The sequence below is a fragment of the Triplophysa rosa genome, linkage group LG13, assembly GCF_024868665.1.
Source record: "Triplophysa rosa linkage group LG13, Trosa_1v2, whole genome shotgun sequence".
In the NCBI taxonomy this organism is placed as follows: Eukaryota; Metazoa; Chordata; class Actinopteri; order Cypriniformes; family Nemacheilidae; genus Triplophysa; species Triplophysa rosa.
In genome coordinates this window covers 9200974-9489331 of record NC_079902.1, presented here as the reverse complement: position 1 = coordinate 9489331, position 288358 = coordinate 9200974, and the positions used below count along the sequence as shown (strand labels likewise).

The window sequence follows — 288358 nt, the reverse complement described above, 5'->3', positions numbered from 1 at the left end:
CTGTCACTGTTGGCATCATTTCTGTCGTTTTCATTGATGTCCTTTCTAGAATGTTATCCTTTTTTACCTGTGAGCTCTCTGAATCTTTTGTACATTCTGTTTCAGGATGGTCCAGTGTCATTTCTGGTCCTGCCAGTGTGATGCTGTTGATGTATTCACTTGAAGTTGTCACTTGGTTATTTGAAGGTTCTGGCGTTGATATCAAGATTTCTGTTGTACATTCAGTTTCAGAAGGCTCTGTTGTTATTTCTATCGCATGATCTGGCAATGTGACAATATGTTCGTATTGTCTTTGGGTTGATGATGTTACTGATTCATCTGTACGTTTTGGTTCACTATGTTCTGAAGTTAAATCAACAGATTCTGATTTGATATCTTTGTTTGTGGTAGTTTCTCTCACTGCAGAACTTATATTTTCTGGGGTTGAAATCTCAATTTCTGTTGTACATTCAGTTTCAGCGAATCCTGTTGTTGGTTCTATCACATGATCGATGACTGTAGGATCATGTTCTCTTGAAGGTGTTTCAGAAGATAAATCAGCAGATTNCCCGATGAGATGAACAGCAGCATCCGTGATGCACGATGACGTGGATTTACTGGGTAGATGAATCCGCGATGATCCTCACTGATCTGGACTCAAAACTCCACACACCACTGTGATATATCCACTTGAATGTGTAAAATAAACACGGGTATATTCTTCCGAATTTCGAACGAGTAATTCGATATAACTAGCACTTGAACTGTGTAAAATAAACACGGGTATATTCTTCCGGAGTTTCGAGTTCTTAATCTAACACAACGGATACATTTAACGATTCAAAACGTTTACTCACACGGAATCCTCATGTGAAATCTCTTCCGCATCTGACTCACAGGTGATCAGGTGTGTGCGGCCTCTCGCCAAACTCTCTCAGTATTTTTCCTCGTGCTGCGAATGCAAACTGAGGTTTAGCACATTCACAAGATAACACAACTCTCTGCGAACTCTGTCCATCGAGCTGTCACCCGCAAAGTATGTGAATATTGTTTTGCTGCGAACTTCAGTGTGTTTCTCACACGGTTTTCTCTTACTCCCCGAAACCGTCTTTTCTCAACGCCATCTTTCTTATTCTTCTCTCTCTCTCTCTGACCCCTCCCCCTGAACTCGCAGGGTCAAAGTACACAGTTCTCATTGGGCAGATAGAAAATATAATCAATTTCAGTCCTTACGATTTTTTTCGAACACATCCACATTAGAAAAACTATTTTAGAAACAGTAATAAATGTAAACATTTGTTTAGGGTTCTACAAATAAAACAGGAAAATTCTGTAAAATTACGTTTTTTTTTACAGTGTACTCTACCCACCTCTGATCACAATGAGCAGACTTACCGCATAAACATCATTCAAATAGTTGCTTTATCAACCATCAAGCTTAATTACTGTGCATAAATCACTCTAATATTAGCAGCATAGCATCGGAGTTACTCACGTGCTCCGAGTGTCGCTCAATCTTACTCTTTTTTTTTTTACCACTCAAGTACATTATAACAATAATACCAGTTTCCAAATAATTATTTAACTAATATTCTTTTAAGTATCAGATTTTGAAGGGCTTACCTAAAAAGGGGAACATATAACAATTGAGCACGAGCACATATTGCGTTTCCCTCAATCAGTGTATTGTAAGTGATAGAAAAGGAAACGGGTGCTCACCACTAGTTGCTAATATGCGCCCTCTACTAGAACATCCTAATAATGCATTAAATGAACAATGAATAACAAATCTCAGTGCTGTCTGTGAACATTGAAATTAATGAACAATAAATGACACTTTTACCCTGTTACATACTCTCCCTCAAAACTAGATGTTGTCCCCAACATCAATATCTTTTTAAGAGCTACTTTACCATTTCCTTGAACATAAACAATATACTGGTTACAGATTGGAATTTATAATGGTACATTCATCCTCATTCAGAAATCAATACATCAGTGCAACCCAACATATACCTACTTTTTACAGACTGGAATTATTTTGATATATTCAGTTTTGTGTCCATGTTGAAACAACAATAGATCATTGGAATCTAACATTCACATATTGGTTACAGACTGGAACTCTTTTGATACATTCAGTTTTGTTTCCACATTATAAACCCAACACCTCAATTTTAGTTCATGTGGTGTATCCAGTATTGGATTGATCAACTGTTCGATCCGACAGTAGGCATTAAATAAACCCAGTAATGTCACAGGTTTCAGACTGTAAGGTATGTGTCAAGTCTATCGGAAATGTCTATGGGAAATGACACTCAGGTTTGTCCTATGTCCTTAACAGAAATCTATTTAGCTCTTACACGCAGTACTACATCACTGAAATGGAGTGTGCAACTTGTCCATGTACTTCAACAAAAGCAGGCAATAATACTCGATTTCAAAGTTTCAAAAGTCCCTTTAAACTTTCAAGAGAGCACTGAAACAACTTACATCCCATATGAATAGACAAGCTGTTGATGGGGCAGTGGAAACTGATATGTCCACACTTGAGGTACTGTTTAAACTGGCAGTGCAGTAACACCATAACAGGAGGGAGAACCAATTTTATCATATCTGAAGATCTTTGGTGGTCGACGTTCTCACTGGGGTTGTTGAGGCCTAGGCTCTGTTTTCGGTTCCGGAGTACTCATGGAGTGTGGTGGTACATTTTCCTCTGTCTGTGTATCGACTAAATTCTCCTCCATCTCGGGTGAGTGACTAGTGTGTGTGTCCTGATAGTCTTCATTTCCAGGCATTTCGAACTGAGGAGTCACTTCACATTCAGATACAGTGTGTGGTACCTGAACTGAGGCTTGGGGTGACATTTTCACAAAGTAATCATCATCCTCCTCATCCTCTTCTACTTCCCCCTCTTAATCTTTCCCCACTTTAACAGGTCTATCAATGTATTTCTTTGGTTTCGCAGGTGGGAGTCCCTCCATTTCTAATGGTAAGCAATCGCAGGGTAGTAGCAAATTTTTATGCATGACTCTCGATTTGCCCTTTCCATGTTCAGGTCTCAGTTCGTAGATGGGCAACTCTTTTCCCACTTGTCTGACAACAATATGAACGGTGTCTTCCCAATGATTTCTTAGTTTTCCTGTTCCTCCTCGTGGGGTCAGGTTCCGGACCAACACTCGGTCACCAGGATACAGTACTGTGCGCCTCACTTTGCTATCATAATTTCTCTAGTTTCTCTGAGCCACCTTGCGTACATTTTCTCTTGCTATAGCATATGCTTCTTGCATTCCTTGTCTCCAGTGTTCTTCATAATTTTGATGGCTGCCCTCAGCCGTATCGGCAGGGAGATTGAACAGCATGTCGACAGGTAATCTCGGGGAGCGGCCATACAACAGGTAGAAATGAGAAAAGCGTGTCACTTCAGTACATGTACAGTTATAAGCAAACACCAGCTTGTTCAGAGAACTCTTCCAATTGGTCTTTTCCTTGTCCGTGAGACTTTTAAGCATCTGCAGTAATGTCCGGTTAAACCGTTCTACTTGGCCATTCCCTTGTGGGTGATAAGGGGTAGTTCTTGAGCCAGCCACATTGCAGAGCTTACTGATGTGTGAGAAGAGTTGGTTTTCTAACTCACCTCCTTGGTTGTGATGAATGCGTGTTGGGTATCCAAACCGGAGAGCGTAATCATTTAATATTTTTTCTGCTACGACTTTGCCTGACTTAGTCGTTGTGGGGTATGCTTGCACAAAAAGCTTGAAATGATCCACAATCACTAAAATATACTCATAGCCACCACTACACTTATCAACGTGGAGAAAATCTACTGACACCAGTTCTAATGGTTGGGAAGTGGTGATGCTTACAAGAGCAGTTCTAGTTTCACGGCTGGGTTTTTTTTTGTTTCAAGCATGCACAACTCATCACATACTGTTCTGTCTCATGCTGCATGTAAGGCCAGAAGAAGCGGTCTCTAATCAAAGATAACGTCCTGTCAGTGCCTTGGTGTCCTATTTGGTTGTGCAATTCCCTCAAAACTGTATGTCTGAATTCGGTAGGTACTACCAATTGTTTCTTTTGGGTGGTTTTTCTCCATAGCACTCCTTGTTCATCCACTTTCAGTTTGTCAAATTCTCTGGCCAAACAACGACTCTGTCGACTGAAACCCTTCAGCTTCTGGTGTAATGGCTTTCCTCCCGACACTTTACACCAGGGGTTACCAACTAGCGGACTCCGGTCTGAAAGCGGACCGCGAGATGCGTCCGTCCGTACCTCAAAGCCTTTTGACATAATAAATAAATGAACGGCTTACATTATTTTCTAATGCAATCAAATTTATACCAGGCACGTCAAGCTCCGCTCAGTAGCAATTTGGGTCCTACGGCACCACGGACATGTACATATGACATGTACAGACTCGCTGCACAGTGCGCAGACAGATGTAACTGTCAGTAACCATGTTATCCGAGATGAATGGGTCGAGAGATTTGCATTTATTCTTCCTGCATCGAGATGCACGAGACCGGTTTGTCTCATTTGCTCGGAATCTGTTGCGGTTGTCAAAAGTGGAAACTTTAAACGGCATTATGAAACTAGACAGAAACACCTTGAAGAAACTTACATGCAGCAGTCCGAGGTAAGGACACAGAAAATATATTAGGTCAAAGCCCAGTATGAGCGATCTACATGGGTCCTTCCTCACTCACTTACCGCCCAACAACGAGCATATGAATGTTCCCTAAGAATACAGTGGACCTTAGGAAAACATACCAAGCCCTTTACTGATGGGAAAATAGTAAAAGAGTGCATGGAGGCTGTGTGTGAAACACTTTCAGAAGGAAAATAAAGACATGAACTAAAAGAAAATATTAAACAAACCCCCCTTTCAGCTGCAACAGCCACAAGAAGAGCTGAAATGTTATCATAGGATGATCAGCCACAACTTGATGCTGCTATTTGTTAATCTCAGTTCAGCAGAAAACAACACTTTAGTTTTCTTTTAAAGTTGTTAATGTTTAAATGAATGTATGTTCAGTGCAGGTTTAGAGATTAGGGCATTTTGCACATTTTCCTTCATTATATTGTTGTCAGATATTATGCCGTTGAATAGATAGGAAAAGACATGTTTATTTCTTTGGTCTGCCAAAAACCATCAATTCATGTTTTTAGGTATTTAATTGTCCGGACCTCGACTGGTAAGGAGAGTTCGTTTACTGGACCTCAAGCAATTTTAGTTGACGACTCCTGCTTTACACTGTAACACTGGTCCAATATGTGGGTCACCTTCCTGGTGTTATCTAAGTTCTGGTGCCAATGATGAAATGGATGTGTCCTGAGGCACAAATTCTCGTTCAACCGATATGGCCATGGACCACACTGCATTTACCTCGGACTGTACACTCACTGACTGAATAGCTGTGCCTACCGCATCATAAGAAATTTCCTCCGTGCACTCATCCATCAGAGCTTCTGCATCTACAGGCATCCTGGATAAAAAGTCAGCATCTGTATTTTCTTTGCCAGGGCGGTACTTAATAGTAAAGTTAAAGTCAGCTAGTTCGTCCACCCATCTACTACTGGTAGCATTTAACTTTGCGGTGGACAGAATATACAGTACGTCAAAGGATTATTGTCACTGTAGACATTGAAGAACGGGGAATAATAAAGATAGTCATGGAATCGCTCAGTTATTGCCCATTTAAGAGCAAGAAATTCTAGTTTACCCGAGTGCATATGATAGTTTTTCTCTGATACTGACAACGCCCGGGATCCATAGGCAATTACGCGAAGCCTCCCCTGCTGATGCTGATACAACACAGCACCGAGACCTTTATTAGAGGCATCTGTGTGTAAAACAAATGGTTTAGAAAAATCTGGAAATGCAAGAACTGGGGGTTGGATCAAGCAATCTACTAATTTCTCAAGAATCTGTTGGTGAGTATCAGTCCACTCAATGCGGGTTTGGTATGGCACTACTTTAGAATTTCCCCTCCTTCTGGGTGTCTTTTTCGGGTGCAGCTTTTCAGTACTTGTCTCCTCAGCAATCGTGGCAGCCCCTTTCATTAGGTCATACAGGGGCCCAGCAATACGGGAAAAATCCTTCACATACTGACGGTAATAGTTTAACAATCCCATCATCGGTCTTAACTCACCAACTGTTTCTGGTTTTCTTTCTTTCAGGATCCTTATGGCAGCAGTGTCGGCAGGATCCACCTTATTTCCTTCAGAGGACACTATCCTTCCAAGGTAACAAATTTCAGTTCTGAACATCTCACACTTACTGGGTTTTAGTTTTATCCCATTTTGTCTCAGCCTGTGTAGCACTTTTCTGACATCCTCAACATGACTCTCAAATGTTTTACTGAATACAAGGGTATCGTCTAAATATGGGATACAGATCTTATCGCGGAGGCCCTCCAGACACTCCTCCATACAGCGTTGGAAGGCAGCCGGGGCGTTCATAAGCCCAAAGAGTATCCTAGACCATTCATACAATCCCCAGGGGGTCACGAAAGCAGTCAAGTAATTGCTGTCAACTCAACTTTATTTATATAGCGCTTTTTACAATTTTCATTGTTACAAAGCAGCTGTACATAAGACATATTGACTATAAGCAAAACAATTAAAGTTGTACCTGCAAAAACAAGAAAAAGTTGAAAACACAGAAGACAGAAATACCCACATACAAAACACTCCACACACACAATATGCACACGTACTAACACACATAGACATAGACACACACACAGACGCGCACGCACACACACACGTACACAGACACAGTACAGGTCAAATATAACAGACTATAAATTCCTATATGCAATATTAATTAAGTAAAACTTTAAAATTCTAAAGCAGCCCCCCTGGCCAGGCAAATAGTGCAAAAAAACAGTATGCAAACGGTGGCGAGGAACCCAAAAATCGAGAAAAAAAAACTCAGGAGAACCCAGGCCCAACCAGGGGATTCCAGTTCCCCTCTGGCGAAAGCTGCTGCCTCTGCACAAGCTCCAGAGAGCTTGCACAACAAGGCTAAATAAAATAAATAAACTTACTAATAAGGTAATTTATAGTTTAAGATTATCATTAATAATCTAATAGCATTTGAAATTTTGTGGTGAAGATGTGTCAGGTGACCGCGTCCTTCTTTATCCAGCTCTATCATCTCAGCTCTTGTCAGGTCGCCGCTTCCCATTCTCCGCTCTACCATCAGGTCAGGCCATGATGACTTGTCAGGTGACCGCGTCCTTCTTTATCCAGCTCTATCATCTCAGCTCTTGTCAGGTCGCCGCTTACCATTCTCCGCTTTACCATCAGGTCAGGCCATGAAGACGTGTCAGGTGACCGCGTCCTTCTTTCCAGCTCTATCATCTCAGCTCTTGTGAGGTCGCCGCTTCCCATTCTCCGCTCTACATCAGGTCAGGCCATGAACTGCATCCTGCTCGCTGTGGTAACCTTGGAACAATGAGACAAGACTGGCTTAGAGCAGAGTACTGTTCTGCACTCTTTGATGCAACAAGTACATCAGTTGTGTTTTTGGTTCCGGTTGATCTAACTAATGCAGCCTAAACCCTCAGAGGATTTATATTATGGAAGAGTAGTGTATGCAAGATTAAAAAGATGCGTCTTTACTCTAGATTTAAACTGACAGAGTGTGTCTGCCTCCCGGACAGTGCAGGGAAGACTATTCCAAAGTTTAGGCGCTAGNCAGAAGCTTAATTTCAATGAAGCGCGTGGTCGCTGTTCGTTAACGGTAAGATAACGATAAAAGCAAACCGGGTGGAAGACGGAGGGATATGATATGTGAACGTTTGTCACAGTTTTATACATACTCCGTGAGTATTTTTTCACAGGCCTATGTTAACAGGTGTAGAAGTTCTTAAGTTTGGGCCGCGGCCCGCACGGTCCATTTTCGTGCTGTCAGGCTCCTCCAACCCTGATCAAACTTAACTGCCTGCCTGTTACTCTTCAGTAATCCTGAAGATTTTGATTAGCTTGTTCAGGAGTGTTTTATTAGGGTTGGAGCTAAACTCTGAAGGAAAGTGGACACTGCTGGCCACAGCTGAGAACTTCCCGCCGGTCTGCATTAAAGCTGTACGATTGCAGTGCTCTGCAGCGTTCGTATCCGCACCGAGTCTGCGTATATGTTGGTTACTCAGAAATGTCAATTTTTTAAATGAAATTTCACAAATGAATTGCAAATGGAATAGAAAATATGATCCAGATGTCTACTCTATTTCTAATCAAGTTATTTTATCATGTGGGATTCAACGCCTGGAGTCATTTTGATTACCACGCACACTATTTTTCTAATTGAACATTTTGTTTCGGAAAATACATCACTATAGTCAATTGCAGCCTCCAATTCATGCTGACTTTTAAGTAACTTGTTTGTCTGATAGTGTGTAATTTGGATATATGCACCTGAAGTAAACAATTTTTTTGTGTTTAAGATGCTGCATGAAATGACAATGAGGTTGGAACAGACTTGGCGAAGAACATGGAAACATCTCTAAATGAAATGGCCCCAAACATCATCAGGATGCAAAAGAAGGAAGTCAAAGGAAACTCTATGCCAATCTCATTGGACCAGCAGAGGAAACCACAGAAGGTAACTACATCATATTTGTTCCTTGCCCAGTGTAAAGTTGCATTATCTGCACTGTCAATGTAAACATTGTAGCACCTATAAATTGTATTAGAGAAAATGTGAAATAATTTTAGTATTATTAAAGTTTACCCCAAAATGAAAAATTCTGCCATCATTTACTCACTCTCTTGTCATTTCAAACCTGTATGACTTTGTTCACCAGAACACAACAGAAGATATTTCGAAAAAGGCTGGTAACTGAACAACGACGGTGCCCATTGACCTGCATTGGTTTTGTGTCCAATAGAAGTAAATGGCTATCAGCGTTGTTCAGTTACCAACGTTCTTAAAAATATATATATTTTTGTTTTCTGCTGAAGAAATAAAACCATATAGGTTTGAAATTACAAGAGAGTGAGTGAATGAATTTTAATTTTTGAGTAAACGATCCCTTTAGTTGATTTCTGTACCTAATGTACAATAATTTGTATCTGTTTGTAGGTCTTGTTAGGAGTGCTGCACTCATTTTATTGCCAGCATTATTTAAAGAAAACGCCAGCTTCCTCTACAGTGTAAATATTGTAAGTATAGTCTTCTGTAGTTTTATTTACATTTGAGTCACTTGACTTTAAATAAAGGAACGGTTCATGTTTGTTTTACAGGAACCCAAAGGTCCTACACCAACCATAGTGTTTAACGGCTCTCCTGATACCCTCAAAGCTGAAAGTGTCAGCATTATAATGGACAACGTGAACATCATAAGAGAGGCAGACATTGACATGACACAGGCTGTGGAATGCCTGTTTGCGGTCTATTTTCTTTTCAATGTTCAGTTGCCATTAAGAACACAATGACTTTTATTCAAAAATATTTGCTTAAACTTAAGTCTCCTCACGACACAAGAACACCAATACCTGTACTAAAAATGTACAATCAACTTGTGTAAATTGTAGTGCTATTTAATATGTTTTAATTGTTCATGAATTGTTTTTATCTGCATTGTGATTCTTTTCCTCATTTCAGAGATGCATAAAGTTAAGTACTGTACTTAAACAAGCTTATGTATGTTTATAAAAAAAGTGAATAATTTAAACAAAATGGTTGAATGCAATGTAATTAAAGTGTAAAGTTTAGCTGTTTAATACAGGGATGCAATTTTAAAATATGTGTTTGTTTATGTACATGCAGTGCAAAAACAAGCTTATGCGTATGTTTATTAAAATGTGAAAATGCTTAATGGAAATTATTAAAACTAAATGGTTGAATGTAATGAAACATTTTAAATGTAAAATAACTTAAAGTTTTTCTGTCTAATACAGAGTACAGAGATGTGATTTTAAATTATATTTATATTTTTGCATAATAAAATGAATAAATATAAACTTTTTGAATTGTCTGGATTGGCTATAATTTATTATCAATAATAAATAACTCATAATAATAAAGAACCTTTAATGGTTCTATAAAGAACCATTTAGCTTGGATTCAACGAACCATTTGGGGTTCTTTTTATTGAACCCATTAAGTTGGTTCAATATAGAACCATTTTGGGGTTCCATATATGAAGCAGGTGATAGAACCATTTCTGGTTCTATAAAGAACCATTTCTTTTAGGAGTAGAGAAATATTAAATAACAACATAGTATGCATATTAAGAACACATTATGCACATTAAGTATAGTGTAAACAAATTAATAAATATACATTCATGACGTCATGACAAATGAATGCATTACAAACATAAGTATCTATTGCATAATGCTCGGGTGGCATATCAACATATGAAATACAAACATATGAAATACAGAACAATAAAAACCGGCAGCTCCAGTCCCAAATAACAACAGTGGGACAACAAGTGGTCGACTTCACGCGGCGCTCGCAGACTGATCAGCGAATGACAACAAAGTACCGCGAGAGGATTAGAAAGCACCGCTTGCTCTTTTCCGGTGTGATGACCTCAAATCTGTCCCAAAATGCACTCCCATGTACCCTTGTGGACTCGTGCCTAGTGCCCTATAGGTCTGCACTTCCTGACGTCATCCAAGTGTGGACTCAGAGGAGGTCCCAAGACCGGAGGCGCCATTTGGACAGGGCCTGCTTAGACACAGCCATGGGAATAGTGATGGGAAGTCCGGCTCTTTTCTGCGAACCGGTTCTTTCGGACAGTTCGTTTCAATGAACCGGTTCGAAAAGACCGGTTCACCGATTCTCTTACGCTCTGACGTTAGTACGTAATGACGTCACTCGCCCTGACGAAACGCGTCAAGTCTATCTATCATCCCACCGGCTGGGAATGAAAATACACTCGGCAATTCAAATATAAACCAAAACCAGTAATCATAACTTCTGTCAGTTAACACATCACGTCATGATCTGGTTTCTTACATATACGTTTTGCAACTAAAGCACCCAAATAGGACACAGTGAAGTGCAGCAAACTATGACATTTTAAGTCTTAAAGATAAAAAGTGAATAATTAATCTTCATCAGCATTTTACAGAAATATATGATCCATGCATAATTCAATACGATTTATGTGTTATTAAATAAACTTACGCTTTGCCAGATTGCTCCATATATTTTAAGTCCTCGGTTCACGTGCGCTCGTAACATTAGCACAGCATCAGTTGTCCACACTGTTCTGTAGCCTCACGGTGAATCACGCATGCTCACTATTTGCTCATCGGTTCTCACTCAGTCGGACGCTCGGACGTGTCTGAAAGAAGCGGCTCTTCGGTTCGTGTACTGCTGAATCGAAAGCTGTTGCAACCGGCTCTTGACTAGAGCGAGAACCGCTCTAGCAGTGGCATGAACGTAAACGGCGCTGCAGATTGGTTTACGTACAGTGATAAGGCAGTAATAAAGTCCTAAACATCTTTCCAATGTGTTTTATAGTATCACACCTCTGTTTTATAAAAATATCTGACTTAGAGCTTTTTATCTGCTTTTAAAATTACACGCATGCGCAGTATCATCGGTTCTGAGTCGGACGTGACCGAAAGAAGCGGCTCTTCGGTTCGTGTACTGCTGAATTGAAAGTTGTTGCAACCGGTTCGTGTCAGAAGAAGCGATTCGCGAACCGCCAACCGGTTCGACGGTTCACAAATCGGACATGCCCGACAGAAACGGTTCTCGTGACTCTAGATTCTTAGTCTGCGAGAGCGATTCAAGGAATCCGCTTGCTTCTCATGATGATTACGTCATGTTTAGATTTATATAATCTTGTTTAGAAATTAAATAAAATGTTCATGAAAACACCATGGATTACTTATGAAACAAATAAATGTTTAGTTTATTATTTTTACAAACAATTATTTTTAACCTTTACAATAATTAACATAAAAGCACAACTGCACAAACGTTTTCTGTAATGCATTTTAAGCAACATTAATATAAAGAATATGTTTGTACTAGGGGTGGAGCCGAACCCGAATACGGTATTCGGAAAGGCACAAATAGTGTGTTTTTTACTAATACTTATTTCGAACAAATACTTAAAAAATATTTGTATTCGGGAACAAGAAAAACTTTATATCAAAAAGCTGCGTTTTCTCATGAGAACAAGTTTTTTCGCTGAGCGAAAAAACACTTCACTGCGTGCATCACTATTTTTGTTGAATAGATTTTTGTACCTTAACTGGGTTCCGGAGGCAGTTTATAACTTTCGGGAAGCGGAGTTTAATCGGGAGATTATTCCATTACGCTGCATTATTGACGTCTGCAGTCGGGTGCTCTCATGTTCGCTCTGTTTACGTACACTATAACGTAAATTAGAAGTGTAACGCAAAAAACTGGATTTTTACGCGTATTTTGAATTTTACTCGAATACAAATACTTTCCCCCCTCAACAAATACAAATACAGATACAAATGCCGGCTGCTTTGCACACCCTTAGTTTGTACAAATATGTATGACCATTAAAAAGTGTGACTTGTGCTCAAATGTTTATGTTCATGTTGCAAATGTAGTTTCTTATATGTTGAACCGGTTCACAAATCGGACGTGTCCGAAAGACAGCTCTCGGTTGGTTCAGTGGTGATACGAAAACTGTGGCAACCGATTCTTGAATCGAGAACGAGGATCGCTCTAGGCGGAGCGTTCGATAGAACACGCACTGCACGCATGCTCACTATATCAGCTAGCTTAGCTATAACTTGAATAGTTTCTCCGCTCGTGCTTAACAGTTCAGTGTGTAGTAGTGTACTGTTGGATTTACTGAAAAGTCGTTGATACTGGCTGGTTTATTTTGAGTCGGATGGGTTTTCATGCATGTCAAAAGTGAGTAACTGAAGGAATTTGTGGATAAGTGCTTTTTGTAGACGCGAACCGTTTCGAACGATTCAGTCCGATTTGGTCAACCGGTTCGACCGGTTCACTAAAAAGAACCGGTTCAAATGAACGATTCGTTCGGTCTCATATCCAACAGAAGCAGTAACGTTAAGTATCACACCTCATATTGTTGCTGATTAGTCTTTCAAAATTGCCACTCTTAATAGGCTTGTTATCGCGCTATATTGGTAATGTTGCTAACAATAGAAGTACAGCGTCTAACTGTATTTATTGACGCTGCCCTCACATGCTGTTGGGCTTATCGTAAACAATACGTAAAGTAAGTGTGACAGTACATGATAGAACAACGTTGAAAGCGTAGTATAACTGCAGTAATGCTAAACTATACCTGCTCGACCTCCATGCAGCATTTATTCTCTGGCTCTGTAGGCAATTCCCACACAAGCACCTGCACAGCGATTTATACATTAGCATGACGGACCATGCTAACGCTTATCGATCACTTGAAGAACGTTAATTTCACAATAACTGCAAAATTACAACTAACCATTCGGAAACGTCCTGTTCCATTCTTAAGGTTGTCACTTCTTGTGTCTCTCCATCAGTGTCAGACTCCGGTTCGTACATACAGGGCTGAACACCACTAACAATTACTGACATTTTGATGTTTTGTTTTGGCCGGTGTTATGGATCAACTGGGGATCGTGTTATCTGGGGCATGCGCGTCGCATGGTGATGATTTTACCCGATTTCACAGCCGATGTCGGACGGCGGCAGATTCGACGAATATGATTTTCCACGGATTTCTGGTTAAACACGTAAATCGTTTAATGTTTGTATCACTATCTATCGACACATGTCCTCGATGGCCTTTCCCATGAATTTGACGCCATTTAAGAAACATTTAAACGAGTTTCAATGTCTGGCCGGAAACCACGCCCACTTTCGTTGTAACGTAAACAAAATATTGTGGGTGTGCGCAGACCAATCGGTCAATGACATCAAACAACCAATCACTCTCAGGTATGATGCCATACGCCGATCGGTCTGCGCAGCACAGCATGAAGTCGAACACACCATTTGCGCTGCAGCCAAAGCTCGCGGATTCTTTTTTTTTATTTTGCGTCTCCTTCTCGGAGACGATATTAATTAAAATCTTAGTTTAAAAATCACATCCGTAATTACTAACTTTAATCTACACAATGGGAACACGAGAATGGGCCAGTTTTTTTTCCAAAGATTTCACACGTTTTTTTCTCGAAAAACAACGACTTTATTCTCAAAGTATGAGTTTATTCTTTACATTTTATTTCGACTTTTTTCTCGAAATTTAACGAGTTTTTCTCGAAACACAAGGACTTTATTCTCAAAGTGTAGCGAGTTTATTCTCAACATTTTATTTCGAGTTTTTTTCTCGAAAAACTGCGGGTTTAATCTCGATTTATAATTACTTTAATCTCGACATGGTTTTATTATTTTTTTATTGCTTGGCCCTAATACTCTTCTGTAGGTCTCCCAACCAAAAATCTAAATAATTTTTACAGAAACGCCAAACAAATAAAAACACATTAACAATAACCTAAATATATTTAACCATTTTAACAACATGCTGGGCATCTGTATGTGCCAGCTGAAGAAGGTCTGTCCACAAAGTCCTAATGGTACCACATTCCTTTCCATATTCCGAGCATTCAATCTGAAAAGTACAAACAATGCAGTTAGGACATGTTACTGGAGAAATGATACTGTGTTTATATTGTAAAATTTTGCACTCACCCATTAGTCAGTGGGTCTATACTATGATCTGATATATGAGCATCTGAAAGTGACACTAGCTTTCCTGTGGCTCAGTGGTAAGAGCATGGCACTAGCAATGTTCGATCCCAGGGGATTGCAGATAGTCAGAAACAAATGTAAAGTATAATGCAGTGATAATGATGCAATGAAGCGTCTTCCAAATGTGTAAATGTATACTAGCTGCATAATATGAATGGCTACAAAGTTTCCCATATTCTAGATGTTTTGGGAAAGAGGCAAGTTACCAAATAAGATGCCAAAAGTTATGAAATAATTTTATTTGTACTATATCTGTAAGAATGTATCATGGATATGTTAATGCCAGTCATTAGGTAGTTGATGGCTTTAAAGGGCATACATAAAGAGGACAGCTGAAAAATATTTAAAAAAATTCCACGAGCGCTACAAATAAATAACAGGATATAAGAAAATCTTCTGAGTCACACAAAACTTTAGTAAGACAATATAAGAACAAGCAAAACAGAAAGAATATTTGCAGAAAGAATATTTTATTTGTGTTGGAAACCTTAACAATCATGAAAAGTAAGGTACTGCACAGTACATTTAGAGTTTTTGATCTCATATAGTACACTATTATAGTTTTTCAGTAATTACTTAATGGCTATATGGCCATAGTCTTTAGTCAAATGTGTGAATGCAAGTCTCATGGTCATTTAAATTTAAAATTATATATTACTATATTACATGCTATTTTAAAGTACCTTGAATAAAACATTGAATTGTAAATATGCCATAACCATAAAATAAATCCCGCACCAGCAATATTTCTCATAGCCTGAAGAGCACCAGTGAGATTACTGAAGTCAAAGTATTCCCATACGTCCAATGACAGATGTCACAGATACAATGAATGCAGTGGCTTAAATTTCAGATACAATGATTTCTAATACTTTGAAACTAATACAAAGAAACTAATACTTTAACGTGATCGTTAAGTTAACCCAAAAACTAAAATTATGTCATTATTTATTTACTCATCCTCTTGTCATTTTAAACTTGCGTGACTTTCTTTCTTCTGCAGAACACAAATGAAGATATTTTGAAGAAAGTTGGTAACTGTAGCGAAGAGCTATTCTGAGAGGAAAGGGGCTAGTTTCAAATAAGTATAGCAGTGAACCAGGGTGTCGGTCAGAACACAGCAGAGAGCATTGGGTCAACTTAAGCCGTTTATTGGGCACACATGAACAATCATCAGAGGGGAGAGCCAGCGTTAACAAGATCACGAGGAGTACGATCAGTGTTCCTTTACTGAACCCAGAGCCATGAACCAACTGAGTGCTGTTCCGTTCCTCACTCAGACTGGTACTTTCTGAATTATCCAGGTGAATTTACTGACGGTTAAGATTGGCCGTATTTGCAACCGGGCCAGGTAAAATGTAGGTGGAGAGATTAAGATGCAAAGATGTACAGGTGTGCAGATGTGGTTTCCCTGGANGTAACTGAACAGGGAAACAAAACCAACGCAAGTGAATGGGTGCCAGTTACCAACATTCTTCAAAATATCTTAATTTGTGTTCTGCGGTAGAAAGAAAGCCACACGGGTTTGAATTGACAAGAGGGTGAGTAAATGATGACAGAATTTTATAAAAAATAATTTGTATAATTGCAAAGATTGTAAGAAATCTAGAGCTGTTATAAACATAAGGTAAGTTATCAAACAAACCATTACAAATAACAAACATATGTCCTCGCCATGGTTACATTTCATCAGGACCCAGCTAAAGCATTCGCCTCATTCACCTGTAAGAGTTGTAGAGATTCTCATAAGAGTTGGGCAGTCGTGCACATACTCGGGAACAATTGTATAGTGTAATGCAATGTAAGTCGAAAGCGCCTGCCAAATGCACAAATGTAATGTAAATGTACCACTATTACACCTTAATAATATGTTTTTCCATCTATTTATTGTATTTCTGTCACTGTTATGCACCAACACAATAAAGCAATTTTTGTATTTATTCTTTTTTGAATGCACCAATATTACACTTTACAATTAATGTTTTGTGATTTTCTTTATATTTTTTTATTCTGCTTTCACACAAAACTACCTTTTCAGGCATCCTGTATTTGGAAACACAATTTTTGCCTGTGCAATGGTGTTTTTATCCCAAACCCCAGGTAGGTTTGCACTGCCTTGTTGTTTACAAGGTACTACAAGTGCATCAGACCCCCAATTTCTCTTCTGACAGGGAAAACAGACAAGAAAAACATTATGGGCTGAGAAAGTGGAAAAGGACGAAATAAAGAAGTAAGCTCTGTGGTTGAATCAGGTTTCGTACCAGCCTCCCTCACTCTCGTCTCCTCCGTTCCCTATGAGGAACCAGAGAACCTTTTAGGGGAAGGGTCTGTGAAGGCAAGCCCTCCTCATGCAAGTCAACTGCGTCCTGACTCCCCGTAGTACATGCTGCAACACCATGGAAACGCACAACAAAACAAAACCACATGGGTGACAGGAGGGGGGGATACACAGTTGAAAGTGGTATCGACCCTTAAGCGAAGAATACAAAAAGGATGCGATAGTTTGGTAACAAGGAAAGAACGCTGCTGATGTTTCTCTGTTTTCCCACTGAGATGGTGCCTTTTCATCCTCGTGGTCCTTTGACTGCTAAAAGAGCTTTGTGTTCAGAGGATTTGCAATTTTGTCTTTGCCGTTGCCTGCACATAAACACAAACACGTACAAAAAAAAGTCTATAAAGATTTGTTAAGTATCACATTTGAAAAGCAATTAAATATCAGGCCATTTGTTCGTTTCAATAACCTCCTGATATTGCATCTCTGAATGTCAATTACGCAATCATATTTGCTCAACAGGATATTGCGAGAGATAAGATGAAGGTGTGGTTATTACTAACTAGCTTCACAATGTCTCACTTGAGACCATGGCCACCATGTGGTTTGCTTTTTATGTCTTAAGTGTAGAATTATAGGAGTTTTAAATACACTGCTGTATAAACTTTATTTACTATCAATAAGAGAAATGGGCTAAAAATACACCTTGTTCTTTGATCCTTCACAGACTGAAAGTCTCCCTCCATTCTAAGGACAAGAGTTTCCGTCGATGATACTCAAGTGCATCATGAACCTTTCCCTGCAAAGTGGACATCTTGTGAAGAGCAAGGAGGAATTGCGAAAATGAGTGGCCCTCAGAGGAGCCAAAATATCAGGCTGGACCATGTCTATCTAACAAGACAATGACTGGGGCCAATTAGGGCAGCATGAGGGCTTTGGAAAAACAAGATCCCAGTGTCTGAAGAAGTAGAAGTAGCCTTGAAGTGAAAACCTATCAGACATCTTTTCGCTGCGTGTTGGAGGGAGAGCTCACGTACAGGATCAATCTCGCTTGCAGACAAAATCAGATTTCCCCTGGTGTGAACGTGGATTGAAAATAGTGCTATATCGACTCAACATTTCTTTTGATTGGCGCCGTGTTCAGAAAGGTACCCAAAACTTTGCAATGAGGAAAGCCAACAAAACAATTGTTATGTAATATTACATACTTTAGAAGAATATGCCCAGAGTAACATTGATTAGTAAAGAGATAGTTCATCCAAAAATCTAAATTAAATCATCATTTAATGACCCTCATGTCATTCCACACCTGTATGACTTTCTTCTGCAGACCACAAATGAAGATATTTGGAAGAACGTTGGTAACCAAACAACACTGAACCCCATTGACTTCCATATGGACACAAAACTACTTTTGAGACATTTCTCTAAATGACTTCTGTGTTCCGCAGGAGAAGTGTTCTTACGTTTAAATGACATGAGGGTGAATAAATGACAAAACTTTAATTTGTGGGTAAATAATAGCTTCCCAAATGGCGTGCCCGGTGGTTCACGAGGGAATTGCAGGGCATTCGTGAGTTGGTACACCGTAGGTCTACTAGCGCAGGGGTCTTCAACGTTTTTCGGGGCAAGGACCCCTTAGATGAGAGATGCATGGAACAGGGACCCCCTTATACCAAATGTGTAAACTGAGCTATTTAAATAGAAACAACCCTATTGTCACAGCAATATTATGTTAAGACATTAGATTAGCACTATGATGTTATTGTTGCAACTTGCACATAGGCTAAATACTTTTTGCTTTATTATTTTAAGGGATTTGCAGCATCACACATTTTCATTTTACTGTGAGTTGGACAATTAAACATTTATTTGAACCTTAGTTTTTATTAAGGCTTCAATGAGATGACTGACCCTGGTTAATGGCACAAAGACTATTCTAGTGGAGGTAGGGGTTGTCTCTGGATGCGAAAGAAATTATTGCAGATTTTATGCATTCTGTTGTAAAAGCAGGCCGTTTTATTAAGTGTAATTATAATTTTTTCCTTCCGCTTCTCTGTGTGTTGCAGAACACACCGCTATTTTATAATTCTGAGCTCCGTTATCTTTCTGGTGGATCAGTATTGTCGCGGCTGTTACACGAAAAAAAAATTCACAAGTTTTTTTCTGCAGCGCATTATATCAGACTATTATTTATAGACTATTATATTTTCAGGGCAACTTGTTTGACGATCACCATCAGTACTACACGGTGCGTGTTTCATTGATTTTAAACACGTATGATAGTTCTGTTCAAGTTTACAATGCAGAAGCAGTGTGGTATCATTTGGGTGTCAAATTAGTACTTTACAGCTTTTACAAATTTGAACAGAAGTTCAGAAACATATGAGAATGCACTTTATTTGCACGCAACTCCTTTCATGCATACTTTTATCGGGAGGGAGACAGCTGGAGAATGCACTGATTCCAACCCTACCGGTTTTTATGATGCAGATGTAACGTTTCTTCCATTGCTTGCTTCCGCTGCCTGAATGGATGTTTTTGTCTGCACGCACGCAGGTTAAAATTGCAATGTGTGGGAGCTTCAATGAGTCTGCGCGGCCGCGCACGTGCGCAGCTCAGTGGCAGAGCCAGACAATTTTCATAGGGGTGGCCAGACTGAGACCATAGCTCACACAGGGGTAGCACAGAAACTGATATCATCTTTTCTTTTCCTATGTGGCAAACAGTAATTAGCGGACCCCTTGCAGTTCTGGAATCCCGGTTGAAGACCCCTGTACTAGTGTATATACAAACTGTTTCCATAAAAAAAAAATAGTTAAACTGCAAAGAAATTTTATTCAAGTGTGTAATGTCATGCATTCTTATACACCTTTTTACATTTACAATAAATCTCAGTTTGGGAAAATCTGCATTAAAAGATAAAAAAAACTATAGCCAATTCTAAAAAACTTAATAATCAAATGCAATAATTAAAGTTTAAGTTATATGTACAGTACGTATAACTTGTTGAAATTAGTAATAACAATAGCTAAAAACTACTGATAAATACTACAGATAAAAATAAGAATGTTTTTGAAGGTAAATATGCCAATGTGTATTTCAATTATTAAAATATTTGCTCAAAATCTCAGGGGGTCCTTCAAGTAAATTATTTAGGTCAAAGGGGTTCCACCAACAAAAAGTTGGAAAACCCCTGCTTTAAAATATTTGTACGTGTTCCAAACACTAAAGTGTGACAACTTGCCCTGAAAAAATGAGCCTGTTTTACTGTATAGTATGTACAATTTCCATATATTTTCATACATTTTCCCCAATGTTTTACACAAAAACAAAATCTCTTTCAGAAAATAAGTATAAGCCTCTAGTGTTAGGTGGAGGCTGTGCCGTTGTATGCTGATAAGGCAGTGGTCGTCACTCAGAGGGGGCTCGCTCGTGTCGTGCATTTGTTTATTAACAAATCCACCAGTAATTAAGCTCTTTGCCTGTGAAAAAGCAGTGAAGCCATATAGGTAACTATAATTGATTCTTATTTTTGAGTCAATTTGTAAGAATCAACAGCTGCAGCGCAGATCATATTTGTCGATGTCACTCCAGATAACTGCACTTGTGAGTAGATTACAATAAACAGTGTTAACATGACTCAATCTTGTTATCATGTACGCAGTAATATCCTCTTACCAAAAAACTCTGATGCCTTCAGCAGCATTCGATTCAAATAAAGCCTGAGCTGCATTAAGCTTAGAAGAACCACAAAGAGGATAACGGCACCCACCCCTGCAATTAAAAACAGATTACACGTCCGGTGAAAGCCTCTGTGGAGGTAAAGCCCGCAGACAACAGGTGATTGTTACAAAACCAGCGTTTTGTGACAGAGACTATAAATGAAAAGGGATCTTTTATTGTTTGTTTCTATCGCGCAGTTTAACACCAGAAATCAGCCTGTCTTTAATTCCTGCTGGTTCCTGACAAGACCCGCGCAGTTCTGTTGACTGAGAAGAAATGAATCTGTCAAACAAAACAAGTCTCACCTGTGACTGTGCTCATCCGCAGTCTCACACTGATGGGTCTCGTCTTTTTCTCAGAGATGCAAGTAGCTCGATTCATCCGCCCTCCCATCCCTTCATTGTTACCTGGCTGCGAGAACAAAAGCACAGATTTTCCGAAATGTGCTGCGTTGAAGTGATAGTCAACACAAACAGACAGCAGCACAAACACGGGCCTTGCACTCAATTTCATGTGATGAATAGCAAACCTGATTTTCGAGAGAAGAAGTCACCTTTTAACAACGCATTACAGTGATAGTTATTTAACAAAATTTTACGAAATACATTTTCTGATAGTATTAACTGGTGTTTATCACAAGCCTTTGGCACATTTTCTTGCCAAATGTCACAGACTGTAATAATAGTGGACAAATACTGACAATGGTCCTTGGCAGCATATTTAATGTTGGATCATTTTAATGCTTAAAGCATTGAATCACTATGAGGAAAACCTCGGTTAGATAAACTGTTGATAGCATTGGGATGATATTAGCATGCTCTTGATAGATGCAGTATTGCAACAGAAAATGCCAAGTGAAATGCTAAACTGACCAGATTGTGACAATCTTGTTGAAAAGTGTGAAGCGAAGTTCTCTGTTTAGTGAATTTTAATTATCCGAGTACAGACTAGCCTCAAGGCAATGTGATGCTTTCTTTTGTTGTTTTAGGTCAACCTGAGGGTTTGCCTGTTCATTCGACTGCAGAGGCCTAAACAAACACTAAACACATTTATATTCCACACCTGACACAGGCATGCCAAGCGTGTTCACTGGAACAATTTGATATTGCCATTTTCCCTAACATACAGATTTGACTTGACACCAGTCAGTGTAACATTTAGCTATGTAGAGATTGCTTGTGTTATCATATTAGCATGCACTTTATAGCAATGACAAGAATCATACTGAAAAAGGCATAAAATAACAAAAAAAGAAGAAGGATGTTTTAAATCATGTATATCATTCAATGGATGACTGAATAACAAAACGGTCAGTTCTGGTTCTTGATTCTGATTGGCTGAGCCGAGTTCTAAGCCGTTATAAAATACCCTGATTTATAACGGCTGACTGCCTTACATAGCCTAAATATCACTTTATTTTATGAAACCTTGCTACGCATATGGAATAACCGTTTTATAAAAGCAATAAGCATCGCGAAGCAGTGGGTTACAGTGCATTTTATAACAGCTAAGGGGGTTTTACCCATTTTATAACCCCCTTAGCTGTTATAAAATGCAATGTAACCCACTGCTTCACGAGGCTTATTGCTTTAATGTTCACCTGAAGTAAAAGGCATCAGCAATGTAGACCATGCCCAACAGTTATACATATTTGAATGGCTTATGATACTGACAATATAAAATTAGATCCTTATACTCAATTGTCTCTTTGCCGATATGATTCAGTTTTATGACCGGTAGCTGTGAACTCGGTTTTGTTTACTTCATTCTGAGTCACATTTATACATTGAATGCATATTGTGGACCGTCATTCTGCTTTGGCTGAAATTAAAATTTTCCCCAAAAGATTATTCTATTATAATCATTTCTACTGCCATGTGAGCGCTTTGGCTAGATACAGCGAAAGATACAGCGAAAGGGGGTGGGTCTTTGCAAAAGGTCAATTGCACAATTCAGGGATTCACTGGTAATTCTTAAATACAGGGTAAGATGTTGTGATGACCAGTAGTTACCCACAACGTCTTCTAACTGAGCAAAAGTATTATGTTTTATTGGTACTCTGGGTACCAATCCCCCCAAATAATACTTAAATATAGTAATGAAGTGTAATTACAGCAGCCACTCCAGCTGGTTTCTATACTCATGGGATGTGCTATGGTGCGTAATAGCTCGGTATAGCTAAAGTAAAAGCTCAAGAGGGAAACTGAAAGGAAGTATGCTGGTACTATTAAGCAAATAATTAACATTGTGCATTTAAGTATATCTATCCTTGAGTTTATTTTTATGCATCGCCATAAAAGAGTCTGGAGAGCTTAACAGTTTACTGCCTCTGGGAAATAATGTCTGACCATGTTGTCCAATAGTCATTTTATGTTCTTGGGTACATTTTCCATTGCAAAATAAACATTAAAATATAACTACGTATCTAAATGACTGTCAATAAAATACTTATGTAATTATTTTAAGGACGATTATATAAATAAACCTTTCTATCGCACGTGACCTAACATAAAAAAAACTAATTTTTTTCTTTGCATGTTTATAGTTTGGATGAAAGCATGTCACGCAACCTGTTCGTTTTGGCATCTGGCTTTTCATCTGGCTTTCACCAAATAAAAGACAATTTGAGATACAATACGAATAGCGGCATAAAATGATAATTCAAAAGATATGGAAAGCACTGTCTCCTCCTCCTTTTAAAAGACGATAAATTTATTAATTTGCTACATTTACGCCTGACAGCACTGTTTTACTGCTCCAACTGGCACAAAGCTTGTCGTCTTTTTTTTAATACCTCACTATTTTGGTTAATAGCAACAAATGATGTACCAGGTTGTGTAGAGAAATGCTAGACCTTACAGTCCATTTATAGAGTCTTATTTTACTATTGGTCTACTTTAAATAGTTTATTTTCACCTGTCGTCTCATTTTGCATCTCCTGATTAGTGTTTGTGTTTCTAAAAAGTGTTCAAATAAACTCACCACACTATAAAACAAATGCTTTTACAAGTGTCAACTAATATTCATGTAGTGTATCAAAAGGGAACTTTCACTTTTATTCACCGTAAGCAACACCGCATATATGCTTAGCACTGAAACTACAATGGCACCGCTGTACTCTTGAAATCAATGAAGGGTGGTTTTCTAAAACAAAAAATTCAGAAAGCTTTGTTGGGAAAAATATACAATTAAGCATAATGAAGAAGACATACCAATGTGAGCTTATTGAATCTTTACCAAGAATATATTACCAACGCTGCTCATGACACTTCAGTCCTATTTTCATTTAAACTGTTCTTCTCACTTTCCAGTTACGCTGCTCAGTGTGAAATACAACAGTCAAAGCAAGAGGAGACAGTCTTTCCTGCTTGTCAAACCCCATGTATGTCTTGGCATTGTTGTTAAATTATGTGCGGTAACACTTCGTAAGGCAATTAAAGATAGGTGTTTTGAGGTTCCTATCCAGACAACCTCACAATGAAGTGAAAATCGAATAATATCTGACGCTCTGTTCTCACAAAGAAACAGATGTACATTTATTAACTGAACTATGTTTGGTAAAATTATACATCTTTACATCTTTAAAATGTACTTGATACATGTAAATACTTAAAAAATGGAATACGTGTATTATATTTAAATTTGTCTATGAGGACCAATCTGTCATTGTAGAAATTTGGCACAGCATACAAAAACATGTCAAAGCTAATGCTTCTCTTTTCAAAATAAAGCAGATTCAAGCAGGTGCATAAGCAGTTGTGGCTCTCTGTGTTTGATTGATGTCAATCCACAGATTGTTTACACTGTCTGTCAATACCAGGAATGAAAACTGTACAGAAACATAATGTGATCTTGTAAGGTTATCTGCATCAGTAATGAATAATTAATGCCCAACATCCAAGCTAATTTATTTTATGCGAGTAAGCAAAAAATGAACATGTCTTTGCATTTTAGTCACCTTAAAACATTACTTAAGGCATCTGTGTTTGTTGCAAATGTAATTGACCATAAAACTACCATTATCAGCAGTTTGTCAAAGTAAAAACAGCCAGTTTGTCCCACGAGTGTGCAGTGCAAGACGCCAAAAAGGAATAATTCATCCTCAACTTCACACTGAATGCAGTCGAATAGCACCATTTGCCTTTCCGGGCTAATGTCCGTGCATGCTCTGATTAGCTAAACGAATATGGGTTATTAAAGTAATATGTCCTGGAGGAGTTATCTTGAGATTTAGGGGACAAAATTCACCGTGATATTCGTTGCTGGGAATCGTCCCTGTCATGTAAGCAGGGCTGCAGAAATTCATGGCATAGCCCTGCGGCACATTTACCACCAGAAATCCCATAACGTGGTTCGGAGTTTTATCAGTCTAATTGAATATGCATATAATACGTTGCTGGTTAACCCTAGATGAAGCCTCATGCTAATGAAATAAACTCTTTGCTTGAGGACATCTTAACCAGTGCAGACTAAGTGCAATGTGCATCTTAACTGCTGTCAAATCACATTATATAGTACAAAAGGCTTTTCCCTCACTGCAGGAGATTTCTGACAGTCGCAACTTTGCATTCAATGCTCTTTATTCATGATAACAAGAATAAAGTGAATGTGTTGTATTCACACAATTTCTGAAGTTTAAAGCAATATCAAAATGATTAAATCTATTAGGGTGACTGCACTTAGCTTTTGCACAATTTTAGTGTAGATTTCTCAACTCAACTTCTGTGTCAATTACACATGTGTCTTAGTTTTTTCCATCGCAGTTAACACTGCATTATTACTGCCTGCAGAAAGCAAGTATTCAATAAGTATTTGAAAAAAAGATGTTTGTGTACATTTTCTATTGATCGTGGAAGGGTTTCTTATTAAATGATGATAATATCCAAACACATGGCGGAGTCGAGGCAATTTAAAATGCTAATTAAGGTTTATGGATCATAGTGAAGGGATGATTTACAGTTCAAGAAAAGTAAGCCAGATCACTGCTGCATACTGCACACCTCACAAATAAACATACAATCGAACCGCAAGATCAGAAAACTGTTTGACAAAGATGTTATTCATATGTGATTTTACAAATCATGCATGCAAATATCCTTCAATGCACTGGATATGCAAATAAACAATGCTTATTATAAGGCAGCGGCTATGTGTGCTATTTAGACGCTATTTACATCTATTGCTAGTGCAAAAACAAGAGCAATAGATTTTATTTACACTAAGTGAAAATGTTACAGTATGTTTGTGATTTTGCTAGTTACACGCATAATTCTTCAATGCACTGGATATGCAAATAAACAAGGCAGTGGCTTTTTTAACTATTTAGATGCTACACTAAGTGCAAATAGCAATAGATTCTATTTAGGGCTGAAACGATTCCTCAAGTTACTCGAGTAATTCGAATACAAAAAAATCATCGAGGCAATTTTTGTTGCCTCGAAGCTTTGTTTAACTGCAGTACACACGAAGCACTGCGTTTCCCCACGGACCGTTATTACTGACGCACAGCCCGCTAAACTCTATACATGTTACAGGGCTCTCAAGTCTCACGCATTCACCATGAGACACACGCATTTTAGTCTGTTCACGCGCTCACACGTATGTCTCATGCTGATAAATAAGTGATAGCTTATTGAAATGGTGAACTGCTGTTTTAATTAGTTTTAGTCTATTTTGCGAGTGAAACTTGTTTTCCGGCTGCATTGAGTCCATAAAACTAGATGCGGACTAGTGGATGCCGAATCCTGTTATTTACACATGTCATCTGGCTGTTCTGCGTGTCTGAGTGAATGAACTGCACAGTCTAATGTGCTACACACCTGGTGCTCATGAATTTGTCTGCTTCTGCGCTTTATGAGGACATGAACACATGATTTTCACTTCATCTCCAGAGTTGCTCTGAGAGTTTTATTTCACAAACATTTTATTGTTTGAGTGAAGAAACGGACATACTAAAAAATAAGCGTCTTCCGACAACCTGCCAAAATAAAAGTCTGGTTAACTCAGTATTTTATGTGGACAAATATATTACTGTTTAATAGAAAAAAAATAGATAATCTAAATGCATCATGCATAAACTGAAGTTAATTGTTTACCTTTGAAATTATTCTTTCTATTTTTTATTAATGTTTCTTATTTAAACATTTGTATTATATTGCATTTTGAATGTAATATGGCAATGGAATGTATTAAATGGGTTTAGTTTTCACAGATATTAATGTATGCAATTTCAGCAATACATTTTCATTTATTCTAAAAAGGATTAGTTGTTAATTAGTTGTTCATTTTAAGAGACCCGTCTTATTTTAATAAAGAAAAAGTATTTATTATCCAAATACCCGATTAATCGATGGAAAAATCAGTAGAATACTCGATTACTGAAATAATCGATAGCTGCAGCCCTAGTTCTATTTACACTTAATAAACTATGCTGGATTTTCTTTGGAAGTGTCACGATTGTTGTGGCATGGAGGTAGGCACTCAGCAGCACCTCGGGGACGGATGCCCTCTTGGCCTCGACCTCCCGAGCATAGTCCTGCAGAGGCTCATGACACTGGGCCGGGAACGGGCCCCCTCCGGCGTGTGACTGGGAGGCTAATGCCTCCCACCATACCGGATTGCCGGTACACGGCCACTGGCTGGTTGAGAGTCTGTCCATGGGCTGCCTGCTTGGTTCAGCTTTGGCTCTTGGATTCTGTCACGATTGTCGTGGCGGAAGAACCCAAATGCAGGCAGGCAGTGAAGGGGTTAACAAGAAATACTTTAATAAATAATAGAACAAAACAAAAACCCACGAGGGGGTAATGAAGACCAGACTAACAAATATATATAAACTGAAATCAAAAACTCTCCACGAGGGGAATACAAGACAACAGGACAAGGGTAAACTAACATGACGCGACACGACACGACACGACACGACACGACACGACACGACACGACACGACACGACACGACACGACACGACGTCTCACAAACAGGCAAGGTAATCCAAGGTAGAGGACATCAAACGCAGCACATACATACACAACGAACGTAATCCAAGAGCACAAGACAAAGAAACATGAGGGCATTAAATAGGGAAGACAAACGAAGGATAACGACACAGGGCAGGTGAGGGTAATCAAACACGGCCGGGAAACAATACAGGAAACGAGAGGGGCGGGGCCAATGATGAGACACTGGAGAGAACGCATATTATTGTCAAAAGGACAATAATATGTTTCTCTCCACATAAAACCTAAGGGCTCTGTCTCGATCCTGCCACATGACTAGAAATTCATAAACAAGAAGGTAGGACCGTGACAGGAAGTGTAGATGCTATTAATACTTACACTAGATGCACCTCAGTATTGATGGACATTAAACATTATGCAACAGAGTGTTATGTTTAATGTACAACAATACTGAGGTGTACATCTAGTATATTTAATTAAAATGGACGCCAACTATTGAGGCAATAAAGCTCTACACTATTATTAAAATGTTGTTAGCCACCTTTCGGATATCTTCGTTCTTTTTAATAAATGCCTTTACGATCTAATATGTGACAGGGAAAGGTAGAAGAGCGAGTTTTGCAAAAGATAGACTTGAACCCGGGTACAGCATTAGAACTACTGTATTTGCCATGTGCTTTACTCTCTACACCACTGGGGTCGCTGTTTGCATGTCGTCGTTCGTAACATTATGATTAGTGTTGGCCGATGTCTGCAGTGAAACATTATTTACAGCGCGAGCTGGGCAGTTATAAACCCTTCTCATCATCTTTATACAACACGAGCTGCGCAGCCACGCGCTTTCTTTATACAGTTATAAAGTCAGACGGGTCTGTGCAAGCTCATAAACTGTTTGGCACAACCTTGAACGCAACTAACCCAGCACTGAAACAAATTAGAACATCAGCAATTACAACACTACATCTGTAAGACACGAACAGTAAAAAAATAACAATTCCTAATACCCGCCTGGTGTAAAATTAATCCCCACACCTCAGAATTGTGATTCTCAACCTATAATGATAGAACAGCTCTTTTGAAAGCAATCAGAAATCTCGTTGGCTCTCTGCTTCTGTGCCTTAGCCGTGGATGATGAGCTAGTCCTCGGAGGGCCAGTTCATCGGCTGATGGCTACCTGCAAATCTGAGCTTTAAACTCTATATGGTGCAAAAGGTGATATTGACTACTTCTGCTCCACTTGAGCTGGGATAGATTGGCATTTAATGACGGAACAACAGGTAAAATAAAGCTCTCGCGCTCTCAGTCTGCAGTACGACGCGCATCAAAAAGTTCAACAAGTGCTCTTATTGCGACCGCCGTGTTGATAAATCAATTTAAACCAAATTAAAGGGATGCGGATGGAGTGGGTGAATTATCCTTTTATCACGTTATGAGTAAAAGGGATTAGCTTCGCAGGTCCCGCACGGGAATGTGAAATGAGCAATTAAAGAGTCAACAAAGACAACACGGCAGACATTTACTTTTACATATATTCACGTCCTTTGTGAAGTCGCTGATAATCTCAGGGTACCTGATGGAGTATGTCAGCTATGATGCGATAATGTTTCATTTCATTTTCAGTAAATGCGCCGCTTCTAATTACAGCAGCCTGTACGGCCTCTGGTGTCATTAAGGAGCCATTACGTGGTGTGAGATGGTCTTATGGGTGAGCTCATATGCTCTCTGGGCTCTGAGCTAAAGGTGATCATCAAGGAAAATCGACACTGTCTGTTAATGGGTGCCACAGGTAACATTACCGTGCTCGGAAAAGATTGTTCTTAATTATCTTGGATCTCAACTATGAAAGAGAACTAAATGCAGGTTTGCACAAAAACTACCATATTCATTGGCAAAAAATGAATTCAGAGAATACATAAATAATCATGGCAACCGCTCACACATACAGTCATTTAGGCTGAAGCCTTTGTCGTGAGCATTACCATTACTATTTCTATGTAAATAGTAACCGCAGCTTGGTTTTGTCTCGAATGAAAACAGCAGATTCATGTTCTCCAAAGCAAAGCAGTTCACCCACACACATAAAGCTGTCACCTAGGGGACACACATAGATACAAGCTCAACAAAGAGAATGGCTATTTATCACTAGGCAGTTCTGGGACGTGGTAATTGCCATCGCTAAAACACATCTGCTACACATCTCAGACACCTTTTATTTTTTAATTAATACAAAATTTGGCAAAGTTTGTCACCTCGTGTGAGTCTGATGCTAATAATAATGCACCGTGCTACCACCATTTAGACACATCCGACGCGAGTGCAAAATCTGCTTCAGTACACACACAGTCTTTACAGGAACTTACAGGAAAAAAATGCAAATGGCTTAAGCTATACAAAGGTTTAATGAGGGCCAATATTAAATGACCAGTATATGCACCATTGATTTCCGAGCCCGGATGTGAAGGATTGTAAGACACTCGGAAATTCTTGACAAATCAAGACATATCTGCAAGCAAGACATTCATTAAAAACCCTGCCATGCTAAAGTGCTGTCATTAGGCACTTGCCTTTTTTCTGTGAATATGGTATGACATCAGAAAAAAAGAAATTGTGTGATACTGTATGCTACATGTAGATAAGCACCATATCCATGACGTAAAGTCTGATGAAGGAGACATGTAAACGCATAGAAGTAGCATGAATCTATTTACACACAAATCACAATTAAGGGGAACAACGTATCATACACTTGAATGCTGATTGTCAATTCTCATGCATAGCTGATAGAAAACAACACGCGCGCTGATTGTGATAACAGCAGGCTGATGCTGCATGTACAGATGCGGAGTGAGAGGACGGGTAGACTGTGGAGGCGTGAGGCTGAAGTGCCAGTGCAAAATCAAAAATGTAATGAAAGCACCCAGTGTTGCAAAATAGTCATCAAATAGTAGTTTAGTAATAAGTTCCTGAAATCTTGAGAACAAAACATGCTTTACCTGCCATTAGTTTAAAAAACACAATGTCCACTTTGATATTAACCAGAGATCATGTGTTTCTATCACAAAAGTACTATTTTATCTCATTCATAAGGTTTTTAGTTTCGGGTCAAAACTAGCAAGTATTTATGAAATCATTTTTATAAATATTAATCAGCCCACAAATAAAACCTAGATGTATACACCATTAGCTTCTTTCCTGCCCTCACCATCAGCGAATTATAATATAATTCACATACAGTGGCAAGAAAAAGTATGTGAACCTTTTGGAATTTCAGTGTTTTCTGAATAAATTTGTCATAAAATGTGATCTGATCTGCATCTAAGTCAAGGGTATTGACAAACATAATGCGTCTAAAAATAATAACACAAAAAAATTCTGATCTTTCATGTCTTTATTGAACACACTCATTCAACATTCAAAATGGCAGTGGAAAAATTAAGTGAACCCTTAGAATTAATAACTGGTTAATTAATGACCCCCCCCCTGGCAGCAATAACCTCAACCAGGCGCTTCCTGTAGCTGTGGATCAGACCTGCACATCACTGAGGAGGAATTTTAGCCCATTCTTCCTGGCAGAACTGCTTTTTCGGTCATATTCTTTGGACGTCTCATGTGTATGGCCCTCTTCAAGTCAATCCATAGCATCTCTATTGGGTTGAGGTCTGGGCTCTGACTTGGCCACTCCAAAAGACGGATTTTGTTTTTCTGAAGCCATTCTGTTGTGGACTTGCTCCGGTGTTTTGGGTCGTTGTAATGTTGCATCACCCACCTTCTACACAGTTTCAGCTGACATACAGACATTCTCACATTATCCTGAAGAATTGTCTGATATACTTGGGAATTCATCTTCCCCTCAATGATTCCAAGCTGTCAGGCCCAAATTATGATGTTTCCTCCACCATACTTTACCGTTGGGATGATGTTTTCATGATGATATGCCGTGCCCTTTCTACGCCAGATGTAGTGCTGTGTGTTTTTTCCAAATAGTTCAATCTTAGCTTCATCAGTCCACAAAACATTTTGCCAATACCGCCGTGGAGTGTCAATGTGCTCTTTTGCAAACTTCAGGCGTGCAGCAATGTTCTTTTAAGTAAGCAGTGGCTTCCTTCGTGGTGTCCTGCCGTGGATACCCTGCTTGTTCAGTGTTTTACGTATTGTAGACTCATGAACAGAGATGTTAGCAAGTTCCAATGATGCCTTCAAATCTTTGACTGTCATTCTGGGTTGTTTCTTTACCTCATTGATGAGTCTTCGTTGTGTTCTTGGTGTCATTTTGACTGGGCGCTCACTTCTTGGTAGAGAAGCAACAGTCCCAAAGTGTCAATCAGCATTAAGGGAGCACTGCATGCCTAACTTCTGGTCTCCGCAACTGTTCTGTGTAGTGAATGGAGCGAGAATATTGACCGGACAAGCGTTTACCATACTTCCGGTTTGTACACGTCACGCAGTGAAATAGGTCTATTCTGTAAAATGATGTGTATGGTCACCAGTTTTCATGTGTAAACTTAAATAAACCAATGACATGCACATGCTATTTTTCTATTGTCCTGCACTTTTATAAGCAAAATTAACAATTGTTTCCATGTTGGCTATAACTCACGCAGACCTCACCACTATGATATAACTGTAAAATTCGCTCTCAACACATACACCGGATATAAACAGTATATCTCCATGTAGGCACTGCTTTAAATGTAACTTGCGGTCAATAAAGAATTACGTGTGTAGGGAATTACCTGTGTAGAGTTTACTAACAAATATAATTTGTGTGTAATATTTCCATTTGGCATGACCTTTTTTATACACGTATATCTTTTACAGCTTATGTTTGGTCTAAACAATTTACAACTTTTAGCAGTTTCTGCAAAACCAACGCAATAATGTAATTATGACGCGATATAAGTGATGTAGTTTATACTAAATTATGTTGTATTAACAAAGTTCAGGAGGAGCACGTGCGGATAACAAACCCGGTTGGCTTGCTATACTAATCTCACCAATCATCCTACCAGCTCGGGAGAAAACCCTTACAAATAAGCAAGACGCTCTACATTTTCGCAGCATCCCTCCTCCAACCCGACTCCTCACTATCAGTCCATTTTTTACCGCAGCATAACGGGGGAACGACCCGAGTTCGGGCACATACCAGGCCCTCTCCCCGGACAAGCGGCTGGTGCTCCGAGTTCGGAAGGAATTACCGAGCTCGGAGCTCCCTCCCCGGGGACAGCACGCCAAATACGCATACTATCCGAACTCCTTCTAAATCTCGCACTCATGCCGATGAATAAACATGTTCATCTGCATATCACCAAACAATTATGCGTAGTACAGTGAGCCATTGAGTGCGGGAGCGTCGTTTTTCTACAGAGTTCGAGACATTTCGGTCACGTGAGTTCAACGCGGATCACTTGTCCTGAATGTGCATTGCCAGGAAATCGCCCCAAATTCTATGGGTTTTTTGAATGGGTTTTTGGTAAATCACCTGAAATAAGGTCTGTGGTTAACAAAACCTCTAAATATTTTCAAGTTTTAATTCTATGACATAAAACTCACCAATTATAACCTGCTTGTGATTTTTTTAAGCCTTATTGTGTCTTAAAAACGGCGGTTGCTAACAAGTTGTTGAAAGTGACTACTTCCTTTGCGAACAAATAAATGATTTTATAATGCAACATGGGCACAAATCTCTTATTCATTCACAGAGTAATTACGTACCGGGGAACACATTTTTAATAAAGTTTGAAAGAGTTGTCGGAGGCTTGGTGGTGGTGACGTTGATATTGAGTGACCATAAGTGCAGTCTGTTTATAGCATCGTGTTAGCTTTTCACTTCTGCCGATTGTATTCCGGCTTCAAAGGTAACAAATGTTTTGCCCATTTGTAAAGATGATCTTGATAGACAAAACGTGCAAACATCATAAACCTTTGTTAATCATAGTGCTTCTTTTTTGCGATCTTCCAAAAGTCTTTTGGTCGAGGGTACCAGCACAGCGCTTACTAAATTGTAGGTTAGTAAACATGCTCATCAGTTTTACATACTGTAGAAGCTCTCAGTAGTCAAGAATCAGTTGCGCAGCATCTAAATGTTCAAGTCAATAGTATAGAGAGTTTCAAAGCAACAACATAAACAAACTTTACTGTGCATGCATGCTTTTGTGGCCCAAACTTAACTTCCGGTACACATATGCAAAGAATAGAGTCCCTGTAGATTATTTCTTATAACAAGCAAAAGAAAAAACAAGGAAATTACATTAGCTAGCAAGTTAAAATTATGTCTAGCAAGTTTTGTTTTGGGCTACAAGAAGAACAATTACTTGGCTAAACTTAAATGCAAAATTGTTTATTTAAAATGAATTAATATGGAATAAAATATTGATATAAATTAATATAAATATAAATTAAATAGTTACATTATTAGCCACTAGCCAGACCGATTAAGCACAGAACGGAAGTTAATTTTGGGCCAGGCGCATGCTTCAGATGAAACTGTCTATAACCCCTGCTGTCAAAAGTCTGACTACAAAAAACTACCTGGTCAAATACTAGTAAAATATGACCCAACAGGTTCGACCTGAGTCAAGGCCTATTAAGCATCAGGTGCTTCTCATTCACATTGCCAGCTGTATTATGTTGTACCCCTCCTCTTGGCTGCACTTGGCAATAAGCAGGCCAGGGCAATGAAGGTAACTGGAAAAGAGGTGAATGTGCTATTACATTTCTTAAACTGAGGTTTATAGGCTATTTATCACAAATTCACAACCTCATATCCTGCAATACAAAGGCTCAAGGGTGAAAACAGAGCACATGTGAACAGGATTTTCGAGGAGATGAGGATGAGCTTTATATAGGGGGATGGATCCTTCACTGGACAGTGAACCCAACCACCCTGTCAATCATCTGTCAGTGGCATTACAGTTAATCGACTTTTATCTGTTTTCAAGTTTTGTGTATTTTGGGGGCAGGTGGCTCAGTGCGAACAGCAGTATACTGTGCCCTAGAAGATTCTGGTTTAAATTACGCTTCAGGCCCTTCCTGTGACCACTGCCGGTTTGCCCGCCGGCAAAGCACTCAATGCTCATCTGGTCTGGAGGTGCCGTTGGGTTTGACTGCACCTGTGCTCTGATCATTCTCTCTGTCAATTTTAAATTTAAAGGTCCAGTGTATGAAATTTAGGTAAGGTCTTTATACACCTCTGAAGACATAGTTATGTATATTATATTGCATTTCTGTCAAGATATCCTCCAAAAAAATACACATTGGACCTTGAAGGAGGAAACACCTAGAAAGAATTCTGCATGTAAACTTGGCTAAACCTTGTGTTGAGGTTTGAATTAAATCATATAAGTTGGATGAATAACAATAGTATATATCTCAAATCGTCGTTATCACGTTTAACTTCATGCTAAAGACCTTTGGACAAGGATGATCATCATAGCATTAAATGTGTTGCCATAGAAACTTTGCCATGCAAACAAAGCACTCAAGAATTGAGTGGGTGCCCAAGAGAAATGTTGTCATGTGCTCTCTATACTCTTTTTTTCACATTGCTCGTCTCTTTTACTTCTTCATCATCTTCCATCATTGCTATTCCCCTAGCACTACAATAAAAAGGGATTAATGTTAAAATGGCCTGCTAGAAAGAACAAAACGAAATGAAGACGAAAATGCTAGACGAGACGAAACCAAATCTGTTTTTATCTGAGCGTTAAGTTGTGAGAGCATTGTTGTAATAGGAAAATAGTTGATCCTGCAGATCATGTAGAACACCATTAGAGGAGAATAGTTGGATTGAATAGCATTCAGTGGTATTCAAGAGGACAGCAGAATGGGAGAGATTTCTCATGTATTTAATTTCCTGTTCCGGTTAGATACTAATAGAGTTATGGGCCATTTTCAGAAGTCTTCCTGTTTACTTTTTAATGGGTGTGCCTCTGTCATGTTGTTATATTGTGTAGTGCTTTTTTATTTAAATGTGTAGAACATGTCAGTTAAATATAAATAGTTATATAAATATGACACAATGATTCCTTACCTGGCATTTAGAATAAATGGGCTGGACAGTACTTAAAGGGATAGTTCACCCAAAAACGAAAATTCGGTCATCATTTACTCGCCCTCTTGTCATTTCAAACCTGTATGACTTTCTTTCTACCACAGAGCACAGAAGACGATATTTTGTTAACTGGCCCAGTTCACTTGCATTGGTTTTGTGTCCATACAATAGAAGTGAATGAGGTCCAGTGCTGTTCGGCTACCAACTTTCTTCGAAATATCTTCTTTTTGGTTCTGCTGGAGAAAGAAACTCATACAGATTTGAAATGACAGGAGGGTATGTAAATTATGAGATAATTTTCATTTTTGGGTGAATTATCACTGTTAGTATATTTGTACTAAAAAATTACTTTACTACATTATAAAACATGTTATATTAAAGAATATCTTGTACTCCACTATATAATAAATACATTTTGTTTGAATGATTTAATACTTAAGTACTTCTATGTACATTATAAATCTAATACTTCTTACTTTTGCTCAAATCTTATTTGAGTAAAAGTGAGAAAGTACTTGATTTCAGTTAAAGGTTAAAAAAACATGTATTTATGAAATGTAGTGGAGTAAAACGTGTTTGCTTTATAGTGAATAAAAGATACTTGAAAATGTACTTGAATAAAAACTCCAATGAAGGTTAACTAACCACTTTTATTTGAATGTAATTGATGCTTCCGCAGGTTTTTTTTTGGTAGATGAGATGAAAGACCATGTCTCTTCATTACGACATCATCTGTGGTCCAGCTTTGCTATCATTGGCTCATGGCAGTAGCCAGGTGGATGGGCATAAACATTGAGCCGTACTGGCACTGATGCCTATTGTGCCTTATCGTTGCTGCCATAAATCCAGCATCACATTAACATCTCTCTTTCACTGAGACAGGTCTACCATGCATCACATGTCCCCAAGGTTCAAGAATGGCTTGTATTTTTAAAAGATGAAAAAGAGTCAAATAAATCAATGGTCCCATGAATAGCCATAAACATCTCAATAATGAATCCTCCTCCTGTGGTTGGATATTTGAGTTTGGGATATATGGATGAAAGAGAATATAAACAGATTAATAAAATGTATACAGAACAGGTCACAATGTACTTATTAAATCCTAAATATTTAGTGATTAAAGCGAGAGTTCACCCAAAAATGAAATTTCTTTCATAATTTTTTATCCTTATGTCAATCCAAACCTGTATAGCTTTCTTTCTTCTGCAGAACACAAATGAGGATATTTTGAACAACATTGCCCCCCATCAACTTCCATTGTATGCACAAAACCACAGAGACATTGCTCAACATATCTTCTTTTGTGTTCCAGAAGAACGAGTCTTAAACATGTTTTTTAATGAATGAGGGTGAATAAATGATGACAGAAATTAAACTTTTCCCCTTAACGGGATACTTCACCCAAAGCTGAAAATTCTGTCATCATTTACTCACCTTCGAGTTGTTCCAAATCTGTATACATTTCTTTCTTCTGATGAACACAGAGAAAGATATTTGGAAGAATGCTTATAACCAAACAGATCTCACCACCCATTGACTCCCATAGTAGGAAAAATGACAACGGTAGTCAAAAGTGCCCCAGAACTGTTTGCTGTCCTTCATTCTTCAAAATGTCTTCTTTTGTGTTCAACAGAACAAAAAAAAAGATAAAGTAGTTTTTCCTACTATTGGAGTCAATGGGGGTTGGCATTCTTCCAAATATCTTTCTCTGTGTTCATCAGAACAAAGAAACTTATACACATTTGGAACAACTCAAAGGTCAGTAAATGATTTTTAGGTGAATATCACTTTAAGTATTGAGTGAACAATTAACACAGTAGGAGGAATCTGTCGGATATAATTAAAGTTTATCAATCACTTCACCATTGTTTTGGGAATATGCAAATATCTCTCCTCCCCATTTCAAGTGATGAGCAGAATGTCTTTCACCGCTAACCGTAACAAGTTCTAAGCACTCAGAGAATTCGAGTAAATGCATTGCCTCAAAGTAATTAAGTAATGGGGGTTACCATTGCGGTGATGAGTGTTAGACACAACAACTTGTTTAAATGAGAGAGTAAACCCAGAGTCACTATAATAATGATACGCTCTCAATCTATATAAAGAACAAAGACATTAATGTGAGAAAAGTGAGTCGGATTCATCAACGGGAACACTAATCACTGTAATGATGACATCAAACCAAACATCTGTTTACAACAAAACAATATCAACAACAGCTAATAGAACTAATACCACTATCGATTGTAAATTACCATTAAATCCCCAAAAGCCCCTGTGAGGAAATGAACCGTGTGGCACTGTCTCCCTGTCCCACAGATTCAATTTCAGCCGAAAACGTCACAATGCCGCGACCTCAAAATAAGGATTCTATAGTAAGCTTAACATGCAACAACATGAATAAAGTGTTTATTGCTGTTGCTATCCCTGCCAAACACCTTTGGGATGAATAGGAACAGCGAGCCAGACCCCCAACATCAGAGCCTGACCTCTTCGATGCTCTTGTGTCTTGTTGAACCTTAAATGTCTAAAGCCTTAATCCTTCTCTTTGCTGTTATAGGCTTTCCACTAGATGTTGAAACGTGGATGCAGGGATTTTCTCTCATTCAGACGTAAGAGCATCAGTCGAGGTCAGGCGCTAATGTTAGGTGATGGGGTCTTGCTCACAGTCACCACTGCAATTATTCCAAAGGTGTTTGATGGGCTTCAGGCCTGGGATTTGTGAAGGCCAGCAAAGTTCTTCCACTGGGGTCGGTAAAGCATTTTTTTTTTCCAGGGGCATTGTCACAATGGAATACATAAGACTTAAGCCAATTTTCTAGAATGTCGTTGCATGGGGTAGCATCACTACACATTGTACTTTACTGTACATATATTCAAAGAACAAGATCAGGAAGGCTTCAAAATTAAAACATTTTCATTAATCTTCACAAAAGCAATTAAATAAGTTTCAAATAGGAAAGGTTACAAACGCTCAAGCCACTGACTCAGTGTCATTGGCTGCCTTTAAAACACCAAAGGCAGGAGCTTAACACATGAAAATAGAAATGAGATTATCTTGTTTTCCCCAAGGACTTTTATTCATATAAAATCTTGGCATTGAAACCACACTGGCTTTTACACAAATTTAATAAAAGCCTACATGATAAAATTACCTAATGTCTATTGACATTTCATCCGGGCATTATTAAAACGGCCCAGGATCTGGTTATCATACTCTTTCAGGCTTGGCAATTGTATCAATATGCTATATTGTCCAGCTTTTCTCTTTTTAAATTGATCAGAGTAGATTTTGCTATTTCTAGTTTGGATGTGGCCCTTTTAAATGTTCGGTAAAAGCCGGTCAAATGTACAAAGGCTCCTCTGCGGGGTACAGTGTAGTCAATGGCCTGTTTTGTGACCTTGCTCGGGAAGCTCTGTGAAGACGACAGTAGTTAGCAATAGTCAGCGATAATAAACAGTGTCGAATCATGTGAGCACTTTGTCTAAGGTGCTGTAGCGCTGCCCAATTAGATTTTTATTGGACAAAAACATATACTGTATCCAACATCTGTTTTCTGTATCTGTTTTACTTTAGTGCTTAAGAATTCCCAAGTAAAATATGTTTGATGTCAATGATAAATCTGCCATTTAAGAATTACAAAAATGTTATAAATTTCAAATTAGAATCTTTACAGTCATCATGCATGTCTAGATACAAAATACCTTATGGTTTATCATTTTAACATTTTTAAATCATACTTAATAATTAGAATAAATAATAGGAGAGCATTTGCATCTTTATAAAAACAGCCACTATGACCAAAAACTCAATTTCAAGTTTATTTCTATAGCGCTTTTCACAGTTTTGCATTGTTGCAATGCACATACATATAGATAGTAGTAACAGAAGTAGTTAGAGGTTAATGTTAAAAATAGATATAGACCACTTTGTCAAATGTAAACACAGGATCCGGTTTTATTTTTTATTTTTCTTAGATATGTAATTAAATAAACATTTGTTTAACATTTTGATTCAGTTATAAAGGTTCTGTTGGTTGTACATATAGTGCTAAAAAAACTGAAACAGGAAGCTGGACCAGCATTTACGTTTTCTAAAGTGTTCTATATAAAACATAGAATACATTAGAATACAAAATAATGTATACGGTAGAATACATGTTTTTTTTTTTTTGGTGAAACACTGCTAGATAACAATGCTGATGAAGGAGGAAGATGTAAAGCTGTAGTGCATCTTATTGTTTTCTATAACTGAGAAACAACAGATTTGTTTAGAAACGCAAACCACATTGACTGCTCCAATCACAACAGAGTTCGATTTGTGAAATCCCTGCTAAACAGTTACACTAATTGGTAAATGTGTAAATCTGAATGTTTACGTACATAAATACCAAAAGTATTTGCGGTAAATAGAGTAAATGGCTCTTTTACAGTATTTTACTATTTCCTGATACAAATGTTTCTATAAAAAAAAACAATAATCTAAAAATTACATTTTCTATATGTTCTGTTTCTCAATAAAAAAATCCTGATACTGACTACAGTCAGTTAAAAAGTATTTTTATTAATTGTGTTGCTTCGTTTTAAGATTGCAGCTATGTGACAATAATAAGCAAAATGCAATAAAAGCTGGAAGAAAGCTCATTTGATCATCTCTGCACTGAGAACAGAAAGGCAGCGGAGACAATCTGCACAGTAAATAATGAGCCAATCACACTTTCAGACAAGAGATCAAGGGAGTCAAATGTAGAAACTTTACATAGCATCTGTGGTTAGTATGTTTCTTCACCTCAGAACCACCCCCTCCACACCACCTTCCACCACCTCCAGCAAGCTTGAGCCAGAACCCTCACTTCTCTAAGAATCAAACAATTAATAAAGTTGCTTTCCTGAACCCACCAGCTGGATGTGCTTTAATCTCAGATTCTCTGCAAACTAGAGAGACAGTGGTGCAAATTATTTGCTTGTTTTACATCACATCACATGTCAGCTATAATGATGGAGGCCCACGCAAGATTTCAACGGACAAAAAAGCAGCATGCGTGTGTCTTAGTAAACCCACGAGAGCAGCGGTCTGTGAAGCAAAACAGCTTTCACTTTCATCCAGTTTTTTTTTTTTTTTGAAAAGTTTCAAGTAAAATTCTCCATTAGAATGGCAGCATGAAGCAGAGCTCTGTGAGCCTTGAGACGTTTGAAGAAAGTACTTTTCTGTTTAATGTTAGAAATGCATTACTTTTAGATAGAATGCTGATATAGAAAGACAACAGATAAAAGTGAAACTAGTCGTAGTGTTTTTTGTTTGTTTTTGTTTTTTCATCTTCTAGGTCTTGTTGCCTCAAATTAAATTATATATATACATATATATGTCTGTTGTTTTAGGTTGTAAACATTTGAAATATTCATGATTGAAGAAAGACCGGCATAAATTGAAAAAAAAAATACAAGATTACACTCTCAACTGTGGCTCTTGAAAGATATTGTGGACCAAGATTGAAACAGAATATGTATGTTTTACTTCAGCCCCACGTGGTCTGATCTGATTTTGTATACTAGATATGAATGACATTTGGGAAATTAACCCGGTATTATTTTACCACCAAATAGAATTCCAATTATTTAGATGTATGTTTGAGAAATCAGACCTGCAGAAAGGGGTCGTGTACGAAAGCCTTCTCAAATATTCACCAAGTGCTTTGCATGAATATTGAATACCAATCTCTGTGTGAATATAAATATCAATTGTGGGTGACATAAAGAACCACATTAAACTATTAGAAGCTTGTTATGCATCTATTGTTCATAAACAATTTTACTCTCTTATACACTGTATCCATAATCCTGCATTCACAGTATGGTTGCTCTTTGTTCGTCGCAGTTAAGGACAAAAACTTTTAGAGATACATTTATCACAATATTGTATCTAGTTAACGTTGGACACTAGACTACTGTGTTTTAAATCAAATGTTTAATATACGATAAATGAGTCAATTGTGAATTTTATTTGAGTTTTTCTCACACTTTACTTAGGCCTACCTAATATTCACATAAAATATTTAAATAAATATATATTTAAATAAAATGTTAATTATTTGAACTGTTGATTCTGATAGATCCTTCAAATTCTTTCAAAAAAATAAAAAAATATATAACCTTACACCATTCAAGCTCTATACTTGCAGAAGGCATGGGAACGATATATAAAAATGTCTGAAAACATAACTATTATTTTCATGTATTTATGTTAAAAACATCTAAATGTATTTTTGATGACTATTTCCAATACTTAAAGTGGTAGTTAACCCAAAAAATGAAAACTATGTCATCATTTACTCACCCTCTTGTCATTTCAAACCTGTATGACTTTCTTTCTTCCACAAAACACAAAAGAAGATATTTTGAAGAATGTTTTTGACCAGCACCCATTCACTTGCAGTGGTATTGTGTCTATAGTGAATGGGTGCCGGTGCTGTTCTGTGGAAGAAAAAAAGTCATATTGGTTTGAAATGGAGAGTGAGTAAACAATGACAGAATTTTCCTTTTTGGGTGTACTATCGCTTTAAAGTTAGAAAATAAAATGATGAGACATTTTAGAAGATTGCTTCTAAAGTTGCTTTGGGGTCAATTTGAGGTTCTTATGTTGGGAAAAGGTTCTACAGATGATAAGAAGATAAAGAAACAGTTATTTTAAGAACCTTTGAATAACAATTGTGAATTCTTTAAGGAACCAAAAAAGTTTTTCTATGGCACCACTGCGAAGAACACTTTTTATCACCTTCATTTAAAACAAATAATAACTTCTGCATTAATCAGTTTCACGAAAGACAATAATTGAAGCAACAACAAATGGTCTGTCTGTAGTGCACCGAAAGTGTTGGTCAAGAATATTGCCAGATGGTTGTATTCTGTAAATGCCAGTATCACTTTTCAATGAAACCGTTTTCGTTCGTGATGGCAGGGTAGAAAAAAGTTAAAAGAGAGGAAATTTCATTCTGTTTTAAGAAATGCTGAATGACAAAAGGACGAAGAGGCTTCAGAAGAAGCCTGGTGAGATGGTGCAGATTACCAGTGGGAGAAGATTCAGAGATGGCAGTTTTTCACAGCCCACTTGACTTAAACTGTCATGATACCATCAGAGATTTCTCACTGCTCAAAGTTTTTTTTTGTAATATTTTACAGGGTGAATGTCATTTATGCAGGAGGAATACAAATACATTCATGTAGCATTTACAGAATATACGGACACAGCAAAGATTCAGCACTGGATTTGGACCTGAAAGTATTTTATGCATACTGTACACATTATTACGCTATTGCATCACCTGAAGCTCTTTTAAAGGTATAGTTCACCCATAAATGAAAACTAACCCTCAGATCATTTTAAACCTGAATTACTTTCTTCAGCAGAAGAACAAAGATATTTTGAAGAATGTTGGTAAAAAAACAATGGCGGTACCCATTTTCTTCTATTGTGTGGACACAAAGCCAGGGGCGGACTGGCCATCTGGCAGTTAATCTGGACTTTTCCCGGTGGGCCGCATCTAAACAAGGACCGAAACGCGAATGCACGGATGGCAAAAGCACCTATCCACACGTACACCCCCACCCCGGACAGACAGAGGGAATAGACGGAGGGCCGCTCTTGGCCAAGAAGTCCAGGGCCGGTTTTAAGTTCCAGTCCAGCGTTGCACAAAACCAATGCAAGTGATTGGGTACTGGTTACCAACATTCTTCAAAATATCTTCTTTTGTGTTCTGTAGAAGAAAGTCATACAGGGTTGAAATGACAAGAGGGTGAGTAAATGATGACAACATTTTCATTTTTGGGTGAACTATCCCTTTAAAAGAGCTTCAGGTGATGTAATAGCGTAATAATGTGCATGCATAAAACACTTTCAGGTCCAAATCTAGGACTGAATCTTTGCTGTGTCCACAAATTACATTTTCCTTTCTGATTGAATAATAGTCATGTACCATGAGAAAAATCATGATCTTTTGTTAATCAGGTAAAACCATTCAGCATATTTTAAGATAAAGTGTGCCTAACAGGGCCTTTCTGCCATGAAGATTTCCTATGAACCAATCACAAAATGATCTAAAAGGGAATGTTCTCTTACAGTTATCACCTTCTTTCTGAAGTGATTTACGAAGAAAGCAAGTTTGTCAATAGTAATTGTCAGGAACCGTATCCACACGTGTCCAAATTTGAGATTTTTCACAACACTTGCCGTAAACATTTGGCTTTGTAGGGCTCGTTCAATATGTAAAGCATATTCATTGAAATCCTAAAGCTGACAATGTTACACTTTTCCTTTATTAACTGAGGCCACAGGAATCCCGCTCGGATGATTTATTTAATGAAACACTCAAGTGGCTCTAAGGTACCCAGCACCAAATGAATAAGGCGTGCACCAGTGGTTCTAAATTCAGATATATCACTACAATTAAAAAGGCCAAACCGCCTGTTCAGTATTCAGATTCAGACTACAAAATGCAGACACGTTTGCTATTGAAAAGATGATTACGCATCAACGACATTTGCAAAAGCTCTGCCCACAGCAGCTCATTGGTTTTTGTTCGTGGTGCTACTTTACTTGTGCATTAGTTAGATGTCACATGGGTATTGATAAGACTCTTTATTCCGATTTGGATCTGTGGTTTAATAACTGGTCATGGGACAATTTCAACCATGACAAAGGCTGCATGTGGTGTACATCTCTTTGTAACTGCTGGACAGAAAATTACATTTTGCTTTTAAAATACTGCCATTTTTAAGCCGTAAGAATATGATGAGGACAGTGAAGTGTAACCCATAGATTTCTTAAAGAGCCATTAACTAAGTGCTTCACATTCAGGATGTGATGCCTCGCTGGTTCTGGATTCAGGGTTCAAATTTTTAACAAGATACAGAAAAAATATTCTCTTTTTATCAGTTGAATAATAGTTTGGATCAGTGTTTCAAAAGTAGCTATATTCTAACTGTAAAGATTTTAAAGCTACACGCTACATAAAAAATACTTTTAATACTAAAAAACAAGTTAGTGTCATTTGTAATTTATAGGCTAAGATAATGTCATTTATTTACAAAACGAGCATCACTTGTCTTATAGAAACCATAAGGAATTCAGTTATGGCAATGATACTGTATCACGAGTTGGACTAGTTAAACACTAGTTAGCAATGATACTGTATCATGAGTTGGACTAGTTATCATGAGCTGGCATGGTTAGTTGGACTAGTTAGCATACCGATGATGAAATTTTAGAAAGTTAAGAATATTTTTTACATACATGAATTGGAAACATAGAGACAAACAGAAGTACTTTAATTAAAGGTACAGCATAATTTGTAAGACTCTTTCATTAAAATATACAAAAACCACTAGTACAGTGTTATTCATGTTTGGATACTGAAAAATTCACTTTTAACCAGTGCAACATCCCTCTTTATTACGTCGCCTGTCAATGGCATCATGTCCATGTTGTCCTCGGTTTCTGCTTTTCGGTTTCATAGAAAGCACGGTACTCGACTTCATGCGGTGCTGCGCAGACTGATCAGTGTATGACATTAAAGTATCCCAAGAGCAATTCAAAAGCAGTACTGTTGAGACCCTCTTGTGATACTTTGATTTCTTTTGCTATTCAATCTGCGAAATGCTGCATACAGTCATACACACCTCAGTGAGTCTTATGAAAAAATGCAGAGGTACACTAGTAGTTATAGTGTCTAGCATGCCACTCTGTTGACAGTCGTCATGTGTTCAAATGCTGCGGATATAAAACTTTTTTCATTACTTCATCCATGATTTGTGAGTCCTGTGGGATTAATTTCCATCAGCAGTGGAAATGAAGATAACAGCTTTCATCATTCCAAGCTCCTTAAAAGCATCTTCAAGATACACCAGGGCCGTCACTTGACCCCTTTTACTGGGGCACCAGTATAAATCTGCTGTGCCCCAGTATGAATTTTAAGTTTTAACAATTTACTTTATTTGTCAGTGTAATCATTAACATTGATAATAGTGGCAAAAACGGATCTATACGCAACGTAGTAACCCAATTCACGGTTGTAAAAGCAATGTAGTCGTGCACTTTAATCGGTCCGAAAACACAAAGTCGCGCTGTACTTTAGAATAACTATTTTTGGTTCCACAAAGAACCATTCAGACAAAGGTTCTTTAAAGAACCATCTCTTTCTTAATTTGTATAATCTGAAGAACCTTTTTTTTCGCCACAAAGAAGGTTTTGTGAAACAGAAAGGTTCTTGGGATGTTAAAGATTCTTTATAGAACCATTTAAACAAAAAATGTTGTACCACGGCTTCATGAAGCACCCTTATTTTTAAAGGTACAGTGCGGGATGTTTTGTATGATCTATTAACAGAAATGCAATATAACATACAAAACTGTGTCTTTAGATGTGTATAAAAACCTTACATAATGAAAAGTTATGTTTATATTACCTTAGAATAAACCAGTTGTATCTACATAGGGAGCGGGCCTATCTACATGGAATTTGTTATGTTGCGCAGCCATGTTTTGTACAGTAAGCTCTAACGGACAAACAGCTCTACAGAGCAAGTTTCGTATCTTGGTCTTCTTCATGTGTTTTTTTAGACGCAGCTTGCGTCATCACTGAGTTGAAGACGCACAAAGTAGTAAGTCGTAGTACGGAGAGGAGGAGGAGTAGTCGTCTAGCTGAAGCAATTGATTGTTCTGTCTTAGAAGTTTTGATAAAATGGAGGACCATGCGTATTGTGCACAAGAGCCGACAGAGCGTGAATCTCCATAGTCAAAGAAGCACAAACGTGATGCTGCCAGACGAATTAGAGACAAACGGCGGCAGAAATCCAGGATAAACATCGGTGTATCTATTACCAGATGGAAGGCACTGTTGAAAGACAAATGTTTTCAAGGCGATTTTGCCGAAGATGCCTGTTTTCTGCTAGACTGGTAAGATAACGTTAGCATTTTATACAAATGGCCATATAACCTCCGAATAATAATGTTTTTCCGTCCCTGCGGTACGTACTCCGGTTGTTCCTGACTTAACAAAGGGGGAAACAAACGTCTACTAACTTACACCTAACTGCCTATGTCGCTCTCAGATCAAACGCTTTGAACAGCGTTGCTATTTACGATTAGCTAACTTTAGTTACTTCACTACTCTCAGCGTGTACTAGATAGCACGCAAGAAATATATCTAATTATAGAATTGTAACAGTAACTTTCGCAATAGAATACATGCTAAATGATTAATTACGTTAATATATTGCCTTACCTTTGTGAAGAAACATCGTTGCTTGTATCACTGCTATCCGCTGTCTCAGTAGACGACATCTTTTTTTACTGTTGCGGCCACCGTCGTACTTCGAAAGGGAGATTCATTGCAAAACTATAATACAATGCTAGTAGCCGCTGATTTTCAAGAACTGCACCTTTAAGAGAGTACGCCTTTGTTATTGTTTTAAATATGCAACATTCGGCGTCAAAAATGATGTACTGTCTCTTTAAATGCTGATCTTTACAAAAATAATGAATTAAAGGGGTCATTTTACGGGGCTAAAACAAATATTATTGTTTGCTTTAGATGTATTACAATGTGTATACACGATTTAAGGTTCAAAAACGCTGTATTTTCCACATACCGTGCATGTTTGTATCTCCTCTTAGCCCCGCCTCTCTGAAACGCGAGGATATTTTACAAAAAGCTCATCGCTCTGAAAAGCGAGGTGTGCTATGATTGGCCAGTTAACCAGTGCGTAGTGATTGGTGGAATACTGCAATTGTGTGACGGAAATGTAAAAAAATCAGGTGTTAAGAGTAATTGACTATAAACAAACAACCATATACATCATACAGAGTTTGTGTAAGAGAGAAAGCTCGCATTACAGCAGGAATGGTAACATGATAAATAAGCGATTTGGCCCTTCTAGATCAACCAGTGATACGCCATGTCTCGTCACGACTCAACAAAGACAATAAACCCCATTATAAACATCACATGTGTTGCCTCTAGTTGGGACATTATTACTGATTATTAGGACTTATGTTGTCTTTTTCACGTTGCGCGCGTGTCTGCATTTTGCAGATCACAAACACACGACAAACTCAACTCGCGTTAGCCCGTAACAAAGTCTTTTAAATGAAAATATACTTTCAGGCTGTGAATCTGAAGCGCCAGACTGTCCTCGCGGAGTTTTAACCGATGGAATTGCCCCACTTTTTAACAGAAGCTGCCGTGCATGGCCGGTCTTGATCGCTCCCAGATTAGTCAAGCAATCGTCGTTAAAATGCTCTGCACAAACTAGCACTTTTTCATTGTACTTCTCTGGAACAGTGTTGAAAATAAAATGTAACCATTCGTTTTTTGTCGACTCAGCTTTTGGCAGAGAAAACAAAGAGGCTTTCTTTTGGCAACGGAACACACAGCGTCTCCACGACATGGCTGCTCCGGCGGCGGTACAATGAGATTTACAAGATCGCCCACATTACTTGCATGTAGATTTGGGCGGTTTTAATCAAATCACTCCACGAGCTGACGTCAAGTTGTGGGGGTGTGGTTACACGAGGCATTTCAGGCAGGTCTGGGTGAGCATTCGCTTCTAGATAAAATATCCGACACTTAAATTTTTGTAATTTCACGTGTCTAATACATGCATGGGCAACTTATAACACACAAAAGACAAAGAAAAACACGTACTTCCAGCGAATGACTCCTTTAAAGGACCAGTCAGTGAAATGTAGCAGGTTTCGAATTGCAACCAACGGCTCAATCCCCCTCCCACTCAAAGCACTACGGGGGCTGCACAGGACTAAGATATCACGTTTTCACTTCTTTCTCAAAAGATATAACGTATTTATGAAACGCGCTGTATAGAACGTTTCGTCCGTTTAGGGCTACTGTAGAAACAACATGGCGAATTCCATGCAAGGGACCCGCGCTGTATAGAAATCGCTCATTCTAAGGTAATAAAAACATAACACTTCATTATGTAAGGGCTTTATACACCTCTGAAGACATCGTTGTGTATATTATTTTATATTTCTATTAATAGATCCTTCTTAATCGCACACACTGCTCCTTTAATCTCTGGTTTAAATAAATAGAATTTTGGTTTCAGTTACATGAACCTGAATAATGCTGCACTGTTGTTTGTTGGGAAAAAGTGGTTGTTACTCGTGGAGCTACAGTGTTTTGAAAACAACATAGCTGTTGTCACACGACTGAGATGTGTTAAGTTATAGTGTCGGTAGCGTTGGTCACTCGCTTGTGAATTTTTTCAAGTGAGATGCAGTGGAAGTTTGTGACCTAAAGATCATAAGACATTTCATATTGTCATGAAACATGACAAAAAGCTTTCCCTAATGAATATACCAGCATTCACACAGCTCTGAGCTATTAGTATATGTGAACGTAAAAATAATGCTTTATCCAAAATATACACATTTTTATCCTGGCTTTCTGTACCCTTATATCATTCCAAACCTGTATGCCGTTGTCTATACTATTATGTCTATGTTATGTTAAACACAAAAAGGGTTTTCATAAGCGTAGTTCATTTCATTTTAAAATTGGCTATAACTTTCTCAGCATTTGTGTGTTTTACATACAAACGACAGCATATGGATTTGTGGCATGGGTGTCAGTAAATAACGACATGAACTATTCCTTTCATTTTCGCACAACTCAGATCTGATTAAATCTAATTAAATATAACCATTAATTAGTGAACCTTCTTACATTATCGTGTTTCATGAAAGTTTGACAACTCATCTGAGCTTTATACCAAAGACAGATGCCCTGACTCAGAATTCTGCTTACAATTCGCTCAGAGAATTGCAAGCCACCAGCAAAGCAGACTCTTCATCCCCTCCTTCAATTCTGCTTCATAGCCGAGATGCTTTTTGATCGTGGCATGCAATGTTTTTGTGTGTGTGTGTTTATGCTCATGTAGCATGGGTACAGATATTATCACATGTGAGAGATTTCTTGAGACCCACAGCTGTCACCAAAGGAGGCCTGGAACTTGTTTTCAGTGTGACCTTGTGCTGATCTTCGTAAGGTATCAACTGTCGTTGTCATTTTCTGGGTATAAACTGTATAGTCCATTCGTCCATTTTTTAGAAGTAAACATTAGTGCATTGATACTTCAAAGTGTGTGCTTTGCTGTTGCTTTTGTCCAAAGTGATTGGACTGTCCTGGCAGGTGATAAAAAATACATCCTATAGACTTGAAACATTTCCTATAGGAATCCTATAGCTTTCAACAACAGACACAAGCCATAGCTATGGATGAGGTTATTGTGAAGAACTGTGGGAAGCCTGTTTTGATTTTGGTTGGTTAGCAACCACCAAGTAACGCTCTAGCTACCCACCAGGACATCCCAGCAGCTTCATTGCAACACCCTGGCATGTACTTTTACATTTTACTGCTTTGTTCCAATAGGCATGTACCATCTTTATTTAAAGATGGTACATCTTTACTAACAAAAGACACCTTTCAAGAGAACACTTTTTATTTGCTTGCCTACAAACATCTCTTGCTTCAACTTCCCTCACAAAATGCAAGGTGAATCAAAGAAACATCCCTCAACAGCACAAAGCTTCACACGAGGAAAACTTGAGAGAACAACTTTTTAAGCGTTAGACTTTAGATCTCGCACTAAAATAAAATGAGAGGGGATAGCGGAAAATCAAAATGGCCTCTGGGCACAATGTCTTTCTTACAGAAGCAGAGCCTCTGGGTCGCTGTAGGCAACATTCGTGGCAAATGACAGGCCCTGGATGTTTCTCTTAGCATCTTGCGGAACTCCAGAGAGCCAACATTAGGCCAGTCGCCAACACACGTCAACCCGTGCCAGCCCCATCCCTATCAGGAGACAAATGCAAACAGGAAGCTTCGCAGACGGCCGCTTGGATTCCTCTGATCGCTATCAGGGCCCTGCTCAGTTTTCACCAATTTCTCCTCAGAAATCATTTCACCTTGGGCGGAGTGTATCTGAACCTGTCTGTGTCATTCAAGTGTAGAAGATTATATGCAGAGAGAAGAGAATACGGCAAGATGTGAGTCAAATGCCTTGGAGGGATTTGTAATGCTTTAAGAACCTCAAAAACAGAAAACTCCCTTTCACAACAGCTATATTTAGCTGTTTAATGTTGTTGTCATCTTGGAAAGTGATGACAGAATATGCATTGGACAATACTTTATGAGCCTATTAAATGAGTCTTCTATTGACGTGAACATCGACTTTTACCCACTGCATGAAATTGTTTCTACACTTCTTTAGGCTGAAGAACATAACATGAACTTTTGCCAGCCTGCAGATTTTGGACAGTCCGAGTTGACAGATATCACAGAAAATTGCTGTGTGTGATGCTTATACTCTGACTTTTTACACTCAGACAGGGTATTTTAATATTTTGAGCTGGATTGACAGTCTAGTAGCGTGTGATCACTATGTCTAATGTGTCTAGGATCGATTTTAAAAGTAGTGTGTCAAGTCTGTGGTTTGGATGAACACGTAAACACATTGTGGACTTGTTATAATGCACGTCATTCTAAAAGCATTCGGTTCTGGCGTTTGGTTTAGGGGCAGGGTTAGGGTGGGCCTTTATCATAAAATTTAAACCAAAATGAACCTTTGCGCTTCTAAAATTAGAGGATAAGGGGTGGCTTACCCACCTTGTAAAATATGCACAACTTTTGACAGGATCCCCCAAAAATGTGCAAGAACACAAATCAATAGATTCTAAAGTGACACAGTTTGTGTCACAAACTGCCGTGAGACTGGGCTGAATATCCAAAGGTTCCTGAATAAAAGTTTGTTTTCATTAAGATCATCAAAGGATGTTTAATAAATATGGCCATCTGCAATCATTGAAGCATAGTCATATATCCATATGCATATCACGGTGATGTCATTTAAGACATATAACTCTTGTTTTCTAACTCATGTGTGAGCTTATCTACCGTGGAGAGATGAAGAGCGAATCCACACCTCCCTTCTTTTGCAAAGAAAACAGGTTTTCATACATTAAGTAAGCTGGTATATATTTGTAAATATAAAGAATAATACAAAATATATTAGAATATTACAATGTAGTGAATGATACATAAGGAATCGCAAAACAAATTGTTTTTTTAATATATTGCGTTACATTTTCCAATATATTTACATGTTTTTGTTTCATGACAGTCATAAATTGTGCATTTTTAAAAATACATAAATGCATATAGTACATTGTGTTTTTTGTACTGTATATCAGTGCACAGTTGTGATTTCAATGCAAAACCATGACTATTTAAAATAATCCATTGTTATTGTTGCCAGCTCCTCCTTTCTATGCAAATCATAGCATAGCTTGTGCCTTTTGTTTAGAACACTTTCTTTAAATATACTGTTGATAATGGCTGTGATGATTCATCACATAAACTTCATAGCATTATATTTGGACATGTTGCTATTTGAAAGATCCACTTTAAGTGGTGAAGAGATGCTGTACAGTTCTGTTAAAATATGCCGGATCACAATTCAGTCTGCAGCATCCTCCACAATCGACTCCAAACCAGCCTGTGAAACGGGGAATTGTGCAGTGTTAATTGCTTTCAGCACTAATTGTGTGGGCCGCATTTGCAGCGTTACCTGATTTGCATAATTAACAGCAAAGGTAGCACGTTCGAATCAATGCCGCCCCCATCACTTCAAACGATTACGAATCATTTCCGTGATAAAAACGTATGTGAATTTCTCTCAAATAATAACTGCATACATCTAAGAACATTTTCACGCCCCACGCTGGGCATTCCACTATCCACTTTTGGAGATGTACTGTACATTAGCGCACACTCTTGCTCTCTCTCAGCAGTAATGGGAAAACCCGGTGGGAGTTCTCTGCAGGCCAGAACCCTAAAAAACATGAGGGAACACATCTGGGGCCCAGCAGGTGTGGCATGTCCCATGAGAGGTTGCTGCCAGGTAGTAAACTTCTGGACCAGCTTCCCCCAGTGCTCACAGACATCTAGATAAATGTGATAATCAGCAGCAAGCCCAAAAAAGACCTGTTTGCCAGAGGGGCGTAATTGTGTAGTCACCGACATTTTTATATAATTCTTACATACCTGTAGTGTACCAGTAACCCTCCCCGTGTTTGGGATAAAGATCATTTTTTACACTGCCATGCCCTAAGGTGGCTCTGTGTTTACAGTGTACCTGAAGTTTATTTTCGGTCAACTTTATGATTACAGCCAGCGTAGAACATCAACCTAATACAAACCGGATTTGCATGAGGCTTACAGAGGCGACGGCCTTTTTAAACAAATCTATCACACCATCTGAGGAATTATACAAATTTAGGGAAATGTTGCAGGTCATTTACATGTTACTTCAGGGTCAATGAAGCAAACTACACGTACTCTCCTTTGTACAGTAAATTCGTATTGAAATATAAAACAAATCAAATAATGCTGTTTTTGTATTAAAGAAACGAACACCAGGTCAAGCTTGTACATACATTTGTTGGACGCCACTGTACAAGCTTTGTTTACATGTTTATCAAACAGAAGGACAAGACAAGGGTGACCAAGACATGTGCCGTCATCTCATCAGCATTCCAGAAAGCCGGTTGGTCATATTATCCTTGATAAGGAAGCTTGGAGTAATTGGCAAAGATAACTTTTATTTCGGCCATCATTATCTTCTCCTCCTCTCTGTTGAATTTTAATTGTAATAATTTCCTTCCCCAAAATATCATTGACTTTCATATTGCCGTATAAATATCAGCGGCAAGATCGGAATAATATTAAGGTGTCCGGCGAGGGACACTGAGGAAGAAAAGGCCCACGATCATGACAATTGAATTGATTGCGCATTTGGAAAAGGGATCAGCATGAGGTAAAAGAATTTCAGTGGCAGGTATGGCCACAACTGGCATCTGAAATGCAAACACCCCGGAGGAAAATTACAGCTCAACGCTTGGCTTCTCATAGCTGAGGAGATTTAAAGGAATAGTTCACCCGAATATGAAAATTCTCTCATAATCTACTCACCATAACAGATGAACTGTATATGACTTTTCAACCAGATATGATCCGATTCAGATTGGCTGGTTTACATTTGTTTACTAAATAAGCTAAAAAATATATTTTTCTCTCGCAAACTTACTAACTCAAGTCATTTGGATTACTTTAATGTATGATGTACAGTATGTTTCACCATTCCGGGTCCTATATAAAATAACATGACAGCATTTTAATCTACAATTATAAAACAGATGTCATGCATTTTACTAACCGAGAGTATTACACAGACAATAGCAGGTGACATTAAATGCATAACACAATGAAAGTCAACATGTACACTTTTGATTTTCAGTTTTTCCTGTTGACCTCAGTCACCGTCTGACTGAAGCGTATTTGTCTCCGCAGTCCCCATCCTCTCTTCTATTGCGTAAGCAAAACTGCTTCCGTTGAGTGCATGATGTGTCCGATGTTCCACTCTTGATATTTTTGGTTGGGTGAGTGCATCAACCGGGTATGCGAGTTGCACTTCTTCCTATTGGAATTTTCAATGTGAACACACTACTCACTCTCTTTATACTACAAAATGGTATAGAACGCTCCTTGTTTCATTTTTAGATGCTACAACCAATTTAAAAACATTTCCTAACTCGTGTCATGAATCAAATCAGATGATCATAAAAGTAAAGCCAGATGCTGTGTGAGTGCTTCAAGTACAGTTGCAAGACAGCGTTGATCTCTTTGGAATACTTTGAAACTAAATCAATATTACTTGAGAGTAAAAGACATTTCAGTAACCAGTGCCTTGATTTAAATGGCAGGTCACCTTTAAAATGCCCCATACAGTACCTCACTCCAATTAGCTTTTGGGAAAGTTGTTAACATATAGGTGCTTTTTCCAGCCTGAAACTATGAATGATTCCTCAAAGTCATTAATAAAAATGTGCACTATGTGGACAAATGTATTGGGACGCCCCTTTGTAATGAACAGATTTGAAAACTTTAGTCATTTCCATGAGCACAACCATACAGATTCAAAACAGAAAAAGACCCTTCCAACTGTTGCATCAAAGATGGAAACAAATCTCCTTAAAAAAGGTATTGTATGGTATAACATTAATATTTGTTTTGAGTAGAATTACTGGAATAGATGTTACTGGAACATTTTATTAGAAGGGGGCTGCCTCAACACTTTTGTCCATATAGGGCCAGGTTTACTAACAGCTTACCCAGCGCAAAGGCCTCCTTTAGCATAAAAAATTACTGTCAGGATTTACTTAAGACACGCAGTGAAAATTTGTGCTGAAAAGGCATGGACAGCTGTTTTTGCGACTGACCTTATTGCATATGCATTTGTAATTGTTTCCTCTTCAGACGCAACCGTTATGGGATAATTATGGGTATTTAAATGAATCACGCAACACGATGTACTAAGGTTTGCTCTCGTCATTGTACTGGTATTTGTGGCTTTATTTAACGCCCTAAAAAGCATGTCTTATCTGGCCCATAGTTTTTCGTCTATAATTTTGACTTGCATATACCAAAATCAGACCACATTTTAGAAATGATCAACATGAAAATCCAGGTAATTCCAAATGATTCATAAACTTTCGTAACCGTACATCGTGCCATATGAGTAGAATCTTTAAAATACCAATCTAAACAGTAACCTTCACCTTTGCACTTATATGTACATCCACTACAGCACAGAGGAGTACTTATTTGTGTTCATTCATTTGAGATTGTTTCTAGAGGACTGACTCGCATCTTTGACCAAAAAAATAACTTACTCAAAAACAAAGAGAGCCTTAACTGAATCAAGATGGAACATACAGTATAATGTAAATCCTGATTACTCTGTAGTTAAAAAGAGGACTGGTTTCGACATTTTTACCTCAGCTGTACGCTTCTCTCATAGCACGAGGTATACACAAACACTTTGAATAAGGTTACTATGGACTCTTCAGTGCATGGCAAATAAAGGATCCTCAAAGGCATTTTTACACAGAGAAACTATGCTTTAAAAAAGGAACTCACACCATCTTCTCTTAGGTTACAAGCATTGAAATGCTGAATGTGCTTTGAACAGTTACATACCTCAGGGCATTTTCTCCAAGGGGAAAAGAAAGGTTGTGCCTTCTCAAACAAATGTCGGGTTGAAATTAAGTAAATACTGATTTTTTTTTTTTTAATGTTCGCTGAACATATTGTGCTCTCATTGTGGTGTGAAAATAAGGGGGAATGACTTAACACTGTGATTGGTTGATTACTCGGTCAGTATCAGAAATCAGCCTGTGTGGGTCAAAGTAAACTGGTGGAAATGGAAATACTAATTACAGAGTTCAGAACACCGATTATGGTCAAATCTGAATTAAAATGATTTTGATATGACTGTGTTTGGCATTAAACAACACAATTGGACAGTTTTCAGAAGCCACATTAAAACTGCACCTCTGCCAATCATCAGCATTATTCTTACTGTGTATACTGACAATTTGTTGACTAATGGAAAATAAGGTGATTTAAAAATAATACCCAAAACAACAGTTAAAAATAATTAATTAAATGGCACATAAACTTGATAAGATGATGCATAAAGCGTTGGCACATCAAACGTGTCATTGAGAACCACAAGTGTAACAGATTCGCAAGGACTTCAACCACAAAAAGAAACACGAATTTCCATTTTTTTAACAAAGGATGCTGTATGCGGACAGATTTCATTTCATTTCTATTGTAGTGCTAGAGGTAAATGCATTGTGTAAATAGTAAATAAACCTTTGTCAGGAACAATGAATGAATCAATCAAATAAACAAACAAACAAAGAATGGTATAGCTTGATAACTCCAAGCTATAAAAAGAGCAAATGGATACTACGTTGAAACAGTCAAAAAAGGTCAAAACCGAGGGATGACTCTAACCTTTGAGACCTAGGCGATACCTACTTCTAGCGCTTAACATTTGTGTGGGCAGAAGTTCAAAATATCCCAGTGAATTAGATTATGCTTGACTTTTCCACCCTCTGTTTTCTGTGCAATACTGTGTGTTTTCTACATTTGTATCTTTCCTTTCAACATGTCAGCACTTTGATTCGTTGACACATTCTCTTGGTGCATCTTTGCTTCAGTGCCATCACACCCTGTTTTTTTTTTTTTGCTTTCTGTATGTGCCTCATGTCCCATCTGACATGTGCTCTCAAACAGCCCTGCCGCTCATCTGCTGTTTTCTATATGGCTCTGGCAATCTGTTACGCAAGTGCAAATGTCCATACGTGAACCAGTGCACAAAAGAAAAAAAACAATTGTGAATTATCATGCTGATTTTAGACAGGTTTGGTGGGCGGAGATCTGTTTGATTTATAAGATGCACCATGAAAGCCCGCGATACATATTTTTTAGTTTCTTTCATCGTACAACATCAAATAATAATCTGAGGATTTGATAAAAACAAAAAGGTGTCTGTTTTCCCCAAGCAAAACCATTCGTTTTATTACATGTCATTTGACAAGTGTTTGCTGCAGAACGTTGTCTCGTGAGATTTGCCATGAGAAGTGCGAAATAGTCTCACCATCAAATCTGGGGCACTATTTCGCCTGCTGAAGTCGGCTGTCCCAAAAGTGAAACTTTCTTCTTTGTTGCTTTGTTTTCTGTAACTGATTATCTGGATCAATTGTAAACAACAGCAAAAACTTCTACAAGTAACTAATGCGGTACTCACTCAAGAAAGCCTATAACAGCAAACGCGAGTACAGATGCCAGTTAGTGTGTGATGTTTGGTTTAATAATTTGAGTTCAGAGAGTCATGGTCTGGTAAGAACAACAGCACTGAAGGAAGAAATGTTCCTTTACTAACAACGAACAAACTTGTGCGAATGTTTTTTTGATGAATTTATTATAAACCAACAATAACATGAGGTGTGACCGATACTGAGGGATAGCAATCACTTCTTGATGATCAAGAAGGGGTATTTTAAGAAACAAGAGCAACAACAAAAGGCAGAGTAAACATTTGTCAAAGAGAAATACACTGATGACACAAAGCGATACGTACACAAACCGTGTTTTCATGATCACACTCAAAGTAATTAATTCAAATAGTTGTCGAGCCATTTGCATGTGATCTAGGGCCGCTTGGCCGCTTTGATATTGTCAGTTCTTATTTGTTAAATGTACGCTGACAAACCTAAAAGAGTTTACACGAGATCCGGCGCAATCTTACACGACTCCAGCTGTACCGTGGAGAGCGCCGCTGAACGGGTGAGAGGTCAACACAGCAACAGTTAGGGAATGCTTCGGGGAGGTACATAAAATTGGATCTGTCATTTCTGAAAATTGTGGAGTTGATTTGATCCTCCTCAGGCTAGCCTGTGTGTAACCGGGGACATCCATGCAGGCTGATGAAGACAAATTACAGGTATGCTTTTCATGAGAAAACATCAAACACAATGCTCTGGTTTTTAAAGAACCTTCTTTAAAAGTGTATGTTGATTTGTGATGTTATTTTATCGTGAATTATTGTCCATAAATGAATTATGAATGATCGTCAATGTTATTAATTGACTGATTATTGTTAGAGAATAGTCCCATGAACACATTTAAATGTATCATAGCTCTGAAAAAAATGATCATTTGTGTTTACAGAAAATATGTAATGACACATTTACCTAGCCAAAATACTGGATGAGTGCAATATCTCTTAATGTTGTGGTTATTGATGAACATCTGACGGATGTTGTAACTGGCCAATCAAAATTGAGTATTCCAGCAGTAAATAATAATGCAATTGATACAATAAGGGTGGTTTGTTCCAGTTTATATTCCTGTTTTCGTCTTCATATTCGGGTTTGTTTCTTCGTTTATACTGCATGGTTTGAAACATCCAAAATTTGAGCTTTGAAGCAGGAAGAAGCTTCAACAAGTCACATGTTTATCTGTTCAAGCTGTCAGTTCCACATGCTGCGGCCCATTGTAACATATGTACAGCATTTACAGGCATCCTTGTTCTCATTTTTTCTGCTTTTGAATCAAACACTGTGTAAACCAAATTCGATGGAGAGACGTAGAGGTGAAAAGACGCATGGAAATTAAAAGAGAAACTAAAGGAGGTAAAAAGAATTTAATCATTCCTAATATTTTCATCTAAATGTAATAGCTAATGGCAACATTATAGAACAAACTCTTACTACGTTGAAGATTGTGTAAGTAGCCTACAGTATATGAGATTTTACAGTAGAAACAACCCTCAACACACGCGCGCGCACACACGCACACACACACGCACACACGCACACACACGCACACACGCACACACACACACACACACACACACACACAGTACAGTTCAGTATATGTCACATAAAAAATCACATAATGTATCAAAATATCAAGATGATCAAATATCATACAAATGCTTGTTTTCTCTAGCATTTATTCTGTATCTAAAATGCGATTTTTGCTTTAAACCACTCCAACAAATGTGTTTGCATTGCTCATGAATTATTAGCATTTGTTTGACTGGATTTAATAAACATACTCTCCAAATAAGACTCACAGCGGGCCATATCCGTTCCTCGGTAGTGCACATGCAAAAGTAAAGCAGTCCCCAGAGCCTCTGTTTACCAACCAAGTCAGATTTACTCCTTTCATAGCCAGACATACAGAAGCTCACCTTCTCCCCCGAGGCTTGCGTTTTGTCTCACATTGTAACTCCTCTCCAGCCACAATCCGCTCGAAACTTACCAGACTGAGGGGCTTTTATGCAAATCTCTGCACCAAAAACATAGTTACAAACCCATTCCTCATTCTCGAAAATACACACTTCAGACAGAAGCCATTTAATTCTCTGATGATAAAATTGAGAAGAGTTCCATTATTGCCCGTACAAGCTAGAGGGGACAACTTAAGAAGCTCATCCGTAAACATAGCCATACAAAAGTGCTCTCAAGGAACGCATCATCAGACAGGGAATCATTTGCATTCTTTTAAACAAATGTTTTGATGCTGAAACAAACAGGCCCATTCTGCCATGTTTGATCTCCATCATTTGCGCAAAGCGTTCACACTACGTACAAAAACAACTTAAGGTCATTCCTCCATGACTGTGACAGACGATTATTCTGCCAAGGGGCGGGGCGGACATGGATGACGGGTGAATGGATGGTAAGATGACCACATTGTTTCAACCAGCTGACAGAAACAAGAGAAGGAATTCTCTGTAGCTAATGGTCACTATTTGAAAGTCTTTTGAATCAGATCAAATTGAGAAAAATGAGCCTTCGTGAATTGGAATAGAGATCTAGTCATGGACAGCATTTCCTGACCCTGAAATATAATAAACGGCCATTAGGAATACTGTTTCAATTAATAAAAGGTAATGATGTTCAAATGATTAAACTGGGAGAGGACTTTCATCTTATCCAGGTCAGATATACTCAGAATGCAGAAATGAAAAAAAGGCAGTTCAATGTTGTGATTTTGTCAGAAATTAAGATATTACTGGTACTAGAGCATTTATTTAATAAAGCAGTGATAAATCCTTTGGCCTTTGTAATAATAGAATGTGAAGTTTAATACCATTCTTGGGAAACAAAAACACATGAAGTCTGCCCTCATGGATCCAGCAGCTTAACAGGTTAAGCACATTTAAAGCTTGTAATTTGATTATGAATATCACTAGACTTCAAAAATCCTTTTCCTAACGAGTACTTTGTCTTATTTTCCAGTTAACAAGAATTTACTTAAAAACTTATTTTCAGAGTCTGTTTTCTTAAGCATTATTTTGTAAGCATTAATCATAGAAAATTTAGTAAGGTTTATATCATATGCCAAGTAAACTGCTACTGCCAGTAAAAAATAGTAATGTAAATAGTTTAATCTAATTACAATTTTACAAAAGCACTGAACTGTAGTGATAACTTGTCTAAATATTTTACTCACACTCTTTGTGTAGAACAATTGTAAATGGTGTTTTAGTCCAAAAGTAGTCATACACCATTTATTTAAGTATAGATATTGTACCAATATGCTCTTTGTACAGATTGACTGACAGCTGCCAAGAGCAGCCATGTGTAACTGAGATGCTGAGCCACAGCCCATCACTTCCAGCTGTTCTTTCCATGGTCACACCCGACATGAAATCAATACAGTGCACTCTGCTGCTGATAAGGACACATTGGGGAAAAATCTTTCAACCAGACTCTATATTTTTGGCCTTTCAGGTGTTTAACATGACTGATGGACAGATCAACAACAAAATTATGCTGAAGTTGAGTATCTTTTGATGTTAGTTTCTAAAGTCAAAAACTCAGGTTAAGAGCATACTTACAGTGCAAAGGTTAACATAACAAATATTCAACATCGTTATATTACCTTGTCTAAAACAAGAAATTATGCATTATCTTACAAATATTGATGTTGTCACTAGCCTAAATAATCATCATAACATCTTGCTCGAGGCTAAAACACATTGAACAATTGCAGTGCATTTCTTTAAATCGCCTTTGATTAAAAATGTCTGTGAAATGTCTCAGAACGTCATTGGTGGGTTCTGTCATAGGCGGATGATGATGGATATTGAAGTTGTAGAGCGCAAGCATGATGGGTAATGTAGTACACATTAAAGCTTTAGTGGCTTTTAAAGCCACGCGCAAGATTTTAAAGCAGTGGTCTAGTTTTTTGTAGTGAGTATACTCTGATCCCCCCCAGCCTACCCATCCGTCCCAGATCGACAACCCATGAGCACCATCACACTCACGAATGCATAGAGTATGTCTCTACAATCAAGAGCATTCTGAAATTTGGGGACTTGCTGGTTTTGTTAATCACTGTCTTAATCAGTCAGTTAAGAGTTATATTTAGAAAACCCAGCTATAAAGTCATTTGTTTGTGATGTATAAACCCTGCTAAAAATAGAATTACATAAATTCTAGTGGTTTCCATTAAAATACCATTAATTACCACCATTTGTTCTATTACAAATTAAAAAAAAAACGTATTTGGCATTAATGGGTGTTGTATTGATTCCCATCTGCATCTATTGTGTTTTGGGCAGGGTTCTACTATTTTTTTTAGCAGGGCAACCAACATAATGTAAAGAATATCCTGTGAATACTGTATAGTGTAAGGTAAGAGTGGTTTTGTGTTCATGTCGGCTGCCATGTCGAAAAACAAATGGCGTGATTACGTTAAGTCTTTTAAAGGTCCAGTCAGTGAAATCTAGCTGCAAGGTTGCGAATTGCAACCAAACGCTCACTCCACCCCTCCCCCTCCGGTTCGAAACACTACGACGGCTGACAGAACATGGTTATATGCAAGGGAACCCGCGGTGTATGTAGATAGAAATAGCTTATTATAAGGTAATAAAAACATAACACTTCATTGTGTAAGCTCTTTATACACCTCTGAAGACATAGTTATGTATATTATATTGCATTTCTGTCAATAGATCATCCAAAAAATTACACACTGGACCTTTAAGTATTTTACAAACATATGCTTGTAATCGTAGCCTATGTTTTTGTTTTGTTCGACCTTTAGGCTATGTGCAGTTTTGTGATGCACTGTAGGCTACTACCCTGTGAAAGTATGCATACTTTAGTATTACACTAAATGTAAACAAAATGACGTAGATTAGGTTTTTATTTGACATTTTCCTTTAACATTTTTTTCTTTAAAAATGTTTTAGATCATATTATAAATATATTTTTTTATGCATTTACCATGTAGCTATAGAATTGACAACAAGGGTAGGCTACAGTAACATGAAGCTATGCAACGTAGAAAGTATGGTGAATATATTTTTGGTTTGTTGGATGCTGTGGTTTTCGAGTTTTAAATAAATATGTTTATGTTTGGAGGCTGGAAGTGCAGAGATCAGAATGAATGCAGTGTTTTTGTAAAGAACATCTGTTTAAAACTGACTTATTTAGTACACTTCTATGGCTGTGAAAGATTTTAAATGTCATCTTAAGCGTTCCTTTGAGCATTACTCGAGACTGCTCCTTAAAAGCCAAAAGAAACGTAAAAGAGGCTAAAGTGATTTCAAGAAAAAGACAAGCAGTCCCTGAAGACCCAGCTAAAGTAGGACTCTTTTGGTTGAGCACACAGATGCAGTACATAGTTGTGACCATTGTTCACAGTCTTGCTGCACCAGCTCACTCTCTGAGCTTCTGGAACGCAGTGGCTCATTTCATTCATTCCTGGGGGAGGATGTGTCACATATCAGATATAAAATCTCATGGATGTTATTCTTCAAGGAGGAAACCTCGACACATAGGATGTAACATAAAAATCTAAAGACTGTACACTAGCTTTTTTATTGTTGAAGTTACAATAAAAGCTTATCAACCAGATCTTATACAAAGTGTGGGAGTAGAAATAGCTTGTGTAGTCAGCGAGAATCTGATAATTTAGCCTTGAGCCATTTAAGGGTTCACAATGTGCCCCGTACCGCTGTGATTCTCGCCGTACATGTATGTCTTCTGAACCTTCCGATCGCCCCTTTGGCCTAATGACAGGCTAAAGGAAAACCTGAAGCTTGTGGTAAAATCTCGAAAAGGTCATTCTACGGACGGTAATGCATTCATCAGCAAGAAAATTAACTACATAATTTCACGTCTATAGTTTTAATGCGAAGATTCATTTGTGCCGCAGACCATGGGAGAGAGCAATATGCCATTAGTTTTGGTTGGCCAAATGAGAGTGCTTCCAATGTGTCTTATGCATACCTGTGTCTAATAATTGTAAAAGTTTAATCTTTTTCAAAAGGCTTAGACTTTCTAAAACCAATATGTACTGTAGTTCACGGCATGTGACTTTAGTGTTCCAAGAGCTATGATTTGAAAGAAATTGAACAGTCGCCCGACGTGGGATAAGCTTTCATGTTTATGAGAGGTATTGAAAAGTGGATTTGCTGTTTTGTCGGTTTTTTAACCCTAGCCAATGGTTTTTCTTAGTTTATGAACTGAACCTGAGCTATAATTTGTGCCACAGGTAGTCACACAGATTTTTTTCATCCATATTATCAATTATACAGTGTAGCTGTTTTGCGGCACTGTTTCTGCACCTTCATACAAAACCATGTTTGAAATGGAAACATCTGGGTATTATTTATCAACCTGCCACCATAGGCTAAAAAGATTCCATTCCAGTTGGTTTCTAATCGAATAACAACATTGATTTCTCTCTTTGATGTGTTCAGGTGACCTAATGCACAGATTCTCTTATAAAGTCACCTGAGGAGTTAAGATTGATTTGAACAATCTTTTGCAGTCAGCTGATTCAGTACTGATTTAGTTGATTAGAAATGTAACCATCAGAAACCCATCTTTGATTTTTTAAATGTTTTTTCTTAAGCATCATTAAAATAATCACGCTGTGTAAAATTTAACTTTAAATCAAAAGCTGTTCACTTAACTTAAAAGTGGCGTAAAATCTAGTTTTATTTTGTATAACCTTCAAGATGAAGTCCATATACAACTAGACTTTGATTTAAACTAAAAAAATAAGTCAGCTTTTGAACTACAGTTTTTATTAAGTTGACATTTTTTGAAATGTAAATGAATATTTTACCTTGGAAAAGGTGCAAAATTAGAGCAATTCCATTTCTTTGCAACTACTATTTAGTATACAAGTAAATATATGTCTTTTGTTTTATAAGGAACCGTCCTAGTATGCTAGGAATGTGTGCAGTCCTCTCTTCAGTGTTTTTTTGATCGTGCAACACCTCACTGACCCTCACTGTAAAATACCTGAAAATTCACATTTATTGGTCTAACGTGTAGATGCTTGGAGCTTTATTAAAGACTGCAACCTTCACAAACTGTGAAACATGCTTTGAATCAGTCAGTTTGCATGAGGATCAACATTTTGTTACCAGCTGGGTCCAGCAAAGGAAACCTGAAGGTGTTAATGAATTCAGAAGGGGGTAAAAACTGGGAAGAAGTTTAGAAGCACAGCTGTAGGTCAATCCACATGTGTTCTGCATCAGTCATCCCTAATGTGAACTTTGCTGAACCGTGTCTGAAGAGAGGAAGACATATTGTCAAAAGTGTACAATTTATGATGAGATTAATGAGTCTTGTGCTTTATTGTGTTCTTTAACGAATAATAATTCATTATTATTAATTTAAACTTTATAATACAGCAAAAATGTTTTAAGAAATATTTTTTTTCTAACTTCTTTGATTTGCAAAACGAGTTGTTGGTTTAGTCCCATTACGAAACACTTGAAGAGACAGTTTACAGCAACCCTGCTTCCAAATGTCTGGATTGTACGGGACATTTCTGGGGAAGGCCCTGTTTACAATTACCCAAAAGCCACAAACACAAAACACCAACAAATTCTGGCTATACAGTACCATATAAAAAGCGTATTGTGTGAGTGTTCTTCCTGTTCAAAGAAAATATTTGCATACATATAAGGTACCGGCTGTCAGTTTCTGGATTGCTAATGTGCAAAGTATGTTAAAATTTAAAACAGGAGAATGGAAAATAGATTTGAGACGTGTAGATGCTAATTCAACTGGTGCAGGAATAATAAATCGATAGTCTAGCAGTATCATCTCTGACGATGCTCTCATCTATAATGTATAACTCATGCATGTGAAATGAATCAACAAATAATTTGTATTACTCCATAATACAGATCTTGTTGCTCCTTAGTACCAGGCTGCAGTTGCAATGCATTAAGATGTCTTAGTAAGTATGAATTATTGGAACATTGCGTGAATAGGCTGTTACATCGCATGTATTGTTAGTATATATCATACACAGAGATTGCAATTGCACTACGTAAGGAGGCCCAAAATCAAATAATTTGCAGAAAACTCAAGGGATATTAGCCGGTACTAAAAGGGTTGACCCCATAAAGAGTTGCAGCCTAATTATGATTTCATTAAATTGTTTATTCAATGGAGGAAGAGGGAGTAGAGGAAATTGAATTGTTAGGAAAGATGATGGCAGTGTTGTATCGAAGCGCAGAGTTGAGTTGGGGTTTCCATCCTATTTCTAGGTTAATTACATAGAGCCTTCACTTCAATTGTCAGAGGAGGAGCATCGCTTAACCTAAATTACACCAAAACCCTGAAGAGAAATTGTCTCATCCATGTAAACCTGAGTCCTCATCCTCACGCTCATCTATCTCTTCTCTCAATCCCAGCATGCCTCGCAATCATTACCGCAAAACCAAGACTTAGAGGCAAGCGTCGGGGACGCAGAGTGTCCTACACAAACTGCCTTGTTTCCTGCATCAGGCGATGATAGTTTACACGACATGCTTTCAATTTTCCTCCTCAAACAATGCTTGTGTACACAGCTCACTCTGGGTTTGGAAAATGCAACAAAACGTGATTTGAACATCAAGCGTCGGACCATCTGGGCGCCACATAAAGACCGGTCCTTTATTGTACCAGTAATGCGTCTTTTGTTTTTACCAGTATGAGGGCATCGAGGAGAAATATCTCCACGCGTTGCAGCTGTTTTTGTGTGTCCGTAGTCCTCTCATCCGGCCCTGCACAACAAAGAAAAAGATCCATTAAAATTTCACACGCAGAAAAGCCTGCCAGGCCTGAGATTCAGTTGATGGAGGATCTCTTGACACCGCGTGCTCTTCATTTCACCATTTTTTTCTACCATCAAGGCCAGCCTAATCCCTAACCTCACGCAGGCTAGTCATTAAGATTGGAAATATGTATTTCAGATCATTCTGTGTCCTTCTTACAGCCAAACAGGTTCCTTAACTAGACTGTGAAAGCAGTATGAGCTCCAGCATACATACATAAATGCTAAATAACATCACTGTTCTCGGTCTGAAATGACTCGAAATTGAACGGCTTGTTAATTATAGCCTGGTAATTAATATGTATGCTTTCTATTGTTTCGTATGCAACTGAATTATTCCGTCTAAGCCACATTCTGTCTCCTATAATTTAGTCAAGGGCACTTGAAAAGTTCCTTCCTCCGTTCGCTCATGATTATTGGTGGGAGTTAAGTACGGCCGTCTGATCTCTTTAAATTCATGAGTTCCCTCGGAGAAAGAAAAGCATTTCACTGATGATTGGTCAATTGGTCAGAATGAACAAAAGACAAAAAAGTAGACAGATGGTATAAAAGGGACATCAATGTGCGTTTTTATGAAAATTAAAAACAAAGCATATGGTTTATAAAAGAGGGAGGGAGTTTTTTTTAAACAGTTGTATTTTTGCGTCTCACAGCCTCCGCAACCAAATGACTTGATTTTTCAAACGTGATTCATCGAGACAAAAAGTATTTTAATGTAACCCCTCTTTCTCTTTATTTCTGTCGCCCTCTCTCTCTCTTTTCTTTTTTTTGAGCGTGTGCATTCCTTTGTGAGTGTGTGTACGATTTGCTAGTATTCAGCCGAGATCTACAGGGGGGAACAATGTGATAAATTAGTTATGCATGCACACAACAAATTGATCCTGCTCTGTTCTGTCACAGAAAGCAGATGTTGCATGCAGTGATGTATGTGGATGAGCAGCGTGACTACAGTACATTAATATTATTTCTCATTCAAATGCAATGCAGAGGACAAACAGTGTCTCTCATTCATGGTAAGATGTGCAAACAATAATAAGCCGTATTTTGATGTATGAACTAACTAATACATCACACATTCTGCCAGCCAAATGTGTTGTTACAAAAGGCACATGTATTTAAGACCAGTAGTTTCTAACAGAATGTATTTTACCGTTCATTAGGATTAATGTTTACTGCGTGACACGCTAAATTGTTTTGTCGGTTCTGCATATGCCTCCAGATTTTTAATATTAGCCAATACGTCGTTGGGAGATGTTTTGATGAATAAAAAAAGACACAGTCAGACATTTTCTACATTTTCATCCTCCATTTACTGGATCGACTTTTTCAAGTGTATTATAAGAATATGTCAGCTTCTCTGCCATAAGCATATTCTTCGATGTAATGCTTAAATAAACAGCAAATAAAAATCTGTGGCAATCAGAAAGCAAGAGTCGGTATGCTAATGTCCCTGTGATGGCAAGTTTTAGTAGTAACAAGAAACAAAACAAATACATTCAAGAGACTTATGTGTCAAATTCTCCTCTCACTCTTTCTCATTAAAAGTCCCATCCAGCAAAATGAACAGTTGTACAGGCCTTAGGTGTCCTTGGCATGACATAATTGGTCCTGCATAAACGCACGGACATCAATCGAAAGTCTCTTGGAGCCACATTATAATATCCTCAAACTCTACATCATATAACAAATCCAACCTAATACGAGAGTGGTTTGGGTTTGTGGAAGCCGGCTTCAGGACAGATGTATCCTTGCTGTCACATGTCTCCTTGGCCCCGTCACCTCCTAATATTCCCTAAGGACGTGGCATAGATCCAGTCCATGATTGCAATCAACCTTGTCTTGCACACAAACAAACAACTATCCTTCACCCTGACCGGGCTGGCCCATGCCAGGCGGTTCGCCGGGCGGCAGCATTCGTTGAATACCTTCATCTCATCTAACCGAGAAACCCCATGGCCTGTGCAATTGACTCTTCCATGAGCCGTACAACAGCTCTACGAGACATGGACTGAAAATAATAGCAAGCTTTGTGAGGCTTGTGTGTATCAAATCCCGAAGTCATTTATTGCAGACTATCACCTTATATTTGGGTCCGTACCCCCTAATGCTCACCCCTGACGGTATCTGTCATTGACACTTGGAAATACAGACAGGTTTGCCTTCTCTCTGTATTCATTCTCTGTATTCTCTTCACTTTTTAAGCAGAGCGGTTTTTACACCTGGCGAAGAAAAACACAGTATCCGGTTAGATGGCCCAAAATTCGTACATATTTCATTCGATTTCAAACGATTTCAAAAGCCTTCATAATTCATGGACCTGGATGTGTTACCGGCCGCACTTGTTTACGTTTTGCCATTTTCCACCACGGTGGAACGATGATCGCCTCAGCGATCATCATGCCTGAAGGATGGTTTCCTTTGAATTCCTCCCTCCCTATATTCTTCCAGGTTGAATGGAGATCATGAATGTTGTATGTTTTGAAGGCAAAGGTCAAGATATAGAACTCGTTTGAACCTCAAACGCCTCCTTTTCTTTGTTGGTCATGTTCAATGGAAGACGTTGGCTAGCCGGAGCAGGATGAAAGCCGGTCTCTGTATGCAGACATTACTATAGGGACTTCTTGATGTGTGTGAAAGATTTATTTTCTCATTTCAAAGAATTCCATTACAGTTGATAATTCAATCATCTAATTGGAAATCGCAAGAGAGATAGAGAGACATATAACACGCACGGGGACAAGGTTAATAGACTAATAACGGCTTATAACAAGTTCATGGTTAGTGCTCTAAACAGGAGTTCCGACAAGACCGCTTCGATTGGTGTCCATCAGTATGCCAACAGGGAAGCGACTTTGATTGCCTGAATAATACGAATCGCCTGCATAGCATGTCAGGATTTTTAAGAGGCCAATGAATGCTGGTAGAAGGGGAGAAGTAACAAGTGATTCTTTAATGACAGGTAGGATAATACAGAGGCATGGTCATGCTTTATGGGGAAAAAGATCAATCCTTTCTGGAAGAACATGAATGTTAATATAACGAGACACACCTTGCAATTTACCTCCCCAGTCTTAAGCGCCATTCCCCGCCAAGCTGGTCCACACTGATAAGGTATATTAGTGTGTTCTTTTCTCCAATGACTTCTCTACATGCCGTTAGTAATGAGTCATAGATTCTGTGGGGGGCTCTCACATGCAGACTAAAGGATGAATAGAGGAAACCCCATTTGATCATATCAGTTAAAAAACCAAAACCCTTTAGGGTGCGTGCAAGACTCTAGACATTTCATCATTTTTAAGTCGGAACATTTCGTATTGTACACAACACCTTTGTATCACATTAAAGAAACGGTGTAAAGAGTAAAACAGTAGTGTAGATTTTACTTCTAGAGGTGTAATTAACACACTGTGTGTAGTCATCTTGATTACACATGTTGCTTCGATCTGATTGCCCATGGGAAGTCACAGCTTGATGTGTTTTATGCCAAGGGATACCACTATTCACCGCGGGTTGTAATGTTGAAGGCAGTGCTGTAAAACTTGCTGTTAATGTTCCAGAGAGATGAAGTCTGAGATGAAACAATATTGAAAATGTAGACTACTGCTGGCATGATGAATTTGGAAGAAATCATTTTTTGGAAGGTATTATCTTATCATTTGAGTTGAAATGTATTATGCTTCTGTATAAATATTTAATTTGGCCATTTGTACGGTTATATTGTTACAGTTAAATGTTGAACAAGTTTTTTTAAATATGTACGGTAAGTTTTGGTCCTCTAGCTCTCAAAGTGAAACTGAAAGTTACTTGAAATAAACACGTTTTTGTAATTATGTGAGTTGGGCTTTGACTACTTGGATATGATGGTTTGAGCTGTACTGCTGCACCCATGGTAACAGGTGATCGTGTAATTACAGCAAGAGTCACTAACAACCACATCAATCGTCCCGACCCCCAAAAATGGCACACGCCATTTTCTTAATTTTTATGGATATGACATGATGTGTACAGTATTATGTATAGTAAACTAATCAAAACTATGGAGGAGGACAGTTGTAACTGGGAATTTCGTTGTGACTAAAAGTGTCTGATATAAATGAAAGCTGTACTATGTATTCATTTCAATTTTTTTAAATAACATTTTTGTTCTATAATCAAAGAAATTGATAGCACAATTATATTTTTGTCCACAAATGTCGAAATTTAATCATACACCTTGAAATGAAAAGATTTTTAATATCATTAGAAATAGTCAAGCGTTTCCCAACTTTTGACTATGCTGTATATAAATATATATAAGAGCTTATTTGCAAAATTATTGTTATCTTGTTTTTATTGTGTTTTACTGTGTTCGTTAGCTGTATTATTATTTTTTTGATATATTATATTTTTTATTGTTATTGCTTAATCAAAGCAATCCAACTACAGTTTGATTGATAAAACCTTAAATACACATTAAAAACATGATTTTTGAACGAACTTCTGATGTTTCAGGTGTAATTTCAAAGAACTTAATTTCTAATTTCTAAAATTTCTAAAAAGACTTAACATACCAAAACAACGACTGGGGAAAACAACATTTCTGTCAAATTTTTCCTTTTAATAAACCACACACTTGCTGCTGTCAAAAAAATTAGGTCTTATTCCACGGATAAAGTGAATATTCTCACATTAAGCATTTTCTAATGCATGAGTCCATTATATCTTAAGGCTTTACGTACCTGATCAACGACCAGGGAAAACCAAATTATTAAATCATTTTTATTACCAACATCAAACATCAGCATGATATCAGAAAAGTTTTATGTTCTCAGTTTGAGCTGCCTTGAGCTGAGCTGTTTCCTTATAATAATCTTATATGGAGGAGAAAACGCTTCATGTGAGATGATTCATCTAATCAGTGGAATAACAGCTCGTTCTTTTGACAGCAGCTAGTGTTTATTACAAGTAAATTTTGAAAGAAATGTGGCTTTCCTCATTGTTTAGGTATTTTAAGTCGTTTTAGAAATTAAACCGGATACTGATATCCCACACTCTGACAACATCAAAAGTTTATATACGTATACGCTTGTGTCCATTTAATGATATGCAGTTAGACACTAAAAAAACATCCTTTAATGTTGGTAACATTAGTCACTGTAAAGTTCTGGCAACTATAGATGACAGTTTTTTTACTTTGACAAAACTTTGTTTAAGTGTAATAATAACCTAATAGCAAGCCCTCAGTAGCAGAAAATAACTGCCTTGCAAATGAATATGATGTTGCATTATGATTATGACATGAGTTAATAAGAGAAGTTTTAATTACTGAGTAGAATACTCTGATCTCATATTGAGTACTCATATTGTAACTCTGTTCTTTACGCCTCCATGAAAGCAGACACAGGTATCCAGTGTTATAAATCATCAGATTATCATGGTTGAGAGAGCATAGAACTGTGATCTAAAAATGCTTGGCATACAGTTCTGTTGAAAGACAATCTGCATAGCAGAAAAAACAAGGACAACAGCAGTGACTCAAACAAGAAGTTATGAAAGCATAATTTTGGCTTGCTTTACTTATTGCCTAAACATTTAAGATGTTATTCATAGGCTATTTTACAAACGTTAACTCTCTCTGTCTCATTACAGCAAGAAATAAAATATTGTCCACGATTAGACGGGCACCATGACATTTAAACTGCTCTGTGGATTTGGTGGATTCTCTAGCCCTATCAGAAATGCATAACTGATTTCTCTAAAAGTTCATTTTGAGGGTGGCAAAATAGCCCTCTGAATAATACATGAGGTATTTCGTGCCTTTCGTATTGCTATAAGGCTCTCAGATTTGCATTTCTTTAACATGCCTCGAAGAAGTCCTTCTGTGACATGAAGAATGAATCTTAAAAATATAAAAGGATCAAACCCTTTTAGGTATAGATCTGAGATAGCTACATTACTGGTATGGGGTAGAGTAGCTCCCTGGACACTCCGCATTCCTCAAAGATATACAGGCATCCTTAAGAAGACAGTGTAAATTAATACTTGTGTGTTATTCGATTTGAGAAACATTTTCCTTGCTCCAAAACAATGCCTGGTGATGAGATCGAAACGATCAAATACGCATTAGCCTTAAAACTAACTCTAAACATGGAATTTTACACAGGAATTGTAAATGGGTTTTATTTGATGCAAACATTCCAACCCTAAGGGCACGTCACGCTCAATTGAAAGTGTGACTATTTAAAACTGTGGCGAGGTGAGGCGTCACGGCGTGATTGATGTTACTAAGGTTATGGCTTTTGGTAAGAAAAGCTAGCTTGAGGGTGGCAGTCAAAGACTGTGATTTGTTACATTGCAGCAGTGTAAAAATTAATGGGAAGATCAATGTGTACATGTTGTGTGAGTGACCTTTATTGAATGTGAGACTCTGCAAGATTTTCAGCCATCGCCGGCGAGGGAAAGCGTTGGATTCTGCTGACAAATCATTGTGCTTTTCAGGTAAGTGCGCTCCCTTGAATTTCGGTTTATAATGCATTACTGTTGGCAAGGGGCATAGCCACCATTATAACTGCCAGGGGGTGTATAATGTCCTCTCTGCTTTTAGAAATGTCTACATTCATCGCCCCACTTTTTGGGGATATTCAAAAGACCCCCATTTCAATTATATCCTTGATTAGGTGTAATGTCTTTGGGCAAGGGTGCAAAAAGGGGGGTGGCAACAAATGTGTTGAAACAGAACGCGTGTATATGTTAGTCATAGGGGATATTTAATTTACACATTTAGTAATGAGACAGTTTGACGTTAGACTGTAGGCGGACAGTAATCTTTGTAACTAAAGCGAACACTGCCCCCTTTTCTTCGCAGGCGAGAAGCGGCGTGGTGCAAGGGTGATATATTAGTCCACGGTGGATCTGAGCCGGGCTCAGACTCCGGCAGCAGTGCTGCTTTAAGATGATGAAGGCTGTGGAATTTATTGGAGGCTCCTCCTCCCGCGATGATGTCAATCGGAGGTGGAGAGGTGGGCAGTACTAAGGGACTGAGTTCATGCAATACAACAGAGATTGTCAGAGCTCTGCGTACAACTACAGCAGAACGCCTATCTGAGTGCGCGCGAGTGATGCTGCACCTATAGGCGCACTTTCCACCTTCCTTCTCCGTTGGGGAACGCAAGCACTGACAGTCCACAACTCTATGTTTTCTCAAAATAGATATTTCGCTCTCCATGCCCCACTGGCAAACTAGTGGATGTCATTAAATGACGTGTCAGAGGATGTTTTCAGTGAAGTTAAGCAAACGCACTTGACGCACAGAGAGGGAAAAAAACAACTTCACTAAAACAGTTTCTGGGCGTACGAGGAGAGTTCCCAGGTTTTCTAATGATGACTGTGTTACTGAATTGAAATAAGAAGTATTGCAAAGCCATTTGGAGCACCGCCGTCTCTCCGCGCGTGGGATTCAAACAGTATCATCCGAGCGCGAGACATCCGAGGAGGAATTACGTCGTCTCTTCTAAAAAAGTCGTTCACACACGTTTTTCGCTCTTCGTGCGCGGACCGTGGACTTTTGCATGGACATGGATCGTTTTCTTTAGTTGGATAACGACCGGTCAGAACGTTGAGCTGTTTGATTCTGGGATTTTCTTCAGTCTGCTTCATGGCACTTCATCTCCTCCAGCAGTGATGCCGCTACGTGACGCGAATTGAGAGTTCGTTCCATATTCACAGAGAAATCCGAGGTAAGACGCGTCTTCTTTTATGCTCGTTAATGGTTTGTATTTTACGAATGAAAAATTATGTTTTTACTCGATTCGTTAACTTCATTTACAATTGCCGGGCTGTTTTGCGTTTTACGTGTCTCAACGGAAATCACATTAAACAGTTTGGATGCCCGCTTGCTGTGTTTGAGGCAAAAGTAAAAGGCCCTTTGCGCAAAAAGTCGATGTTATTGTCACTCGTAAAGTCCCAAGTTTACCCTGCTGTCTTCGAAGCTGAAAGAAATTGTATTCATATCATAAAATAAGCGATATTTTAAAAGACAGATTGTGTATAGCCTGACTTTACCCCGCGCTTTGGAGATGCGCAGTCTCCAGTTTGTCAATTTGAATGGCGACTTGGCTATATTACACATAAAAGTATTAACGTACAAACATCGTGCGCTCGATCTTACGCGAAGGTAAAGTCTCTACGAGACGCTTCATATTGAGAGAACACAGCCAACACGTGAATCAGAACTGTTCAAAACCCGCGCACAGCGCTGATACGATCCTGCAACTTCTAACTAACATGTGAGAGGATTCTGTTTTGTGATAGAATCCGGTAGCCAAATATATAATAATACGCCAAGGCGACGGGCACATCGCATGTTACTTTAAAATCTGTATCGAGCTCTGTGGACAGAAGAGCATCTCAGTAGATGAAGCCGGTGGATGCAAGAGAGATTTTCCAGGATGCGTCATTTTCTAAACCGGTGTGCTGGCCGAAATATTTTGAATCGGCATCTCTAGCATGCGGCCATTTATTCTGTCGCTTATAAAATAATTGAGTTACCGCAAGAACACAAAGGCACAACAGTTATTATTGCGATAATATTTTGCTTACTTAATATTTGCCACAACTGTAATTAAAATAATAAATGATCCAAAATGGCATTCTGTAAGCTTCTAACACTGTTGAAAGACGATCCAACATGATTTATTTTAAGGTTTCATTTTAGTAACTAATTATTATAATTATGGCATTTTGGCACACAATGGTAAATTTAATAGGATGAGTGCCACAATTTAAACTAAGTGTAGTGGAAGAACAGTGCATACAACAGTCCATTCTGCTACTTTGTTAACATTCCGTCATAAATGTAATCATCAGATGACCATTGTAATACAGTGTCAAATCTTATTCATTTCTAAGTTAATGGGGTAAAAGGTTAACACTTCTGCGTAGCTTTAAGACAAAATTATGTACGTAGTTTTCATTTTCACAGCTGTATCTCTGAGGTGTGAGCAACACTGTGCTGCAATGCAACAGGCCTTTCGTTTTGACTCATTGATTGTACTAAGCTAATTGTATCAGTCAAGTGTGGAAAGTACTGCATGTATACACAAATAATGTAAATTTTTTACTTAAGAAAAATTCATTTTTTTGCTATAGTACCACTTTAAAATGTTGTAGCTCTTGTTTGTTTATTATCCAAGCCTGTATTCTGCGTTTATTTAAATTACATTCTGCATTTCTGTCTATTGACTGTTCCCTTATCACTACAGTCTACATGCACAATAAATTCCTAGGTCTGTGGGAAGTTGTGGAACAGTCGTCTATTGAATTTTTTACCAAGACAACTTACTCAAGTCAGTAGCACATTATTCCTAATCAGTCAAAGTGAAGTGAATACATTCACCTCACCTGCACTGCTAATGAAGCACAAGCCTACTGAAGTTGTCATCATGCATGAAAGCAAAAGATACAGTCACAAACTTAAACTTAAATTATACGTGTCACAGAGTAGGTGGCTGTAATTCTGTTGTCTCTAAACCAAAATGCATAACTGGCAAAGCCGTGGACAATTAATTATAGCAGTGAATGGTTCTGTAATGTTTTATTAGCCACCGATATCATCACTGACAAGGAAAAACAATTACTTTCAAATTAGAGAACTTCAGTGGCTCTGCTATGTTATATTAATTGCACAGTTATCCTCAGCAAGTATAATAATAGCATAAAAGTAATACACTTTAAAACAAGAAAAGACTTGGTTTGTCCGAATGCTTAAATTAAACTGCAATACTGGTTAAAGTGGTAAGTTACACTTGATACTGTATTATGACTTAACACATTAACACATAAGTGGATGTTAATCTTCTTACCCCCAAATATTTTAAGGCCTACCTGTTAATTGTTTTATTTTGACCACTCCAGTGCCCTCTATTGGCAGTTTTATTTATTTATATATCTTGCGCTGCATTATTGTGTGACGAGCATCTTGCTTACCTATCTCAAGCATGATTCATGTTGATTCTTAGATTTTTTTATTATTTACAGTAAGGTGAACTAAGTAAAGTTTAAAATGATTGAAACGGCCGCAAACTGCATTGTAAATGCTCTTTAAATATACAAATACTTTATATAGTATGTATGCCCATGCAACTTTATAATACCTCAGGTCATAGTGGAAAAAGGACAAATTAGAGATTTTATTATATTTCTTCTCATAACTTTCGGACATTACACATTATTTTTTTTATTTGAAGAGACCGCCGTATTAGTTTAACCGCTAAGAGTAAACAGTACATCACAGGGCAAATCTAAGCCTTTATAATCTTTATGTATAAGCCTTTTTGTATTAACTTAACTAGCACATTCATTCAGCTTCAGATTTAGGGTTTCGTTGGCATGTTACACACTTTGCGACGCTTGTCCGTATAAAATCAATTTCAGGGAATGATGTATGACCAAATGACATGTTGTTTCACTGAAAGTGCCCTCTATAAATTGCCTGATGTTGGTCTAAAGAATGAAATGAAAGTTTTACTATGATTATTTATGGTTCAAATTAGCAAAACAGAATAACTTGACCGTGATTAATTGCGCACCATTTGACGTGAACAAAATCACTCTCCTCTATAGGCTGAAGTTAGCCGTATGTTGTTTTGTCATCCGACTGCATGAAATCGTATAAATGACAGACATGAGTGAATGCATCATTTCTGATCGACTCACATGTTTATCTATTGCTATTGGCAACATATTTGCTATGTTAATACCTCCCTATTGAATTGTTTATTGATCTTCAGGATTAGTGTAGCTTTGTGTATTTGCAGGACTCTTCATATTCAGTAAGAATCTAATTTTAAGGCATCTTCCGATCAGAGGAATAGTGCAGCCTGGCCTTCTCAAGTTTATCTAAGTAATGCGTTACTGTAACTGTGTTGCAGAACAATGGCATAACAATAATATTAACACTGGCAGCAATAGCAATAATATCTAGTAATAAAGCCATATGTTTCTCATTACCACTCAAATATTATCACTTATTTGATGTTTGCAAGAGATTTATACATGATACATGAAGGCTGGATAAATTATTAATGCATGTACTCTGTAGATGAGAAGGACGGAATCCTGACTACAGAGGAAGGACAGCAGGTATGCAAGCGAACAGCTGGCAGGGGGTGCAGTGGGTCCCAAACTGCTGATGGCAGGAGGCGGAGGGCAACTCAAACGATGCACTGAAATGTCAAAGAATAACGCACACATGGGGTTCCTTTAAACCCCGAAGAGTGACGCTTGACTTCTGATAAGATAGAGTTACATGCTTCAGGCGCTTGTCCCAGTTTAACTTCTATAGGCGCCCTTAATTATTTGAAATGTCATTTTTGGTTTAATTACCGTTCTTATTAAATTTGATTGGTTAATCTGAAGTTGCTTATCTGTCCCGTTTGCGTGTTGCTGATGCGATTTTGCATCTCTACCGCATAGAGTCCCCGCTGATTCACATAGACAGAGATTCAGTCGAAACTTGCAGTTGGCATGTAAAATGATTTTTCTCCTTGACAGCTCAGCTCAAAATCAAAAGCAGGCAGGCCTGTCCATCACATTGTGCATTTAAAACGTCTGCGCGCTTCTCGCTGCTTGTTCCAGAGGGAAGGACAGCTTTTGCATACTCTGTGGAATCCATGGTCCGCTGCTCAGAATAGATCACTGAAAGACTGTGCAAGCCAGGAAGAAGTCTCGCTTGATACCCGTGAGCGCAATTTTCCTAATTCTCTCTATTCAGTCGAAAAACTGGAAGTTTTGGAAGATTGGAAAAGTTGAAACTCAAAGCATTGCGAATCTATCCAGAGCATAATTTTCAAAGAGTCGTTCCCAGGAGTACATCTCAAAATGGCTCCGATTTTGCACAACAACATAAACTGTCCTAAATATGGGGAGGAGTGACACCCGGGCCCCCGTGCGGAATTGTCTAATCCCAGCACCGTGTCCCTGGGTAGCAGAGCTCCGTACGAAATGCCAGACATCTCTTACAGTCAGCTGTAGCTCATACTGTGAAGACTATTTGGTTCTGTACAGGTTCATCAGCGTTCGTTCTCACAGGGATGCTGCAATTTGTTATTGCTGACAGTAAACTGACAATGACAGCCGAGATGCAACACAATATAAGAGACAAGAGAGACAGTCTCACTTATTACATGTTTAATGTCCTATTCACATATAGACACCTAATGTCAGTTTGGGTTATTTAGATGTAGATCATCTTTTATTCACTGCTCTGCAGTGCACTTCATAGCCAGTAAGTCCTCTTCATTATGCGTTGTTGGATACAGCCTTGGACCCTTCGGAGCTTATCAGAGTACAGTAGGTGAATAGTAATAGCTTCGCTCTCCTGTTTTAAAAAATGGTGCAATTTCGGAAAGCAGAGCAAATTTCCTTATTTTCTCTCTAAGAACAGCATAACAGTCTGTGAATATGTGCAGATAGCACGCTGGCCATTGATCACTGTCATGTAAATACTGTGAATGGAGCTCGTCTGCCCAACAAACCTCTAATGAGTCCTTGCAGTCCAGCTTGAGGATGCTCTCGGTGAAGAACAGAACATCCTCCATCAGACGAGACTCGAGTACGCACTTGCCAAACGGCTAAAAAACTGGGGCCTTTAACTCTGTGTGTGTTTAAGGAAGTCATTCTTTGTGATACATTTTTGATGTATGAAGGGAATCGTGGCACGTGGCCATGTATCACTGCTACACTCGTCCTGATGGCGTAAACAGATTACATTATAAAGAGTTGAAAAATTGTGTGTTATTGGGAAGAATAATTCCAGGATGTCTCATCTTAAAAACATTTGACAGTGATTTGACGTATTTTGTCTTTACCACTGCAGTAACGTGCAATAGTTAAAGAGATCACCCAAAATTCAAGTCTTTCATCATTTACTAATCCTCACGTCCCTCCGTACATGTATGACTTTCTTTTTTCTGCACAACACAAAAGAAGGTATTTTGAGAACGTTGATAACCAAACAACATTGGAGCCCATTGACTTCCTTTGTAAGGACACAGAACCACAGACATTTATCAATATATCAGAAGAAAGTGTCAAATACAGCAAGTTTTGAACAACAGGAGGGAGAATAGGCCCTAAATGATGACATAATTTAGTTATTTGTTCATACAGTATATCCCTTTAAATAATTTGCTGAATTTGCTTAAGTATGTTTTATAGGTCTACTTAAAAAAAATGTTCATCATTTATTCACCCTCATGGCTTTCTTCTGTGAAACACAAAAACATATATTTTGAGAAATGTCTCTGTGTCCATACAATGGAAGTCGATGGGTGCAGTGTTGTTGGGGCACCAGCATTCTTCAAAATATCTTTTTGTGTTCTGCAGAGGAAAGAAAGTCATACAGGTTTGAAATGACATGAGGGTGAATACATGATGAAAGAATTTTCATTTTTGGGTGAAATATCCCTTTAATTATAAACAAATTAAAACATTTTTTTGCTAAATATATGCTATTATCTTCATCTTTACTAGTAAGTCATTTTGGAATTATACATGTGAATCCAGACATTGCAGAATGTTCAAATGTATTCAAACAGGAATAGCAGTGCATGAAGAGCTCTGAACACTAACAATACTGAGAGTCTAGAAGTGTTCTTCATCTCCCCCACCACTTTTCACTGACCTAGTTGAGTTGTTGGCACATTGTAAAGGCTTCAGCCCTCTGGCTACTTTTATTTATATAATGCCCTGACAGGATTTGTGTGGCCATCGAGCACATTGGCAACAAACACTGAAATGCTGATTCATAAATCATGTCTTGGTGCTTTTGAATTATGGCTTTGTCCTAGTCTTCTGAGGGATAGTCACAATCATTTGGGGCCCGTGTTTTTTGACTTACTAAAACTTTAATCATAAAACTTATGTCTGTACTGAAGTTTACAGATTGTCTACACAGAAACTTAACTTGTGTTAATCTGATAGAAAAGCTTTTATTTCTTTAATACAGGAACTGTATTAGTTCTGTATTTTGTGACATTGACAAAAAAAAAAGGTAAAAACCAACAGTTTTGTATTGAATAGTGTCAAATGTTTTACAGATTTACAAATCGTTTTCTCTTGCTTGTTTAAGAAATGAAATTTCTGTCATCATTTACTCACCTACGAGTTGTTCTAAAATCTGTATAATTTCTTACTTCCGATGAACACAGAGAAAGATATTTGGAATAATGCTTATAACCAAACACATCTCGACCCTCATTGAAAGAAATGCAATGGTAGTCAAAAGTGCCCCAGAACTGTTTGCTTTCCTACATTCTTCAAAATGTCTTCTTTTGTGTTTAACAGAACAAAAAAAATGATAAAGTAATTTTTCCTACTATGGGGGTCGAGATCTGTTTGGTTATAAGCATTCTTCCAAATATCTTTCTCTGTGTTCATAAGAACAAAGAAATTTATACAGATTTGGAACAACTCGAAGGTGAGTAAATGATGACAGAATTTTCATTTTTGGGTGAACTGTCCCTATAAGCAGATGGTGATCATGGCTGTCCATGGTCCCCATCCACTTTCATTATATAAAAACAGCTTGGGCATTCTAGTCTTAATATGATTCATGCAAAACATAGAAACAACATTAAAGTATTTGAATGATGTCATTATGTTGTTGTTTATGTTAATGGTCCAAAGAAAGGTACATAAGAATGTGAGTAAAAAGCTATTTGTATCTTCACTATATTTTATAGTTGTCAATATGATCATCTTTCTCTTTCTTTCCTGTCTTCTTGTACTAGACTTGCAGATCTTTGAAGTGAGAGTGTACCACCTACTCTGAGTATGGACTTGGCAATTGAGGCTCATGTTCTGGCGGTTTTACTCACCTGCCTGTTCTTGATGAGCCAGGCTCAAGAGAAGGACTACACGGTAAAAGAGGAGCAGCCCGAGAATGTGCGCATCGGAAACCTGCGCAAAGACCTAAACTTGAACCTAGACCCGAACGTTAAACTGTCATCTGCGCTGCAGTTTAAACCCGTCTACAAGACGGGCGACGTGCCTTTGGTGAAAGTAGAAGCCAGCACGGGAGAGATTTTCACCACAGCCAACCGCATCGACCGCGAGAAGCTCTGCTCTGGAGTCTTCAACGAGAAGCGCTGCTTTTATGAGATCGAGGTCGCCGTGCTACCCGACGAGATTTTTCGTCTGGTGAAGATCCGCTTCCTCATCGAAGACATCAATGACAACGCCCCGCTGTTCCAGTCTACGGTCATCAACATCTCCATTCCTGAGAACACGGCCATCAACAGCCGCTATCCCGTCCCCTCTGCGTTTGACCCTGATATAGGAATCAATGGGATCCAACACTATGAGCTTGTCAAGGTGAGTTCAACACTCAGCTATGATTTATTACAAGGCTTTGCTATTTACTGGTCCCTTAATGTCCAGAGTAAAGGAACACCATGTGGAATAAAAATGTGTTTGGCTCGTGAGTTTAAAAGGAATTTACTCTTTGTTTGAGGTAAGTCAGTAATTGCACCAAGATTGATGCGAATAATGTGTAGAAAAGGACTTTTTAATTGATGTGTTCTGGGAAACAAGTGTAATATCCTCAGTGGCTTAATATAGCCCAAACTGAAAAGTAGGATATTGTTTTGCGCTGCATTAAATTATATACAGTTGCACGTAATTTTCATTTTCCTTCACATTTACTATAAGGTGCCGGTGAGCCGTTCAACCCACAAGAGGTAAAAAGCAAATCTCGCAAAGCATACTCGCATACGCCCGCGCTGTCAGTCACAGTACAAAATATTACAACGTAACACAGTTCAATGAACGAACAAGTATTCCCTTCGGAAAGGTTGCGCTGTATTTTAATTAAAATTCAAATGCAGTGTGAAATTCAAATACAGTGTGAAACAACGAACCCAAGACTGTCATTAAAGTGTGAAAGAGTCATTTGTACCTTTTCTTTTGAGAATTAGCAAAATCCTTGCTTTCCATGTCTGATTAAGTTACCAATTTGCATTTTTAAACAGTCTCTCGCGGCCAAGACGTCTCAGGAGCACCATTCTCAATTGCTCGTGCTTGGAAAGTGACCAGTGCTGTGCCACATAAAATAACAAGAAATACGTACAGGCGCTGTTGCCTTTCAGACGATTCAATTTATCCTTTGTCTACGAGTGCACTGTTGCATTTTATGAATCATATATGCGGGTTCGGTGAGTAAACAGGGGTTGTTGAACGCGTCTCGCGAGCAACATCTGGCTGCGAATCTAACTCTTGCGGTCCCACGAGAGTACGAATCTGAAGCTCCCACACAGTAACGGTTCAGGCCGGCTCTCCCTCGGCATGGTGCCACACGATTAGCATTGCGGGCCGCAGATGCCGCGCCTGTCGTAAGAGACTGGGCTCTGAAAGAGCTCTGATAGCAATCCCTCTTCTGCTCTTTACCCATTCAAGTCATGTCACCCCAGGAGGAAGCCCTCGCTTATGACACAGAGGGCCGTTATTGCCTACCCCGGTTTTAATTGCGCTGCCATATTAATTGTTCCATCAGCATTAGTGTTGCCGTGTCACCTGGAACGATGCACACAAGCACTTTTGGACACTATCAAGGTCAGCTTACAGAAAGTAATACCATGCATGGCTGAAGGAGTGCTTTCCATTAGAAGAGATTTTATCACTTAAAGAGAACCTCTTTACAAGTCCTATCTGCAGGCATGTGGATCAGATCAGGCTCATGGGATGAGGATATTGACTTTTCTGTTGTGGGTTCCACCCAATTCATTGTTATTTTTACTCTTTCATTTAAGCACTCTAACCTCACATTAAGAAAGCAGTTCTTCTCCTTTTGAAGCCATTTGTGTGTTTTAATCACCCGAGACCTTTTCCACTGTCATTTTAGATCTGCTCTACAGTCGAACTTTCGAGAGATTTCAAATGCGCTTTCATTTCGCACCTTCCCCATTGGATTAGGTATTTCGGAAGCCAAGGTCAACATTGAAGTCATTATTGTTTTAATAATTCATGAGTATTTTGATTTCATCTGTGTCTGATACTGATTTGATGTAGAGAAGAAACTACATCAACTTAAATAATTTAGCAAACGTGTTATTTTGTTTCTTAAGCTCTTGCTTTTAAAGCGTTCAGTTTTTTTCAGTGAGTGAGACAGTGAGAGAATGAGTTGAATAATGTCGCAATTATCAAAAGTGTCTGTCTATCTCCTAATCTCTCAGTATAGACCACTCCGCAAGATGCAAACACTGGTCCAGAAGCATGTTTCATTTTCATTCATTTTTTTAGTTAGTTAGTTTAACATTTTGATCCAACATCTGTTTTATTTGATGTATTTTCTTTATACGTTAATTTGATGTATTTTCTTCAAACGTAAACGGTAATGTTAAAAAACTGAAAAGTTCTTCTGAACAAGCATTGCTTACGTTTTCCAAAGTGGTCTATATGTGTGTGTTTATATGCATGTGTATTTTATAATAGCTTTTATAAAATAACTTTTATAAAACAACAATAATGATAGCAATTAGCCTGTGAGAGCAAGCTATCAAAGCCAATGAACTCTCATTAAAACTAAATGTTTAGCATTTGCACACCCTTGAGAAATAGTCTGGGCAAACGTATAAAGTGCATCAACTTCAAAGCGACGAGTGGAAATTGCGAACTAATTTCTATTAGCGTTCTGGACAATAGCGGACGCTGGGGAAATTGTAAAAGATTCTAATCAAATTTCTCACTTTCATTTGCTCCCAGGTTCAATTTGTATCTAATTGTCGGCTGTTTCTTCAGCCAGAGTTGGACTGAGAAGGCGGCTCTTTTTGGTCACAAATAGCTAAAATCTGATTACAGCGGTGACAGACTATACCAACAATAGTAAAAGTTACTCATTTTCTACTTAATATTTTCAACCGTGTCTCATCCTGCAGTGGTGCAGGAGTCTAAAATATTCTGCAGAGATTCTCAGTTGTTGATACTGAGTTCATTCTAAAGGGTTTCTGTAGAAGGTCATCTCATTGATTCATACAGCAGATACTTTACCCGGCCTCAAAGCTCTGAGAAACCGGGCTTGCACTATGCAAATTGAACTCCATTGATGCTTACAATTCTGCTGTTAAGATACTGCTGTCTTTGGGTTATTTATAACTGACACTGGGTTTTGCACATATTTCTTGATTGCGCCAATGTAGTTTAAGTGTGTTTTTTCTTAACCCGGTATCATCCTCTGTCAGTCATTTACTAGTTCAAATGAAATTTCTCCCACGTGTCTCTCCTAACGCTTTATGGGTCATTTCGTATGAATATGTAGATTTATACGCACCATGTGTATTCATTTCACACAATTGTCACTTCCCTTGGGTGCGTGATTCATGTTCTTTTGACTCTACCTGGGTCTCTCTGAAGGCAATCAGAATTCCCCAGCTTCATTTTCCATGGGCAAGGCTAGAAACAAACCCATTTAGCATACAGACTTGTTAGCTAAACCATGTATTGTCAGCTTTTTGTCAAGGATTCTGGTTCGAAACTGGTCTTAGCATGACCGTAAAAGCACACAGTAGAGATCATCTGTGGAGATTTGCTTGTTGATTCTCGTGTAAACATCCAGTCAGTGTTGACTGTATAAGGAGAGAGAGAAAGATGTTCATCTGCAGGTGCTACTGGACATAAATAGGCAATAGACACCGTTTCTCATTTCGATGCTTATTATTGTACTTGTAATTGTGTAGGGGTGTCAAACGATTAATCGTGTTTACATAACATATGTCTGTGCATATTGATTTTGTCTTTATAACCACATACGCATACATGTATACGTATTTAAAAAATATTTACACTTAACTTAAATTCTATATAAATGTTAATTAATTTTTCTATTTTATATTCTTCCTTAAATATATTCAATTTCAATTACATTTTATTTATATAGCGCTTTTCACAATGTGCATTGTTCCAAAGCTGCTTTACAGGAGAAAATAAGAAAAACTGAAAAACACAAAAAAAGGTAAAACACAGCACATTGCGTGGTATTTATAGAACAATCAAGATTATTCTAGTAAATAATATCTAATAAATGCAGTATCCCGGTGGTTTATTTAGCATATTTTGCATTAAGTGAATGCTTGGCTGAAAAGATGTGTCTTTAATCCAGATTTAAATTGGGAGAGCGTGTCTGACCCTCGAATAGTATCGGGGAGGCTATTCCAGAGTTTAGGTGCTACGTATGAGAAAGCTCAACCCCCTTTGGTGGATTTAGTTATTCTAGGTGTTATCAAAAGTCTGGAGTTTTGAGATCTTAGAGAGCGTGATGGGTTGTAGTGTGGTAGAAGCTCTGTTATGTAGGTAGGGGCTAAACCGTTTAAGGCTTTATAAGTAATTAAAAGAACTTTAAAGTCAATACGAAACTTAATGGGTAACCAGTGAAGGGTTGATAACATTGGGGTTATGTGATGGTATTTTCTGGACCTGGTTAGAACTCTGTCAGCTGCATTCTGAACTAACTGTAGTTTGTTTATTGATGCTGCAGGACAACCACTAAGCAGTGCATTACAGTAGTCAAGTCTTGAGGTCACAAATGCATGAATAAGCTTCTCTGCGTCAGCAACACATTAAATATTTCATAATTTGGCAACATTTCTAAGGTGGAAGAAGGCTGTTTTTGTGACATTTGAGATGTGATTTTTAAATGACAGGTTGCTGTCTAATATAACGCCAAGGTCTTTAACTGTATTTGTTGGAGTAACAGTGCAGCCTTCAATTTGNTTGTCCTGCATCATCCATAAACAAACTACAGTTAGTTCAGAATGCAGCTGACAGAGTTCTAACCAGGTCCAGAAAATACCATCACATAACCCCAATGTTATCAACCCTTCACTGGTTACCCATTAAGTATCGTATTGACTTTAAAGTTCTTTTAATTACTTATAAAGCCTTAAACGGTTTAGCCCCTACCTACATAACAGAGCTTCTACCACACTACAACCCATCACGCTCTCTAAGATCTCAAAACTCCAGACTTTTGATAACACCTAGAATAACTAAATCCACCAAAGGGGGTTGAGCTTTCTCATACGTAGCACCTAAACTCTGGAATAGCCTCCCCGATACTATTCGAGGGTCAGACACGCTCTCCCAATTTAAATCTGGATTAAAGACACATCTTTTCAGCCAAGCATTCACTTAATGCAAAATATGCTAAATAAACCACCGGGATACTGCATTTATTAGATATTATTTACTAGAATAATCTTGATTGTTCTATAAAAACCACGCAATGTGCTGTGTTTTACCTTTTTTTGTGTTTTTCAGTTTTTCTTATTTTCTCCTGTAAAGCAGCTTTGGAACAATGCACATTGTGAAAAGCGCTATATAAATAAAATGTAATTGAAATTGAATATATTCATAAGGAAGAATATAAAATAGAAAAATTAATTAACATTTATATAGAATTTAAGTTAAGTGTAAATATTTTTAAATACGTATACATGTATGCGTATGTGGTTATAAAGACAAAAACAATATGCACAGACATATGTTATGTAAACACGATTAATCGTTTGACACCCCTACACAATTACAAGTACAATAATAAGCATCGAAATGAGAAAAGGTGTCTATTGCCTATTTATGTCCAGTAGCACCTGCAGATGAACATCTTTCTCTCTCTCCTTATACAGTCAACACTGACTGGATGTTTACACGAGAATCAACAAGCAAATCTCCACAGATGATCTCTACAGTGTGCTTTTACGGTCATGCTAAGACCAGTTTCGAACCAGAATCCTTGACAAAAAGCTGACAATACATGGTTTAGCTAACAAGTCTGTATGCTAAATGGGTTTGTTTCTAGCCTTGCCCATGGAAAATGAAGCTGGGGAATTCTGATTGCCTTCAGAGAGACCCAGGTAGAGTCAAAAGAACATGAATCACGCACCCAAGGGAAGTGACAATTGTGTGAAATGAATACACATGGTGCGTATAAATCTACATATTCATACGAAATGACCCATAAAGCGTTAGGAGAGACACGTGGGAGAAATTTCATATGAACTAGTAAATGACTGACAGAGGATGATACCGGGTTAAGAAAAAACACACTTAAACTACATTGGCGCAATCAAGAAATATGTGCAAAACCCAGTGTCAGTTATAAATAACCCAAAGACAGCAGTATCTTAACAGCAGAATTGTAAGCATCAATGGAGTTCAATTTGCATAGTGCAAGCCCGGTTTCTCAGAGCTTTGAGGCCGGGTAAAGTATCTGCTGTATGAATCAATGAGATGACCTTCTACAGAAACCCTTTAGAATGAACTCAGTATCAACAACTGAGAATCTCTGCAGAATATTTTAGACTCCTGCACCACTGCAGGATGAGACACGGTTGAAAATATTAAGTAGAAAATGAGTAACTTTTACTATTGTTGGTATAGTCTGTCACCGCTGTAATCAGATTTTAGCTATTTGTGACCAAAAAGAGCCGCCTTCTCAGTCCAACTCTGGCTGAAGAAACAGCCGACAATTAGATACAAATTGAACCTGGGAGCAAATGAAAGTGAGAAATTTGATTAGAATCTTTTACAATTTCCCCAGCGTCCGCTATTGTCCAGAACGCTAATAGAAATTAGTTCGCAATTTCCACTCGTCGCTTTGAAGTTGATGCACTTTATACGTTTGCCCAGACTATTTCTCAAGGGTGTGCAAATGCTAAACATTTAGTTTTAATGAGAGTTCATTGGCTTTGATAGCTTGCTCTCACAGGCTAATTGCTATCATTATTGTTGTTTTATAAAAGTTATTTTATAAAAGCTATTATAAAATACACATGCATATAAACACACACATATAGACCACTTTGGAAAACGTAAGCAATGCTTGTTCAGAAGAACTTTTCAGTTTTTTAACATTACCGTTTACGTTTGAAGAAAATACATCAAATTAACGTATAAAGAAAATACATCAAATAAAACAGATGTTGGATCAAAATGTTAAACTAACTAACTAAAAAAATGAATGAAAATGAAACATGCTTCTGGACCAGTGTTTGCATCTTGCGGAGTGGTCTATACTGAGAGATTAGGAGATAGACAGACACTTTTGATAATTGCGACATTATTCAACTCATTCTCTCACTGTCTCACTCACTGAAAAAAACTGAACGCTTTAAAAGCAAGAGCTTAAGAAACAAAATAACACGTTTGCTAAATTATTTAAGTTGATGTAGTTTCTTCTCTACATCAAATCAGTATCAGACACAGATGAAATCAAAATACTCATGAATTATTAAAACAATAATGACTTCAATGTTGACCTTGGCTTCCGAAATACCTAATCCAATGGGGAAGGTGCGAAATGAAAGCGCATTTGAAATCTCTCGAAAGTTCGACTGTAGAGCAGATCTAAAATGACAGTGGAAAAGGTCTCGGGTGATTAAAACACACAAATGGCTTCAAAAGGAGAAGAACTGCTTTCTTAATGTGAGGTTAGAGTGCTTAAATGAAAGAGTAAAAATAACAATGAATTGGGTGGAACCCACAACAGAAAAGTCAATATCCTCATCCCATGAGCCTGATCTGATCCACATGCCTGCAGATAGGACTTGTAAAGAGGTTCTCTTTAAGTGATAAAATCTCTTCTAATGGAAAGCACTCCTTCAGCCATGCATGGTATTACTTTCTGTAAGCTGACCTTGATAGTGTCCAAAAGTGCTTGTGTGCATCGTTCCAGGTGACACGGCAACACTAATGCTGATGGAACAATTAATATGGCAGCGCAATTAAAACCGGGGTAGGCAATAACGGCCCTCTGTGTCATAAGCGAGGGCTTCCTCCTGGGGTGACATGACTTGAATGGGTAAAGAGCAGAAGAGGGATTGCTATCAGAGCTCTATCAGAGCCCAGTCTCTTACGACAGGCGCGGCATCTGCGGCCCGCAATGCTAATCGTGTGGCACCATGCCGAGGGAGAGCCGGCCTGAACCGTTACTGTGTGGGAGCTTCAGATTCGTACTCTCGTGGGACCGCAAGAGTTAGATTCGCAGCCAGATGTTGCTCGCGAGACGCGTTCAACAACCCCTGTTTACTCACCGAACCCGCATATATGATTCATAAAAAGCAACAGTGCACTCGTAGACAAAGGATAAATTGAATCGTCTGAAAGGCAACAGCGCCTGTACGTATTTCTTGTTATTTTATGTGGCACAGCACTGGTCACTTTCCAAGCACGAGCAATTGAGAATGGTGCTCCTGAGACGTCTTGGCCGCGAGAGACTGTTTAAAAATGCAAATTGGTAACTTAATCAGACATGGAAAGCAAGGATTTTGCTAATTCTCAAAAGAAAAGGTACAAATGACTCTTTCACACTTTAATGACAGTCTTGGGTTCGTTGTTTCACACTGTATTTGAATTTCACACTGCATTTGAATTTTAATTAAAATACAGCGCAACCTTTCCGAAGGGAATACTTGTTCGTTCATTGAACTGTGTTACGTTGTAATATTTTGTACTGTGACTGACAGCGCGGGCGTATGCGAGTAAGCTTTGCGAGATTTGCTTTTTACCTCTTGTGGGTTGAACGGCTCACCGGCACCTTATAGTAAATGTGAAGGAAAATGAAAATTACGTGCAACTGTATATAATTTAATGCAGCGCAAAACAATATCCTACTTTTCAGTTTGGGCTATATTAAGCCACTGAGGATATTACACTTGTTTCCCAGAACACATCAATTAAAAAGTCCTTTTCTACACATTATTCGCATCAATCTTGGTGCAATTACTGACTTACCTCAAACAAAGAGTAAATTCCTTTTAAACACACGAGCCAAACACATTTTTATTCCACATGGTGTTCCTTTACTCTGGACATTAAGGGACCAGTAAATAGCAAAGCCTTGTAATAAATCATAGCTGAGTGTTGAACTCACCTTGACAAGCTCATAGTGTTGGATCCCATTGATTCCTATATCAGGGTCAAACGCAGAGGGGACGGGATAGCGGCTGTTGATGGCCGTGTTCTCAGGAATGGAGATGTTGATGACCGTAGACTGGAACAGCGGGGCGTTGTCATTGATGTCTTCGATGAGGAAGCGGATCTTCACCAGACGAAAAATCTCGTCGGGTAGCACGGCGACCTCGATCTCATAAAAGCAGCGCTTCTCGTTGAAGACTCCAGAGCAGAGCTTCTCGCGGTCGATGCGGTTGGCTGTGGTGAAAATCTCTCCCGTGCTGGCTTCTACTTTCACCAAAGGCACGTCGCCCGTCTTGTAGACGGGTTTAAACTGCAGCCACTGAGCAGTGCATTACAGTAGTCAAGTCTTGAGGTCACAAATGCATGAATAAGCTTCTCTGCGTCAGCAACACATTAAATATTTCATAATTTGGCAACATTTCTAAGGTGGAAGAAGGCTGTTTTTGTGACATTTGAGATGTGATTTCTAAATGACAGGTTGCTGTCTAATATAACGCCTAGGTCTTTAACTGTATTTGTTTGGAGTAACAGTGCAGCCTTCAATTTGCAGGTTATAATCAGAAATATTCTGCTCACGTGTCTTTGGTCCGATAAGTAATATTTCTGTTTTATTAGAATTTAAAAGAAGGAAATTACAAGTCATCCAATGTTTTATATCTTAGATGCACTCTGCCAATTTGGATAGCTGGAAGGAATCATCTGGTCTTGATGAGATGTATAGCTGAGTATCATCTGCATAACAGTGGAAGCTAATTCCATGTTTTCTAATAATGTTTCCAAGGGGCAGCATGTATATGGAGAATAGCAAGGGTCCTAAAACCGATCCCTGAGGTAATCCATAATTTACTTGCGTTAGATTTGATGATTCCCCATTTAAATGGACAAATTGATGTCTGTCTGATAAGTAAGATCTGAACCATTGTAGTGCCTGCATGTATGTGTGTGTTTTTATAAATTCAAAATTGCTATACACATTGCACAGACATATATTATGTAAACACAAACTTTTATTCTGGATATGATTAATCGTTTGACAGCCCTATAAGCTTGTACATTTCATTTTTCTGTGTGCGTTGATTTGTGTTCTTGTATGTATTGGTCGTACAAACCAAAGCACAAAGCACAATGCATGCCAACAACCAACAAAAGGTAGATGTTACGTTATTTTAGCATGTACAAAAGCGTTGTCAGCAAACTATTTAAATTGCCTTTTGCCATTAGGTGGCTGCATGCAATGTGCCAATAAGCCACAGTTTGTTAGTGCCAGAAGCAATAATGCAAGATTACCCTTAACATGGGAAACGCATATATCGTAACAACATTTGAAATATGTGCCTAGACAGAGTAATCTTCCCAGCTTTTTGTGCAGCAGGAAGCTTATCTCTTAAGGAAGTTGCTTTTTCTTGTTCTAGCATGAAAATGTTTTTGACTGAAAGGGCTTCAAAGAGCCTCTTTGTTTCACAAATGTGCTTGACTCATTCAGGCACAGTTTCCATGTCTCCCCCATGCTCAGAAATATAGAACACGTGCAGGGTTTAGCTTCACCGTGTAGCCTGATCTGTAATCATAAATACAGTATAAGGGCTAGTTTCACTAGGAAGGCAATTACTTTAAACAGTCAAAGCTGGTTTCTCATGGGGATTACATACAGTATGCATTTGTTTTCATTTTCCTCAGGCTTCGCCGTTGACTAGATTTAGTTCCTTGCTGGGGGAAAAGCTTTTTCACTCTTCAGGTTTTTAATATATGGTGGTCTTGCACTATACTTAAAATGGAAGCTTATCTCTTTGGCTCCCTGTTCAGCTACTTTGCTCACATGTGAAGTGGAAACCGTTCTGAGAGACTTCAGTGCACTAATTCGGAGTGTTGCTAGTCAGGTGAAACAATAAGTTTTGTGTGCAGCAAAGCAGAATTCACCAGAGGATAGAACTGGGACTCGTTGTTTTATTACTGTACTGCTATGAGCTGCTATGGTGTGGCTTTGTATTGGTGAGTTTCTACACTGAATGTAAAAAATGTGTTTCATTGAATGTTAAAATGGCAAATTCCTGTCAAACTGACAATCGCTTTTTTTCATTTTTCAAGAAAATGAAGAGTAAGCAGTCTTATTAAAGAGTCAGAAAAGGTCGGATATAGAAAAAATGAAAGGATTTCATGAAGGTCAATAAAGGCCTTGCTGTAATAGTTCAAACAGGAATATGTGCATTGATTTATGTTCACCCAAGCAAATATGGAATGGCACACAGTAATTTCCTCTCCACCAAACAATTTTTGATTGCTTACAGCATCTTGGAGTTATTTACTTTAGAGAGAAAGAAACAGCGGCCGGTGCATTGCATGTTGCACAGAATTAAGTTTTGAAGGTGCTGTATGAGGCTGTTTACTGTGTGTGGTTTCAATGTTTGCATAGGTCTTTACTTTATAGGAACGTATCCCACGGACAGGCTTTCCAAGTAAATATTTTGGCTTTTGAAGGCTTTTGGAGACCTTCTGCCTTTTCTCATAGGATTAAAAAAAATCTTTTCAAGGTTGGAAGAGCTGGAGCTGGAGCAAACATCTGTTTAAAGTTAAAACAAACTTATTGACTAGAGGAAATCAGGGTGTTTATGTCTTTCCTTTTTCTGTGAGCTAATGATGACTTGTCATAAAACACATTTGCACATGCAAATACAAAAACTCTAATCACAATGCTGATATAAATAACAATAACATTATAAATCATTACAATTGAAATAAAACCAAAATACAATATTTTGTCCTCTTATAGAAATGTAATCGTTTTATTCTTTAATCTTGTCTCCTTTTCTTTGGCAGATATACAGCAAACCATTTTTAAAGCTTGTTTTATCTTTTCTTTTCAGAGCGTAAGTGAATTTGGTCTGGACATCATCGAGACCCCAGAGGGAGACAAATGGCCCCAACTCATAGTCCAGCAGAGCCTAGATCGAGAGTCGAAGGACACCTTTGTGATGAAAATTAAAGTAGAGGATGGTGGCACCCCTCCAAAGTCCAGCACAGCCATTCTGCAGGTCACCGTCTCGGATGTGAATGACAATCGGCCGGTATTCAAGGACAGTGAAGTGGAGGTGAATGTTCCTGAGAATGCCCCAATGGGAACATCTGTCACTCACCTTCATGCCACAGATGCTGATCTGGGCTCCAATGCTCAGATTCACTTCTCCTTCAGCAACCAAATCTCCCCTGCCACCAAACGACATTTCGCTATTGACAGCACAACTGGACTGATTACTGTCAAACAGCCTTTGGACAGGGAAGTCAACCCCGTCCACAAGCTTATAGTGCTGGCCAGTGACGGAAGCTCTACCCCTTCAAGGGCTACAGTTATAGTCAATGTAACGGACGTTAATGACAACGTCCCCTCTATAGATACACGTTACATAATGAATCTTGTTAATGGCACTGTGCTGTTGTCTGAAAATGCCCCGCTGAACACAAAAATAGCCCTGATTACTGTGACGGATAGAGATGCTGACCTGAACGGGAAAGTGACCTGCTACACAGATCACGATGTACCTTTCAGGTTAAAGCCGGTCTTCAATGACCAGTTCTTGCTGGAAACTGCCACACTCTTAGATTACGAGACCACTCGTGAGTATGCAATTAGGATAGTCGCATCTGATTCTGGAAAACCTCCTTTGAACACTTCGGCAATGGTTCTTATTAAAATCAAGGATGAGAATGATAATGCCCCCATTTTCCCACAGCCGGAAATCCAGCTGTCCATTCCGGAAAACAATGACCCTGGAACGCAGCTGATAAAAATCAGTGCCACAGATGCAGACAGCGGTTCGAATGCTCTTATTATTTACAGTCTCGGCCCAGATGCCCCGGATGGGTTTAACGTAGATCCGCGGTCAGGAATCCTTTCTGTTATCAAAAGGCTAGATAGAGAGAAGCAGGAGAAGTATTCATTCACAATCATTGCCAGGGATAACGGTTCTACCCCTCTTCAAAGCAACGTCACAGTAAAGCTAATAGTCCAGGACCAGAATGACAACAGTCCAGCTTTTACCCATCCTGAGTACAACTTCTACGTGCCTGAGAACCTGCCTTTGTACGGGACAGTGGGGTTGATCACAGTGACAGATGCTGACGCTGGTGACAACGCAGTCGTCACCCTCTCAATTATTAATGGGAAGGATAATTTTATCATCGACCCCAAAACCGGGGTGATCAAACCAAACATCACATTCGACAGGGAGCAACAGAGTTCATACACTTTTGTCATCAAGGCTGTGGATGCGGGCGCAATGCAAACCACCTCATATGCCAAGGTCACCATAAATGTTGTTGATGTAAATGACAATCGTCCGGTGTTCGTCATCCCTTCCTCAAACTACTCCTATGATCTGGTTCCTTCAACCACCAGCCCTGGATCTGTGGTGACAAGAGTGTTTGCTATTGACAATGATACCGGAATGAATGCCGAGCTGCAGTATAGTATCATTGGAGGCTCGCCGAGAGGATTGTTCACAATTGACAAAAAGACAGGCAACATTACTCTGCAGGAAAAGATAGTAACGGCAGACCAAGGTCTCCATAGACTGGTGGTAAAGGTCAAAGATTTGGGACAACCGGAGTCTTTATATGCAATTGCTCTTGTTCATTTGTTTGTGAATGATACTGTCTCAAAAGCTACGTTCATTCAGGAGCAGCTACGCAAGAGCTTGGAGACCCCGTTGGACCGTAATGTTGGCGACAACGATGTGATACCTCAAACCAACGGTTATGTAATTGTCGTCATTGCTATAATCGCTGGGACTATGACAGTCATCTTGGTGATTTTTGTCACCGCCCTGGTGCGCTGTCGACAGACGCCGAGGCATAAAGTCGTCCAAAAGAGCAAACAGAGCGGTGAGTGGGTGTCGCCCAACCAGGAGGGCCGTCAGATTAAAAAGAAAAAGAAGAAGAAGAAGAGGTCGCCGAAAAGTTTGCTGCTTAATTTCGTCACCATCGAGGAATCCAAGAGTGACGACCCCACCCACGAGCACATCAACGGCACCTTAGACCTCCCCGTCGAACTTGAGGAGCAGACAATGGGAAAGTACAACTGGGCGACCACACCGACTACCTTCAAACCCGACAGCCCCGACTTGGCCAAGCACTACAAGTCAGCGTCTCCTCAGCCAACATTCCAGATCAAACCAGAGACCCCCGTGGCTCCCAAGAAGCACCATGTCATTCAGGAACTCCCGCTGGACAACACGTTCGTGGTGGGCTGCGACTCGCTCTCCAAATGTTCATCCAGCAGCTCTGACCCCTACAGCGTTTCAGAGTGCAGCTGTCAAGGGGGCTTCAAGGCACCTGGGCAAATCCACACCAGACAGGTAATTCACAACTTCCTTTCTTTCTTAAACCACTCGCTGTTCCAGCTCCCATTTGTACTGTCCTTCTGTTAGAAAGATGTGGAATGAAGGGTGGCAGCTGCATGTTGTGTGTGTGTCACACAAAACGTAAAAGTGGGAGGGTTTTTGTTGTGTGCTCGTGTGCTCGTATGAGCGTTTCAGTTCTTTTGAAGGAAAAATGTCAAATAATTAATCAACTGGAGGAACGTTGTATATATTAAGAAAACAGTGACAGCGTTGGATAGCTTTGATTACGGAATGTTTTTATCTCCCAATGAGACCATCAATTCTAAAGGGGCGCTATTAGAAAAACAATTTGTGTGTGTGTGTGTGTGTGTGTGTGTGTGTGTGCGTGTGTGTGTGTGCGTGTGTGTGTACATGTGAGAGAGAGACACAGGAGTGCTAGCTCACAGCATTGAGATTACTGCTATGTTTGTTCTTGATTGACATGCCAAAACCAAGCATGCTTGACAGAAAACCAAACAAGATAGGGTTGCATTCCACAGGCGCAACTGAACAGATGCACACTGCCGAAACAATTGTTTCCCACAGAAATGTTTGATAGAACTCATTAGGGCTAAAATTTTCAGCATAGTAGGGAAAGGCTGATTATTTTTTAAATACAATTCAGAAGTCAGTCCAAAAGAAACATTATAAGTCGTCTCTGAGGAAAATTGCCGGCATTAATGAGAAGAAAGTTCATTTGAATACCAGCGTTGTAGCCTGTGCTTCCCGAGGAGATGTGCCAAATGCAAAATAGCTAATAAATAAAAGCAGGTGAGGGACGCAAATGTAAATTGGGGTGGAGGGAGAGGTTGCCTCACTGTGGCGACAGGTCTTTCTTGAAGACTGAGTGGAAGACTGAGCCGTGCGATTGTAGGTAGGAGAGATCAAGGTGAAGACAGAGCCGAGGGACCGAGAGATTTAAATAGAAACATATTCGCTAATAGCTTGAAACGCTATTCATTTTACCTATCAAATGCGTGTTTTTTAATGACCCGGCAGGAGTCAGCGGCGGAAGGACTGAGGTCATACTGTAAGTCTTCCATTGGCGTGATTTCAGTGACAGAACTGTATCTACACGATCTGTTCCTAGTTTCTCAAAATGCCCTTTTTCACTTTCGAAAATGCCCTCAGTCACAGCTGGTCCTTTGTTTTGTGCATCTGTAATATCATGTCATCCACTCAGATCTCTTGTCCTTATTGAGGAAAATCCCCCACTGCATATTCCTTACAAATTACTGTATTTCCACTCAGATACATTGTGCGCATGGTAATTTAAGGTGACACCCACACATAGCTGATGTGCCTTTTCCACCATGAGGCCTTTATTTTACAACGCAGTTAAAAGCGACGCTCTGCCATGGCGCATTATACATAAACCTACTTATAGAGCCAGATTATGGAAAGACACGTAATTCAGTTTATGTTTGTAATTTGACTTGCCAAGTTGTCCTTCTGGCTTTCAACGCTTCTGATTCTTTGTTTTGAAATATGCAGAAATATTTGAGGAAGGTTTTGAAATGTTGCGTCAGACTGTTCTGGGAATGTTTGTAATAAAGACATACTGTAGATTCCAATCCCATTTAGTTTCCCAGGTGGCATCTCTATCTTAAACACTCTATAACATTCTCGGTTCTGTAGTAGTGAGTTTTTGTTGTTGTAGTTTTTTTCACTGAATTTAGCAGGCTGTTAGATCACACTAGCTCTCTTTGCTATATAATGTATAGCAGGGGTCACCAACTGGCGGACTCCGGTCCGAATGCGGACCGCGAGATGCGTCCGTCCGGAACTCAAAGCATTTTGACATCATAAATAAATGAACGCCTAACATTTTTTTCTAATGCAATCAAATTTATACCAGGCACATCAAGGTCCGCTCAGTAGCAGTTTGGGTCCTACGGCGCCACGGACAGTTAACATATGCACACTGTTGCTATGTTCAGACGTCGACGAGTGAAGAGAGCCGAGACAGACTCGCTGCACAGAGCGCAGACAGATGTAACTGCCAGTGACTGAAAAACAATGTCCTTTTCAAAAGTTAGAAAAGTTGACGCTGAAAACCATGTTTTCCGAGATGAATTTATTCTTCCTGCATCGACATGCACGAGGCCGGTTTGTCTCATTTGCTCGGAGTCTGTTGCGGTTATCAAAAGTTGAAACATTAAACGGCATTATGAAACTAGACATAGACACAATGAAGAAACTTGCCCGCAGCAGTCCGAGGTAAGGACATGGAAATATATTAGCTCAAAGCCCAGTAGGAGTGATCTACACGGGTCCTCCCTCACTCACTTACCACCCAACAACCAGCATATGAATGTTCACTAAGAATACAGTGGATCTTAGGAAAACAAGGCATAGTAAAATAGTAAAAAAGTGCATGGAAGCTGCGTGTGAAACACGTTTAGAAGGAAAATAAAGACATGAACTAAAAGAAAATATTAAACAAACCCCCCTTTCAGCTGCAACAGCCACCAGAAGAGCTGAAATGTTATCAGAGGATGATCAGTCACAACTTGATGCTGCTATTTGTTCATCTCAGTTCAGCAGAAAACAACACTTCAGTTTCTTTTAAAGTTGTTCATGTTGAAATGAATGTATGTTCAGTGCAGGTTTAGAGATTGGGGCATTTTGCACAATTTCCTTCATTATATTGTTGTCAGAAATGGTTATGCCGTCATATAGATATAAAAAAAAAACATGTTTATTTCTTTTGTCTGCCAAAAATCCTCAATTCATATTTTTAGGCATTTAATTGTCCGGACCTCGACTGGTAATGAGGGTTCGTTTACTGGACCTCAAGCTATTTTAGTTGAAGACTCCTGATGTATAGCATCTAATTGCCCTAAACATGATATCACTACCTCTCACTTCATTTACTGTAACGTTTACACTCGCAACAACCAAAAAAAGAAAGCTGTAATATATCCCGCACTTCAGTCTACAGAGAGCATTTTTATGGATATACTTTTAATGACAATGATTGACAGGGATATGATAAACAAGAGCCTCCTGTTCAAACTGAATTTGACCAATTTAGACTAGACTGTGTGTGAAAAGGTTTAATATTGGGTTTAACAGTGTATGTTTTGATGATGTGTTTGTCGTTTTTTATATATATTAAGCTATACAGCTATATATATAAGCTTTGACAGCTATACACTATTGACATAAACCCATTATGGGCAGTTGAAATGTAGAAGCTCTAAAGTTTGGAGTCATTTAGAAGCTCTGAAGTCTTGAGTCATCTCCAACTCCTAAGTAAAGTGCTTTTTATGTAGTTTCTATATTAGGGCAGTCAACTGCACCCTACATAAAACTGTGTGTTGCGTACTTTGAACAACATTTATTTTTGAAACACACATCAGCCATTGTCTTTTATTTAATGCAGTTGTGATTTACAACAGCTATGAGCCATTAGTGATACCGGACAGATACCACAGTGCTGAATCAGATCACGTCCCCCACCCATCCGCCCTATATTTGGTGCATTTACTGGGATGTTCTATGTTAGCCATAAAGCAACAACACAACTGTTAGCATAACGTAATGTCGAGACCTCATGCGAGCTGACACACATCATGTCTGGATTTGCCATGATGAATAGACCAGCGAGAACATTCATAGGACCATTAAAAGACGCATTTCTCCCGAGAAACGCTCGCGGATGAAGGTCAATGGGACGCTTAACGGAAGCGGGAATGATGTCAGCATCGCAAAAAAAAGCTTGTCAAAATACAACGTATTTATGGTCCATATTGCTCATAATAGCGTTCATTCTGCATTTCGTGCACCACGAAGCTCGCTCGCGTCTCTTTCACTCATCTCCGCCTGTCTTTCATCTCCCGCTCTCCATGTTCTCAAACAGTGATTTTAGAGGTCAGTCCGCCCCGTTGGCGTTGGGCCTTCTGTCTGAATACACACTTTAGTTCTGTGCGGATCAAGAAAATATCACCGTACTTGACTGATCCCTGGCAAGGCCATGAATATGCAAGAAAGCTAGTATAATCAAAAGCTATAAGGCATCTATATTCAGAGCAAGGGTGTGTTTGAAGTCAGTAGTTTTGCCACGCAAGCTTATGTTGCGTTCTATCCCCTCTCCCTCAGAGCTGGATTTGAATACGCCCTCGACGGACTTACGGGGTCTCGCAGTCCAAAACATTTTCTATGCATCAGGCTTCACGGTACATTCAATATTTCAAAAAACATCATAAAACACGGTAGAGGATGTCCTTGAGTCCACAGTTTGTGCTCTCACCCACCCGAGTTTCAATAATTCAGATTCCACTTCAATTTTGATTCTCGCTGGGTATGGGGCAGATGTGCCTGGATTTCTAACCACGCGCATTTTTTAGAACATGAAGTGATTGATTTCTTTTGGATTTATCTCTCTCGTTCTCTCTCTATTGATTATCTCCAGTCGTGTCAAACTCCAGGCGTTTTCTACTGCGTTTAGCCCATCAGCAATTCTCCGGCACGTCGTTCTTTAGCAATGCAATCTGCATGTTCATTTAAGCTTTGTTGAATATGTCCTCGTGCTTTTTTAAGCGTCCGATTCTGTTGCCTCGTAAGTGAAATTAAAGTTCTCCATTAATATTTTCGCCCGGAGGTAGAGCCGTTTTGATATCTCGGTTATTACATCACTGTTAATAAGGGCAATGAGAAAAGCAAGCGTAATATCTTTAATTGACCTTTATCGCCACACATGCCACAGGTCACTTTTTATGAATTATGCCGGACCACTGTGACTATCCCGAGCCTCCTGTTGTCATCAATGAATGAGTGTTGCTTTAGTGTGGTGGATGTAACGACACATTCTGAGCAAAAAAAGCAATTTGGTATACCTGCATGCATTGACTAGTCACTTAACACCCAGCATTCTTCAAGGTAAATTTACCACCATCACAAAAATAACAGCCTGTTCCTTGCAGAATGCTTTTCTCTCTCTCTCTCCGCACATACGCTGTATGTGTCCAGAGAGAGATGACTTCATTATCATCTCACACAGCTTAGCTACCCAGATGATTTTGTAACTACAATTTCCCCTATCTGTCTGTCTCTCTATATTACAGGAGACGGCACTGAACCCACCACTCTATGGCACACACTGTGGCACAGGTACAGCTCGCTCCCACAGGATAAAAATCAATCTCTAGCTGCCATTTCCTAAAGAGGGGCAGGGAGGGAGAGGAAGGCCCTCACTGAAGAGGTGAAAACACAAACTGTACAGATTCTCCAGCCTCAATCGAGGCCCGGAGTGAAACGCCAGACTAAATTGACTGTCCGGAAACTCTGCCCGCGAACCGTGGGAGGTTTGAAATGCTTTGTTAAACCCTTTTCGTCCTCACTCACCGGCCTCGCCGAATAGGGCACAAGACGCCTGTAGCGTTTTTCCACTCCTCTGCTTATCCAAATGGAATATGAAAACGACCTCTGTATAGGATGTTTATGTAGATATGTATTTATGTATACGCAGCACAGTCCTTATGTTTATTTATTGTTTTGTTTTTTTCACACATTAGACAAAGTTTGATGTGCCTGGTGCTTGTTTCTCAATTTTATTTTTACAAAAAGATATCTTTTGCTCACCTGCTGTTGATGTTTCATTTGTTCATTCTGTGCTCGTATGTAAGGGACGAATTTGTTACCACCTCACTTCACGTCCCACACCGGCCGTGATACACTGTCACGGCTTTCTCACCTATCGCCGCTGTCCTGCTCTCATTAGACCTCACATTAAAATGCACGGCCCTCCGTAGGAGGCACCAGCACGCCACGGTAGGCTTTAGCTGTGTCACCGATTGCCTCAGAACTTGGGATGTGGAAGATTTTAATAAAACCCTAATGCTTTGCTAAGCTGCAATCATAGGGGACAGCTCTCCTGGTTCCTAATCACAGAATTGTCTTGAATGGGACACCGGGTCTGACCTTTATATGTCGTCTGTTGTAGTCAGCTTATAAAACCAGAGCCAATATAACCTGTGAGATGTATTTTACTGATTTTGAATAGAAAGCCTCCGGCAATCTGTTATGTGAGATGGTAGGTTGTAGTTACATCACCTGGGTGTTTGTATACAGTAACCTGACATGCTATGTATTCATACAGTACAACCGAGAAAAAAACATGTAAAAAAATACGAAGTAGACAATACCGAGCACGATTAAGTGGACTATTCAGATTTCATGTCGACAGCAATAAATTTAAAGTTAAACAAGAATTCACCGAGCACTTTCAAATCTTGATAATGAGCATCTCACATTTGTAAAACTTTGGAAGATTCCAGAATAACTATTCGTTTTTAATACAGCATTGATAAATTGCTTCAGTGGATGGCACTTTTGTTCAAGCAGTAATTTACTCCTTTAGCCGATGGACTGATTTACAGAAGTGTCTTTTGACCTCTCATTCTTGCGGAGGTATCAGTTCTTATTGGTGTCTGATATGTTACAGAGTTGAAAACAAAGAATGACTCATTCATAGAAATGCAGCACTGTGCTGGAAACAGTTCGACATGCTTAAATATTCACGATAGACAAAGGAGAGAAAAAAGAATAGGAGTTTTTAATGTAAGGGAGATGAACGTATCACTTTCATGAAATATAAAGCACCTTACATGATCTTTGTAATTGACTTTGATTTGCCAACGTGTGAAGTAAACTGTATATAACTGTTTTATGTATGTTTGAGCTTTAAAAGTTTATTAAAGTCTTTTGCATTTTACTGCACATTTCCATGCATCATTTATTAACCTAGCAATCTACTGTATGTGGTTGTTATAATTTCAGTTTATTATTAACTTAAATATTTTTTATTATAGTGCAAGATTTTGTGACTGCATTGTTTACTTAAAGGGACAGTTCACACAAAAATAAACATTTTGTCAATATTGTCACCTTGTCACCCTGTATGACTTTCTTTCTTCTGCAGAAGACAAAAGAAGATATTTTTAAGAGTGTTGTCACCGAACAATGGTACACATTAACTTGCTTTGGTTTTGTGTCCATACAATAGAAGTGATTGGGTACCACCGGTCTCTTCTTCAGAATGTTCTTTTGTGTTCTGCAGCAGGAAGAAAGTCATACAGGTTTGAAATGAATTTTCCTTATTTGGGTGAACTATCCCTTTAAACTCTCAAGAAAATTATCATGTGGTGATAAGTATTACTTCTGGTTGGTTGCCAGTCTGTATTGACAGGAAAAAAACTAATGAATACAATAAACAAAATGCAATAATTGAATACTTTATATCATGTATTTGTGTATAGTTAGGATAACAAAGTTAATAGCCTTGTCAACTTTTAAAAGCGAGAAGAAAATGCTTTTCAAATGTTTTCTTAGCCAAATTAGATAAATGCCAACATGAACAGATTGCGTGACATGTTCTCATTTTTGAAAACCATAAACACAACTACACAAGGCACAAAAGATAATAATAGTATGACCCAGACTATGATAAATACAGGTTTTCTTTTCAGCACGGGTAAACATGGTTTGTGCTGTGAATCGTTGGCTGTCGAGAGCTTGAAACCATCACATTTAGAAACCAAATGTAATGTTAATACATTTCGATATTTGTTTACTTTAGTACGATCAACAATTTTGGTGCGCTTGAGAAATAAAGCTAGTTGTAGTTATGCAACTATAAAACCGAATGCGACATCTTTTGAAATACACCTTTTCATAAGACTGAACAATTACGATTTTTGGCGCTCCTTGATCACGAAACGAAAGTTCTCGACGTGCATTTGTTAGCAGGCCCAAGAGTCAGCCATTGTTCCATTGAATGTGCTTTCAAAGCAGCTGTTCCAGAAGTTCACATGAAAGAGGAGAGAAATAAGAAGCAATGGAAAACAATTTAATTGCTTATCAAAGTTACTTTATATTGCGAGCCTGGAGAGCTAATCATTTCCCTTGAGGGAAACATGTCCTCGGTGATTAGAGAAAATGGTGCACATGCATTACAGTGAGCTTGTATCTCTTTTTTTTATGAGAGAGTGTGAAAATGTCAGCCTGCTATTAATACCGCAATGTAAACTCTCAATGTGCTAAAATCTTTCCTTCGTGAGTGTGTTGACATGTGCACTTTTCCTTAAGAACTCTCTCTGAATAATGAGACTAACACCGCTCACTGCTTATTTCAGCTTGCACAAGCATTGAAGATAAATATGAAACCCTTTTAGGTGATGTAAATACACCGGACCGCACACACAACTGTGTGTCTAGTATGTAAGTGATAATGTACAGTCAGCAGACTGCTGCTGCTACAGCACGGCTACCTGCCAAATAAATGAATGAATAGAAATGAATTATTGAGTTTTGATGAAAAATAATTGCATCATGTGATAAGAAGCTGCAGAATGATGCATGAAATTATACATACGGGTGAAAAACGTTGCGTGTGACAATGGTCATTATACATAAATAATTGACCCATCAGAATTAAGCGTTCCAGACGGCCTTGTGATAATTTCTATTAGGTCTTGTAAATTTTAAAAATGGGCAAAATCGTCCACCAGAATGTTATCCATCTGGAGATCTGGCGAATTGTGTTTCTTAAAGAATGTAATTTATTCTTCAAATTTACTATGACAGCTCGGCAGAGTTGGCACTGCTTGCTTGTAGCATTGAGCTGAAATGTATCATTTGTTTGACAGCGTTGAGTAGAATGAGAATTCCCATTGAATGAAGTACAAGTACTAGCTTGGTGTGGATTACATGGCCACTTATCTTGCACACAGAGGTAACATACCTAGCTTGTTTTCTCATAATATTGCCAATAAAGGGACTGATTAACCCAGTCAGTAAAGTAACAGGTGCAGTAAAAGAGGTGTCGCCGGGAACTAATGTGAACATGTTAAAGGGACAGTGCACCCCAAAATGAAAAATTCCTTAATTTACTCACCCTCATTCCAAACGTGTATGAGCTTTTTTCTTCTGCAGGAAACAAAAGAAGATATTTTGAAGAATGTTGGGAACCAAACAACATCGGCCCCTATTGACTTCCATTGTATGGACACAAAAGCACTGAGACATTTCTCAAAATATCGTCTTTTGTGTTCCACAGAAGAAAGAGTCATATACAGGTTTTGGATGACATGAGGGTGAATAAATGATGACAGAATTTCTATTCCCAGGTGAACTATCCCTTTAATGCATTAACATAATGCACAGTTCAATTACCCCCTTTGTACCCTTTCATTGCACTTTATCTTTACCACAAAACTTGGATATTCCAAAAGTCTTTGCCCTCACTTCAAAAAATAAATATATTTCTTCCTTAATTTTTGCTTTTCCTGCCGCTCTGTATTTTTAGCATGTGTCGGAGGGGAAGAATAACTGCATAAATACATAAATTATCGCTAAAAATAAATAAAAAGTTGCATTTAATTGTGTTCAGTTTAAGGAAACTTGATGCTGCACTGCAAGGCAGTGAAACCGGTATGGAATTGCATTACTTCACTCCGAGTCTGAACGCTTATGAAAGTATCTCTCTGGCAGTTGCTGACTAAAGGAGTATTGCATCAAAAGACAGCTCATGAATTAATAAATCAGCCGGACTTTGCAATGACAAAATGTATCTCGAGGATCAGATTGCTGAGAAAGTGCAACAAAACATATGTCTTGAGATGGTATTTATAATTCATATTGATCATATCCTGTTTCCTCAGTATTACATCACATGCAGGGGCAGAATGGGGCCGGGGATTTGAGGGTACAGGAGAGTCATCCGCCGTTATAAATGATCACGTACACGGGGGAATTACCGGTTACTGCAGACTGAGAATATTGCGTCCATGCCCCGGGGGGTTTGCTGATTATCTCTATGTAGTGCTATTTATGCATTTGCCGTGCAGGGGTAGGACACCGGAAGATGGTCTCGGACTATTATTTGCTCTCGAGGCAGTGCCGAACACTCCTGCTGCCAAATCTATGCCAGACTGTATAATTCAATCATTCCTGTGGAGCTGTCGTGTATATTTGTTTAGTTGTCTCAGTGGCATGTTAAAGGGATAGTTCACCCCCCCAAAAAAAAATCGTCATAGCTTACTCAACCTCTTGTTATTTCAAACCTGTAATGACTTTCTTTCTTCTGCAGAACACAAAAGATGATATTTTGAAGAATGTTGGTAACCAAACAACGGCGGTATTGACTTCTATTGTGCGGACACAAAAACCAATGCAAACGGGTTCCGCCGTTGCTTGGTTACCAACATTCTTCAAAATATCTTTTGTGTTTTGCAGAAGAAAGTCATACAGGTTTAAAATGTCGAAAGGGTGCGTAAACAATGATAGAATTTAGATTTTGGGGTAATATCCCTTTAAAAATGTATCATTCGGTTAAATACACAACGTTATAAATATTCACAAGCTACATTGTTGAGTATTTTTAGGCTGCTTGGATTTACATACAATTGCTGTGAGGTGGCTGAGATTAATGTTATTGATCAAAGATGAAAATGAATCATTACTCTCTATTCAGGAAAAATACAGTATATTGTACTGTATATTATCTGTCAAACACTATAAAGCCATGTAGCTTTCTCATGCCTTTGGGGAATGTGGAATTGCTTTTAAATGTGATTTAAAACAACATTTTTGTTGTTTTGGATTGCTAGGTTGTCTACGCTTATTATTCAAAAGAAAAGGACAACAAATAATAAAATGTAAAATAAAAATGCTCAAATACACTGCTGTCTGATTAAATGCTCTTGAATTTCATTTGAAGAATGTTGTTCTACACTAATCTTCAAGAGGAGTCTGTCTTACAGATATATTCTTCTGAAACAAGAGATCAAAATTCAATTTCCAGAGCTTGTTTTTCATTTCGTCTGCATAGTCATCCTGGCAAGGTAACTTTTGTATGTCATGTCGTTCAAGCTGGCACAACATTCACAATGCAGCATGTATTAGGAAATGGCATGGCATTATTGAGCTGTAATTAAGGTTAATGTTTGCACGAATCCTGCAGTAGCCTATTGGTGGGTTAATGTAATGTTCATGCTGCTTTTGACAGACACAGTGGTTCATGGGATTTATTTTGCACTTTTGTAAATCATGGACACTGAAAAAATCTGATTACTGCAAAAAAAATAGAAAGAAAAATTTCAACTTGTTTTTCACTAAAATGTTTGAAATGAAAACAAGATACACTTACAGTACTTGAGAAACAACACTGCATAAGATTTTAAATGAACAGTTCACCCCAAGATAAAAATTCTGTCATCATTTACTCACCCTCGAGTTCTTGGCCACCATTGACTACCATAGTAGTGCCCCAGAACTGTTTGCTATCCCACATTCTTCAAAATATCTTATTTTGTGTTCGACAGAATACTATGGTAGTCAATGGTGACCAAGAACTGTTTGGTTACAAACATTCTTCCAAATATCATGTTCATCAGAACAAAGACATTTATACAGATTTGGAACAACTCGAGGGTTGATGACAGTATTTTCATCTTTTGAGTGAACTTTTCCTTTAAGACTTGTCAAAGGATGTTTTTGTCTTAATGCTAAACCAGATATTTTCGCTTCTTTTAAGAAAAACCCACCAGTGCACTGAGATAAAACGCTTTTGTTTTAAAGATTCCTATTTTCAAGACAAGTCTAAATGTGCTATACGCTGTTTCTTTTTTATGACCTTTTTTCTCAAGACTAAAGAAACGTACTAGTCAAGTATAGTTGTTTCGCAGTGCAGTTGTGTACTGCAGAATTGATTTTGTAATTGAGAAAAATATCCATCATCTTCAGGGTTTACAGGTGACCAGCTGGGGGTTGGCACAAATTTGCATGAGATCTTAACTAAGCGGGTAAGCGGAAGATCGGCTAAAGCAAGGTTGAGAGGCGTTGACTTAAAGACACTATTCAGAGTCACTGTAATCCAGGTAATCCAGCACAGATTTCTTGATTTACGTCCGTAAAAGAGATTGGAAGATGACAAGAGCCTGGCCCCGTTTTAGACTAGCTGGTAATCTGGTTTGGACAGAGGGCTCCCAGCCTTAACATTTGCTAAAGCAGATGGCAGTGAGGGGGGTTGGAGGCACCAACCCTCCTCATCCATCTACAGAAAAAAGGAGCACAAAAAAATAAAAAGAACAGTGGACGATAATCAATGTTGTTTATTTTGCTGCTTGCCTCTTTAAGTACTTTCAGACAGATTATAGGCTTTCCAGGGGATAATCGGAGAGGGCAGACAATTGCCTTTTTTCCCGTACCGAACGTATCCCCTGTGCCGACGTAAAGAAGGAGGTTTAGGGTGGATGCCGGTTCTTAATTCCTGATTAGTTCTGTTCTAAACCTTGCTAAAATTAGCTGGGCAGGGTGCTAATCACTGAGTCTCAGACACGCTCCGCTCTGCTCTGCTGTGCTGGTTCACACTGTATAGCTGTCATGTGAGTGTGTGTCTCCAGAGTGTGACCCAATTAGGGCCGGCTTTTGAACCTTGCGCTGAACATTGTTTGACCACAAAATGGACAAGCAATTTGCTCGTAGGTGTTGTTACTTTGTTGACTTTATAATGGACACGCAACAGAGCTGTCCCTCGATGATGCGTACATGTTACACATGTCATTGGATCTTAAGACTAGTATAAAAAAGATGAAGAGAATACTGTATTTGTAGAATATAAATTATTATCACAACAAATTATTTCTAAAATATAACATTTTGGAATATTTTAGCATTCATTTTCTGTTTTATTTTTAAGTCCCGTGAACCATAAATTGGGATCTTTTTCTTTACGTTGGTTAAAGTCAAATGACATCTTGTGTAATTACCTGATAGCTCAGATTATAAGAAATCAATATTGTTTTTAATAAATAATAAATCTTTATTGTAATATTTTTGTTGTGACTTAGGCTAAGGAGACAGTTTTCAATTTTTTTTTATCCGCAAGCTCAATAATTTATTTGTTGATTTCGGCAATTCACAACGTTTGCCTCTCTATCGCCATCTCTGTTTGAAACATAAAACTGCAAGTTACCTTATGTGCTTCTCTTTATGGATCTTGAAGTTAAATGAGGTTAAACTAACACTTCCCACAAAGCAATACCTGATTGCTCAGATTATAAATCATTATTATAATCTTATCATTTGTCAAGCATGGCAAATAGATAGTTTTAAAAACTATTTTTTATGGACTTGGTTATTAACTGATTTTCGTTCATGTTGGTTTTAATATTTGTATAGATTTGTTATTGATTTATCCAGTATATACACATTTAACAATCCACCAACCCTTACAAGCAAACTCCTAGCGCTCACGCTGTATAATATTTTAGATAGGAATTCAAAAAATGTATGCATACTGACCTCCAGTCAATCAAAAAAAACATATATATATATATATATATATATATATGTATACCTACACACAAAAAAGAAACCGTAAAAGAAAATAAATCAATTGTAGTCAACAATAAGCCGTTACTTGACATGGTCAACATATTCTATTAAAGGACGCCTTCTTAAATAACTGTTTTGCTGCATGATCTTTTAATGAGTACCTTATTAGTATGTTCATTTTTGATCCAAGTTATGAACTGCAACTTTAAATTGTTAAGTTATGTCCTTAATATCATTATTTTCTTTCAATTTAAGCTATATAGCAGCTATTTCAAAATTCGGTAAACAGCAAAACATGAATCCTCTAGATGATGTGTCCCTGGTCTTAACCCACCCCGTCCTCTGCCACACGTCCTCCTCCATCAGGGGTTGGACAACAAACGCAGCTGGGACATATTTCTCTAATTAGTCCACAGAATTGACTAATTAGTGCTCAGAACAGGAGGAGTGGATGGCGTTCACATGTCATGTAGCCAGGAGACGATATAAAGCTCTTTTAAAGGTGAACTCGCTGGCACCGGCCAACTAGACTTAGGGAAGAAATCAGTAACAGAAAAGATCAACATCGTATACCGCGTTCAAATGATGCAAAATGGAATCTAATTCAATTAGCTTCCTCTTTTAATTGGATGAAAATGCGTGAGTAGGGGCCAGATTGAATGGCCGGTGTTCTCGTTTAATATGCATCTTCTCCACGGTCTGTACAGCAGGCGTCCAGGCTCCAGAGCGCCGCAAAATGAGACTGGACAGTCTGTTAAGTTTCTAGGAGACAAAGAAGTGAGAATTTTAAGCGGGCCCGTGTTGACATTATTCCACAGTTAACTCGCCGGCGCAGGTTATTAGCAGATGTCAATACCGCGGTAGAAAGTGTGCCATTAAGTTTGCTTTCTCATAGCATGGGTCATTACATATTTATGACAACCAAACTTTGTATTACTTTGGACTCGTCCGCTGTGAGTACAAAATACTGATCTGTAATGTCAACAAAATGTCAGCTCGGTATAACATTGCAAAACAGACCAGAGGAGATTTCATTATAGGATAGTGCCTGTGCTATTATGCGTTCATTATATTAAATCTGGCTGCAGGCAGTCGAATGTAAGAGAGGCAGGCATGCTGTTCAGGGGAATGAGAGTAGAACTGGAAACATACTGTTCGTACAGATTGTCGGCCCTAGAGAGCTGCCCTGTGGACTCGGCATGCCTTCGGATGCCTTCCTCTTGCCTAGTAAGCACTTTGAAAGCTATTGTTTAATACCTTGCCATACTCCTCGCTTCCCTCCATCTAGACACTAGTGGCTTTTGTCACACTTGATGGCTGCTTGAAAAATGTTATACATTTTCCAAATAAATGGAACAAAGAGGCAATAAATGATAAATGACTTGGGGAGCACCTTTAAAAAAAGCGCATTTATGAAAGTTTCAACACCGTAACGAAACAAATGCATTTTCAAAGCCAGCAAACTTTTTGCACTGCAGACACATGCAGCGCACCTATTATGCGCACCTTTCAAAGTCTTTGAGATTTTAATATTTGAACAGAACAGCTTAGATCACATTTTGAAACGCTAACAAACAACAAACTCTGTGTTCATAACGCCACACCAAAGTGTCTCTTGTGTTTCTTTTTTCAGAGCTGACTGATGTTTTGACATCACTTAAAATCTCGTATGGTCATTGCTGTTTCAAATTGTGCATTTTTAGCACGGACAAAAGACATCGTTATTTGCTTTTGTGTTAGCATACTTTCAAATAGCTTTGTCTCTCTTTTTTAAATCCTGCCATGTTTTAAGGGGGTTTGAATGCAAAGTGCTTTGGCTGTTCTGCAATCTGTCTGCATGGGATGTTGGCTTTGGAGTGCCATGGATGGTGGGAATGATAAATCTCAATAAGCTGATGCCAAGCACATGGACAGATAATGTTATTCCTCCCCCTAAACATTCAGCCACTGTCCCTTAAATGAACAGCTGAACTCACGCAATAAAGTGAAATTTGTTCAAACTGTTTGGAAAAAACGGGGAAAAGATGGATCCATCGTAATTGATTAAGTAGATCATTACATTCTGAAGAAAAGGCGAGCAGAGTTTGTCTGCGCAAAAAGTCGTCGCCACGATCCTAGCTGTGGTTGCCAGGGCTTTGCCATGCATGTTGCCAAGTTATTCTACGGGATCTTAGAAGAGCCCACCCCTACATTTTTTGATGTTCTGGGGTCCTTTAATGTAAATGTATGTGTTGTTTTCACCCATTGCTGTCTCCCTGACAAAAACATAGCTCTTATTGTTTATACAAATAAAACGTCTTGGTTACGGATGTAACCTCTGTTCCCTGATGGAGGGAACGAGACTGTGTCGAACCGACAGATGGGGTTTGACTTGAGAACCTATCATCTTCTTACTAGTTTTGAAAAGGCCAATGAAATTGTCGAATGAAATTTGCATGCCGGACTCCGCCCCGGATATCCAGGTATAAAAGGAAGACGGCATGCTGCATTCAATTAACTTTTGGGCTGAGGAGCCTGAGAGCATCCCTCGAACCGCTGCCGCGGGCGGCCAGCGTTGTGGCATGAAGGACACAACATCTCGTTACCTCCATCAGGGAACAGAGGTTACATCCGTAACCAAGACGTTCCCTTTCTGTCGGTCTATCGACTTTGTGTCTAACCGACAGATGGGGTTCCTATGGAAAACGCCACGGCGCTGTGCCGAGTCACAATCTCTAGCGAAGCGATGCTGACTGGCCTGGGCGTGTCAGACGTGAATGCTAGCGTGAAATTGTAACTGTCCAGTGGAGAGGAAGGGGGACCCAGAGCTTTGGAAGGTGGACCCAGAGCTTTGGAAGGTGGGGAGCCCCTGCCACCGGCCGTCACGGGAGGAGGCCTTGTTTCTCTAACAGCGAGAAGCCACCCGGCACCGTAAGGCTCTGTCACCTTGGTCGCCCATAGGGCGAGGTCAGTGGCGGCGCGGAGTTCCTGTACAAGCCCTCGGGTCGGTCTTACCCTAAAGGAGCTCTTTAACGCCTCGGCCTGCAGGATGGCCATGGCGCACAAAGCGGAGGCAGCTTGGCCCGTGGCAGTGTAAGCCCTCGACACCAGAGATGCCGAAAGCTTCCCTGCCTCAGGTGGGAGGCAGAGTCGACCTCTCCAGGTGGCCGCCGTCTACGGGCATAAAGCACCGCAACTACACGCTCCACCTGGGGCACGTCGACATAGCCCCTAACTGCCCCCTCCTCGAGGGAAGTAAGGACGACGAAGCTAGTTTGACGGGAACGTGCCGAGAGGGGGGCGTTCCAGGTCTTACTAAGCTTCCTCATGCACTTCTGGGGAAAAAATGGTACCGGGGTCGAGCGCGGCTTGGAGTCGCGCTCAGACCCGAGGCACCAAATTTCCACCCGCGAGCGCTGGGGAAGGCGGTGCGGTGCACTGCCGCCCAATGCCCGCGGTGGCCCGGGAAAGCATGGCTGAGATCTCGACGGCCGCCTATTCCTGGGCTCGACCTCCTGAGGGAGGGAGCTCCAGAAATCGATGGGGTCGGACGTCAGTGGGTCGCCCTCCGATGCTGCCTTCGACCTCTCATATTCGTCACGCACTGTTTCCGAATACGTGGCTGAGGAACAAGACGGAACCTTCTCTTGGGAAATGGTCAGACGAGCGAGACGGGGCGCGAACTGTCCGCAAGCCTGTGGCTGACGGATTAGCACTCACGATAACCACCATATCTCCCTCGCTGCTCGCCGTGGCGGACGGCAGGGCCGAAGCCGCTGCTATCACGGGACGGGAAGCAGACGAAGTGGTGGCTGGATCCATAAGAACACAGCCACCCGTGACCACAACGTCTGGATCGTAATCCACCCGCAGTGCGGGCAGGACGTATACACGAACGTTGCCTCAGCTTGTCGAAGCACTTGAGGCAGACGTCGTGTCCATCCCCCTCCTCTATGAGAGTGTGGCACCCATGAGAACAGCAGGACATGCCACGCTGGAGGAACTTGCTCTTTTAGAAAATAAACACCTCTGGAACTGCCGAGATGCCCAGGGGAAGTCACTGCCGAGGGACAATCCGCTGCACCACGTCGTAAGGATCCAGCAATTTGAGTAAGTCTTGTCATCAGATGCGAAGGCTCCGAAGAACAAACGGTGAATGAATGCAGCATGCAGTATTCCTTTTATACCCAGATATCCGGGGCGGAGTCCGGCATGCAAATTTCATTCTCCAATTTAATTGGCCTTTTCAAAACTAGTCAGAAGATGATAGGTTCTCAAGTCAAACCCCATCTGTCAGTTCGACACAACGTCGAGAGACCGACAGAAAGGGAACCAAAGCTGCATGATTTGAACTATCATTCATGTTCACCGCATAAACAACACATGGTGGGTTACTTTGTTAAAAGTATTCAATGTGTTAAAAGATTTCTTACGTTAAGTATAAGCAATAGTAAAAGTCATGCTTGCCTTGGCAAGAACCAGCAATTAACAGCGTCTACCTTGCAAAATGCAGATAGATCGATAACGGATCATTTATTACAATAGGCTACATGCAATTTCTGCAGATGGAGATGAGTGTTTGGCTGTTTTTATCTTCTGCGGTGAAATATATTCGCCTCTTTCTCGGTTTTCACCAGAGCGGATCATCATTTTGCTGTAGTCACAAGTCTGACTAAAGCGTTGTCAACCTTTAAGTGTTCGATGTTTGCGAGTGCATGTTTCCTGTTTGTCATGCCAACGATCTCAGGTGTAAAGAGACGTGTCGGCGCAAAAAAAGCGTTAGCACTGAGCGATATTAAAATCAATGAGGGAAATGTGTGCCATTATTTGTAGTTCTTCTTTAGCAACTCTGATGGAGGGAGTCAATCTGTACTAATTAAAACAGATAGGCCGGGGTGACTGCGGACTGTCAGCCCTGTCTAACTTGATTTAGAGCCTAACCGTTGTAAATCAGGACCAAAAAGAGCTTGGGAAAGCATGCACAGGCTGAGTATTTACAGGTTTGATGGACAGTATGCTTAGTCTTTTGAAATATATAGCATGGACAAATAATACCACCACTGATTCTTGAGACAAAACAAACTCTTTTACCAGTGATTTTACTGACATGATTAATATTATGTTCCATATATGTCAATAAGGTGAAAAAATATATACTGAAGCTGATTTAACAGATGGAGGTGAAACCCTGGTGTCATTAATTCCATAATGAATTAATTGACGTGGCACATTATGATTTTAAGGCATAGCAAAAACATATTTTGTAAGATAATAGCAGGAGATTGCACCTGAGATCTATCAACACCTGTGAACATGTTAAATAGAATAATCAAAACATATTTCTGAATATATTTATTTACATTTTGTAGACAGTTTTTCAGTACTCGAGAATAAGCAATATAAGGAACATATGCATAATATAACATCTGTCTAATACAGGGGTGTCACACTTTACTGGTATTGACAAAAAATATATATATATTAAACGCAGTGATTATCTATATTGTGGTAAAGGGATAGTTCACCCCAAAATGAAAATTCTGTTATCATTTACTCACTCTTGTCATTTCAAAGCAAACCTGTATGACTTTCTTTATTCTGGAGAACACAAAAGAAGAAATTTTGAAGAAAGTCGGTAACAGAACAATGGCGGTATATTGTATGGAAGCAAAATCAATGTGTGTCGATGGGTACTGCCATTATTCAGAGTACAAACATTCTTTACAATATCTTCTTTTTTGTTCTGTAGAAAGAAGAAAGTCATACAAGGGGGTGAGTAAATGATGACAAAATTTTAGGGTGAACTATCCCTTTAATCTCAAGAATTGATCCGCACTCTACAATTTGTTAAGAAAAGAATAACGAGTGCAGATCTTTTCTTGAAATTGATGTTATTGACTGATCTACGCACCAAAACCAAAAGTGGAGCGCAGTGATTTTTATTATTATTTGTGAATGTTAAAGACCCAGTGAAATCAAAACGAAAGTTTTTTTCCTTTTATTAAAAATGAGTGAGCCTTAAGGACGTCAATAAACTGATATGCTATTAAGCGCTGACAAAATTAGCATTTAGGAGATTATAACTGTTCAAAACTGACAGTCTGACACGTGCGCTCATACAAATCTAGAAATTCCATGACATCACGCTCAAAGTTCTTGTCCAATCAAATCTGCTTTAGAATCCGAAGAGTCCCGCCCCCTTTACTAGCAGAGCTGCGAAAGCAGCGCCTCTCGGTCACTTGTTGTTTATATTCATTATAAGAAAGCAATAGATATCGTGTTAATATTGTTACTGTGAATTATTTGGGTCACAGCAACCATGTACTGAAAATCTGATATCACGACTAATTTCATAATTTGTTTTGTATATATCAGATACAGATTCAAACACATTGCTTAGCTCTAATAACCCATCAATATTGCACAATAACGATTAAAATTACAAATACAGTCTTAGATATAGATATTTTCCAGCAGTTGGTTTTGATCCTGACTCCAATGCTGTTTGATGGGTTGTAAATCAGCTTTGCGTGGAGGGCAACAGCAAGCAGACCAGGACACATTCCTTACGGCTAATTCACTTCGTAGATCAGCACGTCCACCGAATACATGTGTTCAGCCCAGGGAGATGGACAACAGTTGAGTGCATTGTGAGAGCTCATTTCATTGTCTGGATGATTGGGTTCGCCTGGGAGAGATAATGACAGTGCCCTCCTTTGACTTTGAGGCAGTGACCTGAAAATAGGCCCACAAGTGAAATCGGAGTCCGTCTGAACCTGTGTGTGATTAAGGTCACCCAGACACACCACATTTGCTTGACCCCCTGCTCACATCGACCACGGCTCCAATTCACTGGGGACTTTTTTGTAGTTTCTTCACAATGCAAACATCAGGCTTTCAGGGCGAGGTTCTGCGGCAGGAACCATCCTGTAGCAGTTTTTCTCTGAAAATCTATTTTCTGACAGCTGGATAACACACACGGGAGGATTTTTAAAGCGTATTCAGCTTACTAACTTACCAAGGACGGGCGTTCAGTCACGACCACAGTGCTAAAACCGGCATGTTGAGTAATTAGTAAGATGGTCGCTGGTGAAAAAAGACACTGGGTAGCCGCGCATTCTGAACGTTCCCTGCTGAATATGGCCTGTAAGGTGAGATTTATGAGTTTCAACATCGAGTCTACTCTCAATTCATCTCGCTGTGCCCTATTGGGGTGTCAAAGTCAGCCTTTTTTACATTAAAGTGCCCTGTCGCCGCTGACCAATATTGTGTGGCACTGTGGTGTAGTATAACAGATGACTTGTGCACTTTTTACCCTGCCGCTGTTGGCAACATATAGGACTTATTGACGTCAGTGATTATTCTGATGCCACAAGAAAATGTATATTAATTCTTAAAAAAATGCATTTATACATTTAATATATGGTTTTATCCAAAGTGACTTACATTATTATCAGCGCATGTGTCCCTGAGAATCAAACTCCATGAACTTGGCATTGTAAGCGCTATGCTGTATACTGTGGTGTGCGTATTGTCATAAGACACTGTACAGTCTTTCAAAACAAAATATTTCCGATGCGATATTTTGTTCGTTTTAAGACCTCTTCCATGTGATAAATAATTAAACAAAGCAGTCTTGTTTTCTAGGGTCTCATTTGCATGGCACATGACGCCCTAATGCTTGTGGGTAACGTGATATCATGACCACCCCTCCAGGCTGAGAAAATGTGTAAACAATCGTCTGCTTCATCTTCTGGCGCCTCGCAAGTTCTCTCAGCATCTACAGATCTCAGAGCGATCCCATCATTTCATTACAGAGCAATCTGTGTCTTCTTCTTCATGCACAATAGGTCAATGAGAAACCGAACCATTCTAGTACTATAAAAACATGTGAGCTGAGAAGCGCGGGGTTCAGTTCCAGCTGGGTATCCAGAGCTACTGTAACACCCAATGATTGATTTTCAGCTGGCAGATGATAAGAGAGTATAACTTAGTTTGTTTGTCAGGTTTTATATAAGGCATTGATCGGTGGCAGGCTATATATAATTCAAGGAAGAAGGCAACTGTGATTATTTTCAAGGAACGGTGTCACTTATTTCTCTGCGGTAGCAATATGAAGTTTTAATCTGAAGTTTGACTTTGAAATATCTTCTCTTTAGTTTTGGAGAGTTATATTTTTTGTCTGTTTCTTGAAAGACCTCAACAGTTGGGTTCGGGAATAAAAATCCTATTTATGTTCAACGAAGAGAAATTAATTTTTAACAATTACATATTAATCTTTCAAGATATATCCTAACATGAACACTGAGATAAAAAACACGTCCATGTAAAAGCCAGGTGAAAGGAACTGCTCACATCCAAAATAATTTCGTAATTATAGAGAATTTAAAGTGAAAGTTCACCTAAAAATGAAAATTCTGTCATCATTTACTCACCTTCATCTCATTTCAAACCTGTATTCTGTCTTCCGCAAAACACCAAAGAAGAAATTTTGAAGAATGTTGTTACCCGTCACTCATTCACTTGCATTGGTTTTGTGTCCATACAGTAGAAGTGAATGGGTGCCGGTGCTGTTTGGTTACCAACTTTCTTTAAACTATCTTTTATGTTCTGCAGAAAAATGAAAGTCATACAAATTTAAAGCGACAAGAGGGAGAGTAAGTGATGACAGAATTTTCCTTTTCGGTTGAACTATCCCTTTAACGTTGAATCTATTGGTTATTTTTAACATTGATTTAACATAAAATCAACTATTTTTGCTATTGTTATACATTTTTTTTGTTATATCATCATTGTGCTTCAATTATGTCTCTTGGAATGCTCCATGGGATGCTTACCTCGTTACGTCATAAAATATATTATGTAGACAAGCATTGTAACATTTTTGGTTCGAATTAAAGTTAATAATGTTGTGATTCATCTTTCAGAACTCTTAACTGTATTTTTTAAAGTCCCTATACAGAGAAAATAAATGTGAAAAATACTGATACCAAGTATTATATACCAATATAACATTGTTATTGCCAAATACCAAGGGCATTAATAAAAGTTGGCAGTGACTGTTTCGCTCCATCGTAAAGCCGCAAGTGTCAGTCCCCTAGCCGTTCCTGCCAAGCAAGCCGGATGTATCACATTAATGGAGGTAAAGAAATCCATCAATGCATATTCGATATTGCAAATTAGACGTCTTGAAAACCAACTGTCCTTGACTGCTTAAGTATAAAGCGATGACATGAAAGACAGTACGAGTCAAAACACACACATTTCCTGCAAAGTGAAGAATCCTGCCCCTTATCTATTTGATTTTGCACTTGGGGAATTTTTCTTCATCTTACGCTTCAAACGTCTAGCGCCAAGTTCATTTGCATGCGCTTGAGGCTTGGAGAGTTTTAAAACAAAGACGTGTGACTGCGGCTGAGAGACGGCGGCAGATGGGGGTGTGGAGTGGGAGGGGAACCTGAAGGGGGAGGGGTTCTGAAGGCAGCAAATCACACGAAGAGGATAATTTAATCTGACTCATTCTTTCTGTCACTTCATATAAACTGGTTAGCTGGCTCGGCCTCTAAAATGAATTAAAACGCATGAATAATTAAACATCTCTAGCTGAGAAAGGAGACACGCTTTCTGCAACTTCAAAGCTGGACAAAGTAGTTTATATAATCAACAATTTCGTGTTTTTTGGCCCTTTGATATATTAATCCTCATGTTTGACATTGTATAATGAAAACGCAATTAGCTTTTCAGAACCCAAACTATTTCCTAAATCAATTTGCGACAAGTGCATTTGTAATGTTAATAGCTGCTGTGCAACTGTTCCTGCAGTGAAACTAGCCCCAAACATGCAGGAAAAAACTGAATTAAGGATTCGGTTGGATTCAAGCTTTTTTTGGTCAATTTCCATGCCAAACATTTGATCTGAAATAATCGTGTCATCAGGAAACTGAAGATGATCTGTAATACATCAACATACTTTAAACTACAGCATTGTTTACGGCTATTCCATAGAGGTGATATTCCTTTTAACATTAAGCTCTCACAGAGATATGCACATACAATTTTGACTCGAGCCTTTACTTCAGCCCTGATCTGACAGTGCCGGTGCACTTTAATGTATTGGCGCCGCATTGTGAAGAATGGTTGAATGATAACACTTTGTGATCTGTGATCCGTTCGGAGATCAATGCTTCGCCAAGTAAAAGCATGAGGCCGCTAAAGCCCCAGAATTTATAAGCAGTCGAAACTATTACGGTGGAAAGCTCAGAGGCATGGCACCAGAAGTGAGCAAGCGTTCTGCCCTGACAGTGATGTCACACTTAATATCAGACAGTACATTTCCCTGCTGGAGTTTCCATTTTAAAAACCAATGTCGTATGAGAGCTTACGTGAGCGGTATTGATTTCAAAGGACAGGTTTTAAAGGTATTTTAGCTTGTTTGTTAGATCGGTTAGATGTCTGAACTTATTTGTTTCTTTACTCCTAACCCAGAATACTCTGATTAAAGTCCCTCTTGTACCAAAAAGGAAGATCGTAGCTTTGAACAAAGTGGTGACTAACGGGTAGACAAACAGCAGTGGCATGCACTTTTGTTGGATGCAGACACGATGAATACAGTCATGTTTTAATCACTGACCTGAGTAATTCAAGACCCATCACATCCCGTTCGATGACTCTTTGCTTCAGTGAAGACAATTGATCTCCACCAAACCCTGTGAAATCGATGCGCGGTGACCATCACGAGCGGCACCAAAAGTCTGTGATCACTTATGTGGCAACTCGGAAAGATAATTACCAGATATTCTGGTCTCCTTACAGCTTGCATAATTAACACTTAATTACATTTTGAGCTGATGAGTTTCCTCAAAGTATGGCTGGCAATCCTAATGTGCCGAACAAAGTCAAGACTTCGATGCCTTGATGAAACAATTCATGATGTCAGATCACTGCCGTTGTTAACTATGGTATGACACAAAATGGTTTTAATAATCTTAGGGAACATGTCATGGCACATTTAGGCTGTAAACAATAAAATGGCAACATTTTCTGTCAAATTATGTTATAAAACAAAGAAATGCGATGGGTGGTTTGTGGTTACTGGTACACTGTGACAGCCTTTAAAATGGAGTAAGGTTTGATTGTCATTAAAGTCAAATTTCTGATCCCTAACCTAAATATTAATTTTAAAAAGCTGTATCTGTATAGACGGTTTCATCGGGCGCACACGCCTGGCCCGAAGTTAACTTGCTGTGTTTGGGTTTAATATAATAATTTATTTTATATTTAATCTATATTCATATTTGATTGTATATTAATTGCATTAAATTTTTAATTTAATTTGCATTAAAATAAAACTGCTCTACAGTTATTGATTCTTTTTACACTTAAGTGCAAGTTCAGTTTGGGCCACATAGCGTTTGTTTATGTTGTTGCCGCTGAAACATCTATAGTGAATATTAAATTTGCAATTAAAGGAGTAGTTCATCTTCAAAATGAAAATTCTGTCATCATTTACATGCCCTCTTGTCATTTCAAACCTGTGTTATTTTCTTTCTTCTGCAGAACACAAAAGAAGATATTTGGAAAAATGTTGGTAACAGAACAGCACAGCCCCCATTAACTTCTTTTCGAACCAATGCAAGTGAATGGGGGGATGTTAACAACATTCTTCGAAATATCTTCGTTTGTGTTCTGCGGAAGAAAGAAAGTCATACAGGTTTGAAATGACAAGAGGATGAGTAAATGATGGCAGAATTTTCCTTTTGAAGGTGAACTACTCCTTTTACCCTTTCATGAAAATAGTTGTGAAAAAAATTTAAATCTTGTTTTTCATTACTGCCTGTTAGCAACAAAAACACATAAATCCTGACTTAGGTTGTCATAAAATGATGCATAGAAGGAGTAAATTTACATACATTTACTAATAAATATTGTTTTTGTCCGAATAGAGTGGTGCCCCACGATACGTGTCCCAGTTTACCAGTAACGCTTAGAAAATTGGGATTCTCAAAGGAGACATCATTGAGATGACTTTTGAGACGTGAAGTAACATCAAGCTAAATATAATGTGAAAGGTATATTTTTATTTTTAGTCCTTTCTAAAATGTATTTAGAGATACATTAAATGCTCGCTATTTTAATCCAAAAACAACATTTCCACCACAAAATGACAATTTAAGGTGTCTGTGGAAATATAGCTTTAGATATTAAAAGATGTCTCACAGGATGCATGAGCAGTCCGTTTTCAGGGTTTATAGAGTATGCTATTTTGTAATGTTGATAAATGAAGAATTTCATTGCAAAAGTTCACAGAGTCAAATAACATTTTATGTAAATATTGTTTATGAGGTGGTGTTTATCAGATTGGAGGAGAATGTAAGTCAAGGGGCATGTTATTCTGTCACAGATTTCCATCCATCCATGAATATCTGATGCATCAATATGTGTCTAAAGAGGCATACAATGTTCAGGAAAAAGGAACGTTATTTGACGGGGGGTAATCCTCTATAAATCTTACCCTGAAGTTGCCTGCGGGAGAACAGAACAAGAAAACAGATTCCCGCTTCCGGCTGAATTCACAACTGTTATCTGGCTTCCCTATCCTTTTGTTTAGTGATACTGCGTTTTGCTCTTTGATATTCCAGTTAATCCTTCAAGTAAAAAGATTTAACTTGAGATTATGCTGTTTCTATGAACACGGGCTCCTGGTCGCTCTCGCATTTCTGAGCGAATATTCCCGAGGCCATGTCATAATTCGAGTCATACAGAGAGAAAGCGGAAAAAGGAAGCACCGGGTTTCCCATTGGCGCTTTTGCTCATGTACACAAGTGACCTAGATTTGTACACAACTCTTAATGAACGCGTCTGATAGTTTATAAGTCGCTTGATTTAGTAAATAGCTTGATGGCATGGAAGCAATGTGATTGTGTGTCATTTTAACATGCAGCACTTGTAATATTTAATAGTTTCTATAGAGAACACTAAAGTGTTTGGCTCATGAAAAATGTGTGAACAGATAACTACTTAAATGTCAGATTAGACACTTCAACTCCTGGCTGTATTTTAACACGCTGATGAATGCTGCTTTTCATAAACTAGCCAACTCATATAGAAAAAAATATATGCAGACTTTCAAAACTGCATCTGAAAATCACACTTGAGTATTTTATTAAGTAATATCTTGCAAATTATGTTTTGTTTTACTATAAAATGTCTGTAAACTTTAAGTTAATATTGAATTATTTATCTTGCACACAAAATTGCAATATTTTTTAGGGCTAGGTATTGCAACCAATTTGGTGATTAGATTGTCAGTTATATGATTTCGATTCAATATAGATTATGTTTTAGATATGTGAGCAGAAGGGGCAGAGTGACAAGGTGTAGCCGGAGGATCGGAGCCCCGAGGCGACGGATGGTCGAAGACTGACCAAGGTGGAGCCAGAGGGACAAGGGAGCCTGGTGAAGCTGGTGGGCTGACGGGACGTGGTGAAGTCGAGGGAGTCAGGAGCCTAGGTGGAGCCACTGGGTCGGAGGGCCGAGGTGGAGTCCGGGTCTCGGGGGCTGGTGGAGAAGACATGAGAAACTCTACCCCCGAGGTAGCTGGTGGCTGGAGATCCCGAAGCACAACCGACCCAACGGCGCTGACGTTCAGAGGGTGAGCCGAGGCATCTCCAGATGCCAGCAGACCCAGGGCTGATGAACTGGCTGGCGATGAAAGATGAACTGCTGAAAGAGTGCTGGGCAGGACCAGCGGGGACGAGGAGGAGCTTGGCGGGACCAGCGGGGACGAGGAGGAGCTGGGCGGGACCAGCGGAGACGAGGAGGAGCTGGGCGGGACCAGCGGGGATGAGGAGGAGCTGGGCGGGACCAGCGGAGACGAGGAGGAGCTGGGCGGGACCAGCGGGGACGAGGAGGAGCTGGGCGGGACCAGCGGAGATGAGGAGGAGCTGGGCGGGACCAGCGGAGACGAGGAGGAGCTGGGCGGGACCAGCGGGGACGAGGAGGAGCTGGGCGGGACCAGCGGAGACGAGGAGGAGCTGGCTGGGACCAGCGGGGGCAGTCACAGCCAGTAATCCAATCCATTGGCACAGTCTAATATGTCAGAGTCCAGTAATAGCTCACCCTCTGCAGCGGGAGTATGGGCGGGGCTTCCCTCTAGCCCCTCGACGTCAACGAGGACTCCCACGGCAGCACAGGGTGTAGCCGGCTCACACACCTGGTCAGACGTGTCATCGAGCTTGAGCTCCGGGGCGATGATCTGCTCTGTCGCTCCTTTAAGCGATGGCTCCTCGATCGCAGCAGGCTCGGGCTCTCCAGCTGTGGTGGGCTCGTGCAGAAGCTCCGTGCAGCGGGGTGATGGCTGGCTGGTCTCTGGATCGGGAGTGGGACTGGAGATATCCTCAGCGGGATTGACGAAGAAAAACAGTCCGTTTCTCTCCAGCACCCACTCCACAAAAAACACAGAGCGGAGCGATCCGGGAAGTCTGTGAGGCACGCCAGATCTAAAAAGTCCTGAGTATGACTTTCCAGCGGACGGTCTCCCAGCTCCAGGCAGAGAATCTGGAAGGCGGGTAAATCCATATAAAGGGTACAAGAAAAACAAAAAAGGGGGAAAAACAACGCTTCTTTCTGTTAAGGTCTGGTATTCTGTTACGGTACGCTGTATGACTAAATACGCACGACGAGAGAGGTAATCCAAAAAGGGTAACTTTTAATAAAACAAAGAGAATCCACACAAGTACACGGAACACAATCAATACCGGACAAAGGAATGGGGCAAAACACAGGGCTTAAATAACAAGGGAACATAATCAGGGAGAAAAGAATCAGGTGAGGGACTAATGAACTAATAATGAACACAGAGACAAAAACAAACTGAAGACAACAAATATGCAGACTGCAGATACATATCATAAATAAATTCATATTTAAATATAAATGCTGGTTACTGAAATCCTCCAATTTAGCTCTATTTCTGAAATACACATTTACATTAAAGGAACAGTTCCCCCAAAAAATAAAACAACGATTTTACTCACCCTCTAGCTGTCCCAGATGTATACGACTATCTTATTTTAGCAGATCACAATCAGAGTTATATTGAAAAATATCCTGGCTCTTCCCAGCTTGATAATGACAATGGATGGAGACCCAGTTTTTAAAGCTCTAAAAAGCGCATATATCCATAATAAAAGTAATACATATGACTCCAGGGTTACATGTCCAGAGTTAATACACGTCTCATGACACAAAAAAATACATTTTTGAGCAAAAATGAGTCATATTTTGAGTTAATTTAGTCACGCGTAAACAAGATTATCACTCTTCTCACTCAAAATGGCTGCAGGCATGCTCAACGAATTTCATCTTTTCAATATCAATGGTTCTAGTGGTTACAAGACACACAACAACCAATGAGATTCAAAACTTGAGATTTGTAGCGCTGTGAAGCAGCGATGTTCTCACCGTTTGAATCTTATTGGTTCTCCTGGTCACACGATGCGCGGCAACCAATGAAATTCAAAAAATGGGATTCGTTAAACCTGCGTACGGACATTTTGAGTTAGAACAGTGATAATCTCGTTTACATCCAAACGCGACTAAATTAGTATGTTGTACAAATGTATTGTTTCGCGTCATGAGACATGTATTTAAAAGACGTTACCAACTTGAAAACATGTTTAAGAAAATATTTTCAAAATTTAAAACAATTCAAAACAGGCCCATATAAGCCCTTATCTTCCACCATCTTCATTTATTTCAAGTAAAGTGAAAATAGCTACATCTTCAGGACGAGAAGAGAAGTACAAATTATTACAATAAATATTACAGATAATATCATCTGCAGCACGCACATTAGGAATAGATTCGGGAATAGTGTTTCATTAAATTGAGAATCGATTCGAATCTATATATAAAATTTATATATATTTATTTAATCTATATTTAATTTATATTATTGTCATTCATATCAATATGTTATTGTATATTAATTGTAATAAATTAAATTAAAACTACTCAACAGTTATTGATTCTTTGAGGAGGTTGGCCAAATAATGTTTGTTTATGTTGATGCCACTGAAACCGTTTATACGAAATATCAGCACTGTTGTAACGTCACGTATTTAATCAAATTAGAGAAGCAAAGAAGAGTTTTTCTACCTATGAAACAAATTGAACATTGCATATTTCACTCAGATAATGGCCTGAGGGCCTATCATTTGGCAGCCAGTGAAGTGATGCGCTAAGGTCTATCGGGTCTGCCATTCTAACAGCTTCTCTATCTTGCCCTGAATATGAACTCCTGTTTTCCTCATTGTGATTCCCTTCTCATGGCCTGTTGTTAGTGGCTCGGCTGAAATCTAAAAGGCTGAAAAGTGCCTGCGAGTCTGCAGAGTTACATAGAGAATGATAAATCATTTACCTGTTAATTTGATTTTCAGAAATGCAAGTTTTATGAGTTTTTTTAATTCTTAATCCTATTCTTCCACAGTTACATTTTTTACATACAGTTGCGAAACACTTGATTGGCTGCAAGTCAGTATATGTTCACGCACGAAGCGGTTGCCTAGCAACGTGGCTGTCTGTCTGCAAGGTTTTTGCATTGTGTTGTTATGATTTTAGCATTTTTTCCAGGCCCAATCAATTGAGACAATCAAAAATACATTTTTTACGACGGAGATTTGGAGCGCTGTCACAGGCTATTATTGTCTAATGTTTAGCAGTTTGAAGAGAATCTCGATATATTAGTGGCACCTAATTGCATTACCTGGGGGTAGGCGAATGGCGCCAGCTAAAATGGTTGGCTGAGACTCAAGCTGTGTTGAAGACAAGTGCATCTTTACAGCTTTTACATCCATTTCCAGCTGGGACCTTTATTGATGACTAAGTGATTTTCCAACAGTTTTTTGCCCTCAACACTCATGCTTCATCTGAGCTAGTGTTTTGCCAGTCACCATCTAGAAGCATATTAGCGGGTATTTCTCATTTGAAGTTGAGTAAATGCTGCATTGTAAAAACCGTCTGCTTGTGTTCAGGATATTGTTACATACTGAAAGCATCTACATATGTTTACTTATTTCTTCTGTTTCCAGCATTAAATTTGTTTATTTGAAATGACAAGAGAGTGAGTAAATGATGACAGAAGTGCCATTTTTGGGTGAACTATCCCTTTAAAGGTGCATTTACAATACAGAAAACATGTTTAAAATGATTTTTTTTATTTTTAATTCTAGGTAGGCAACTTTGTAAATCTTTTAGAATGCCGATTGGTCATTAAAACCTTGAAACCCACTGCTTTCTATCTGTACTGCATTCATATTTTTTCCATTTTGCTATTCGTTATACTTTCTTTGAGACAACATACATTGGATCTGGTCTGATGTGACCTGCTGAATGAAGTTGCCCACACACATTTAGCTAAATACGTGACAAGTTTTTTCTCTTAACTATAAAATTATCCACAAAAGATTTCCTTTCTTATTTTATACAAAATGTGTTTCCATAGAGACATATTTTCTTTGTTTTCCACCAGCTTTACATCTATTGTCCCTAATGAGCTGAGGACAATAATGCATCTAAGAGTGGCTTACTGCCGGTGTGGTGAGATCTTGGATGGTGAGATCTTCTCTAGAGGTTTGCAATTTACACTGTATTGCGCCAGTATAAAGCCATGTATTAACATGAGTTTGCACGACGTAATGCGAAATCAGCAGTGACAATTATTTTGTAACAACTGTGTGGTTAAAAATATCCACTGACACACTAGCCAATATTTTCATGTTGCTAATGAAACCCCATTGTGTTTGTCCTGAAGCTGAAAATATGCTTTAGCCGTTTTTAAAATGATAACATCCTAATTCAGGGTTGAGGACAAGCGGAAGTAATTATTTTTTTTCACAGGGAAAAGCGGAAGCACTTTTCAGGTGTTTTTCATTGCGGTGTGAGAAAGCAGCGTTTCAAGTTTAAGTCGGTCTTTTGAGAGGTCTACCTATTGGGACTGTTAACCTCGTGCCAGGCGGTGCAGGAACAAGTGTGTTTCATTAAAATGCATAATGCATAAAGTGCAGTGATTGCATACCATTGATCAGCACTTGAATAAATTGAGTTGAAATTCTATTAACGTAACCAGTTAAGCATAAAGTGAGTGAATATTTAACAATAGTGCAATATTACATATATAAACCTTTTGTTTTTTGAGTGGTGTTTAAACTACTTGAACAGACTAAACTGTGTGCATGCATCTGTACAATATGCATTCGCAATTACTACATAATAAACAATGAAGCAATATTATCTTGGATTTCCTCCACTGACATAAGTGGGTCTTTTATGGAATCATTAAATAAGCCCCGATCAGAGTACTTCCAGGGTCGTTTAGGTGTTATGCAAGGGCTTTTAAGCTCTCTATCTTGAATATATCATTTGTGGAATGATTTCTTTAAAAGGATGCACTAGACTTTTAAAAAGATATGCTCAGATATGCTTATTTGTTATAACTTGATTTTTTCACAGAATGGCAAGAAAATTAACAGGATGTAAATACCGAGCTGAAGGTAGCCATTGCTCAGTGAGCTTACAGGAGGATGTCAGCTTGAAGGTCAACTTAACATTTTTTTAACAAGCCTTTGAAATTTTGATGATGTCATACAGGTTTATGTGGTGTATTTAAACAGATGGAATATTTTTAAAGTGATTAATGCCACGAAACAGATTTTCACTGAATTCCTTTAAGCTTGCTGTAGCCTGTGCTTGTGTATTTCATCCACAAATTAACAAACTTTCTGGAGGATGATGTCATCAAGCAACTGGCTTTTGGTAGTTAAAGGAATATGGCAAAAAAATGGGATGGAACATGAAATAAAATAAGTGGTTCTCAAGCCTTTTGACTTTAAAGCCCCCACCCCACCCGCCCCCCATTCGTGATTTTTACCTGATACAATATTCTGCAATAATTTATTCGTCGACTTTTAGTTTACTTTAATTCTTGATATTTCTCCTATTGTAAATAATTATAAGTCATCTTGGTGCCCCTTGGAAACCGTTGTGACCCCCTAGTTGGCCCTGGTTGAGAAAAAGTGATTTTTCATAAACAATATTTCCCAAAAACAAATAATAAATGTATTTAATAACAAATTTGGCAACACCTAAAATATTTATATATGAACAGAATTTTCCCCATATTGTAGCTCTAATAGACATGACAAAACTGATAACATCATATATGTGTACTTCATAACAGAAACACCATGTAGAGTACTTGTTTGTATACTCTTCTACTGTGTATTTGCTGAGGGAACACATTTGTCACTATGAAATGAGCGGTGTGGTGAGGTATCCTTGGCCGGCTCCTTGTTTGTGGCGCCTGTCTTCTCAGCCTCCATGTCTGTGGGCCAGCCCGACTGCCTGCTCTCCCCTGTGGCCATCCTGCTCTGTTTCCTCTCCTCACCACAAAGCATTTGCATGTACTCGCATTTAAAGCAATTAGGGCCTAAACTGTCAACCTGACAGGTGGCCTCCATCTCGCTAAACGCACCTTAATGTTCGCGTCGGAGTTAAATCTTTGCGGGCCCGAGTTGACAAACCGTCGCTTTTCGGTATCGTGAATAATTAGGCCAATTATTTAGTGCGGATAGCGATTAAACATATGCGTTTTCCCGATTCAATCCAGTAGGGGTCTGTCACTCTGTTCCGCGCGGGCCGAGCGCTGACCCAAATTAAAGCAAAAATCCCTCCCACAGCTCCTCATCAACTTCCTCAACAATGCCAGAAGAGGCTGCCAGCATCCACTGCCTTAATAAAACAGTAATGATAATGACTATTGGTATTGCACCATTATGTTTTAGCTCGACATCAGGCAGAGGGAACCATGTTTTATACGAAGGGTAGTCGCGGCTGACAGGCTGATTAATCCAGAGTTTCCTTTAAAACCTCTATTTAGAAGATAACACTAATTTCTTTAGTGTTATGGTGGTTTTGTTGATTGTTTTGTGTGTGTGTGAATTCTTAGAAGAAGAGAGATTTTGTGTTTACGCTTGACTATTTCTGCGGGTGCCGCGTTGGCACGATGACTGGTAGAAAATGATTAGGTTAAGCAGCATTAGTTTTCAAAAGAGTCTTACTGAATTATTATTGGTTGCACATCATTTCATGAACATAATGCTCCCCTAGATTAAGCCATGTCTTCTTTAACACAAAAAAATGTAGCATGGATAATCTTCGGCGCAGCTCATCGTGGTCTTTTTGCTTGTGTCTCTTGAATTGCTGAAAACGTTAGATTCTTTGACATGTTACCACCATCTGCCCCGCAAGGGTCATCGAGGGCTTGAGCAAGCCATCTGTCTAGAAACGTGTCGGGAGCTGACCTGGATTCATCCAAAAGGATCACGGAAGTCAATGAAGGTCTTTGTTGTCTCATCGAGCGCCGACCTGCGTTCGCCGTGCCGATGCAAATCCAACGCAAAATAACTCGGTTAACAGCGGCAACTGCGCAATATATGCAAACTATATCTGAGGAAAAATATTTGCCAATTTGTTTAGGCCGTAACCAAATTTGCATCAGATGGTAATCATCACCCACATGAGAACCTTGATGTGACGTTTATGATTATGTGAAACCAAAGGTCTCCGGCGCTGTGGATTGCTGGTGTTGTTGAGTTGATGAGATATTATGTGCCATTTTTAAAGGGACTCCCACGCAGCACGGCGAAGCAACTAATGCTGTCTTTCTCAACATCTAAGTGAAGAGGGAGCCATCAAATGTGACTGTCAGTTACACTCCAGGGATTCACTTCCCCATTCATGCCTAAGAAAAGGTTGCCAGTACAATGTTTCTTAGCGAGTGAAAAAGCGTCTGTTTTTACTTTTTTCACTTCATGTCACCTTTTACCTCCTCACTGCAGGCGAAACGCAAAACAAAATGCACTAAGCTTCTTTAGCATGGAAAGAACAGAGGGCGAAACCAATGCTTTGTGTATCTTCATCTCTGTATTTTTATTGAAGGGAAAGGGAAGAAAAGCTCCTTTTGAACCGGCTTTTTTGCGACGTGTAGGAGACATTGTAGCTTTTTAGTGCACAGACGCTTTGAAATAGTGATTTCTGCCTGTGCCTGTGTGGGCGACACCAGTGCAGACTCATTTATTAGAAGTCTGTAATTAATGTGTTTGCTGATTCCACTCAAGGAAGTGGAAGGATGGTGCTGGTGTATTCTCTTTCTGTTCGAGCACAGCATTAGAAATTTGTGGAAATATATTTTTAACCTTTATATTTACCGCAAATGTGATATTTAAAACCACGTCAGGGAACAAGACACTGACTTTGTGTCATCGGGTAGTTAGATCAGACCTGTTTACGTCTATTATCTGCGGTTTGTCATGTGGCAGCAGGTGTGGGAGCTTCTAAAAGAGGACATAATGAGGACATATGAAACAATGTTTGAGGAGGAATATATTGACATACTTTTGAATATTTGTCTTCTAACGTTGCTGTCTTGTTCGAATAGATAACATCTTGACTGGGAGCAGATCTAAAAGTCGAAGCCATTTATTGACGCGTACTGTATTTTAAGGGGGATAATGTGGTAAGATGTGGGTGTTAACTTATTCAATTAGCCAGACTTTTATTTTGACGGGACATGTGAAAGCCCCACACGAGCATTACGCCTGCAGTACACAAAATCTAACCACTTTTAATACAGACACGCAAAACAAGCAGATTATTTAAACCGCATTAGAATAATTTTTACTAAGAACAAAGAAATGTAGTTATGGTCACGCACTCCCACTGGAGTTTCCCTTTATGGGCATTTCGGTAAAAGTCTTCTTTATTAAAGAAAAAAAATCCTACTTTATTCACAGCACAATTTGCATTTTGTTAGCTGTTCAGCGCTACTTTCTGGTTAAGAAGTAATATATTTTCCAGATTCCATGCCATTCCGTGTTATACAGTAAATTCAATTTTGCCTGGATTCCGCACTTCCGTCTGCGTTTTCCGCACCGCGGAAATCATAGGGCCCTACATTAATAGACAAAGTAGGTATTGTTGCATAATTCAGGTTAAAAATACATATAATTTAAAGCATAAATCTTAAGATGAAAAATCTAAGTGTTTACCTATGGTTTTTACCATACTGGTTGGTCAGATGTTAATATTTGGTGGTTTAAATACCGATTTGCATAGTTTTCTATAGTCCAGTAAGTGAATTGGCATATGCATAACGGAATTCTCACATGCATAACGGTCCACATTCCTCATAAATGGGCACATACATGAAAATGTAAATAAAATAACGATTTAATACCTTTTTAAAGAGCAATCCCTTCTTCATTTGTTAGGTATTATTGCTTCTGGTTGGCACATTTTATTTCACAGAAATCCGGCAAAGTGTTGTCTCTCAAAAATGTTTGTCCTTTTTTTTTGTCACATCCATCCTCTTTTAAAATAGAAAATTTGCGCTTAGACTGATATTTTTCTGATGTCTGGACTCATTAGGGGTTTAGTAAATATAAAGAGATGATTCAATTGGTAACAAATACATTCTCTGTGGATTTTTATTTCAAGTTTTGACTGAAAATGTCACATCCATAACGCTGAAATTGCTCATTTGTCTGCCCTTCAAATTCAATTCAAACATTCTTATGCCTAAAAACGTTTTCTCAAGTGTCACAAACTCTCATCCTACCTTTATTGCAAAACAAACACTTTGAACTATATTAAACACACATTTAGAAATGCTAATTCTGTATTAGGCTGGCTTCACAGAAGCGCTTTTCTGTGGTGGAGAAGCATATCCTCAGTTTCGAGCATGTCAGACTGTTGCTCGGCAAAGCTCTTTGTATTCCTTGTAAGTAGACAGCCGTTTGACAGTTTGTTTCAAAGAATGTTTCAAAATGTTTCAATACCTGAGGGGAGGTGTGCAAGGAAGGAGAAATCACAGAGGCAATTCAGTTATGCAAATCACATCACACTGTTTTCATTAATCCCACCTGAACATTGCAAACTGCTTGTGCAGAACCTGAAGAGAGAAAGAGAGAGAGAGAGGGAAAAAAACTTTTCCAATATATCTATCAATGTCTTGATGTGCAAAAATTATGACAGTCTCAAAAGGAGAGCTGTGTGACGTTTGATGGGCTCTGTGGTAATACAGAAGCCTGACAATGTCATTTTACTGTCAAAGTATTTAGCTGTGTTATAGGACTAAATTATATTTGGACTTGGAAGTGACATCATGTCATGTATAAATAGCACACGGTTCATTGACTAAAGTCATTTCTCAGTTCTCATGTGATTATACACAATAGTTTGTCAATAATTTTTAATATTTTCTTTTGTGGATTTAAAAGGATAGAAAAGTTGTTCCGGACCTTGTTGAACACAAAAACAAAGATATTTTCAGGGGCACTGTTGACTACCGTAGAAAGTAACTGCTACTATGGAAGTCAGTGGTGGCCCGGAACAGTTTGGTTTTTCACCTTCTTAAAAAAAAATCATTTTTTTGTGTGTTCAAAAGAACAAAGAAATTGATACAGGTTTGGAACAATTTAAGGGTAAATTTTACATTTTAGGGTGAACTAGTCCTTTAATAAAAACAATCAATTGAGGGTCAGCAATGTTCCTTATAAAATGATCCAGTGGTTATGATGCGTACTATCTCCTCCAAACAAACAAAAAAACGAAAGCATATATAAAGAAATAAATCAGAATTTCGTTTCATCTTCACTAATTGATTCTTGCATCACATTCATTCTCACGATGCCGACGTGTCTCTCCATTCAACGTTCCGTTGACGTCTTGTTTATTTATTCATCACTCAACATTTCTCTTTGAAGTGTCTACTGTGAGAGCGAGTTGTAAAGAATATTCCAGCCGAATTCCATAAAATACTCGATAAACAGGAGACCTGAGGGAATATGTCAAGCTAAAAGCATTATTGTCATTATTCTGTTTAAAATCTACATTAGGGGTTTAGAAGTGACACGTCCTCATTACGCCGCTGGCCCGTGCCTAGCGGTGGAAATAAAAATGATTGCCATAATTAGACTGGCGAGGATGATGGCGAGGATGAGGAGGCGGCGCTGCTGGCAACAGGTGGATCTGATTAAGTTTAATCTGGCAACCCTCCTCTCTGCTATCTCCTCTCGAGGTTCCTCGCCTCTGGGTGCAAAAGCTCGGAGGCAGCCTTCTGTAATGAGCTCCTCAGCTACACATTGGATACCCTGGAGAACAGTCCCCGCAGAGCCGTAATGAGCACTCCAGTGTAGCACTCTGTACTCGCAGCCAAGGGCTCCGAGCTGGCCTCCCTGAAGACAATGGCACACGGGTGGGCACGGCTTGTTCGCCATTCTCTCCTCAGCCAGTCCCCAGGGCTGGGGGGGAGTCCGCTTGTATGGAAGGTGGGAGGTGTGGCCTGGAGCCTGCAGTTGGCAGCGGTTGCCTCGCAGGGGGAGAGACGCTTGTCTTGGCCCTCTTTCACATCCAGCGATATGTGTGTGGTGTAGCGAGTGTGAAAAAAGGAGAGAGGTAGACAGCCCATCATTCAGGCCCACTCCGAGCAAATGGGAGCTCCAGAATCCCTGCCTCAGCAGAGTGGTGATGCTATTTACTTCCCAGACAGTATTTATAATAGACTCCATGGTTGTGGAATCAGGAGGCGCTCGCTTTCTTAGCGTCTCTCTTAGTCTTTTGATTATCTTCGTTATTTAAATGGATTTGCATAACAATCAGCGAGATTTTATTAGCCGGCGCGATGCAGAAAACAATCAGCGCGGTGTTGATGCAAGACTCTTAATTACAATGTTGAATAATGTCAAGCAAATGAATCAAGCCAAGCACCTCTCACATGGGCTTTCATCAGGCTGGAGAGATACAGGGAACACGCTCATTAACGCGCGGGCCGTCGTGCGGGGCGACGGGGTGATGCTGAAGTGCTCCGTAGGTTAGCTTCTCACTTTCCACAATTATGCATATGGAGGGAAATACGATGATATTGTTTACGCATTACGTTTGGCGACGGGCAGTATTTCTTTTTACCTTTTTTTAATTGCGCCGTATTTTAATGAGATCACCTCTCTTGATCTTGGACGGACTCGGTGTTGGCTAGCTCGTGTTGTCTTTCCTGAAACGGCTCCATCTGGGAATGAGGATTACATAGTTATTATCTCGGGGGTGGATTAAGGATTTGTGTCTATCACCGAGCGGTGCAGCCAAAGACAAATAAATCTCAACATGTTGTTAATACATACAGTAGTCTCTATTGTTCTTTTGTAATAATCAAGAAAAAAAGGGCAGGGTGCTGGCGCACGGCGAAGGGTGTATTTGGGTTTGCTCCTGCATGTCCTATTTGGGAGGTGGGATTTATGAAAACATTGTTTCATCATCAGATATAATACGCTGGATTCCGCTCTTCTGGATCACTTGAGCTGCGGAGAGATCAGAAAGTCAATTCATTCCCGAAAACAAAGATTGAATATTGAGAATATGGGATATACGGTTATATTGCTCCACCGCTGTTTTGGTACGTATGAATATACACAGTTCTTGGTTGGCACAACAACTTGATTGGCGCCTTGTTTGACATGTCTAACAGTGACATACATTTTTCCATAGGGTAGTTTAGACTAGCGGCTACGTTAACAATTAACCTTTTTTCTCCTTTAGCAATATTTGACATTTGAAATTGTTAACATGAATCAATATAACAACCTGCTCTGAAACATGTCAGACCGCATGAAGCCCCTGGTCACGAATGACCTTTGGTGACGTAACAACCCGATTTGATCCGTTGTGTCCACAGAATCCCACAAGCCCGCTGTTATCCTGATCTAAACCTATTAGCTCACCACCTTGCAAAAGCGCCCGGCGAGTGATGGAACAAGTGGTTCAAAGCCCTGTTTCCGACAGAGCCCAGGCCGTGATTTGATAGCCCTGAGTGGAACGGCAGGATTAAGGAGAGCATGCTGCTAGAATTGGTTTAATCATCATGAAGGACGTAGCCGTAAATGGAGGCGACGTGACATTGTCTTCTCGAACAGCCTCTTTATTAGTGCTGTAGGGTGCTGTAATCCAGAGCGCCACGGGATGCCAGCGGCCACACGTTCCATTGGCTTTACCTTCGTGCTGTGCACAATCGCCACAGTGCACGTGGTGCCGTCCTCGGAGCCCACGCCACATCACAACAGCCTTTGGATGATTCTGTTTTGTATAGACATAAAGGAAATGAGAAAGAAATGTGTGTGGGGGAATGGGTGGCGGTGGAAATACAATATTTGTAATATGTCACAAGAAACGTCTTGGGCTATTTCGTGTAATTCCACCAGACATGGGATATTACAAATCATTTAATCAAATTGAACAAGACGCTTGTCATGCACAAATAGCGACATGCTCCTAGAAAGTCTTGATTTTTAGGTCGAAGGATCTAGCACTGGTGTAATTCTTTGGGCCCTAAGAAAGTCATATTGTTTTTTCCCCAAATTTCATTTCATTTCTGTGTTTTCTGTTTTTATTCACTATACAATAGTAATATACTTGCCTACATGAAAAACACGCTATAATTGTTTTTGACCCATGCTGGGTAAATATTGGACAGACACATTGCTGGGTTAAAAATGACCTTTAATAATAAAATCCTTTAATACTATAGAGTATTATACTATACTGTACCGCACTTCACTGCACTAAAGTATAGTGTAGGTCTGTGTGGGTCCTAATGCCCCAGTATAGTGACGGGGACACTAAATTGTAAAAAAAACGCACCGTCCTTCGGATGAGACGTTAAACCGAGGTCCTGACTCTCTGTGGTCATTAAAAATCCCAAATTTGCCGATTCACCTCCATCATGGCCTCCTAATCATCCCCATATGAACTAATTGGCTTCATAACTCTGTCTCTTCTCCACCAATAAACTGGTGTGTGGTGAGCGTTCTGGTGCAATATGGCTACCGTCGCATCATCCAGGTGGATGCTGCACATTGGTGGTGGTTGAGGAGATTCTCCCCATCTATGTAAAGCGCTTTAAGTACTCAGGAAAGCGCTATATAAATGTAATGAATGATTATTATTAATTATTATTATTACTAGTATACTACAGTATACTATAATTTACTATAGTTAATACTACAAAGGGTGCTATGAAGTATGTAATATAGTAAACTGTGGTAAAATGCCTAGGAGCTATAGTACTTTTTTAAAATGACCTAACCAAAAACAAACAAACCTTTTTGTACCAAATAGTAAACTATACTACAGTATTTTCTACAGCTTATCGATTTACTGTATTTAATTCTAGATAAAACTGTAGAATACCATACCAATACACTACAGCTTACTGCAGTATACTACATTAAATACTACCGAGGATGCTCTGAAGTATACTACTGTATTTTTTGTTTGGGTGTGTCATAAAGTTACAGTAACTAGACTTTTGTTTTCATTGTGAAAACCTCTGAGTTTCACTGTGTGTGACAGTAGCTTTTCTAAAATGAAACAGTAAAAATGACACTTACAGAGCAACTCTGGAGATGAAATTCATGTGTTCATGTCTCCATATCAAGAAACTCCTTTTACCTTTGCCACTCATTCATTTGAGATATGCAGATTAGCAGATTACATATTCAATCAGTATTTTATTCATTAGCCTAAATGTGGCTATTTTTCTTTTTTGTTTACACATGTGTAGAGAAAGATATTTTTGAATAATAACACAAGCATTTTATTACCTGGCAAGCAACACATTTTGTATTTTTTTGTAAGGTATTCATTGCACTTGTTTTTTTATTCACCCCTGTTAAACTGTATCACCACTAAAACCCTGAGGTCTGAACTCATGTTTCTCAACATAAAGATCACAATTTCACATCTACATCTGACTGCTTTGCAATCGAGTAAACAGGCTGAAATTTGCATATGAGGTTACCAATTCCACTGCATATTTTGACTTCTCTTTTGTTCTGGAATTGAATTTTTCCAACATTGTGTGTCCTAATCTGGCCCACTGTGGTGTTAAGTGTCATGGAATGACTGTATTTAGACATGTCAGACTGCCAGTGTTTGACCATGTGCTTGCATCTTGATACGATACTGTGGTTTTTAGCAGATAAAGAAAGAAAAAAAAAATTCACTCTGCAAAGAAAAACAAAGAATTATAGCCCCAGTAAGGATCAGTTTGCTTTTAAATTCCTCAGTTATTCGTCCATTTGAACCTGACATACATTTGTCTGCGATGACATTTTTTCCTCAATCTTGTAAACCAGACTTCAGCGATGGTTTAAGCAACAGATGACTCAACCAAACAATATGTTCATAAACCACTTACCCTCAATAACAAAAACAAAGAGCAAAAATAAGCTTCTAAGTGTTTGGAGTGCTCTTATTAAGCTTTCTATAAAGCAAAACAAAAATCCATCATAACTCCTTTGAAAGGCTGCATGCTGAAGCTGGGTCAAGCGCGCTATTACTTGTTATGTCTGTCATATTTTATCCCAGAATCAAAATATTTGTTCGAAACGAAAACAAAAGAAGACTATTGCTTTCTTCATAAACCTCTAAAGCCTATGAATTATTCAGTGTGACCAAATACCAGTTAACATTTTCAAAAATGAGACGCCGCATGACAGCAGAGACTCGGCACTGTTCAGACAGAGCTGTATCTTGTCACACACATTCTAGTGGATGAGCTCTTTTCTGGAGCAAAGGAGAAGGCAAATCTGGTTCTTCTGTTCCTCTCCCTCAGAGACGAGGATCAGCAGGCAGAATCCTTTATTTGTCCCAGAGTTGAGTGTGTGGAACACTTGGCCGTGTCCCCTGGTGCCTCCAGGATCAGAGTTGCGCACGACCACAGTCTCACTGCTGGCAACACACAAAGCCAGCTTGGAATGACAAATTGGTCTGAGACACCGCCGAGCACGTGCCAAGAAATGCTTAGAGAACACGCCACACCAAATTGGCACACTCAACTAAGTTTAGACAAGCTGCACACAAACAGACGCAAAGCAAACATCCGCAGGGTTCATATGTGCATGTGACTGGTGTAAAGGGTGTTTATGCATAATAAGAATGATGTTTATAATTTATTGAGATTTAACATGAAACACAAATTGGTAATGCATTCATTTATTGCATATAAAACAATCTCTAAGGAGATTGAACAAGGGTTATGGACGTGACATTTTCAGTCAACCTAAAATATAAATTCTAAGAGAATGTATTCCAATGAATTGAATCATCTGTTTATGTTTTCCTAAACCCCTGATGAGTCCAGACATCAAAAAGAGTATGCATGAGCTTTTCATTTTAAAAGAGGGGGGGAAATGAATGCGTTATGCATGTGACAAAAAGGGATGACATACTTTGTAGGATTTCTCAAACCAGAAGTAATAATAGCCAACAGACGGAGAAGGGATGACTCGTCATAGAAAATAGTTTTTTTTTCATTTCAATTTGCCCATTTATAAGGAATATGGACCATTATGGATGTGACAATTCAAGGCAAGGCAAGTTTATTTATATAGCACATTTCATACACAAGGGCAATTCAAAGTGCTTTACATAAAATGATTGACAAAGAGAAATAAGACGTATATTTAAAATGCAAATGATTTAAGATCACAAATACAACTTTAGATTTTAAGAAACAATAAAACAGCAATACAATTGATTAAAAATGTGAGTGTATATATAAAAAGAATAAGAACAAAAGAAAAAGAAATTAGAAATAGAAGTGCAGTCGATGTAAACCGGCACAGTGCTCGAGTTTCCCCCTACTTCCGGTCTCTGTCACCATTTGTGAAATAGGCGTATTAATAATACTTTGAAGTTAATTCTAAAAGTAACTGGTAACCAGTGTAAGGACCTGAGGATTGGAGTGATATGCTCAGATTTTTTGGTTCTGGTCAGAGTCCTGGCAGCGGCGTTCTGTATGAGCTGCAGCTGTCTGATGGTCTTTTTGGGCAGACCTGTAAGGAGTCCATTACAGTAATACACTCTGCTGGTGATGAAAGCATGAACTAGTTTCTCTAAATCTTGGCTTGAGACAAAACATCTGATTCTGGCTATGTTTCTGAGATGGTAGTATGCCGATTTGCTTATTGCTTTGACTTGACTGCTGAAACTAAGGTCAGACTCTAAAATGACACCAAGATTTTTTACCTTACTTTGTGTCTTTAGACCTCTTAAGTCAAGGTATGTGTTTACCTTGTTAGTTTCATCCTTGTTACTAAATACAATGACTTCAGTTTTGTTTTTATTTAACTGAAGGAAGTTTTGACACATCCAGCTGTTAATTTCATCAATGCACTGGCAAAGAGAGTCAATAGGCCTGTAGTCATTGGGTGAGAGGGCTAGGTAGATCTGAGTGTCATCTGCATAGCTGTGGTAGGCAATTTGGTACTTTTTCATTATTATGTTTTTAAAGCATTTTTGTGTGTTTTAAAGCATAGTTTTTCATAGTCATGTAAGTGAATTCTCTCATTATTTGGCCAATGCTCCCACTTGGCCAAATAATGAGAAAATTCACTGACATGATTATGAAAAACTATGCTTTAAAACACACAAAAAATGCTTCAAAAACTTTAAGATAGACTTCACATGGGTATTTAAACCACCGAATATTGACATCTGACCTTGGTAAAAACTAGATTTTTTTTAATAAGGTTGACATTTGCACGGAATGGCCCATTTGTTCTTCTGTTGTGTATTCAAAATCATCTTGAATTCAAAGCATTTTGTCTTAAAAAACGAGGGACTGTTAAAACCTCCGTACCCATAATGTCCAACATCAAAGCCGATCAAAATGTACAAAACAGACATAAAAATGTAGTTTATAAAACTGTAATCTACAATCGCCGATCTACACATATCAGGTACAGCTCAGTTGTGAATCGCTCGATTTCAGTATATCCAGGAAGCAGGCAGACGAGACGGCTGAAATATTGCCTTCAACCGAGCATCCTTGAATTTCCAGTTGTGTGGTCATACATCAAACACAGTCAGATCTTTAGAGCAAGCACCGCTAAATCCTCAGTCACCGAACAGCTGTAATCCTCAATAAAACAGTGCATCAACTATTGTTAACCGAGTGAGTTTTAAAGCAACAGTGTGTGCTATAGCGTACCTCAAGAGCTCTTAACATTTCTGTTACCACCCTTTCATTTCCTGCCAGATACATTGAAAAGTTTGAGGATCATTTCATGTAAATGATTAAACTCTTCTTTGTACAGCGGAACAGGGCAGAACATGTGACTTTTGATGAGCGTGTAGCATTTGAACTCTGGGAGGTATTAATGGATTAAAACCCAAATTATTTGCTTTGATGTTAATAAATTAATATCGAGTCTCACGATGGAGTGTCAGACAGAGAGTAGATGCACGGCCGTCTTTGCTGTGAAATCATTACGGGGCTTGAAAGGCAGCGCTGTATTGATGTTCCTCAAGCATTTCTTCTTCTTCGCAAATTTCTGCAATTAATTCCACTCGAATCGCTCACTGCACAGGCATACAGAGCCAATTCAAACATTGTTTTATAGATCAGTTCATTCTTAGGTGTGCTAGCTGAGTTGAATAGATTCATATGAATCAGAATTTAAAGCCAACTATTGAATGCCTGGCATACAAAATCTAAATAATCATATTTCATATCATATCATAGTCATTGTGTCATTTGTGACTGAATTAATAATGCAATCACTGCACTCTAAAGATGATCTTGCATTGAGTTTTTAGTGTCATGACATGATAAAGCAGATGTGAAAAGTAAAGGGTGGTTTCCCATATAGGGTTTAAAGACTAGTCCTAGATTAAATAAATGTTAGAGCTGTCTAAACTGAAAACTGACACAACAGAAAATACAGCAGTGCCATTGTTTTGTTTCAAGATGCACAACTGTAATGCTTGTTTGTAAGACATGTTTGTGAAATGTCCCAGTTTAGCTAAAACCTAGTCCTGGCTTAAACTAATCCCTGTGCGGGAAACCACCTCAAATAAAAGGTGCTTCTCGATGCCATAGAATAATATTTTTTGTCTAAATGGTTCCTTAAAGAACATAAAGGGATAGTTTACCCAAAAGATATATAGAAGAATGCTAGCAACTTAGATTTCGGAGGCATCATTGACTACTAGAGTAGAAATAATTATTGTATATTATTTGTTCTGTTGAACACAAAAGAAAATATTTTGAAAAATTTAACAAAACAAACAATTCTGTGGCACATTTTGACAACCATTTTAATGGTAGTCAATGGTGCCCCAGAAATCTCAGTTGCTTCTAAATATCTTTCTTTTATACAGGTGATGATAGAATTCTTGGGTGAACTATACCTTTAACATCCAGAGAACCTTTCTGTTTCACAACATGTTCTTTGTGGCGAAAAAAGGTTCTTCAGATTATAAAAATGTAAGAAAAAGATGGTTCTTTAAAGAACCTTTGACTGAATGGTTCTTTGTGGAACCAATACTGGTTCTTCTATGGCATCGCTGTGAAGAACCTTTTAAGTATATGATAAATCATATACATGGTGATATGTATTTCCTCATGCTGCACCGCATATAAACTATTTACAAACCGCACATCAAATCATAATTCAAAAACAACAGTACAACTTTTTCCTCCAATTTATCTGAATCTATAAATTCAGACTGGATATTAGACGGGACTTATTTCAGAATATGGCAGGTGGGTTTTTTGGCTGCCTGGTAGTTTTTTTGCCATTAAAATGATATTCAGTCTCTCTTTGATGGTCTGTGCCCAAAACCACGCCTTATCACGATTTCAGGTGGACCACTCAAATTGAAAGCTTCCGTCGCTTGAAGCCACATCAAAATAATTGTGTTTGAGTTGCAGGATTTTATCTGGCAGAGGACTTACTTGAAAATGATCCTGGAGAACAATGAAATACTTTTATTTCCTCTGGATATGCGTGTAAACATGAACGACAGTCTGGCTCGCAGTCATTGATCTGTCACGAGTCAAAATGTTCTGTATTTCTCTTTTTAAAAACCCTGAATGTGATAAATGTACAGTACGGTCCTTAGATTGTATGGCCGAGGCAGCTGCTAAATTATACCGCTCAGTTTGAGGGCTAAGAGTTGCCTAAGGCTCCTAAATTGCTAATGATCAACTGTGAAGAAGAGCTTTGATAGCAGTGCCGGGGGACTTTGTGGCAGATCTGCTGTTGTGTGCGGAGACATCGGAAACCCTGTACCATTACTCTTTTAGAAATAGGGGATGTCTAAAATGAAAGTAGGAAGAAAACCCCACGAAAGCAGACGTGCTGCATGCATAAGCGTTACAGCATTAAGGAACATCTGACAACTGCAAGAGTAACTGTTTGATTGTAAACTAGTCTGTTTCCAGGCCTGCTACAGTCCTCATTTTCCTGTCATCGCTCTGTTCTCACATTATGTGCTGCTAAGATCCAGAGAGAAGAGGTGTGTATGCGCGAGATCAAAACCGTGGAAGTCACATGATCAAAAACATCTGATAATCCTTGAAATACAGACCCCTTTTAAATCCCATGGAGAGAAATGCAGCCGCCGTTGTTTCTTAATTTCTGCCCTTTTTCGCAACAACCACAACAACAAAGGTGTCATAAATGGAGACAACAAAATCAAGAGCATGTGATGGGTGCGCAATTTAGTTAATGTTCAGTGCTTTTGAGTGTCAGCCAGGAAGTAACAAGTACAAAGTCTCCCAGTGTGTGAGGAGAATGTTACTGGGCCAACGCAGTCTCACTGTGCCAGCCTGCCAAATAAAAGCCCTGTGCCTTATTTTGCCTTGGGTGAATAGTGCTCTTGTTTGCGAGTTTAAATGGGAGTCGTCTGAGAGCACGGCGCGATCTTCTCCACCTGGTGTGTATCGGAGAAGACAAGTTAATTTGACGACGTCAAAGCCTCTCTTAAAGATTGCTTTTAGGGTGAAAAGTACTCGGGCGCTTGCTCCTGCCAATTCACAGCCCGGGGCTTTTTATCTCATGAGGGCAGGCACGAAGAGAAACAGAAATATTCGTGGGGATCTTATACGAACCGTGCTGCCAGTCTCATCAATACAGAGGAAATTGATCGGCTGATATGACATGCGCGCGTCTGTCGTGTTCTTTAGATTCAATAATAAATGCACGCGCATGCAGGACGAGATTAGATTAGTCGTGATGAAATATTCATGCGTTGCGTTTAAACCCCTGCGAAGCGGTAATAAATGAACATGTTTGCTGTGAACTGCTTTGTTTTGCTCGGCTAGTGAATGAAATGTGATTTTTAATGCAGCTAATCCTTTTAAAACACAGCGAGCTCATTATGGCCTTGGGATAACGCTTTGTGTGTGTGTGCAAGAGACACCATATTTCTTCGCCTGGTTGTACTGTATGTCAAAAATTTGGGTTTATCTTTGTTGGCAACCATAAATAAAAAAGATATAGCTCCAAATGAGCTATTACATAGCCCACAGCACTTTGTACTATTGAGCAAAACAGGTATTATGTTTTATTACACACAAGCTACTTCTGCGAATAGAGGGTATGCACGTGTCGTCACTTTCCCACGTGAGCACGCCGGAACGCGCCTGCTTGAGTGGTAAAACACTGGGCAAAATGAATGGTTACAACATCATTAACATGTCTAAATGCGCCACATTTCAGTGTCTAAGAACACCTGATTCCTTTGTAATTCATAAGGTAATCGTAAGTCCAGCTACTTGTAGTTTCAGCAAATAATTGCGTGTTTTAGTCCCGGTTTTTTGTTCCTCCTATTGAATGCAGCCATTTTGCCTTAGTTTTACCACTCAGGGGGGCGTATCCCGGCGTGTTCACGTCACGTGGGAAAGTGCATACCCTCTATACCTGCTGTGTTTCGCACGTTCGCCAACGACCTCCCAGCTAACCACGTCACGTGATTGTTACGTAACTGTAACGTAATCTGACGACCAAACTTTCGTTGTGGTAACGTACCAGCTACGTTGTGACAACTGGAAAAGTGAAATTCCTGGATTCGTTGCCACAACGTAACTTCGTGACATTGTCAGTAAGTTACCGCAACGTTGTGACAATGTACTAGGGTTGCACGGTGTACCGGTGCTACGGTAGCATCGCGATGCTAAAGCTTCAAAATACCCGCGATGCCTCTCTATTTTTGAAACGGTAGTATCGTAGTACCGTAGTTAATGTTGCATATGCGAATTAATATTTATTTTAACGCTTACATCTGCCTTTTTGCGGTGTTTATCTCCAAAATGAATGTGTGTTTGATTCAAATTGGCGATTTGAACGAGTTAGTTAAATGATTCACTAACTCAGTGGAAAATTGACGCAACCTACTGGCCGTTTTAGTTCTGCATTTCAAGTAAGCCTAATATTTCCCTTTATAAAGACTGCTGTATCAATTAAATTTGTCCCACATTTGAATTAGTTCCTATACGTGAAAAATGATCTAGTGTACTTTAGTATTTACTACAGTAAACTACTAAAACTCATAGATACTAGTGTTTTTGAGTCTTATCATAGTAAATATTTAAGTATACTACAGTATTTATAGTATTTACAAATTACTAAATGTAAATGTATTTGCTACAATTTATCAAATTACTACAGTTAATACAACAACATATTCTAGTGCAAAGTATAATACAGTTTACTATAGTAAATACAAAATGTTTAATCTAAATCTGTGTTTTTTGTATAGATTTGAATGATATGGCACAGCATCGTGATACTACTTAGTATCGAGATACTTCAGATGGTATAGTATCGTAAGACATGTTTATGGTACCGTGACAACCTATCAGGACAGGGTCACAACGTCATGGTTACTTACTGACAACGTCAGTGAATATTCAGACTAAAAACATTTTAAACAAGCTTAAAAATTGTCGTGTGAATCGACAATGTTCAGCATGGGCTAATATAAATGGTAATGAAATTACGTGCTTGCAACCTGGCAGTTACCAGCATCATGTGTTAGCTGGGCTTGTTGTGTATGCGCAGGCCAGGCGTACCTGCCTCAAACTCTGTCCTATTACAAAGGTCTAATTGAGACTTCTCGCAGCGCTCAAGGCCAGTTGAAAAGAAGGGGCTTCACACTGCTTAGCAAATGAGCACACCAGGCGCAAGAAGCCTCGGTGTCTTGAGTACTTGTGGGAGGCAGTCATTTCAAAGAGCTCCCCTTTATAGCGATGGCACATTGAGCGTCAGTCAGCCTCAACACTGCTGGCAAGGAGATTACTGCTCTTTGCAGCCCACCGTTCTCTCTACGCTACCCATTCGAGAGGAAGAAATGCAGCGGTGAAGTGAAAAAATCCCTTCTGTGGCTTGTTTTTGGAGAGGAACGGTGGAGAGGTTTAATATTTGCAATTTGGCGTCGATAGAAACTAATTTGTCTGTGTACCGTGAAGCTGAGATGTAACACGTAATAAGAAGAGATAATAAATTTGCCTTCTACGTGGCGTTTTCCATCATGTTTATTTGACTGCACTTCACAACCTTGACAAAATCACATTTCGCTTTCGCGACTTTACCAGCGCTGCATGAATAATGGAGCGAGCTCAGAAGGATGGAAGTTAGGCCTACCAATAAAGGATTCTTTTAGAAACGACTATTTGAAAATCATTCCTTCCGTCCGCGCTTATTTTGACGGAGTTAACAGCTCTCTAAAATAACAGGAGAGCGTTCATCTGACACAAGTCGTCTGCCTTTTACCAGGGTAGTTATGGAGAATTTGCATAGATCAGACTCTCGGCGCAACATGTAATTTCGACGCGCATTACAGAAAGGGCATTTCGTCGAACGCGCCGGGTCAGCACCGCCTGATAATGGTGCCGAGTACCTGCGAATGAAAAAAGCCCCAGTGGCGCTTGTGTGTCTGTCGGTTATGTCAGATTTTAATGAGATCATATATTATTTAAACACGCAGGACAAGTTAATACACTCTGCACACCGTACCTGTCATATTAAATAATTAACCGTGGCCGAGCAAAACATTAAACAGGAAATAAAACATTAACGCAAATGCATTCTTTCCAGAGAAGTTTCGTAATTTTTATGTTTTCGTTTCATCACTCGTGTCAGCGGCGAGGACCGCTGCTGCCCCGTTTGTCAGTAATTAACATGCTGAAGAAAACACGGAGCATTAAAAATCACGCAGCAAGATGGAGTTCAAATCGTAGTTTTCCTAATGGAGAGCTAAACAGATGTTTCGATTTACTGAAGTAGAGCAAACACAGGTCAAAGCGAGCGATGCTGACAGCGTCCTCCGAGCTGCCCTTGCAACCAAGAGAATGTGTGCTTTATTAGTCTCTCTACTTGACTTCCTGTGCCAGCGCTGCTCAGGTTACAATATCATGTATTGTTTAAAACAAGCTCATTAAAGGGAAAACTGTCTCCGGGAGCAAAAAACAGGTTGAAGTGGAGAGGAATGAATCTGTAATTGGTCAACTGCGCAAAACTGAATAGGCAAGGTTAGGGAAGGGAATGATAAGGAACTGAAAGAATTTGGTTTAGATTACATTTATTTGTTTTGGTTCTGGTTCCTTAAGATTTCATTAAGGTGTCTTTTTGAACTTGCATAATTTGTACAAAACTACAGTATTGTGCAAAAGTCAACAAAAGAAGACAACAAATGAACAACAAGCATTGTTTATTTTTTAACTTTAGTGAGGAATATCAATATAAATTTAGAAACAAGCTTTGCCATTTACAGTATTAGTCAAAAGAGATTTTTACTTGAACAGGGAGTCAAATAAACATCTTAAAACAATGTTATTTTATGGATTTATTTAATTTTGGTGAAACTTCTAATGTGCATAAGACTTATGCGCATGCATAAACACCACTGTTTTGTAACATAATTCAATGTTTATTGTGATATCATTTTTTTTTTACTATTGAAGTCATTTCTGATTGTGTACATTTAGTGACAAGTTTTAATATGAGCCACTAAATAAGTTTTAAAACGGCAGGCAACAATTTAAGGAAACACATGATTTATTTTCCCTTGTGTTCTTATAAACCAGTATGGTTAGGGGTTATGTTAGGGGTTAAAGGGATAGTTCACCCAAAAACTAAATTCTGTTATCATTTATTCACCCTCATGTTGTTCAAAAGCTGTGGAACACAAATGAAGATTTTGAGAAATTACTCTGTGGTTTGTGTCTATGCAACGAAAGTCAATGGGGGTTTGGTTACTAACGTTGTTCAAAATATCTTCATTTTTGTTCTGCAGAAGAAAGAAAGTCATACAGGTTTTTAATGACATGAGAGTAATTAAATGAAGGGACATTTTTTGTGAGCTATGTCTTTAACATCGTCAGTCATGCTTTCATTGGAAGAAAGTTGGTTAGGACTACATGAGTGTGAGTAACAGAATTTTCTTATTTCTCACATATTTGGGTAAACTACCGTTTTAAATACACATTTCACAGTTTTCTTTTCATTTCAAGTTTTGATTCAACAAAGACATGCCCTTAACCATTCAGTTCAGTCATTATGCTCCGTTCCCCTTTATTTTAACCCTCTGGTACTCTTTGGTCATTTTTGATCGAAAATCTTTACATTTTGAAATGTTTAAAATCGTAGCTTCATCGGAATGAGATGGCAGTTGGATACTTTTGTCATATTAGCTCTGTGAACACACACACACAAAAAATGGACATGATTCGTTTATGGTAAAGGGTCAGAAAAAAAATTGTCACACATCGCTGCTTCGCGGTCAAAAATGACCGACATAGGAAATGAACAGGAAATATGAAAAAATATGAGAATTCAGAGAATCTTTTGGTGGTACAAACTACAAATCAGCAACTGTGCAGAAAAAAAGTGCACAGCAATTAAGGGGTGACACTTTAAAATATCAAGAGTGCAAAATAGTCCCCACGCACACACAGACACACAAACACACACACACACACACACACACACACACACACGCACACACACGCACACACACGCACACACACACACACACACACACATTCAAAAAATGAACTGGTAAGGCTGCCAATAAATGAAATAAAATTTCAAAAAAGGCTAGCTCTCTCTCTCTCTCTCTCTGACACACACATGCAAGCACATGTGCACACACAAATCCACACACACCCACACACAGGAACCTAGAAGTTACACCATGCCATTACACGTTTTTACTTTTTTTTACAACCAGATGGCACTAATCTGCTTTTCAAAGATTGGATTTTAACGGCCTGGTATCTGTTGTAACCTGAAATAATGCATTAATCGAAAATTGATATTTAAAAAAATATTTGACAAAACTGTAAAAAAAATGTAAAAAATTGCATTGTTTTCAATGGGGAGAAACATGTATAATAATTATAGCATAAATGTTAATTAGTACCATAAAATTCTCTCAAAATGCAAAATAAGAAATATTTTGAACAAAAATGTATTACATCAATTTTCCTGAAAAAAGTTACAGGAGCCAAGTGTGACCCCTAAATGAAGAGGCCCAGTAAACTGAATGAAATAACAATAAATTGCTAAATGTTTGTATAAAGTGTTTACAACCTGGTTACTCCATTACACATGCCACTACACATGTTTAGCTTTTTTTTTACAACCAGTCTCTGGTTGATAAATGGTCTCTGTTTTAACCTAAAATAATGCATAAATTGAAAATTCTTTCCAATATATTTTAAAAAAATGTTTCTTGTTTTCAGTGGGTAAAAATGGATAATAGCTATTGCATAAATATTAATTAGTACCATAAAATTCTCAAAAAATGCGAAACAAGGTTATTTTAGTTAACTAAAATTAAAAGTTTGAAAACGTTGCTGTTCATTGAAATCAAATCAAATAATATTGCCCTAAAAATGAATGAAAAAAAATTAACTAAAGGAAAAATGTAAATGTTGCATCAAAATTTTTTATAGCAATAAAATTATAATAATAAAAACTAAATTTAAACAAAAATAAAAATTATTTAATCTTATATAGCAACATAAAAAATAAACTATGACAAATATATAAAATGACGAAAACATATGCCAAAATTGCTAAAACTTTAACTAAAATTAACACTAAAACTAAAACTATAGAAATAAAAAAAAATTATAAAATGTTTTATTTTATTATAAAAATAAAATCAAAACTATAATAACTCTGATGCGAAATAAAAAATAAAAAACATTGTTAGAAAAAATGTAAGGCTTCGGTCACTTTTGACAGCGAAAGAGTCAAGTGTGACCCCTAAACGAAGAGTCCCAGAGAAACATAATCTGCATCCAAAATGACTTACTTCATACTATAGGCTACAGAATGCAAAAATCAGTAAGAGAAATAAGTAAAATGTCAGAAATCTCTATGCCGAAACAATATGCAAGATCTGCTGTTCCACCAAGATTTTTCAGGATGTGGTGAATGGACGCCTCCATCCCATGAGGTCACACGAGTCGAAGAACCGCTTGTAAATTATTTTCATAGGTCATAGGTAAACGAACATACAAGTCACATGACAATGAAAACAAGGTGCATGTACATGTCTGGAATGTATGCATACTGCACACACATACTAAACAGGAACACAGTGTTCTAACAACAAGAAATAGGTACTTTATTTTATTCAGTATGTACTAACAAACTGTGACATGGGGATATGCTCACTAACTTCCCCTTCAAGTGAATATCCACCGTTATTTGAAATGGGAGAACAACATTTTGGCCACAGATGATTTTATCGGATGCACGCGTCTGGTCCGATGTTAACTTCCGCTCCTTGCTGCTACAATTTCGTTTATATTTAGTTTATGTCATGAAATACAGGGGAAGAACCCAATTGCAGGCAGCGGGGATTAAGGGGTTAACAAAACAAGATTTATTAAATAATAAAACACAAAACAAGAACCCACGAGGGGGTATAACAGATAAACAGGATAACAGGATAAACGGGACGAAGACTAACTGACACTAAACTGAAAATAAACCACACATGACATAAACTAAACTGGACACTTACTAGACTCACGAAACAGCAACAACAGGAACATGAACAGGCAAAAACAGCAAGCACAGGATTCACACAAGAACAGGGGTACACTGGACGATCACAAGACGCACTGAATACAATGACCGAGCAACAAGACAATGAACATGAGGGTATTATAAAGGAGAGGAAATCAAGAGGGAACAGGTGTGAGACATGAACTAATCAACAAGCAATAACGAGGGATACAAAAGGGCGGGAAAGCAGACAAAGACCGGAGAGAGTATCGAAGACCGAAAGGGTCAAAAAGACTCTCTCCACACATAACCAAAGACTTTGTCATGGCTCTGCTACAGGACCAAGAAAAACATGACTAAATGAAGCAGAGCCATGACAGAAGCCCCCCCTTTAATGAGAAACTCCAGGTGCTCACCAAGGGGTAGACGGAAGAGACAGGGCAGACTGAGACAGTGACATGACAAGACAGAACAAGGAAAACAAAATCAGAGGCAAACAAGACAAGATAATCATGGGGTTGGGGTGACACAACAAGAATAACAAACATGGGAGGGGGGGTGGGGCAAAACAAGAATTCATGGGGGGAACAAAAGAGTCCAAGGGGGGAACAGTTCTAGTCCCCGGCTGCGCTCGAGGGCGCGTAGTCCTAGGGGACTTAGGGGAAGTCCTGGGGGGAACAGTCTTTGGCCCTGGGAGTTTCCCAGGGACCGGCTGGAAAGGGCTTGACGCCGGCTGGAAGGCCGGCTGGAAAGGGCTTGACGCCGGCTGGAAGGCCGGCTGGAAAGGGCTTGACGCCGGCTGGAAGGCCGGCTGGACATGGCTTGACGCCGGCTGGAAGGCCGGCTGGACATGGCTTGACGCCGGCTGGAAGGCCGGCTGGACATGGCTTGACGCCGGCTGGAAGGCCGGCTGGACATGGCTTGACGCCGGCTGGAAGGCCGGCTGGACATGGCTTGACGCCGGCTGGAAGGCCGGCTGGACATGGCTTGACGCCGGCTGGAAGGCCGGCTGGACATGGCTTGACGCCGGCTGGAAGGCCGGCTGGACAGGCTTGACGCCGGCTGGAGGCCGGCTGGACAGGCTGACGCCGCTGGAAGCCGGTGCTGGGACGCCGGCTGGATGCCGCGGCTGGGACGCCGGCTGGAGCCGGCTCACCGGACTGGACGCCGGCTGGATCACCGGACTGGACGCGGCTGGATCACCGACTGGAGCCGGCTGGATCACCGGACTGGACGCCGGCTGGATCACCGGACTGGACGCCGCTGGATCACCGGCTGGACGCCGGTGGATCACCGGACTGGACGCCGCTGGATCACCGGACTGGACGCCGGCTGGATAGGGCTGACCCGGCTGGAACCGCTGGAAGGCTGACGCCGGCTGGATCACCGGACTGGACGCGGCTGGATCACCGGACTGGACGCCGGCTGGATCACCGGACTGGACGACCGGACTGGCACCGGACTGGACGCCGGACTGCACCGGACTGGACGCCCTCCGCTGCGCCTCTCCCTCCTTCTCCGCACCACCGGATCCATAGCCGATCTTGGCGAATCCGTGGGGACCGGAGGGAGTTCCGCATCGGAGGAGACCGCAGACGTCATCCCCGGGTCACACCTCCCCCACTCGCCACAGGCGCCGCCAGGAGAACCGGGGACGTGGAGCTCCAGCCGAAGGGTACTGAGTCCCCCCGGGCAGCGGCAGCCAGGACGAGGCCCTCCGGAGTGGTCGACCGTGGGGCGAGGGCTCCGAGTGGAACCTCACCCTCGGGACCGTCCCGGTTGGCCACGAACCTCACCATGTCCGCGAACCCAAGGGGAGCCAGCAGCCTCTTCTCCGACGGGGCGAGGCGCTGAGTGAGGCAGCAGTTGAAGATCGCCTTCAACTCTGCCTCGCCAAACTCAGACGCCTCGCCACCGTCGAGAATGCCCCGGCGAACTCCCGGTTCCCGTAACTCCCCTGACGGAACCCCAGCAGCAAGTGGGCTTGGGCGGCCCGCGAGGACGACGCCGTGCCGTCCATATTCCTGCCCGCTGGGTTCTGTGAGGGCTCGTGCATTCTGTCATGAAATACAGGGGAAGAACCCAATTGCAGGCAGCGGGGATTAAGGGGTTAACAAAACAAAATTTATTAAATAATAAAACACAAAACAAGAACCCACGAGGGGGTATAACAGATAAACAGAATAACAGGATAAACGGGACGAAGACTAACTGACACTAAACTGAAAATAAACCACACATGACATAAACTAAACTGGACACTTACTAGACTCACGAAACAGCAACAACAGGAACATGAACAGGCAAAAACAGCAAGCACAGGATTCACACAAGAACAGGGGTACACTGGACGATCACAAGACGCACTGAATACAATGACCGAGCAACAAGACAATGAACAAGAGGGTATTATAAAGGAGAGGAAATCAAGAGGGAACAGGTGTGAGACATGAACTAATCAACAAGCAATAACGAGGGATACAAAAAGGGCAGGAAAGCAGACAAAGACCGGAGAGAGTATCGAAGACCGAAAGGGTCAAAAAGACTCTCTCCACACATAACCAAAGACTTTGTCATGGCTCTGCTACAGGACCAAGAAAAACATAACTAAATGAAGCAGAGCCATGACAGTTTATTATAATATTAGTTTATACTAATATTTTATTATATATTAATTGTAGTAAATTTAAAATACTCAACAGTTAATGATTCTCTGTTTATCAGAAGTTACATTTTGGCCACATAATATTTGTTTATATTGTTGCCTATTACAGACACTCGTGACTGAGGAACCTGCTCATATGTACACAATTGAAAAATACACACAACTCCATTGCTTATTTTACTTATTTATTCTGCACTGTTTTTGAAAAGAAATGATTATTTTATTTTTCAGTATTCTGATTTATATTTCTCTAATTTTGAATACGATTAGTCTTTTTCGAACCCTACAGTAGGTAAGATTATTTAGCTCATTCCAATGCTGACTCTCGTCTTTACAGAGGGGGCACAAAACCACTTTCTATTATCTCAGACGCCTTGGGCTGACCACGCAAAGTTTGTCTTTTACCAGACAGCTAGTGTGAAGCAAGGTTAGCACGCAGGCAATGCTGACTCCTCTAAGTGCTGATGAAATATAGATGTTGAAGTCTGGACCGCTCAATGTTTCATCTCTCTCGGTGATACCATAAGGAAGCCATTAATAGTGTCAGAGAGCATTAGTCCTACAAAAAGAAGATAACTAGATACGAATGACTGGCAGCACCTGCTTGGAATCAACCGAGCGTCCCTGAAGTATTACGGCGAGAAGTTTGTCCCCCGTCGCGCGGGCTCGGCCGGTTGTTTTTCCTCATATGTATGCGAGGTCACTTCGAGATGGTCCTTTCCCCCTGTGTTACCTTTGTCGGTGTGCAGAGGCCTTGCATCATGCATAATCGCAAACAGCAGGACCATCTGTTGTTACCTTGTTGACTTACCTGCGTGCAACCTTTTTAGTGTTGCTTCTCTTGTATCGGTCTGATGTAGCGCCATATTTACAATATGGTAATTGGTTAATGAAACGCTGTTTGAGAAGCGGTGCATATGTTATGAAGCTTGTGCTTGTGTTTTCTGCGGAGTGGACGCAGGAATAGGCCTGCATGGTGAGGCTTGCTGTAAGCATCTGTTGCCAGTGTATTTCACGGAGACTGATGACCTTAACCTTTATTCAGTCAATTGGCTTTTCCGTTTCTTCAAAGTAAGTGTACATAATAGGTCACTTTGTTGTGTCTTATTACAAAACACTTGCAATTTATAGGAACTACACTTGAATGCAGCGGTTTCTTTTGAACTGAAATAACTAACACAGAGTTTGTTGTTTCTTTTAGAACCAAAGCCAGACGCCAGATAAAACATTCGCTGTTGTCTCAGCCACCTGCCCCCATAAGGTAAGTTACTATCTTAGTAATGGTTATTCCTCTTGCTTTAGAGGAGTTGTATTTTCACTCTGCAAATCTCTGTGAATGTGTGGCTCTCCACTGGTGGGTTGCAAACAAAAAATGAGTCACATGTCTGTTCTGATAGGGTTGCGGTCGGCTGGGAATAGTAGTGTTAAAAGTAGTGTTTTTTTTCACTGGTTTTCCTCTCCACTCAAAAATGTCAGGTTGTACAACCACATTTTCGCAACTTTTTATCAATGCATCACCTGACCTGTGACACTTGTTTACATTGAACAGGCTTCTACTGGGATACCTGTATTACACTGTAAAACTTTGCTGTAGTTTTTGCAGCAGGTTTGCCAGTAACTTACTGTAGATTTAATTACTACTTAATATACTTTCCAATTAGTACTCTTTTCAATTACTTTAATCAAAATTAAAACACTAAATTATGATACATTTACATAACCAGAAAAGTGACCCGAGATACTTAGTCTAGTTTTATGAAAGAAAAATATATAAACTGGGTAAATTTATGCTTAAAACAAAATTGTACATTAAATCTACAGTAAGTTGCGAAATTACAGCAAAGTTTTACAGTGTAGCTTTACCCTGTGCACCAAGTTCAGGAATATAGTTTTTAATTACTATTTAAAGGTGTTTGATGAAATATAATTTCCTTGTTGTACCACCCGACCTGACACAGAAAGTGTATCAGCCTACCCATTACATAAAAGTAGCTATTTTTCAGTATTTGAGAGAAATTTACAAATGTTTTCATTCAGTTTTTCAATTATCTCAACATCTTTAAAACTACTGATATTTGTGATATTTGTTCATAGGACATAAAATAAAAAATATAAAATAATGCCATATTTTTATGTGTCTTATTTTGAATGTTTAATATGTTAAACCCCATTTTAATAGTTGTCTTTTCAATTGTTCGGACGGTTGCACCGCCTGTCATTTTACAAGTTTGAGATACAAAAACGTAATTAATATTTATTATTAAAAATGTAAAAAATTATTTAAACTAAATCTGTTTTACAGAATAAATGTATCAAGTAATTTTAAATGGAAATAATCCCCCAATACCCAAAGATATGCATGTCACGTCATTGACCCTTGTAGGAACATATAGATATAGGTGAAAATGTTCAATATTTTCCGATGTTGACATCACAAGGCTGTGTGCTATGTTGGCACAAATTCATCTGTCACTTAGTAGATGCCAACATGAACAGGTTGTGTGTCATGCACTCATTCTCAAAAACCATGTGCAAAACTATGTTGAAAAAGGAAAATATGAATTATATACAGCATATGTCCTTTTGCATATTATTTGGAATAGTAATACATATTTGTACATTTTGGGGCGGTTTCCCAGACAAGGGCTTACGTCTAGTCCCAGACTAACTTAAATGTGTCTTAATCGAAAACAACTTGCACTAACATATCTTAAAATAATGCCCACCGGTAATGTTTTTTTGTAAAGTATGTTTTTAAAAACGACTTAAATATCTTAATTTAACCAAGGCCTAGGTCCTGTTCCTGTCCGGGAAACTGCCCCTAAATGTTTATTTTAAATAACATTTTGTTTACTTTGGTGCTATGTTCTTTGTTCAACGCCCACTATAAAAAGGTTTCCCGAAGCAAACCAGTTGACTACCACTGTAAATAAGACCTAATTTGTGTTCTTGTATCTATGAAGATCTGTGAATAATGTTTTTTTCCCACTTGTATACCTATAAATACAATAGCATTTTTTTCCTTGACACTGCCATGGAGCAGAGCAAAGAGGCATGACAGCAGATATTTCCTCTTTATTGTGTCTTATCTCGGAAACAAGGCCCTGAATTAAACCATACCACTGCTACAAGATGTAGAATTATCTGTGATTTCACGCTTTTTGGCACAGGATTTACCAACACGCCGACAAGAATCAGCCGCGTTCTTTGTGCAGATGGACAAAAAGAAAAATGCATTTCATAGTTGAAAGCCGTCTGCGGCAGTAAAGTCGTGCCTCCGCATGAGAAACGCAATAATGTGTCATACAGCGAAACCTGGCGCTATTGTGGGCACGCTAACCCCAAATATGCCAAAGTGCTTTTCTGGTTGACTGGGCAGGTCAAGAGTAAAGACCTTGCAAAAAGTCGTCGAATGGCAGGCATTGACACAGCTGACAGCCTGTCAGCGAGTGGTCAAACTCAGCGGTATTAAGTGTGCAACCTCAAATATACTGACTGCCGTCTAAAGTGACTTGATGCTGCAAGAAAAGCTGCAAACTATTTATGTCACCCTGCATTATACGAAACCGCACGGCTGCTCAATGAGCCACATACACAAAAAGGCAATCAGCTTTGTCCTGGGCTTCTTGGCACACAACAGGGCTCTAATTGCTGACCTGTCCTTCACATGAGACAGTGCGGTTCACCCCTGTCGAGATCACCTCTATTAAAAACCTTCTATACACCGCTGATGCGCTTGTATTTGTCCTTGAAATGTGGAGAGCGTCGCGATTCCCATGTTGCTGTCAGCCCCCTTCGAAACAGCTGATCTGGATGGAGGTAATGAAGGGATGCCACCGATTTGCCATGGCGTTAACGTTTCCCCGCGACCAGCAGAACATAATCTCTATCTCGTCGCTTCCCATTAACGTCTGTGATCTGCACAAGCCAATATGCAAAGAAAGCAATGAAGCAGTGGAGTAATTTGGTGTGTCACTCAGCGCAGAATGAAAGTATAATGGCTCAATGGTTAGATATGATTTCTGTAATAGGAATAGCATACTGTGTACCGCTCGTATTTTCCGCGCTGGTATTGAATGCGTTCACAATGAAAGCGAGCTAATGAACAGAGAGCTTTTAAAAGCCCAGTGATTATATAGAAAGGAGAAGAGAGGGATAGAAATAAGGAAGGAGTAGAAAGAACGGGAATGAGAGAGAGAAGAACCGAGGGGGGTGGAGAGAACACTAAGTATACATAATTGCTGCTTGACACATTGGCCAAATTCTGCTGTGCCAGGATTGGAGTGAAGATGATTAACGGCTGTCCGTGTGGGTGGGCAACTTGGTCACCCGGGGCTTCTAGTTGCCATAGCGATTGTACTCCAGAGGCCATACATTACATTGTGAGAGTCCCTGAGGCTTGAGCATTGTTAAATTCCCCAATAATATCTTACATTATGCGTTTGTCCTCTCCGCCGTAATTCATTCCCGGCACTGTTATTCACAATAGGTCAATAGTGAAAGTGGAGTGAGTCCCACTTTCAAACTCCCATCCGAACGTGAAGGATGGCGCACCTCGCCGCTTAACGTTGATGAAGTGGCCCTGACTTGGGGGAAGTGATCATTTGTCTGACATTAGAACAGGCACGTCTGTTCTGGAGATTCTTTGGACGCCCCCGGCTGATATTCTGCAGGTATTTAAAGTCCATTCATCGAGGCGGTGAGTTAACCCTAGCGGTACTTGTGCCATATCGCGGAGAACACCCGTTGGGACCGCAAAGCAGATGGCAGATGGAAAGCAGAATTTGACCCTTCCCTCCCTGCGCGCGATGCCTGGCACGGGCCGCCGTCTCCGCACGGTGTGACCGACGCACCCACTCCATACAAACACATATGCATGCCATCTATTTTGTGTTATTATGCCTGCTATGATGTCACATCCTCCCGCTTCTATTATCACCTCTGACAACGCGCACCTCCACATTCCTGCTGGAAATGGTGTTGTGAACTTGGAAGAACCGGTGGTGAGTGAGCACATCTTAAAAATGATTCATACCAGATAATAAATGGAAATCCCTCCAGCGTTCCAACGGCAGGCTAGTCATGCAGCAATTAAGCTTTGTAGCATGCGAATCTCAAGGCAGCATGCTTCGCGTTAAGCGCTCACATATAGTATACCGTTCAGGGGAGAGTGGGAGTGATTCTGGGAGACAGGCAGCAAAATGCCCAAACCCACACTGTGGTGCCTGCGGACGCTTTGGCGGACATCTTCAGACAAACATGTATCAGAACTGGAAAAACTCACAATATGAAAGGTCAGTTGTGACCTCCGGGCGCAGGGCTGCACTGGAGCTGTCACTAGCTAGCACAGCATGTTCATGTCAAACAGAAGAAAGGTACACCACGCTGCCGGATGCTTGGAGTCTGCCATGCAGCAGGTTGTGTGTGTTTGGGATATTTTTAGCTTTATGACTTGATTGGGCTGTGCGTTTTCTGTTTCGGCGCAGGTTAATTCACACGATATAGCAGCTAGAGGCCAAAAGTGATTTTTGTTAAGAATGCATTAAATATTTCAAATCCATGTTGCATTGGTTTGTGTGGAGTACTGATGCCCAGTTTTAAGTAGAATTTAAAGGAGGCTGGGCAAAAAATTGCACACAACACAATTTTGTGTGCAAAGTTTATAAAGATAATATTACCATTTCGTATAAACAGTCAATTTATGACTTATTTCCAAGCGGCAACCTTCCGATCTCTCTCGTGAAGCCAACACGGAAGTGATTTAAACTGAGACTGGCTCCAAAAGAGAGAAGAATCTCATTGAGCGCCATGTTAAAATGGGCAACTTCACAGCATAAAAAACATGTTTACAGCCTGGTACAAAAAAAATTTGGTCTATATAGCTAATTTTGCCCTTCATGACAACTGTGAGGAGGGTGCATTGTTTTATAACTCACCTGTTTAGCTTATATTAAGCCTTAAAATTCAGCAAATTAGGTGCGTGTCCACTTGAGTGACAAGTGGTTTCAGCAAACCAGGCGCCTCAGCTCCAACCATGTCCCACCTCTTTGCCCATTTTCGATTATCCGGGAGTGACGCGCTGCTAAGATGGCGACGGCCGGCTCCGCCCACTTTGAGCTTCAAAACAGCTCCTCAGAAACCTACGGGTGACGTCAGCGACACCACGTCCATGTTTTATACAGTCTATGGTTATTCCTTGTTATATTTATTTCTTTCTGGTATATTAGAATAAAATCTATATTCCCTGCTATGCTGTAATTTGCTTTTTTGCCAGATAATTTTGTCCATCAAATACCCCTAAAGTTTAGCGTTTACCTAACTTGGGGGGGGGCATTAAATATAATATATATATTGTACAAATATGTCCCCGGGCATTATCTTTGGGCACAACTGTATGTAACAGCTATACATGTTCTTTTTTTGACAAAAATGTGATTGTGGTCCCCTTCTGGTGTTTATTAGTCCTGTGCTTGGCTGTATTTCTATTTATTTATTTAATTTATTAAATAATAATAATAATAATCATCATCAAGAATGATGAATTAATAACCACCAATTACTAATATTAATAAAATTATTATTATTATTAATAATAATAATATACAATCCATATTCCCTGTTATGCTGTTCTTTGCCTTTTTGCCAAATAACTTTGTCCAATAAATACCCCTAAAGCTTTGCGTTTACCTAACTTGAGGGGATTAAAATATAAAATATTGCACAAATATGTCCTCAGACATCACTTTTGGCCACTACTTTGTCACGCCTACGTTTTCTTGATATGCAAGAAAACTTTACTGTGGTCCCCCAACCGGTTTCCTTTAGTCCTGTGCTTGGCTGTATTCCCCTTCAGTAAGTAGTAATTACAAAAGCAGCGTTAATGTGGTGTCTCTTTAATTGGCAGAGATGTTGATTTTTACAGCCGTATTAAAGTGGGGTCCGTGCACGGGGTACCGCATTTATAGACTTGCCTCTCACAAGGTCCTCTGGCTGTGGTTGACCCCGCTAATGAAGACATGAAAGGAATACCAACCTCTGGAACTACAGCCGTAAACCCACACGGATTGGATGATTTATTGCATTAGAACGGGATTAATTTGTCCCATTTTTCATACACATTTCAATAATAATCAGTCATACTTAAAAGGCCGTTTTTCCCCTCCCTTGTCACCGGCTCTTTCTAAACTATGGCACGTTTCCTGCTCTCTTAGTTAAACCAATCAGGGATTTCGCTGCATGCTGTCCAATCAATTAATTCAAATCTGTGTGCAGCCCTTTGATATAGAATCATTTGTCAAATCAGCGGAGGTGCTGGAGCGCGCGTACCCGGGAGCCTGAGGGCTCTTGACTTCTGTCCACCTAGAAATCTGCTCAGCGTTCTGATTCGGGCATTCCTGGTCCTCCGTACTGTTAATGGGGTGCCATTGTGCATGCCGGATTTGGTTCGGCTAGGGTCCAAAGGCTTTTTCCATGCATTAGCCTCTCGACTACATAGCTTAACCTCTTAATTTTTTGAAAGCTCTGCTCCGAGAAAGCTCGATATGATGCAGTATAACAGAACAAGAGCCATTAAAATTTAAATGATTCACTTTTTGCAGTTGCATGGTTATTGCATTTAACGTTACACGATACAACAACCACCTTTAGCGTGACACAGAAGCATCAACCGTAATCTGGTTTTGCACCATTATTGTGTAATTCGGGAAAGAATCCCGAGTTATTCAGGTGGAGGTAATTTGCTGATTTCGCTGTATGGAGACGCCAGGCACCGAGGGGTCATTTAGTTCATATATTGCGCTTTTTAATAATGCTCTCATGTTTCTTTGTTCTCATAGCTCTCAGAGGAACTCCTGGAGAAAACTTCAGACCTAATTTCCTCCTGAAGCATGCGGGCTGAATGTGAACCATAGGTTTTTTATCGAAACGGAAACCACCATTTCATTTAATTACAACATTTTATAGCTAAGGGTTTTTTCACCAGCCCTCATTATGAATCAGTGTTGTGTGAGCATTACATTTGAGCTTTTGAAAGCACTCCGAAGCGATCGATATATGTACCTATATGACACAGATGAATGTCCAACCACAAACGCCGCATAGCTTCAAAATAAGGGTGCTGTAGAATAAGGGCATAGAAGAGATGCTGTTGAAATACAGAACATCAAGATAATTCTAGACGGCGTCTGTTCACTGAATTTCTATCTGATCTTTCGTAGTGATCAAAGTCATTCAAGTCATGTGCTAAATATTTCAGTAAGAATGGATAACAGTGTGGGTCGGCCACGTGGCTCATATCTGAGCTCCAAAATCACTTTTTTCCCATATTTAATCTGTGAATAAGAGGTCTTCAGACAATGTTATCGCACTCCTGCTGCCAAGTGTCATGCAATTAATCAATCATGCGGATTCGTGATTCGTACGGCTCCGCATTTCATTATGCGTCGCATTCTTGTTTTGACAAGGAAGCCAGTCCTCGAGAATAATAAAAAAGCCACGCGGAGAGTTTATTGCAGGGGCTCTATGCACATTTACATCTATAAGGTATTTCCTACAACGCGGTATAATGATGCATCCGTGGAAAGTAGTCATTTTCCTGATGTAGGGTGAGATGCTAATGATCCTGTATGGAATGGTGCCGCGTCTTTACAGTAGGTGGCTAAGCCAAGGATCTCCCATAAGCTTAAATGCAAATGAATGCCTCTCACCTTCAAGCAAACTTTTCCCACCCTCTTGTCTTTACGCTATTATTCGTGAGACTCTGGCTGTCAAGTTTAGCAATAATTTGTGTACTATTCTTAAATGTGTTCCCAGCACCGTTCCAAGAGGTGGCGAATGGAACGAGGGAATATTTAAATGTGATTTTCTGGTTTAAAACACAAAATTTATGGTTTCCTGAGATCCCGGCGCTGGTCCGCAGATGGGAATCTTTGTTAGGAGAGGACTCGGTATGATAATCATTAAGCAGATGTAAGTGCTCTGTGAAAAAGAAGCGATGACAGCGGCGCGCTGACTGGAATTTTAAATTCGCCTAAAACTTTTCTTATGGACTCGGGAAGGGAAATTAAGGCTCGCCGTGCGAAGACTAAAGAGAATGATAAAACATTATAACTAGCAGATGACCTCATTAGACGGTGCTCATCCAATCCTGAGCTGCGATTGCTGTTGTTAACATCCACCGTACAGCGGAAGGTTTGTGATAATAAGGTCTTAAGAAGACATTTGTTTGTAGACTGTGAACTAAAGGGCCGTGTGGGTCTGTAGTTTACCGGTCTTGAAGCAGTCGGCCTGACACTCAATATAAACAAGGGAAGGCTTCAGATGAAGCAAGCTCTAAAGAATTCTAGCGCTGTTCGCTGTGACAACATATGTTGCATTTGATAGCCATAGCCAGAAAACAGCGAGTGGTCTGGAATAGAAATTACATTAGGTTTGTTCCCTTGTTGCCTTGGCTGATGACATGGGCTATATTGTGAGTCACGGGCTTGTTTTAATGGGCCGTTGTTCATGTGTGGACGCGTTCCTGTTAGTGAATGTTACATTTTGTGTCATGTTTATCCGCGTGGAATATTAATACCTAGTTAGTCGCAAAAATAAACAGTTCTGTCAGTTGTGGAATGCTGTCACTAATGTTAAGATTTTTGGTTTCACCTTGAGGGACATCATCGTACCGGCTTGTTCCTTTGTGAGGTTTCAGTGAGTCATGTGATTCTGTAATGTTTTTTAGTGGACACACTCTGACTGCTGTAAAATGTTTATACCTCTTAGCTCTCGGGATATAAAGGAATATCCTCGAGTCGTGGCTACATCACACAGCAGAAGCAAGTGCCAGGCAAGCAAAATACAAGCACATCCATCACAGAGCATTTTCAAAATATCAGATACCGTCTGTAATACCCCTGGCATGTGCTTAGTGTTCCTAGAATAGAAAATCCATAGTGAAAGGCCAATGTGGGAATGTCTTTATGAAGTGATTTGACTACAGACACCTATTTTTTATTGCAGAATATCCACTTTGATATTTTTTATGTCCTGGTCCTCCTTGTAGGTTTGTGATTCACCTTTTATGGTTCTAGATGAGGTCTGATGTGGCTTACAAAATGCCCCAAAACCTGAGATTTACATGCTTTCCTTGAATTCTCTGTTCTCACCCTAACAAGCTTTTTTCTTACAGTTTATTACTGTAGTTTTACTTTCATTTCATGCCAAGGTAAAATGCATGACCTTGTCCTACTGTTTTCGGCTTTGTGAGTGGCGGTCTCATCTTCCCGCTATTCAGAGACAGTGTTCTTAAAGACTGTGTGTAATCAAAGCACGAAATTCTCAGATAGGCTGCCCCTCATTTGTACGATTGAAAAGCCTCTAGACAGGCTTTGCTTGACAACTGCAATTATGTTTTTGTAGAAAAGAGCTGAAATTAAACGAACAGACCTGTGCTGAGACTTAGAAGGTCCACGAATACTTGAAATGCTGCACATGGATAACTGTTATTGAGTTAATTAGTCTGGGCTTATTAGGATCTCCCGTTCTGTCTTTCTCTCGCCGTATAAATTACTTAAGTCCACCTTGGGTATGCATCTATTTCCCTTGGTTTAAAATCAATCCTGACAATCAATAACCATTGCTATTAATGTTAGAGGAGGCAAAGCCGAGTCAATAGCTTTAAGTGTATCAAAAGTGTAAATAAACACTTGAGAGGTTCATATTGAGAACCGTCATTCTGAAAAGTCGCCAATTAAATCTAAGCATTTTAAAATCATTTTAATTGGCATTTTTACATGTTGTGCTTAATGCGAGTGACAGGTATGGATTTTAAGGATGTCTTTATGCAATAGCTTTAATGCTGCCTAGATTTTAAGACGCATTATAAAATAACACGAAGGGAAAATTTGTAACGTTTAATTCCTTTATATCAGCAATTGTAAGATACAGACAAGCCTATTATGTTTTTAACGTCATGATTTTCTGCCTCGCGTGGAATCATTTGAATAATAATCACTGTGTGTATTTGCACAACATGGAAAAAAAAGGGCCCTAAATATGACACCTGCAGATTCACAGCGGTTGGTCATCGTATTTTTGGAAACACTTAGATCCATATGGCGTCCATATGTGTAAATATGATTCAGATGGAACCTGCGCGGGGATCCCGCTGCGTGCACAAACTTATCCAGCGTCATTAATCAGTGTCACCATCAGGTGTCTTGTTTGCCAGGCGAGACTTAAGTGACAGTGATAAGTGATTCTTCTCTTGTTCCAGCATGAGCCCTAATACAGTGGGCCTTTCACATTATCAGCTGCGGACAATGCCACTGCCACTCTGAATGAATGGACGTGTCAAGTCATTCAATGAAAGAACAATCCAAACCATTAACAATTTAAATGTCATGCTGAGGAAGCTAACAGTGAAGGTTGATGCAGATATTAGCTCTTTACTATTCCTATCATCCTTCTATCAAAGCGCTGCGCTCGGACGACCTTCCGGCTCTCTCTTTTCACGTCGAGCAGCCATGACAGGAGCCAGGTGCGTGGAGAGGCCGCACGTAGTCCGAGTTTTGACCTTAGTCTTGATGAGGGAGTTCAGGCAGTGTAGAGGGCACAGTTGCAGATTGGTGGCGAGTTGAACATGGACTCGGATTCCAAATGGGTTTTCTCTCGAGTGCAGAAACATTTCTCTGCCCTCAGCACTCGAACCGTGTTCTTCATTTTTCAGCATTTTTAAATCTTTCTGGGCTTTATACTGAGTGTATTGCACGACTAAGTTGTTTCTTCAATAACTAAATGGAAATATCCCATTTTGCCATGTACCTTCTCGCTAATGTGATCTGATTATTAAGTTAGATCCGACGTAATTGAAGATGTCCTTCAACCCCACCTCGATTCTGGGGACGGCTTGCGAAAATTCAGTTTGAATTTGGTTGAAAGTACCTGATTGAATTTGAATGCGTAATTAAATCAAGCTGTAAATCAATTCATCCCCGTCTGAAGACGAGCGTGCAACACTCCCAAGCATCAAAAGCCAATTATGATGAAGTTATTATCGTATAGTCGAATAACAACAAGAACTGACTGGAAAAGCACCGCAGCTGCGCTCAACCTGCTTCACAGAGCAACAAGCAAATTCACAGGTAAAACATTTTGTGCATTCCGCTGCACGTGCTTTCCATCTTTTTCGCTAAATAAAGGTGGCAGTTTACCCGCCGAAGCCTCTGGGGGGGACTTAGACTGCTCTCTTGATGAAGAACCAGATCAAACTGGTCTAATTTCCTAAATGAATCCTCCAGAACTATTACCAGTGAGCCCGGCCTCTGCATAATGTGATGAGCAAAGGGAACATTGATGAACTTTTTTAATTATTACGCCGCTTGGGAATTTGACATACCGGTTTGGGGATCCACACCGTCAGGCTTTTCACTGTTTTTTAGTTCCTTTTTAATTCACCCAATTTGTTGGTCCAAATGAAACACTGAAAGGTTAGAGTGTGGAGTAATTAACAGCACCGGGCCTAATGAAATCAGGAGGGGATGGTGTGTACCATGAGGATCAATACAGGTCTTTAATAGTGAGTAGGGTAGGAATTGTTCTGGGAAATAAGGACCACTTAATAGTAATAAGTTGATGAAACAGGCAACGGCACTAAATGAAAATTCGCTGGAACACAGATTGAGGCGTCACTCCAAGGTGGCAACGTATCGAGCTACGATCATGTGGCAACGTATCGAGCTACGCTAGCATGTTCTCGGCTAATCTACAGAGATGGATGTGCTCGCATCCTGGGTTTTAAAACGAACTGAAAGTCGGCGGTTGTGTTTACTGATCTTGCAGTATGCGACTTTAAAGTATTTCCGCGCTCGCCCGCCAAACAAAAGCGAGTAGTGTGGAACAGATGCCGGCTGTAAATATGTGCAGCTTTGCTCACGGTCCCGAAAGAAGAAAAAGTGTTATTAATCACATGAATACTTCCACTTTAAACTCCTGCTGCCTCAGACATTAATGAGCAGCGCTGGATTGATCATTCTGCGCCTTATGCACAATTTTCCCAGAGAGGGAGCGAAGTCTTATGGTGGCCGTGTGCCAAAACACACTTAGCCAAACTGAGCTGACCTTTAAAAGTGTGAACAAAACAGCCTAAAACACAATAGAAGGGCCGGGGCTAGTTGTCACATGTTATACCTATTTCTCACTTCTTACATTCAGTTTTGGAAGTAAATAATTGTGGCACTATAGACCCCTTCGTTAGATGTAAACACTGCTCCAGAAGCACTTCCGGTGTCATTATTTGATTTGATTTTTAAAATCTCACATTTATAATTAAATCTTAAAGATGGTCATTTGACATTTGACATTGACAAGCTTAAAATGTCCTGTTGGTTGTAGTCTGATTAAACGTTTGTGTACTGTTAAAGAATGAAGTTGTTCAGGACCAGTGTTGTTTATGTCTTACGAAGTGGATTATATAACCCACAATTATATAGCTCACAATTGCCCACCTGCCTGCCTATTGGTGAGTTTTTAGCAACATTTAAAAGGGTAAAAAAAAAGAAAACAGCTAAAATGTAAACAGTAAAACTAAAATATTAAACCAATAGATGGCCAATAAATACTTCAAACAATAAATGTACATACATATACAAATGTACACATAACAAATAAATACTGTACATACACGCAACTACTGTACTTGATAATATGGTAACACTTTACAATAAGGTTGTATTTGTTAACATTAGGTAATGCATTTCTAGCATAAAATAACAATGAACTACTTCTACATCATTTATTATTCTTAGTTCATGTTAACTTCAGCATTTACTAATACATTGTTACTGTTTACAAGGATATAACTGTTAACATTAGTTAATGCACAGTGACCATTCATTCACAATTATCTGCATTATCTGACGTTAATAAAAATATTTATGAAGGCTGAAAATCGATATTGCTCATTGTTAGTTCATGTTACCTCATGCATTTTCTAATGTTAACAAATATACAACCTTATTTTAAGTGTCAAGTTACTGAGATTTTTAATATAATAATAATATTAATCCATGTGTTGTATTCATGTGTCTACAGTGCCTAAATCATGATGATATTGGAATTTAAAGAATGCAATCATCAAACGTGTTTAAATGTAGGTTATTTAAAAAAAAATACAATTACAAAAATTAAACTAAATCTTCAAAAAGTGCTATAAACCACTTCTCCATCTGACAACCTGCATTCGTAACAAAAGTACGATATTGAATTATTTAAGGACATTTACTGTATGCCACCAATCAAATCAAGCATTATTTTTCAAGCTCTCTTAAACAATGTCTTGACGTACGTGACCACTTCTTGCACTTAATCACAAGCACAAAATCAAGACAGAGAATGCGATGCAATGAGAATGCTGGGATTGCTAAAATGGCCTAAACCGAGATGATTGCATCTGGAGGAGAAACCGCCATGATACCGAGTGTCACCCTCCTCCCACACAAACTCACTCCCATCAATCTACAATTACTGTTTACAATGTTGCTATGTTTGGAGGTGTGCATATGCTTCAACTATAAGTGTCTGCGCAAGTAGGCGGTTGTACACATGCCTCAGTTGAACAAGGTTGCGGTGAGATATTACACATAGAATGCTGTGCTGTATTTCACCAAATACAGGCACATAAACAAGGCTCCCTGAGCAACTGTCTGATGGCAGGTCACGTGATCCTTTCACCTCTACTTAACAGCTGAGGTGGAGGTCCAAGGCCTGCCAGACAGTTCTGCACGGCTGAGGTACTACGACAGCTTGTGCTTGACCGTCCTGTCACTGTTTTAGCACATAACATGCCACTTCCTGCCAAGGAGCCCAGAGTCATAAGAGTAGCTATGTGAAGCCTCGGATATGGCAGGAGAACGCTGTTTGTCAGATTTCACCGCTGTTTAGACTTGTGAACTGTGGACAATGAAAGATGAGCGGTTGTATGAGAATAACAAACACTTAAAGGGAATTTTGCTAAGAATGAATTGCGTCCACTGATGGCGGCATTTTCGGTGCATTGTCTTGTTGTGTTGTTGCCCATCTTGCCAACTGATTCAAGTAGTATATGTTAGGCAACATACAGTTTTGGAAACCTAAGAGACCGCTTTAAAATTATTTTCAGTTTTTCTGAATTGTATTTTGTTTCATTTATTACTTTTTATTGATTTATTATTTAACACTTGAAGGAATGACCGAAAACATGTCGAAATTGTGTTTAAAGACAAATTTGGTTATACGTTTTTTCTAGAGTTATGTAACCTTAATATTAGTGCACATTCTTTGTTAGCATTTTATCTAAACTGTGCATAACTTTGGCCGTCTTTAGTCGTGACTGTAGACACCTGAAACATGTTTAAAACAGCAATAACAACATGATTGCATCACGGCATAATCATTTTGGCTTTCGAACCGATGTGATGATTTTGAGTTATTTCCGACAATATGCAATGTAGATATATTTACCGCGATCTAACTAGATTTTACCAGCCATCTTTATTTGATATGTTGTGTTTGTTCATTCCTGAGGGCAAAAAGAAGGCATGAGCTTGGTTGCAAACAAGCAATATATTTCTACTTTGTGCAATGGGTGACCGCTGAGGAACATCATTCTTCCAGAACAGGGTGACTGCTGTTGGGGAACGCTATGCTCATTGTAGGAAGTCTTACGTTTATTGGCACTTTGAGATGCATGCGAATTTCCAAAATGTTTGGTTTTATGAAGACGTAAGCCTTAAATCAGAGCTGGGAATCGAAATCCCTGGGGCGCGAGCTCAGTCTGGCTATCATTGGTGCAGTTCCAGCCTGGTGGTGGGTCTGAAATTAGCCCATAATGGCACCTCAGCACGGTGGATCCGCCGAGACAGGTTTGCGATAGGGAGCGGTTGAAGGACAACGTTAAACAAGTAGTCCGTTGAGGATTGAGAGCCCAAAGTGAATGTTTCCTTCTCATCACAGACATCACAAGAGGGCTGTGACCTCGGCAAGGACATCTTAAACAACAGCGGTGTGCCGCAAGGCTCAAGTACTTAAAACACCTCAGACATATGGCTTACTTTTCCATGGTTATTCATGTGCGGCCAGAATACCAAATGAAAGAATGAATTTGTCTTAATTCAACTATTGAAAATAATTCTCAACCGTGAGTACTGTATTTAATTCAGCCTTGAAGTAATAAGTGGGAAAGAATATGTAACAGGGAGATATCATGTTAATTAACTTATGGGATGTGCAAACATTAGTCATTTCATAAATGAAAGACTGATCTTTCTTTTTACTTTTAATTTGTCATAATATTTTAAGCGGTCTTTTCAAAGCAATCTACCAGGCACTACGCGTTTATAAATAAATAAATGCCTCGATCTCTGACAATGCCTACCTTAGTTTTCTCAGAGATGTACTTACACTGTATATTTGTTTAAAGATAAAAGCGATTTCAAGGTTGAAATAAATTGGGATTCCGAGCCGCAACACAATAAGATCCTGGTGTTTTCAATCAATTATTAATCCAATATTTTAATGATCCGAAAGCTGGGGATGATCAAAGGCATGGTTCGCGCCTCTCTGCCATTGCTCGCTGAGACACACTCCGGCTCTTTGAAGTGCAGCACCAACAAATGCACTCATCCCCACATTTCCCTCGCAGGCTTACATGTGGAGGCCCTGTGAAAACACTGGCCCGGAGAACCGCCGCGGAGAGGACAGAGTCGTTTGACCCAGGCCTTTTGCCGTTGATAAAAAATACAACAACGTATAGACTTTGACAGTTATTCAGGTTCACTCGTTGCAGATAATTCAGGTTCATTCTGCAGTTCCCCTTTAGCCCTGCACTATTAGGAATAATTTCCTTTTTTATTCCTAAATAATTCCTATTCTCACTGCGCAGGCTCCGCAGTAGCTACACCACATCTCATACCTCCACACTTCTGCATGACTTCTATCTGAAATATTACACCGCATTTCCTTCAAGTGCATGTACCGGGTTTTGTCAATTTCCATACGCATTATTCTCCCAATTAAACCCGAATAGTAAATTCTGGTCACCCGGTGGAAGGGCAAAGCTCACATTAACTCCCAGCACATGCATCTCTCGCTAAAACGGCCTCCCTGCAGTGAAGGCACAGTTCCATTCATGGTTTTAACCTAATGAGCTAATTAATTTGTTGATTATTATTTTCAGCCTCAAGACGGATTGTTGCATGGCAGTGTTTGTCTTCTCCAGCAACCACATAATTCAAGGGCAATAAATTCTCGAGCTGAGATATCTCAGTGACTCCCGATGAACCAATCCAATCTGTGACGCGGCAAAGAGAGGTGTCTGGGAAACTTCCCCGCCTCTGTGACAGGCTGTCGATGACCTGTATTTATGAACGCGAGCATTCTGCCTTTAGCAACACAAACACAAGCCTTCATTGTGTTTGTCAAAGTAATTGTTAAACAAATAGGATATATATTTCCCTCTATCGGATAAATCAGCGTGGGCAGATATTGGGCAAGCGAGCAGGTTGTTAATGTCTTGAAATAATTGCTAAAGGGATGTCTTTGTTAGGCTGGAGAAATAAATATTTCTCTGGTGACAATACACTGTGAAAGCATTATTTATTCATCTGTTTAGGGAGATGTCCTATGCCGAGTGAGGACTTGCTCTGCACCCAACTTTCTTAAAGAGATAGTTCACCAAAAAATGAAAATTCTTTCGTTATTTATTACTGTTTGTGATTTCAAATCTGTATGACTTTCTTTCTTCTGCAGAACACAAAAGAAGATATTTTGAAGAATGTTGGTAACAGAAAATCATTGGTACCCATTGACTTGCATTGGTTTTGTGTCCATACAGTAGAAGTTTAGTGCTGGGCAATGATTAAAAAAATTATCTCATGAGTTTTCTGTGATTAATCGTGATTTCAATTCTGAAGTCAAAAGTAGTGTATTGTGCACTTTTATTTTAAACGTACTGCTATATGAACAAAAGTGCAATAAGATTTGGTTTGCAAACACTTTAAACAAATAATGTGCTTTTTTACAACAGTATTTCCTTTACATAGTAGCATTAACAATTTTAACTTAAAATATTTATTGTAAATCTCAATTTAAACATTAATGTAATCAAATTAAATATAAAACCATCTGTCACTTCCAGGGCATTAACGTTCTGTCTAGTTTGATATAATGATTGATTTTATTGCTTATACATAAACTCTCTTTCAACACTCTTTCAACATAAAGTGTAAAGTGTACTGTATTTAAAGCACATCTTTAACAACTAAATTATTGTATGCTACATTTTTCTTTATCTTAACTATTCATATAAGGAGAACACAATTCCTTTAATACGAGTGAGTGTTTTGGGCCCGTCCTTTGTTGTTTGATGAACATTATAAACAGATCTTTATTATGCTGCTGCCCCTTTAAGAGCGTTCTATACAGATATACGGATCTAATATACTGTGACGCGTCCGTTTTGTTTCCCAACTGTTAACGTTCATAAAACGGACTACTTTTTAATAAGGGACTTTTGACGTAATTTTGTGTTTATTTGTCCGTTTCAGAGTAAGAAGACGTGAAAGAAAACTCAGTTTAGTAGTTTACACTTAGTAGTTTAAACATGTTTTCTGCATTAGCATCACACTGCATACAATACACGCAACAAAATTCGTTATCATTGCTGTTTTGTACCTTAGCCGGGGAAGTTTTTGTATTCTATGATCAATAACATTAAATTAGCCTTTTACACGCGCATATTATGTTTTTGTGGGGCGAGGTCACTGATAGATAAGCGCATGGCATACAGGGTTGACATGACAAGAGTGTGAGTAAATGATGACAGATTTTTCATCTTTGGGTGAACTATCCCTTTAAATAGAATTTATTGACCCAAAAATACGAATGTGCATTTTAAGTCTGTTTGATGCTCTTTAGGCCCATACCAAATCGCCAAATTTTCTTATGGAGCATAATTTCACATTCATTTAATGTTAGCCGGCTGGCTGTGAAACTTTGTAGAAACCATTTCGCCGCTAGTAGTGTCAGAAGAAATAATGCTGTGCTTGTTGAGATCTATGAAGTTGGGTTTAGCAGAGGCCTCTGTGTAAATATTTCATTCTCTTGATGAATCTCGGTTGTTTTCCACGACAGGAGCAATTATGTCGCTAGCATCTTGCCGCTATTGTCCCATTATAGAGTATTTCTGTAGCCGTGTTGTCTGAAACCTTGAGGACCTGACAGGTCACATCAGTCAGCCCATCTCGATTCCTTCACTATTCATGTGGCAGATACATGTGGCCCCTGTTCCTTGATTTGTAGACATGAAAAGCGTTCGCTGACAAATCAAAAGACATAACCGTCATTCTCATCTCACAATCCTCTGTGCATCTTTGACAAATCAGAATATCCTGCTTTTCTTATCAATATCAAATTGCTCATTTATTATCCCCGAAACAAAGAAAACACAATCTGTGATTACAAATTAAACACAGTTATCTCTTCCTGAGCTATTACGGAGTCCCTCGGGAGAAGATGCTGTTTTGCTGCCTCGCAGGCGTCTTTTGTTCCCGTTTTGGAGGCATGTCACTATTTATTGTTAATTTTTGATGCTTCATTTGATATGCGCTTCTCTCTCTGACATGAACCAAAGTCTTCATCTCTGTGTCAAGGACTGCCTGTGAAGTCCCGATTTCAGGTTCACATAGAGCAGAGAATGTGTTCCACCGCCAGCTCCGTCAACCCGCTAATGCTGTAATCATAGCTGACTGCAGACTCGCTCTGCTCTACCACCAGAATCAATACTTAATCAGACACATCATGCAGAACCCATAGAAACATTTTTACAGAGGTAAATACGTGTGATGTGGGTTATCGATATGTACGGGTCTATTTTTGGGAGCTGTATCTCAAGTCTATAAACTATTAGTTCGAGGTAAAAGTCATTGTTGTGCAGCTCTGCGATGCTTTTGTACGCTTGTTTGGACACTGTGTTTCTGAAGCACACGTTGGTTTGTTACCGGACAATAATTGGAGCGCAGGAGAACTGTCCTCATTAACAGTATTAGGTTAATCCTTTCAACCCCGCTGCCAAAGTGTCTGAGCTACAGAAACTAAGGAGCCCAACATATACCCTGTGCCGTGTACTTTGGATGTATAAAAAAACAAAAAAATATTGCTTCATTTTTAACCCAGCATTAATTGGGTCAAAAAGGGACAAACCCAACTGTTGCATTGTAAATTAAGTTGTTTCTGGGTTGTTTTAACCCATCGTGGGGCCAAATTTAAACATTTTCTGGGTTAATTTAACTTAACAGTTGGGTTTGTCCCTTTTTGACCCAACGCTGAGTTGAAAATAATCCAGCATTTTTTATGCGAGTGTATAAATTCAAAAGCAATGACTGTGAACTGCTGTCTTAAGAAGAACTGAAGTCTCAGAAATGTTGGACTTATTAAAGCACTGAGTTTCATGTGACTCTTGTGCCTAAAACGTGTGTGTGTGTGTGTGTGTGTGTGTGCGTGCGTGCGTGCGTGCGTGCGTGCGTGCGTGTGTGTGTGTGCGTGTGTGCGTGCGTGTGAACTGTGCACACTCAAAGAGAATTGAATGTAACTGTTGGTTTGTTGGTTGCATTTCTCACTGACGTGTTTTGTAGAGTTATGATGAAATTCTTGCAAATCAAAAAGGATCTTCTGTTTTGAACATGTTGATGTTAACAAAAAAGGCGCCGGCGTTTTGTGATACAGCTTGTTTACAAGGACAAATGTTTATATTTATAGAGTTTTTAGGCCTGAGGAACTCAGGATGATTTTTTTAAGAATTGGATTGACAGATTTATTTTCATAAAATTCCTTAAAACAATGAAAATGCTGTCATCGTTTACTCAGCCCCATGTTCCAAACCTGTAAGACTTTTGTGGAATACCAACGACAGAATGTTATAGACTGACATTGTCAGTCACTTACTTTCTGCCTAGCATCTTTTATCATTTTATTTTCCACAGACATACAGATTTTTATATATACAGCCGTGAAAAAAATAAGAAACCATCTCGAAATTCAATTTTTTTCCTGAATTTACTATTTAAATGTGTTTTGGTGAAATGATCGTTTTTGTTTCATTGTGTGAACTACTAACACAATTTTTCACAAATTTAAAATAAAAATATTGTTTCTAATTGCATTTATTTTCAGAAAATGAAAACTGGAGAAACAGATCAAAATAACAGAAATGGTGCTCTGTATTTTTTCAGACCTCAAATACTGCAAAGAAAACAAGTTCATATTCACTTAATACAACGGTAATATTTGTAGTCCTACATGCATTTAGGAAAAGTTCAAAATTCATTTTTTTATGTGATAACCTTGATTTTGATCACAGTTTCCATGTGACTTGTCATGCTGTCAAGTCACACATTGCTGTTAGCGGACTTTATCACTCCTGAGGCACTGCTTTGGTTGAAATTCAATAGACACTGCACTCTAAAAAGTGCTGGGTTATTTCTACCCAGCTGCTGGGTGGTTTCCACTCATGGTTGGGTAAAAACAACCCAGCATTGGGTACATGCAGCCTTATGTACCCTCCAGATCCCTACGCTCTGCAAACGAACGACGTCTTGTGGTGCCATCCCAAAAAGGGAAAAAATCGCTCTCACAAACCTTCTCTGGACCGGTTCCACATTTGTGAAATGATCTGTCCGCTGCTACAAGATCAGAAGATTCTGTAGCCATCTTTAAGAATCGGCTGAAAACACATCTCTTCCGTCAGCACCTGACCAATCATTTCTGACTGCGTAGTAGGCTTTGTGAGACATGTTTTATTGCACGTATGCTTTTTGTTTTCCTAATGTTGACCCAATTGCTTCCATTGTTTACCCAACTTGTAAGTCGCTTTGGATAAAAGCGTCTGCTAAATGACTAAATGTAAATGTAATTTTAACCCATTATTTAACCCACAGCATGGGTCAAAAACAACCCAGCGCTTTTTAGAGTGCGGACTAGAATGACCGCAATACATCTAGAAATTATGATTAAATTCAAAATGTATTTATGTTTTCCACCTCTGTACTCTGTATATGGATTAACTAGGCCTTTAAATAATTTGAGCCACAAAGTTGACAATTCATTACAAGATAAATGTGTGGCAATGAATGTTTTCTTTTTTGAAGAACGGTCAAAAAAGTCTGTAAATCTCAGATTTTTCATTGCAAATATGTGAGCAGTGTGACGGAACATCTCTTAAATACTTAAGAAGACAGATTTTAAACTTCTGGGGTCTTTTTCTCAGGAGAAAGATCTGAGATGCAGAAAATATTCAACAAAGCATTTGCTCCCTATTTATTTTCATTGTTGCGAAACAACTGAGAAATCGAGAACTCAGTTGTGACTTTTTTTTCTTCAAAATAATCTTTCTGCGCTAATCTGCATGTTATATCTGTGAGGACACAAGTAGTTGATTAAAGTAAACTCAAAGTGTAACCGAGAATGAAAGATTTAAAAACCTCTATCACCCCAAAGCTAAAAATATTGCGTTTCAGAGCAAATTTAAAAGAAAACGCTGCACTCTTGAGATCATCATGAGCAAGCAAGGCTTCCAGGAAACAGCATGTATCCTCCTCACACGCTTAGCTGCTTCAAAAGTTTCTTCATGTTTCAGTGCTTTTAAGAAACTTGCTCTTTTAAACAATTCAGACTCATTTGTCACCTTCGGTTTGTTTAACATTTTAGGATAGTTAGTGCGCAATGACTTCAGTCTCGTGACCATCACACTAATGAACCGACAGTTGTTTTTCATCCTTTTTCCCCCATCAGCTTTTGTCAGAACGACAACAGATTTAACAACCAGTTTTCCGTTCCATCAAAGCTATTTATTTTGAGCAAATGTCACTTGCAAATGCCTGGTGATTCAGTGATCTTTATGCGTGGAAAGGGGCTTTCGACAGGGTCGGAGATTGTCTTTTTTGTTTCTGAAGTGCCTGGCCCAGCATGGATGATCTTTTCATTATCATGAAGTGCTAACCCGAGGTCAGCCCGCACAAAGTTATGATTAGATTGATCTGTAATCTTCGGCATTTAGTTAATTATGTTGCTCTTGAGGTGGCTGTCCATGTCAACCTGGAAATCCCTTGAACACCGTTGTCATGTATTGGTTAAATGGTTCGCCTGAGCTGTAGCACCATGAAAGCAATGTGCTTTCAACTAATCTCTGTTGTTCTGAATTCAATGTCATTACTCACATACTTCACTGAGCCCTTTGGCAACGAATTGAGAAAAAAGACTAAGCGTTTTCACCTTCAACTGATGAGAACATACAAGTCGGTCACCGACCTTTGGTCTCCCCGGTTATTCGTCTGTGTAACCGATATCTTTATTTTTTAGATCGTACAACATTTGCTCGGTTGTAAAAAGCATGTGGTTGTTATTTATGACCCGTCTAATGATTAATTTGGTTGATATTGCGATTTCGGAGATCCTGGGTCAAAGCGGAGGGTTAACACGACATCGCTTCCGATTCAGAAACGAGTATCTCAGCGTGGCGCTCTCGAATGTTCAGTTCAAGTGAAAATGAGGAGAGTTGGCTCATGTGTTTTCTTTAGCCGAGCGTCTCCACGCATTGATCTGGAGAGATGCCTGTAGATGCCTGGTTCATGAGCAGCGGCAAACGAGAAAATTAACCATAATGCTATTTCACGGTACTCCACTGTTGGAGATCACCCCTGCCTGGATCTGCACAGCCAAGATGATGGGAAGAGACTGCACCAGTTCTTAGGGTCACTCTGCGTGAGCGCTCACATATTTGTTAGCCTCTCATTTTCTATTCATGGGAAGGAGTTATAAGCTCCCCTCCCATTCCAAAGATGAGTATAGTAAAAAATGAGAATTTTAAAAGGCTAAATTGGGCTGCATTTATATGCAAAAATACAGAACACAGAAGCTGCTGGGAAACTCGCAAGGCTGATTGCATTCCTACTATCAGTTGTTTTAAAATAAAAAGCGTGAAGGCCTCACAAATGGCTTGATGAGTGCTGTGCCTCATATTGTAACGGGAAGTTTGGGCTGGACATGCCTTTTTAAAAATAGCCAGTAGATTTACGTCATAGTCACTCATGATGTTTTGTAACCAAAACATTATAATGCCTATATATGTCTGTATATGGATATATATAGGCTATATTAGGGCTGTCATATCAATTAATCGCAATTAATGATTCCAAAATAAATGTTTGTGTTTATTTAATATGTGTGTGTGCAGTGTATAATATGTGTGCCGTGTTTATATAAATGCATCAACATACATTAATATATTACATATACTTAAATGATTTTAATATACATAATATAATATACTATAATATACTATTTACATTATGTATAAATATAAACATATATGACATATTTTTTAAATATATACAGAACATTGCGATGAATCAATTCCAAAATAAACATTTTGTGTGTGAGACGTGTGTATTTATATGTCTAAAATATTTATTTTAGAATCGATTAATCGCAAGTAATCGCTTTGACAGCTCAACTATATATATATATATATATATATTTATATTAGTTATTATGGTTATATTTATTCTGTTTGTTTACTATGTTTTTATTCTGTACAGGTGCTTTTAATACAAAACAAATTGTAAAATGTGCTTTAGAAATAAACTTGAATTGAATGATGTGCTACAGTACTTGAAGGGGAGTGACAATCTCATAGTGAGCGCTTGACAAGATAATTTATCAATACGTCGGTTATTTTTCCCAGAGAAGTAGAAATGTTGGATGAGTTCCAAGCTAATTGACATGAGCTAAAAGCACCAACGGTCCAATTTTGACGATCCATTCATGGGTTATAAAAGAAAAAGAACAATGTGTACTTTCTTTGAGGCGCAAAAAATATTACAGAAGTTGCAAGCTGGTGTTAAATATATGTGATTTTTCAAGAGAGATATTATTATTAGTACTAGTTTATTGCATTGCAAAATAAGCAGATAACTTTTAAATTAAGCCATATATCACATACCCAGTATAGCCATAATAGAAGCCTATCTGCCTTCTAGAAATAACACATCAGAGAACATGGTTGTTACACAATGCACAGGGAATTAGGTTTTTCACAGTTTTTCCTTTTTCCCTGTTACAACTCCTATTAACCTTCTCTATAGAAATGCAACATTGGCTTATAAATCTCAGAGATGAATTCCCAAGTAGTAGCTTCTTTACTCAAAATAGGGTTGCTGCTCTACAGTTACCTTGCTTTAAAAACCTGGCATTCTTTCTGAATAACAGTGACGCTCTGACATTGCTTGGAAGAAAGGACATGGTGATGCATTGATCTGTGACTTCCCCATGGAGCAGGATGGCTAATGTTCGTCTTCCCACTTCTTCATGTTAGTATAAGCACCATCTAATTCTCCTGCCAACCAATCCAGCGCCATCTGCACATTGTCTGGGTCGCCATCGGCGAGGGGCTTTGGCAGCGGTTGGCTTATCGCAGAACTTGGCTTATTTCTCCTCTGTTTTTATCTCTATGCACATACTTTTGATGGCGGTGTTTTATCCTGTTGGCCAGGCTTTGTTTGGTCTTGGTATCTCCTCTAGCAGCTTGTGTTTATTTTATGGATTTCTGGCATGAGTCTTTAAACAAGTGATAATGTTTTACAATACGTACACACCTTAACCCCTATAGAGAAAGGAGAGATGGGGATTGTTGAGCTCCGTCCGTATCAGATGGCTTTCTCTGACGAACGAAAAATAATTGGACCAAAATTAATATATAGATAAATATATTGACATTTTAGATTAAATAAAGTATAAATAAATAGACATGTAAGAGAACGGCTTCAATGGATTTACTGCGCTCTGATTTGCTTATTACTGTCAATAACACCCTCCTATGATGTTCACAACTAGTCCACCGATTGGCCTAAATTGGTTAAACTGGTTGAAATAAATGAATTGGTTATAGATTTATTACTCCACTTGGAAACACCACTTTTGGTTATATTCAAACGATATGATATGACTCAATGGATGATGATCTGTGAAATGAGGATGTATTTAAGTCAAACTGTAAAATGAAATTATACCCAAAATCGCACCCAACAGCTTAACTTATAAACATTATTACTGTTGCAGTTCAGAGTAATGCAAGCAGACAATTGTGAACACTGATTTTGTATGCACTTAGTTTAGTTTGAACAGAAAACAGATTGCAACAAATGAAATGCTGTTTATTCATATGCCTCTTGCGGTCCATTTGGACTTGCAACAGAGCGGAGAGTTCAGACGCATCTTTCTCAAATTGTCCTTGACAGCTGCATTTAATCAATTATGGCATTCGATTCGGAATGAGCTCGGTAATTATAAACATTAAAGTAATATTTGTGCAGTTGTACTTCTGCAAAGATGACTGTTGTCATACTTACAGAACTACATTGCAATGAATTTCCCTTAAGGCACATAGTGGTAATTCAAATCAGATCCCTATGAAGTATTAGCTTCAGTACAAGTACAAGTATTCAGTACAAAAGGGAGAGAAAAAAATAAGACCAGATAAAATGACTTTGGATCTTTTTGGCAGTCCATAATAACATATTCAAGATTCAAACCCGATTAGTTTGGATTCTCTTTGATTTTGAAGGAATCTAATGAACCCCCTATAGCCTCTTTTCCCAAATGTGTAGTGGGCATCTTGATGGTGTTGGGTGATTATATCCGCCTGTTAATCTTAACATTCCAAAAGCCTGCAAATAAAATGTTGACCGAGGGAAATGAAAGTCATTTATACGTTGCTTTGAACAGGATCATGAGAAGTGTGGTTTTGGCCTTATTGCAATTGCGTGGTCCCTTAATTATAGATCCCTAGCAACAATCTGTTGTTCTGTCATCTCCGATCAGAGCTGAACCACCTAACATGACACTGAAAGGTCATGAAGCTGCTTTCTGTGGCACGGTATCAAAGGCACACTGGCTTACTTTATAATTAAAGGGAGAAACGCACCTCACCGAAGATCAGAGGATGAAATGATAGCTATCGACAGTAGACTGTAACTGTGTGACCTAAAGCCATACAGCAAATTATTACCTCAACAAACTCAACTGAATTAATGTTGAATTAATACCGATGGCTGAAACCAAGTACTCTGGGGGAAGTTGAACTGTTTTAAAGTATTCTACACAACACGTACTCTGAAAAGCCCCATCATTTACTCAACCTCATCAAAACCTGTATGACTTACTTTCTTCTGCGAAACACAAAAGAAGATATTTTGAAGGACGTTGGTAACCAAACAACATTGGCCCCCATTGACTTCCGTTGTATGGACACAAAACCAACGAGACATTTCTCAAACTATCTTCCTTTGTTTTCCACAGAAGAAAGAGTCATATACAGATTTTAAACAACATGAGGGTGAATAAATGATTATTTTTGGTAACGCTATCTTTAAGGACATAATACTTTCTATTTAACATTGCTATAATTATAAATTCTAACCTAAGAAGTCCAAGGGTGCATTATGCATCAGTGCTCTTATGTATGAGATCAGTGGATGTTTTTTAAAGTAGGCGAGAACGCGTAATTACAGCGATTTCTTTTGAATTCTCAGTACTGAATTCAGCTCCGAGGTGGCAGTAACACAGACTATAATGAAGTTCACAGCTCGGCAGTCAGAATGCAAACTGAAAGAAGTTCGTTTTCTCAATCCACCGATATAGTTCCTAAATGAAGTGGTAAGCAGTTTGGAGACGCGTGTTTTTGGCAGCAAGTGGTTTTTATTTGTGCCAGCGCGTTTTTATAGCCATCTTTGTCTGCTTTTTAAAATGACAATAAGACCTTTATTTGTGTCAGAAGAGAAACATTTGAAAAAGGCTGGTTTATATTCCCTGGAGCTCTTGAGCATGTGTTCATGATTAACTTTTGATTCTTTTGTATAAAAGAAAATATTCTCCCTGGCTGTGTTTATGTGGCGTATATAACTTTGTGTTTAATTCTAAATGTTATTATTATTATTATTAACGTATTTTTTTCTGTTTAAATATAGCCTGAAGATCCTAACCATAGGATCTGTTTTTGATTATAAAATATATTATTCTTTAGGTAAACAACCACACAGCCGCATAGCTCAACATCAATGCTTTTCTTCAATTTATCACTGTGACCACAATTGTATATTCTGCTTTTCATTCTAGCTATAATAATGTCACTGAATCCGAACATCTATCCATGGGACAAATATGAGAACGCAAATAAATTGATTTCTGGCTTATTACAGTCTTGCATGATATTAGATGAAGAAGATGATAAAGGCGCCCTGTTTTATAGGGAATCGTGTAAAGCCTGTGCTTGCCTTTGGCCATTCTCTTACAGCCAGCAAAAAGACTCCAAAAAGGTCACCTTACATAGCGATCCCAGCCCCATAGAGACAGAGGTTTTCCTCTCCTGAACAAGAAAATCTACATAGTGTTCCCAGATCTGCCTGGTTAAAGCTACTTGATCCACATCCATCTCCCTCATCTAAATTGGGCCAGTGGGTCGAAAGCGGTGGAGCCCTGTGAAAAAGAATCACCAGTTTGCATGACCGTGGGCAGTCTCCATCAATCAGAAACACAATGCTTAAAGGGAGAAACCGGGATGGGAATATTCAGCTGCTCTCTCTCCCCTTACAGTGCGGTATAGTGTCTCAAATAGTCATGGGAGATATTTTAGAAACGGATCAAATGATAGTTTGCTGTTCTTGGTGACCGTTATTTTGTAACTGACGATTAAAATGAATGTGTATATAATGTTAGATTAATATGTTTTAATATGTTCTTCTGACCTTATCAGAACCCAGCAGTGAGAAATCATTTCATATTTAATGCGTCTTTGTATTGCAAAGTGTGCCAGGAATAAAAGCGACTCTTATCTGATACAGCAACGTAACTTCTGTTTGAGGTCAATTTGACCCTGACATAACAAATTGTAGAAAATTAAAATGAAAGAAATCCAGTTAGGCAGTTGGTGTACCTCTACTGTACGTACAAAACCATTGGATTTTAAATTTGCTTGAATATTCATTGTATTTTATTCATGTTTGAGATTCACAAATAGATGTAATGTAACATGGGAGAGGTTGTATTAAAGACAGTATAATGAGATGCACCAAAAAATAAAGATGGGAGAAATCTTGATACAGTAATATGGTGGCCTTACGTAAAAAATCCTTTCTTTTTTTTGATAAAAAACCTTGTTTAAAGAAAATCCTTATAATGTGCATTCACATCAGCCCTTTGAAAAGAGCTAAAAAGGCAAAACACCGGTGACATTGGATTGTAGCACTGTTACTTGAAAAGTTAACAACAACCTGTGGAATTAAAAGAAATGACTCATACATGTGATATTTAATATACAATATAATCCGTTTTTATAAGATTAAGAAGACTCATCAACCTTATATGTCACTGTTAAGTATCATTTTATGTTTATTATTTTCTTCTCTTCAAACAGAGCAGGAGGGTTAAAACCACAAAGCTTGGTTTTTTTTACATACAGCTTCAGATCTCAACCTGTGGTCCTGATGCAATGTTTTGAATTTTGCCTCCTGTTGTTGCTTCAAAGCCTGGAGCCATTGACTGCTCAGCTTGAATTCTGTGCATTTGTGTGTTTTAGCAAACGCAACGCCGTGTGACCTTTCACCTCCCGGACGGATCTCAGATGGAGAGCTGCAGCGACAGCGGGCTGGGAGAGCAGGAGTCCAACAGCGGGGCCAGCACCACCCATCCTCTGCCTCTGGGCTTCCTTCAGGAAGAGTACTATGAACAGACCTCACCAAACAGCCGCACCGAGGGTGATGGGAACTCCGACCCAGAGTCCAGTGAGTACCGACCGCTGTTTTTTTACCAGCACATTTTCAAAGTTGAAAAGGAGGAGACGGAGATACAACTTCAGGGGCCACCAAGTAACTTTGACTGGCAAATTTCTAAGGAATGTTCTCCATTTTTATTTTGATCAAACGATTCAAGACCCTTAGCATAAGTGCAATGGTATGTAATATTGTAATATACCGTATATATACTGTATATATACAGTATATATATATATATATATATATATATATATACTAGAGATGCACCGCTAACAGCCGTTTGTTTAAAACAGCCGATGATCAGAGCCGATACATCCTGTCAATCAAAAGAGTACAGGAAAATGCATTTGTGCTCTGTGTATAGAAAATGTTAAGAAATATCACTAGTCTGATGTTCAATATTAAAATCCATTATATGAATAATAACATTCAGAAAGTTAAGAAATATTAATTTAATCATCAGAATCGGTGAATAATCGGCTACTGGTATCGGTGGATAAATTTAGTATCGGTGCATATCTAACATATACCGTGGGGTCCAAATTTATTTAATTGTAAATTTAGGCTATTGCAACCCTAATGAGTCACGGCACTGCCTTATCTTGTCATGGTTTTCTTGGTCTTGTGGCAGAGCCGTGACAAAGCCTTTGGTTTTGTGTGAGAAAGCCATGGGGTGTTTATCTTTTGACATTACAGTACATGTGTTTTCTCGTGTCTTGTCATTGGCCCCGCCCCTCTCATTTCCCGTATTGCTTCCCTGCCGTGTCTAATGTTTCCCACCTGCCCTGTGTCATTATACCTCATTTGTCTTGCCTTTAAAATGCCCTCATGTTTCTTTGTCCTGTGCTCGTGGATTGTGTATGTACTTGCGTTCTGTCTTTGAATCCCGTGCTTACCTGTTTCTTGCCTTGTCCGAGGACTGTGAGTTTTGTGTTTTACCCTGCCGTGTTCTGTGTAAGACGTTTGGTCGTGTTCTTTAGTTTAGTTGTTGCTGTTCTTGTTTTTCGTTTTGCCCCCACATGGGAAGTCTTTTGTTTTATATATATATATACCTATTATTATTGCTTTACCCCCCTCCCCCCCATGGGTTTTTGTTTTGTATTTATTTATTATTATTAAAATCTTGTTTGTTAACCCCTTCATCCCTGCTGCCTGTGCTTGGGTTCTTCCCACGACTTCCGTGTCATAATGTATGCATTTGGCGATTTCTTTTATCCAAAGCGACCTACAGTGTTTTTTCAGTATGTGTGTTCCCTGGGTATTGAACCCATGATCTTTGCACTACTAATGCAATGCTCGACCAAATGAATATAAAGGCAAATTCAAGTTTTTGAAAAGTGTAGAATGAGAAAAGTTGAGACATAAACTGAATAATGAATATTTCATATTTTCATGTTTTAAATGAACAGTCATCATTTATGTCATAAATCAAAGCACATTTATCATGTTACTGTACATCGTTTGTATGAAAGGTCAGATTTTCTTTGGCTTCATTGAAGCATACAAGATGCTCTTTGGAATATTCTCAAATCATACTGGGATTACTTGGATCATCAGGTTTTGCTATTTTGGAGCTCTTGCCAGCTCGAGTGCTGATGCCATTAAAACAAAATGTTGTACCAAATACTGAGAAATGGAAGAAGTTACATTATTTCTGTTACAATGTAATTTATTTGGGAAAAACTGTGTTAAACTTTTCAAATGATAAAAATGTAAAAAAAAGAAACATAGGCCTGTTCACAATTTGACATTTGAAACCACTATTTCTATTTGTTTATTTATATACTTAAATCAATAGACATGAGGACTTTTTTCTACCGTGCCTTGCGTGCCAATTCTTTTTATTCATGCGCAATATTTTTGTATTAGGGCAGAGGGAACATTGTTGCTAAATGAACATTATGCTTCGCTCTATAATAGCGCTTTGCGGCGCAAATAATGTTTGTTTAGGGAGGGTGTTCATTTGCTCAACTTGTTATTGTTTAATGAGGCGCAAAAGAGCTGGTTAGTATTTACTGCTGGGCTACTCTGTATCGGCCATTAGTTTGACCGACTGGAATGTCTGACCGTAAGCTTGCTACGTCTTCTTCATCATCCAGCTCATAAAGACACTTTGTCTTTGATTCTGGCCGTAACCCTGGGATGCTTGAATACAGTAGGACTGTCCATGTGTCTATACTTTGATTCTGGGGTTTGTTACAGCGTGATGGTCAGGAATCAGTGGGTTGACTGTGATCAGCGAATCTCTTCATCCCTTGCTGGCCTACGCATCAATAATATGGGCAAATTACCATAGTGTTATTCATGTTGTCAGAGGCAACACGAGTTGGAAAAAAGATCAGGATGAAATAAATTGGCTTGCATACACCTGCAGATTTCCTCGCTGTCTGCTGTGTAAATGAGACAATAGCATCACTGGCCGAATCGTGAATGTCTTCATTCGTGAAATTCGTTTCTATGGCTCTCCCTCTGCTAGGCTATTTACGAACACGTGATCTCAGATTAGATTTTGTCAAACTGGCCTGCTGTGTATGATCATTCAAGATGTTCTGTCTAAATCTTACTTTGTCCATACATTTAAATCCATCATTTTTGTTTCAATATATACTTTTAATAAGACATAGTAGCATAGTAGTAGTATATACAGTTGTTGCAAAATGCATACAAACACACTATTTAAATAGTTGTAAAATCTGATGGCATGATTGACTACACAATCATTTTCAAGTACATGTAACAGATGGTTATAGAAATACTGTATAAACCACTTTGCAAGATGTAAACACTTGTCCAGAAGTACTTCCGGTTAAAAAAAAAATTATCACATATATATAATTAAATCATCATTTAATCACCCTCAGGTTATTTCAAACCTGTATAAATTTCTTTATTCTGTTGAACGGTTAGAAAGATATTTGGAAGAATGTTAGCAATTTTCAGTTCTGGGACATCATTCATTACCATAGTAGAAAATTATTGTATATTTCTGTATATTTTTCTGTTCCTTTGAACACATAATGAGATATTTCGAAGAATTTAGCAAAACAAACAGTTCTGGGGCACCTTTTAATTTTTACTATTATGGAAGTCAATGATGTCCCGGAACTGAAAATTGCTGACATTCTTCAAAATTTATTCCATTCTTCCATTTATACAGGTAAGAAATTACATGAGGGTGAGTAAATGATGACAGAATTTTCATTATTGGTTGTATGCTGTTGAAACTTTTGTGCAGTGTTAAAATACTGAAACAAGTGGAGATCCAATAGGCTGCAGTACAAAAAAGAGTCCCTTACAGTGATAGTTCACCCGAAAATGTATGTTATTTTTCATTCACTCACCCTCAGATCATTCCAAGCCTGCATGACTCTCTTTCTTCTGCAGAACACAAAAGAAGATCATTTGAAGAGCATTGGTAACCAAACATCATTGGCCCCCATTGACTTCCATTGTATGGACACAAAACCACTGAGACATTTCACAAAATACCTTTTTTGTGTTTCACAGATGAAAGAGTCATATGCAGGTTTTAAACCACATGAAGTTCACTAAATGATGGAAATTGTTTTTGGGTGACCTATCCCTTTAAACATTACAGTTTATCATAGGCCCAACAATATACAAGTACGTTAAAATGACATCCATCAGGATACTCAATAGACAGTTTGTCATTATGCAGCTAACACAAAAAAACAGGTTAGCCATTTCACTTCTCGAATAATACACCTTGTTGACGTTTGAACATGTTCAGATTGGCATGTCCCTGACACTGTCTGGACTATTGTGCACAGATTTTTTCTTATGAGAACAGGTTGGATAATAGGCTGCCTGTGTGCAGAATCTTGTTGAAAGTAACAAACTATAACACAAGCAGTCATTTGCATATGCTAAGTGATTGCTCTCTGGCTCATTAATATTCTGCAATGGATGCATCTCAGGCTTCATAAAATCAGTCTTATAAATGGGAGCACAATGCGAATGTCATTTGGGAATCTGGGTTAATTGGCAAAGTGGACACCATTTTAAAAATATATATAATATAGTTCCTCTCTGGAGACCCAACTGGTCTTTCATGTACAACACAGACCAAATAATCAGGAGAAATCATCACGGTATACCGCAAGAGGGAATTATAAAGTCAGTCTTGTTACCACGCTGCTTCTTTCACGTCGTTCAAGCAAAGCCGTCTTTGTACACAAAATATATCATTCATTCTATTGTCAGAGCACGAGCTGAGAAACCCAGTGCGTTTTCGAAACTGAAAGCCTTCAAACTGGCAACCTCATGAATAAACATGAGCAATCCAGCACTGCTTAAATGAAAAATACATTCTGCGCTTTCATCTCGAGATTACTTGCTATGGCCGGATTGATAAAAATCACAGCATTTATTTATAATCAGGAGCAACGTTGATGCGCCGAGATTCCAAAAAGGCTGCATGAATGTTTGACGTCGGACCCTCGAGTGCGCCGGGACCCCGACGAGCGCGGAAGCCGGCGGCCTCATTCGGCTCCCATTTTCTCGCTCAAAAGTTCCCTGATAAAAGCTGACGTTGTGGTTCAGAGTTCAAAACGAGAGATACATCCCCTCTCTGTCGACACTCTGAGACTGTACGAGAGGAGCATTGGAGGCGTAGGGAGCCCAAGACGGATTAGATATGGTTTTATCAATGAGCAGCAGGCAGCTGTAGCTGTGGCAATCGCTTATCTTGTCGTCTCAATTTGAAAAGAGTGAGAACAAGAAAGCGAGAGAGAGCAAGATGAAGGAAGATCGAGAGACGGAGCAGAACGGCGCCGCAGACCCAGGGAAAAGGTGATGGAAGATGGAAAATATAGAAGACCTGAGAGGGTTTACACGGGGAAGGTGGGGCGGCAAGGTCTCGCGTGTCAGCCGGCGCTGAGTAACAGCAGGCGGAGAAGCTCGGGCCTTCTTATGACAATGTATTTCTCCGCTCCTCTTTAAAACAGCATCTTTATTAGACCACCCGCTTTGGAAATAAAGTTCATGTGACATTTATGTTAGCGTTATTTATGAGGCAGGAGGCAATTCGTTTTAGGGCTCCTTTTGCTTCGCCTCCTCCGGGCTTGCTTTATCAGACTGTCACCAGTATAGTTTGCTCATTTTTGTTACACTCTGCTCCGGGCGATTCAAATTTGCCACGGCCTCTGGCCGATTGGCTAAAGACTCAATTCTGCTGTCGCCAAATTAGCATGGATGATGTTGTCTCACTGCCACTTCCCTCCTCTCTCCAACCCCGCTTCCCAGCAGCTGGCAGGAGAGAAAAGGGAACTTCTCAAACAATTAACATTTTCAAATCTTAGCTGTCCCTTCAGGCTCCAGCCAAACCTTTGTACTGGTACATCGAACAGTATAATGCATTCGAGTGTATGTTTTGTATTGGCAGTGCCATGGAAACCGAGTGATTGTGTTTTTGTTGAGTGATCAAACTGAGGATTTATTTTAAAAAATCGATTGATGTTTTCATATTTTTTCCAAATGGTATGATACATGTGTAGCTACTAGAGATGCACCTATATCTGCCAATAATCGATATCGGACGATAAAATCATTTTTTCACACTATACAGTAGGCTATCGGCCGATAGTTTTCAAACAGCCAATGATTAGGGTTGATATATCCTGTCAATCAAAAGAGGACCGGAAAATGCAATGAATTTGTGATCTGTGTATAGAAAATGTTTAGAAACATCACCAGTTTGATGTTCAATATTAATAGTCATTATATGAATTAAAACATTCTGAAAGTTAAGAAATATTCATTTCATCTGCTTCGGCAGATATCATTCGGAGTCTGAATAATCTGTATTGGTGGAGAGATTTAGTATCGGTGCATATCTAATGTCTGCAATTCTAATTTTAATATAAATTTAATCATTTTATTTCTAATTAAACTTAATATCATTAAAGTGAGCATTGCCTTCAGAGCGTCTGGTCTTTGAAGTATGCACCGTGCACTACAAAGCTAATTTGGCGTAATGGTGTGTTTCATGATCGCATGAGTCAGATTGTTTCCTTCCAAATAAATCAGATTAATTACATAAGGGATATTTATAAATTTACCCTCCTGGAGCCTGGCAATACGTGTTAATATACATCCTTTAAACTGTCTTGCCGGTGGAGACGCTTTTATCCAGAGTGACTTTCGGTGCATTCAGAAAAAACATTTTATCAGTACAGGTTCCCTGGGAATAAAATTATAACATCCGTGCCATACAGAGAGCGTGATGCACTATATTTTTTACCACCACCAAGGGACTGAGAGAAACAAGCATCCATTAAAGATGCCTGCAGACATGTATAGATACAGTGTATCCATGTATCCATGCGTCCATGGTTGCTTTCCGATATTACACGCAATCCAAAAGGTTTAGTCTTAGGGAGTCTTCATTTTTCTGTCTAAAAGCATGTTGCTTTCCAGTCATTAGAGAAATATTAGTCATTGAAAGAGATAAACGATTTCCCGATCTGTAGCATATGGTCTCTTATGACCAGCTTATGTCTTGTCTTTCTAAGTTCTAAATCTGGTACATAAAAATAAATAAATAAATTCCACTAAACCAATCCATTTTATTCAAGTATAATAAGATTATAGTTTTAATGTTGTCCATGCACTTCAGAGTAAGAGCTTTATTGTACACTTTCCCTAAATGCAATCGTGGGTGATTTTAGCTATTGTTGTCCTCTACAGTATTTAGAACAGTGCATGGACTTGGTTTAGCCCAGATATTAACTGCGCTCTCTCTCTTCCTCTTATTCAATTTGGTAGAGCAGAGTTGTTATTGCTGTTAGTGGTATAAACAGATGCTAGGCTGGCCTTTTTGGATAATCTCAAGCGGAGCATGTTCAACAATGCTATAAACACCGCGTAAGTGACGGAGCGCTGCGTAAAACACATTTCCATTTAATCGAATCAGTCTGCCTGTTATTTTATTCAATTATCAGTAATGAATGTGTAGCTTAATTACACTGCATTATGTCTCCGTTTCCCAATCAAAATTCTCACCGGAAACCTTTTTACACAAAATGGTGACTTGCAAAACTCTCTCGCTGTCTGGAAATTATTAATAATTGTCACCAAGGGTCTTAACTCTAAAATCTAGTTTGAACCTTGGCAAATAAATATCTGTTACGTCAGGCAGGGGACTGAGAGCAAAACAGGAATAATTTATGGTCATTTATGTATAATAATTTATGGCGGGCCATTTTACCAATGAAAATTGTACTTGGATTAAATAAAAAATCATACAATTTTAAACAAACATAAATGTTTAATGATAATTAAAGGTTTAATTCCGGTCCTAGAATCTGATTGGACGAAAGGCGTGCTGATATTTCGGACCAGGACAGCACTAGGAAGCTTTGCAGTTTTGTCTGGAGTCTGCTACGTTTTTTCAGTTTTTTTTATTTCAGACATTTTTCTCAAGTTTTTGTTCATAAACCATTATTTTGATGCATACTATTTTGTTATGTACAGTACTTTCTTGTGCACTGATTCATCTTCTTGCTAAATTTGTTCAAGCCGTTATTGTTAAGCTCCAAAAAGTCACCCAAGCCCCTGTTACTGATTTTAAAAAGCGTCACTTTAAACTCATAATAGTAGTAAATGTATTTTTACATCATACAATACCTTAAGCAACAAGGTTTGTGTTTGTCTCTTTTTTTTCCCTGGAAAATAAATAATATTTGTCTTTTTCGGGGGGGGGGGTTCTGCTACTGTATATCGAATTTCATATCACTATATTTGAAATGACTGAAACAGCTAATTTGGCAACTTGATATGGAGCGCATTGTGATCAAAAGACCTGGAAATGCATCAATATATGGGTGCATCAAAATAACTCAACACTTCAGAGCGCCTGTCAGCCAATCTGAATCAAAGTGCCTCGATTCCTGCTTAAAAAGCTATTTTAGCTGTGTTGTCGCTTTTCTTCCCGATATCCTGACATTTAAGCATAAATACCTCAAAAACTCACTGTGAACTCAAGTTGTAATGTGACACGATTGCATCAAAGCAATGCCTGTATTTCAAAAACATCACAGCATGTTACCTCATTCTTGGCACATGCATAAATGCATATTTTATTTATAAATTTTTCTGTGTTTAGGACCTTGTATAGGACTCGAGTAATCATATTAGGAGGGTCGCTTGAACCAAACCTTATTTGCAAAGCTGGCTTCTCTCAAACCAAACAAGTAAATGGTTTTTGAGCTGCAGGGCTTTCCAGCTGCTACACAGGCCTGGCTTCAATTAAACCAGCGCCAGTATGAATGTACATTTTTGTTGTATGTATCCCTCCGGTTTAGCCTTTTTTTCTCCTCGAGCTCATATCTGGCCCAGGTCAGGAGGGATTTGATTGGTTTCATCTGTATATCCATCGGAGCCAGCAGGATTTTAGGAGAGAGTCCACTCTTTGAGCTGATATCTGTGTTTGGTCTGCTTCAAATGCCATTGATAGTTGTCTTGGGGAGACAATCTATTGATCTGGAAAGTCAAGTCAAAGCACTTAAATCTCCTTTGTTTCCCTGGAAGAGTTGGAAAAGTGTCATGCAAGAAAGCTCCAAAAGAGTGTATTAAGCAGCTGTTCAAGACGTATCGAATACAAGCGACCTGTTTTTGAACAGAAAATTTTGGGTTTTGGTTTAAGCCGGCACTTCTGATCTTTCCACCCTCTCCACCTACAGGGAGCGATACGAATTCAAACGTTCCAAAAGTGAGCATTGTAAGTGTTAATCTTCGAAATATTGGGCTGGGAAACAGAGAATTTCTAGAAGCTTTTATTGGTTTGAAGAACTCATCAGATTAGCTTTTTAATTAACATATATGAAAGGGATTAAATGACTTTTTAATGAGGAGCCGATACCTTTCGCCGATAAAATATCCATAACTGCCTTAAATTCAACAATCACAACGAAAATGTCCTTCAGGTTATTATTTGGAGGCTCATTTGAGCTTTGCTTTACGCACGGAGCCAAACGCAGGCTGAAAAGCCACCGCACAACACCCTGAGCGGGATTTCAAAGGCACTGACAATTAAAACAGCTATTCTGCTCTTGTTAACACGTTCAGTAAGTTTTATGTCTGATTTGGAGGAAGGATCAATAGCTGTCAAGTTTGATCGCATCTGCACATGAAGTATCCTGAACTCTGTGGGGAAACTTCAAACAGGCCGCTTACGACCGGCTATCAATTCAACTTGTCTCATTTTTCTGACAAGTGGTGCGATTCTGAAAATCCAAATCACCTTTTTTTGGAGGGTTTTAGATAAATAGAGATTTGCAAAATGCTTAAATATGCACACATTACCCAGTATTCCGATGAAGTTAGTGTTATCAACACATTTGCGAAATAGTGCTAAAGATATTTTCGAAGATGGGATCTGCTTTTAGTGGGTGATAATAGTACAATGTTATCTGTGAACAAGGCGTGTTTTATTATAAGCCTAATTTACATTCATTCGGATCTGCACTAAAAAGTGAAAACGAGTTAACGGGATAGTTCACCCAAAAACAAAAATTCTGTCATTATTTACTCATTTACTCATTATCATTTCGCCTGCCTTCTGCAGAACCCAAAGGAAGATATTTTGAAGAACGTTGGTAACGGAACAACAGTACCCATTGACTTGCATTGCTTTTGTGTCCATACAATAGAAGTGAATGGGTACCGCGATTGTTTGGTTACCAACATTCTTCAAAATATCTTCTTTAGGGTTTTGCGAACGAAAGTGATGACAGAATTTTCGTTTTTTGGGTGAAATATTCTTTAAATCAAATATACTTAAAAAAAATCCCATATAAAAACAGACATTTTCTGGCAGCTGGGGCACCAGAAATAAACCATAAAATAACAGTTTTACCTGCATGACATGGTTTCAAAATTTTCTTGTATATTTTCAGTCTTTTTCTGTAATTTTACGTTTTTACCATATCTAAAAAATACATAAATATCTGTAAGAAAACAATAAAATTACAGTTTTTGACATTATACGTGGAACGTCTGTAAAAAAGAACAGAATTCAGTAATTAGGAAATAAGAAGCAGATTTTTGCTAACCACACATGACCCTGCAGCATCTCATAAACATTCCAAACATGTTATCGTACTGTAGGAGTGCAGAACCAAGACATCATGACCAAATCTGAAAAGGCACTTCTGTTCGAGACTCAAGATTTCATCAACTAAATGCCAATTTGATTAGTTTTCTCCCAAACGGCATGATTTCTTTGACCGCATGCACACGTTTCTGCCAGAGGGATATGTACAGCAGCTCATTATCAAAGCTTTACAATGCCAGGATATATGTCTTGGATACACATCAATTTTTCATGCTCTTCATTCACAGAACCAGACTCCAGACTCCAGTTCCATCAATCAAATGCATTTTGTTAGAAGTCTATCATCCCTCAGTAAAATGCGCCTTCCAGTCGTCGGCACAATCCGGCCTGCTCGATTCGACGCGGTTGCGAACAGCCGACCTCTTTCTCATTCAGATGCAGTGGGAATACATGGAAAGTCGATGAAAAATAGATACGTTGATGTTTTATTAAATGCCATTTGTTACAGATAGCCTTGACAAGAATTTTTTCTCTTAAAAATCGTACAACTTCAGGATTTATCTGATCGGAGCTGAGAAAGTTGTTGGAATAGTTTTTGTTTAGAATAAATATGGATCGTGTTTTGCAGTGCATTTTTATTCATATATTTAATTGTTTATCTTAATAACATTTGGGGTGTTTGTAAACATTTCATTCAGAACGTTTTATATATGGCATTTTTAAACAGTGAATTATGCATGCTTACTTCTCCGCATCAAATGTTGGGACAATTGTGTCTACACAGAGAAGTGGGCCTATAAAATATGCCACGGTGAATTGATTAAAATGCATGGCTACCCCTTTCTCATTTTTCTTATGCAGACAGTGCCAAGGATAAAGACGGCTCTGCTTAGATAGGCTTATTGACCAAAATAACCGAGAGTCAATATGTTCCTTTAAAGCTAAACAGACTCAGCATCTTAAGGGGTTGTATTTTTGGTGGCAATAACTGTATTGACTCGTGTCATATTTATATCTAGTTAGTAAATCATAGCTTTGACACATGCCAAAGCCGTTTATGTTTGTTATTAGTAAAACCAATTGCATATTCATGAATTCGAAGCGTGTTACAATAAACCAAGGCATCTGGGCCATCCATAATGTAGAGTTATGACAGAATCTCACCTGTTAAATCAAAGCAAAACATCGCTCGATCCATTTCCAATTTATCACGGAGAGAAGCGAGACAATCCCAAAGCAGCTAATATTAGGGCAGATCGAATGTGAATAAATAATCTTTTTTAGCTCCGAGTCCTTTATCTTCGCACAGGTCAGTGGGATCTAATCTAGGGGTGTGTGCGCGTGCATGCAGGAGCCAGATTACTCGGTGGCACCCCGTGGTCCGGTGATCAATGTGAGCTCTGATTCTTTGATAAATTGGTATTCTCAAACAAATGGATGACTTTAGAAAGAGCTTGGGGCCAGTAACGTAGACAGATGGAGTGTGGGAACAAGGGAGCTTTGCTGAGTGCAGGAAAAAGGATTTCATTTGGGACACACAGGATGGAATAGACTTGCCCCGGCAGGAAGTGTTTGGGCTAACAAAATATGACAGGAGCTTTTGAGGGCTCGACACTGAACACGGGGCCCTGGCGGTGGCGTTGCCTCCGCGCAGAAGAGCAGCCGCATTCATCACGTTCGCCACGGTCAAGTTCGCAGGCCGTGCCGCCACCACGCATCTGTGCGACCTCTGGGCAGCCGAGCACCGGGGACAGTCAAACGGCTGCCTGGCGAGAGGAGCCACCGATGCGCGCCCGTAGCCGCCCCACCAACCAGCCGAGAGTGTCCCTGTGCCCCGCTTCCTACACGCACCTGCTCGGTTGCATCGATTTGCTCTCGTTCCAGGCCGTCATAACTCCCAGGGGTTTCAGCTGCTCAACATCTGTCACGCCATGTAGATTTTTTCAGGTTGACATAGATGCTATTTATAAATTTACGAATTTCAAATTTGTCTCACTTTTGGGTAAAAGGTCGCATATTGCTAAATTGGCCACGTCCCAATGATGAAAGCAGGTGGACAGAAATCACATCATTGTAGTTTGGTTGTCAGTGTTATTGTTGTTTAATCTATATTTTAAATTAGATTGTTCGTTTTCATGTTGATTTTAGATTTTTTAGCAATCTGGTTATGTGCCTTTGTCATCTTTTATATTTATTTATTTATATTTGTTTGTTTTTTATGTTGCTATATAAGATGAATTAATTGTTTTGTTTATAAGTTTTAATTCATGTTTTAATTTGTTTAATTAAGACTTATAATATTGAATAATTTAACTAATATGTCTTAATAATTAATAATATAATCAAAAAAATATGTAAACCAATATTTTATGTTATTTTAATTTTTAACTGATTTAATTTCATGTAACAGTAATGTTTTGATCATTTTAGTTTAGCCTTTTTTGTAAAGAATAATAAAAGGTGATTATTTGAATTGCTTAAACATCAACAGAAGAATTAATTCAGTCCAGTTAACAGAACTTTTCCGGAAAGATATAAATGTTACATAATTAGTTAATTCCCTGTAGTTCATTTTCTGATAGTTCAGTATGTGTATAGCTTAGTACTGTGAAAACAAATAAACAAATCCATCAAAATAGATAATAATTTTGCAATACAGCAGCACAAACGGCTTCCAAACTTGAGTCCAGATTCAGAAATATAATTATTTTAAAGGCATTCTCAATTACATTGAACTTATTCACTTCAATGGCACACAACCCGGTACTGTACATAAATCTTCATTTACAGTTCTCCTGCTTATAATTAAAGGTACATTGACCACAGAAATTGACGTTTCTGATAAACTTTCATCATTAACATCGCTCTCGCGGGTCTTAATCCTCCAACCGTGATTTCATAAAGATCTACATATGGAATTACGCACATTTATTTTGCTGTTCGCACAAAAGCAGTTGTAGCAACAAATTACCATTACCACAGAGACCTGTGATTATTAAATTTCGGCCTTTTGGGTACAAAGCATCGCTTTCTCTGTAGTCGAATGTAAAAAGCAGGGCTGGTGTCGTATTAACAGAGCTGCTGTGTGTGTCCTTGATTGTGTAGTTGGCTTAACTAGTCACTCGCAGAGGGAGGCAGATGTTGTCTTGCGGCATGGCCGTTTGCCTCTGCCACTTTGATGCCTCATGTCACTGTGCATGCAGGTGCACTGCTCCTGTGGGTTAACTCTCTCTCTCTCTCTCTCTCTCTCTCTCTCTCTCTCTCTCTCTCTCTCTCTCTCTCTTGCCGGTGGTCAAAACTGCAAGTGTCACACCGGGGGATATGCCCATTAGACCCAGTGAGCTATAATAATTGATGATCAGACCTGCTGTCAGAGTAAAAATGCAACTCCAAACGAGAAAAGGCATGCTGGGGCACTTGCAGTAATGCAGACGGAAACATGGCATTAGGCTGTCGCGTGCTGCAGAGTGAAGGTATGAAGGGAGGTCCCGACTGAGGACGGGTTTGTCCTTGAAATAGCATATTTGCATTATAATGACGTGAGATGCTCTGTCGTAATAGACGCCTTGATGTTTTTCAGCCCGTGGACCTATTTCACACCCCCACAGTCTACGGTTTCAGTTAATTATGCATGTCTGTGCAGAGAAACAGTGTCTCCAATGGCAACCTGTAGGTAGACCCCATAAACCAGGCCCGGCGTTTATCCGACGAATGCCGTGGCCCTTATTTCAGAGAAATGCTCTGGATCCATGTTGCCGGTTCATTTTTATCTTCTGCCATGGGTTTAATGATGAGAAGACCTGAAGGAACAAAAAACACAACCCGGAGATTGGTATCAGTAAAGCTGGGCGGATCTCTCCGAAAGATGCATTATGCTGCGTTATGATTCTACTTGGCGCTAAATAAAAGCACACGTTTTTCAAACCGGCCTGTCCTGTGAATAATCGTCCAATTAAGATGACTGGTAGGCATTTCATTATGGCGAAGATATTGTGAATTCATAATTCTTAACAAACAGGGCACACAAGGTGTATCTAATTAGGCATTTTACACTCCATTTCTTGACAACACTGGGAAACACTTGGAAACTCGAGCTTGGAAACTGGATCACATATTTGGATCCCGGCGTGATGGTGCACACCTGTTTTTCCCTGTCGGGGAGAAATACTGTGTAGCGGAGCAGATCGTCTGATTATAGCGCCGCTGAAAAATTGAAGACGCTTTTAATCATTCTCAGGACTTTTCTCCGTCTTATTTCTTTCCTGGCGGATTCGTGGATGTGCACGGACGTCTCCAAAGCAGCCTTTGCGTTTTAAAATGATTATTCCCATTATTCCTCAGCCTAACTGCCCATAGCCGCACGCTCCCGAAGTCACTTCCATCTGTTTTACCTTTCAGAGCATCTGCCATGGCTCGCAGGAACATCCACCTCTCGAGTCAGATAGACATGAGGACATCTGTCCCAGCAGACAGCCAATCAGGATGCACCGACCATTCTGTTAACGCTCCAGCGGGCCCCGCGCCACACTCACAAGCATTCGACACGCTATACCCAAGCAAATTGCATTCCTCTGTGAAGTTAGTGTTTCTAATTCTTCACTCACAGCCAGTTGTGCCGGCAGATAATTTGATAAGCCCTGTCATAATGGTGCTGCCGAATCCTGATAAATGTGTCTAATGTGGCTCTGAGTAAAGGCTGAGAGAGAGAAAAACACTCTGGATTTCCCGCTGCTTTCCCAATAAACAGCGCCAGCCATAAAGACAAATGGAGGATTCTGGTTTTCTCCGCTTTCAAGTTACAAGAATGAGTGTTGTCCTGTGGCACATTTCGAGCCGTGCCGTATGTTTTACCATGCTCGTGTGGTTTATTGCGAAAATCAGTCACACAAATAGTTACACCAACAACTCGCACTCGATGTTCTCCTACACAGTGTCAGTACATCAACACGCCCTTCTCTGCATTTACAATACGACAGGAATTCATTATTCCGGACATTTCGCACATGACCGGTTCTTTTCTCACACAAAATGTCTCGTCTCTTAAGTGCGTGGCATAATTATTTTCTCATTGAAGACGATTTCTCAGAATGAAGCTTTTTGGGAAACTGACCAAGCACTGACCTATGAATGCACAAAGCCACGGGCCCTTCATTCTCTCGTATCTACTTATAGTTTAATCTGTGTCAGATTTTCCCCTTCTGTTAAAATATGCTGTCTGTGGCTGCCACTCTCTGTGAGAGGCGCTTCTTAATCCTCATGAATACATGACTTTGTGCGCATGAATAAATAAAAAGCTGCTTGGCGGGTAATTGAGGTGCCGTGCCACTAACAAACGAGGACACAATTTGTAAATGAGATATTCCCCCATCTTGCTCCGCGATGATTTATATCAAATTAAACCATTTACTAAAATCATGCAAGAGGGCTTGCAGGCGTCTCCTTGCAGGATTTTTTTCCTGATACCACAGAAGCGGCAATTGCAAGATGTCCTTCAGTTCCTCTGTATTGCTTTTAGTGGGTTAACTGTGGATATTTAAAAATGAGATTTTTCAAGTAATTTTGTTAGTTTGCTGGATGTTCATGTCGTATGTTTACATTAATGTTGAACCTCTAGCTGTGTTGAGTCACGTATGTTATCCTTGAGGCGATGCCTGTCCTTATTTTACACGCATATTAATGAAGCTGATTTCTTGTCGTTTCTGTAACTACGTTCATGTTTTTTTCCATTCTGTTTTTACTCACCTTTAACCTACACCTTAAAATTCTTTCAACATTTATTCACCCTCATGTCATTTCAAACCTGTATGACTTTCTTCTGCGGAACACAAAAGAATATATTTTGAAGAACGTTGGTGACCAAACTTCATTGACTTTCATAGTATGCACTCAAAACCACAGAGACATTTCTTAAAATATCTTCCTTTGTGTTCCACAGAATAAAGAGTCATATAGAGGTTTTGAACAACATGAGCGTGAATAAATGATGACAGAATTTTTATTTTTGGGTGAACTATACCTGTTTCGAGTGACTTGTCTTTTACTTTGTTTCAATCATTTTGCATATTGCTGAAACCTCGTATCGCCATATTTCGTGATTTAAATTGTGTGCCATAAATCCTTATTATTAATCACCCTTTATGTTTTATATTTTTATGTTCTAGGTTTTGCAAATATCTAATATCTCACCAATAAAAAGTATTAAAAAATACTTGTCATCTTTGACAATACAGCGCTGAACCATTGAAAAAGAACAGTGTTTTTTCCATTTCCCAAAAAACTTGGAAATCCGAGGTTTTGTAAAATATTATTATTATTCAAATAATTAAATAACATGAAGTTTATTTCATTTGTAAAGTGTAGTGTTGGAATAGCCGATCAAATGTATGTGTGTGTTTTGCTTTGCAGAAACGACCATGTGTCAATAAAATATACATAATTTATCCAGACAGCAATACGATTGAGTATGAGTAGTGTTATTGCTCGCATCAAGCAGACGTTTTTCACATCTAGCTAGACTTAAAAGAATCAGCGCAGCATTGCACTGGATAAATCACCAATATCTCATTCTCTCTGAACATTTCTATACAACACCTTCGTTCCATTCCATTGATTCATGTAGATGTTCATTAGGCTTGATAATATCCCGCAAGTTGCGCCTTGGTCTTTATTGTGTTGTATTCTTACAAAGTGTAATGAGAAAACGGTTGATGAGCCAGGCATCCTTTCTTTTGCCTGTGGGAGACCTCAGGGCAAGCGAGGAAGTGCTAACTCGAGATAAACCCAACAGCGCAACGTAAGGCAGATAACAAGGTTAACCTAAAGCAAAATGGCTTATCTTTGGGGAAACACACCTGTAGTAAGCAGCGACATGTTTAAAGCAGCACTACGAGTGCATTTAGGGTTGTGAGCGGCAGTGGCAACATGCCTTTGGCCAGAATGCAATAAATAAATGATTTCAAGTCGACGGAGAGGCATGCTGCGACTCTGATGCGCTTCTCCTGTTTGAAACAGTGAAACGTTGTCAGCGAGAGGAGAGATTCGCCGTTCGGTGTATATCTCAGGTATCTGCGGCGAATGCACAACTGAGGCGGTTTGGCAATGGATTTCGTCTCGGGAAATGTTTCCATTAAAGACACAAATGTTGCTTCGCAGTAGTGCCATTAAACAAAGCGGCGACGGTGTGTAAAAATGCACGGGATATCACCGAACGCTCCACGCTCGCAGCTTTGTGCCCGGCGTCGCCAGAGTCTACACACAGCGAGAATTTGTGATTACTCTGCACGCTTCAGGGCTGCGAAAGAATAACATGGCAGGGGACACGGTGTGAACCTTGTCGGTTGTTATGCATTGAAATGACTGCCATCACGAGAGGATGAAATTATGAAAGCGAACTATAAAAGGATATCGCCTCGTTCCCTGTCAGCCTTCGAGTTGCTACACATTTTCCAGTGTTCGATATCCCACAAAAGCAACTCTTGAAGAAATCAGCATCGATTTCATACTGCGGGTCCTCTTCCGCACTCGTGCCCTTGCGCCTAGCGCTTGACCCACTTATTTTCTCATCTTTCCTGGTTTCCTCACGAGGGTTACGCTTGCCTACTGCTTTTCCCATTACAATGTGGACGCGTGCCAAGTATCCCGTACAGCCTCTCTCAGAATGAGTTAGGTGATACCAGCTCAGTTAGTCAACATCATAAATCACCAGACAAATTGACATACGTGCCACAAGAGAGCCGATCCTTAAAGGAGGCCCAAGACCACACGCAGCAACGGGAGCTCATGATCATCACGGTGGTGTATAAATATTGACAAAGCGTTCGGTTGAGATATAGCATCAACCGTGGCGTTTAGCCCATCTCAAGTGGATTGCTCCTAAATACATTAGGTGTGTGGAAGTGATGACCACCTCCGCTAATAGTTATGGCCGTTCTTGGGTTCCACTTGTTATTACGCTGCAGTAATGCACTGCATCTTGCGGTTCGACTCCACCTCCTATTTTTTTACTCATCCGATTTCTCTAACCGGGTTATTTAATATGAATGTGGAAAAGATTTTCACTCCCGGAGAGTAAAGATGCACAACTCTAAGTCCCGTGTCATCTTTTTCCAATAAAATAAAATGCAAAATGCAATTTTAATCGTTTCGAAAGACCCCATCAGAGCGATTACCTGTCTTGCACTGTAATTCTCTACGCTTGAACTTCCCAAAGCTTATTTTCCATCAGGTGTAAAGATATTTTACAATAGCGTGAGATTTCTTTTCAGAACACCATAACACAACAAAAAGACACGGTGGTTTTATAGACTTTTTTATAGACAATTATGGCATACAGTATTGGGAAAATACGATTTTTACACGAAAAAAAGATGCAATGTTTTGGTACTCATATCCTTACATTAAAAACAATGTGTAGTTTATTCAATCTTAGGGTAACACACCTCTGCCTTACCCATTTGATTTGGTTATCTCCTGAAAGGATGGAAGATAAAATGTCGAGTTTCTTCAAAAGGCTGCTTTAGAAAAAGGACCGAAAGCTTGGGGCTGGAAAGATTTCTTTATACGTTCCTTGATAAACTTTGTGAGCTGTTTCCTTTCAGGACATTCAAGAAGATCATTTGAGTGGCACAGGAGAGACATGGATTTTTAGATCTCTTTTGGTTGTGAAAGCAAAGGGGCCTTGAGTTCAGAATGGTCGAATGCTAGCATCTCGACGAGTTAAGTTATTGAAGGTTTGTGCATTGATATGCGCTGGTAAAGGAATGTAAAGGGCAACATTTCTACAATTTTTATTTTATGTATGCAAAATGGCATCAGCGTGAGTGAGAAGGTCATGCATACAAAATATGAAAACTTATTTTAAGAAAATTGATAGAAGGTGATACAGTGTACATATACAAAAAATGGTCCATTGATGAAAAATAGAGCACAATGAAATTCCCTATTTATTTTTTTTAAAGCTGCTTCACTTGTATTTTTAAATCCATCCTTTCTATTAGGGTGTATAATTATTTTTTTATTAGAAAATATACAAACAATTTAAATAAAACATCGAAACTAAAAATGTATACTAGGTAGATCTTATGTTAATGTGAAATATCTATAGTTTATGATGCAAAACAAGCATCAAATGCTGGTGGTCAAAGAACCTTAACTGAAAAAAGTTACAGAGAGAGACGGATCGTTCTTTTTGTCCCCATTGATACGTTCATGTAGAGCTATAATAGGACAGGCGAATGGGATAATTGTTGTCTGGATGTTGTACTCCCTTGAGTAAAGTCAGCACACAATAGCAAACCCTCTCTGGCTTCCCTTAGTGATCACAATGCTTTTTCATCCCCACAGTACTTAAACATGTTTCAAGCCTCGGAAGAGGCCGCTTGTAAAGAAGAAAAATGTACATGAATATAATAATTAACTTAAGGAAACATTCTCAAACTCCGCTCAAACTATGTGTAACAATCTTAAAAGTGATGATTCCATGTATGGCACTTGTGAAATCCTTTCTCTGTGATCTTTTCATTGCAATGGGATTTGCATTTGGATTTGAGCGGGATTTCGCGTAAAGAATATGATCGCTCTCTTCGCTGGTTAAATGTTTAAAGAAGACCTACAATTTGAGTTGGTGCCGAGCTCATCAATATGAAATTGGTGGAGAGCTGGAGGGAAAATGGAATGAGACAGCCTGACACACCTCCCTTCTAAATCCAGACTCAATCCATTTTCCGAATCCTCCACCTGTCAAGATTAGAAATTGTGTGGAGACACAACTTCTTACATGGATGTTGGCTTGCCTTTGAACGTGACTTCTGTGAAGAAAATAGACGGGGGGAAATATCCATACTATGATGTTTGATACTTTCTATGTTAATTGCATGTGGCATATAGGCATAATGTTATGATCAAACAAAAGTAAAATTCTCAGAATTTTTTGTTTTAGAAATGCATCCATGATGATCTGCTTTGACTCCGATATCGTTAAAAATGAAAAGTTCTGTATAATTTTCCCACAATTGACATCATGAATGGGGCACATTATACATGCATGCTTTAGAAATGTGGTGTTTGTGCATAGAGATGAGGGAAGCTGCTCACAAACTATTTCGATGCCCGTTGTGTCAAGTACCATTAGTATTCTAAGATGTGAGCCTCAGCCATATTAGTATGGATTCATTGCATCTCCACTTATAAAAGACACTTTGTTCTAAATTGAAACTTGAGATCACTTGCAGTCTTCACAAAACCAGATGAAATGCAGTCAGCATTCATTTTTGGCACACAAGGAAACATTTTTCCCATTCCCTATGGAATTCAGCATATAAAATAGTTTACACTTTTACAATATGCATTTTTATAAGGTGACTGAATCTATTACCTAAGCCCTAGGCATTTGGTTGGGGGAAAACGGGAACAAATTGAATTAATTCAAATACCACCCTTACAGTAAATGGCTATGACACCTTGAGCTATTTAATTTCACTTGCTTAACTTCACAACACTTAACTTCAGCGGTTAAGATTTGTAGACGTCCTTCTTTGGGAGAAATTTCATTCTGGAACATATTCGTCCCGAGGGTTGGAACCACGAAACATCATGCACGCTGTAATTCTTGTCAAATGCTAATGACCATCTGATAGATAAGGTTATAAAACAAAGGGCGTAGTGAAAAAGGCCCACAGTCACTTTATATTGGCATTACGTGTCATTGTGGTTTTGATGCCATCAATCACTAGTTAGTTATAGTTATGGTTCAGCACGGCAGGAATAGCACAAATCTTGTAAAACGTTGTAATTTCCAAAGACGGACTGTCAAAGGCCATGGCGGTCTCGTGGGGTCCTGTGGGAGATAAAAGGCATATAGTGGTGGAGAGAGAGCAGACATCCGTTGTGTTGACAGATTTCTCGGTGAGTGACTTTAGCACACCTACAATCCGCTCATATCGGGCCATCGTGCCCTCTGTGAACAATGAGAGTGATGAATCTGCCGTTACGGGCCCCTCATGATGCCACTGAGGCCAATCTATGGGAACAGCCGTTAAAATAACACATCACATGACTGGGCCTTTTTAACAAGCTCGGAGACACAGGTTCAGGGAGGGCTCGTGTGGAACGAGGGTCCCAGCTGCACATTTGTGTCTAAAAACTATTCGTCCTGCTGCTCTCCGCTGACCTCCACCAGAGCCGTTCATCCATTGCAGCGTGCCTTTTCAACACCACATGGTCATAAGGTTAGAATCGTATTTTTATTTATGTCATTTGTGTTATCTACCTTTTTGTTGTTCCACATTTGCTTGTAAAATAAGAAATATAGGCAAAATTACAAAAGGAAGTAAGTCCAAATTGATGGTCTTAAAATGGAAAAATGTATGCACTTATGTGCTCTGAAGTTGAATATATGAATATTTACAGTAGTGGCCAAAAGTGATGTCATAGGGGGTGTTTTTGTAAAGTAATTGCTTCTTCATATTCAATTAAACCATCAAAATAAGGTGTATGGTACAGAATGGACTAAACACTAGACATGTTGTGTTTATTGGACAAATCTATTCAGCACAAACGCGAGCTATAGGTGTATCAGGAAATAAGGATTTTAGAAAAACTATGCATCTAATGCATACATTGACTTACATACATAACATCTCATCTCTTTAATTAATATTTGTTGGTCTTCTAGAAGTATTTTGTAGCCATTCGCACGTCCTTAAAAACTATGTTGTTTTGTTTTGTTGTATAAGGATCTGTATATGAATTGCATTGATATACTTCAGGCTAATGAAGGCAGGGGACAAGGGTTTTTCAGAAATGTCAGGTTGGGGCAGATTGTCCGATTTTTTTTGCGATCAAGTTGCTCACGCATGTTCATATATCATAATGTTATACAATCAATTATTTACAATGTGCAGTATATGCAATATTGTTGCTGAAGCAATGGTGATACATGTATGTTACATTTGACATGTTTACTACCTACTATTAGGGCATGCTGTCACAACATGTGCATTGTTTCTTCATATGTTCTGCGCAACAACAATTGAAGTGATCAGGAGTTTACTATCTATAATGTCTAAAAAAGCAACTGACCTTCAAAAACCTACCTTTCCTGAGGTACTGTATAGTGGGACAACTAGCCCCTGTCTCCCCTATCTTAATGATTATGCAAACATTGACATTATATATGTCACTCGCAAAGTCTTTGTCCTTCCCTGCTTAAAGGGCATAATGAATGGTACAATATAATCAAATTACAGAAAGCTCAGTAATCAGATATGCTCGAGCGTGCAAATATGGTGCGGCATTGTTCCTGTATTGGCATCAGCTGATGAGCTAATCTCTTTGAAGTCATGCTTCTTTCATCATTAAAGCTCCATGCTCTGCAGGCAGCCAAAATAAAGACTGCCAAAATCACACCAAACTCACAATATCAGGGACTGTGGAGTTTAAAAGATCTATTAATTAAAGGTATACGCTGAGGAATTGTGAAATAACTGGAGAGGCCCACGGGGCATAGACATTTGTAAGTATTAATGCTAGTGTTGTATAAGACAGCCCACAAATGATCTTTGAAAATACGCGTTTTACTTTTATATTCCGTTTTAATTTCACTCCTTTTTCATCTTCATGCCCTATAAGTGCTATTAGTATAAAGCATCATTTCCAAGAATCATTATAAACCATCATTCAAACCGTCATTATTAATTCACCCATGAGGACAAACACCTCAAGGACATTCATGCTTTGTTTTAAAAAACCTGTCAAGAAACATTTCTGGACTCGCTCAATGACCTTAGCTGTTTTAAACCATGAACAAGTTTCGACTCCTGCACGCTCTGATCCTCGTCTTTAATATGTTTTCTCGCACACCTACACTAGCCGGGCTTTTCAGAAAGCCGTCTTGACATGATTGATTAGAGTATCACCTGCCAAATGCATGGCTTTGATAGCTGTGATGTAGTGATATATCACTGCATTATCTTATTGCAACTGAAACAATGCAGTCGGTTCACCCTTAAAGAATGTGCATTAGTGTGTCGATTTTGTCGTGTTAAAAAAAATGAACCTTGCGACTACAGTTGCTCCTCACAGTCATAAAGAAATCAGGTTCATTGCAGCTGACGCTGATAGTAAATACGTCTCGGGCAATGTGACCTTACTTGAAAATGCTTTTTGTTTCGTAATAAATATTAAATGAGCACAATTATCTGTCTGCAGGAGTACAGCGTGGCTATGCAGTATTTCTTGCGAGCCTTTTCGGCTTGGTAGATGCGGCAGCTTCCGCATGACTTATGTCTTGCTGGGCTGTGTATCAGTTCGGAAAGCCTGCCTCACAGGAGGTGGTTCGCTTCAGATTCACAACCAGGATGATTCTGAATGTCGACGTTGTTGTCCGACTTTCAAACACAAAAAATATCTCCACGCACGTTCATTCGTCTAATCCTTGGAGATTTGGGGGTCTGCATTTCTCAGCTAATGGAGGTTAATCACACATAATCATTACCCCACTGTGCTGTTTAACCAATCAAAAACATCTTAATGCTCTTATTCATATAAGAAGTTGTGTTATTATGGGAAGATTACGTTTGGGGTATTTTTACTGTGAGAAATGGTGTGTTGTGTTGCTTTGCATGGCTGGGTGATTGCATTAGAGTTAACCGAGTTGACTGTTGTCATTCACAGACTAATTACAGTACTTGTGTGAATTCTTAATAACTAAAAATTACAGTGCGTGCCTCTCAACATCTGAGGGGCTTTCTAAGTTTAAACGCTTTGTTCTTTGTCAGCGAATCTAGCATGTTGTTTGTGCTTCTAATATTGTTTTGTGTTCATAAATGATTGTTTATCAAAGCGTGACGATTCCAGCTGGTTTACCTTGTTTAAATACTGGTTTTTAGACGCTCGGAGCATGTGGAAACGTTTCTTTTTCCTTGTGAAAAGTAATGCTCATGTTATCAGCCAAAGCAATTCCTGTTATTCAGACTGGACAAGTTGCCATCATGAGGTCACAGACTAATGGCTGGCTATTTAGCCATTATAACAAAGAATGAGTCTGATGGACAGACATATTAATGTCGTTTTAAATCTCTTTAAGTTGTCTGTCTGTGTCCGGCAAAATCTTTTCCATCTTTTCTTAACTCATGGCTTAATTGTGTTGTTGTTCGGTAATGCGTTCCATTCGGCCTGCGTCTGATTTTAATGGAGAAAGCCTTATTGTGACTGCCTCCATCATAAGCCGGGCTCTTGAGGCCCCAGGCCATTTCGGGGGGCTCTGGTTTCTTTGGATTTTAATTTGTCTCATCCCGCAAGAAAATAGCAGGAAATGACACGCAGGAAGTTTCAGGTACACGTGTCACGCAATGGTTTGAGAGAGCGTTAAAAGGTTTTTTGTGTTGATGTATCATTATTTATTTGAGAAGGACAAGAATAACTATCCCACAGTGTAAATGTGACAGGGTTCGCTAGACACCTAATTATTTTAACCATGTTCCCCCAAGGTTGTGTTTGCTAAGCTTAGGGTAAATGCTAGCGGTTGGTTTGACATTATTTTATTATCAATGATATTTTGATCCCACCGCATTAGCCTGTCTGGATGCATTGCGGTTGATTCGAATAGTTATTTTTCTGCACTTTTGACATGTTAAGTTGTAATTGTGAGGAATCTCTCCTTTCGTTTGTCCAATTATTTTTCAGTGTGTTTCAGGGAAGGTCATATATTCATCCAAATATGAAGCCTTTTTAGATGCCTGTTAAATGTCACTGTCAGTCTTCGACATACAAAAGCAGCAAACATTATCCGACCCGTCAGTCTATGTTTGTAAACAGCGTTTATTCTGTTTTTCTTTATTCCCAGACAACAGAAACGGGGTGCGTTTTTGCCTACATTACATATCTCAAGTATCATCAAAAACGAAGAAACATCTATCAGTTTCAGTCTACTGATGTATATTTAGCTGATGTTTTAAGTGTGCTGCAAAAGTGTTTTCATGCCGAGTTCTTTATACCTTTCTCGACCCCCGATCATTGATCCCTCCTCTTTTATAATGTGAGATGGAGGATGTCCCCATCTTCTTTACATCATGTTTCGTACAACACTTGAGAGAGTCTGTCACAAGAAGCGCACGTGTCTTTCAAAGCTGTTGTTGTAGTTTACTTGCAATAGCTGTGATTTTGCTGAATAACATAAAAATGGGAAAGCGTAAAAAAGGAAGACGGCACAAATACATCAAGTCTAATAATTTACCACGAAATACTGATACTGACTTTTAAGGTCCAGTGTATGAAATTTAGCGGCATCTAGCGGTGGGGTTGCGAACTGCAACCAGAGTCTCACTCCACTTTCCAGTCTCCTCGCTCCCTTTCGAAGCTGACACGGGACAACGATGTCGTTGCATTTCGTTTCTTTGCCGAAGGAGATCATGTTTTTACGAAACACGCTCTGTAGAAACAACAAGGTGAATTCCATTCAAGGTGACCTTTCAGTGTATGTAGCCTAGATAGAAATAGCACATTCTAATGTAATATAACATAACGCTTCATTCGGTATGGTCTTTACACCTCTGAAGACATAGTTATGTATATTATATTGCATTTCTGTCAATAGATCCTCCAAAAAGTACACACAGCACCTTTAAATCAATTAGGTTTGCTGGAGTGAATGTATAGATTTTTTTCTTTGAGACCTGACACATGACAAGGCAAGACTTCTGACTTCCTCCTCCGCTGCGGTATAACCGGTAGAAGAAAAGACAACGTCCCACTGTTTTTATACATCCAATTCAAGTGAGACTCAAACAATGACAAATCCCTCCCAAAATAAGGTCTGAGGTGAAGCGCAATACCTGGAGACAGTGAGTCATAGGTGAGATAAATCTTTCTGCCAATAGAAAATAGGGAGTGATGACTTCCTGTCTATTCGTCTGGAGGTTGGTAGGTTAGCATCACAATATCTGAGCTTTATATCCTTGGTGTCAGCTAACTTTCTATCCAGGTGTCTTTTTTCCTCTCTCTCTCTCTCTCTCTCTCTCTCTCAGTCCTGACTCCCTTGTTTTTTTTCTTTCTTTCTGGATGGCCTGACGTCTGCATTACCATGCTTCCGGTGACATCCAGATTGGTATCTGTTTCACGGTAAATGTTACTTTTCCTGCAATTGCGCTGCCATTTCTCAATTGGTGCAATTAATCTTGTCCAAACATTGCAGAATTTCTGTCACCTGACACTCTTCACTGTGCGACCAGTGTCGGCCATTAGTGCCTTTTAGAGGGTTTTAAAGACGTCTCATGCTATCAATTTCCTTTTTCCTGAATATCTTTTATTATTTTGTGTCTGTGTTTTACGCCGTGTGCCCGAGCATGTGTTCTGGAACATTGAGGTTGTTGTCCGGCTTTCTCACCTTAGGAGAGGGAAAACTTCAGCAGATGGTCAGCCTTTAGGGTCCATAGCACATTGTCACCACTGAATTACAGTCCAGAGGGAGATGAGATGCCTGATAACCTCCATCCCCTGGTTCCATCTGCTGAATCCTAAGCAAGGACACTGAACTCCAAGATAGCATCCTGATGAGAAATTATTCATCGGCTGGAACAGAATCCCATTCCGGGGGTTGTTCCGTATATATTTTCGGTCCGTTGCCCAAAAATATGCTACGTTGTGTTTACATGTCCGTGCGTGTGTTTCCGTGCATACAATTAGAGGTTTATGAGTTTATGTCTGTGTGTGGAGAGAGCTCCAATTTCTACTCGCCGGTTGCTTTGTACAATAGTACGTTCTCAATGCAACAAGCTGCCTGATGAAACTCACTCATTCCCCTGAACACTGTTACCGAGAACAAAAGCAAAGGCTTGAATGGAGAGTGATCATTACCGCTCTCAGTTGTTCATCTTCACTAAAAATAGGAATTTGTGACTCCTCGCACAAGCTTTCAATTCTCCTCACATGAATGACCCAAATACAGTAGACGTAAAGCACTTGTAATACACATTGCAGGAAGATGCAAAGCAGCCCATTGTCTTTATTTGGACAAGAGGGTGTGTTTTTTTTTTTGCGGTAGTCTGTACGTTTACCGTCAAAACATGATAGCGTGACAATGGAGTATCTAATTCTGATTGTTTGCATCAAAGCTGCTCTCGTCTGTGAATGGTGAGAAAAGATGGCGTATCTAATTGCAGACGCTGCTCGCTTCTGTACTCGGCTATAATTTTGCACTGCCTCTGTTTGTCCTCACAGTCACTGAATCCCTTATAAAGACAATTAATTTTGTCATAGCAGTCAGTGCACAAGGCGCATGTACTTACACTTAGAGGGTGTAATTATAAGGCAGCATTTCCTGCGCTCTCGCTTTGTTTTATAGTGCTATAGACACAGAACAGTGTGGACTGAGGAAGATGCTGTATATAGTATGCGGTACTTTATAAGCCATATACTGTACAAACATATCATGGCTGTCCTTTTGAAACCTTGGATCTCCAAATTGGAATGGAACGTTGTACTTTTTAAATGATTAAATAGGAATTTTCAGGACTTTTCAGGAAAAAACTATGCACTATTTAAATGATTCAATACTGTGTTGTCTATGTTGTTACTTTACAACATAGTTACAATACTTTTTATTGGTTAAATATTTGCAAAACCCAGTGACAAACATAAAGGGTGACTAATAATAATGATTTATGAAAAAAAAAACTAAAATGAAGATAAAAGGTTTCAGAAGGACTACAGAGATATGCTTAGACACACTTTTCTGTTCTTATTTTGAGCATCTCTCTCTCTCTCTCTCTCTCTCTCTCTCTCTCTCTCTCTCTCATACAAAAACCTGAAGACCTGTGCAAGTTGTGTCGTTGTTGACCAACTGACTAATATTTTGTAGGTTTTGTGTTTGAAGGTAACAGTGTATCTACTGTACGAACCTTATTTGATCAAAATGAATAATAAATCAATAAAAATTAATATATTTTAACTACATTTTAATCAAATAAAGATTAATGTGGTCATATTATATAAGGAAGCTGCTATGAGGAGAATATGGCAGTACAGAACAGACACAAGTGTAAAACAATGTCTAATACAAAACTGTAATAGAGGGAACTTAAAATATTCAGCCATAGTTTGGGCCAATAGTTATTTTACTGAATGAATTACAACATTTAACCCCCCCCAAACAAATCAAAGAATTCCCCCTGTCATTTATTATAAAGTTTCCATTTGATATGGTTGTGACTTATCTTAAACCATTCAATTTTATGGGTATCATTTGATTACTTAAGAATGAATTACAATACGATTTAAACAGTGTAATTCAATATACTGTGAACTGCAATTTCATACATTTCATCAAATTTAGAAAAAAAATCTAAATCACATTCTGAAAAAGTATTTAAAATAAAATAAAGATAGCGCATTAAATTCGTTTTCTGCTTTCAAACACACTGTGTCACGTTTCTTTTGCGTTATAATTGTTTTAAGAATTCTAGTATGTTTGAACTCTGTTCCCTGTCTGCTGAAGACCTTAACCAGCCGAAACCTCCCCTGAAATAACAGCTGTTTCCACTTACATAATGGCAGCAAGATGTCACTTCATATTCTGGCTGGCGAAGCTGTCACAAGCCATTAATCCAAGTCCGTCCATGGGCCATGCTGTCACATCCAGCACTAGAGCGTGGTGGAGCCGGGCCCGCAGTGATCGCAGACAAACACACAGACCTGTGTACTGTTACCTACACTGATGTCTTACAACCTTACAGCTTTGTGCTACCTTTCTCACCTGTCACAGGAGAGCCTGTCCGCCCACTATTAAATGACATGCTCATCTGTCTCACATGTTGTATTCGGACACATCCTATGTAGTGTCACACGTGAAACGGCACGTAATTATCTGCCAATTACATTCTAAAATGGAGCAGGGATGTGCTCCTATGCTGGCATGTATGAATTACCGGCGTGTTTTCAGGAGCCATTCTTACCTTTCTTGTGCAGGTGCCCTGTAATTACCCCGAATTCCTTTTGATTTTAGTATATCCTTTAAAAAATGGCAAACGGCACGCTGTATATCCAGTTGTTTGTTTGTAATGCTCTCTATCTCTAGTTCGTGAAAAGAACAGGTGGAAAGCAAAGCAATGCTTCTGGTAAACATTCATTGTGTGAATGTGAAGATGCATCCTTTCAGAGATTTCATCTGCCCTCTGCTGGCCATCCAGAAGAGCAGTGAGGCAGTTCAGAGAGAAAGAAAGTTGAGGAACAAACCTCAAACACCTTTTCTTGCACTTATTCCGTGCCGCTCAGAATTGCCACCATTGTGTCGCTGCTGAATACAGATTACTTGCTTGATCACTTTTAAAGGCCACATAATAAAGAATGATACATGTTTACTGTACATGGAGTCGCCGCTCTATCGATCGAGAGATTTCAGTTTCATCTGAATGCAGAAGGCAGACAATAGCTTTGTCGGCGTCTCTTTTCATTCCTTTAGAGGCCTGCAGATATAGTACACTCTCTTACATTAACTCACAACCGCTGGAGTCCGCTTTCTTCTCTTCTGCGAAAGCTGCCTCATACAATCGGGGCCCTATTACCGCATGAAATACGTTGGCTTGTCAATGCATCTGAACCTTGCGGAGATATAGGGTTCTTTAGAGTGTGTTGAAAGGTCATAGGATGCGATGAAGCTCGGCTGGATGCTCTGGGCTTGAGCTTTTCAGATGTGTTGAGTAGCGTCAATGTGTTCACAGTTTGAAGCTTTTCTTGGATGTGCAAAATGATCCCTTACACAGTGCGCCAGCTGTTCCACGCAGAGGGAAAATATTGCATTGGATATCACGGCGGGACTGGATATAGTTCACGATGATATATATGCATATCTCATATCTGTTTCGACGTGCAGGCTGTTGCTTGACACTGCCTTACCAATACCCGGTTTTGGTAGGGAGAGATGCTTCCTTTTTGTTTCCCGTGTGTTGTAATATTTCTTTCCTTTAGTAATCAAATATTAATGTTGCGGGAATCAAAAATGCCAGCGGCTGGAGATATACTGCTGGCCTCTACTCCTGGATGTAAAAAGAACGAAAGTATTTCCATACAGTATACTTCTGTCTGCATTTTAAGTGTCTGACACATCATGTTACCTGTGAACGTCCACATGCGTCAATTTGATTTGGCTATGGGGTGTTAATTGTTTATAGCCTATTTGTATTGATCAAGATTTAACGACCTAATAGAGACATCTTTAAACAAAGTATTGGAAAAATAAATGATTTTCCATTTAAGTAAGATATACGCTGTGGGTCCCCCTTAAATTGCTTCTTGAATGGTTGCCTTGCACACCCATGGAAAAGTGGAGAGAGAGAGAGAAAAGCGTCGAATTAAAATTCTGAGATAAAGGCGGATTGTTTAATTATTGTTGCTGCAAGTTCTCTACCGCCTCAAAAAGTGTGCTGCTGTGTTTTGACACAGTTGGTAATGACTTGACTAGTTCAGAGGTCAAATTCAATTAGCACAGTGATTTTCCAACTCCGACTGTATTAAGTTATTGACCTAATTAAAACCGAAGGCACACGTTTTCATAGAGTTTCTCGTGTCGGGATTCGCTAAATTGATGTAAACTCATTATGGACGATGGTTTTTCTGCAGGAGGAAAACAGCCTCTTTATGGCCTGACCTTTCGTGGTGGTCATTGACAAACCCATGATCCAGTGCAGATTTCATTAGGGAGAGAAACTCATCTTCATTGATCAAGCTGAGAACTGGCTGGAGGGGCTCAGCAGGGCGTGGAACAGCTACGCACTGATCAAAGAGCTCAGAGCGGCGGTATAAACAGGCCTTCGCCTTATACATGCTGTGTGGAGGAGAGAGCTCTCATCCTTGTTAGGCTAGAAGAACGGACCATATAGCGATCTATATGTGTGTATATACACACACACACACACCACCATACATCCTTGAGCTTGTCTGAAGATGATGCTGTCAGGTACGTAAGCTATATACTGTATGTATCTTCAGAAGAATGACCGGGGCTAGTTGTCACGCAGACAGGTTGTCAGAAGGGGTGCAGTATATCTCAATAACAGTTTTTCTGAATTTACTATTTAAAGGTATGTGTTTAGGTAAAATGATCATTTTGTTATATATTGTGAACAACGCACAACATCACTCCCAAATTTGAAATTAAAATATCGTTTCTATTTGCATTTATTTGCATAAAATGAAAACTGGAGAAACCAATCAAAATAACAGAAAAGATGAAAGGTCATATTCACTTTTAAGCAATACAACAATAATATTTGTATTTAGGAAAAGTTCAAAATATTGTTTTATTGTGATTATCTTTTCATCACAGTTTTCATGTGTTGTGTCATGCTATCAGTCTTTCACATTGCTGTTGGATGGTTTTGTTTTGTTAAAATTCAACTAACAGTCCAGTCCAGTGAATGGCCACAATACGTCTATTGAAATGCTGTTCAAAAATTGAAATGGTCTTTTTTCATGGCTGAAAGTGTATTTACACAAATGTTTACTTTTGCTGTGCTTTTATATGCTGGTTTAAAACAAATTAGTCCTGAATTGTTTTTATTAAGGTAGGTTTGATACAGTAAATAAAAAATTACTGGCCTAAAATTTGGCATGTTTGTACAGTATAGTTTCTTAAATAATTTGTTTGCTGTAATAAGCTGTTTCATTGCAGGGCTGCTATTTTTATTCTATTTTTAAATCAGAAATTTCCAGTCGATTTGTTTTACCCTGAGAAATATTCACTGCATTCAAAAATAAGACAACAACAGTATCCCCATATAACCTCCCCTATATGGATGATATGTTTACTATATATACAGACTCACCACCTTGAATCAGATTTGCTATATTTAAGCTTTATTGATTTGGCTTGTTTGATTTCTCTATGCGGCATCCATAAATATATCGGCCGGTACATGACAGTACCCTCGTCCATCGCTCACGTCATTCTGGATTCTCATTCAAAATGGAGGAATAAAACATCAAAGGCAAACAGAAGAGCACATGAATTAATTAACAATTTGAAGTTGAACGTTTGTACACAGAGCGCTGTGGTGAATTGCTATTCATTTGGAATAAGACACTTATCACACCCGTGCAGACTGCGAGAAACACCTCACACCAAGTTGTATTGACAGAAAAAGGTCTTAAACTGAAAAGGAGAATTATTCACTTCACAAGCCTTTTTAGGTCTTCAAAAGACACCGACATGCTACTAAAATATTCCGTAAAATTAATAATATCGTACGTTCACGCTCGTTCCTGCATCCGTGGCTCGTGGCAACGGTTGGGTTTCTATTTATAGTCCTGTACGTTTTTCTTGCCGTGACACCGAACACCCCTGACATCCAATTGGCCACCCTGGGTGCCAACCCAAAATTTGATTCGCTGCTTATGTTGATTGACATGTGATTTCACCTTTCGTTGAACAACGCTTTTATTTTGACGTTCGGGGCCCATGCTTGCACGTGACGTCACCGCACACGAAATTCAAGCGAGTCTATTTGAGAATGAGAACGGAAAAAAGTTGTGCGATGGATTGTACAGCTCGAAATCTGAGATTTATTTTTAAAGACTGACGAAAGAGAGAAAAGAAGCAAATGGACCGCTGCAATTTGCTAAACAAATGGAATATTCAAAAGTACCCGCTTGCTTGCTAGCCATTTCAAGTCCGACCCAGCCAGGTACGTTTTTTTGTTGAACCATACCATTATAGTGTTATCTACCTACTTTCTAACGTTACACTTTTAAATGTTGCGTAAATGTAAAGTTTTCCCAGCGTTTTCTAACCTTAGATAAATATAAACAGTGTTGGGAGAGATCCTCTATTTCTTTTATCATTCTAAGCAGGTGTACTTCATACAAACTTTAGAAGGAAGAAATAAGTTTCCCTCTTTAGCCTTGGCTTTGGGATTCCTAAACAACTTTTCATTGTGTAAGTTTATGTTAGGCTCCATTAACAGATAGTAAATCGGTTCCCAACATAACGTACATTGTTTACATCAGGGTCGGAAATTAACAGAGGCTTTGGAAAAAAATGACAAGGTGAACAAATCTGCTCTCCAAGTTCAAGACAAAAGAGGAAAAATAGTCCATGCATAATAAAAAACTAGCTATGACAGTCGCAATCTAAATGAGATTTAGGTGAAAATGAACGAATGTGGATGACAGCGTCTTTGCTCTGCTACTGCTTTGAGCATTACAGCCAATCAAGTTCAGGGTATGACTATTCTGACCAATCAGAGGCGTTTAAATGATTCACCTGTGAAGAAGAGCTGTGCTGAAGTGTGTACAACCGCGTACAGATAGGATGTAAGAAAGAGATTCATTAGTCAGACTCTTTACTGTATTACCTGAAGCCATTGAGTGTTTTAGTGATGTTAAATGTTCTTTGTTTGTTTTCTACATATTTCCCGTTTGAATAACTGCTTTTTATGTTCCTTAGAGAATCAAAAAAGCAATAAAACGGCAATACAATAATTCATAAACGCTTCTCGGCTTGTTTTGTAGCGTGTTAAGCGTGTGACAGGTGTTCATGTATCCTAATATCTGAAAGTAATAATCAAGATGACAACATCAAGGGCAATAATCAGCATTAACGATTTTTTTTATCTTGCAGTCCTATGGATTGAGTTTATGTTTTATCAGATATATGCTGCTCTGATCCACATCAGTTTAAAGACACCTCTGGTGCTGCTTTGTTTCTGTTTCTGTTTAAATTAAACAACTTATCAGGGTTAAGCAGGTTTTCATTATTTATATTTTATTGTTTATTTCATCTACATACATTTAGAAGTAAATTATCACTTATCAGCAATCCTAGGATTTATTTTTTATAATTTGATGCCAGGTCAGGGTTAAACACACATTTTCTGTCACGGTCTGTGGATCCCCTGAAGTAGCCTTGGCCACCCCCTGGCCACCCCATATATAAAACTTTAGCTCCGCCACTGGCGTGACCCTCCATCCAGATCTGTTCTCTGTCAGATCCTCTGCAGTACGAGTTCATTTCTAGCATGCCCAGTGATGTTTGCTAACGCGCAGATATGGAGGCTAATTTTGTTTGCGCGTTATTTGTCAGTTTTATTTTCATTAACTTCTGGGCACGTTGATTGATGAACTAACAGATGCTCCATAAATCAACGAGGAACAACACGGTGCAGACACAGACTTAGGCCATCACTTAAAAGATCAACTACAGCATTCGATATAAATGAAGATGAAACTCCTGTTGGAGTAGTTTTTAATGACTTTACTTTACTTGGCTCTCATCTTCTAAGGAGCTGACACTTGAAGCATTGGTGCAATCTGTGCCCATTTACAAAGTTCAATACCCCAAACACCACCTCGCCGGTGTCCCTCACTCAATATGTTATAGGTAATAGCAAAATGTATAGTATTTTTCATATAAAAAGGCAAGGGGAAAATACTGCAAAGGGCGTGCAACCACTATAAATGGTAATTGTCCTACTTTACAGTGCCTTGTATGAAACGCAGTCCAGTTTATAAATGAGACCCCTCTGCGAGCTCCTCTCCCCGAATGCTCCCGCCAGCCAGCCCCGTTTCAAATGATTCGGCCTTTGCTTTAACTGTGAAGGGTGTCTGTCACCACGCCCCCTCCTTCAAACGTTTAGGTGTCGTGTTGGCTTTCTCCACTACTTGGCTGTGTAATTCTCCATCATTCCCTTAATGTGGGGTTTGATGTCTGAATATATTTCACTAATGGATCATAAATAAAAATGACCCAGGTCAGCCACGAGCAAATTAGTAAATTAGTTTGCAGCTTGCCAGGGAGATGGATAGTCTTTAGTCAACCTACACAAGTCATGCAGAACACTGTTGGGATGAACAGCTGCACTCAAGAAAATAAATAACAAGGCACGAAAGGAAGATGATAGTCATTCCAAACCGCAAAGTTGTCAAATCTCCATCTTAAATAATGCCATGTCCTGTAAATGTGATGCGTCGTGCAAAAATTATTTCTTTCTTTCTTTCCTTTTCTTCTCTCCTCTCTATAATGACAGTGCTTGGCATTTTCCCGCTTGTTACCCAGAGTTCATTTCCTGACAGTCTGAGACATATCCAATAAAAAAACTTGGAAGCAGTATTCAATATTGCACCTCCGCAGAGAATCCATGTTTTGTCACTCCTGTCTTCTTTGTTCTTGACATTTCTGGGGTGCAAAATGTCTATTATGACTTTACACCGTTATGTTTCACATGAATTCACATTAACGCATTTCCAGAAAATGATCATTTGTGCTTTCAGCTACTGATCTCAGTCCATTATTCTGGTCATGAACCAGCCGTAGCAGCTTTAAGGCTCATAATGCACTAACGGAGAGGGGAAATAGGCAGGAAGGAGTAAAAATGTCAAACTCGATGAATTCATCTCGGTAACGTGTACAGTGCGGCATTTTCAAACCGCCATATAAGAGAATGCCGTGTTCTCAATGGCCAACGTATTTGATTTTGTAGGAATTACGATAATTTAACAGAGCTATAGATCGTCTTCAATACTGAAAATACAAGACCTGAGTGCTGAAATGGACGTTGTGGTCACAAAAAAGGCAGTACAAAATTAATGTCACAATCTGTTTGCAACCACATCATTTCATGCTATCGCAGAGCCGGGGATGGAAAATGAAGACTCTTATCTGTGAGAGTCGTATTGATTGAAGGTGCTACGGTAAGAATTTTCAGATAGTCAATTACTGCTTTGAGATAGTTCTCTTTTTGTCATTTTCTTTGTCTGTGTGGTACAATCACTGCAGAAAAGGAGTAGTGTCATGTAGCATCAATCTCTCAAACGCTCGACACTGTTTAAATGAAGTGTATAGGCATCTGAAATGTAAGATAAGACCTTAAATATCATTATGTTGAGCTGAACAAGTAAAAGCAGAAAGCAGGTGGGTGGAGTTATTTCTTCCTGATCTAACCTGTATATAAATAATTTGTATTACATAAAATAAAATAACTTGAACAAAATCACCTAATACATTACCAGTGTTGGGTGTAACTAGTTACTAAGTAATTAGTTACTGTAATTTAATTACTTTCCCCTCGATAATAAATTACTCTTATTTTTATGTAATTTAGTACAGTAACTTCTGATGTAATTGAACTAAATACTGTGTAATATATTCAATAGTGGAAATGACATCAAAATTATAAGTCTAACTTTAAATATATGCTTTAATGTATCCTTCTCACATTTGTATACTTTGGTCATTTAATAAGAATAATTTATGTAGTTATTTATTATGTATTTGAATGAATTAAATAAGCCTTTTCATGTCTATCCTTGAATAAATTCTAATCAAGGTTGATATACAGTACAGTAGGATATAGAAAGTAATTAGTAATTAGTAACTAAATACTTTTTGGAGAGTGTAATTTGTACAGTAATCTAATTACACGATTGGATATGTAATTAGTAACTTGTAAATAATTACTTTTTCAGAGTAACTTACCCAACACTTGTACATTACCACACAAAGCATATTTTAGCTTACCCGTCAAAGTCTATTTACAGTAATGTATATATAAATGTAGTGCTGAATTGAGATACTGAGCTTGGATTTTTCATACTTTGTTGGCCCACGAAAGCTGTCTGTTAGTGCACATAATAGCTATTTTTGGCTGTGGCTCCAGCATTGCCTGACAGCGTATTTGGCACATGGAGGGTGAGAGGGGGAATCATCAGAAATCAACTTTTTCTATCAGCTCAGAGCAATTGACTGATGATTCACCATGACATCTCTGCTGATTTCCAAATGAAAGGCAGGAGCTTGCTGAATAAACATTCAGATGATTGGCACCACATTGAGTTTGTGGATTCTTTGATTGCACAACGGTTTTATAATATGTGTTTTTGGCATAATGCTAAAGTTTATTCATATCTGACTCATGCTATAGGTGACTGTGATGGCTGACACAGTGTGTGGCGATGGCGAATACAGTATGTACAGTTGTGCTACTTCAGTGCGAAATCCTGTGTTTTATTATATTATATTAAAGGGATAGTTGACACAGAAATGAAAATTCTGTCATCATTTTATTCACCCTCTTGTCATTTCAAACCTGTATGACTTTCTTTCTTCTACAGACCACAAAAGAAGCTATTTTGTAGAATGTTGGCAAGCGAACAGTGGCGGTACCCATTGCTTTGCACTGGTTTTGTGTCTGTACAATAGAAGTGAATGTAACGGGTTTGGCTGTATATAACAAGAGCACGACGAAGAGAGTATAATCCAATGAGTACTTCAATAACAAAACAGGAATCAAAGCAGGAAACACAACCACACATAACATAACCAAAAGCAGACAATGAACTAACTAGACAAGACACACCTGAACTGAATATGAAATCATTAGAAACCAAGGAAACAATCGAGGGAGAACTGAACCAATAAAGACTACAACTGAGACGGTGAATGGGTACCGCCGTTGTTCAGTTACCAATATTCTATATATATATTTTGTAGAAACTAACGCATAGTGTTTTCAGGGTTCAGGAACACTTTTATGTTGTTACAAACTGCCACAATAATAAGTTGTCTAATTCTACTATTGCATTGGCAGCTCAAACAATGAACAAAAAAACTATAATATTTGCTTATTTAAAAATAGTTTTATATGTACAGCTGTTGTGTACATGTACAGTGGAGCATGGCACACATACAATCTATATACACAAGGTTTACTGAAAACAAACCCTTGGAAACCGATTCTGCGATGTGTGGCCAAATCCAAATGGATGAGTCCACCCATAGTGCTCGAAGCCAACTCATGTTAACGTTTCCAGAAATGCAAAATAACAGCCCCCGTATTACTCTTACCTTAATTTACCTTGCGGTCTCCATGAAGGTGAACAAGCATGAAGAATAGTTGCTGAGGGGTTCAACCTAAATTAAAATGTATTTTTAAAAGGTGCCAGGACCGGCCCGTACCCGGCACGGGTCTATATGCAGCCCTCCCTGTCATGCTCAAGGTCACGAGGGGCGAGGAGTTTTAATTGAAAATGAAATTGTCTACCTGACGGGTTCACCTAATTATGAAATATTAGATTGGAGAGCGCGGATCAAGAAAGTGAGAAATGATGAAGGGATCACCTTGAATATTACGGTTGGTCATGTACTACCCTCTTGCTGACCAATGGCAACTAATCTTAGCTCCAAATTAAAGCCTGTGCTGTCTGTCCTCAAAGCAGAAATACAAATCCCACGTAATAATGAATGTAATAAAAAAGCCCCCGTCTGTTCAGAATTGCCAGCTCCTCAAACCCAAGAATAGGGCTCATTGTCTTGGTTATCCGCTACGGGGGCGAAACATCATTATCATGCATATGATATCGGTTTCGGTGTAGAGTTGTGCGGAGACCTTGAGGAAGCTCGAGAAGGAAGCCGAACAGGCTTTGATGACAAGTGGCGGCACTAAGCCTTGTCTCTGGCTTCACAACATGATGACAAAAGCATATGACATTTGGTCTGTGGACTTTCTGTCTTTCCATGCCATCGCCATAGCACGCTAATGGGTCTTGACATTACAGCTGTAAGAGATGCCAAGCATAAAATGCGACAGACAAAGGGTTATCTGGGGAATAGAAAATACCTAGAACAAGACGCCCCTCCCATCCCGTGCCTTTCGACTCCTCTGGCATTGCAGGACAAATGACCAGAGCTTATCTAGAGGTGGATAGAGACACAATCCAGTGCGTATGGTGTTAATGTTTGATAGTAGTCGCCTCAGGCAAGACACAAAAACTCAAGGCAATGAGGTCAATAGGTTTTGGGCAGTCTATTGAGCACAGCCCTCTGGCTATTTTCTATTCTGTACGCTCTCTGGATGTCGTGTCCTTCTGAGGCCCCTTCATCGTGACTGGGTGTCTTTTCCCAGAACCGTTGTATGTCTGCTGCTTTTGAGTCCCAGAACCATGGAGTGTATCTGCCTCTTTTGAGTTTGCTTGTGTATTGACCGCCATACTGTATTTCTATTTCATATTTCAGTCTTTTAGAGGACACGACTGAATGTGGTGCTCTTCAGTCTACCCTGATAAGCATTATTGCAAATAGTCGGAGAAATGTCAGAGCGGAGGAACGTTTGTCCTGCAGTTCAACTGATGCTTCAAATGACAGAATGACAAATGACGAGACATTTTAGAAGAATAAATGTGATGTTATTGAGAGGACGGACAAAAATATTGTAGGAATATAATGTAGCCTACCTACTGTATGTTTTTTTCTGTTTTTGCTTGAATCAGACCTACAGTAGACATCCGATTAATAACATCAAGCAATGTTTTCTTGATGCGGGAAGCTGCAGGCGTGATTTCGTTTAACAGTTGACTTTTTTTTAATATATAAAATTAGTGATGCTCTGATACTAAATTTCTCGACCGATACCGATATCTGCGATACCCGATACATTTTCTATACACAGATTTATTGCATTTTCCTGTCCTCTTTTGATTGACAGGATATATCAGCCCTGATCATCGGCTGTTTATTTTTTAGTGTATGTGAAAAAATTGCTTTTATCGACCGATACCGATTATTGGCCGATATATCAGTGCACCTCTATGTAAAATTCCAGATCTACCTGTTTACATTTACATTTATTCATTTGGCAGACGCTTTTATCCAAAGCGACTTACAACTAGGAGAGCATATAAACATTTTGTCAACACGCTAAACAGTACCGTTAGTTTACCAAGGCCATGCTACTAGGAGGATTAAAGCTGGAGTAAGAAAAGGAGAGAATGAACAAGGTTTTTTTTTTTTGACAGACAGACAGACATACAGAGTTATTGGTTAGTCAAATAAATGCGGAACAGGTATGTTTTGAGCTGTTTTTTGAAAGTTGTGAAGGATGCTGCAGTTCGGATGGAGGCTGGCAGTTCATTCCACCACAGGGGGACCGAATGAGTAAAGGTTTTTGCAAGCGATTTGGTGCCTCGCTGTGATGGAACAACCAGGCGTCGCTCATTTTCAGACCATGTTTACATAACATGCAAAAAATACATCCTGCTCATTTTTTAATTCTTAGTACCCCTAAGTAGTTATTCTGGTTTGCAGAAAACAAAACAAATACACATATCATGGCTGTAATACATTCGGGTGAATAACATCTTGAGGCATTTTGATTAGCTATAAGGTTTTATTATATCCCACTCTTGACCCAAATACAGGCTTGGAATTTGTTTCATTCTAACAATTGCAAGGCCCAAAATGAAAGACCCCCTGAAATGTGTTGTGATGTTTTTGCTCTATTCCCATCTATCACATCTGTCTACCCAGTAACTCGCTTAGTGGCTTTGTTGGTGTGTGTGAGAGAGAATTTATGTGTGTGAGAGTGCTGGCTTGCGTGCATGTACACCAATGGAAGTATATCACATGGCACAAAAGACTAAAACCAAATATTTAATGGTGTATTTCAGAAATAAGAATTACACTTGCTGCCCGTTGTGTGATTACGTGTGAGAAATCCGATTCTGGTTTAACGTCTTATCTATATTCTGGGCCTTGCAGAAGTGCCGGTGACAGGCGTCTGACAGGTAGACAGTGGAGTGTAGGGGAAGAGAGTAGAGAAAAACATGTCTTTGAAAGAGGAAACCCTGAAACTGTCGGCTGTATGGACACTCTAAATATATATTCATGTGAAGGCATGCATATAACACAATCATCTCAAGATATTAAGTGTTCAGTACGCTGGTCTTATATAAGCAAATGTTGTGTTGTACAATAAATAAAGATGAACAATAATATTGTGTTACCAAAGGGTGACTATTTTACAATGCGGTGTGATTTTTCAATCGTAAATGCACAGGGAGACTCATATAACAGCTTTGTTTTGGTGGAAGTGTGAAAAAACATGTTTTTGAATGTTTATTCACGCAAAGTAATTTCCTGAGCTAATCAGATGAAATAAGACACATATATATGTGGATTACCAATAACAATACGAAATATATTATGGCAAACGTACAAAACGTATTCAGATGTTCCAAAACTGATAGCATGCGGTCTTGATGTCTGAAAGAGTTTCTGTTCCCTGGAGAACGCAGGCAGACAGAGAGACTTCAAAAGAGTGCTGGGTCAGAAGGTATGAATGTGTTTTTGCACACAAAAAAACCCCCAGGAACAATCGTCGCCTTTCATTTTCCTGAGACTGAGGGGAGCAGAAATGTTAACATCTTACATTTTCAATAAACAGTTTCATTTTTTACAATTTGATTTATTGAAATCATCATACCCCCTGAGGTATCCCAGGCCATCTTTAATAATTCAAGCTTCAAACTGCAGGATGCCATCACAACGCATTTGAAGTCATTACAAAAATCAACTCACTATTTGTTACAGCAACACTGCCGAGTGATTCACAGATTTATCAGCGCTTTGTCGCCGTGATACGATTGCTCTCTTCCAAAACCTAGCTTGTAATGCATTAGGAGGAGAATTGTTTCCTAAACAGAGAATACGATCCCAGAATTCATTGCAACAAGCTTGATTAACAAATAATTCTGAGGATGAAATAAGGGTGATGACAAATAAACAATAATAGCGTATACAATATTGTATACATAAAACCAGTTCAGTGTTAAAAAATGTATCTCCATGTTTTCGTATTTTTTTGTAAATCATTATTTGTCACCCTTTATGTTTGTCGATGAATTTTGTAAATATCTAACCAATAAATAATTAAGTTTTATAATTATTTATAATTAAATAAAAAGTACTTGTCAACTTTGACTACACAGTATTTAATAACTTATCAACTACAGTGGTTTTTTTTTTCATTTCTGTAAAAATTTGTTGTTTTAACTTAAAAAGTTAAGTTACCCAGCTGCTTTAACATTTTTAGTTAATTCAACTTAAACATTTTAGTAAACATAACAATTTTGCATCAAATTCACGTAATAACGTTTTTTTTTAATGTTAAGGCAGCCGGGTAACTTAATTTTTTAAGTTGAAACTATAAATCAGTTGTTACAGTGAGTGAATGTGAACATTCAAGGTTTCGCAAGGACAGCGACAACATAATATTTTACTGAAAATGTGCATGTGGTACACATGTTTTTGGTTCTTGGAGTAGTGCTCAGTTAGCATAGCAATGTGTTTAAGTCAAATTCTATTAAAATCAATTGTAAGTCACTATTAGTGTGCTGTGTCGAGCTGCTGCCTATATAGAGCACTCCAAATCAATCACCGGAGATCGCATGACAGTTTGGATGCTGCCTATTTAGGCGATGCGCAGCGAAGCAGCTCAATAGTTTTTTGAAAAGACCCGTGTCTACTACCATACGGCAGGTAATGTTTTATTGGAAAATGCAAGAAACTTTTCAAATAAAAGCCCTACCCCACAGCGTCGCAGTTATTCTTAGCTCGTTTCAAAGAATTGGATCTGGACCTTCCTAGAAGCGGATGTCGAATAGAAAGCGCATCGCTCCGGGGCATATATCACAGACACAAAGAGACTCGGAAGGTTGTTTATTAAATATTTCTAACAGCTAATTAACCGCCCCCAGTTCTCAGGGATCGCCATTGTTACAGATTCTATCATTAGCAGGTACATTCATTTCCTGAGACAATAGAGCGAGCCTGGCAACTGGCTTTCTGTCCTGCCAGTAAAGGCGTAAAAGATGGCCCACCTTTGATGCTATATACTCACTATCTGCCTGACCATAGAGGCAGTTACCAAAATATATTGCTCAGGGAAAAGAACAAATCACAAGTGACTAACAGATATATTGCACATCTAGAGGCGTAGTTTATTTCCATCCCAAAGGAATTCATTGAAGGTGTAGAGCGTTCTGTGAGTTGAAGGCCTACTTTGGTGTTCCTCTATAGACGCTTTTTCTATAGCCGTGGCGTTCAAAGCGATACATCTGCACATCACACGGAACCAATGTGCATGAATTTGACGTCTAAACCCATTTTAGGATATTTTCCTCGTATTTGATATCTTATTTCCCCACAGAAACGTCGCATTGTGGTAAACGCATCAAAAACAACCCTAACGGTATACCTTAAAGCCTATCCGCAGATGTTCTCGCTAAGTCTAAAAACATATTTCTGAGGGCTACCCTTGGTAACGGAGTTCAAATCAGCCACCGTGGAGAACATCCCAGCTTTACAAACTGATATGAATGGCGAGTGAGTTTTGGAATAGACAGTGCGCGGCTCTGTCTGTGCCCTTACCTCCAAAGCTTCCTGTAATCTCTCAAACATATTGCTTCATCCATCTTTGTTATCTCTTCATAAGAACACAGTCTCAGTATACAAAGGCGGATATTTTACCCCGAAGAAATTGTTTCCTTCCTTTTACATTTCAAAACGCATTACCCAATGAACGTTTCACTCCGCTGTCAGATGTCTGCATATGCAAATTTGGCCTTTTAAGTTATTTCTTTTATTATTTTTGTAAAGCATGTATACAGTATGTGATGTCTTACACATCATCTTTATGCCTTATGCTACACATTGCATTGCATCTTTTCATTAATAACTTTTTTATGCATTCCAGCACCTGTTCCTAGTTACATATTTACAAGAATATGATGCATTATTATATATGAGATCACTCTTTTGCTTTTGATGTTGTTTTATGTTCGATCAAATATATAAACATCATCCTACTGCATTCAAACTATGGTTCCAATTACTTGGGTAGTCGACAGATGATAGTTTCAGAAAGTTTACCTGCGGTTTGACACGCTGTACTTAATCTATTTTAAAAAGCGTTTTGCTCGTTACTTCATGAGTATTATGCATACAGTTTTCATGACCTCATATTAATTGAGAGTCTACAAGGAATATTTGTACTTGCATTTGCATTTGTAACGTAAAATTAATTTATCACACTGCAGGATCTCTTAAAAAATAAACTAGTGGAGGCAAAAAGGTGCTTTAAAAACAATAAAAAACGATGAAACGATGATCAGTCACGGCACCTTAGCCATACAGTCTCTTAAACATCATAAACATAAAATCTTGACGTTGATTTAAACAAAAAGAAGCAATGTTATGCATGACTTGCTATTTTATGAGAGCATAAAACAGACTATATGGTATATTATAATGCACAAAAAATCACATAAAGGCTTCATTAAAAGTTCCACCAAGCACTTTTTTTTGCACTTTTTAGATTTTGCTTGACTGTATTGTTTCTCTTCACATGCCGGCCCATGCACACAATACGTCCTTTTGGCAGAGAGGCAGAGCACAGCGTGGATCTTGGAGCACTCTCTATGTTATTATCATGATCAGCGCTGATTGCTGATTGTTATGGTGTTTGCACCTCTCGTCTATTCAACCCATGCTGTGTGTTTGGCCAGTGCTGATTGTGTTGATGCTCCTCTTACCTTCCTAATAGAGAAGAGGCCCGAACACAGAAGAGCAGATGAGAGCCGGAGCCCCAGCAGACATAATGAACGCCGAACAATCAAGACCATCAACGGACGAGAGAGAGACAAAAAAAGTCAAGTAACTCTGAGTACAGTGTGGCCAATCTTTCCTCCCCTCCGAAAACAGCTTCAATTTCCTTTACCTCTCCTTTCCACCTTAAATCACGTAGAGGGAGTGATGTTTGGAAAGATAATACATCGGCGTCTTGTTCTTTGAGTGGCAGCGTGGAGATTTATATATTTATTTCCAGATCAGACGGCGAATGGAATCTTTTATCCCGTGCTTGTTTTTAATCAACGCTAACAAAAGGGAAGACAGTGGAAAGAGTTTGACCCGCTGTGTTGGGGGACCAACCTCTTTCTGTGGTCACTTTGTCCTTGATTTTGTTCTGTTATTTGTTTTGCCGTTTTAATCTCAGCCAAGTCAATAATATTCTTTGTTGTCTGAAAATGGTGTGTCGGAAAAAAGGTCTCCCTCTTTTGTTGAAATTACCTGCCTGTGACTTCTCTCTCCTCGGTACTCGGGATGAAGTAATCATTAAATGTTGTTTTCTGGCCGCAATTACTTTCCATTGCATTGGGTCAAACACAGCATGGATGGAGAAGAGAGTGAGGTGGAGTGGAGGAGGGTGGGGGTTGTGGGAGGAAAACGAGAAGACACGAGACGTTTGATTTGTAAGTCATTCAGCGAAAGAAGATATTTGTAAAAATTTGATCAAGTAGGCCTACATAAAAAAATTCAAAATGTTAACTTGTGTCATTATGACCTGTTTTAAATTTGAAGAGGAAGTGACATCATTCAAGCTTTCAGAGTTTTTTCCCCTTTTTTCCCAGTTATATTTCAAAATGTTTCGCCAATCACATTCCTTCCTGTTCAGAATATCTTTTTTCTTTTTTTTTTTTTAGCACATGTATTAACATTATGTTCGAAATAATAGAAATTTCAACTTTAAACATCACTTTCAAAAATGAAAAAGCCATCTATCTCATTGAGTGATTTATACAGTATGTGGGCCTGGTCGAGAGCTCGGCTGATATACGTACAGCAAAGACCTGCAAACTCTCCACTGTGATTCAGCCATAGTGACTGCTATAAATGAACAAATCACTTTTTCATTGCCGCAATGTGAAATACGCACCTTAATTTAAACTGAAGTGCTGTCAGTAGACTCCACCCTATTGAGAGAGCTGGCATATTTCATACAAGCAAGCTCATGAAATATAAAGCATCCTTTTACTGCCACTGAGGTTTTTATTTCATACGGATTAAAGGTCCAGTGTAGGAAATTTGCCGTCATCTAGTGGTGAGGTTGCTAATTGCAACCAACGGCTCACCGCTCGCCCCTCCCTTTCGAAGCACTACTGTGTATGACACAGGACTAAGATGTCGTCGCGTTTTCACTTCTTTGCCGAAGGTGATAACGTATTTACGAAACGAGCTCTGCAGAGCAGTTTGTCCGTTTAGGGCTACTGTAGAAACTTCATTGCGAATTCCATGGAAGGGGACCCGCGGTGATAGAAATAGCTCATTCTAAGGTAATAAAAACATAACGCTTCATTATGTAAGGTCTTTATACACCTCTGAAGAGATAGTTATGCATATGATATTGCATTTCTGTCAATAGATCCTTCAAAAAATTACACACTAGACCTTTAAATCAATTAGGTTTGGAAAAAAAATACTTTAAAACTATTTCACAGTATTTGTAGTCTTAATTCTTCCCAGAACCATCAACATATTTTATTATGTAGAATAAATGTTCGCAAACACTGTAACTGGATGATTAGAATAAAAATGTTACTTATTGTCAGTAACAAAGCCTGGGTCACCGTTGTTATGATAAATCTGTAAAGTATGACAACATTCTTAGAAAGTGTGAATGCTGTAATCCTGTGTAGGCTTGGATGCTGTGAATACGCTCGTATTGTCGACTATATTTGTTGTGCAGGTGTGAAAAATGATAAACAAGTAGGGAATTGGGAAGATGCAAGTCTGAACATTCGCCAGGCAAAAGTTGATGCTTCTGCTTGCAAGTTGCTCTTTTTTCACAGAGAAAAATATCCGTCTTTTGTGCCAGATTTTCATTCAAACACAGGAACTGAACACGTGCTGCCCTGAAGTTTAGTGCAGCGGAGTAACAGATGGTGGGATGTGTACTTTACGTATTTTGGGGGCCATTATTCAAAAACATACTCTGTCGTCTGCTGGACCCCAGAGCAACTCAGCTGTGCAATAGTGAATTACAGCTTCCTTCTGAAATTGTCATGCTGTTCTGTCTATTAGTTATTTCATCCCAACAAGGGTATTTTCCCCTCGTGTGCTGTATATAGAATTCCACAGCTCTTATGAAGTAATTAATTACACTGATTAGCAAGTCAGGAAAATGTTTTATCAAGATGATTTATACAATTTATATATGAGGGATCCGTGATAAATGATTTATAGAATTTGTGTTACTTTTAGATTTATTTAGCGAAATTGATGACTCACACAGACACATGTTTATAGTAATATAATCTTTGTAAACACGTTGGTTTCTTACTTTTTTTTACTATTTCTACTGTTTTTAACAAAATATTTAAAATGTCATACTGTATATTGGTGTCACCATCAGTTTTAACATTCGAAAACAATACTTCCCTTCCACCTGAAAAAACGGGTGTGTCTAATATGTCAGTGTACTTTGTTTTTCAACTGTTTTTTTCCTACAAAAATATTTTGGGGTAAAACTAAACTAATATTAACAAAAACAGCATATTGTAAATACATTAGCTAACATGAACTAACAATGTGTCATGATCCTGTCCTCCTTGTCAGGAGTTTTCTATAGTTTTGTGGACAGGGTTGTGACAGTACCACGTCTTTTGTGCTTGTCTGTTCTGTGTGGAAGCACATGGCCTTTGTTTGTTGCTTTGTGCCATGTGCTCTCCTGTCACGTGTCTTGGCCCCGCCCCCTCATTTCCCCGTCTGTCTATCCGTTAGTGTTTTATTCCCCTCACCTGCCCATTGTAATTATCCCTCATTAGTTTTCCCCATTTAAGGCCCTCGTGTTCACTGTCCTATGCTGGTTCGTTCATGTTTGTATGAAGTTATACACCACGTCAAGTTTGCCCTGTTTCTGTTTTGCCAGTTTTTGTGAACTGTTTAGTCTAGTTGTTTTGTTTTCTTCATGTTTTGCCCATGCGTGGGAAGTGTATTGTTTTGTTTTGAGTCTTTCATTATTTATTGTTTGCCCCCATTGTGGGTTTTTCTTTGATAAAACCTTTGTGTTCAAATGCTGTCCTGCGTATGGGTTCTCGGTCGAAATTCCTGACACAATGAGCAGTACACAGTGAAAAACTCATAGTACTGTTTTTTGGAGCTTTTTCCACATATAATGTCCAAAAAAACTGTAATTTTACAGAATTTTACTGTTTTCACATGGGTTTTTGATACGGTCAATAACAGTCAAATCACAGAAAAATACTGCAAATTTACAAGAAAAACTTAAAAACGTAATTTTACGGTGAATTTTTTTTTAAGGTATATTTCTTGTGCCCCGGAAGTTTTTTCCCGATTTTTTTACATTGTACTTTTACAGCATTTGTTAACTAAGTTCAAGTAATTTTCATGTGAAATTTAAGCATTTATTAATACATTTTTAAAATAAAAGTTGTGTCTGTTAACATTAGTTAAACTAACATGAAAAATTGTATTGACATTAACTAACATTAGAAATATGTCTATGCATATTGCATAAAATCTATATTGCTCATTGTTAGTTCATGTTAGCTAATGCGTTTACAAATACAAAGTGTAAAGTGTTTCCATTTAAACAAATAGAGAGACCTTTAAAGTTTTTCGACTCTAGACTTGTTAATTAAAACTACAAAGTGCAAACAAACTACACTTACAAAGTGTTACATAGTTGTCATCAAAATGACTTTGCAAGGTTTAGCACTTCAAGTGCTCAAATACAGAAGTCTCACTGTGCATAAAATATGCCATATAGCTCCATGCATCTTGGAATTTCCTTAACATATTGCAGTCGCCGGAGTGTTGCATGCCCTTGGCCTCCGGTTGTAATTTATTTTTGCGATGCATGTCACAGTTTACATCCCACTGTACATTTGTACATTTGGGACTTCATGAATATATAAAGGCAGAGAGCGGTGTGAAATCATACGGATCTCCTCTGCAAAAGTAAAAGTGTAAATCACTCATAAGCAGCGATGAAATATGAGAGTGCTGTTGGAGTGGGGCTGGTGATGAAATGCATCTAGCCTGCAGTAAGTGGCCTTTCCCTGATTCATGAGAATGAAAAGTGGGGCTCTTATTTCACCTGATGGTTGTGTCCAACCCTTGAGTGAAAAATGGCATCTTTCCCCTTGTAAAACACCCATGGGGTTAAATAGCTCCATTAATATTAATGATCATCCATTTGCCAATCTAGATGTAGAGTCAGGGTGGGTGTGTAATGAAATGATAAAGTCCATGTAATTACAAACTCAATTATTATCTTTCAAATTTCATTTACTGTAGTTAGTCGGTACTGGATTAGCTTGGAGCCCGTACCCTTTGTTTAATCTATATGGCAGACGTACAGGTATATGCACATGCAGTCTAATGTGTATCAATTCCTCCCAATCTATGTGGAGCAAGAAAGTCCAGCGATGCTAGCAAGTTGTAGGATGGCTAAACTGTAATCGTATCTTTTACTTAGCACTGGTATTCTATCCTGTCTTGTTCTTTTTCTTTCCCCATGGGTTCCAGCTCCACTGACATCAAGAGCGCCAATTAAATGCATGTAGAATTTGCATACATGGCTGAAATGATACTAAACTTTGATCAAATATGCCACAGTGTACCCCCTCTGTGGATATGTTTTGGCTTAACAAACTTTATTAGGACTCATTACTTGATCATTTGCATTTCTGAAACACAACCCTTAAACTTATACAATGAGCTCTAGTGAAACTATCATTTGTGCTGTTCAACAAAGACTGTTTCTTCCCACCGAATGCAAAAAGCCACAATGAAGGGTATCTTTTGGAAATCTAATTACAAAAAACGTTTATTGGGGTCATTCTATAATTATAGTTATAATCTATTGCGGGATCTCATCTGTCTTCAATAGAAGGCATCATTGCTTATTTTCATAGTACAAAATTTACTTTTTTCCACAATACCACCACTACATGTGGAAAAAGCCAAAAAACTGGTATTCAAAGATAAAACTTAAGTAGGTATTCAGTGATATTGCATCATTTCATAGTTTGTCTTAATTTATATTAAATATTTAAGATATTTGGGTATTGTTAAATAAAAATATTCATTGTGATATTCTTTATTTTACGTCAACGAAAAACCGTTTCAACTACCCACTAGTTAAAAAACTCCTTTCAAAAATGCTTTATATTGCATTATAATTTGCAGTGTTACACAAATTTATATGGCTACAAATTTTAACAGGAGATTTTCTATGAAATGTATTGTGTCTATGAAAATGTATGTACAGTATACTTATACCATGTACTTAGTAGTTTTTGGCTTTCGTGTTGAATATGTTAACTAATGTCAAGTTACTGTCAACTGTGTAATACCCAGTGAAGGTTAAAATACAGTAAGAGTAAAAAAACTAAATTCTGAATTTACATAGAAAAGTATTATGCTGTATTGTCAGAGACAATTCATGTAATATAAATGCAATATCATTAAATTACTAAAGCATTTCGGATCACATTCTCCAGTTTCTCCTCATTTGCATATAGTTGTACTTTTCTTAACTTTGTCATATTGGTGGACATGCCCACACTGCGTCGCCAAGGGTCATTGTCACTCATGTTGCCCGTTTCCGCCAACTCCCTTTGAAACTGAATGACTTTAGGCCTCTTCTTTGCATCAGATTGTTGTCAGTGTCTACGCCCGTTGAAACTTGTAAAACACTTTTGCAAGAAAAAAACATTTAGTTCATTAAAATTCAAAGCAGAATTCCCTCTTGTGACATAAAGCTCACTGCTTCATGCAGAAACATGCTGTAGGTGGTACAGAGCATGGTTTCTTAAGCTCAACAGTCTTCCAGATAATGTTTAGACAGGCGAGGGAGAGCGAGCAAAAGGGAGAGATGATGTTCTATATTTATGCAATTAGCCATCTAATTGGTAGTAATGGGTTTGCACATGCTAACATAATGACTTGAGTAATCATCTCTGTGGCATCCTTGATGTAGTAAATCCCATCAAGATATATTCAGGTCGTGCTGCTTTGCTTAACAGCCCTGTCACAAACTGTCACTTGTGCGTATTGTCTCATGCCAGCTTGTCATTGTACTACAAGTTGTGTGTTTTATTCTTGTTTCTGGTTGAGCTGTCATTAGTGGGACAATCAGGAATATTGTCCCGGACTGATGCAAAGATCCTCTATGCTATAGACTGTTTCAGCCACAGCAACATAAACAAACATAGCCCAAACTGAACTTCCGGTTGACCTCCGCAAAGAATCAATAACTGTTAAGTAGATTTCATTTAATTTAATACAATTATTATACAATAAAATATTAATATAGATTGTTATTTTATGAGCCACTAGCTCGACTGGTTGAGCATCTACTGTATATACTGTATAAACATACTGGATTGGACCTGGCGGACAGGAGTCCCGCTTGTAAAAAATGTTGTCTTGGGCCCTTTGAAATTTTGCACAGATCCTTTTTTTCTGGCTTGAAATGTTCAATTCTCGCAAATACTGTTTGTGTTTTGTTTTGGGAAATGCCATATGTCACATCCTAAACTAGTCTTTATTGGTTATTGTTAATTGTTTGTTTTTCCGAACACTTCAGGAGTTTTTCTTGTTGTTTTTTTCTTTCCCCAAGGATAGCACTGTCGTGCAGTCTGGTACGTCTTTGCAGATAGCGAGATTTCACAAACTCCACAATGTTCAGCTTTCAATGCTTACTTTCTAGTGTGTTAACTTCATAGGGTAAAAAAGATCAAGACTGTTTTCTTTTGTTTAAAGAACAATTAAATGAAGGTCTTTGAACAAAAGACAAGGCCTTTGCCGTACGTAATTCGGGAGCTATCTGATTATCAGCGTGCGGGCCAATCTCTGACAACAGTGTCGGACAATGTTTGCCGGGGAAGATTGAAAATATCTTCAAGCTTGTTCGCACTGCTGTAATTACAAGTCTGAATCAACCCAGGCCCGAATCAATAACCGCTGGCCATTTTGCAAAATGTTTCAATCTACAGACAATTTGCTTTAAATGCGAGCTGTTATTAGAACCCCTATTACTCTCCGAGTAAATAGGTTTGACATTTTAAGAGTATATCTCGCGATAATGTAAATAATCATTTGGCCCACGAGGCATTCAATTTTACAAAGCCATCAGCAGGAGATCTTTGTGATGGAATTAAAAAATATTTCACCCCCAAATGCAAGGTTTGCCAACAAGCGTTTATGCGTGTTGAGACCTGAGCGCGTGGGGTCTGATCCTTTTTAAAAGCTCAACGGGAGAGAAGCGATTCCCACTGAATACAAAAAGCACTTAAACAGCGTCTCTGCCTCCGGCTGGCGAAAGCATTCAGAGCTGTCATACACATCAGTCAAGCTATACCGGTCCCCACAGAGGAGAAACTGATAGGCTATGGACTGCATCTTTGGAGCTGTTTAATGTGAAATATCACATGCAAAAAATAGCAGCTCTCCTGGCTGTTGACACTGCGCCACTGACAGCTCGTGCTGTGCCTTTGTACGCCGGAAAGTGGTGCGGTTCCGAAGCACCTTTCACATAATGTAATTACACACACACTCTCTCCGCTCTTTGCGGTTATTACCTACTAAACACATGCACACACATGCTGACGTGTCTGCGTGATCCTGAGTGAATGCATTGGGCTGCTACGGTACATGCGGCCTCATGCATGAATCTGTAAAGTGTGGCATGATGCGCTTGGTCCTCAAAAGAACAATGGCTCGAAAAGACACCTCCAATTTTCAAAGCAGCTCTGGGCTGATTTACGGCCTGCTCAGAGAGCGACCTGGCCAAGACTCATTCTGCTTGCTCAGAGAGTGAGTGAGCAGCATCATTTTTCCTTAATGAAGTTAGTGACCCTTTGAAAGGTGACACGTTTACCGCTCCACTGATTTATGCACTGATGCTCTGAGGCACACTGTAGCACAGCAGACCAGGACGCTCTCTCTTTATTTCTCTCTTGTTTCTTTCTCTTAATTCTTTTTCTGTTTTTTTCTATATAGATTCTACACAAAATACAGTATTGTGGAGGACTTTTTTACAGTAAAAATGTCATATTACTGTATGTCGTATTATATTTCATCATCATTAAACCTGACGTTGAAAATGATGCTAGACTTTTATCAGATATACTTTGAATTTTTTATTTTTTTAATCAACTGGTGCTAATGTCATTTAGGTGGATGTATGATGTATTCCCCTCCACGGGTGTAGCTGATCGCATGGTCATGTTCCACAGATTTTAACAGTCATGGTGTCTGAATGTCTTGTAAAAATCGTGTTTTTATTCAGTGACATCCATATAGTGGCCAAAAAGGATGTCCATCTTTGGACAATTGCCATCTTCACTCTTTGCTTAAATATTTTATTAAAGATGCATAAAAATGAAATGCAATGTGTTTAGAGTATAAACTGGAGAATTTAAAGGAGAATATCAAGACATATCCACACTCTAAAAAAAAGCCGTAAAAATAGGGCACAATATACTGTATTAATATGAAGGAATTTTCCGTGTTCATTTTTACAGTTGTTTTACCTGTATTTTACATTTTGCACTGCATTCATTTGCATTTTAGCATTAATGGAAATGTCCGTAAAAGAAAGGAAAATGTACTGGTAATTTTCTGCCAGTACTTTATCTGTTTTTTTACGGGATTTTTTTTNGTGTGTGTGTGTGTGTGTGTGTGTGTGTGTGTGTGTGTGTGTGTGTGTGTGTGTGTGTGTGAGAGAGAGAGAGAGAGAGAGAGGAAAGAAAACAAGACTGTTTGTGATAAATAAATGCATAAAAGGTCTCAATATGCATGATTAATCTGCCCCCTAGCACTTTTGTACTTTTCTAAAAACTTTCTTTCCCAATCTACAATGTAAACAACCTTGGTAATGAGGTGTTTCTTTTCCTCTGATATTTTTGATATCTTTGATTTAGTGACGTTGGATTGCTGGAAAATACGATGACAGATCCTCTCGGTATCCTCATTTGCATGTGGTAGTTGACCTCTGCTGGCTGCTCGTGTTGCGTGCCGCTCCAGTCCCGCTCTGACACTAATCTGCAGCTCCGTGCTGCCACGCGGTCATCTCCCTTGGGTTATGTTATACTTTGGATCTTGCGCTGACAGGAATGAAGGATCATAATAGCAACACTCTTTCAGCACGTCGACGCGCAAATCAAACCGGTTCATTAGCATAAAAAATACGGAAAGGTTAAAGTGTACATAGATATACTTAACAGTAACCCCGGGACATGAATTTTAACACACCATATATGTAAACAAAAGGAAAGTGGTTTATACTTACTGAAAATAGTCCAATTTATTGATAAAACGACAACAGTGACAAAATGTACAGGATGAAAAATGAGAGGACAATCTCTGTTGTAATCTATTTAAAACATATGCATACTGTATATTATTCTGTGTGTGAGCGTGTGTGTGCGTGTGTGCGCATGTATGTATACCGGCACGGAGCTGGCCATGAACACACTACGTATCTTGTATAGACTTTGAAAAGAATATAAAACTGCTGATATATGAAATCTGCTTGTAATTTAAAAATCATTTGTGGTATTTCACGGTTTCTTTACTGGAGGTGAGCTTTCACGTGCCGGCGGTTCGAGTACTGTATATCTTGACATACCCCTGTAAGATACTTCAAAAATCAAAAAAGAAAGAAAAAAGGCTCATTTACATTCGGTGTAATGGTTTTCTTGTCTTGAATTTTTCTTGAACCATTAAATATTGTGTATCTTTAGACGCTCTGTTGTGTGTCCTGTTATTTGAAAACTCGTCCTTACGGAGTGGAAAAAAGCCTTGATGTAGAGAACAGGTGGTGGTGGAGAATACTAACAAAGGAGAAGAAAGAAACACGGTCGGTTATGAACCTCCTCAACCAGCCTCCATTAGGGAAAATAGTGTGTGTTTGCAGGAAAAGCAGAGGGAACTCTGATTAAGTCTGTCTGCGCAGACAATAGCAGCTACGCGGCTGTTAGAGACACTGATTCAGTAGGAGGTGGAGTTCGTAAGTGCGTCTGCGAGATTTTAGTAGAAAGGAAGTGGCCACCTAGGTGGTTTCAAGAATAATTGGTGAGTCTGGGCATATACCCACCATTATCTCCTCTGCAAATGTGCCAGTGCTGCAGCTTTGGACTGAACCCAAATCAGAGAGGGAGGGACGAAGGAAGCCTTGAAAAGCAAATGAATAAAGACTATGTGAGCAAAATGGTCTGGATCGGGGTGTCTTGGGTTACTTTTTGGACATGTGGCAATAATATATCCCTTGAGCATCAATATTAGGACATAGGTAGACAATAGTGTTCATCTTGATTAGAGCGTAGGTGGCGATCTGTCGGATAAACCGATTTTTCTGTATCTTTTTTCAGAATTTTGTTCAAAATGTTGTGTTATTGTATAGTATAATAAACTTATCCACGTTTGAGAGTTGATGAAAATGAAGATAGGATAAAATGTATAAAGTAAATATAGGCTCTGTTCTCACAATTTATATTTTTATTGTTTTTTTAAATCTTACATAAATAATTAAATCCTAAAGGTATTCGTATTTGATTTGGTTATACATGTTCTGTTGGTTTAATTCTGTTTAAACGTCTGTGCAGTGTTAAAAACTGAAATAAGAAGTTGGCAATACAAAAAAATTACAGTTCAACATAAATCAGCATGCAAACATTAAATGAAAGGTGCTATTATAAACACAAATGCATCAACGCCTAGTCTATAAAAACTGCGATTCTTGACTATGCGACTGAGGAGTTCATGTAGAGATGATAAGTGGCTGTGACAATGGGTTGATATGCATGGGGGAACTTGAGAAAAGGTAATAGGCAAAGGCTATGGATGGGGTCTTAAAGTCACACATGCAGGGAGGCCTTCCACACTTCACCAGCATTATTCCCTCTGGCCATTTTTTTAGATGAATGAGACATGACTAGCCAGCACAGAGCTAATCAAGCCTGCTTTGTAATAGCGCCTCAAATCGAGAACCAGAAAACTTGCAGCGGCTTGCAGAAAGCACGGCTGCTATGTTCCTTACCTGTAGATACAGATTGCGCAGCCAAAGTCTATAGGATCATGCTGTGGATAAGTCCCAATGGATGCAGCGATCTGAGCTAAACGAGTTGCTAGATTGGAGGTTACTGTGGGACGACACCTCCGGTGGGCTTCTGTGTACACGGAAAGCATCTCATCAGAAGTGTGAAGATGAGGTCATCACATCACCGCTGAACATCTGCGAATCAAAGCTTTCTTTACATTACAGCAACACGGTTCACGCCCCATTCCCGTGTTTACCCAACGTTTACGTCCAGCAATAGTTTTGAAATCCCAACCGAATAACAGGCCAACAGAGCCTGGTGCGGTCTTATTTCTCATGTGGGACGAAGAGGATTAAGTAAGTAAGAGCCTGGTGCAGTGACACAATAATAACAAAGTTACTATTGAATCACAGTGCAAGTCATTTGTGAGTCGTCCCTGGCAACAAAAGAAAAATACAACAGATCTCAAAGCAACGCTATGAGGCACACCACTGTGATGTTGATAAACGCCTCAAATATTCTGAATGTAAAATTGATTGAAGGGGCCATTTGCAAGCGACTTGCACCTTCTTATTTTTCATTCCGATCTGGCTTCAAGAACAGTTGTTAACTTGGCAAATATGTTTCTTCAGCGGCGACGCACTTGGTTTTCAAAGTGCCATCTGCATGGCCGGTGGTTGAACATATAGGGAGTGTCAAACAGCATGCTCATTTTAAATTGTAATTAAACTGGCCATCAGGTACCTTGAGGCTGTTTAGTCTACAGCAGGATACTAATTACTAGAAGATGACCTTTGGAATAATATCTGGTGAATAATTCATAATTCGAGAGATTGCTTTTGAGACAGCCGCTCTCTTATCCGAGTGAACTTTGCATGCTCGGAACTATTTAAAAGAATTTTCAATTCAGTAATCAAGCAGTACAGTATGTGGGAAATGAATTTCCGACCTGTTATGGAGATAGACGTGATTCATTTACTGTAGACAATACTCGCTCATGTCATTTACTGTATCTATCATGACGCATGTTGCACAAATAGAGAAGCTAGATTATATACTTGTATGTGAATTTCATCTCTTATTCGGAGAAAAGTGATATTTTCATATTCATAATGACACGGGGAGTGTTGTCCTTGAATGTCAAATGATTTTCGTGTCAGTGATTATGTTCATAAAAGTGTGATATTAAAGCCTTGTTTTAAATACATACGGGAGAATAGTTTCTTTTCAGTAATGCATACTGCCCTGTTGAACACATTTATCAAATATTTATCAAATCAATATCTGTACGGCAATATCCCATTTCTGAGGGAAAAACATACATTAGGGCAACCACAAATGTACTATTGGATTAGTATTAAATTAATACAGTTGTTAACGTATACATTAATTTCTATCTGATCTAATGTGAAAAAACTGCTTTTGTTGAATCTAATTAAATAATATTATTGAATAATTTATTACATTGATTAAATATACAGACTATTTATTAGGCAGTACATTTCGAAATTTTGTGTTATTATAAGTGTTTTTCAGTAAAGATAAAGACTTGTTTGTGCTTAATGTTCATTTATCTTTGAGGTTTAAAAGAGTTTGTTGTATTTTTGAGTTTTAGGGTTACCATTGTTTAGAAGAGTGGTACATGTGCTTAGGCTGTGAGAAGTTAAAGCACGCCCATGATGTTTATTAACTGTGCTCATGCCAGCACTGAGATGCCTCTCATCTGATTTGCTCATTGTATTTTGACTTAAATACAGTAAGTATGTAATGTATGCATGTAAGTCTGTATATAATTTATGTATGACAACAAAAAGTACCATTGAGAAGGATAAATATTGAGTTTAGTTAACTTAAAATTACTGCTTCAATCAGAATGTTTTGGATTTACTCAAAAAAGTTTTGTCAACTTTACTTAAATTTCTTTTGTTCATACAGCTAAATAGTTAATTGTAGACACTACTCAACACATTTGCGTGGAACCTCTTGACACTCCTTTTTTATGTAAATTCAACAAATCATTTTTTTGAATGTATGTGTTTAGGTAAAATGATCAGCGTTTCATTCTGTGAACTACTAACAATAATTATCCTAAAACAATATAGTTTCTATTTGCATTTATTTGCAGAAAATGAAAACTGGAGAAACCGGTCAAAACAACAGAAAAGTTGCTGTGCATTTTTTCAGACCTCAGATACTGCAAAGAAAACAAATTAATATTCACTTTTAAGCAATACAACAGTAATATGATGTATTTAGGAAAAGTTAAACAAATATTTTTATGTGATAACCTTCATTTTTATCACAGTTTTCATGTGTCTTGTCATGCTGTCAGTCTTTCACATTGCTGTTGGATGACTTTGTCACTCTTGAGGTTTGACTGAGACACTGGACTGGAATGGCCATAATACATCTAGAAATGATTATTAAATAAAAATTTGAAATGGTTTCTTATTTTTTCCATGGCTGTATGTTGCGACATTAGCCAAAACATGAGGGGAAAAAACACTTTTTTACAGTGTACAGATAAATTAAATCATTCACTCTCTCACTCTTCATAGACAGACATTTTATTGATGTTGCTGTGTTGTAGCGTTAACCCTTAGAGGGTGTACACAGTGTACCAGCCCCGGTGCAACTAGATTTGTTCTTCATATCCTGACACCAAGTTTAATATAAAAAAGCAGGTCAAAGTAATTCAATCAGTAGGCTCAATGCACATTGGCTCTTGCCCCCGATACTGTAATAGCATGATGTTGTCCGGTCTCTCTTACTTCACACACGGGATTCAATTTCCCCTGTCTTGCCATGGGCCAATTCATTTGTTCCATGAGAAGCGAAGGAGAGCGCTGTGACTAGCACGCAGCAAGAGCTCATCACATTCACAGTGGTTTTAAAGTACATGCGGTTTGAGATGGCAGGATTGGATTTTCTCGTGAAAGCCACAGTATTATTATTTTATGGTTTTATTATTGCACCAAAAATTCAAGTTGCTGATAATTTCTTTTAGTCTTGAGGGTTACACTACCATAACTCTCTTAGCAGAAACATGAATGTGTATGCACACACATGCAAACACACGCACGAGCAAAAAGAGTTTTAAAAGGAGAAAATCAATTTCAATTATTGAAGGTGATAATGGACATCTAGGTGTTATTTTGGAATGGCTAGGGAAGAAAGTTGACATAAAACCAATGAAAGGGGCAGAAACTTTCAATGTCTCTAATTGCTTCTTTATGGATTTCACGCTGTCAAGAAAATAAATAATTGGTTTAACTTTCCTGTTCATTACTCAAAACGTGGCTTTAGAATTGTAATCTACTCACAGGTTCTAGATCTATTGGCTGTGTCTGGGCAAACAAAGACCCAGCTCAAAGATGCTTAAACTCAGACTGTAGAGTGGATGGACCGATGAGAAATGAGCTGCTCTCTTCCAAATACACAAACTGGACTGTGGATTGGGTCAAGTGTTTGATTTAGACAATAAGGGCTACAAAAATCAGCTCTACAGGAGTTGACACGCTTGACAAAATTTGGAAAGTCCTCAATACAGCATGTGCTGATTAATGACTGACAATTGTGATGGCTGATTTAAATCATGTCTGTATATACAGTAATTTATGTATGACAACAAAAAGTAACATTGAGAAGGTTAAATATTGAGTTTAGTTAACTTAAAATTACTGCTTCAATCTGAATGTTTTGGATTTACTCAAAAAAGTTTTGTCAACTTTACTTAAATTTATTTTGTTCATACAACTAAATAGTTAATTGTAGACACTACTCAACACATTTGCGTGGAACCTCTTGACACTACTTTTTCATGTAAATTCAACAAATCATTGTTATTATAGTTTTGATTTCAGTTTTATTTGGTTTTACTAATATTTTAAATTAGCTTTTTTAATTTTAGTTATGTTTTAGCAATTTTGGTATATGCTTTTGTCATTTTATAATTTATTGGTTTATTTTTAATGTTGCTATTTAAGATTAATAAAAAAACTTAAACTTACTTCAGTTTATTTTTGAGGCAACATTTCGATTTTTCCTTGAGTTAAGATTTACCTATCAATTTTAGGTCAATATTTGATTTGATTTCAATGAACAGGAACGTTTTCAAAGTTTTAATTTTAGTAAACTAAAATAACCTTGCTTAGAATGCCACAAAATCTGTGTCAACCCCACCCCCCGAAACCCCGAGTTTGAGAACCACTGTTATAGGGCATGAACACTAGTTAATCTTGATGTAGTGTTTTCATATCATCAGATATCATTAAGACTTAACCATTTAAAGCAATTTAGATTGGAATAGACAATGGTATCATCTACTGGTGTGGATCTCAATATAACTGATGAGTGAGTTATGAATAATACATGTTGAGACATTCTACAAGGTCTTGTTCTCACAGCATCGCCACATTTTTAAATTGTAATCAGTGCAGATGAACATACAGTACAATAGCAACAGCCTGCAACTGAAGGCAACCCCTCCAATTCTTTACTAAGATAAATGTTCATGTAAATCAGCATGAACGTTGAAAGAAAATAATCTTATTACAGTACATTATCCTAATGCCCAGCCACAGTGCTCTTCGTGACCTCCTTAAATATTTTCAAAACATTTTCATGCCAGTCAGAGAATCATTTATTTGGCAGGAGAGTTAAAGGAAAAAAAGTGGTGAGAAAAGGTAGACAGTTGTGAAATTGGAGTTCTGTCTCCATGGCCCTAAAGCAGGATGACCCTCTTGTATAACCTTTGTGAGGCATATAACTTGCCATGCAGGCCCGTGGCTTGTTGCCATGGCACTATGTAGACTACGCTCCATCTGAATGATGGGCTCATTGCATGCTGCTGAGAAAATAGCATCAGCCAGAATGATTCATCTTCTGGAAGCATGGAGAAGAGTACACAACATAACGCTCCTCGCAGCAGAAAAAGGGGGCTTTTATATTGGAGAGTGGGCACATTAAGAAAACGGCTCACAAAGAATTTTTTAATAAACGCTTTCGGAACACATGCACGGGACACTCGATATTGCGTCGAAGTGCATGAACTTGAAATGCAAAATTTTGCTCTCGCATCCAAATTGAATTATCGCTTAAGACTAAGACAAAAAAACAGCAGAAGACCTCAGAGGGAATGAAAAGGTGGTATCAGAGGGGAGATAATTGCTTTTACTGATGCAAGTGCAGAGACGATTCTTCAATTTAAGATCACCATGAAGAAAAGTAATAAACAGAGAGACCAGTGGCAATAAAATTAATACCACGACGGCGACGGGGCCGCCTCTTATTTATAATGAATTGGAAATTAGTTTCAAATTGTTCCACTAAAATGTGCATTAATTGTGTCATCTGATTCACAATGGAACCTTATTCAAGGGTGTGAAAAGTTCATTATATTCATCATGCCAAATATTGTTCTCGGTTGCTCGTGGTAGGGTCATAAAAAAGATCAGTCTCGTCCCTGAGCATTGTTTAATATTCACGTTTGTTATTTTTTGGAGTGTCAGTTTCTGCCTCCGAGTTCCTAAAATCTGGCTGGCTTGGAATCAGGTCCAGATGGAGTGCGAACTGTCTCTTCTTGTGGAAAATCAACAAGGGAGTCACCAGCAGAACTCATTTTCAATCGCGGTACAATAGGAATCTTTATCAACGATGACTCAAAGCAACAGCAATACCAAATATTGCCATCGTGCTAATGTGTTGTTGGCAGTGTTTTGTTAACTGTTACTGTATGTCGAGTTTTTGTAAAATCGCCAAGACAGGAGTTAGACAGGCGTCTGTAAATGAAGATTGAAGACAGTTTTCTCACCCAGTGAAGATTCATTCTCGACTGCAGAATAAAAAAAAACAAATCTCCAAGGACTCCGATTCAAAGGCACACTGACAATTCAAAGCTGAAGTGTCATTAACAAGTTAACTTAAGCCTTACAGTTTGTATGAAAGCAAGGAAAATAAAACAAAAGTGATTCAGTAAACTTCTAAATGTAAAAACATCAATACACCAGTTAAGGACGTGTTTCACTTCTTACGAATATGCTGTTGTACTGAATCAGCCTCAGACGTCATCCTCATGGACCGTTGGCTGAACGTTTGAAGCACAAGGCACATAACTGGAAACACTTCAGCAGATTCAAAGATGTTCTCTGATTGGTTAAATTTGAAAGGATATCTGAGAGACGGTGAGTCACGTTCTTTAACTGTCCGCTTAGAAACAATGTAAAGCCATCTGATCGAAGAAGAAAGCTGCTATTTTCAGGTCACAATGAGCACTACACTGAAGTACACTGAATTAAAAAATATATATTTTATTTAATTTTACTGTTTTATTGTATTGAATATTCATGTGAATATTCAATATTCATAAAAATGCCATATTACATAAACATACTGCAAATTTATATGTCGGGTGTAAAATAACAAAAACATGTAAACGTCATTATACATTTTTTCTGGCGCCCCAGCTGCTGGAATATAACTTTTTTTTTGCAGTGTATGAGAGTTTCACAGCATAAACTCATAAACGTTGTAAACTTTTGAGACGATCATAAAACCATATTGGTCTGCTATTATGGTGACATTTTCATGCCCCTAAACATGATGCGCCACAAAAATGAAACCTGGTATTATTGCTCCTGTATGACATATCGCTTATTTTTCCCTGAACTCTCTGTAAGTCGCTTTGGATAAAAGCGTCTGCTAAATGACTAAATGTAAATGATCCTGTTCCTCTCCTCACTGCAGAACGCAACATCCAGGGGCAAGGTTGGATCCAGATCCAGTCTCCTCCCATTGCATTATGATTGGTCTACACTGGATTCAGTCTCTTTCCACTGCGTTTTGATTGGTCGACAGATTTTTGACGGAAAACAAACTTGCTGAAGACAAACTTTATTTATTAACATATTTTTAATAACATATTTTATTAGATTTAGGGTAAGTGTTAGCGTATTTTTAATAGCGTATTTTATCAGGTTTATGGTAAGGGTTAACAAATATTGACCTGTGATCATTACTTACAGGCGTACACTAAATGATGATATTGATAAGAGCAAACGTTAGCAACCACGAGTTGCAACTTACTCTCCAAATTGCGGAAGTATATAAAGTGGGAGGAGTTGGATCTGGATCCAACCTTGCCCCCTGGATCTTCTGCAGTGAGGAACATCTCGTATATTCCATCAAGCTTTAAATAGTTTCTCGACTATCAAAGCAATTACTATGGTGCAAAGACGTATTCATTTAACAGACTGCGAAATCTGTAGTAGACATGTGTTTGGACCCCCACCCAAATAACACTCTTGATCACCAGCTGAGAGCTTTAGGCATTCTTAACCATCCTGTCACTCCATGAAATATGTGTTACAATATCTGCAAGTGGAGTGTAGTCCTTCAGCAAACTACAGTATTTCAAACATGAGGTCTTTTGAATTTAGTTTTATATTATTGTTCCCTGGCAACACATTTGCGCCTCTCGAAACTCACTATTTGGATCAGTGGGTAAAAGTAGCCGTTTCAAGGAGCACAAAACAGCCCTGATGCATTAAGATTTGTTGTTTAAGTAGACCTTTGAGGTGTTCTTGGACATTATAATAGAAATACACATAAGATGTGGCGATGGGGGAATCTCTTTGATGATTCACCGTTGAATGTGCCAGAAGGGTCTATTATAAAATCAATCAACAGGATCACGCAGAGAAAATATTCTTTGTTTTTTTCCCACTAAACTGCAGTGATGCACATTTATTGAAAATAGGGTTTCAAGGGGCTACGTTGGCAAGAATATTGAATAAAAATTATTTTGATTATTATTTTATATACATGTAAGTGGTGCCATTTGAGTAGTTTTACATGGTAAAAATCCCAGTGTGCTGTGCACAAGCATCTTTGCCATTTTACTTTTTTCCTGTTAAAAATGGATAGAAAAGAGGTAATTTTTGCAAGAAATCTCTGTATAAATTACTATGTGTACCTGTTCGATTTTATTGTTCCCAAATGTTACACACTGGAGTGAACATCATCGGTACAGCTGATGCCTGTCTGCTCCATGCGTTCACAATCACTAACACACAATCATGATACCCAGCATGCAGTCTGGTTTTGGTGGTCCCTGAACCTTCAAGAATGCAGAGATTGGTTCCAGCTCAATGGATCCTTCCCATTATTTAATGTATTCCAGTCTATTACCACAGCTTGCTGTGACACCTCATTCCTTTCCACCAATATATAAGAGGTCATTCAATAACTGACACCTCCTTTCCATAGCATAGTCACATTTCTGTTACTGTTTTGACATGTGTCACAGCTGCAAGGCACAAACTCAAAGATATATCTGCTGACAGAGGTTTCCCTCGTGAGAGTCACAGTAAATGCATTTCTCTCAGATGCCAGACAGATCTGTCGAAGACTATTGATCATGCTACAAAACCAGCCATGAAAATCATCGGATGACAGAAAAGATGTTAAGAGAATTTCGTGACATAAAAGTTACAAATTAAGAGATGTTTTTAGATGTGTGTGACCCAGGATAAGCATCATTTTTTTCCATTGAATGTTTTTTAGTATAACGTGATTTTTTTAAGTAAAAAAGGAAGTATTGCGCAAACCCTTGGTTACAACCAGCTATTGGTCTTTTCCACATTTACTGCCCAGAAACAGAAAGAAAAGTTTCATTAAGCTTAGACAACATGCCGCAAAAAACTGAGTGGGTTGTCACATTATATGACATAAGTTGTCACAATGGTTACCTGCTATTACTAAAAGCTGTTCAGAGAGCATTCAAACAATAATTATGAAACATTATTCAAGTCAGGTGTAATATAAGTATAACTTTCTGTCAGGGATGGCAGTGGGGAGAACCCAATTGCAGGCAGCAAGGGATGAAGGGGTTAACACAAAAGACTTTATTTAAACAATAAACACAAAACAAGAACCCAAGAGGGGGTAAAGCAAAAAACACAGGTAAACAGAAACGAAGACTGACTAAACACTAGACTAACCAAACACTAGACAAAAACTAAACTGAACACTTACTAGACAGAACGGAGGAATTCACAAAGGACACTGGCATGGGAAGCAGGAAGGCACAGAGCATGGGAAGCAGGAAGGCACAGAACATGGGAAGCAGGAAGGAACCATATACAATACACGAGCACAGGACAAAGAAACATGAGGGCATTTATAGGAGAGACAAACGAGGGATAATGACACGGCAGGTGGGAAATATTAGACACGGCAGGGAAGCAATACATGAAACGAGAGGGGCGGGGCCAATGACAAGACACGAGAAAGCACATGAGATGTCAAAACATAAACAACTCATGGCTTTCTCACATAAAACCTAAGGGCTCTGTCCCGATCCTGCCACATGACTAGAAATACAAAAACAAGAAGGTAGGACCGTGACAACTTTCAGTCAACCTTTTATGTAATAATCAGAAATATACTTTAAATTACACTTATACTGACAGAAAAGTCAAAGTATATTTAGCCTATATACTCAATCTTGATCGAGAAATACCTCAAATCTACTTCATATTTCAAATAAAAAAATATTGTACATTAATACAGTGCATAGTTATATTAGTAAACCAACGACATAAAATATAGTCTACTTGATACATACTGTATTTTTTGGTGTAGGGAAACAATGCATGAATGAAAAAAATGTTAAAAATAACATACTAAAATATAAAATCTTTTTTGGGCTAAAAGATACTAAATTAATCATATAGATTATTTCTGATAACAAGCAAAGGAAACCGAGAAGAACTGTTACTTGGCTAAACTTTCAATGTAGGACCCATGCAACAAATTGTTTATTTAATAAAATGACCATACAACAAAACTCATCAAATCGTTTATTCATTATACAATAAAATAATAATACAAATTAATATTAACATAAATTAAATAAAACATAAATAGTTATATTATTAGACACTAGCCAAACACAGACTGGATGTTAACTGCAGTCCTGGCTCGTGCGTCCGCTGAAGTGGTCTATAGAGTATGTGACAGTCCCCAGTCCCCCCCCCACACACACATAAGGCCATCAAATAAAGAACATTTGCATAAAAGTTAGACAAATCCGGATTCATAACACAGTCATGTACAGTAAACCTTTCCTCATCTTCAACAGGAAGACTCTAACCACCCTTTTCATTTAAATTCACAGCCTTGTAGCGGCTGATGAATTTTCCATGTTGTTGTGGTGCTCCGTGTCATTGCTTTATTTTAAGATGCGGCGCAACCTGCTTACCGGGGATCTGGCAACACACGAGACGGCTTCCTCCAGTTGGATGGGAGGTGCAGATCTGTCATGAAGCAGGTGCTTGGGGAGTTCAGCTCTATTCCTTTGACTGCAAACAACTGTACCTGGGGACCTTACACATGCCACTTAACATTCACAGGGTCCCGGATCATTAGGGAGCGAGCAGCCTGGTTAGGGACTGTGGCATCTGCACCAGGGTTTTAATCTTTATGTCGTCAATGTCTCAGATCAAACGCCGTGTTTGCGCTATTAGGAGAGAAGCGGAGTTTTATTGAAGTATATCTTAACTACCCTTCACAATTCACTTTTTTTCCTCTACCCATTCTCACCTTCTCGTTTATTTGCAATATTTAGTTTTTTATACTGAGAGCTTATGCACCTAAAGATAGAACGGGTAAACAAAAAAGCAACAACGCAGGTTGTGTAGAGATAAAGAGAAATTGATTGCCATGGGCAAAGTGAGGCATGATTGCAGTATGGTTTGCCTACCGATGCGTCCTGCAATTGTACATTCTGCGAAGAGATTTGAGCGCTGTTGATGATTTTTCTTATTAAAACACACACACATCTCTGTCACTGGCCCATGGGGACAGTGTTAGCAGGCAACAGGACTGTCAGAAGAGCAGAAGAGAGACAGACACATCAGGGAAATAGGGAACACACGCTTGAGGGACTCCGTTTCTTTACATACAGATATGATTTGGACTCACCACTTTAAAGATTGTGTCTGTACATCAGAACACTTGATTAAAAAACAAGAAGAAAAAGACAAAAATTAATTAAAATTCTTAATGTTATACTGTAATCAGTATACTGTAACTATTTATTTGCATGTAATAATATTGATCATAATAAGGATGATGATAATAATAATAAAATAATAATAATAGTGTTAGTATTATTATTGTAATTGGTAATATTATTATTATTATTATTGCACATTACTATCTGTGACGGCTGGCATGGAAGAACCCAATTGCAGGCAGCGGGGATGAAGGGGTTAACAAAACAGATTTTATTTAACAAAGAAACAAACCAAAAAACCCACAATGGGGAAAAAACGGACACAGTAACAAAACAAGAACTCAAACAAAAAACTTCCCTCGATGGGGCAAAACTAGAAAAACAACAAAACAAACTTACGACACAACGTCAAAATCAACAGGCAATGTAAGGGTGGACGAGGCAAGACGAGGGTTAACCAAAGACATCTTAAACAATGACCGAGCAACAAGACAATGAAACAAGAGGGCAATAAAAAGGCAAGACAAACAAGGGATAATGACACAGGGCGGGTGGGAAACATTAGACACGGCAGGGAAGCAATACATGAAACGAGAGGGGCGGGGCCAATGACAAGACACGAGAAAGCACACGAGATGTAGAAAAAGTAAACAACTTATGGCTTTCTCACATAAAACCTAAGGGCTCCGTCCCGATCCTGCCACACGACTAGAAATACAGAACCAAGAAGGCAGGACCGTGACAACGATCTCTCTCAGATATACAGGCCCATATGTCCCATATTATCTGCTAAATATGAAAGCAATGTAGAAATCTAATTTCTTATCCTTAAACTGTATAAATGTATAGAGTACAAATAGCGCTGTTGGTACAACAACCCCACTAACATCTGTCATTTAAAATCCATTAACATGATTGCAAATCAAATTACAAACCAGATTTAATTTACTTTTGGAACTATTACCCTCGTGAAACATTTGCAAAATGCTGCACAAAATTTGAAAAAAGTGAACAACAAAAAAAACATATTGTGCCCCATGCTTGTGTGACAGTGACAGTTTCTCTGTTTTTCAAGTTCACTCGACATTCCAACTCTAAGTCGCGTCAGCCTTTATCTCGGCAAACATCAAAATCCCTATACAAAAAAGGAAGAAAATGAGCTATTGATTTTTGTGCGATCTATTTTTTTCTGCGTTCTACTTTCTCCCCACAGCATTATCATTCTAGAGTCTAACTGAAGGTCAGGGTAGGTTTCCTTGTCAAACTGTGCTTCCTGACAGTCAGCCTGCCTTCAACAAAATGAATTGTCTTTGTTTAAGCATACGCAGACTAAAAAATCTCACACGCTTTTCGAGGAGTGATATTCTCTTACCCTCTTTTCAGTGGGGTAGTTAGCAATACATCAGACCGGCTGAGAATTCAGCTTTATTGAAAGTAATTTGTGTGCCTGTCTGGAATAATAAAGCTGTCAATTTTTACTGTACTCTGCGTACCATCCTCGCGAATGTCTGAAGAGGCTTCGTGTCACACGCCAACAGGGACGGCTAATGATTTGTCTTAATAGAAAAAGGTGGACTCGCTCACCCACACCTCAGTCAATATAGAAATAAAATTGATTCACAATTGTCGCTTTAGCGGGAGCATTCACCCATTTTCTCGCCGCGATGATCAGTCTGTCTGAGGCCGTTTCTTACACGTGTAAATTCTGCCACGGGTGTCTGTTACGTTGTCTTAAAATGCAGAGCTAGTTGTCACACTTTTCTCTCCAGTGACAAAAGTACAGTAGGTTTAGTTGCCAGAACAATGATTATACTGGATAGATGATATTATAAAGGACAGAATTGGGAAGAAAATCTATCATTTATGAAGGATTTAAACTACACCAGCGCTGGATGAAACAGAATTTGTGTAATTGACTCGAAAGCTAATACCACCTGTGACAACTAAATCGCTTCTCTTCTGATAAAACCATAAAAACAATGTTCTTGTCTATATATCATCACTTTTCTGAAGGCAGCCTTGGATTTTCTGGCAGCCTCCTAGGGAAGCATATGATAAGTGATCTATTAGTATTAAATTCATAAGGTTTTTTATGAACTTGACATATTTGATGTGAGTGTACATTTGACTTGTCGCTGTCAGCCAAGAAAATTCTGTTTAAGTATAAAATGGAGCATAATGCAGCTTCTGGCACCCACACAATTAGGCTTGCCAAACAGCTTAGGCAGCAGTGCTATGCTTTTCATTAAAAAAGTACTCTGCCGAGAATGAACAGATTGTTCCATTTCCGAGGAGACTGCAACAAAACCCAAGGCTGAAGCAATCAATGGACGCGAGCAGCCGCTATGTGATGGTGTCATACAGGTGAAACGATGTTTTGCAAGTGGACTTTCTCAAAAGGGAATCTGGCAATGCTGACGAAGATACAGATGCTGTATGTGAAGCGGGTAGTGTTGTTCTCAGAATACACAAGCAGGACATTTTCAACATAACTGACATTAATTGCTGTATTCAAAAGGACTAAACCGGCTGTGCGTTTTACGACCATATTGTCCGAGTTATAGTTTCACATAACATAATTAAAGTCAGTAATTATTTGGTGGCTGCATACAAGTCGTGCTACGTGAAGTCCCGCTGAACTCAAGGTGTAAACAACGTTCTTTTTTTTTAGAGAAGTCATTGCATATTCCTCAGACTTATTTATGGTTTAGTGAGCAGGTCACTTCACTGCTTGCTTGAACAGCTGCTGGCAGGATAACCCTTTCAAAAAACAAGGTTTTGAGGACAACACTTGACCCGCTTGCTGTCAGTTCTCCCATTGCTTATGAAGCTCTATGATGACCTCTTCAAACAGCCTTTGCCTGGGTCAAATGAATAATTTAATTTTGCATGGCTGTGACAATGCTTCTTACCCAGAGCCTCATCTGCACCTTGCTGACATTGGGATTAGGTTTTACAATGACAAGTTTGAAACTTCAGTGATCTGTACACATGTTTTGAAACTTTTATTCCCATGCATTTTCAACGGTTTATTTTATTTTATTTCTTCAATTCAATTCAGTTTTTTATTTTTGTTTATGTATCATTCACTCATTCACTGTTTATTTTATTTTATTATTTTATTTTATTAATTTGGCTAAACTCTTAATTTGGCTTTAGTACAGTTCAATTTTCTTTCTTTCTTTCTTTCTTTCTTTCTTTCTTTCTTTCTTTCTTTCTTTCTTTCTTTCTTTCTTTCTTTCTTTCTTTCTTTCTTTCTTTCCTTCCTTCCTTCCTTCCTTCCTTCCTTCCTTTCTTTTTTCTCTTCTCTTTATATTATTTTATTTTATGTTTGTTTATTTTCAGCATGTTTTTTTCTTTCTAGCCAAGCCTGTATTAATGTATTAAGATTTTAGAAAAATGAAAATATAAATGAGCTTAGAAATACCTGTAGCAACCCAGATAGTAAACTGACGTTGATTCAACATCTGTTTTTGGTTGTAAAGGACAGCATCAGTCATCGATCAAATTTCAACATTGAATATACATTGAGTGTTTGGTTGAAACATCAGAACAGTATTACGTTGAAAATAACACACTAATAGACACACAAGTTGACACACAAATATAAAGTGCTTTCTACATCTAATGTGCATTATTTTATTACTGGGGTGGTAACTTATGTATTTGCTTTTCTAAATTTTAATTTCCAAGTTATTTAAATTCCAACTTTTCGTACAATACAACTTTTTCCCACACTTTCACCACGCAACAAACTTCAACAAACTTCTGTCCCTCTACAGAATGCTGCCGGCATTGTTCCTTGTCAGTTTCTCTCCTGAAAAACCTTGAAGGCAAAGTATTTTACTTTAACAGGTTTCTGATTCGACTTTTTTGTTCTTCAAGGACATTTCCCCCGCTGCCAAGAACTGTCAAACAGAAGCATCTCAGTATAAAGAGGTGAGAGGACACCAATTAGAAAGCCATCTCTGGCCAGGAGAGCCAGCGGCACAGCTTGCCACAGGAAGTGGGATGTCTGACTTCCTGCGTGGGGTCACAGCTGTTTATAGAGGCGTTGGCATTTCCAACCAATACAGGGGCCGTTTAGCATTAAAGAGACAGAGCTCATTTGAATAGCAAAGTGCCATCTCAATGTCACCAATGAATTTACATTATCTTAAACATCTGTCGCCGGTACAAGGGAAATTATACAAGCATGTGGGTGTCAAAACAGTTAATGCCGTGCAAGTGGCAGATTGTTATAAGAGCAGGGTGTTGCATTCTCTCAGTAGAGACAAAAATGTAGTTTTGCATTATGCATCTGAAAAATTCATTGTGAATGTCTCCTATCTATAACGAGAAGTTTATTTAACGCAAAAGCATAATTTTGCAAGTGAGTCCTTCTTTAAAGACATCAACCTAAATACATTTTGTATTTAGGTATGTATACCATGTTCTCCCAACATTTGGATTTTCTTCCCGACGTTTCTGTGCAGTGGTGTGATATTAAATCAGCTTTTGCTGAAGTTCTTGAAACCCAGCAGAAACTGATTCTCCCGGAGTCTTAACTCATGACCTGGACTCACAAAAGTGGTTCTGCAATCATTTAACCAAAATAGAACTTTTATTACAAGAAATTGCTTTTGTGATAGAAGTTAAAACACCTCCTCGCTCACCCGAAATCCTCATCTTGGTATCCTATCACACCTTGGACTGGGATACTCGTACCCGGGGCGAACAACTGGAGGTATGGCAAGGATGACGAGGTGTGATTGGCTCCTGCTATGCGCAGCTGTCCATGTCCATACTTGCCCCGGCGCAATTACACTCTCTGATCCCTGGCCGCTCCACTGCCATGCAGTCAGACCCATTAATCTCCCAGGTTGAATGGTGTGCCATGTGTTAACAGGGAGGTCCCTTACTCACTCCGCACCTGGCCGGTGCAGTCAGGGCCTTGCCAGTCATTCTGACTCCTTCACACGCCTATCCTCTCTCATTGATTACACATAACAAACCGGATAGGACAACACGGGGATGTGTTCAAACATCTTAATTTGCTGTCCACCTGAGGCAATTAATGCATCACGAGAGGACCACGGAGAAAGGAATGAGCGCTTTAGAAGCGGCATAAATTGTCAGGGCTATGTGGCTTAGTGGCTAGTGTGCTGTGGCACATTGGACCTCCAAATATATATATATATATATATATATATATATACTGTATATATACACAGTATATTTCCACACAATTTTTAAATTGACATCGATTCAATGAGTGAACATTTATTTTAGCTTTAACATCATGTTCAGTTGACATGAATTAAATATGTTATGTAAGGAACTGTGATTTGAGCTTGTGTAATGCGTAAACTTTATATAATTTGTTTAAATTTGTAACATAAAATGATTACTTGTTTTATATGACTGGTGCTGCCAAGAAGCACAAAAGTTTACTGCACAATGATTTGTACCTAGTATTTAATGACGGTTTAAAGTGATAGTTCACCCAAAAATGAAAACTGTTGAATATCTTTTACTCGCCCTCTTGTCATTTTAAATCTGTTTGACTTTCTTCTGCAGAACACAAAAAATATGTGACCCTGGACCACAAAACCAGTCATCTTTTTTTTTTTAGATATATACATCATCTGAAAGCTATGTAAATATAATTTAAGACGAAAGTATACACAACAAAAAGAATAAAGGCTGAAATGTGCAATATGCTGCCCCATAATTTCCTGTTCTTTCTCTGTTATCCGCCTTAACACAATTGATATAGCTAGTTAAGGAATTACATGGCAAGGCCTAAATAATGTTATTTAAGGACACAATCAATTCTGGGTGGATAATGACATATGTATCCGTAATAATTTACCTATTTTGTGTTCATGGTATTTCTGCGGTAAATTAGCTATCATTTTAAATGCAAGATACCTATGCTTGAAAAGCCCGTCATTTTTCTTTCAGTCATTCCTCTGTGATTGGCCGCTAACTTGTGATTAACTCTGATAATGCAGCGAATTAATAGAGATCCAACCTAATGTTAATTTAGGAGCACTGGTTTAATCACGGTCTGAATAACAAGGTCCCAAAGTTATGGTTTAGCAAGCCCTTTTTGATCACTGAGATTAAGGGAGGGTCAGACAGCGCTCTATTGTTCAACTGGGAATGGAAACTCATTTGCGAAAATGAAGAATGTCTTGCAGGCGTAAATCATGTTCCCTAATCCCTTCACTAATGCCACATAATGCAAATTGTCTCTTGCTAAAAGATCATAGAATAGACAAGAGTGTAAGGAAAAAAGTTCACAGTATTCCTGGCGTTTCTGGTATAATTGATGTCATTAGGGCAACATGTGCTGAAACATGTGAAACAAACAGACAATCTCTTATGTAACACTGCAACAAGCAAAAGCAAACTTAACTAAAGCACACTGCAAATTGTTTCCAAATAGTTTTACTATTTGTCAAATCTATTCACTTTTATCTTGACATACGTTTCTCTATTTGTTTTCTATCATTGCACCTCTGCAATGCTGATTAGTCCTATTGTTGTTATTTACTGTATGATTTTCAAAGAAGTGAATTTATTCTGTTTAAAAGTAGGTACATCCACTGAAGCAGCGTTCGTTTAATACACACAGGTTTTATTTGTGTCGTAAATGTCTTTTTAATTAGCCAATTTAACAAAAATGAGGTTAAGACTGTCAGGGGGCTCATTAAGTTGAGGAAGGTCTCAAAGTCCCTCATGTGACATTTGTACTGTTGTGATGTCATGCAGGAGGACAGGCTTTCACGACTAGAGTTTAGTAGTGTATTCACATGGTTTGCAGAGCTTGTAATTACACATGCAAGTATACAGTACAGTACACTTCATTCTTAGCTCTCTTGGGCATTGGACATGACACTGCCAAAGTGATTCTGGGGTTTGGCTTCTCTTCTTTCCTTTCTTTCCTTCTTTGGCTTCTTTCCTTCTTTCCTGCTGTTTGTTTGTTTGTTTGTTTGGCATTGTAAAAAGAATTATACAGTATCTGAAGAAAAGCTTTGATGCATTGCTTACCACTATTATAAAGCAATCCAAGTCAATGACCATTTAATTTATAACTTGAGTCAGATAAAGTACTTGTAAAGGTTCAAAAAGACCTGTCACATCATAAAAGTGCTGCTGTATATTTGCACCAATGTTAATTGTAACAACAAAAGCACGTGCATCTGAATGTGCACATGCGCAAAACAAACAAGTTGATGTAGAAACAAATATTAATAATAACATGAATCTTTTATATTTAACACATTGGTAATGCTTTACAATAAGGTTCCATTAATGAAAATGTGTTATTAGTTAACATGAACTTTGTTTCTTCTTGTTCATTGTAATAATTGTTGTTTATAAATTCATTAAACAGACAAAACTTGGTTTTAAAAATGTGTCAGTATATTATTAAATAATATGTACTAAAATTAAAAAATGCAATAGAATTATTGTTCATTGTTAGTTTTTATCTTAACAAATGTTAATAAATGGAACCTTATTGTAACGTGTTACTAACGCTTTCCTAAATGCATAAAGTGAAATTATTGAAATAAAACAATCATTCCTTCGATTCTTTATCTACAGTTCATTGTTGAAAGTATATATGTGTACTATATATTTGTGTATTCCTCCTACCATTTTTCAAACTATGCACTTATTTATAGACTTATACTTTTGAAATGTTTTATAATTGTTGTAAAAAATAAGACCCTAAGACCAATAAAAAATACTTTCACTAACTTGCAATAAGTAAAAAGCCCTTACAAAAAACAACATCAACTTTTTGCATGTTTTTATGTGAATTTTATGTTTTATGTGTTATTTCTATACGTTACGTATAAATTTCTATCAAATTTAGCTGTTCTTCTCTTAGTATAAAATATAGTACAATTTAGAGTAAAACTGCTAGAAAAGAGCACAGGATTAGTCTGGCATCAAACCCGAATTAAATGCACTGTGGCGGGTTAGATGTCCCACCATTATGAGAGAATGCCAGCAAGCCGAGAAAAAGGCCATCACCATAAGCTCTTTGGAGAGATTCATTGCTGTGATGAAGTTCACCACATTGAGCACTCATTGACTCAAATCCCTCAAGTCTTGTTAAATGGCATTTCTGCTCCAAAGGGACATGCCCCACACACACGAGGCAGATGTTGTTGCCGAGAGCGACAGCATCTTCTGAAGCAATGTGATCCTCCAGCACCAGGCGAAAACAAACATAAAGCAGCATTTCATCCGGGGGCTTTTCTCTTGTTTGGTTCTGCAGTGTACACAGAGAATGTGTGGCTCATCAAAGACCCTAAAGTGATGTCACATATGGGATGACATATAGACAGGCCAGGTGATAAAGGATTAATTCGTGGTGATGTTTCTTTTCTGCACAGTTGCCAGAATCATTAGAGAGCAGGCACAGAAACTCCAGCGAATGCTGCTTTAAAGAGGGAGGCCATGTGTCGTTTCAAAGGGTATCTCTGTTGTTATTGGGTCAACAGTTATGGGCTTTCGAAAGCCGCTGAAAGCATTACATTCACACACAAACAAGCACTTTCTGTACAAGTTTCTTAGACACACGGTCCCATTATTATTATTAAAATGTTTTAAGAAGATTTGTTTCTTTGTGTAACGGAGGCCAGCTAGTGAAGAGCTGTGCAGTGTGTAAACCTCACTCCCCGACCAACAGAGACGCTAGAGACTGCGGTCTTTAGCCTCCTCGTTAGAGCGCCCGGCTCCCATCCGGACCAACGCCGATTCGAGGCCCGCGCAAAGCAGGGCGAGTAGTACCGGTTACATTGGTGCCGTGACCCGGATGGGAGTGAGGTTTAGGGGGGTGATTGTAACGGAGGCCAGCTAGTGAAGAGCTGTGCAGTGTGTAAACCTCACTTCCCGACCAACATAGACGCGCTAGAGACTGCGGTATTTAGCCTCCTCGTTAGAGCGCCCGTCTCCCATCCGGAACGACGCCGGTTCGAGGCCCGCGCAAAGCAGGGCGAGTAGTACCGGTTACATTTGCAATGGTAAATATACTTCTATGCATTTTTTTATGTTATCTAAGCATTTTACAACATACAACATACGTCAATATGAAGGTTCTTTAAAGTGCAAGAAAAATATTAAAGTGCATTGGCTGCAGATCAGTAAAAAATACAAATAAACAAAAATATCTTTCTCTGTGTTCATCAGAACAAATACATTTTTACAGATTTGGAACAACTCGAAGGTAAGTAAATGATGACAAAATTTTTATTTTTGGGTGAACATATGAACTTAAAAGATGTTAAAAAGATGTTTTAAAAGATGTTAAAGCCACAATATGGAATATTTCGACCGCTAGATGGCGCACTTTCGAAACAACAACAAAAGGCGAAGCTAAATGACGTTATGCAGGAGAGTGGAATTATGGGACATGTCGTTTTCACCATCCAGAGGCGTATGGAGATTGCCCATCAAGTTCACGGACGAGGTAATGAATTAATTTTATTTTATGTCATCCTAATGAATTAGCTTGCAAGAAACGTGGACTGTAAGGCTATGTTAGCCCGCGACTGATATTGGACTTTGTCAATTGATTTTGTAGCGTAATGCTACACAGTTTTACCTGTTTAAAAGTCATACAGTCCTCGTTTAAAAAGTAAATTTGAACGAATCAACAGCATTTACAAGTAACGTTACTGGCTACATATTTTTGTGCTTAACGTAGCTTAACGTACCTAAACAGCGATCAAGGAAAACCAAATTTCTGTCAAATTTTCCTTCTACTAAACACTTGCTGCTGTCAAAAGAACAAGATCTTGGTCCGCGGATAAAGTGAATAATATCACGTTAAGCGTTTTCTCTATAGAAGTCCATAAGAGAAAACCGCTTAAAGTGGCTTAGACAAATTTCTGTCATTTTAGTTGTAATTAATACTTCAAAAGCCACCGTGCATTGTGTTAAAAAGTGGCGTAGCCTACTCTTTATGCCCTGTCTGAAACCAATATTAAGAAATGAGGCTGAAAGGTAAAGTTGCTAACTCCTGGCTTCAGTGTTGTTACATCAAGCTGAATAGCCTGTGGAGCAAACTAGAACAAAACAGCACAAATGTTTCTAAAAGCTCTGATAAAAAGGGACAGAAATATAAATGAGATACAGCGCGTTCTTGTGGCACTAATGCTCGCGTGGCTATTGCGTCAGTGGGCTAATTGGCGTTGCCGTTTATCCGCGGACCAAGAGCTCGTTCTTTTGACAGCAGCAAGTGTTTAGTACAAGGAAGGTTTGACAGATATTTGGTTTTCCTTGATCGCTGTTTAGGTACGTTAAGCGTTTTAGAACGTCCCAGCGGAGGCTCTGTCAAGTCCAAATTGGTCGCGAAGCTCTCTCCATTTAGAAAACACCACGCCGATATTAATCCTTGTTTTATTTCTTCATTTGTCCATAAGCCTGATTGTGCCTCATTTGGCCTACGTTTACACTTTTTTGGGGGTTTCCTTTAGTAATCGTGATCATAATAACAGAACAACAGATGCTGTGTCCCAGATGCTGTATAACCACTTCCGCATTTGCGTGTAGCAGTAGTTTCTACAACCGGAAACTGAGGGTAGTGCGGAGCACCGGATATTCACTGATATGCGACAAATACAAGGGAGACAAGGGACGGGCCATTATTTTAAATAGGAATTTCTCTGGATTTGCACATTCTTGGGAACATTTGGAATAATGTAAGTACACAACTGCATGAAATATATCACACTGTGCAAGTGATTTTTGGATATTTCATAACAAAATTCTTCCATACTGTGGCTTTAAGTAAAGATGTTTTAAATTTGTATGACTTTACCATAGCTTTACTAGTCTCTTTAATATCATGTTAAATAACATTTATTTACTGTTGTGTTTAACCTCAGGTTCAATCTCTTGCTTTAAGTCTTTATGAAACGTTATGTTTATTTTAACAACCCTTGCTCAGATTATTCTGACACCGCTACACTAACAAGCTGTTGATCTGATGTTTAACTGAGATGCAGTCCAGATAGACAGACCGATTCCTCGACTTGCATGTGTATGTTCAATTATGTTTTACTATGCACAAACTGTCCTTCCAAATATGATCCTATTTTGTGTGTCTACATACAAACATCTATGTTTAATAGGCACCAACTAAACTTTGATGTATTTGATAAAGTTCCCATCACCCTAATGGCACAATTCCTTATAATCCTTTATGCAACAGCCTGCTGAGGATCAGAGAAACTGAATTTAGCACGACGCTATAAAATATGCATTAAAAATGAGTTAGCTTGAGTGATATATTAACATGTTGAAAATTTATCAATTTATTCAATTGATTAGATTTATTCAATTCAATGCAAAATCACTATTTGCATGTACTGTGATCAATTCTGAATGATTCTAAAGGATTTAAACAGTTTAAATATTGAATATTGAAATTATTATAACAGACATTTTTCTGCATTTCAGTTGTTATTATAATAGGCATTTGAACAGAATCTTAGTACAAATAGCATATTGCAAGTAGTTGGTGTACATTTAGCCTAACAAATATAAATCTAGCTCATGACCACAGCTGATGGCCAGATATTGTACAAATATCCTTGTCACTTTGGTATAAAAGTCTCTTCAACTAACTAAAAGCATACAACCAAAAACTTTTTTAATGCATTATTTAAGCTTTTAGTGTGTTTAAATTATTGTGAGTTCTAACTTTATTCAGACAATACAATTAGAAAACCTTAAAACATTGACAATGGCTATCAGACAGTCAGATTCTTAGAGGAAAAGAGTAATCAAGATGTCAGAAAAGTTGCATAATCATACAAACAACGTGTAATTTGTCAGTATGCTCACAATAGCAACTAAATTGATTTTCTGGGATGTCAACAGGCATGGTATATACTTTGGCATCTGTTATAGCCACGAGCACAACATTGTAAACATGGGAACTTTTGTGTCAGAGACGAATGCAAAAGATGAAATATCTAAAACATCAAACAGTTTATTACTCCATCAGTAGTCTCGCGAAGCCAGACCTTCATACTGTCTGGAACTTTTCGCCGCTTTCTTTGGCCAAGGCCCGCCCAAGAGGCCATATGACTGACAGGTAAAGCAACCAATCACGTTTCGTTTTGTGCCGCGTCATGTTGAGAGGCGTGTAAATGTCCCCTTAGTAACAGGGCACTCACTAAATCCTTGGTGTTTCGAGACAGACGTAAGGAAGAGTATTAGGGCCAAGCAATAAAAAAATATAAAACCTTTTTGAGATTAAAGTCATTATAATGCGAAATTAAACCCGCAGTTTTTCGGGGAAAAAAGTCAAAATTAAATGTTGAGAATAAACTCAATAAATTTCGAGAATAAAGTCGTTGTGTTTCGAGAAAAAACTCGTTAAATTTCGAGAAAAAAAACTCGAAATAAAATGTCGACAATAAACTCACTATACTTTGAGAATAAAGTCATTGTGTTTCGAGAAAAAACTCGTTAAATTTCGAGAAAAAAGTCGAAATAAAATATAGAGAATAAACGTTTATCCTATATCAGGGTCATGTTCATTGCGTAGTACTGAATGAGGACATGGCAGAGTTGTATCACTTAGTCAAGCTATACTTTAGGCTTTCCTTCAGTAACAAAGAAATACTATCAGCGGCTGGGTCTCTTTAGAAGAATTTAACAAGTTTTTAACACGACTTTATTCTCAAAGAGTTTTTTCTCGAAATTTAACGAGTTTTTTCTCGAAACACAACGACTTTATTCTCAAAGTATAGTGAGGTTATTGTCGACATTTTATTTCGAGTTTTTTTTCTCAAAATTTAACGAATTTTTCTTCGAAACACAACGACTTTATTCTCGAAATTTATTGAGTTTATTCTCAACATTTAATTTCGATTTTTTTCCCCGAAAAACTGCGGGTTTAATTTCGCATTATAATGACTTTAATCTCAAAACGGTTTTATATATTTTTTTATTGCTTGGCCCTAATACTCATCCGTACAGACGTGATCACCCAAACGTGTTTTTTCGTCAATTTTAACAATCATAGGTAGTTTAGATGGTAAGAGTAAGGTTAGGGTTAGGGTGTGGGTTAGGTTAGTAACAGACCGGTGTACATTCACGAACGTGTCAAAAGTTAACAGCAACAAAATTATTATAAGTTTATGCCGAGAACCTCGCATACTTTTAAGACTTAAGCGTTTAGTCCATCGTGATGAATTCTTATAGCAACCTGTCATGGCTCTGCTTCCTTATTCATGTTTTTCTTGGTCCTGTAGCAGAGCCATGGCAAGGCCTTTGGTTATGTGTGGAGAGAAACATATTATTGTCCTTTTGACAATAATATACGTTCTCTCCAGTGTCTCGTCTCTGTTTCCCGCCATCTCGTTTCCTCGTTATCTTTCCCTGAGTGTTTAATGTCCCACACCTGNGTTAAAGAACCGGTGTACATTCTCCCGGCGCACGTCTCCCGGAAATCCTGTGAAATTCAACCAATCAGATGACGACTTCGAATGTGCATGCATCAGACGTTTAGCCAACGGTCCGTGGGCATGACATCTGAGGCTGAGACTACTCCATCAGGGGATAGCCAGCAGGAAGCTGCTTTAACTTTAAATTAAAAGAAGCGTAAAAGAAATATAAACAAAGAACTACTGCAATCGGCTTACAACTCAAGTAACTCTTCATTGTGAATGAATATGAAGTTGCACGTATTAGATGTTTCAAAGGAACAAAGCTAAATCTCTAAACATATGCTGGAGTGTCTACAGCCATGAGGAAGTGCAAACAGCGTTTCTCAAAAACTCAATCCATCTGGCGAGATTGACTTTCCTAAACAACATTCTATCGAAAACTTCCTATAATTATCTTCATATGTATTTTACCAAGACATAATACTGCAGGTATATGAAACTGTGCACCAATGTCTTCTTCCATTATTATTTCCATAATATGCCCCCTGAATAAAGAAATGAGTTTTCATTGTTTTAAATGACTAGCTAAACTTAATAACTAATACAAATATTATATTATGATGATGTTATGAAACATTCCTGACAAGCGTCACAATGCAGTAAAGTACTATGTAAAGTACCATGTCATGTCATTTTGACTTAACATCACCTTTCATTCTTCACATTCACATTCACTTTCATTAAGTTGACGTAAGAAAAAAGACACAGTTATCCGCAATTTACATTGAAATGCTAATGCATGCAGTATTGGTGTCAGTAGTGGTGTGGTGTAGTCAAGGAGCATACTGCATACATGCATAATGTTTAATGCTTTTTTTAATAATGTTTGCTCGGTTTTTGTTCGAGCTTGAAGCTTGCAATGCATTCAACAGGATTTGTTTTTCGAACGCTGGGGCAGTTGTTTAAAATTACGAAAGCAGAAAACTATTTTAATGTATTTTTGGTTCAGTAGATCCAGACGCAAAAAATGACATTATTTATGTCACATTATTAAATCATAGCTAATAGGGCTAAATGAAATCGTAGGCAGTCAGTTTTGTTTTCTTATTTTTAATTTAACACTGCAGTGTAAAAATCATGTCTACATATATACTTTGATAAAGTTTTACATCACAAATGAGACAAATGTCACCAAAAGTTAGAATCTGCTTTGTGATTCACTGACTTTTATTTCCTGTTTTGAAAACAGAGAACCAAAGAAAAGAATCCTCATTAATAGTAAAGCTTTAGTGCTTCTCTTTGTTGTCCACGGCATACAGGAAAATGCACTTTCCGTCTTCCATGAGTCTGTGGTTGAGAATGTGAAGTTATTTTTGGTGTACTTGAGGAGGTGTAAGATGAATTTAGAGAGGAAAATGTGAGACTTCGCTCAGGAAGCAGAGACACAAAAGAGCCTGATCAATTTTCATTTTTCAGGACTGCATTTAGATTATGCTCTTCACTCAATGTGTAACTTCACTCTGCTGAGCTGCACAATAGCTTTTTGTTTGTTGGTCTCAGTCTTGTTTTAGCCTGTATTTTTTCCGTTTTTATCTATGGTTCTGAGAGCATCCTTAAGAAAAGGGTTTTGTCTTCAAAGTCGCATAATGACAATTCAGATGTAAGTAGCTAGGCCGATTTAATCGTTTGAAACAGACTTCGGCTATGCCTAATCTGTTTTGCTGTGTGTAAGAAGCAACACGACGCTGTGTATTAATTTTTGGTCATTTTATTTCTTGATGGTCACAATAAATGAAAATATCTCCAGAGAGGCACAATTCATGTACTATAAAACAAAATGAGATCATAAAGGGTAAGCAATGAAGCATCGCTGAAGTAGATTAAATGAAAATCAGGCAAGCAGTACGGCTTTGAATGATGTCATATAATAATGACAATGTGCCAGCTCTTAGCTGCAGTACATTAAAGTGATAGTTCACCCAAAAATAAAAATTCTGTCATCATTTACACGCCCTCTTGTCGTTTCAAACCTGTGTGACTTTCTTTCATCCGCAGAACACAAAGTAAGATATTTTGAAAAATGTTGTTAACTGGACCCCATTCACTTGCATTAATTTTGTGCCCATACAATAGAAGTGGATGGGGTCCAGTGCTGTTCGGTTACCAACTTTCTTTAAAATATCTTCATTTGTTTTCTGCGGAAGAAAGAAAGTCATAAAGGTTTAAAATGACAAGAGGGTGAGTAAATGATGACAGAATTTTCATTTCTGGGTGAACTATCAGTTTAATGTTGCTTTGCTAAATGATGACCAAAACAAATTTTTGTTCCCTCAGATATAGTATCACTAAGTTATTTTATATTATGAATGAATGCACAATTTCAGCTGTTCCCTCCATCATGCACATACTTTATTACTGCATGTTTCTTACTGTGACACTTTTAAATGTCCAATGTGTCATTTTTTGGAGGATCTATTGAAAGAAATGCAATCTAATATACAGTACATAACTATGTCTACAGAGGTGTATAAAGACCTTACATAATGAAGCGCTATGTTTTTATTACCTTAGAATGAGATATTTCTATCTACATACACCGCGGGTCCCCTTGCATGGAATTCACCATGTTGTTTCTACAGTAGCCCTAAACGGACAAACTGCTCTATCTCTTTTGGTAAAGAAGCGAAAATGTGACTTAGTGCTGTGTCAGCCACTGTAGTGCCTCGAAAGTGAGGTGTTGCGGTAGAATGAGCCGTTGGTTGGAATTTAAAACCTCAAAGCTAGATGCAACTGAATTTCATACACTGGACCTTTAGAGTCTTACAACATCCTTTAGACTAATCCACATCTCATCATGGTGGGACAAGTAAATAAGCTTCCCAGTTTTTCAGTTATTGCACGAATTGTTGTTTCGACAGTCAAGTTCAACCATTTGTGCCTGTTATCCAAGTTAAGAAAAAATAAAACAATTCGTTTTTTTCTACATTATAATTAAGGTTTATCAGTATTTGGTCACAAATAAGCTATACCTCAGAGAGCAATAGGCTTGATTTTTTTGTTATAATTACACATGTGTAAAATGTTTAATGTTAGTCAAAATAACAAATTGACACAAAACAAGTTTACATTTTATTTACAAATTGGCATCAAGATTGCAAAAATAGAAAACCTCATACAGTAAACAGGTAATTTTCTGAAAATACTACTTTGTGATGAGTTTCAGATCCAACTTTGTAACATATTTGTGGAAATTTCCGAGAATCAAAACAGAAAACAAGCCCCTTTGGGGAGTGTGTGAAGTCTGAACCCTGTGGGTAAGTTACCACAGTCATGCAGTCGCTAGAGATAGGTGTTTTTAAGATGTGAGGCAGACAGCACAGTGTGATATAAAAAAGCTCTCTGTAGCATGTTTGTGCTTTGAAAAAGCGGTATATCTAATGTACGTAAAAGTACATTTTTCACAGATACAATTTTGGCAAACTTGGATTGACTAAAGTATATGATGGAAAATGATGATCTTATGGCACTGAAGGGAGATATGATAAGACATTAAGCTGAATGCTGTGAAAGTGCATTATTTGCAGTCAAGGATTCCTATAATCATTCCACACAATCTCTACCCTCTTTATTCTAAAAGGTAAAATGTGGGAAAATATCTGAGCTGAAAGATGTCACATTCAGAACCGGTCTAGTGAACAGGTCACAGTTCACACAGCCCATGCTTCTATTTGCTGTGAATGGCTAACAGATTCTAAAGCATACAATGGCTCGCAATTCATTGCCGGTGGTGCACAAATGATTAGAAATATTGACATTTGATTTATATTGGACTGACTTTTCAAGCAATTAAACCTTACGTTGCTGTTTTATTCATCTCATGAAAAACATGTCATTTCCTGGGTACACAAGAAATACAAAGTAAACTTAGTCATGGTCAGCCAGATAAATAGGAACAGATATACTCAATTCTTTCTCTGCAAGGCTGTGAGATTATTCAACCATGGCAATCAATTTTCTAAACCAGACATGTTACTGGCCCTGTCTTCCTCTTCTGAAAGGTGTCTTGAGTCTTTAGTTGCTATGGAAACCTTTACCCTGACCGTACCCTATTGTCACTTATTTTTGCTTGTCCGCGTATTAAAGAGCGTCCTTTATCTGTTTTTGCCACTTTTGTACAAGGTCATTTTTAAAGACCTAAAAGACAAACTAGAAAGTCGAAAAATCTTTCCAATTGAGACTAAATAGTTTAAAAAGATTGCAAACAAGTATTCTGTGCGATCCAGTTACTCTCACACATTTTTTAACTCTTTTTAACATGAAAATGTCAGTTGATTGATATTGATCTGTATAAAATAACACATCCTCTGGGCCGAGGCAAGTATGTCATATTGACAAAACAAAGATATAACCATTATGACCGGATCTAAACTTTTAAAACCTTGAAAGGTTAAGAAATGAAGCCATTTTCTACCTACATTTGGAAACAAGCATTCCATTCATGTCATTTCCTGTGGATTGTAAGGTTTGACTCAGCATTAGAGAACTATACATCAAGACAACAAACAACTAATGTATTGATACATACTGTATAGTACAATAAAACAATTTTAAGAGATTGGAAGTATTCAGTAACAAAGTACGGACTGTCCTTGTGGGGCCTCTGAATAAGTGAGGTGACATAACTTGCAATCACTGACAGCCAACAGTATTGCACTCATTTGTTGAAGCTCTCCACACTGATTGCTGAGTGATTCATCATTTTGCAGGAAATTGGCTTCTTGAACAATTTTTTCCAAGGAGCAATGTTGCATCCATTTATAGAAAGGGACTTTGTAAAAAACGAATAAACGATTTCATAAGGAACTTATTATATCTTACCTGTTTTGTAAATGACTGCTCTGGCACGTTCAGAATCTTAATGTCGCAATGGGGTAGATTTTACTGGAGTCTTAGCAAGAGCTTTTAATTCTCTCAGACAAATTAAGTTAAATAACATTCAGAAAAAGGAAAAGTTTTTTTACACATGGCAAGTTATGATGTATGTAAGTACACCAACCTGATCTCACGGAAATGTAAGTATTTATCCAACGTAAATAAAATCTATTTTACGAGGTGGCTCATTTGTATGAATTCGCCTGCTGTGAATCGTACGAAAAACGTACGATTACTAAAAAAGTCATACTAAAGCCCCGCCCAACCCTAACATCACTGGGGCGAAAGCAAATAAAATATACGAATGAGATCGTACGAAGTCATGCGAATTAGCCAAAATTAGCCACATTGTAAAATAGTTACGTTTTTACAATGAGATTTTGTTGAGTACACAGGTTTGGAATGATTACTGGAATGGCATTGGGTAAATACAGAGATTTTACCAACGCAAATGTGTATGTATACCCCCTTTAAAGTCACTAAAAAGGTGTTTTATTGCTTATTTAAAGGGGTCATATGACACGGCTAAAATGAATATTACCGTTTGTTTTAGATGTAATGCAATGTGTATACACGATTTAAGGTTCAAAAACACTGTATTTTCCACATACCGAGCATGTTTGTATCTCCTCTTTGCCCCGCCTCTCTGAAACGCGCAGATTTACAAAGCTCATCGCTCTGAAAAGCGAGGTGTGCTATGATTGGCCAGTTAACCAGTGCATAGTGATTGGTCAAATACTGCAAGCGTGTGATGGAAATGTAACGCCTCTTACCATATTTGGAACATCAGGTTCCAAAGCAATTGTACTGACAGGTACACCCACCTTACTTGCGTATACATTTGGGCGGTCTTAGTCAACTCAGACCACGAACTGAAGTAGATTTGTGGGGGTGTGGTTACACGAGGCGTTTCAGGCAGGTCTGGGTGAGCATTCGCTTTTAGATAGAATGCATCTTTTGTTCCGACACTTTCATTTTTGCAATTTTACGTGTCTTAATACATGCATGAGCAACTTATAACACACCAAAGACACAGAAAAACACGTGTTCGCGCCATATGACCCCTTTAAAATAACAGCAGCAGAAATTTGAAAAGAGACTAATGTAAAAGAGTAACTGATTTCCGGTAATCATAGTTTACCATGCCTCTTAGATATAAAAAATATATATTATTTTCATCATAATCGACATGAATTGATAAAATCAAGGTATACGACATATCTGAACATATAGCATCAAAACAACTTATTGCAAAAACACCATAATGTGTTTCAGCCTGTCACCAACCTGCAAAGAAGCTATTAATTTTACAAAATGTTTGTTCCCCCATTAAAATTTGTTCTGAAAATCAATGCGGTTGAACTGGCAGGAGTCCAGTCGCCAATATAAACCTGCTTGAGAGGGCTGCCATAATTGACACTCCATTGCAAATAGAGTTGATGAAGTTATATGGTTTGTGAGTAAAAACTCCCTCGCATCAAAAGGATTAGACACACCTGAAAGATAGCACTGGTTTCAAAGATGGTCTTATTTAATTACGTTTCCTTTTCAGGAAAATGCGCTGTTAGGAGATTGTAACAGTGTGTTGTATAACTGTCTTGGATATTTAGTGCCTTTATTCGTTTTACACTCTTTCTGAATGTTTGCATGATTAAAATGCTTGTCTGCTTACAAATGATTACCTTACAGGAATAATATACGTTTGAATTGTACTTTTTGAAAAGTGTGGCGCAGCAGAAGATTGACCTGTCCTTTTTAATCCAATTAGTGATTCAAGGGTTTTGGCTTTCACATGTCTAGCATTATTTTTCGATAACATCAATGTATTGTGCATGTATTGAATATATGTTAAAATAGTGGTAGAATTAAAGTATTTGAAAGTTCTTTATATGTTTTCCCCGATCCTTTTCACTTTGTCTCATCCATTGTTTTGTCCATTATGAAAGTGATATTGCGGTGAACATTTCTCTCCATCATAAACAGATGCATGATAACTGACTTTGACACTTGCGCTGTTGTTATTGATTGTACAGTGAAGCTTAATGAAAGCCGAATTACTCTACAACAAAAGGTGGTATTATGTGATAAAAATATGCACCTTGTTTGACAGGTTAACAAGCATCAAGAAATTAGCTGCCAGTGCTTGACAGACACCTTGAAAACATCCCCAACCTTCTTGAACCTGAACTGATAAACAGATGCGTTTTAAGCAGAACAGCGAAACGTGTGAAGATTATATTGACACAGGTAACATACAAAGGGTGATCGTATGAGCTAAATAAAGGGTGTGGTATTATCCTCCAATTCTGTTTTGACACTTTTGTACAGTAATTTCCTTATTGAATCGTTCCTTTTCTCCAGACGAATCTGACAAAACATTACAATTCTGCTCTGTCTGTGCTTCGGTCATCATTAATTAAGACTGCTCTGCGTTGGCTTATTGACCTGTGTGGCACAGGGGATTTTGATGGGTTGTGAAGAGCTCATGAAGTCTGGCCCAAAGCCTATTTTTCAACCCAATTCGGTCACCCACAGTGTTTGATGCATGGCAATTTAAATCCCCTCTTCTAATTAAATGTGATCTGCTCTTGAGCTAAATGACATTTTTACAGAAGGCTATCTGGTACCTTGAAGACAAGGTGACATTCCACTTTCCATTATACAGGATTATAACAAGTGGCCGGACTTTCACATAGTACAGCTTGAGTGGTGGCTCTCTGTGCAAAAAAATCAGTTATGGTGATGTGCGGCCAGCTTTAAGGAATCAAAGGGATTTGGGACTTAATTCGCAGCTTAGCCATTACATCTCAGGTGTCAGCACAATGCAAAGTTCAGCACTAAATCATTCATAAAATAATGCCATCAGTTCGGTTCCCTTCTGCAGAGTTTGTTAAAAAGCTGACAATACCGATTTGGAATCAATGAATACTTTTTGGGAATATACAGTGTTTTTATGCGCTTAAAGGGATAGTTCACCCAAAAGTTAAAACTCTGTTATGAATCACTCACTCTCAAATTGTTCCAAACCTGTATAAATGTCTTTGTTCTGTTGAACACAAAGGAAGATATTTGGAAAAATATTCGCAACTGACATTTCTGGGACATCATTGACTATCATAGTAGAAATTAAAATGGTAGTCAAAGGTGCCCCAGAACTTTCTCTGCTTTCCTAAATTCCTCAAAATATGATTTTTTATATTTTACTATGGTAGTCACTGATGCCCCAGAAATGTCAGTTGCTAACATTTTTCCAAATATCTTTCTTTGTGTTTGACAAAACAAAGAAATGTATACACTTGAGAGTGAGTAATTCATGACAAAATGTTCATTTTTGGGTGAACTATCCCTTTAAATCAAGGAGGTTATGGGAAAGGAGATTTGTCAAAGACAGCACATGATGGAAATTGTTAACTAGAAAGCGAATGCTATTTGTAAATGAAAGTGTTCCTAAGGTGGATTAATACTAGTACTATAAAACTCATGTAATACCTCTCACACACCCTTGGGCGCTTATGTAGAGGATTTTAACATAAGCACATTAAATGAAAAATAAATTTAGCGTCTGACTCATGACATATTGTTATATGAATTTCTCTCCATGGGAGAGCCATTTTTATCTTTCGGGAGATGGCCCTCCCAACTATGTGTTTATAGTCTAGTGTGGAGGTAGTGTTGTAATCAATGAGTTTTCCCTGTTGGAACATTGAGGATGCTTCCAATAAGTTTGCATTGGAGATTATTGTGTTATTGAAGGTGATTATTGGGTCCAGTGGTCTAAAAGATCCAACATGGAATAACTTGCACTGTAAACTACTACTTTTAAAATATTCTCCCAAAGGAAATAAAGTAACTTGAACTTTTTTCAATGTATTATTTTGGAAGTACTGAATAAGATTAATCTAAGCATATTGCTAACAAAGATTTTTTTTGTTGACTGGACAAACAATCGTACATTATAATAATAATAATTTGTTACATTTATATAGCGCTTTTCTGGGCACTCAAAGCGCTTTACATAGATGGGGAGAATCTCCTCAACCACCACCAATGTGCAGCATCCACCTGGATGATGCGATGGCAGCCATATTGCACCAGGACGCCCACCACACACCAGTTTATTGGTGGAGAAGAGACATAGTTACAAAGCCAATTAGTACATATGGGGACAACATTAGACAACAGCATTGAAAGTTCCCAGAATACATTGCAGCATTTTGAAAAAAATACTGTTTTAATGTTTGCTGGCTTTATTTATGATGTTATTGTTGTCAGTGTTAGTTGTCTGTTGTATACAGAGTTATTTTCTTAAAAATGATGTTTAATCATTGTCACCAGAGGTTTTATGTTCTCAGTGTTGATGTCTTTGTGCATGATGCAATGTTGCATCTGATATAAATTCAACTCAAACTGTTTGCATTTGCAGTTTTTTAGGCACCTGTTAAGTAACATAACAAATATTTATAACAATGTTTTATTTAACATTACATATTAAGTATATATTTAACACACCTAAATAAAAACTTTATTTCAGTTGTCGACTTGATTTCATGTTTTTCAAGCATTTTTAAGTGGACAAAAGTATTCGGACAGGATTAGTTTTACATGGGGATGTTGGGAAAAATAATTATTACCGGAGCTTCTCAGTAATTTTAGTCAGATCCGAATGTGCCATTTTAGTATAATTATGGACAATGTTGGTAAAAATTAGGCAACTTCTGCCTTCTGTAAAAAGGTCCAGAATAATTACCTCAGGTAATGCCAATCCCGCATTGTGAAATCCCCTTCCCACTTCTGGTAGTTTTCCTGAGATGTCTCATCCCAAGCGAATTGGCTATACTAATATTACAGATGTTCTGTGGTAAAATTATTTTAACCCACCTCCCCATGTGAAACAAAATCCGTCCGAATAGGACCTAAATGCTTAAAGAATCGTTGACATAACTTAAAAATCTTGCTGCATCGGGTTGCCCTATTTTTCTCAATGATTTATTTTTACAGCGAAATCTGAGATGCTTATAAAAAATAAATCCACTGCAAATGCTCAAATTTTTTTATGTAAACTCCGATCAATCTTATTGTAGAACAAAATGTGTTTTCAAAGGCCACAGCCATAGCTGTCAGGCTGTATTACTTGCATGCTCAGTGACATACAAACCATGCAAACAACTCTCGTAAATATTTAAAGGGATACTTCACCCGAAAATGAAAATTCTGTCATCATTTACTCAAATTGGATTTGTTCCAAATCTGTATAAATTGCTTTGTTCTGATGAACACAGAGAAAGCTATTTGGAAGAATGCTTAAAACCAGACAGATTTGCCCCCCCATTGACTCCCATAGTAGGAAAAAATACAATGGTAGTCAAAAGTGCCCCAGAACTGTTTGCTGTCCTACATTCTTCAAAATGTCTTCTTCTGTGTTCAACAGAACAAAAAAAATGATAAAGTAATTTTTCCTACTATTAAGGCAGCGCTGATTTTCCCTATGCTTACAGCTTTTAGCATTTTCATGTATTTGGCATATGCCTATATCCCCATAAACTTGGAAGTATATATTTTATGCATTTCCTCATAATCGATTCCGTGACTCGGGTATTGGTAGCGCCACGCTCTATCAGTTAAGCTATAGGAACACTGGCAATGTTTCTGTTCCAGAGTCTGTAAATCACAGCTCCAACCCCAAAGTTTGACATATAGCTCATTATCGAAAATGATATAGTCTGTAGCTATACGTAAGTGTTGTGTACGTATCCTAAGTATCCTAATTGGCTGATGAAATGAAGACTATTGCAGCTGTTATAGCGGGACTCTTATGTTTAATATTTTCTCTCACACTGTGTGACCTCTGAAAAGCCTCAGCAAGAATTATTGCTTAACATGATGGCACATTCCCAGTCACTGCAGATTTAGGGTTGGCAATACCATTAGCACATTTGCAAGCCGTTGGAACAGGGAAAAACAGCAGTGTGCCACCAGTGCAGTCAGCAGGGAAGATCAATGAAGGACGAGAGCCTTTAGTGGCTGGGACTGAGAGGCACGGTCCCTCTTGCATTGCTTGTAACATGAAATCAAGTCCGTAAGCTCTGAACATTTTGCCTTATACGATGCAGACTAGATCAAATACACTCTAGCTCTGTAATTCATTGTGCGACTGGGTCTCCAAATAGTTTTGCTTTGATGGTAATGTCCCCCACGGTTAAAGCTAAGGGCTGAGAGTTGATCGCAATTTCTGAGCACTGAGTTGGTGATTGTCTTATTAGATGTCATTCTTGAAACCAACATCGAGCTGATATGACTGCTAGCCACAGATTCAATTTCAGCTTTTTTCAATTTCGCGATAGCAAAGCTAGTTGAAGGTGTGATAAATTCTGCTTCATAAGAACAACTAATGACAGACTGGTAGAGGGAAGATGATGATTATGTTTTACATACTAACCTTGGCTGCCAGGGTCTGTCCTTTAATGACAGCATAATTCAGCGTTCACCTTGGGAAGCTGCCATGGATTTTAGTTTATGAGGTCACCTGCATAACCTCAATCATTCAAGTACAAGCTCTATGCCTTTGCATCAGTGACTCTCTCTTATTCTCACCATTACTGAAAGACTTGCACCACCGGATGTCTCACAGATTTCCTTAGCTCTTTCATTTGAGACATTTTCTTTAAGAATTGTTGCCACAAAGTTTTTGACGTCAGCTGAGAATGTACGATTCTTCAATAGATGTTAGTGCAACTATATTCACAATTCAATTATGAAGTTCCTTGTCGTGTATGTCATGTTTGTTTCTACAGTATGTCAGTGTTGGATTTTTTAATGACTAATTAAGTAAGAAATGTAGCAAGTTTGAAAATTAATGTTTATGTCAGGAAATCTTGAATCCCTGAGAAATGGCATAATTAGCTGATCTTAAATAGCTTTAATTGGTACATTTGTTAGGTGAAAAAGTGAACATACATCAAGGGTTAGTTTTTTACTGTAAAGGGATAGTTCGCCCAAAAATGAAAATCGTGACATCAATTACTCACCTTCTTGTCATTTCAAACCTGTATGACTTTCTTCTGCAGAATACAAAAGAAGATATTTTAAAGAATGGTGGTAACCAAACAAGGGTGGTATCCATTGACTTGCATTGGTTTTGGGTCCATACATTAGAAGTGTATGGGTACCATCGTTGTTTGGTTACCAACATTTTTCAAAATATTTTCTTTTGTGCTCTGTAGAAGAAAATGTTATTGTTGTTTCTTAAATAGAGAACTGTTTCAGTTTTGTTGAGCTATTTGTTTTCTTATATATTGATTTTGGGGTGTCAATATGTATTCCATGAATTGTTTTACCGGAGGAATATATTTTTATTTCTGTATACATAAATGTATGTGCTTACGCATAAACTGAATTTCCCAAAATCACCAACCCTAAGAAATATTCATCAAGTTAACAGTGTGACAACTAGCCCCGGTGACTTTTATAATATGTATTCTACATAGCCATGCTATAAATACCATTATGCTGAATAAATCTTGTTCCACCCCTTAAGTAGAGGAGAGCTCGAGTGTTTTAGCTTCAATGATTACCAGCAGCAGTTCAGAGATATATGAAGTAACTTTCACTGCCACCTCATATTTTGTGAGCTCCTTTTTGTATAGGAGAAAGAGTCCTGTGGGATTTGCATTATTAAAGCACTTTAATGTGCTTTACTTGTTTTCATTCCGGAGAATGTGTTATCCCATAGAGTGCGAGGGGGTAAAGTAGCACAGATATGTTAAAAGGCACCGCTAGGCTCCAGTCAAAAGAGAGGAAGAGACCGCTTTCGTCTCCGAACCTCACAGAGGTGCCATCTGTGAAACGGGACATAAGGCTATGTGATGGACTGGGGAAGTATTCAAGATAACCTTCTTAAAACCCTTATTCTACTTTATGCCAGATCCCTTTATGATAGTGCCTAGCTTGCATATTCCCTCGGGGAAAGGATTTTCGGTGGCTGTGGCCCTTGTCAACATTGACATCCATGCACAGATCACAAAGTGGCTTTGGTTCTAATGCCGCAAGTGTGCGTGCCGCTGTGACATTGCTGCATGAGCGGTTTTATAGCAGTTTCTTCGCCTTTGTCTCTGTTCCCTTGAATCCTAAGCATCCGAACTGGTTGTGTAATAAATCAAACATAACAACTTTGTTAAAATCATATCCACACCTTTTACCGTCTATGTCTTTGAACCGCTAAGTCAAAAGACTTCATACAGCGTATAATGCACTTTTCAAGTATACTAGTATTTTTCAGGCTGTTTGTACCTTTTTGATAAGGACCACTTTAATGCTAATGTGAAAGAACTCTCTGAGAAATCACTGCGAGATCTGAAATGCATTGCCAGTTCAGCTACCGTACCAGAACTTGTCACTACTCTATACACTGCAGACAGGAGAGAAGCTCTGCGAGACATTGAAAAAGCACGGTGTGTTAGAACATCGTCCATGTCTTAGACCAGCTATCAATGGATGTTTCCCATAGGAGCCAGACTTTAGAAGTCACAATGATTGAATGAATATGTTTATATATTTCACATAAAAAGGATTGCAAGTCATTAAATTCAACATAGCAATCATCTATAATATTCGAGATGTTACTGGCATATGCGCAAAAATGATCATTTACGTAAGTTATGTAGTCTATTTATGTACAAGTGTCATGCATCTTTGAATCTAGAAGCTCTTTTATCATTTTAAGGAACCTGTCAAGTGATCTGACAAATGATTTTGAAAAGCTTCAGATTAGATTAAGGAAACGAGTGGAGATGCTATAGATGCTGTACGGTGATGTGAACCGCCGCTCTCTCCACATGCATTCAGACAGAATGCACACCGTTCATTTTCCGTGTCACTACATTGCCACCTAGTGATGGCCACTCTTGCCGTCCCCATAAAGATCAGAAATGATCTGAGATCAAGGAAAACACTGCTGGCAAAACAGGGCGCAAGATGAATTTAGATGGGAACCTTTTTTTTATCGGATACTACAAAAAAGGTGAAAAGCATCACCTGCGCCGATTGAGGTTTTTTAAAAGCCTGATGAATTTTGCATTATGTTCACTGTAATAAAAATCACTGACTGTTTTCCTTGTCACGCTTGTGGGGTTATGCTGTCGGTAGTCGTGTCGTAATAAATGTTGAATTTGCAGTGTGTATTGGTTGACACAGAAGGTTATTACATGACAAACTGCATTAATCTTGAGAAGTGATTGTCAATGTAACAATAGCGGGACGTTGGTGTTAATAATGCATTACGAATGATGCTCGGCATGAAAAAAGTTGTTGACTAGGACCCCAAAAGAACTTATTTAAATACGCCTATGTAAAAGGAATAAGAGAGATTGGTTAAAAAGCTTCTAAGGATCTAATATGAATACCAAAGGCTCCCAGAGCACCAAAGTCTTAAGGGTTGGGGATTTGTTTGTAAAATGTGTCTAGGGAACCTAAAAAACAAGCTTAAGGACTTTTCTGTTTGATCAATAATCTAGTCATCAATCAGAAGTGGTTCATCCCTACTTGCTATAGCGCTTGATCAACAGTTTACATGCACTACAGACAGCGCCATTGGTTAAATTCATAACCATCAACCCCCCCCCCCCCCCACCGGATGATCAAATGTTTACAGTTTTCAGAATGAAAAGAATGACATGCGGTCTAGCTTTTTTACAATATTATGCTTGATCTTAGATGACAAGGACCAGAGAGTTTTTATTGACTTACAATTTCTGCAGATGATTTTAATTGTGATGCCACGGCAGCTGGAAAGTTTAGGTGAAGAATCACATAGAGCAATTAGATGTTGCTATGGTTACAACATGCGCAAGAAAAGTTAGTCCCAATTTAAATCACATAAAACTGGTGGATCTTCTGGTGCTTTTTTGGAAGACATTAGATCTTCTGATTAATATGGTCACACAACGTATAGTTTCATTACATTGTATCATACATTGGGGTACTAAATACATTGCTACTGATTCATTGATTCTTGTAACATTATTTAGTTCTTTAACCTTATTGATTCATTTGCTTGTTTTTTGTTTTTGTGGTGCATTACATTATGATTTGTATTAAAGTTGTTGACAATGTCAATACAAGTTCTACATTCAAAGCAGTGGCGGAGCCAGAGGGGGTTCCAGGGTGGCACTGAACACCCCTGACATCCAATTGGCCACCCTGGGTGGCACCCCAAAATTTGATTCGCTACTTATGTTGATTGACATGTGATTTCACCTTTCGTTGAACAACGCTTTTATACATTCGGGACCCATGCTTGCACGTGACGTCACCGCACACGAAATTCAAGCGAGTCTAGTTGAGAATGAGAACGGAAAAAAGTTGTGCGATGGATTGTACAGCGCGAAATCTGAGATTTATTTTTAAAGACTGACGAAAGAGAGAAAAGAAGCAAATGGACCGCTGCAATTTGCTAAACAAATGGAATATTCAAAAGTACCCGCTTGCTTGCTAGCCATTTCAAGTCCGACCCAGCCAGGTACGATTTTTTGTTGAACCATACCATTATAGTGTTATCTACCTACTTTCTAACGTTACACTTTTAAATGTTGCGTAAATGTAAAGTTTTCCCAGCGTTTTCTAACCTTAGATAAATATAAACAGTGTTGGGAGAGATCCTCTATTTCTTTTAACATTCTAAGCAGGTGTACTTCATACAAACTTTAGAAGGAAGAAATAAGTTTCACTCTTTAGCCTTGGCTTTAGGATTCCTAAACAACTTTTCATTGTGTAAGTTTATGTTAGGCTCCATTAACAGATAGTAAATCGGTTCCCAACATAACGTACATTGTTTACATCAGGGTCGGAAATTAACAGAGGCTTTGGAAAAAAATGACAAGGTGAACAAATCTGCTCTCCAAGTTCAAGACAAAAGAGGAAAAATAGTCCATGCATAATAAAAAACTAGCTATGACAGTCGCAATCTAAATAAGATTTAGGTGAAAATGAACAAATGTGGATGACAGCGTCTTTGCTCTGCTACTGCTTTGAGCATTACAGCCAATCAAGTTCAGGGTATGAATATTCTGACCAATCAGAGGCGTTTAAATGATTCACCGGTGAAGAAGAGCTGTGCTGAAGTGTGTACAACCGCGTACAGATACAATGTAAGAAAGAGATTCATTAGTCAGACTCTTTACTGTATTACCTGAAGCCATTGAGTGTTTTAGTCATGTTAAATGTTCTTTGTTTGTTTTCTACATATTTCCCGTTTGAATAACTGCTTTTTATGTTCCTTAGAGAATCAGAAAAGCAATAAAACGGCAATACAATAATTCATAAATGCTTCTCGGCTTGTTTTGTAGCGTGTAAAGCGTGTGACAGGTGTTCATGTATCCTAATATCTGAAAGTAATAATCAAGATGACAACATCAAGGGCAATAATCAGCATTAACGATTTTTTTTAATCTTGCAGTCCTATGGATTGAGTTTATGTTTTATCAGATATATGCTGCTCTGATCCACATCCGTTTAAAGACACCTCTGGTGCTGCTTTGTTTCTGTTTCTGTTTAAATTAAACAAGTTATCAGGGTTAAGCAGGTTTTCATTATTTATATTTTATTGTTTATTTCATCTACATACATTTAGAAGTAAATTATCACTTATCAGCAATCCTAGGATTTATTTTTTTATAATTTGATGCCAGGTCAGGGTTAAACACACATTTTCTGTCATGGTCTGTGGACCCCCTGAAGTAGCCTTGGCCACCCCCTGGCCACCCCATGTATAAAACTTTAGCTCCGCCACTGATTCAAAGTGATTTTTCCTTCCATTCACAGAGGTGTTTGCGCAGATAGCAGCCTAATTGGAAAGCTTTATAAGCTGCAGTTCAACAGTGCTGTGACAAATGTTCTCTCACCCTGTGCTCCTCATGATGTGAGAAATACGTACTTTGCATTGATGTGCCCCATCCTAAAATACTCGCCACCTCAATGCTTAAAGGCCATGCACTCAATAATAAAATATAATGGGATAACTAACAAAAAGTACATTTACATTTATTCATTTGACATAAATAGATTTTAGGGCGGTTTCCCAGACAGGGCTTAAGCCTATTCCCAGACCAATTTAATTGTTAGATGTCTTGATCGAAAACAACTTGCATTGAAATGTCTTAAAATATATCAGTGCGATTGTCTCAAGATGCATACCAGTAATGTTTTTTGACATATTTTTTTTGTTAAAGCTAACCTACCCCTAATGCTTTGAAAAATGATTTAAATATCCTAATCCTAGTCATGTTTTAAACTAAGCCCTTTCCGGGGAAACCGCTCCATAATCAGTTTGTGTGTTCCATTGGAATCGGGCAAACAACATTTTGCACTGCAAACGCAAGGCTCAAACCACTCACAAACATTAAAATGAAACCATATAATGCAGAAAATGTAATCCTAGAATAAGAAAACAAAATTAAATATTTTAATGACAGGGGTCTCTGCAGAACGAAAAGGGAATCTCTAAATTATGGGCCATTTTCATTCCCTCGGTTGAAAAAGATTCCAGTTTGGAAATGCCCAATAATTGAGAACGCCCGTTGTTCTGCAGAGACCTGCCCTGTCAAGTATATACATAATAAAATGATGTACATAAAAACAGAAAAAGTATTACATGAAAGGCTAAAGAGAAACTTATATCTAGTAACTTAGTCATTTAATTGAAATAATTGTAAGCAATTCAAGATCATCTCATCACTTGAACATCCTTAAAAGTTGCTGTTTTATTTTATTAGAACTTCAAAAAGTAAATAAAACAGGAAGCATAAATGAATAAGTTGAGAAATACTAAACAAGTACATTTTTGACTCTACTTGTAGTATAATTTACTCCCGAGAATAACTTTTAACACTGTTATAAGCAGTCCTCAGTCTCTGTACAGAAGGTGCCCATGCTGCATCATTACCAAACACAAATCTGCTCTCTTGATGTGGAAGCCAAGAAAAGTAAAAGCAGGGCAAATATGGACTTAAAATCAAAGCATGTAAATTGAAAATGACTCAGTTTGTCTTTTATAAAGGATATGAAGCAGTGTGATTCAGACACCCTGTGTGTTTGACAGGGAATAATAACACAGGTGTCAATGAGCTCAGAGACAGCAGCTAAAGTGTCAAGAGTGAGAAGAGGAGAACAGAGTGAGTTACAAAAATAGAAAGCCAGAACAACTAGTGCTGCATGCAAATGAACAGATAATAGATCTTTAGCTTTAGTTTTCTGTTTCTAGAAAACAGGTAATCATAGTTTTATTAATCCTGTGGGATATTTGCATAGATTGCTGCTAGCTTTTCGCCGAAGGTCAGCGTTCCAGCACTCGCAGTACTCTGGGTCATGGGTCATTTGTCGTTTGAACGGCAACCTAACAAGTGAAAATAAATGACCTCTACTGTACGTTTTGAACTCATTGACACCTCCCATGGCAAATGGGTGAAGTTGTTGTTTTGCCTGCATCGGTGTCCTTGATTTTCTGCGTGGCAAGTGCTTCAATTTACGGTCTGACTTTTTACTTTTTGTGCAGTTGTTAAATCATCCTTATAAATGAAACAGCAGGTGCTAATTGAGGAAGGGAAAAAAACGCACCCATAATTATTAGCATCCAGCAGAGCCGCATGTCTGAGGACACGCATCGGACATTCTGCTCCCTTGACAAATAAACAAGTCCAGTTTAAGCAACCGCTTCAGTATTGTGCTACTCAGGTAAATTAAGTTAACGTTTGATAAGCATTTCATTTTCTATTTTTTCTCGGATGTTTATTAGCTGGGTAGCATTGTATTATAGGAGCAAGTGAACAAGACAGATCAAATAACAAGACAACATGGCAAATGAATTTAAACATTTCCAAAAGCAAGCATTGGCCATTTTTGATAGCAAACTTGATTGCACATTGTGAAGTAGGATGTACCTTAAGCACACACATCCCAGCGATCTGTTGTATGGCGTTGCCAGTATAAAATGATTTAAGGAACATCTGGTTTTCAAAGTGTGCCTAATGATTTCACATTCATCTTACTCTAAATGGCTTAAGTGCATGTAATTATATTTTTAATTAACCATGAATATGTTTCTGTCAATTGCAGCAATTTGTCATTTTTGTAGGAAATATACGGTGCCACGTGAGGCGGGATGCATTCAATGAAATTAAATAACATATCTATTTCCTCCGATCGGGTTAGATAGAACCATGACAGTGAGAAATGTAATAGGTTCTCATCTGCTGCTGTATAGCTTTGGAGGTTTCATGGTACAGTAGGTGGCAATTTGATTACCTAATACTAAATTGCCATTTCCGTGGAAAGCGGAAACCCAACTGTAACACATCTGACACGCAACAGAGATATTTAAACGCATCTATTGATGCTTTTGTCACTTGTTTTAACTGGAAGCACATGTCTTTACTTAAACGCTGTGTGGCGTGCATCGTTCAGACAGTTTCGTCTGCTCACTACTGTTTTGATACTTCTTTTTTGTCCAAAGCATTGCTAATTCCTCATTAAAAATGATGAGCTTCTTTATCACCTTGCTTTTGAAAAGGTTAGTCCTCAGCCCTGAGAAGGAGGAGGGGGTCCTTCGCCTGAACCTGACAGCTTTCTCCCAGGTTTGCTCATATTGATCAGGGACCTGAGGTTGCCTTTCCTCCATTTGAACCCAACGTGGGGTCTGCAGTGCGGCATACTAAAATGATGTATAATCAATGATTCATAGCACCAACCTGGCTTGTGCAAAGCCATCAAAATTATGCAGCACTATAGGTGCTGACTTTATGCTGGAAAGACCTGGGTACACGGGAAAAGGTGTATAAAATGTGATTCTTGGTCCGGAAGGAATGGTACAATGAAAAGGAAAACGGCTATGATGTGTGTGCTGGTTTGGATGTTGTTGAGAGATTAGATATCATGACATCCTTGACAAAACATGGTTGATGTACAACCTTAGTAGTTGATTTATAATTAAAAATGTTTTGACTGTTTTGTACTTGCGAAGAACAGAAATAAAACACACCAAGTTCAATGAACTTTGTAGTTGATCTGACTATTAAAATGACATATCGCTGCTGTCCTTCTGAAACCTCGTATCTCCATATTTCGTGATTTTTTTTTGCCATAAATTATTATTATGCATTATTAGTCACCCTTAATGTTTCTCACTGGGTTTTGCAAATATCTAACCAATAAAAAATATTAAAGTGCTTGTCAACTCTGACAACTCAGTATGTAATCATTTCAAAATTACAGTGTTTTTTTATATTTCCTGAAAAACAGCGAATTTGGACGTACAAGGTTTCAGAAGGACAGCGACGATGTGCAGGTTGATTCAGTCATATCAAATCATATTTGGATTTAAAACCTGTCAATATGTAACCATTTGAAGCACATGGGCTATCTGTCAAAACACCTTTACAGTGTTTATTAAGCTTAACATGGTAAATGCACTTTTTTACTTAGCAAGAAATGCTCTGTCTGTCTGTCTGTCTATACCTTAAATTCTTACAGATACTGCTGTTCTCAAGGTCTCCAATCTTAAGTCAGGTTTTCTGATGATGACTGTTATGCTCGGATGAAAAGTCTTTATTGTAAGAGCTCTGACACATGGCAGAGCTGCAAACATCTGTATCGAAAATAGAAGTGTCCTTGAGGAGGAAAAATCAGTTCATCTATTTCAGCTACTTGTGTGGGAGAGTAGTAATTGAAAAAGTTAAGTTGGTGAACTTTTGCAACACACTTCATACGTGTGTGTGTGTGTGTGTGTGTGCATGCGTGCGAGTGAGTGAAAGAAGTGAGAGAAAGACGGAGCGAGTCAGATTTAGTCTCATAAATTGAATCAGGTCAACTGTATCAGGAACACAATTTAGGCCATTAGATCCCTATGCTTTGCCATTGGACAGAGCCGCAAAATAGCTCTATAATGGCAAGAAAATGACATGAAAAGAAATGTTGAGAAATGTATGCAGACACGAGTGGAAGTAGAGTACAAACAGATATAATTCCGCCTCTACCTCTTTAAAGGGATACTTCACCCAAAACCGAAAATTCTGTCATCATTTACTCACCTTCGAGTTGTTCCAAATCTGTATAAATGTATTTGTTCTGATGAACACAGAGAAAGATATTTGGAAGAATGCTTATAACCAGACAGATTTTGCCCCCCCATTGACTACCATAGTAGGAAAATTTAGGGAAATCTGTCTGGTTACACAGTATAAGCATTCTTCCAAATAACGTTCTCTGTGTTCATCAGAACAAAGATTTTTCTTCAGATTTGAAACAACTCAAAGGTGAGTAAATGATGACAGAATTTTCATTTTTGGGTGAACTGTCCCTTTAATCAGTTCGCCTCGTTTTAACAAAGACTCCATTAATAATGTCAGGGATATTTAGAGTGTGCTTTGATAAATGAGATCCTGCCCCCTGTGTCTGGTGGGATTCCCATTCTCTTCCGAAACCCTGAATTAATATAATATCCCCCCGCCTGCTCGCAAAAGAACTTCACACGTCCTAGTATTAATTACAAGTGGGAAATGACTTTATTCATCAATCAAATCATTTTCCTTAACTTGTCAAAAGCAATGCTGTCTCACTGTGCATGAAGGCCCTCTCTGCTTTGTTAACAATGCAATTGTTATGACAGAGAGCGAACGGAGAGCAGCTGCCTCTTGTTCGCTTGGTCGGCACAAGCTTCACGGCAACCCTGCGGAGGCAAAGTTCACTTAAAAACCCCAAACAGAGCAGAAACAAATGATCATGTCAAGGTAGATTAATAGCATGTGTTACTGAATAATCATTGCTACTTAAATCGCGAGAGACGTCTGTGACAAATGCTTGAAGATCTTACAGATCAGCCTTCCCTGTGCACACTGAGCGCGCTGTGATGTAAAAGGGCAAGCGAGATTGCAGATTGTGCTGTTCTGCTTCCTGGAGGTGGAGATCAGAGACTACAATTGTACGTTTGAATGATCGGTCTTGTTAAACGCATTTGTGTTTGTGTAAAGATCACAGAGCGTTGTGTCTTGACTGTACATCTTAGCTGAAATGTAGCAAATTGCACTGTGACTTGATTCTGATGTTGCCTTACGTGCAACGAAATTGGGTCACGGTGGGTCAACGGCACGACTTTGATCGTTTCGGCTTGCTGCTTCACTGACCTCAGAAGAGTTCTGCTTGTCTTTGCTAAAATTTTGTGTCAGCAAGACTACAGGTTCTTCAAAGGTTAGGGGAGCTATGGGTTTGGCATGGAATTACCAATTTGTTTACATCCTAACTATCAAAACTGTCTGCAAAAATGTTCTGCTGCCAGTATAATTGACCGTAAAATTGTCATTTGTGCTTTGTTTTCAAGTAAAAAAATATTATTTTTCAACAACAGACATGTACTTGAGAGGCAAAAATGTGTAAGATAATTAGACTATTATCTAGGAAAGTTAGAATAAGAGTCATTTATTTCTGAGGAAATGTTTTGAATTAGATTTAGTCGCTAATGTGGAAAGAAGAATGCACTTGATTCAAAACATATTCCCTCTTCATTTTTTTATGCAATTTTGCTCCTCGTGTCAGTTTTTTGTATTGGATATGTATTGTATGTTTGGATATTCTTACTGGACAACAATACAAAAGTAGTGATTTTAAAAAATGAATTTCTTTTTGTGTATTTGTTTCAATTCCCAGATTGCATTTGCAAAGCTCAAGGGTATATTTAAAATGTTGTGGTTTGTTTTACAGTAGACAATATCTTAACATTTTTAAACAACAGAAATTTACTTGAAAAGCAAAAATGTCTGAGACAATAAGACTTTGACAGATAGTCTTTTTATTTGAGAAATACGTTTTGAATAGATTTATTTTTATTGCCAATGGGAAAGAAGAAAAAAAGTGTTGTTTTTTTGCACATTCTTACTGAGCAACCAGACAAACATTCTGATTTAAAAAAAAAATCTTTTTTTGTGTATTAGTTTTAACCAGCAGACATAGAAACATTGGTTGAATTTAGAATGAGAATTGAGAGAATTGTGGACACGTCTGTTTGTTTGGGCCCCTGTAGAGGACAAGCAGATTTGCTGGATGGGTGGAGGGTGTATCTGTATGTCTGATCAACAAAGATGGAGAGACGTGTTTGCGGAAATGTGTTAGAAACAATCATTATTTTTTCAATTCCATTTAAATTACACATTTCAGATTTGACATTAGATTCTCTTCATGGCGCTACGCTAGATTAGTCTGCAACAGCGTGATGTATAGAAACATTCTCCAGACATTGTTTGTATAGGAAATATCTCTTGCTCTCCACAAACCCTCCGCTCTCTGAAACACAGTGAATAAGATGTAGGCTCTTGTGGATATACGTTTGATGAAATTGACACACATTATCGATTTTCCCTCTGAGAAAATACACATGGATTTAACTTGCACCAAGCGCCATTCCTTCTGCGATAACAGAGTTGGTACACCTTTCTCAGGATGCTACCGCTCTCTATTTATTTTGCCTGAAGCGAAGACTGATATTACTGCATTTGCATGTACACGCATTTGTAAAGATCCAATCAGACATCAAGGTGAAAACACAATTGCAGAATTCGGTGCTTAGACAGAGCTCTGCGAAACAAATGCACATAGCCCGGGGTGCTGAGGAAGCAGATAAAATGGCTAACTGTATCTGATAGGACTGAATGAATATTACTTCTTTTAAAAATAGATGGTTTGCAATTTTAGGCAAACACTGTGTAAAGCGTATTCACTTGTTCTTTATCAGGTTTGTGGAGGAACAAAGAGATTCAGAGGTAACACTTTACAAGAAGGTTTTGTTTGTTAACTTTAGTAAATGCATAAGCTAACATGAACTAACAAGGAGCAATATAGTTTTTCACGATTAATCCTTGTTAATGTCAGTACAGTTGCACAACTGTGTTAGTTCACTGTGCATTATTTATATTAACAGATAGTATTTATATTATGTAATGTATTAGTTAATGCTGCAGAAATGTTTTTCATTGTTAGTTCATGTTAGCTAATTTATGTTAACAAATACAACCTTATTATAAAGTGTTAGTCATTTAGAACTATGCCATGTCGTGTTGACAGATGTTTGGTAATGAATGCAGCATTGTAATTGGAGTTCATTTAAATAACACCATAGTTTGTGCATTATTTGTGAATTTCGTATGTAATGTATTTTTTTACTTGTATTTTATGAAAGCAATTGGAAATGAACTGCAATGTTGTAATCTAAATCAACACAAATGAAAGAAACTTCCTACATAAAATTCTACGAGGTGAAAATGAAACGTGTGCTCCCACACAATATATCCCAATATGTATGCATCCCAACATCAAGGAACCTCACACTGTTAGTGACTGGTTTGGAAAGCCTTACAAAGAAAATTTTGACTCATAGTAACTAGAGTCTAGTTAATTTCAAAAGATTTCCAAATGTTATTAAGCCATTTTCTAAACATGAACATTTCATAACACACACAGAAACTGGGTACACTCTTAAAAATAAAAGTGCTTCATGATGTCATAGAAGAACGTTTTTTGGAAACTTCACATCCAAACATCCTTTCTGTTTTACAAAAAGGTTCTTTGTTGTGGACAAAAGATTCTTTGGGGAAGCAAACTGTTAGATTTACATTTAGTTTACATTTATTTTTAAGCGTGTGTTTTTTCATTCTTTCCATAATGATTTATGGGTGCATTAGTTTTCCTCAAATGCCTTAAATTCTTTTCTTGAATCAGTTGGTCCTATTAAAATCCCCTTATAAAAGACTGTTTTGGTTTTGTCAGGTAGCATTAAAACATGCATTTTGGTAACACTTTACATTAAGGTTCCCTTCATAAAGCATTTATAAATGTGTTCATTAATGATTGTCATTTACAAATGCATTATAAAGCAGTTATAACTGCATAAATAAAAAGGGGGAAATACCTGCCAAATAGTGAGCCATTTTTAACTCACATGTTATAAATGCTTAATAAATGTATTTGTTCATTATTTATTTGACTCGAAAGCAGATTCATTATTATCCCGTTTGCAAAATAGGCTGTCAGACAGGAGACTGTAGGGCGTTATGTTGGTTTTTCTTATTATTGTATATTTCATATCTTATGTCACTTTTCAAACCACGTTGCTTACCTGATCTGATTCAGAATGTCTTACGGTGCCCTCCAGAATGCCTTCAGATCATGATGCTTACCCAAAGCAGTTTTTTCTTGCTTACCAAAATACATTTTTAACACTAAATGCACAAAGGTTGTTGTAAACTTGTTTGTTTACAATGTTTTATTAATGATTCAATTACTTCCAATAGTTAATCAAAACCAGAAAACCTTTATTTATCATTTATTGTAGAAACAGAATGCTTGCTCACAAGGCTACATTACATCTCTGATGTAAATCATACATTTAGAAGTATTGACAGGCCATGAAAGTGCACTTTAAAGAAAAGTGGACTTTCAAACACCAAACTTGAAAAAAAAATGTTAAGAGTTATAAATGTTAGCAAACCATGAAAGTGTGCCTTAATATAGTGGATTCATGTGAACCATTTATGAAATATACAATAATAAGAAAAACCAAAATAACTCCCTAAAGTCTCCATTCTGACAGCCTATTTTGCAAATAAATAATGAATAAATACATTTATTAAGCATTTATAACATGTGAGTTAAAATGACACTATTTGGCAGGTATTTCGTTAGAATCCCTTTTTATTCACGCAGTTATAACTGCTTTGTAATGCAATTGTAAATGACTTATTAATCATTAATGAGCACATTTACAAATGTTTTATAAAGGGAACCTTAATGTAAAGTGTTACCTGCATTTTTTGTGAAGCTGCTTTAAAACGTATGAACAGTGACAAGCGATATACAACTACATGTGAATTGGATTCTAGGTTTTGGAACGAAACATGATA

At 38.6% G+C, this 288358-nt stretch overlaps 1 protein-coding gene and 1 long non-coding RNA gene across 3 annotated transcripts; both read left to right on the top strand.

The window, feature by feature from the left end:
• The first annotated feature begins 8520 nt into the window (after nucleotides 1-8520).
• On the top strand, nucleotides 8521-9893 carry LOC130564144 (uncharacterized). Its single transcript, XR_008964204.1, has 3 exons — nucleotides 8521-8587; nucleotides 9068-9147; nucleotides 9229-9893. It is a non-coding gene; the product is annotated as an uncharacterized LOC130564144 (long non-coding RNA).
• Nucleotides 9894-73267: 63374 nt separating this feature from the next.
• On the top strand, nucleotides 73268-196867 carry pcdh11 (protocadherin 11). Of its 2 annotated transcripts, XM_057349853.1 has the most exons (6): nucleotides 73268-73988; nucleotides 81042-81624; nucleotides 93078-95564; nucleotides 153697-153756; nucleotides 182137-182341; nucleotides 196806-196867. In XM_057349853.1, the coding sequence occupies exons 2-6, from the start codon at nucleotides 81085-81087 to the stop codon at nucleotides 196850-196852; spliced, it is 3339 nt and encodes a 1112-aa protein (XP_057205836.1). In that variant the 5' UTR covers nucleotides 73268-73988; nucleotides 81042-81084; the 3' UTR covers nucleotides 196853-196867. The 2 variants fall into 2 exon arrangements, with proteins under 2 accessions (XP_057205836.1, XP_057205837.1); XM_057349854.1 differs by lacking the exons at nucleotides 153697-153756; nucleotides 182137-182341; nucleotides 196806-196867 and adding an exon at nucleotides 100658-102336 and having other exon boundaries at nucleotides 73269-73988.
• The last annotated feature ends 91491 nt before the right edge of the window (nucleotides 196868-288358 follow it).

Bases quoted from the DNA above. Each gene is read 5' to 3' on its own strand.
- pcdh11 (XM_057349853.1), top strand. From the start codon at position 81,085: ATGGACTTGGCAATTGAGGCTCATGTTCTGGCGGTTTTACTCACCTGC. The intron at 81,625-93,077 runs GTGAGTTCAACA...TTTTCTTTTCAG, and splicing joins AACACTATGAGCTTGTCAAG to AGCGTAAGTGAATTTGGTCT. The intron at 182,342-196,805 runs GTGAGTACCGAC...TTTACCTTTCAG, and splicing joins GAACTCCGACCCAGAGTCCA to AGCATCTGCCATGGCTCGCA.